This window comes from Sparassis crispa (assembly GCF_003851025.1).
Source record: "Sparassis crispa DNA, contig_000003F, whole genome shotgun sequence".
In the NCBI taxonomy this organism is placed as follows: Eukaryota; Fungi; Basidiomycota; class Agaricomycetes; order Polyporales; family Sparassidaceae; genus Sparassis; species Sparassis crispa.
In genome coordinates this window covers 3,463,654-3,720,193 of record NW_020939750.1, presented here as the reverse complement: position 1 = coordinate 3,720,193, position 256,540 = coordinate 3,463,654, and the positions used below count along the sequence as shown (strand labels likewise).

The window sequence follows — 256,540 nt, the reverse complement described above, 5'->3', positions numbered from 1 at the left end:
ACCTAACCCTAACCTAACCTAACCTAACCTAACCTAACCTAACCTAACCTAACCTAACCTAACCTAACCCTAACCTAACCTAACCCTAACCTAACCTAACCTAACCTAACCCTAACCTAACCCTAACCTAACCTAACCTAACCTAACCTAACCTTGTTCGCCGCTTCTCGGGACTGCGTCCCGGCGGCTCACAAGTGGATGTTTGAGGATGAAGGAATATGATCATCCAAACTCGCATTCTTTCTCTCCATCCTTATATGCGCACACACTGATCATCTCTTGGCTCACACCTCTTTTTTCTTTTTTCTTTGTTTTGCGCACAAGCATATTTGGTGAGACAGGTTCCGCACACTGCAACGAAAATGGCCGTCTACGACGGCCACTCATGGCCAGCGTGCTTCGCCCCCCCCCGCGCCACCTCGCCTGTGCAGTCATATGTGCCTCTCCGCGCACGGTCGTCCGCGACGGCCACGCAGGTCAGGGGCCCCTCAGCCAGCGCTAATGATGGTGCACGTGCCCTACGGCACGGTCCGTAGGGTGCAGCAACAGTCCCCTTCCCAAAGCGGACACCTGTTCCTGGCCTCGGCTCAGGTTTAACTCAGACCTGGCACTCCATGCAACTCGAACGGTCGTCTACGACGGCCACTCATGGCCAGCGTGGTTCTCGCCCCCCCCCGCGCCACCTCGCCTGTGCAACCACCTGTGCCTTTCCACGCATGGTCGTCCGCGACGGCCGCGCAGGTCAGAGGCCCCTCACCAGCGCTAGTGATGGCGCACGTGCCCTACGGCACGGTCCGTAGGGTTCGGCAATGGCCTCCTTCCCAAAGGGGACGCGTACCCCTAGCGTCCGCTCGGGGAACCCCCACCCTAGGGTTGGGGTTGCCCGCCCTCAGCGACCCTACGCTCGTCCTAGGAGGCCTCATAACCTGTACATGGTGTACAGTATTCTGTATGCAATCTATAGTGGTCTGTATGCAGTCTATAGTGGTCTGTACGCAGTCTATAGTGGTCTGTATGTGGTCTATAATGGCCTATAGTGGTCTGTATGTGGTCTATAGCATTCTGTATGCGGTCTAGAGTGGTCTGTATGCGATCTAGAGTGATTTGTATGCGATTTAGAGTGGTTTGTAGTGCTCTGTATGCGGTCTGTAGCATTCTGTATGTGGCCTATAGCATTCTGTATGTGGCCTATAGCATTCTGTATGCGGTCTAGAGAGGCCTACAATACTCTGTATGCGGTCTACAGTTATCTGTATGCGGCCTACAGTCACCCCGGGTCACCTCCGACACCTCGGTCACCTGGTCACCTGGTCACCCGGTCACCTTCGACACCTCGAACACCTGGTCACCCGGTCACCCTCGACACCTCGAACACCTCGGGTGACTCCATAAAAGGAAGGTGACTTGCTATATATGGGTGACACCCGACACCTGAAACGATACATCTGTTTTTCTGATAAGTACTGTAGGTTCACATACTGTATGTTGTAGTACGCGCATAATTGAGGCTGGGTTGTGAAAATAGTTTTGCTCCATTATTACAGGCCCTTGTTATCTGCACCCCATGGAGCATGTTTCGACTAATGACGCCGCGACATCCGTAGTCCCAAATATTTTGGACATATGACTGAAGCTTGTATGTATTCCATCTCCTGAAATATGCAGGAAGTCGCTAGTCAGGAAAATGTAGAAGTACTGAGGTATGTAATGCGGGCGAAAAGAACAGCCAGTGTCCTCGTCCAACATCGATGAGGCATACATGTGTGCGACAGAAGAACAACAGGAAGGCGAAACGACGACACGAAGAAAAAAAGAATACACGTACTACCGTACGAAAGCGACGCCGCCCGCTAACCAATTAGATACAGATAGATATTCTGCCTTCCGTCCATAACACCGCCCCCGCCCCCCTCCGATCACACCTGCAAGAAGTCCGTCCTTAACGAATCGGCGTCGCCCTTATGCGCCTTCTTAAACGGCGACGACGCCAGGAACCCCCGGGTATACGTCGTGTGCCCGACCCCGCTGCCGCTGCCACTGCCACTGGCCGGCGAAGTCCCGCGCTCCTCCTCCTCCTTCTGAACCTCCTTCTCCCGCACGATCTTCTCCTCCAGCTCGCTCGCAAAGCTCCCCTCGTGCGTCGGCGAGCTCATCGGCAGCAACATGTGCACGTACCCAGCCCCGCCGCCCGCCCCCACGCTCGACACGACAGCGCCCGGCGGGGGCGACGCGCCGTACAGGTTCGCAAGGGATCCAGTGGCGAGGACGGGCGCGTGCGCGATGTGCCCCGAGCCCTTGGGCATCGCTAGAGGCACGCTATAGCGGAACTGGCGCGGCCGCGGGGTGCGGAAGCGGCCGCGGCGGCGGAGGAGGAAGTATGCGGCGAGCGCCAGCAGGAGCAGCCCGAAGAGAGCGCCGAAGAGCACGGCGAGGATGAGGGCGACGTTGGTGGGCGAGGCGTGTGTGGTGGGCGAGGGGGACAGACTCGGGGTGGGGGACTGGCTGGACGAAGTGGACTGACTGGCCCTGTGGATGTGTCAGCGACGAAACCTGGATCTGACGAAGAACAAAGTAAAAGGACGATGGAGTATACAAGATGTTCGGGAAAAGATAAAGATCAGGAGTCATAACAGGAAAGATGTATGACGATCAAAAAATCTTCCAGCAGCCAGCAGCAACGATGGGACTATCAGATGTGCATCACCGCTGAACCGGAGGAAAATGGGGAGGCGTACACAGCCAGTGCGGCAAATCAAAGGTTTGACGGCGAGAAACGGGGGGCACACAGTCTCGAACGGCGCGAAACTGGTGTGGAGGCACGAAGCGATACCGCACGTTAAAAAAAGCACAGCGCCAAATCGCCAGGAACACAAGCTCACACCAAGATACGTCACACACATCTGCTGTGCGAGAAGCCTGAATAAAGTAGGAACGATTGGCGCTAGGCACATAGCGCCAGCTGAAGAGCGCCAGAAAACGAAAGGCACCTGAGCGCGAAGCCGCATTCGAACTTCACGGGAGAAGCACGCGCGAGACGCGCTCACGCGCCGCTCATCGGGATAGAGACAGCCAGACAGACACAGACACAGCAAGGAAGGAAGAAAGAAAAAGAACATACATCCACGGGGGCACCAGCGTCGCCACAGCCCCTGATGACGTCGGCATCGGCGTCGACCCATTCGCACTGAGCACCGCACTCATCAGCCAAGCCCGGACCGCAAGCCGAGCAAGCAGTAAGCGCACCTGCTCTCAGCCTGCGTGATCTCGAGGTAGTCAAAGTCGACCCACGGGCCCTCCGCGCTGAGGTGCGCGGCGAACGAGATAAAGTGCTCCGCGTCCTGCGCGAACGCGTTCTGGAAGAGGAGCTGCTGGTACTCCATCTCCGAAGCGTACGCGGATATGTTCACCATGACGAAGTTGTCATACTGGACACTGTAGTTGCCCTGCGAAGCGACCATCAGCGCAAGGGAACGTACAAGCGGAGGTGCGACGTACGTGCCCGGGGCCCTTGGAGCCATAAAGCACGACGGCAGAGCCGGAGAACGTGAAGTTGACGGTGGCGCCGTCGGCCTCGGCGACGTGGTAGGTGCCCTGGAAGAAGGCGGGGTCGGCGGCGGGCTGGATCCCCCAGTCGGAAGAGTAGACGAGCTCGGGGGATGAGTCGTCCAGGGAGAAGTTCATCGGCGTGCTGTCCTGTGCTCTGGCTCTCGCGGGGGCGCGGCGGGCATGGGGCTGGGGACTGCTGCAGAGATGCTAACCGCGGTCGTCGCTCGTCGGGTGTGTGAGCGAGAAGGGCGCTCACAGCTGGCAAACAGATAGCCAGGCGGTGAGAAGAGGCCAGGAAGAGCTCCTGCCAGTCGGCGTCGGCGAGCGTGGTAGGAGGTGAGTAAAAACGAAGCTCTCCTGATGGAGGAAGGGTGATCCGGCGAGTGATCATCTTCGACAACTGTCGCAGGATATTATGTCCATCAGCGCCTCTTCTGGGCTATCGTCTATCGTTAGCCGTGTTCAGTCCTGTGACGCGTCGGTCGACGAGGAGAACGTCGGGGGCGACGCGCGGGGTTAGTCAGCGGCCAGTGTTGTTGCGCATCAGGATGCTGGCGGCGCCTCGCGACGTGACGGTTGGAGGAAGTTCGTAGCACGCGGACGTCCACGATCGGGCTGTGTGGGCGATTACCAGATCGCATCGTGCTCCCTGCGCCACAGAGATGATATTCTCTGAAACCTCCGCGGATTCCGACTTGATAGCTGTAGAGGGGTAAAAGAGACAGTGCGACAGTGTTGACACCCAATTTGCATGGTCAACGCTGAGCGGATTCCCTCTCGCATCTCCGACATTAATTTTATTCTACAGCAACCCACCGTAAACAACGCCAGCAACTCTACGCGCGCGCAGGGTAACCGCGGTACACTAAGAATATCGACAAGTAAACGAGCGACGGTCGTAGCCAATCCAAAACGATTTAAAAACTGCATGTATCTACAACCAAAAAACCCGGGGGCCCGATCCAAGGAAAACCAAAAAAAAAGAGGAGATGTAACACGAAAACACGAAAGTGTCGGATTAGAACTGTGTATAGACCATGTAAGCTATAGCGTGATCACGAACAGAGTCAGAGTCTGAGATGTGGTATACAATATATACGTGTAAGTCAGTGGACGAACAAGACCGTCAAGTTTTGCATCGCGCATAGCACAGCAAGAAAGGACAACGAGCGGGAAAAGAACGCACGCACGCACATCCCGCCCGACCTGTTAACGCCAACGCGTCCAACAGGACAGGCAGCAATAAATACCACCGCGACGCAGCTACGCCCTCATTCCAACGGCAGCGGCGACTCGTACTTGATCATTCCCGCAGGGCTGCTCCCCTGCACTCCGGGGACTCCCACCAGGTCCAGCGGATCCCCCGCGTCCATCATGTGATACGCTCCGTCCATCATCGCTGCGTGGTGTCGATACGCCTCCTCGGAATCCCGCCCGAGCGTCGTCCCACTCCCATCCGGGTACCCTTGCGCCGGCCCCTGGAAGTACGGGTGAGCGTCCGCCGGGCCCTGCTGTCCATGCGGGCTGATGCTGGGGCTCGGGCTGGGGCGCCCGTGCTGCGTACCCGCGCACGGGTGCTGGTAGTCCACGTACTGCTGCGGGTGGAGATACGCCTGCTCCGAGCGGCGGCCCTCGCGCTGCGCCTGGCGGAGGCGATCGTGCTGCTGGCGCTGCTGGCGGTGCAGCTCGTGCGAATACCGGTGGGCTTGCGCGGCGATGGGCCCCTGGAGAGTCGGGAGTGGGAGTGGGTGTCCGATCGACGAGTGCGAGCTGCGCGGCGCCAATGCAGAGTCCGGATGTGGTGGTGGGCCGCGAGTCGGGCCCGCCTGCTGCTGCTGCTGCGGGTACGGGAAGAAATGGTCGAACGGGGGCTCCATCTGCATCGGTGTCATTGCAGAGCTCCATGACGGAGAGGCGCCGAGACTGGGGCCGAGAATCGGCCCCGTAGTCGTAGTTGTTGTTGTAGTCCCCGCCGTAGAACTCCCCGACGCGCCCGCCGCGGCTAACTGCGCGGCCAGCATCTCCTCGCTCACGCGGGCCATCATCGTCTGATCCCGAATAAGGTCGCTTGCGAGGATTGGCTGGGAGGCCCGCGTGCGCAGCTGCGGATGCGTCCGTGGCTGTTGCAGTGGCGGGAGCGTGGAAGGAAAATGGGGAGTCGTTGTATGCTCCCCCGGGAGACGTCGGCTCGCGTTCATATCCTCCTGCATCTGCTGCTGCTGCTGCTGCTGCGCCGCCGCCAGTTCCGAGTCGGCGTAGTGACTCGCCGGGACGTCCATGGGCATAGGGTGGTTGTGGAAGTGGTAGTTCTGGTCGTAGCGGAGCCATTGACGGTACTGCTCCAGCTCCTGCAGGGTAAAGAGCGGGGTAGTAGTATGCAGCGGGAGCGGTTCCGGGGCGAGTGGCTGTGGATGGCCGTCGAGCATAGATGCCATATTGGGATGGGGTAGGTAAGGGTAGTACATGGGAGTGAGTGAGGGGTTGCTGGAGCTGCTGCTGGTGAGATGGCGGGGCGGGGAAGGGGGGTGGCGGGAGAGGGAGGGCGCGAGCGAGGGATGAGGAGACGACGGCAGCGAGTGGCGGGAGGGATCGGGCGGGGTGTGCCGCAGGGCCGTTGCCAGATCCGGGGCGAACCCCGACTGGGATGTCGGGGAGACTGAAGTTGAAAGAGGCGTAGGAGGGGATCCGAAAGGACTGGCCGGGGTGCTGGTGTGACTGGGCGGCTGACGCTGCTGTGGTAGCAGAGGCGGGTGACTGCGAGGATGCGGTGGGGGCAAGAAAGGACTGGCCGGGATCACGAAAGGAATGGCTGTTCGTGGGGCGGACGGCGGGGCGGTCGACGTCGGAGGTCTGTACGTGCCATGTACTACTCCCGGTGTGATAGCCTCCCTCGTAGCCGGTGCTGGTGCCGGGGCGCTGATGGACGGGCGGAAGGACGTGCGAGGGCTCCTCCTGCTTGACCGAGACGTGATCGGCGGCATCGGTGAGGGCGGGGTCAGGCGCGGGAAGCTGGGCGCGCTTCCCGCGGGCCGGGGCGCCCTTGTTGGCGGCGGTCATGCTGGCGTGGAGCGAGGTGAGCTCGTGCATCATGCGCTCGTTCTGGTCCTGCTTGTCGGCGTGCACGGTCTGCGCATGCTGGCGGAGGTTGTCGAGCCGGGAAAATTGCTTGCTGCAATGGCAGGTGAACGGCCGCTCCCCGGTGTGTTTCCTGCGGGGGATGTGAGAATAAGAGCGGGGAACGCAGCGGACGAGGAGCGTACCTGATGTGCCTGGCGAGATGTTCGCTCCTACTGAAAACCATCCTGCATTCGCCGTAGCCCCTGCACTGGAACGTCTTGGCTGGAGCGGCGCGGTATCGCTTGTTGACGCCGACACCGGCCGGCGCAGCGGTGGACGCGGCGGGGGGGCTGGCGGGGGGCGGGGGCGGGACGGCGGGCTGGGCGACAGCGGCAGCCATGTCGGGACGAACGTCGTCGTCGTCAGGGGGCGAGTTTTGCGGGGACTTTGAGTTGTCCATGGGCCCGAGTTGAACCAACGCAGAGCATCCTAAAAGGTGCCTGACCTCACAATTAAGGCACGGCGGAGTCCCAATCTGCCCGTTCCCTCGGGCCAGGCACGCCGGCTCCGACTCTTCGAGACTTCCTCACGTCGATCTCCTCCGTATGTTTTTTCTTATGTTCTCTCTAGCTCACCGCCCCACGTGCTACGCGTACGCTGTTCGTGTTAGGTAACAGCGTAACTTTTCTGACAGTGCGCGGCGCGCTGCCCAATTGACCTCGTCTGCAGCTCGCCGTCGCGTCCCAGACCAGTCCGCACGGAACTCTGCAAACGGCGCGATTCGCCCAGCCGTCGAGAGCCTCCGTCTGGCGTCCATCCGTCCATCACGCTTCGCCGCCAACACAGCAATCTCGCACGACTCGTCCTCCGAGAGGTTGGCCGCTGCTGTCACGTCGTGCTCAGACGTGCACAGCTCCCGTTTGGCTGCCCTTGTCCCGCGCGTCCTCGGAAGAACCTCCCCCGGCGATCTCCACCCACACTTGTTCCCAGAACAGCAACCCCGCCCCACCGGCCTCTCGGCCCTTCCCTCCGCTCACCGCGCCGCCCCCATCGCGCACGCAGCCTCGCAAAGCCACAGGCTCCTCCCAAGCTTGTTCTCCATTCGACCTCATCCTTGTCCTCTGCGTGAGCGAGCACGTCGCCGCAGCGTCAGATTTTCTCTGGAACACCGGCTGATCATCACATCACCCACATCTTCCTCCGCCACGTTCACGGAGTTTCCTCCGCGCTCAGCGAGCACCAGTCGATCAGGGCGGATTTACAGGGGCACCAGCTCTCTCCCCCCCCACGCTGCTCTCAATCGTCCTAATCCCTCGCTCTGACGCCAGGCGCTTGCGCCCACACCGTACGCGCCGAACAGTATCCCGTTTTCGACACTCGCGTTCTGAGCGACCAGCGCCCGCGGGTTATCTCAGCCTGTTATCCACGGCCATGGCCAGTCGCGCCCCAGCGGCTCTACAGTTCTCCAGCCGCAGCTGCTCTCGAGCCTTGCTGATACGATGATACCGTCTGTCCAGGTGAGACCACCACCGCGGCGACGTGCCGGACGTCCCACGTGAGTTCGATTCCTGCATACCGAGATAGAGATACCCCGCCGAGTGGCGCCTTTGGCCCGAAACGTCCTTTCGTTCACGCACACTGTGAGAACACGCACGCAGCGTAGTCCACCGACCGACGCGATCGCGCAGCAATATTTGCGACGCGAACACGCACAGCGAGCCGATGTGGGTGTCTATGTACGCCCACCGTGACCGCTCCAGATCCAGACCCGCGTCGAGGACAGCAGCACATGCTCCGCTCCGTCCCTCCGCAATCCGACGCCACAAGCTCCAGCCCCCGCGCCTCCACCCGCCAGTGTGCCCGAACAAGCAAACACCTCCATTCCAGACGGCGCTGCGACGCCCCGAGAACCCCCCACGGCTCCTGCAAATTTTTCCCCCCGATGGTACCGACGCCTGACACATCCTCCTTGGCGTGCGCAGAACCATAACGAAAGGAAAAGAAAAAAAAACATACGCCGCGATAGGTGCGCGGGTCAACGATGAGCCGCACCGCGCGCGATACAGGCAGCAGGCCCAGGCCCGGCGGACACGGCCCATCTGCTCACCGCCGGCACGTCCACGGTGCCAGTGCGGCGACGCCCGGTGCGTCCCGGCGCCCAGATGCAGCGAGATCGATGAGCGCGCGCGGAGACCCCAAGTGTCCCTTAATACCCCCCCCCGCTCAACGCACGCGCGAAACGATCTGCCAGATTCGACCCGGTGGCAGCGCAGATTCGCGTCCGCGTCTGTGCAGAGAAAAAAATGGCCCTGGACAGCCACTCAGTGGGGCTGGGCAGAGCGAAGACGAAGACGAAGGCGTCGGAGGATGACGGTGGCCTGGCTCGCGCGTCTTCGGTCGAATGGCCGGCCTCTGATTTGTGCGCGAGACTTGAATGGGAGGACGAGACGGGGCTCGGGATGAACATGCACGGGCGCATCGAGAGCAGAACGTATCACGCTCAAGCCGTCCCCGGATTCGCCACACGGCGGTTCTGTCGACGCACCTAGCCTGCCTCGCAAGTTCGTCTTGAGTCGAACGACCGGCCCATGGCTGCCTCTGATTTGTAGTGCACGAGAGTTGAACGCAGGACAAGACGTCGCACCGCGTGCGCGGACATGCGTGGACGCATCTCGAGCAGCTTGGGCGCGTTGGCGCCGTCCCCGGATTCGCCACGTATGCGGCTCTGGGCTGCAGTGACGAGAAAGACACGGCACCAAGCCTGGCTCGCGACGACCGGCCCAAACGGCTGCCTCTGATTTGTGCGTGAACTTTGAATGGAGGACGGACCGTCGCACCGCGTGGCTTGGAGTAACAAGAGCACGGACGCATCTTGGGCAATTGGTGCTCGTTGGAGCCGTCCCCGGATTCGCCACGTACGCGGCTCTGGGCTGCGCCATACCCAGTGACGAACCTTGAATAGAGGACGGAACGTCGCACCGCGTGGCTTGGAGTAACACGAGCACGGACGCATCTCGAGCAGCTTGGGCGCGTTGGCGCCGTCCCCGGATTCGCCACGCACGCGGCTCTGGACTGTAGTGACGAAGACGCGGCACCAAGCCTGGCTCGCGACGACCGGCCCAAACGGCTGCCTGTGATTTGTGCGCGAGACTTGAATGGAGGACGGACCGTCGCATCGCGTGGCTCGGAATGAGAAGAGCATGGGCGCATCTTGGGCAACTGTTGGAGCCGTCCCGGATTCGCCACACGGTGGCTCTGGGCTGAGCAAAGCCCATCGGCGCGAGTGAGGAAGACGCGGCATCGCATGGTCCGACATACCTTGCGGCGCAGAAGCGGTTGAGACTCCACGCGCCTTGCGTTGGTGGACGTTGAACGGACGGATCGAACATGTATAACAAACGGCCCCAAGGTCAGCGGATCAAACAAAAAAAAACAAGGATGCGGCGGGCGTACTCGGGCGAGGGTATGTGGATCGAGAACCAGCTAGGAGAGTCCCACAGAATCACCGGACCAAAGCTTATCATCCTCTCTTGCAGCGAAGAAGCGTGTTCCAACGAGTGCGAGGCTCAGCACCGCCCCCACACGGTACACCTGGGCGGCGGCGCAGTCGGAGCTCGCACTCCTCCGCCGCGGCGAGTTTCAATATCATTCTTCAGCATCGAGAAGGTTGGATTGGAACGGGGCACTTTGAACGTGTGGTACATAGCATCGTGATCTCGCGCGACCGAATAACACCAGATCTAGAATCGCTGATTCATTCCGACGCGTGGATCATACAGATGCAGAATGATGGTACCGTGCAAGCATTGGCGCGAAGGAACTGACAAAACCTAGACAGCGCAGCAGATGAGACTTGGTGCCGCAAAAGACGGAATGATAGTCCTTGTGCGCTTACCCAGGATTAAGCTACCGCCGTGTAAATTATCGACGCCGCTATTGGATGCGAGCAAAACATGAAAACAAAGTTAAAAACCTTAGGGGGTGCGACGAACCAATGATATGGCTTTGATACCCTCGCGATTGGGAGAACCCCACTGCACGAAACTATGGAGTAAAAATGACATTCAGGAAGATCCATCCAGGCAGGTGAAAAACATGAGACACGTTCACGGGAGAGAACGGATTTTTCCGACATACGCTCCACTGAGACGCCGATTATCATGTATAAATAATCGGTGCACGCAACGGCGTCATGACAGATGGCAATGGCTTGAGCCGCAAGGCGCTCATCCGCGGTTTTCGTGCCCATCAAAACAAGTGGCTCTCAGGTTCCCCTCCAGCTCCGAGAAGCGCGAATTCTTACCGCAAGTTCGTGATCAATAACAGACCAAAGCTGCCCGTTCCTCCTCACGTTTTCTCCCATTCTTCCCTTCTTCGTCTTCCTTTGTCAGTTGTGCCCGTACATTCATGGGAGCTGCGGCGCGTCAACAATCAGCCTGACCTGGAAGAACAACAACCCACACCACATGACAAGACAAGACAAGACACGGACGAGAAAAATGCTCCTGGGCAATGGATGCCGAGGCCTGCTCTATTCAGCGGGATACTCACGCGATAGTATGGACCGCCACTGGCCCTGCGAGCCCAAAAGTTTCTGGAAAGGGCAAGGAGGAGAAGGTGATGCGAGCCAGCGCTGCTCTCAAGACTCCAGTGCAGCGTAAGCTTCATGCATAGAGTTGGCATCGAAGGCCGTCTAGATTGAATGTGCATCAGATTACACGGGGATCGCGAAGAACGTCCTCAAACCTTACCGTATCACGGAAAGTCGACGCGGCGGATGGACATGCGACCGCAGCATCAACTTCTGGTGTCAGCAATAGATAGTTAGGGGACATGTCTTGTCAGTCGTGCACGCAGAAAGATTTTTTGGTACACAGAACAACCCCCGCGTTATCGCGAACGTACTCACCGTGCCGTGCTCTGAGAAAGAGACCACGAGAAATACAAAGATCACCAATATTGGTCGTGCTGATTTTAGCGATGTCTCGCAGGCCTTGTGAGCGGCCCTCGGATGGCCACGATTTGATGCGGAGTACACCACCACGCTTCGGCAAGGAGTCGGTCTGCATCGCGAACTTGTTTCAGAACGAGCAGACCGTTCACGCGATGGGCGCGGTGTTGAATTGTTGGCGCCGGACAGTTGACGTGGCAAGCCAAGGCCGTTGAGTGATCGCATTGAGTAAACTTGTCATCACGAAACACGAACACACTCTGTAAACCATCCGATACTGCATCGGCCTGTCAAAGTAACTTTATGTGCGTCGAGTGCAAACCGGTGGGCGTGCAGGGAACTGTCATATGCAGACACGGATATCCCGACAGATATCCCGCAGGGCGGAATGAACGGTAGAATTATTTTAGACCTAATCAGTAGGGACATGAGACGGGTGGGAAGACAAAGACGGCGGCGGGTCGATTCTGTTCTCGATACCCAGCATCGCACAGAACGCGGCGGTCTGTGGGTTCGGATAATGCGGCGCTGCACACGGGTTGGTGAGTCCATGACAATATCGATGCGGCGGGGACGCTGCGTGCTTGAGCACTCACGTTGTTGCTTCAGTGCCGCACCCTCCGAACCCGGGGCAGGCGCCGTCATCACGAACTGCTGACACTCATCTACGCTCTTCTCCCTATTGCCTTCAAGCACGTTACTCCTCACCCACTCCAGCTCGCGCCGTACCGCCTCTCGAGCCTGCGCCTCGTCTGGAAACGGAATTTGCGAACGGTTGACAGACATGTACGGATGGAACGCCCTCGTGATCGCGAGCCACTCCGCGTCGTACGCGAGCACTGGTCCACTGCTGTTCGACGGAGGGGTAAAGGAAGCAGGAACGGGGACATCGACGATCTACAGGAGAAGGTTCAGCTGAGTTACCACTCCCTCCATGGAACTTACCTCCAAGAATTGCCGCCTCGGCAGGCACTTGTCGAGCGCGAGGAACTTCGTCTCAGCTGGCGGAAGTGGTGCGGGGGGCGGAGCAACGATGTCTTCTTCTTCGTCATCGAGCACGATCTCGTCGGAGTTCCGTGGAGCCGCCGCGACGTCACCGTTATTTATGGGGGACACCTCTGCCTCAGCTTCCGTCGTTCCGGCCTTCTCGTCATCGTCATCGTCGTCCTCGATGGCAATTTCATCGGGGTTCTTATCTACAGCAGACGTCCCTATACTCGCTCCGCTCGCCGTTTCGTGCACGACGCGCGCCTCGAACCGACAATGTAGGTGCGCGGCGAACCACCATTCGGGCTGCAGCGTGTGCAGGAGGCCCATCATGGGCGGAGAGCCGAGCGCCCCCTTCTTGATGTCCTCGCGGAAGTACGGCTTGCGCCGGAGGAGCTCGGGGAGGTTCCCATGATGCTCGATGGACTGCGGCCAGTCGTGTGAGAGAAAGATGGTCGGGGAGGACAGCTGCAGCATAAGTGAGGTTCAGCACTCGGAAAGCGCGGTAGGCGCATGAGACGCACGAGTGATAACTTGCGGACGTTGAACTCGCGAATGTGGTAGATGCTGCGCATCGAGCCGTGGTTGTAGGGTACGCGCTCCCAGTGGCCTGAAGTGTCGTAGTACAGTCTTAGCTGTCTGTCTATTTGAATACTTTGTCACAGCAAGAAACCCACCCTGTCGGAAATCTTGAGGCTTAAATATACCCGATGCGCCCGCTATACGGACTCCGTTGACTTGGACGCATCCGGCGTGGCCGAGAAAGTAGATATTTGGCGCAAGCCAACCGCCGTGATACCTGAGATAAATAAATTAGTTTCCACACGAATACTCGTCAACTAATTCCAACACTGCCGCTCTGTGCCATAAACACGTTTGGAAGCGTACATGGCAGAGTATGAAAGAACCATGAGATGGCACTCACAGCTCCCAGAGGTAATTCGACGCCTCGTGGTTTCCCCCAATGACGATGGTCAACACCGGTGCGGCCTTCTCGCCAGTATAATACCTACACCCATGCATCAGGATAACCACCGCATCAGCAAAACGACGGCGCCCACCTACTTGTAGAAGCCGCCGAGCTGGCGGTACTTGTCTGGAACGGCCATGCACTGGAGGTCGCGGTGGTTGCGGACCGCCTGGAAGTCGCCGCATATGAGGAGCAGGTCGACTTTGTACTTGTTCCGCTGCTCTAGTGCGCCGATTTGCGCGTATATCGCGTCGAGCTCGCCGTGGCAGCAGCCCTCGATTGCGATCTGCATGTGAACGTTGGGTGAAATGAGCTGCGCGTGTGCGTCCACCCTTACTCACTTTCATGGTTTTCCTTCGATAGGATTTGTGGACGCTCTTGGTCTTGGAGCGGTTTCGCGGCCGCGACGATGGCTTTGAGACAGTCGCTCTCTGGGTGGAAAACAGTCGGCGAGGCAGTGGTGTTGTCGATAAGACTCTGCAGTATCGTGACACGAACTGCATTCGAATGACGTTCATGCAGATGTCCACTTCGGCGCCTATGCACTTCGGTGCTTGCTTACGTACTTCTAGATTTTCTCCGCTCTTCCATCCCCAGCTTGCATAAGTACTCGCCATGTTGCGGACAGTGTATGTTTCATTCGACGATAAAGTCTTTTGCACCGCTGATTTTTTATGCAGAAAACCCAGAAATGCGCGGTCGAAGCGTGCGATGCAGGCACGCGAGCCCAAGGAAGTGGAGGACCCGCGCATTGCTATCTTCGTGCGGGGCACACATACGGGAGAAAAAGTCAGCGCAGCTATGAAGGAACTAGTACGCTCTCGCCCTGTCCGTTCCGACAAATTTCTGACCGTACCGAACGACTATGCAATAGATGTCGCTCAAGCGACCGAACGCCGTCTCGTTCTCGAAAAAGAATACTGTCCGGCCTTTCGAGGACGCTTCCTCGCTCGAATTCTGGGCGCAGAAGAACGACGCGAGCCTGTTTGTGGTGGGCCAGAGCACGAAAAAGCGGCCGGATGGGCTCACGTTCGTGCGCATGTTTGACGGGCGCGTGCTCGATATGTGTGAGGTGGGTGTAGACAACTGGGTCGGCATGGCTGAGTTCAAGGTGGGTCTTTATCTCATCTGGTTCAACCTTTTACATGATCTGACATGCTAGTAGACACCAAAAGCGACCCCGGGGCACAAACCACTAATGCACTTTGCGTCGGAGCTGTTCGATACGCATCCGCGGTTTATTCAGCTCAAGTCGCTTCTCATGGACTTTTTCAACGGCGAGGTCATCGACTCGATATGCCTCACGGGGCTGGAGCACGTTATCAGCGTGTCGCTCGCGCCCACGCCCGCCTCGCTAAACTCGACTACGGCGACAGATCCATCGGCGTCGTCAAAGGCGCAAGACTCGTTACTACCAAAAGTACATGTGCGCGTGTACACGACTCGGCTGCTGGCGTCCGGCACGCGGATACCGCGCGTGGAGCTGGCGGCCATGGGGCCGTCGCTGGACCTCACGCTGCGGCGACACACGGAGGCGGACCCGGAGCTGATGAAGCAGGCTTTGAAGCGGCCGAAGATGCGGAAGCAGGACGTGGAGAAGGGGCTGGGAAAGAAGCGGAAGAACATGGAGGTGGACGAGATGGGGGACCTGCGGGGCAGGATACACGTCGCGAAGCAGGACCTGGGGAAGCTGCAGACGCGGAAGATGAAGGGCCTGAAGGCTGCGAGGGACGTGCCAGAGGACAGCGGCGACAGCGAGGACGAGGGGAGGTCAACGAAGCGGAGGAGGCAGTCGCAGTGATTGTATGCGCGCAGAGAGCGTGGAGAGCGTCGCTGTTGTTTCGGGGTTTGTCTCGGAGTAATCGTGTATTGTGATCAGGTGCACAAAGAAAAAGTGTTGTGATTACGTAATACTGTGCGGTAATGATCGTTTGAGTGATCTCCGTCGCTGAGCCCGGCTTTGAGCTCGTCGTCCATCTTCCCGACCGTTCGCCCGTCGCTGCCCTCCTTCGTCCTCTCCTCGCCGTCGCGGTCGGCCCCAACATCATCACTCTCGTCGTCGTCGACGCTGGAAGTGCTCCCAAACCAATTCGTTCTCTCAGGACGATTCCACGCTCTTTACGCTAACTGCTTGTCGTTTTCTCGTTGATCATCCGCCATGTGTACGTCCCCGCGCATCGACTATCGTTTTTTACTCACCGTTGTGCCTGCGTTGACCAGCTCTCCCAACCTCATCGATCAGCCTCCCTTTCACGTAAGTTTCACTGCGTAGAACGCTATAACTCACCTCATTAACTGATATCTCATAGCCCCTTCCCTATATCTACTCCTACCCCGACGAGCCAATCCTCTTCATCTTCCTCCAGTTCCAGCCCTTCAAGCTCCTTATCTTCTTCTACTCCTCAGTCCTCGTCGTCCTCATCGTCATCCTCTTCTCCACCCCCTTCCAGCTCATCATCTGCTCAATCATCGTCCTCATCCGCATCCGCGTCCTCATCCTCGTTGTCCAGCAGCTCTGCCAGCACTTCTTCGTCTAGCCCTACCTCTAACTCTTCTTCCTCAAGTTTATCTTCGACGGGCTCGACATCGGTGCCGACTAGCTCCCTGACCAGTTTAAGCAGCACCTCGTCCACTCCGTCCTACAGCACCTCCCTGAGGTTGAGCACTTCAGGAGGTGTCGTCGTAACTTTGACCAGCACCGTTGGCGGCCCTGCGGCTACCGATGTCGCTAACAACGCCGTCGCCAGCAAGGGGTGAGTACCTCCCTTTTTTGGTTCTTCTATTCAGGTCATGAGACCAGACGTGTCACATGGCGACTGTCTAACGCTGCCCGCGATGTTGACCACTCACTCCCTCTAGGTTCTTCCATAACAAAGGAGCCGTCGCTGGGGTGTTCACCGTTGTCGGCCTGGTCGTAGCTGCGATCGTAGTCGCCCTCGTCACTACCGCGATCCGCCGCCAGCGCGCCAAGAAGTTCGACCACGATGTCGCTCTCGCCGCCGCAGAAGCCGCCGCCGGTGCACACGTCCCAGACTTCACGGACGACGACTACGGCTACCCTGAGGACCGCCGGGACTTTGGTGCCCAGAGTGGCTACTCGGACGCCAGCCACGGCACGTACGCGCAGCAGCCCATGGGACACGGTGAGAACTACAGCATGAGCGAGCTCCCGCCGTTCGACCCGTACGCCGGTCCCCTGGTCGCCGCGGGTGCTGCTGGCGTCGGCGCTGCTGCGGCTGCCAGTGTGCACTCTGCAGGCGCTGCTGGCGTCGGCGCTGCGGGCGTCAATCGTGTACGCAGCATGGGGCAGAAGCAGACGACGCCGTACAACGCGTTCGCCGCGCCTCCGCCGGTAGCTATGCAGGCTCCGAATACGTTCGCGGACACGCAAGGCCCGTACGGCCCGACCGGCAGTGGTTACGGTCTTCTCGAGGCCGCTGGCCTTGCTGGGGCGCCCGGGACAGAAGAACTCGTCCGCGGCCTGTCGCAGACGAATGCGAACCTCGCGCGGAATCGCAGCATGGGCGCTGCGATGCTCGGCGGAACAGCGTTGGCCGGGACGGGTGCGAGCTCGTCTGACCACGGCGCCTACCCCGCGAACTATACGTCTATGCCTGGAAATCAATACGGGTATTCTGCTCAGTCGAATCTTCAGCAGCCCCAGTCTGATGCGCACCTGGTCGCCATGGAGGATCCGTACGAGGGGTATACCGCACAGTCGCCGCTGCCTAACCCGTTCGGGGGTTCGACGTCTCCGGAGCAGCGTCCCCTTTCTGGTAATTCGACAACGCCTGATACCTCGGCCGAGAGCGGTGAGCGCGATGTGCCAGGTATTCCGTGGCATCAGGAAGACGCGAACCGCATGAGCATCCGCGACGAGGAAGACTACGGGTACAATGGTGGTAGACGGGTGCTGAAGGTAAGTACAGCTGCGCTTGTGCGGTTATATGCACGACTGATCCGCGTGTTTGCCAGGTCGCCAATGAGTAAATTATTTTCCCCGGCATCGCCGCGTCCTCCGTTCGGCACTGTCGCCTGCAGCGGAGGACAGGGACCAGCGGAGGACGGACCTTGTCGCCTGGGGTGCTTGCTGCCTTCCTCCCCCTTATTTATTCCGCTTTGCTATCCATCGTGCGTTTTCTGAGTCTGCTGGTGTGGCGCCCGCTGGATCGCGCACCCTCTCCCTGCTCGCGTTCTTCTTTCTAAGATATCTTATCTGTTCTTTAAATTTCTTGTTGGTTTGTGTTTTTCTTCCGGTTCCGTTTGGTGCGCTCAAGACTGGACAGTTTGAATTTCCATGTCCCTAGAGACTCTTACCACCCGCGTCGTCGCGTCGCTGCTACAGTCTGGATCCGTACTTAAAAATTAGAGCCTCGACTGTCAGCTAGGAGTCCTCTAGTCGTGTTGTTGCGAGTACTAGTGACTGTACCCGTCCGTTTGTTGCACGCTGTGTGTACGCCCCTTTCTGTGTTCTGCAATAGAGAATAGCAGTCGATTTACAGCGCTTTCAACAGGCGTAGCAAATTTCATGACGTTACGTATACCGGAGTCGGCGAGCGCTCGCGTGTCCACTCCGCACGCCGTGGCCTTGTCCAAGACTCGTCAGACAAGCAATCGATCTTACCCTGTAAGGATTACTAGTAATCCTTACAGGGTGAGCAAGAACTCGCACGTACGCCCTTAACATTCGTTGCTCGAGTGAGCTTACACATTCTAACACCCGTCCACAAGTAATCCGTGAAGAAGAGCAACACGTCGTTTCTGACGAAAGTATGAAGGGTCGTCTCACGGACCCTCATGGTGAGAATACTCCTGCTCGACAGCGCACCGTCTGACATAGGCCATATAGTGCTCCAAGCTGCCTGGGAGACGCCGTACAGCTGCGACTACTGGCACAGGTTTCTGTACTACAACATAAATATAATGGATCGACGAGGCGGGCATGCGAACTTTGGATGATGGAAACGTCACAGTGTGACGTTTGACGTTTCCATCATCCAAAGCTCGGGCACTGGAAGGTCCCGCATGGTCGACGAGCAAGCAAAGCTCGTCTTCACCATTCCATTCAACATTGGCAATGACGGTATGCTGGAGCGTTAACGTCCCATAAAAGTAAAGTTTCTAATTGAATACCGGCAACAGATCTAGACACGTTTCCTCTCCGAGACACAGATGTGGCCTACCACTTGCGTAGGGCACCAGGTATATCCCAGTCCGGCGACTTCTATTTCCTCATAAATGTTTTTTAGCGATGTGCAAGGCGGCTGGAACTCCTTCCAGACGGATTTCCCACCTATGCTGCACTCGTGTCTGCGTGGCATACATATCTCACAGAGGATCGAGCCCGCACCTCTGGTAGTTTGTACAGCGAAGTCACCGAGAGATGCAGAGCATCCGTAAGTATCTCAAGATCACTGGCGTGTATGGAGCACGTACTGAAGGTCTACCAGGAATTCTCGCGCGCAATTCTTGACACAGCCTCTCTAGCAATTCAGGCGCGCGACGCGCTCATCGAAGCGATCGATGGCAAGGTCATCGATCTGTCCAGTATAGGCCGGAACGACGTAAAGGTCGTGTTTTACTTCGACGGGGCAGACGACACTCTTTTCAAAGCAAGGCACCTCAACAGCGGAATACACCTTCACCCCTTCTGCACGTGCCTCGCCCGTATCTCAGTCTCCGCTCTGCTCACGGTCTTTCTTTCGACGGACGCGGACATCGCGCCATTGCCCCCTGTGAGCGGGCCATTCATTGCTGGGTCGTTCCGGCAGGCCCCGATTACGGAGACGCCTTTCGACTGCTCGCCCGCGTTCCCTCTTCGCGCGGCCACGCTGACACTCCAGGACATCACGTCGCTTCACTTCCTTGCGCAGTTCGGGCGCCCTCTGTAGGTCCTTCTTTCCCATGTGTTCTGCGTGTGCTCATGTAGTTACAGGTTCTGGACTCTACTAGGTACCGGTATTCTGTCCGGCAGGATCGTGAGTGTGTTACATCTGGCTACCCCTCCGAGCCGTTACTAGTGGAGGTCGCGGGGCAGGAACAACACTGGGCTAATCAGGATCAAGACCGGTCTCTTCGCAAGGTCCTGTGCAACCTCGCTGAGCAAGGTGGCCTCTCGAGGACGAGCGTGCGCGGGGGGCTTTATCCCTTGTTCTGGCGTACGACGCTGCGCTCGGAGTCATACCGATCAAGGAGCCCGTGCGCTACAGCCAGGGTTGTCTCCTCATCGACTTCATCCAGGCGCTATTCACCACGGGACGCGCCGACCAGATCCTCAACGCTCGCCCCGACAACATACCGCTGGACTCAGAGCTCGGGAGGCCCTTCTGTGCAGCGTTCGCGCGCAGGTGCGTTTCACCCACTTTGGTGTGCTGACCGACGTGCGCGGCGTCTGCACGGTGGGGGTGCTGGGCGAATACCTGCGGTGTATGGCGTTCCTCTTTGTCCAGGTCAGGCGGCGAGCGCCGGTTGGTGCACGCGAGCCCTGTGCTGTCGACCATCGAGCGTTCCCGAGATGTTTCGCTGTGCCGGACGGGCGGCGGTACATCTCGCTCGTCATGGAGCTCTGCGTACAAAACGCCGCCATCGCGGCAGAGAGGAAGGCATGGAAAAAAGATAGGACACAGGTTGCTCAGACTATGCAGCCCGACATCGATGCCCCGCAGGTGCCTCAATCCGACTTGGAGGGGGCGAACCGAGAGGAAACTAGTGGACCTCGCGTCCATCCTCGCGTCCATCCTCGTTACTCTATCTACGTCTTCGGGTGGTGTACAGGGCTGTCGAGTTGCGAGAGATAGATGCCTTTGGATCCTTGTGCGCGCCGATACACGCAGGAGCAAAACGACGCAGGAAGCAGTGCGGCACATAGAGCCGTTCTAGACATTCAACAACGCGTCTTTGGGTTGGATCGACTTGCCGAGCATTGCTGCGAATGCATCCGCACAAGATCGACAAAGCTGCCGAGCGATTTTCGATGTGGACGTGGACGCGGACGCGGAAACTAAACGGAGCAGCAGGTACGCAATTATGCCTCCACATCTTAATAACGTCGGCTGGGTGTATACCGGAGGTGACTAACCTATCCCTCAGGATTCAGAATCAGTGGCGGACGATCTCGACGTGGACGCATGAACAGAACCGAGCATCGATTGGAGAAATATGCCTCGAGACCCGTCCATTCTACAGGATTCGGGTGAGCATACGGACGAAGATGACGCGCACCGAAACGATGCGGACAATAATGATGCGGACGAAGATATGCATGACGGCTCTGACTTTAGTTCTGTGTAGGAGCCTATGGCTAGACCCTCTGGTCCCAGGCGATGAAACGTCACGGACTGCGAACGGTCTCATTGCAGCCAGGTAATTTCCTTGCATTTCCGAGATGAGACTTGTCCCATGGTACTGAGTGGTAAAATCGAACCATAACATACGTACCTCGACTGTGTGGATACAGCGTGAATCAGAGCAACATATTATATCGTTTCACTTCCCCCCCGTCAGCTACAAGGGTTGTCCGTATCTTGAGGGATCACAGTATCTTGCAGACTATTGCAAGCACGTGGTAGGCGGAGGCGATCGATTCGATCGAATACACTCACTGCCCGCCACACCCTCGACGGTCGACGCGAGAAACATGTCAGACCCGGCGTCGGACGATGCGCTGGAAGACAGTCAGGACGTGGTCGACCCGACGTCCGAATATGCTACTAGTAGTAGCCAGGACACGCAGAGCACACAGCTGGCGAGCTCACAGTCATCCCAAGAATCCGAGGATCTTGCGCACCTCTGGGGTTGCCTCTACCCATACAATGGCTCCAAGAGGATCGAATTCCAGCGTGAAAACATCTCCTATACACTTGGGCGCTCAAGATCCAACGACGTTGTTCTTAGTAAGGACAATCCTCTTGTTGGTGAGTGGCAGTGCATGTTTATGTTCTTGATTTTGTGGGATTAAGGCATCATGGTGTGTAGGTAAATGTCACTGCTCCATCGATTGGAACGGGAAGGATGGCCAAGATTCTATAGTTACTATCTACAATTTTTCTCCCAACGGCACTTTTGTACGTCCCACGTGCACGAGATGTCAAAGTGCTGCTCTGAGTCATTTGCTATGTTCAGGCCAAGGACGGAGAAGTTCCAAGCGAAGGTGTCGTATTGGACGATGGGGACGACATAGTCTTGGGAACCAAAAACGGTAAGAAACCGCGTATGAACGAATCAAGTACGTTGTAACCATGTAGTTTGTATGTGTGCGGCGTTTCTCACAGTTCGTATAGGATACGTGTATCATCATCTTGCCGATTGGAAACCGAGCATCCGCAACTTTTACCGACTTGGTAAACGGTTGGGTTGGGGCGCATTCTCGACAGTCGTGTATGCAGTCCACAAGACTGATGGGATATACGCCGTCAAGATTTTGAAGGCCGGAAAAGTAGATCGGGAAAGCTACGAGAGGGAAATTAGCATCCTATCCCAACTTGAACACGAGAATATTTGCCAAATCAGGGAGGTTTTTGAGAGTGGAGAGGGCAAGACCTGGCAACCCTGTACGTGCGATTTGTTATCGTTTCTCTCAATGAGGCTAATTAACCCATTAACTCCAGATATCGTAATGGAGCTCGTTGAGGGTGGCGATCTCGCAGCGCACCTCGATGGCGGGGCATTATGTGAGCACCCTGTACGTTTGGTTCACAGATTCTCTCTTACTTCCGATATTCTCTAGTTGAGGGTGAAGCGCAACACCTTACATGTCAGATCTGCGATGGTGTTGCTGTGCGTGCCATCCAATTTTCCATCCGTGTTTATGGAAAAGTTGAGTTTTCACCAGCATTTCCACGAGCTTGGGATCACCCACCGAGACCTAAAACCAGCCAATATTCTGCTCACGAACGACGAGCCGCCCAAGGTCAAGATCGCCGATTTCGGCTTAGCTAAGGCAGTAAATTCGAAAGAGTTGCTGAAGGTTAGCACCGCTCCATGCCGCCAACAAGAGACATACCTAATATTGTGAGGCTCGCGTTTGCCGGGTGCGCTTACTAGAGTATGTGCGGCACGCCGGCTTACTATGCTCCCGAGTTGTTTGCGGACAACAAAAAAGGGTACGACAACCGTGTTGACAGCTTCTGTATTGGTGTCATAGTCTTCCAGATGTGTGTTGAGGTTTTCCGCGTAGTTTGAGATGCTCTGCTGATGCGCGCTCCGACGTGCAGGTTGACTGGGTCGCTCCCTTTTAAAAGGTCTGAAGACCCGGACATGGAAACAAAGGAACACGTAACCACTCGAGAAGTCGAATGGCATTCGTGGAATAACCAGGAACCCAAATTGAGCAATCAAGGTTTGTTCTCTGCGATCATTCACAAGGGACACTCACCTAGCCTACGCAGCGGGGGACTTTGTCGAGTGCATGGTACAGAAGGATTACAATGAGCGGTACACTGTCGCCGAAGCGCGGCATCACCCATGGCTCACTGAATTTGTCGAAGAGGATGACAATGATGAGCCTCTCCTTCCTGAAATTAATGAGGAAATCGGCGGGCAGGCTATATCCCCAGGTGGTTCTCAGTCAACCCTCCGTGATGAGGCGAATCTACAGGCCACATCTACCGTGCACGACTACCGAGTCAAATTGGAGCAAGTCTGTGACATACTGCAAAGCCAACGGCACCCTGAAAGTTATGGCGACGTGTATGCAGACGACATAGACAATACCTCCATTCCCGATTCGGCAACCCCAAGTGCCCCGGGCACACGCAACAGCACGCCTGCCACCATCTGGGGAGCCTACGAATCTATGTTACAACCCCACGAGGACTATAAAGATCTCGGCGAAACGTCTGCAGCCGGCGCAGGCAACGATTCCAATCGCAACTTAGTCACCTCGAATGCCTATGGTACGCGCACCAGCACGCCTGAGACCGTGCAGTGTGACGATGATGGCATTCCCGAAATTTCCTCATCCTCATCGGCGCGGCAGGCGGCCAACCTAATCCTACTTGGGAAACGCAAGTCGTCCTCCCCATCTCCAGAGATGGAGCAGCCGTCGCAAGGTGGGAATGGTGACGAGTCCCCGACGAAGCGCCTCCGTACCTCTGTGGGCGGCTCCAGCATCATAGCTGCGAGGGGTGGCTCACCGGTGCCGTCGCTCGACTAGGAGCTGCGATTATGCCGCATCGTGCGTTGTGTATGATTTTTCACGGCGTTCTTTCGCGGCTTGTCTTTCGAATGTTTGGTATATCATGAACGATCACGTTTCCTCTATGTCACTGTTCAATGTATCACCATCGTTATTTGAGTGTTGTACGTATAGTATGTATTATGGCACCCTCAATTTTGTTAGGTTATAAAGAACTTGACTTGGCAGAGTGAAGATCTTTGCGCTGGGGTATGCTTGCAACGATGCTCCTGGCAGAGGGAGCTGATGGCAAGGTTTCTGGGTGAAGAACACAAGTGGGGTGCACACTATCTGTGTGACCACGTACGTACGTCCGGATATCCTGAGTCACGAAGTTTGAAGCAGAGTATCTACAACTGCCTTTGGAAGACTACGTGCTACGTCCCGTTTTCGTCGCTGCGCTGATGTCTATCGGTCGTATCGCTTAATCTATCATGATCCCCTGCAAAAGTCCAACACATCACACAACGTAGTGCTTCCGCGTGCTCCCATCCGATGGGATCCGGAGTGTGCATGAGCAGAGGGCCGTCTATATCCGAGTCCAACTCTATTCGCTGGTACGCGACATCGAGAGCTGCGAAGCCTCAAAGCCTTACACTCCCAGGCTAGGCTACATGCGCGACATGACCCTCCTCAATCCCAAGACATCACCACCGCCATTCCCGCTCGGATACGGAAGCTGTATATCATTGCGGACGAACCGGCGCGGTCGACGAGGGTGCGCAGATATGCATGACTCTGGGCTGTTCCAGTATCTGCGCTGGCATCCCCTCGTCTCGTCTTCCCGCATCGGTACAAGTCGACTCCTCCAGGGCACGCCCTGGTGTATGAACCTGCTCCCGCTAGGGACTTCAAGGAAAGCCCACTCCAGGTGCACGTGCGCGCTCTCCTAGGCAAACAAATCGTCGTCAGCCAGACGCACGAGGGCGTCGTCGAGGGGTCAAGGTCCACCCGGAGGGGCGGATGAACGGGTGCACGCAGACGGCGACGGGAGTCGTCGTTTTGTTGTTCTTCAGAGTACCTGGGCTCCTCGGCTCCCGATATAACTTCCACGAACACACCCTTCTGCAGACGTCCGCACCGCTTCGCACGCACTCGCTCTTGGTACGAAGGCGAGGTGCAGGAGCGCTCGCGCTCGATCGCCTCGATCGCTCCGCCGATGCTCCCGTTGCAGGCCCGCGCGCCGACGAGCACCAGTCTTCGTTTGCGTCGGCGCGCCTTGGCAGGCATGCACGGACGAGCAGACGCGTGCGCACGTACGTGCTGCTGCGGCGACAACAACAACATGCGCTTGCATATCATACCCTGTGCAGCACCGGCCGCGTTCCGCAGCGTGTGGGCTACATTTCGGTTCACACCAGGCCCTCCATGCGGTGCGCATGCGCGTGCACCCGTGCTCGTGTATCTCCAGGTGGTGGCGACTCGATGGTACACGGCGCGCATCTCCCCATCGTGACGGTGCTACCGAGCGAGCGTCCGAGTGCGTGTGCTCGGGGTGCGGGGTCAGCGCGTCGGGAGGATCACGCCGACGGAAGCGTGCCCTCGGAGTCGCGTACCCAGCATGGCCCTCTGTGGGACAGACTGTGTAAGGGGCGACGCCTTCTTCAAAATGGAATCTAATGGCCAAAAGCAAAAGTCGATTCTCGCGATCGTGCACGCAGGACCAGACGCGAAACGCGAACACGAATATGAGCCGCGCCGCGCCGCACTGCACCGCGTTGGCACATGGATGGCGGGACGGGGAAGGGTACAGTGTGCTTCGCGTTTGATTCTCCACCGCGTCTCCTGCGTGGGGTACGCGCGCGCGGACGCTGCGATATGGAGTCTGTGTCTGTTCACGTCGACGACCCGAGGACGGCACGGGTTTTGCTGTGCACGTCCTAGATATCCATCTCAGCCGACCCATCTCGTCTCCCTCGCCCGAGCGACCTACCGACTCTCGTCGGACGGAGAACGACCGTCACCGACCATTGCATGACCCAGAGCCGGACGCCGCGCGCCGGGACGCACACGCAGTCCTGCGAGCCCGCGCGGCTTCTCCTTCCTGTGCGCGGCTATGCGAGTCATGTAGCAGCGGTCGGCGCGCCTCGAGCGCACGAACCGGCCTATTCGTATTCTTCTCCGGGGCTTCCCAGGGTCTCGGATGTGGTAGGCGGCCAACCCTCCCCCCCTGCGCGTCCTGAACCGCCTTCAAAAAGTCCTCGATCGACGCCGTACGCCGTCACGTTGAGCTGCAGAACGTGGCCGGGCCTTCAAATCGACCGCAGCCGTTCGATAACTTGGCCCTGGTCGGCTCGCGGGTCGCGCTTCACAGAATGGGAGCGGAGGTGACCATCCCTTTGGTATCCCAGATAGAGCCAAACAACGTCTTCCGGCGTTGACAAATTGCAGCACAACCTGTTGGCCTCGCTCTCCTGGCCACTGGCCATCCTAGCCGTGCTCGCCACGCCCGCGAAGACCTGCAAAAAAAAAAGGGGGGGGGACTCCCATTTGCGGTCCCTTTCAGTCGACGAAACCGCGCGACTGCGACGGGGGAGGAACCAGACCAAAGTGCTCCGGCTGGGACGTTGCCTGCGGGTAATCCAGCAGGCGTAGCGCGCTTGGTCGGCGAGCGGTGGGGGCCGGGCGCGGAGCACGTCGCGGAGTACATGCCTCGCGTACTCGCGACTCCTGCGGCGCGCACGGATGTTGACGCGTGAGTGGCCGAGATACGCGACGCGCGCGCGCGCTCCAGGCGAGTTTAAGATCATGCACGGAGCGTGTGCGTCTGCGCGTTCGAGATATGCGCGCAGCCGCTGCCGGTCATCCTCCAGATCTGCGCGAGATATACCGGGCGAGGCGGTGAGTGCTGCGTTCCCGCCGTCGTGCCCTGCGCCCCCTGCCGGTCACCCACGGGGCGCCCGTCTCTACCACGGCCAAGCCGTCCAGTGGAGCGAGGACGCTCACCGCGCGCGCGCTCGGGTCCTCCGGCGATCCAGAGGTGCTGCGCGGGAAGCGCTTCCGGCTACGGCGGGATGCAGAGGACGCAGGCGTGTACGAGATCGGCGGGTACAGCAGAGCTAGGGGACGAGACCGATGTGCTGGTCGCCGACGTCGACGCGTCGGATGACCCTCGGCGAAGACGACTCGGAGATGAGAGCCGTGCTGGCGGAGAGTGAGCATTTCGCGGTGTGACGGGCCATATACTTGCACATTTCCTTGTGTTCCTTTTCGTTATTCCTCTGCGGAGATATCATACCAGGTGACGTCGCCGTCGCCTCCTGTGGGCCCGGTTCTCTGGTTGACAGCCGCGACTGTGGCATTAACGAGCATCGACCGCCTTTTCCTCGCCCCCGGCGTCGGACGTCCGCGCGCGGCCGTTGCGCAGCGCCAGAGGCACGCCTCTCCAGTCGCAAATGTTCAGTGGGGGGATGGCAGCCGATTAGACCGCCTCCGCTCTGGCCATTCTCCATGCCCAGGCCGCTGGTGCCAGCTGGAACCGCACCTTTTCAAGGTGGCGTCTCTCTGCCATTCGCGGCGACGTTGTGTCCGTCCGAAGCAACCGCGCCGCCTCCGCGTCCGTCGCTCAACGCCGATTGGTGAACGCGTATGCGTCACCCCAATCCGGTAGCCGTGCACGGTGGCGTGGCGTCGCGTCACCGGGGGGCTACTTGGCAGAGTTCTGGAACAGACTCCTCGAAGCAAGTCCAGCGGCCCGCCCGCGCGCGTCCCACTATCTCGCCGTCCTCTCCTCCCGATGTTACAACCCGTGAGCTGTGCCGCGCTTATGGCCTGCCTGCCAGCCCCGGCTTCAGTTGGCTTATTTGTTTCCCGTGGACGCACACGATAGTACGGCCCCCGCGAGCCCGGTCCACGTCCGTCGCCCGCTCTCCGCGCGCCCTTCTCTTCTCCGAGTGACGGATCCTCACCCGCTGGCAATCGCCCACCGCGACACGGGCTGGTCATCCCAAAGTCGTAATGCACTGGGTTGGACGACTCGGAGATCTCGGCTCTCTTGAGGCGCCCGTTCTCTCTCCTGCGCCTCCGAAGCTCGCGGTCGGCGTGGACGTCAGCTCCACTTGGGTCTCGGAGGCCATGGGCCCTCCAAGGCCTTATTTAATACTGACGCACTCGCGCCTGCAGCAGGCTACATAGATGGGTTCAAAGGAGTGGGCACGCACTCGATCCCACCCGGTGAACGATCTCGATCGCCTCGATCGCTCACCGATGCATCCGCCCTCGGCGTCGCGACAGTGCGATGCGACGCGGGCGGGCAGTTCGCCCTTTGCGTTTCCCAGCTGGTGGATATATACTGCGTTATTGTACATGACCCAGCGCACAGGAGGTACGTGCTACCGAGCGTCCGATTCGGTGCGCCGTATGCTCGTTGCGCAGACGTTGGAGTTACGGTAGTAATTTGCTCTCTGAGATAGAGCGTGTAATGGGGGACGCGTTCTTGGAAATAGGATCGGTCGTACCTAGTCGGTAGTCAATGAGTATTGAAATATTGATGTGTGAGGCGCTGATCTGCGGCACAGCGGTGCCATACAAAGGGTTCGCTCGTGTCTCCCTCATTCGCTGTCTCCTCCTATACCGACCTTCGTCAGACGGAGGGCGGGGCATGGTGGTGACCGGTCGCTGCCTACGTCACTGTCCGCGGGATGACGAGTGACGTCATGCCGGCCATCGTGTCTAATGCAACGGAGGACGAAGATGGCAATGACGACATCATGCACCGACCTATACGCACTTGATGCTCACTCAGAGGCGTCCTTCCTCGTCCGATACCCGCACAACTCACTCCGACGAGCACCCACCGAGCAATGCACGACCTCATCCTGTCAGGCCTGCCCACCAGCCGATCACGCTCAGACTACCTGCTGTCAAACTCGCCCCTCGCGCGTCGCTCACGCACATCGCGCCCCGACTCTCCCGCACCAGCGTACCGCGAACAGCACCTACATACAGAGCTGAACTCGACCAGCTTGGCAGGTCAACACATGCTTTGCTGCAAGAATCCCGAGCGACTCCCCTCGCGTCGCATCCCGGTGGCATCCTTGCCAAAGAAGTCAAAGCCCGCACACGCGAGGCCCTACCCGGACGCGCACCCGGACAGCGCACACAACGGCCGTCTGCCCATGCCCATCCCTGCGCCTGCACGCCCCTACCCGATCCCGCACCCTCGTACTGTTGGCCGCTTTTTATGGTACGCACTACTCTCGATATCGCCGCCTTCCGATCTGCATCCTTCGTTAGAGCGGAGGGCGCGGAGCGAGTGCCGCGCTTCGACAGCTCTGGTACCGCCCGCAGGTGAGTCCAACCGACCCCCCCTCCAGGCGTGACATCTCCGCATATTCAGCGTTGGCGCCGCGCCGCCCTCTCGCCATTCGCGAAATAGGATGTCGAGTCGTCGGTGTCGCCGGCTAAGGAAAGTGCAGGTCGGGTTCGTGGATGTAATGCCGTAAATCCGATATAGGTCGCCGTCCTGTGGCTTTGGAGAGGCGGCGGTTGGCGGGGCGGGACCGGATAGGACGTCAGAGTGGCGCACCTGCACGCCGTCCCCATGCGCCGTCCCCTTTCCTTTTCTTCCTCGCGGTCGACCGAAGGCTCGTTAGCGCGCGCGCAGCCCGTCGACGATGCCCCCGCTCTTCGCATGTTACCGCCGTCCATCCATCAGGCTCTAACGTCCCCCTTGGGCTTTAAAGCTTTACCCCCCGGCCTCCAAGGTCCCTCGCGAACGGAGAGTTCGTGCGCCCAACACCGTACTTTGACCGTTGCGAGCGGCGCCGTGTCCGCTCTTGTTCGCGTCGCCGCTCTGCCCCGTCCTCGTCCTCGTCCTCCGCAGCGAGCGTCGTTCCATCCCATGTGGTGTACTCGCCGCCGCCGCCCCTGCTGCCCAGTCAATCGGCAACCGGGCCCGTGCGCCCCGCGTCGTACGGGCCGCCACACCCCGCTCGGCATCGTCACCGGGACCGTTGCGAGCGCACGCTGTCTGAGCCTCCGGTCCTCCGCGTTCTCGTGGCACCTTCGTCGTTCGATCCCGCGTTGTATTGCGTCGCGGGCTGGCCGGGTCGTGTCATCACGGTGCCCGTGTTGCCCGCGGGGTCCGTCTTTTCTCACGCTCTCTCTCTCAGATTCGGACTCTGGCTTTGCGTGGCGCGTGAGGTGGGATTTGGACGTGCTGTCTTGCGGCGCGTGTCGCGTGGCCAACGCGTCCTCTTCTCCGGCCAACGCGTTCTCTGGTCTTCAAGGGTCATGGTTCCGGATGAGTCTATGAGTACTATCTCCCAAGCCCGCCTTCCGCGCGCGCGCGCGCGCCCAACTGCCGAAGAGCAAGAAACGGCGAAGACGGAAATACGTTCGGACAAAACGCGCCACAACCTAAATCTACCCGCGGCGTCCGCGTCCGCGTCGGCATTGGAGATCTCTCTGGCTCTCTGCCCGTGTACGACATCGACGCCCCAGAAGAGCGTTTTCGGCTCGCGGCTCGCGGCTTTACAGCGACGGGACACGACCGCTCGGCGTGGTAGGCGACGGGCGACGGGCGACGGGCGGCGCGGTGGGGCTAGCACCCGGCCAACGCGTGCCCAGGAGAGCGCTGTTAGACATCGACAGGTGAGGCCGCCGCTCGTCTTCGCGTTCTCCGGGAACGTGTTGCCGGACCTCTGTGCCGCTGTGCGCATTCGCTCACGCCGCGTCATGTACTCTTGTTCGTAGATATCATTCCTTATACTAGTATACATACTGGTCCGCGCCGCGTCATGTACTCTTGTTCGTAGATATCATTCCTTATACTAGTATACATACTGGTCCGCGCCGGCGCGATAAATACGAGCTGCTGGTCAGCACGGGCACGGGGGCACATGAACACGACCTGGTCAATCTGAGACGATGAAGGACATCGACGCCGCTTCAGAGCGGGCACGACGAAATCCGGTGAAGATAACGAGCGATGACGCCCGTCGTAAACTTTCGGCTTCGACTTGGGTGGGACTGCAGTAGTGGTCGGCCGTGCCAGCCAACACGCACTTTCCATCAACCGCGCCATCCAGCTTTTTCTGCCGCCGACGGGCTTCGGCCATCCCCACTTCGCCCGCTTTGGGATGGTTCTGGTGCACATCTTTGCCTATAGTCGCCAGTGGCAGCGGCCTGCGGCGGATCCCGCTCCGTCAGAAAGGTCCTCCAAAGTGAGCACGCAGTTTGCCCGAAACCGCGGTAGCAGTTGCCCGACCGACTGCGTCGTTCGCGCGCCGGATGGGGGTATTCGAGCGCGTCCGCATTCTGGAGCTTGAAACTCCCCGATGGCGCCCGTGTGCACGACGCTGCTGCAGCTGCGCCTCGTTCTGCTGCGGGTTGCCACCGCTGCTCCGGCGGGTCCGACGGTGCGCTGGCCAAAATAGTCAGATATGGAGACGGCCGCATTCCGAATGGAGCGCTTCGTGTATCAGCGCACGAGATAGTAGTACAGGTACACGTTGAAGAAGGCCCTCGAGCTCGTCGGGTATCGTGTATTGTCACACGCTCTGAGGAAAAATCTGGCAGGAGGGACGACGAAAGTCGCCAAGTGCCCTACGATCGTTGAGCGCGCTTCGAACCCAAAGAGTCGATGGACTCACAGGGCGATCGGGCTGTCTTGGCGTCTTCTGTTTGGGGACGCTACCTCGCGATCGTGTTGAGCTTGATCCTGCTATCACCGACGTTTTCCATCGATTTAGCGGTTTCCCAATCGTAGGGTGTCCCTGTCCTGGCCGTTTGATACTCACCGTCAATCCACTCGACGCCTTTGCGCATGAGAAGACTCCCTGCACCGACATCGGCATGCGCCAATTTGGCTTCCCTTCCTCCGGGACCTGCCAAAGAGCTGTACGTAGTCCGTGAACGCGTCATTCGTGCGAAGAGTCAGTTACTCACCACCTACGCAGGCTATAGATATATATTCCATATAGATATTGGTCCGAGTTATCGCTACATCGTTACTGTGATCTCGCCAGCGACATAAAGCAACGACGAGCCGACAAGGTAAATACGAACTCTTCAGCAGGAGCACATCCTGAAACAAGAGCGGATCGAATGGCAGACAGAGGGATGTCGACCTATCCAGATAAGAACCGTGGCCTGCCAAAGAGCTGTACGTAGTCCGTGAACGCGTAATTCGTGCAAAGAGTCAGTTACTCACCACTTAGGCAGGCCATAGATGTATTCCATATAAATATTAGTCCGAGTTATCGCTACATCGTTATACGTATGTGATCTCGCCAGCGACATAAAGCAACGACGAGCCGACAAGGTAAATACGAAATCTTCAGCAGGAGCACATCCTGAAACAAGAGCGAATCGAATGCCAGACAGAGGGATGACAATATCAACAAGCCGGCTCATATCCTGTACGCTCGAGTTTAGAACCGCCTGGTATCGGCGTTCAACCTCCCCGGCTGTTTGCCCCTACGACGGGCGTACGATGCCGATGGCTGTCCGGGGCCCATGCCACAGGCCACTTGCACTGGCAATCTGGGACGTTTGGTTGGACGGGCTTCCGAAGGGCTCTCTGATCCAGAGCTAGAAGACGGTGCTGGAGGAAACTTCAGGCCTCTCTCCCGATAGTCCGCGTAGCTGTTGGACGGAACTCTGTCATCAATCTTGTCGTGCTCTGGCCACTTCTCATTGGCATATGCGTTAATCAGGAAAGAGTACACGTGTTCTTGCGAGTTCAACTTCTCCGCGACGGCTTTCTCCTTTTCCAAGGCTTCTTCCGAGTCGTTGTCCGAGCTTTCTGGACTTTCCTGCTTGCGAGAGTTCTTCGAGTATTTCGCACGGTCTTCCTCGAATTTAGCCACCACCCGAGCAACCAGCAGGTCCTCAATTGACCTCTTCTTCGTATTCTCGTCCGTAGCAGCAGAGCTGTTCAAGGTCTTCTGCTCCGAATCTATTCCGTCGGGGTTGCACTGGTCTTCGGCCGGATGCCGCTGTAGCAGAAGATCGGGCAAGGTCACCGTGTAATGCGCTTTGAATAATCTCAAGAGACGTTTGACGATATTGTTTAACGGAATGTGGTCCAATCCGTTGCGATCCTTGAATTTGATTGGCTCTATCCTTCTCTTGAGGACACCCATTTCAATGACATTGCGCTTGAGGGAGCCACAGGTGTATTGTGCGTCTAACGAGTCCATCATAGACTCGTCGAAGTACTGGGACATAAACACCTTCGCATTGCGAATGTTGCTGTTGGTATAGCGGACGATATGGAACAACAGAACATTGAAAAATGCCTCGAGCTCATCTGGAATCGTGACCTCTTTCCGAGGGAAGTCCAGTAAGAGGACTGACATAAACTGCCAAGTACCCTATGAAGTGACAGGATGAGTGATCACCATCAGATCGGTATTCGTGAGAAACTCACAGTACGATCAGGTTGCCTCGGCTTCGTTCGCTTCTGGGTAGCATTCTCTGTCTCCGGGTTGTAATCTTGCTCGTCAACCTCGTCTTCAATCCGCTTGGACAGCTCCCAATCACACGACATCCCCGTACGGACCGGACGAAACTCACCACTGATTTCCTCCATCTTTTCGTGCATGAGAAGGTTGTATGCACTGACATCGTGATGAGCATATTTGGCCTTCTCCGTCGCCTGCGAATGGGCTGTACGTCGATCGTGAACACGAGGCTATTCGTTCAAAGAGTCAGGTACTCACCATCTATGCAGGCCAGGAAGCCTCGCGTAGCTGGCCTTCTACTCGCGCCGGAAGACATCCCTGTATCTTCCTCTGCATCGGCCTCCATGTCGATGGGACACTCACCGTGGACCAAGTACCCGACGTGTTCCACTAGCTCCCAGACGGTCCTAAAAACCCTCCACGTCAGGCAGGGTTCTTTGACTGCTCGACGGTGGTGTAGAGCGCCATTCTTGGTAGGATGGACATGAGAAACTGTGGGATGAGTTGTAATCTGCTGCCTCTGGCCCATTGGATTACACGCAGCGAGGAGGTCAGACGCAGTAGCCCAAAAGTCAATCCAAGACTCAGTGAGTCGTCGCAGACTGACTTCAACGTCACGGTCACATCGCCGAGGCCTATCACGCGCCTGAGTCACACCGTGTAGCTCTAGCCTTTTCGTACACTCCACTCTCGAGCGATTTCTTTGCGTGTACCCTCTGTTTGAACAACGTCTTGCAATGTTTCTCGGAGAATGCAGGCGCTAGACTGCGGGCGGCCTGGCTTTGCGTTGAACTTTCTCTAACGTTTAGAGGACTACGAGCCAAGTGAAGAAAGAGACGAACATTTATGCCAGAAAGCCTTTGCCACGTTTCCTCCCAGGACCACCCCTCGTAAGAATAGCAAAGTCAGTTCACTTAGTTAAAAATTTGGTGTATGTTCAGAACGACAATCCCTTCGACTTTGGCCAAAGGCAGTCTCATGCATTTCTGCATCTTCGCTGTTAACCGATTCCTGTGCTATTTCGAACGTAGCGCGGCCATAGCGCATTCAGAAGCGTTGTCTGACCTTGCACCCTGCCTGGTTTGAGGGCCGTCACGACTCGTGCAACCTTCTGCTAATGGAGCTACTCTTCGAATCCCCGGCCGATCTCCCTGACGCCAAGCCAAGTGAGCCGAGCCGGACCAGATATCCTTACCTTTTTTTGAAACGTCAAAATTCACCGTCGAGAACAAATAACGAGCACTTTCCATCGACCATGGACGACAGCTCTTTGAACTACGCATCCGGTGTACGCAGTCGTAGATATATTCCATATAAATATTGGTCCGAGTTATCGCTACATCGTTACATATGTGATCTCACCAGCGAGATGAAGCAACGACGAGCCGACAAGGTAAATACGAACTCTTCAGCAGAAGCACATCCTGAAACAAGAGCGAATCGAATGCCAGACAGAGGGATGACGATATCAACAACGCGGCTCATATCTTGTACGCTCGATTTCACAACCGCCTGGTACTGGCATTCAACCTCCCCGGCTGTTTGCCCCTACGACGGGCGTACGATGACGAGGGCCATCCGCGGCCCACGCCACTGGCCGCTTGCACTGGCAATCTGGGACGTTTAGTTGGACGGGCTTCCGAAGGGCTCTCTGATCCAGAGCTAGAAGATGGTGCTGGAGGAAACTTGAGGCCTCTCTCCCGATAGTCCGCATAGCTGTAGTTGGATGGAACTCTGTCATCAACCTTGTCGTGCTCTGGCCACTTCTCATCGGCATATGCGTTAATTAGGAGAGAGTACACGTGTTCTTGGGTCTTCAACCTCGTCGCGGCGGCCTTTTCCATTTCCAAGGCTTGTTCCAAGGCTTGGTCTTCGCTTTGTAGGCTTTTCTGCTTCCGGGAGTTCTTCGAGTGTTTTGCGAGCCTTTCCTCCAACTTAGCCACCGCCCGAGCAGCCAACATGTCTTGAATGGACCTCTTCTTCGTATTCTCGTCCGTAGCAGCAGCAGAACCAGAGCTGTTCAGGGTCTCCTGCTCCGAATCTACTCTGTCGGGCTTGCGCTGGTCTTCGGTCGGATGCCGCTGTAGGAGAAGATCGGGTAAGGTCACCGTGTAATGTGCTTTGAATAATCTCAAGAGATGATTGACGATATTGTTCAATGGAATGTGGTCCAATCCGTTGTAATCCTTGAATTTGATCGGCTCCATCCTTCTCTTGAGGACACCCGTTTGAATGACATTGCGCTTGACGGAGCCACACGTGTATTGTACGTCCAGTGAGTCTATGATGGATTCGTCGAAGTATTGGGACATGAACACCCCCGCATCGCGAATGCTGCTGTTCGTATAGCGGACGATATGGAACAAGAGAACGTTGAAGAACGCCTCGAGCTCATCTGGAATCGTGACCTCTTTCCAAGGGAAGTCTAGTAAGAGGACTGACATAAACTGCCAAGTACCCTAGGAAGTGACAGGATGAGTGATCACCATCAGATCCGCGTTCATAAGAAACTCACAGTTCGATCAGGTTGTCTCGGCTTCGTCCGTTTCTGGGTAGCATTATCTGTCTCAAGATTGTTATCTTGCTCGTCAACTTCGTCTTCAATCCGCTTGGACAGCTCCCAATCGCACAACATCCCCGTACGGACCTCATGAAATTCACCATCCATTTCCTCCATCTTTTCGTGCATAAGAAGGTTTCCTGCACTAACATCGCGATGAGCATATTTGGCTTTGTCCGTCGCCTGCCAATGGGCTGTACGTAGATCGTGAGCATGTTATCCATTCAAAGAGCCAGAAACTCACCATCTATGCATTCAGCGATGATCTTGACTAGCTCCCGACTGTTACGGAAATCCTTTAGCGGGCGACAAATTTCTTCAACTACAAGGCGATAGTGTGCGTGTTTCTTGACAGGATTCAAATCATCAGGACGAACCAGCTTGAGGTACTTGTGAGTTACAGTCTGCTGGTACCGGCCTTCAACGTCGCCATGGCATTCAAGAGTCGGGATATTCTCCACCCCTTCTTTGTTGAGTGTTTGAAGAATGTGCCCTTCCATCTCAATGTCTTCAAGATCAACACGCCACACATCTTTGAGGAAGACGAACTTCTCCCCCTCACAATCGACTGCGATATAGCATCGCGTAGCGCGACCTGTCATGCCCGGAGATTCGAAATGAGGTTTACCGACCAGAAAGTGTCGTGCGGCTGGCATTTCACTCATGTTGGAGGAAGGTATGGCTCTATCTTCATCTGAATTGGCGTCCGCGGCAATGGGTCGATCTGCCGAAACATCGCCCTTCTGCCTCCACTTCTCTGGCACGATAGTGAATTTCCAGCACAACCATTCGTCTGGGCCATCTTCGTTGGAGGCTTTTAGATCTAGGGACTTGATGAATGAACGTCTCGCATAGTCACCCTTAGACGGGTCAGGAGGATCCATCGGCATTGCCATCTTTGACATCAGCTTGTAGTCGGCCGATCCGGGTACCACAGGCACAGCCGACATATCATATCCTTGCTGTTCGTCCGTCATGTGAGAGAACCGCCACAAGAACTCACCGAGATGCTGAGTGGTCATGTAGTTGAACTTGTGTGTGATGATGGCGCCTGCGTGGTCCCAACGAATAATCCGCACGCAATCGCCCAGGATAAGAACGGTGAACACGAAGCAACGGTGTTGGCGGGAGAACATCATCTTGGCGTATGAAATGATCTGCCCTCGAACAGCAGTACGTCGTCGAGCATCTGCCTCAGGAGCGGTCTTGAAGATGGCCTTGGCATTGTCCTCAGCCCTGGATGAAGTGGGAGGTGTCTGGAAGAAGTCCTCTTGTGTATCGACCATCTCGGCAACTGAAGGGTAGAAGTGTTTATACGTCCTCGAGACATCTCCATCCACCTCTGGTTCGTCCTTGCCAACCAGCCCAGTAATTCCTTCAGAAAAAGATTTGTGGCCTCCATCGAAATCGTCATCCCCTTCGCTGGCGGTATGGAAGTCGCTCTCATTGTCCGTCACTCCAGACGCCTCGCTTGGCGGTTCTGAAGCTGGATGCGTAACGTCTTCGTCAAAGATGTCTTCACCCGTTGCGAAAACGGGTACCCGGTTCAGAAACTCCTGCTCTGAGAATTCGTCTTCTAAGGCCGCCTTTTTGAGCACCCACACATTGTCAAGCAGCGCAAATCGAGACATATCGTGGGGACCGTTCTCCACGACGTTCGTCAACGAGTCGCCCGGAACAAACCTTCGAGTTGTCGTCATGTAGGTTAGGTCTTCCGATTGCTCCGGTTCAGGCGCCGCCATCTCCACGTCGTGCACTTTTGTGGCCTTGTGCACACGTTTCGGCCTTCTCTTCTTCTCTTCAAATGGATCATCATAGTTACGATGACGCTTAAATTCGATTGACAGGTTCTGAAGTGCCCAGTGTGGCCGACCGTCGGCTGGAACATTGTCTGGCGTTCGAAAAAGAGCAGCATCAACTTTCTGTCGGCTAGGGTCGTCAGGATCGGCCTTGTTTTGAACAAGTCGAAGTGTATGACCAGGACAAAGGTTCGCGTCTTCCACGCAGTCGACCTTGAGGAATAAAGTGAGTTTTACATGGAGCACGAGTAAGAAGAGACGCATACGAGAGGCCTGTATAACTCGAATTCTCGTTTATCGTTCCCAGGCATGTTCTTGAAGGCATTGATAAAGTCTGGTTTTTGCTGACCCAGTGGGTTATCAAAATTGGGAACAAAGTCGTCCATGAACTCGTCGACGGGCATCAAGACGAACTTGGCATGCATTTCTTCACGAAGTTCGCACCGTTGTTCCTTCACAGACATGCGGCCCGTAGCATGAGTATTAAAGCCAGAGACTCTCTTTTTAAAAGGTGTGTTGTTAGTAGATTGGTGAGACATGGCTGGAGGTGCTTACCTCCTCGTAGAGCGGGTTGGGAGTTTTATATACGCTGGGCAAACGTCCAAATGGCCCAGATGCTGCGTAACCTCGATCAGTACACAGGTCATGAATTGATCTTCGAAACAATATTACCACCGAAATATCCTATGTCTATTGTTGCTGGAGCAAGTTTCGTGGCAGGGAACCTCGTGGTTGAAGGCCAACTTTGAGTGCGCATCCATTGTCTGGAGACCACGTGCGCCGCGTTCTGCGGCGCGTGACATGCACGTCCGGCTCGGCCGTGACTCGCTACGCTACCTTAAACTTGTATTCTTCACTTTTGATATCAACTTTCAGCCAGTAACCATAAGAGGTATCGCGTACGCAGAAATTTAGAGCCATTTGTCAGCGAAAACTACTATCGTTACCCCAGTAATGCAATTGCGATTGCATCTCTGTCACCGTTCCTTCAAATCGAGCCCGTTTTCCTTCGAACCTCTTTGGATCAAATATACAACATATAAGCTACCTTCTGTGTGACTGCCAATTTTTTTCCTGATGTTGTGCGACTCCAAGACCGAACGCAGTGAAGAGACTGATTTGCACGCAAGAGCGCCGAATCGGTCACAGATCGTCACGCTTGCCGACGTGCCGTTCCCTTGTTCTCCCTCTAGTCGGAGTTTTAAATGGCACATTTCACTGTCACGCCTAAGTCCTCCAAACTTGCAATTCAGAAACTTCGCACTCTTCCCCTCCGAGTTTGACTCCCAAGTTGCACAGCCAAGGTATTTGGGACTGTGCACATCTATTGCATATTTTTTTGTGATTTTTAGTGCAGCAAAATGCGGCAAAACGGCGAAATTGCATAACTAGACCAGATTGCAGTACTGGGGTAACGATAGTACCGTTTGTACAGTCATAACTTCTTTCCCGGCGCTGACCATCATGTGTTGGATGTCTGCCAATGAGGTCTCGATCATAGTGGCCAGAAAACAGTCTCCTTTGTCCTTTGATGAACGGCATTCAAACGTACCCTGTGATTGGCAGACCAGGTTCTTTGGCCACAAATGAATCAGGCGTGAACCTCATGAGTTCCCTTTGTCCTCATACGGCCATATTCATTCATGAGCCAGAGGACGGTCTCACGCATACCTACGCGTTTGTGGGCCGATTCCTGGCGAGAGCAATGCACTATTCACGAAGATATGACACACGCACCTTGGCATATGTATCAGCTTCTCTCACAGGTGCATTTTCCCACCAGTTCAACAGGGGACGTCTTTGTTTTACCACCGACGACAAGGTCATCGCCCTTCTTCCGAAATTAAGAGTCGCGGTAAATTATCCAACGTCGTGCGCTAATGTTACTATATAGTAGCATCCGTGGCTCTAGGGCACTGCCCCTAACTATTAAATCCTGATGGTATTCGTTTATTCAATTGCTGTCTGGGTGAGGCCGCCATTGGCTCGCGAGTCCTGGCCGTGTTTCGTGCGAAATCTTGAAGTTGCTTCGACGTCAATTGCATTGCTGGCCAGCATCGAGAAGGGGGGGGGACATTCGACGGAAATTTTGTTTGATTTGAGCATTTTAAAGCCTCACAACTGTACTGCCAGCAGAGTTGGATGCGAACGAGGCTTAAAATTTCGTCGAGCCCCAGTGGCAAGTCGTTTAATCAAGCTCTATCGTGCGCACTTGGGAGCCCGCAGTCGGACTGTATTTACAATGTGATCAGCGCCATCACTGGCGAAGAATACAGACTCTGTATCCCGGGCCCCATGTACGACGGAACGAGCATTTCTCTGTTTGCTTCCCGATGATGCAAAGTGCTCCTACAATTCCTCCACCAGGTGCGAGCCTCTCACACAGTGGTAAGTGGTTCTTGATGGCTAGTGTGGGTTGCGTCGCGAGCTGTGCTTGAAGGTAAGGGTTCTCTCTTCCTATCCCTGTGAATAGAGACGAAGTCAAGGCAGATACAAATAATTTAAATAGTACGATACTGTACATTTAGACACAGCTACATTATTCTTCGGGAACTAATAAGACAGTAGTAGATAGCTCGACAGCAAATACCTTTACATATCACTGGCAGCTCCTCTCCGCAAGAAAACTGTAATCATCGTGTTGAGAAGCTAACCAAGTCGGCGTCGCTTTCGTGTTGACGACGACGGCTCGGCATGGGCTCTCTTTCTGCGACTGCCATAGCCACGAAACGTAGCTATATCGTCGCTATGAGGCTCCTCCTCCACCTCTCCAAACTCATCCAGCCAACTCGTAGAGTGCTCCGACCCCGCCATCTGGTGGGCCTCCTCATCTGGCTCAGACCCCTCATTTGAAATGCTGGAGTATGATGGTCCACGACGCGGAGGCTCTTCTATATCGGCGATATCATGCTCGCGTGGTCTCCTGTCCGACTCCGGCCACGGCTGCTCGATGAACAACAGCATCAGGTCACGTATGGGATGGTACACCCTGAGTGAAGCAGTGAGGATCCGGCGACGAGCGATGTCCTCCTTGCTTAATTGCTGCATCGCAAGCGTTGGCTCGCAGATGAGCGGCGCGGGACCTGGATCCCGTGACGAGCGCAGGTGGCGCGTGGGACCAGTGCGTTCGTGCCAGTTGTCAAGTAGCCTCACGGAATAGCTCGCACTGAAGTAGATAAGCATTAGTTGCAAGAGTCCTGTCAATGGGAGTGGCTGTTCATTGTTCATGGTGATCGCGATAGGCTCGTTGTTGAATTCAAGTGCGCCAGAATAAATTATCTCCCTCTTCGCTTTCCCACATCTTGGGAGACGCTGTTCGGGCTCGTCCGTCTTCGAGAAGTAGTCCAACAGGACGTTGTACGCCCAGACATTGCTGTGGAAGTACTGGACCGCAAGCAGAAGGAGAAGATGGAAAAATGATTCCAGCTCGTCCGCGATGGTTTGCGGCGTCCCAGGCTCGTCAAGAACGCGTACGGACGCACAACTAAAGGAGCACTGTCCAAGTCGGCAAAAGTCATCAGTGAGAATTGCAGGCGAGTCGAGAATCGGCGATATACGTACTACTTCATCGGCCTCTCGAGGGGCCACCTTATCGCCAACGAGGACTGGCTTAGCAAACTCCCAGTTGGAGAGCATTCCAGTCCAGCGATGCCTACTTGAGTCTTCCGCTGGCGTTTCGAAGATCAAGACGTTCTCCTCGTTTATATCACAGTGCATCAAATGCACCTTCTCCACTGCGTGCTTGTGCGCTGGAAACTCTGCGTCAGAAAAAGACGCAGATGTGAAACTGGGTCGACTCACCGTCCATGCAATCTACAACAATCTGCAGCATCTCCCGTCCGTGACGGAAGTGGCCCAACGGGCGGCATATCTCCTTCTGGACCAGCCGGTAATGCCTCACCTCACCCGGGAACGTAGGGGTTTTCTTCATGTTCGTACTCGAACCCGCTTCGCTCTCATCGCGACCCCAGAATTCGTGCGTTCGTGACCATTGGCATCCAACGTCACCATGACATACGAGAGTCGGCACATTCACGACGCCCGCCTTGTTCAGCGCTGCGAGCGTGTGGCCCTCGCACCACGAATTGTGCGGTTTGTGGCGCCACATGTCTTTGAGGAACACCAGCTCGCCGGACGCGCAGTCGAGCGCAACGTATTCGCGGGTGCCGCGCCCGGGAAACTGCTCGTCAGCAACGTGCGGTCTTCCCACGAGAAAGTAATGCGCTTGCGCCTCCTCGGCCTCCTCGCCGGTCGGAGGTGGTGGTGGTGCGCGCGTCCGCCTGGTCTTGGTCGTCGCCGCTCGCCGCCGCCTCCTGGCGGGCTTGCGCAGCTTCGTTTCCGTCTCGGCGGGAATGATCCGGAGTCTGTAGCACGTCCACGTCGGATCTTCAATGGACTTAGCAAAGAGTTCCTTTGCGTAGCGGGTGGTACCCTGGGGTGGGTTAAGCGCGGCATCCTGCATGAGTGCAAAATTGCGAGAAGTGCGGGGAACGGCCTCCGCAAATGGGTCGTCGCCCTGGAGAGCGGGATCGAGGCGGGCGAAGCACGCCAGGAAGCCAGAGAGGTGGGGCGCGCCGCTAATGGGGAATGCTTCGGTGACAACGCCGCCCATGCGGTCCCAGCGGACGAGGCGCGCCTGCGTTCCGAAGATGAGCACCGAAAATAGGAAAACCCTTTGCTGGTGCGAGAATAGCGCGCGTACGTGGGCGACCATGAGCTCCAGAGTCTGTTTGCGAATTGCCATGGCCTTGTTGTGGTGGTACGTTGTGAAAGAGTCGGAGCCTTGTGGTATGAATGCGAAGGGATCCGAATCTTTGGACGCCATACAAAGAAAGGGAAGACGTTGATATAACCAGGGTCTGCTGCGGTCGAATGTTGAGGCGGCGTTCTGCGTAAGGGATAGTGCTAAGTATTCCACCCTCCTTACTGTTGGAGGGGTGATGGAATCGACTTCGATGAGCTTCACCGAAAATCCTGGGCATATGTTGTGAGTGTTGATGCACTTTTCCTGTAGGGCAGTAATCGTCAGACAAGGGCCTCGCGTATAACAGAGCAGACACACGAGGGATGTATGGTAATCTTCCAGAGAAATGTTCCCTCCGGGCAGAGCATCGAAAGAGCGCTCAAGGGTTCTCCCGGAAGGCAGGGTGGCGGGCTCTTGTTCTGGCAGGAACGAAGAGGTGAATTCGTGGAGAGAGACGAACACGAAGGGAACATCCATCTCGTTTAGTCTTCGTAAGATTGTGAAAAGGACCTGGATGTGACGGGTGGCCCAGCGTACTGTCAAAGACGTGTGGCGGTGGTGGTCGCAGTTGGCCATCTTGATCACGTGCCCATGTATCTGATGCTCCCGCATATGGTCGAGGTTGTAATTGTGTAATGTATCTATAGACGTTATACCTGCCGCGTGAAAGAATACATAAATCGAAGAAAGGGGTATAACAGTAGAAATCAGCAACTCTTACACAAGACCATAGATCCGACACGCAACGAAGGGGCCGTCCGCTCAAGGTAACTTCAATAGAAGGCTATCCATAATATACGCGCAAATGAGGAGTCGCAACACATGCACAGGGGTGTTGCACTTTCACGTTGGCCCGGCGTACTATGGTCAGCATCGTCTGACACCAGCCCCTTCTAGGAGACAGGATAAGAGTCATAAGACGCATGAATTGAGAGGAAAAAACGCACATCTCGCTGGTATACTCCCAGTAAACCTGCTGCTGGACGGATCGCAAAGCATCCCACTGCAAATATTTTACATAATGCAGGAAAATACGGAGAAGGTAGCCTTTCGGTAAGCCCGTCAACCGTTACGCCTAAGAACATCAGTGTTCACCGGTGACAAGATGACTCCGAGCTTCCAAAGGAAAGACGCAGATGTGTCATTGAGGAGCTTAAGCCAGCAAGTCGATAGCATTATCTTGAACGGCCAACCACACGAGACAAGAGATACAGTCGCAGAGTACTGGGTACAGATATGCAGCGGAGACAGAGCGAAAGTATCCGCGAAGGGACCAAGCTAATGTAGAGTTAACACCCACAGCAACGTCGTCGTGCTGCTGCCGCGGCAGGAAAGAGTCCAGTTCGTGTACGGGCAACATCCATACTGTGAATACCAGCAGGCCGCTGAAAAGTACAGGTAGTTAAGCATATAGAGTGCATCGAGAATGCAACGCTGACGCAACAGCCATATCACGCCCTGGCTGAGTCGAGGTAGTCGGTACTACAGGTCTTGGTTGACACCAATTTAAAGCGGTACATGCAAGCTCGGGAAAGGCCGTCACTTCGCACGGCGCGCCCATTTGCTCACAACATAGGTAACTAGTAATAGTATGACCGACGTGCTTGGGAGTCCATATGAACACTGACTTCATGGGATTTGTCATTTCTTCGCCATCCTTGCAATTGCTCTCGCCTCTTACGCGTGCTTCGTGCAAGCATCTTTCAACGCGAGTGGCTGATTCCTCCGCCGCTCGATCGCGTCTCTCGGAGTCCTCACCCGCGATATCGCCTTGACTCTTGTGCATGCCCTCTCAAGCCTCAGAGCTTACCAATTAATGTCTGAAATTGTTCGATATCCACACAGCGGGCTGCATGGAGCATCTCGCGTCAAGTTACTATGCTCTATATTGGTTGGCGGCTTACCTGTTGCCGATGCTACAAACCAGGCAATCATGTGTCGGGACGATGTAAGCATTTGACGCGTGGCGGATGTATGTTCTGCGCTGTCCGATCTTCCGTTTTTGTCTGAGTGCGAGTCTCGCTTATCTCACTGTCCACAGGACGGGAGTACCTGAGACCCCATGAAGCTCGGGGCTAAACCAGCCAAGCTCGAAGCAATTTTGCGGGCTGGTTACTTATGGCAGACCACTCGTCTAATGTAAGCCTCGCAGAAGAAGTCTGTGGAAATTCTTCATTTACTGGTGTCAGATGTACAACGTCGTGAAAACAAAGTCAAATGGACGGGAAAAAGTCGGGACAGAGTTCCTAACTGCACAGCGCGCATCCATACTACGTAAGTGGAAAATCTGACGATCTGTCGTTACGCTATTCACTGCGAGGTGTGTGAGTTCTAATGAGTGGTTTCACGCCTTCTGAATTTTCTAGTTCTGCGTTCCGATACTGGAAGAAGCCCAAGAGGTTTGGTCTGGGACATGTTTACCCACCGTGCCTTGCGTACTTATGATGTTCTTCAGGAGATTTCTTTTCCACCTGTCGCCAAACACTTGCAATGGTGGAGAAGCTTCCAATCAGCGGACTCTAGCGAAAGCTGTACGCGTATGCAAAGCCTTCCACGGTCCTGCGCTGGACGGCCTGTGGGAAAACTTAAAGAGGGTCTCGGGCCTCTGCTCGTGCTCGTTTTCCGCATTTAAGACCGTAGAAGAAGTCTATCCAAGCAAGTTCTACGATTACGATGACAAATTCGAGACACACGTGAGTTCCTAGTTTGCTGCAGTCTGCCTCGTGAACTGTACCTGTTCAATGTCGATATAGGTCATCGACGGAGAGATAACTCCAGCAGAGTGGGCACGAACTACGCTATTCGGGTACGGAAAGTCTCTTACGATGATGGCCTTTCCGTCGTGTTGGCCGCGTTGGCGGCGTATAACAAGAACCAGCCCCTCCTACTGTTCGTCCGACAATTTCAATGGGAGCAGCACATCACTGATACGAACGTCCTGCACCTAATCTCACCTACACTTCTCCGAGCGACCGTTGGCCTCGGCCCCGAACCGAAAAACCAAGACGAGCTCGGCGAATTCCTTGTGCGGCGTCTGGCTGTGAAGGCTCCTTTACTGTGGTCGTTCTACTTGCTCTACTTTTGGTCATCCGAGTCGCTGCTGCCTGTTATGCGCTGGCGAAATCTGCAGTCTTTTGGCTCTAGGGAGTTCCAGTACATACATCATGATTGACACGGGCTTGCTGCAAGCACTCTCGACCCTGCCGCACCTCACTGACCTCATCATTACATGTGCCGATCAGGATGTAAACGCTGTCCCGTGTGGCGGATTCGGGACACAACAAAGTCTGCACATCTCGTGCCTTCTTGTGGAGGCTATGCCAATCATCACAGCGATTTCTGCGCCTCAACTTTCCGCTTTGGTATTCGAACGTCGGGTGAAAAGATCCTACGGACTGGATGACTCGAAGAATTTATGACTGCTGTATGCAAGTCTTACGACGCGTCTCTGCGAAGTATCGAAGTACGCAGCGGTTCGTGGTCCTGGAATGAATGCATGTGGAACAACTACCCCGCACTCGCTTTCTTTCGGCATCTACTATCTCTTCACGATCTGGAGCAGGTCGTTGTGGATTATTCCTGCACGCCACCCTCCACGTCAGACAAGGACATCCTCGACTTCGCCGCGTCGTGGCCCAAGCTGAGGAAGTTTTCGCTGCACCACGACAGCATTGGTCGTCCGCCCACCTTGCAAACCGTCGTCACGTTCGTCCGCCTCTGCCCGGGCTTGACGGAGCTCATTCTAGCCGAGGTCGACGCCAGCTTCTTGCCCACCCCGTGTACGTCGTCCCCGTCGTCTCGCGCTCGCTGCAACTGTTGGATATATGCGACTTTGTTCGACTGAGTGGCGGAGTATCTACACAGCGCGTTCGCGGAGCTTGACGTACCGAGCATCACGAGCCACATGAACAGCTGGAATGTTACATAGCGGAAGACTTTCAGAGAGATTAGACAGTTGCAGATGCGGAAAGGTTTCGCAGACGGTGTCGTAGGTGATTGTCATATTTTGATCTGTATGTAGGCCGTTGTCTGATTGCATTCATCGAGCTGATCTTATGCTAACCATGTTGTTGGTTGGCTGGAAATACCCACAAATCCTACACTGGTTGGTATATACATGACGTGCACTGGCCAGCTTTGTCTTGAGAAGGTAGATTACTTATCCGCGCGAAGCTGTACCAGTTTCTGAGTGGCCGTCGGGGTGTGACTTACGGCAAGTGCATGTGGCGGGTCGCGTCCGCGTAGGCCGTACACCGGTAATGCCACAGTGGCCACTTACAGCAGTTACTATGACATTCTATTGTAGTGCGCACAAAAGTCATCCCAACAACCTGCATAGCCGTTGGAATCATTTTCAGGCACCTTCTTCTTGAAAGTCACGCATACCGGCGGCCAGTCACAAGTCCATCCTCGGTGAGCGGATCTTGCTACGGCTGCTGAGCCACACACTCACATTGACCGCTGCATATCATGCCCTTCAGCTCTCTCTAGTTGTTGTCTCTAAGTTCTTCATTTCTTCTCCGAACAGGTCGTCCACATCACCTCTCACATACCCAATCTCTCTTTCCATTACTATGGGCGGAAAGTCCATCACCATGCCCGTGTCCGACTTTATGGCCAAGTTTGCGCCAGAAACGACTACAGTTGCTGCTCAGGCCAGAGCAGACTTCAACAACGCCTTCAAGAACGTACGGAGCCACACTCTGGTATGTGTCCTCTAGTTGATCCCATAGCTTCTAACCGGCGTGCTCAGGCTAAATGCGCGAAAAACGCTGGCATTTGTCCGGAGTATACGATGAATTATATGCGGAGGGACGCCCATCTGCCCAAGTCCAGTGTCTGGTCTGCGTTGTTCCGAGATACTGACAATGTCCTAGCGGACGAGACCGCACACTGGACACGTCCACGTTTGCTATTTCTGTTCAAGAATCACATTACTGAAGACGACCCGTTCGAAAGTGAGCCGGCAGGATACTCCTCGTCTGCACCTTTGGAATCAGCATCAACCGAGGACAAAGCCGAAGACAGTTTCGAATTAACGAAGATCTCAACTGCTGCGCGTGGGGCTGCCACTCGAGGGCAGATTATCTCTGGCGCGAAAATGCTCTTCTCACGCCAGCATCGGTGCTTCGCCTTCACGATTCTGCTCCTCCGCGATTTCGCGCGGATTATTCGCTGGGACAGGGCCGGTGCTATTTCCACGAATAGGTTCCAGTACACAAACACCGAGTACCTTGCCAAGTTTATGTGGCGATTCTGTAACATGACCGACAAACAGCAAGGGTATGATACGACAGCCGTTGCGGTGGAGCCCGGATCGGTTGACTACAAGCTTATGAGGCAGGTGGCCCAGAATCCGCCCAAAGGTGCTGGCTCCGAATATGCGAGGCAATCGTTCGCCAAGTCTATGCCTGATTTCTCGAAGGAGAGTCCTGATGACTGGTCATGTTGGAAAATGACCATACATCCGGAAGAGGGAAAGGCAACAGACGGCTCACACTCTCAGACTCCGGGCATGAATAAGCCTCGTTCACTACATTTTTTGGTCGGCAAGCCTCACTTTCGTGCATCAGGCTTGACGGGCCGCGCGACGCGAGGCTACATTGCGTACAACTACCAGGACGAGAAGTTCGTCTTCCTCAAGGATGTGTGGCGCGTGGATCTGCCGGATATCGAGAAGGAGGGAAACATCATCCAGTCTCTCAACAAGGCAAAGGTTGAAAATGTCCCTACTGTCGTGTGCCACGGGGATGTCATAGAGGTGGTAGAGGGTCAGGTTGTGCACTTGGAACAACAACGGACGAAGACGGCCGCCTACCTGCGTGGGTCCTATAGTGGTGGTCAAATGAACCCGATCAAGACCTACACGCATTACCGCCTCGTCGTGGAAGAAATCTGTCGGCCTTTGAAGCATTTCGAAAATACTGTCGAGCTGACGAGGATGATAGCGGATGGCATCAATGGTAAGTCTCCTATGCCGAGGCTGGTAGCATCGCACAGTACTTATTGAGCGCATGCAGCCCATCAGCAGGCCTTGGAAAAAGTCGGGATAATTCATCTGGACGTGAGCGCGGGAAATATCCTGATAAATGAGACCCTCATTCCGTTTGATGGCGAGCTTCACCTCTGGAGGGTCGGAATGTTATGCGATTGGGAACTGGCCAAATCGATTGACTACGAAGTCACTAAAAAGGAAGTCGTCGACGAAACAAGAGGTTATAGTAAGAAGGCACCACAGCTTCCTCATGCAGTGGGTGTCTGGTCACTCTCTTTGCCTTCGACGCATGTTCACATCATCTTCACAGGGGACATGGCAGTTCATGTCGGCCATCCTACTAGACTCGCCCTCTAGGCCGGTTGAAGTTGCAGACGAGCTCGAAGCCTTCTTCAACGTCTTTTTGTTCCACCTCATCAAATTCACGAACAGTTCCATCGACAAACCGGCGTATTTTATTACACAGTATTTTGATGAATGCAATGCCAGCAACCGTGGGACTCACTACGCCTGTGGGACAGCCAAGAGAAACGCGATGCAGTCTGGAACGCTGCAGATAACCATGGACCAAACTGTCAAGTTCTTTTACAACGATGGGAAGACACTCCATCCCTGCAATAATCTAGTTGGCGAGATATTGGGATGGTTCAAAGCACGATATGCACATCTTTCGCCCGACGATTGGGTCCATGGAACTGCCACTTTAAATGATCAATCCCAGGCTGCGGAAGATCACTCAGAAGGTGCTGCCGTAAGAAATAATGTTGCGATTTCTGTTGCAGACCACATGCGCCAGCAGATTATGGCCGGACGTGGTTCGGAATTCGCAACCCGGGAATCCCAGGAAAGAACACCGGATTTCAATAGGAAAATCCGAGAGATGAGTAGACCTTTCGCCGAGAACTTGAAGACTCATGGCCCCATGTACCGGTTGTTCATGAATGTCTTCCTCAAACATGCTGACGAATGGCCGAAACGAGATAAGGTGCCCAACAGACTTTTATCGGATGACTGTCCCCCCTACGAGGAGAAACGCGTGGAACGTCCTGTGGCTACAGTTGTGTTACCTGGCTCGAAGCGCCAGCCAGGGGCGGATCTGCAGAGGTCCCGCCAGAGCAAGCGTTGCAAAATCAGCTGAAATACTCGCCGCATGCTTCGCTTGCCCTCTGTTGTAAAGGCAACGGGCTTGAATATCAGCGGCAAAAAAAAATCGAAGACATTCTACTTTGCTCACTTTCTTGTAAGCTTTCAGACTCAGGTTCGAGTGCCGGCGATTATCGTATGAGCGGTTGAGTATGTTTGCTATTGCTCTGTTCTGCCGGTCTGCATGTAGACTACTTGTGTGATACTCAGATTTGCTAATGTATATTTACATAGTTCTCCGCTTGCACGCTGGAGATCACCTTGTATGTCTCAGACCGAGTCAGAATATGACGATATGGTAATTCAATATTCAATCTCCTCAGCATCTCTAAGTTGCTTTCGAGAAAACGGGCTTTAAAAATGCAAATACGTTCCATATCGGGTTAATGGTCGGCATACGATGTCCTCTTTAAATTCATTCGCGCAGATACCGTGAGCAATGCATGACGAAGCTGTGACTTTCTATCTGGACCATGGTATGCCTCGAGACCCAACGGTACTGGTTTGCAAGTCAATAGATACGATATAAGTAATGCTATAGAGCCGCAGACATTCGGATACACGGAATGCAATAACGAGAGCACAAATCAAGCGACAGCCATTACTTCGAAACTTCATATCCTCACGAAATTGAGACAATTGAGCAGTTTTGGCCAGTTCACGGGTACGCTTCGCAAGTGAAGATCATGTGGGGTATATCAATATCCTCCTTGCCTTGGTCAATCTCGCAGTCGCGCTTCTTGCTCCCGAGCCAATCCCCTTCGGCGATTAACAGAATTAAATCTTGCATCGCACAGTGGCTTTTAAGTCCAGCTGCAAGTTCCCTGCGCCGCACGAGCTCATCTGGCTCCAATCTGATGATACATGACGGGGGTTCAACGACGTGCTGACCGGTATTACTCCGCAGACGCCGCTTGGGCCGATTGTGCCACTCATCGTACAGCGTGGCTGAATAGTGAGCGCGGAACAAAGTGAGCAGCATTGAGAGAAGATCGCCGAAAGGGTGTATGCGCTTATCATCTGCTGAGCGGAAAATTCGGAGGGGTGTGGCCTTGTACATGATCTTGCCCTCATACATCGCCTTGCGCTTCAGCTTGGTGCAAGTCATGTACCGTTCTCCAGGTTTGGGGTTTTCAGTGCAGTCAACGAAGTAGTCTTTCCGGAATGCCCACTCGTTACTGCCCAGGTTGCTCCGTTGGTCGCGGACAGTGACCATCAATATGAGGTGAAAGAAAGCTTCCAGCTCGTCTGGGATGGTGATTGGTGTCCCAGGATGATCAGCGAGGTGCACGCCCGCCATTTCCCAAGTGCACTGCAGATCGTTGACAACAGTGGTGAGTAGGGTGGCTCTTACAACGGAAGGATGGTGCATACCACGTCAGTGGGGGCACGTTGCGCCACCTTCTCACCATTACGCGTTGTATGCACTGGCTTAGAGAACTCCCAGTCACAGAGCATTCCAACCCGCCGAAAGCACCCCTCTTCGTTTTGGTCGAGGCGGTACTGCTCGAAGATCAGCATGTTGCCAAGACTGATGTCAGCATGCATGACCCCGACACGTTCTACCGCTTGCTCGTGGGCTGCATCATCCTATCAGCAAGTTAATCAGACATGCGAGAGAAGTAAACTGACCCTTCAGACAGTCCGCAACGAGGTGCAGAAATTGTTTGTCGGTTTCATAGTCTCTCAGCGGGCGGCAGATCTCGCGCTCGACCATGCGATAATGGATCAGATTCCTCGGCGAATTGTCCTTCTGTCCAGCACTGACGTTTTTGCGTAAATCTTGGGTGCGCGTGCATTGGTTCTCGATGTCACCGTGGCAAACGAGCGTCGGAACGTTCTCAACGTGCGCCTCGTTGAGTGCCCTAAGAACACAACCCTCCCTTATCATCGGTAGCGGATCGCACCTCCACGTATCCTTGAGGAAGACGGGTACCTCCTCCTCACAGTCCAATGCGATATAGCCGCGCGTGCCCCGCCCGGGTAAGCTAGAGGAATGAAAGTGGGGTTTCCCCACGAGGAAATAGCGGGCCCGTCGCTCGTCGTTGCTGTCATTGCTGATAGCGCGCCCGCCAGCATAGCGGCGACGCTTAGTGCTTGGGCCCGACAGGTGATCGCCGCGTGTCCGCTTTTTACTTCCCGACCGCTGCTCCGGCCCCTCCAGCGCAGACTCGTTTACCTCCGGTACAATCCGCAATTTCCACCACAGCCAACTCTCGTCCTTCATCGAATTGCAGAACATGACGTGCACGTATTCGTTCATGGTCGACGGCCGCTCAGCGGTGAACTTCTCTATGAGCTTTGCATCCACTGAACCTCGCTGCACAACCTCCGCGCTCGAGTCGCAGCCCTGTTGGACTGGCGAGAGGTGAGCGAACCGCCATAGGAAAGAGCCGAGGTGTGGCGTTCTCTTGTACCAGAATGGTTCCGTAATGACCACACCGGAGCGGTCCCAGCGGAGGAGACGTGCACTGTCACCTAGGATGAGGACGGTGAAAAAGAAGCAGCGGTGCTGTCGAGAAAAAACTTTGGAGGCAATCGTCGTCAGGAGGTCACGCGTCGTCTTGCGGCAGTCGGCATTCCGTTTGTCGCTCTTTGCGTTCTCTGCGAAGGGGTCGTCATCGTGGTAGTGAGGCTTGCAGATGATGGCAAGGCACTGGAGTGCCCAATGGCGATTCCATATGATAGACTTCTTATCGTTGGTGAGAAAAAGGGCTGCATGGTCGTCGACCATTTCGGATTTGGTGATGCGCCCTGCTGAGTAATTGGGGCAAATGTTCTGCTCACAGAAACATTGGATCTGAGGAGCGACAGTTGGACAGGATACGTGTGGGACGACGGCAGACGCACTAATGTATGATAGAAATCGTCTTCTGAATTGTTGTTCGCCGGCATCTTATCAAACATGTGCTTGAAATCTTTATCACGCCGCCTGGTCGCCACGTCAGGTTGCGGCATGAATTCAGCCAGAAATGTCTTGAGGGATACAGCGGCGAAAGGCACCTGCATTGCAAACTCGCTGGATTGTTGTTTAGACGGTTGTGCATTCTGGGAGATGTGGGTGGCCATGGTGGTGGCACTGTAGGATGGTGTGGTGAGCAGTCACGCACAGCGCGTTACCGTTCGCTGACGCCACACGTCTCTTGTCCTCCGAAAACAGGCCACTGCGACGCGTCGTGTTGATCACGTGCACCGTGCTTTCTTCTCTGATCTGCGTCTCATCTAGCACCAATTGTTCTCGAGCTCCGTTTGATTCCGTGGCAACGCGTCACTGGGAAAGTCCGCCCAAGCGGTCAGTACTCCCTGTAGTGACTATCGCTCGCTCTTCTGAATAGCAATGGACTGAACAGCAAAGAAAGTATCCATACGTCCGCATTCCATACACCTGGATCAGAAAGTGAGAGCCTGCGATACCTACAAGTCCTGATATTTTTCCGGAGAAGGACGACAGCATTTGATGGTAGTGAAATGGAATTCTTGTCTCATAGAATCTGAGACACAGAGCCTTCTGCTGTCACACATAATGCAAAGAACGACGATCAAATAGGAACGCACCGATTGCCAGATAGTGAGATGCGGAAGGGGGATTCCTGCTGCATACCATAGCAAATTACGAGCAGAGCACAGACGGAATTGTCTCTAGGATATTCAACGTTCAACGTCGAAGCAGATTCCATCAGTCGACTGGCGTTGTTCTTCAAGCATGTCCAATTCCATGCAAGAAATGTAAGACAATAAATGTTAGCGTACCATAATACTGAAGGGAAAGTTCCAGCCATTGCAAGTGATGGTTACAACGTCACCAGCCTCGTCGACTCGTCTGAGCGATAGCGGAGGAAACTTCGACCGGCGAAGGCCGGGACCGAATCCTTCCGGCAGGCTCCGAGCGCGCTCACCGTTAAAATATCGTCTGTTTCCCTCGGCGATTCTTCCATGATCTTACTCTCGACGAATCTTCATCTAACCTGTGAAAAGGGAATAGACCGGCTTTGGTCACTGGGAAGGCAATATGCAAGACTGTCAGGCCGATGTCTCGACCTCTACATCGTTGCAGTGCTGAGGATCTCATTTCTTCCAGACTCCACTAGCAAAGACACCGCGAACGGCTCCTGAAGGGTTTCCTCCTGACGAGTTTGCCGTGGTGACTTGGAGTTCTTCCTTTTTCGCAATGCTGCGGCCAGGGTTAGCGCTACCAGTTTGCGACGTAGACTGCGACTGCCACTGCTACACTTGATCGCGGTATCCGTCCTCGTGAACAGACCTTGGGGTTGAGATCACCCTATGCCATTGATTTCCCACTGTATATCCTGTACTCACGGGGGATTCTTGTGCGAGCGCCTCGTTGAAAATGTTGACAGTTTCTTTGGGCGCATCTAACACCTGCAGCTGTTATCGCTATCATTCAAGTTCACGAGCACTTAGTAGAGCTAGGGAAATATCTCCCCGCGAACCGTTGACAGTTTCAGACGATGCCTGTGTAGACGTTCCAGAGCTCTCAACACAGCGCGTGTGGATCACCGAAAGACGCGTAATATTTCTACGATTCGAAGCTCTGACCAGCAAACGCAGGTGTCGTCGTGCGAGCTCGAGAGTGATTACAGCAACAGCAATGAAATAAAGATAAGTTATAACGGCCCCCCGCATCCCAGCATAACTTCGAGCCTAGCGTTTCTACGCTTCTTCTGAATTGGCGCGTTGGACCTTTCGAGGTGGTTCCTCCTCCATATCACTGCTTTCATCCTCTTCCTCTCGTCCACGCTTCATGCTGAGAGCACCTAACAATTGGAGCTTCCTTTCTACCTCTTTAGAAGATGGTGGCTCACTTGAGTCTACCTCGGACTCCGCGTTCGGCAACTCTGGTTCAATCTTGTCCTCGCTGGGCCACTCCCTGTCCAGGAACGTGAGGAGAAGCTGGCGCATACCCTGGTGCGTTTTTAGCAATTCCGCGAGATGCTTGCGCGCGTCGAGGTCCTCCTCGTTCAGCTCCTCCAGCTTCACTCCCACACGATGCACAGCGCCCTGTCGGGGAACTGCGAGCGGCGTTTGTGGCGGCATGTCCTGCTGTTCACAGTCCTCTTCGTAAATCAAGGTTGTGTAATGCGCGCGAAACAGGAGGATAAGGAGGTCAAAAACCTTGCCGAACGGGTGGAATCCTCCATTTCTATCATAGAATTCCAGCGTTCGTTTTTCATGCTCGATGACGCCAGTGTGCATCGCCTTTCGCTTTAGTGAGTTGCACGAATTAAAGGGACACGCAGAGTTCGCTGGCGGATCCATGGTGAAGAAGAAGTCTTGAATGAAGGCTGGTACTTCGAAGTTGTTCGCGATGTACACCAGAGCGGTTTGGAGAAGAACATGGAAGAATGCTTCCAGCTCGTCCTGTGTCGCGATTGCTGTTCTCGGGTGATCGAGTGAGAGCACTGACATGAACTGCCACGTTCCCTACGAATAATGAATACGGCCGTGAGTGGGAGAGTAGGAACGACAACAGGTGGAATTCGCTGACGTACCATCGATCCAGGTTTCCGTGGAGCTTCTTTTCCCCCGTTCTCCGCATCGCGTACAGGCGCGGCGAGCTCCCAATCGCAGAGTAGACCCGACCTCCTCGTCTCTAACTCCTTACCGCGCCTCTCCAACCTTTCGTAGATCAAAATGTTGCCACTGCTGATATCACAATGCATCAGCCCAGCGTTCTCTACCGCCTGTCGGTGCGCTGCATGATTGATATCAGGACGAGGTTTCTCGGAAGGTAATGGGCAACTCACCGTCAATGACATCGGTGAAAATCTGCAAAAGCTCCTTCCCGTCATGGAAATCATGTACACCAAGGCAGACCTCCTCGACCACGAGACGGCTATGCACAAGCGTCGGTGATACATCCCGCTCTCGGTCAGCGGGCCAGCTATTTTCCGGTCCCACAAACTCTAGTGTGCGAGTTCGCTGGTCGCCAATGTCGCCGTAGCACACGAGCGTCGGTATGTTCGTGACCTTGGCCTTCTTGAGCGTTTTGAGCGCCGCTCCTTCCGTCTGGTGTACTGGTGGGTCAAATCGCCATGAGTCCTTCAAAAAGACGAGTTTTTTTGTCTTGCAGTCTAGTGCGACGTATCCTCGTGTGCCTCGGCCAGGAAGGTCAGTGTGCTCAAAATGGGGCTTCCCGACGAGGAAATATCGAGCGTATGCCTCCTCGTTCTCTTCGTCTTTTTCTTCCTGTGGCACAGCCTTCCACCGCTTGCCACACGTCGGTCTCTTTGTGCGCCGTCTCCGAGCCATGGGTACCCGGCCTTCGGGCACGACCCTCAACTTCCAGCACGGCCGGTCCGGGTCTTCAAGTGACTCAGCGAACATAGCTCGTGCGCAAGCGTTCTGGCGGTACATGCTCTGGGAGATGTCTACCATTAACCTGTGGTCGTCTGACCCGGGCAGGACGAGCTTCGCGGTGGGATCGTATCCCTGTTGTTCAGGCGAGAGGCGAGCGAAGCGCCAGAAGAATGTGGCGAGATCCTGAGTGACTTTAATCGGGAATTGTTCTGTGACAATCGCACCATGGCGATCCCACCGCATGAGGCGCGCGCATGTGGGGAAGAACAGAACGGTGAAGACGGATGTGCGATGTTGACGGGACAGGATGGTAGACGCGATGGACTGGATGTGCGCACGTGTGGTTGCACACATCTCGGCATCTGGGAGGTTCGGATCCTTTTCTTCAGCGAACAGGTCGTCCACGGTGGCGTCTGGTTTATAGATAATGGACAGGACCTCATACGACCAGTGAAGCTCGCTCTCTTTGGTGTGCGCATCCTCGTTGCGGAATAAAGCCATGTGAGTATTGACCTTGTAAGGGTCGCCCACGGGAGTGCCTGCTGTCAAGTCTTCGCTCAGGACGAGTTCCCGTGAGTAGCCCCTCCACAGTCCGCAATCGTCAGCGCAACGGGCCTAACGGAAATCAGCGATACGAAAGCACACGACAACAACGACGAACCAAACGACCAAAGAAGTGCTCCTGGGAAACAAATGAGTTTGGCATGCCGTCGAATGCATGTAGGTATGCCTGACTGGCAGATGCGGCTGCTTGGACGTCCGGCTGTGGAACGAACTCGCTGAGAAAGGTCTTGACCGGAACAGTGACAAAGGTGCAACCCATGTCTGAGAAAGTAATATGCCAGTCGAGTGTAAGAGGTGGTGCTGGTGTGGAGCGTACGTGGTAATGCTGATGTACGAGGTGAAGAAGTTAGAGATCCGAGGAACTCTTGTTCACCCAAGTGTGGCGTCGCCACACATCAAACGCGTCTGTGGCGTCACAGTCTGACCACGTGCTTGTGCGCTTGTTGTCTTTCCAATATACCTCGCGCAGGCTTAAGGGGCGAATCGCCCTGCGTCTCTGGGATACCAGGATGTATCGACGGAATCATCTGGAAGGCTGATCTTGACCTAGAATACTGGGAGAGGTAGCAAATGCGCTTGGCCAGGAGCAAGACAGCGGAATACGTGGCGTTGAATCGCAAACCAGGTTAATGTCGATTCAAGAGGCGATAACGTCGTCGACATATCGCCCTAGGAGTGCCAGTGCCACAACTCTGGAGGTCGACGTCGATGATGATCGATGTTACGTGGTCATTTCCAGGCGAGTTGTATCCACCGGGAATGCCCGGATTTTTCGCACCCGATGCTGTGAGCTATCTCGCGCTGCACAAAGCGGCACTGATTGCGGTAAGTCTGTGATATTTTACTTCCCATACGCATGCAGTCAGGAACCTAGCTCACCTTATGGCAGAAACTTTGCCTATACTCCACAACCAGTGTCGGTTCGCGGCATGCAGGAGCTCTGGGGAGTTTGAGTATGGTGTGGATCTGTATTTTTTTTTTCTTTTCGGTGAGCCAAACGCGCACTCCGCTGAGTATTTGCATCGATTATTCACGGATGTATCACATCCTACGCATACGGTCTGAGACGAACTCCAACGCAGCACCATCCTAAACCTCCCTCGAACTTAATCCTCGAGATACAGGCTACGCCGCAGTGAAGGTTTCACAGTCTTTACTACGGTAAGTCCTGCCAATTTTATTACCTCTGTACACAATTTAAGACTCTGGCGATCCGGGGAGTTTGTGTCGGCGTTATGCTATTGCACGATGCTTAATGTAATAGCACGGTACGCTTTACTCGTTTGCAGTGCCATCGCTTGTGATCCTGGGCCACCTCCTTGCCTTTTCGCATGCTCTCCGGAACCCTACTCTACGCTGGTGCATTCTGCATATCATGTTTGATCTGAGAAGGTATCTCTGACGTACTTATATGTAGCGCTTCCAGATACAGTTGGCAGCGAAAGCACCGAGGTAGTCAGGATGTCGATACCTTTGTGCAGTCAACACTCCTCTGGGTTATACCGGGCACTGAGCTGTTTCTCCTGCTGCTCGTTGCTCTGATCTCATCGCGGGGAATCCAGCAATATTTTCTGCCAACACCTGAAAGACTCTTCAGATTCATTCTCCGATCTATACGACACAACCATTGTCGTGCGATCTCACGTGGCAATCGACATTAATTCTCCTAGAATACTGTCTTCGTCATCAGGCTACTAGCGCTACCCTGTTAGCGGAACATTTATGGATTCATTAAGCCCCTTGCCTACCGTTACTGGCTTATTGCAACTTGGATCATTCGTATATTTGCGCCATGTTGTTTACAATCTTTTCTGTTCTGCTGTCACTTATTTTGAGGTGGCGATAACCAGCTTGAGCTCTCTGGACAGTGTTGTGCGTGCGATCTTGTGCAGTCATTCTTACGTCTTTCGGTTGAGAACTTCGTCAACTACAGGCCTGCATTGAAATCTGGGGGTCTACAGGTAGTCGATACGGTCATTTTCGGCTCGACGCTGTCACAATCTTCACCTGTTCGTAATTCCTGCGCGGATTTCCGACAGCAATCTCGTCCAGTAAGTAGTACATCGTACGTTCTATGTGCAGCTTAATGACCCTACTGACTCCGGCCTTCCAGATGAATTCAATTCCGACGCATACATATTATTCCTGTCTACGCTATCTTACGTTGTTTCCACACTGAAATGATTCCACGCTTTGTAGCCGCGCTGCGTGATGTGTGATGTGTCACGTGCGCGTGACGGATGGCGTTCTCAGTCAGACGAGATATTCAGCCGTGAGTATGCCACGCCTGCACAAAGCCCTGGTCGATTTGCACGGGTCGATCTCTGCGTCGTGTTTGCTATTCAGTCGTGCAGGTAGAGTTATTATTAGACGGGATAGTATTCTACCTGAGAGAAGCCAGTGGAGGGAGCAAGAACGTAAGCAGGCACAGCTATAGGCTCATAGATACAGCCTCTAGTTACCTGCAGGAAGACAGTCGTTCCTTTGTAATAGAGGCTGAGATCATTACCGATGACCCGCTGAGAAGTCCCCCGTGGGAAACCGGACTTTGAACGATGCCGACGGCAATTCGACGCACGAATCTTTAGCGCTCAAGTCGCGTGCAGCCACAGGCGCGTCTTACCTGTGTACAAGCTTCGCGTGCTGTAAAAAGTTCTCATGGCGACGGTTCCACCTACTGACGACATCCAGGATGATGGCGACATATTCGGATCTGTACATATGGGCCCTCAGGTACTCAGCCGATCCTTCAGTCTTCCGCAGATATCCCAGCCTGCCAGTGGCTATCCGTATCATTTTATTCATCGTGAGGATGTCACCACACTAACGTCGGATGATTCTCATAAGCCTTATGTATAGATTTATCTCCTGTTGTAAATACTCAGGATGATAGTGAGTTCGGGATGCACTCGAGGTCACGGAGCTTAGCGGAATCGGAGTCAGGGACTCAGGACAACTCGGAAATTTCACGAGGTCGCGCGCATGTGCACAATGGCCTGCAAGATGTTCGCTATGCACGACGGGAAATGCACGGAGGTTACACAGCATCACTTTACCCCCCGCTACGATCTAGTCCAGTTTCGCCGACGCATTCGCGCGCGCCTTTGAATCTGCTCATCTCGCAAGTGTCTACATATGCAGTTCAGCACCACTCAAGCGGTCCTGTACGAAGTGTTGTCGGTACGTCGCAGGCATCAATGAGTTGTAGAGTTTAATGATCTTGTTGCGATGAGGTACTGCTTCAGGGATAAGGCGATCGAGAAAAGACATGATTTTGTAGCCGAGCTCGATAGTCTGGCAAAAGATCAGAGTTGTCGTGATATCAGTGGGGGAAGCCATCTCCAGGGGTATCAGGAAGCTGATGTCGAGGAAGTCCGTGCCAGAGACAGCATGCTCGAAGAACCGCGGGATATATTTGATGTTGGAGCAGTCAACCGAGTACCGAGTATTGACATAGTGCCCAGGTTGGAAGCCCAGATTTTCAGCGAGAACCAGAGTCCGAGATGGAGTCGCCGTGCCAGTGAACGCTGCCCAAACTGTCCGAGCTGACAAGATAGCGCGCATAGTCTTGATGGACTTGAAGATCTCGATCCACTCGCCACTCTGTTTGTCGACGAGGTGGGCTTCGTCAACGAAGAACCAGCAGACAAGACTCTTGACAGCTTGCTGTGACAGCAGGCTACGAACGCGTTTTGACCGGAGCATTTGAGGGCTCATGATGGCGAGACGAATGTCCTCTCCGCCGACAAGCTCGGCCAGAAGATCGCGATTGTTGTGGTATGCTTCTCTCATAGTGTCTTCGTTGATAGCCAGTGCGCGAATTCCGTGGCTATTGGCCACAGTTTCCTATACTCAAGGTCAGAATGAAACTACTGTCGGTGTGCTTGTCAGCACAACAGTACCTGCTGTAATGCTAGCAATTTAGTAGGCACAATCATGAGAGCTATTCCTATCTTCATCTGGGCTTGTGCAGCCAGTAGCGGAGCATGCATAACCGTCGTCTTCCCCTGGCCCGGCGCAATGACGAGGAACAGATCCTTGCCGCGGATGAGGTCCATGCCATGGCGTAGCTGGAAATCGCGAACCGAGGGAACTCCGCACTTCTGAACGATCAGCAACTCGAGCCATTCTGAAGAGCCTTCTGCAGGTATGATGGACATAGAGAACGGCGTGGATTACAGCTACGTAGCATACATACACAGTTGACGCGACTGACATCTCTGCCACCGACGCGTTTTGGGAATTATAGTTTAGTGCCAATGACGCAGCCGTCCCTTCCGCTGTCTGGCACGTAGCTCAAAAACTCCCACGGGGGACTTCTCAGTGGGCTCCCGGATAATGATCCTAGACTAGCACAGCTACGGCTGCTAAGTATAAATACTTATAAGTTATGGGGACGAAAGATATTCCAATGAGCGCGAAGCTCCTACACTTCCTCTGAATTCGCACGCTGCACCTTCCGAGGTCGCCGCTCCTCATCCTCTTCGTCATCCTCATCCTCATCCCGACCACGCTTCAGACGCGGGAGATCCAATTCCACCTCAGGAGATGCAGGACCCATTGGCTCCTCCCAGCTATCCGAGTCAGAATCCACGCTGTCGTTGGACTTCGGTTCGATCTTGTCCCCGCAGGGCCACTCCCTATCCAGAAACATGAGAAGCAATTGCCGCATGGCTTGGTGCGTCTTCAGCGATTCCGCGAGATGCTTGCGCGCATTGAGATCCTCCTCAGACAGTTGCACTCGCTCCACTCGAACGCGGCTCTCCGCGCCTTGTCGCGGAACCGGGAGAGGGATTTGCTCTTGTGCGTCCTCAGGTTCCACCTCCTCAGAGTCTTTCTCGTAGACCAACGTCGTGTAGTGTGCGCGGAACATGTGCATAAAGAGCCTGAATACTTTCTCAAAGGGATGAGGCCGTCTTGCTGCATCGAAGAAACGCAGCTCATCATCATTGTGCTTCATCACGCCGGCGTGCATTGCCTGGCGCTTCGATGGGCCACATGAATAAATGGAAGGGGATAACTCCGAGAGCAATTCCTTGGAATCAAAGAACTGGGGAATGAAGTCGGTAGTGCGAATGTTATTGTCGATGCGCCACGCAGTGGTGAGAAGGAGGACGTAGAAGAATCCTTCCAGTTCGTCCTGGATCGTAATAGCTGTCTTCGGATGGTCGAGCGAGAGTACCGACATGAATGGCCATGTCGCCTACAATTGACGAATGCAGATCGTGAGTAAGGGCAGCACGGCAACTTCGGGAACATACCCTGGCTCCAAGTTTACGAGGGGCTTCTTTATCCCCATTTTCTGCAGCGCGAACGGATGTTGCGTGCTCCCAATCGCACAGCAGACCTGTCCTCAGACGTTCGTACTCACCACCGCGCCTCACATATCTTTCGTAGATGAGGGTATTGCCGTTGCTAATGTTGCAATGCATCAGCGCAGCTTTTTCTACCGCTTGTCGATGTGCTGCAGTCCTTGTCGTCATAATGACCGACTCTAACTGAAGATTATAAGCGCCTTACCGTCCATGCAGTCGACTATAATCTGCAGCAGTTCCTTCCCTTCTTCGAAATCTTCTAGAGGACAGCAGACTTCATTGGCAACCAGACGATAGTGAACGTATTTTGATGGTGGATCTTCAAACGGATCCACACGCGGTTTGTCTTTGGGTTTGAAGAAATCCCGCGTATGCGTATGGTGGCGGGCTATGTCTCCATGACACACGAGAGTCGGAACGTTGGTAACTTTTGCCTTCTTCAATACCTCGAGTACCGCTCCCTCCGTCTTGTGCTCTGGCTGGTCGAGCCGCCACGTGTCTTTCAAGAAGACGAACTTCTTGGTTTTGCAGTCGAGCGCTACGTATCCGCGAGTGCTACAGCCAGGGAGATTCGGCTGCTGTTCGAAGTGGGGCTTGCCAACGAGGAAGTATCTCATGCCAGCCTCGTCTTCACTTTCATTACTCTTCCTCTGGGGCACAGCCCGCGGCCGCTTGATCCCCGGCCGCTTCTTCCTGCCCTTTGGCAGGGCCACCGGAGCTTGGTCCTCAGATCTGACACCTAACTTCCACCAGAACCAGCCCAGGTCGAGCGACTTGGCGAACATACAACGCGCGTACGGGTTACCGCAATCTTCCCTCTTCACTATGTCTTCCATCAACTTATAATCGTCAGATCGAGGAAGGACAAGTTGCGCTGTGGCGTCACAGCCTTGCTGCTCGGGGGAGAGCTGCGAGAAGCGCCAGAAGAATATGGCGAGGTGCTCTGTCCTGCCATAGATGAATGGCTCTGAGATGATAGCACCAGCGTGGTCCCATCGCACCAGGCATGCACTGCCCTTGGAAAATACGATGGTGAAGAAGAAAGTGCGATGCTGGTTGGAGAAGGCGGCAGACGCAGTTTCTTGGAGGCGTCGGAGAGTAGCAGTGAAGTACTCGGTATCTGTAGGGTTTGTGTCTGGGAGATTGGGGTCTCGATCTTGGACGAAGGGGTCACTATGCTTGGACTTCGCCATGTACACCAATGACAGCAGTTGAGGTGCTTGTTGAGGATCAGCGTTGAAAGCAGACAGATCCTCCTCGCGGGACAGGCTCGCGTACTTGTAGCGTTCTGTACCTTCGCTCTCAACAACGTCACAGGAATATCCCGGGCAGAGTTCGAGTCCTTGTCTCGTCATACAGCCTCTCTGGAGCGGAGCAGTCGGATTAAAAAAGCGTTCGACAAGAGTGCTAGACATACCAAAGAATCGTAGAATTCAACATCCGAGTCGGGGGGCGCGGGCATCCAGAACATCATATGGAGCTCTGGGAGAGTGGTCGCCTCACCGACCTGTGGAATGAATTCACAGAGGAAGGTATCGAGTGAAACAGTGACGAAGGTGCCAGCCATTCTTTGCTAATGCAACGTGGGGTGTTATGTAGAGAAGAGATTGTGGCGGTGAGATAGACGGACTTGTTTTCAACGGATTCTTTGGGGCGTGCTAGTACAGAGAGACGCGTTTGTGGCGTCTGACCACGTGCGCCTTGTGTACTGTCGCGAGGCTTGAATAACAAGTCGACAAGACTTGCTGATAACAGATGCCATAGAGGCCAGCATGTAACCCTGGCATGAACAAAAAGAAAAAAACAAGAGCAACAACAGAGGAAGGAGGCAGGTCCAGAGCCTCGAAAATGATGTGGTCTGCAGCTCCAGCCTGTGAACGCATTGGCCCATCTCCAAATGATGAACTTGTGCAGCGCAAGAGAGCAGAGTCCTAGGTGAGTCGTTGGAGATGAGATCCAAACTGTGAACGAAAATTCAGACTTGCCAATTTCAGGTTGTCGTGAGGGATAAAACTTCGATGTAAGACTGCGATAAGCTCCGCACTTGAAGGCGTGGAGAATGAACAAGGCGCATCTTGTTCGGCGGCGCCGTCAGTGATAGAGACTACTAGGTGTTATTGTTGACTAGCAAAGCATATGCGCACGCCTAAGAAGGTCTTATAGAAAGAACATCGGCGTTGCTGCGATGGTCTCTTCGAACGTGTCCTCAGATCTGATGCATCGGGCACGAGCTTCTCGAAAGCAGACTCGAAATTGACAACACTTGCAGGTAGAAATGGCAGTTTAGCCTGTGGAGCTAACATCCTATTCTACCTTACATCCATGAGAAGATCCAAGCAGACATGTATCTATGAGGACTGTTCAAGGGAGAGTGAAGTAATGCAACGTGATCCTGTAACTAACAGGTCTTCAACCACAATTTTCTGGCTGTGCAAAGAGAACTTCATCCCCATTCAACATCTCGTCAGAATCGAAATCACTATCGGCACTACTGTTGTCTCCATTGATAGACCATCGGCGGGATCGAGGTTAAGCATGGACTCTGTATCCGAATCATACTCATTTGCATGCATCATGGGTGGGCTCAGGCTCCTTCCCACCGTAGTTTCGAGTTAAGGGGGGCGATATACAAACATAGGCTCATAGATACAGCCTCTAGTTACCTGCAGGAAGACAGTCGTTCCTTTGTAATAGAGGCTGAGATCATTACCGATGACCCGCTGAGAAGTCCCCCGTGGGAAACCGGACTTTGAACGATGCCGACGGCAATTCGACGCACGAATCTTTAGCGCTCAAGTCGCGTGCAGCCACAGGCGCGTCTTACCTGTGTACAAGCTTCGCGTGCTGTAAAAAGTTCTCATGGCGACGGTTCCACCTACTGACGACATCCAGGATGATGGCGACATATTCGGATCTGTACATATGGGCCCTCAGGTACTCAGCCGATCCTTCAGTCTTCCGCAGATATCCCAGCCTGCCAGTGGCTATCCGTATCATTTTATTCATCGTGAGGATGTCACCACACTAACGTCGGATGATTCTCATAAGCCTTATGTATAGATTTATCTCCTGTTGTAAATACTCAGGATGATAGTGAGTTCGGGATGCACTCGAGGTCACGGAGCTTAGCGGAATCGGAGTCAGGGACTCAGGACAACTCGGAAATTTCACGAGGTCGCGCGCATGTGCACAATGGCCTGCAAGATGTTCGCTATGCACGACGGGAAATGCACGGAGGTTACACAGCATCACTTTACCCCCCGCTACGATCTAGTCCAGTTTCGCCGACGCATTCGCGCGCGCCTTTGAATCTGCTCATCTCGCAAGTGTCTACATATGCAGTTCAGCACCACTCAAGCGGTCCTGTACGAAGTGTTGTCGGTACGTCGCAGGCATCAATGAGTTGTAGAGTTTAATGATCTTGTTGCGATGAGGTACTGCTTCAGGGATAAGGCGATCGAGAAAAGACATGATTTTGTAGCCGAGCTCGATAGTCTGGCAAAAGATCAGAGTTGTCGTGATATCAGTGGGGGAAGCCATCTCCAGGGGTATCAGGAAGCTGATGTCGAGGAAGTCCGTGCCAGAGACAGCATGCTCGAAGAACCGCGGGATATATTTGATGTTGGAGCAGTCAACCGAGTACCGAGTATTGACATAGTGCCCAGGTTGGAAGCCCAGATTTTCAGCGAGAACCAGAGTCCGAGATGGAGTCGCCGTGCCAGTGAACGCTGCCCAAACTGTCCGAGCTGACAAGATAGCGCGCATAGTCTTGATGGACTTGAAGATCTCGATCCACTCGCCACTCTGTTTGTCGACGAGGTGGGCTTCGTCAACGAAGAACCAGCAGACAAGACTCTTGACAGCTTGCTGCGACAGCAGGCTACGAACGCGTTTTGACCGGAGCATTTGAGGGCTCATGATGGCGAGACGAATGTCCTCTCCGCCGACAAGCTCGGCCAGAAGATCGCGATTGTTGTGGTATGCTTCTCTCATAGTGTCTTCGTTGATAGCCAGTGCGCGAATTCCGTGGCTATTGGCCACAGTTTCCTATACTCAAGGTCAGAATGAAACTACTGTCGGTGTGCTTGTCAGCACAACAGTACCTGCTGTAATGCTAGCAATTTAGTAGGCACAATCATGAGAGCTATTCCTATCTTCATCTGGGCTTGTGCAGCCAGTAGCGGAGCATGCATAACCGTCGTCTTCCCCTGGCCCGGCGCAATGACGAGGAACAGATCCTTGCCGCGGATGAGGTCCATGCCATGGCGTAGCTGGAAATCGCGAACCGAGGGAACTCCGCACTTCTGAACGATCAGCAACTCGAGCCATTCTGAAGAGCCTTCTGCAGGTATGATGGACATAGAGAACGGCGTGGATTACAGCTACGTAGCATACATACACAGTTGACGCGACTGACATCTCTGCCACCGACGCGTTTTGGGAATTATAGTTTAGTGCCGATGACGCAGCCGTCCCTTCCGCTGTCTGGCACGTAGCTCAAAAACTCCCACGGGGGACTTCTCAGTGGGCTCCCGGATAATGATCCTAGAGTAATACAAACATTTCACGCAAGCTTCATCCCAGAACATATCAGCCACCGATCACATGATAATCACGTGAAAATTCAAACTCCCTAACTTTATTCCCCCCAAATTCTCCACTACGGCTGGCGTCAAACATTGGAACAAACAAACGCCACCCGGGCGCGTCTCACAAATCAGGCAGTCGCGCACCGCATTTTCCGCAAAGCTTACCGGTATTCCTCCACCTGCTTGAGCCTCATCCGCTGTCTCGCAACCTTTTGTCGTGCTAAGTCTGAGATAATATAATGGATTTCATATATAACTAGCTATACAAGTCCTCTTCCGCACCAAAACTTATGTGCAAAGTGAATAACAAGGGCGTGCTGCTCTCGAGGTGCAACCTCCAGAATATATAAATTCCAGGAAAATGCGGTGCGCGACTGCCTGATTTGTGAGACGGGCCCGGGTGGCGTTTGTTTGTTCCAATGTTTGACGCCAGTGGAGAATTTGGGGGGAATAAAGTTAGGGAGTTTGAATTTTCACGTGATTATCATGTGATCGGTGGCTGATATGTTCTGGGATGAAGCTTGCGTGAAATGTTTGTATATCGCCCCCCTTAACTCGAAACTACGGTGGGAAGGAGCCTGGGGTGGGCTATGTTCATTGTATGGATCCTCCAGTGCAGCCTCCTCAGTTCAACCGCGCATCTGTGGTTGACGAGAAGCATACGGTGAGTGTCAATTGCGTGAAAGGCAGTTATAACCTTAAGAGTACCCTCGATCATAAGAAAACGACAAGAAATTACGTGTGTGAGTTTAAGACAGGACGGTACTGAAATGAAACAAATTAACGACAGTCGCCGGCACGAAAACACTTCAGTGAAACCCATTCTCGTCGCCTGCCAAGTGGGCCAAACCTGCTTCTGCCCTCTCCCATAGCGTGTCCACATTCCCGTCAACCTGCCAGTTCCAAAGCTCGCGTATCCCGCGACCGAGCGCGGCGAGTTGAGCTTTCTCATCCGGAACATCGCTCCCATCGTAGAAACCCTCCGCATTGAACTCGACCATCCTCCCTGTGAGTCGCGAGACCTGCGCAGCGTCCTGCGTGAAGTGCAGCCGCGTTTTCTGAAACAGTTGGAAGACAGCAGGGACCCGTGCGAGCGTTGTCGAAGGGTGTGTTAGGAGTCGTCCGAGCACGTAGCCATCCTGTTAGCAGTTAAGTCAACACCAGCCGATGGCAAGAAGAGAACCAATGACCTCCATAGCTTGTCCAGCGCCAGCCCCTTGATGGGTCTGTTTCGCATGCGCCTACCAGGTCGGTACATCAGTCATCGACAGCACCGCGCGAAAAGGATCCCGCGCACCGCGTCGCCCATCAGTGCCACTCTCCTAGAGACAGAGAATGGCAGTGCGCCCATGCAGTTTATGGCCCACTTTGTCAGGTTTTCTGTGCACTGTGAATTGCTCTACAGCTCAGCTCGAGCACATTCAAATGACACTTGCACGGACGTACCTCGAGGAGCTCCAGCACTTCACGCTCCCAGCCAACGAAATGTGCCAAGACCTCCTCTTTCGCAGCTGGTTCGCCAGATTTATCAGGGTACGGCGTGCCTTCGAGTTCTGGCTGGGTGTAGAATGCGATGAAATTGACTATGCGACCGTTGGAAATCGGGTACGCGACGACGTGCTTGCGTAGTGTCAGCCGGTCGAAATCATGGTTCTCACAGATGAACAATAAAACATACTTTATTCTTCCCGCAATACTGGTCAAACGCAGTCAGAGAAATCCAAGAAAAAGATGGAGCAATACGCACAGACAAGGTGAACTTCAATGCACGGTGTGCGGGATTTACCGACCGCAGACGCTCCTCAGGGATTAGACACCGCCAGATGATCATTCCGCTCCACTGTGGGGTTACGACCGCGCACCTGGGACAAGTCAGCACGTCCGTACACGGTGTGCAGTCATGTTCATGTGCGAGCGTGTACATACACCCACGCGTCGCGGACTTAAGGCCGTCGGCGCCAACGAGGACGTCCGTCTCCGCAGTGGTACCATCCGTGAAGTAGAGTGTCAAGATGGGCTTTCCTGTCGAGTCCTGAGTCTCGGCGTAGCACACAAGCCTCTTCGCGGTGTGGATAGTGTACGACGTGGGAAGGCTGTAACGGAGAACATCTAGCAGATCAGCTCGATGCAGCGTCGTAGCACCTGAAGCCAATGACCATGTTATGAGAAGATCAGCACGAGATCAGGGTAGAAAGGCACTCACGAGGCAGCATCAGCTCATAGAAGGTATACGGCTCCCTCTGTCTGTCAGATAGCCTGTACAAGAATCCCGGTTCTGCAATTAACGGGAGTAGATCTCACGTGTCAGTTCTGCGTAAGGCTAGTGGCAGCCGCCCGAGCTGAAGCGGGAAGTTGTATCAGATGGATACTCACTAGGGACCTCCGAGGGTGGCTCCGTTGAGATCCTTGCCGTCTCCACCTCAAGACCAAGCAGATCAATGAGGTGCCACGTCCGCGGCCAGATGAGGAGTCCGGCTCCAATAGTGGAGATCTTTTGCGCGGCCTCGTAGACGTGGACCTCGATTGGTGAATCAGGGTGCGCATGGCGGGCGAGCACCGACGCAAGAGTAAAGCCGCCGATGCCGCCACCGCTGAAGGTAGTCGATTTAGCGTGCCAGGAGTAAGAATCATGCATGCAGGATGTACCAGATGGCAAGGCGGAACTTGGCCAATGGTCCCGCATCGGAAGGACCAGCGTTGGAGCCCATGGGTGTGACCCGGCGAGGTAGATTGTCATGCGAAGCAAACGACTCTGGATTTTAATGGGGCCCTCACAGTCCAGTCCTAATTTTGAGTACACCCGAAGCACGAGACTGCTGACATTACGCAGATACGGAAGAACTCACAAGAAGTGGACCTTCGGCACGGACCAGGAATAGACGGAAAGAAGCCAAACATTCCGACGACCACAAGACATTGCCCATGCAAGATGTTAGCACGATAATTGCAGTAATATATATATGTATAAGTTACAGCTAGGCGAGAAAAATCAGATTCCAAAGTAGATGCAGCAGTAAATCGAGATGTGATGGACCAGAACAAGCAGGGAAAGTACGGAAACGACGAAAGCGAGGAAAGCGAGGAAGGTGAGGAAAGTGAAGAAGGCGAGGAAATTGGCGACAAGGACGAACCGGCGACAACGGTGGAAGGAAAGAAACGAAATGCGAGCGCTATGACGGCCCTTGAACAGCAGTATTTGCTATACCAATCACCGGTCATTCTTCAAGTGATGAGTTCGAGCAGGGAGATATTTGGCGCGCTTTGCTAAAGGTAAATCCACCGGCTCTTCTTCCAACGAGCGCTTTCGATTCGTGGTCGATACAGACGAGTCCTGCTGCGCATTTCTCCCGATATAATCAACGGTAGAAGATTTGTCGTCTGCCGGCTGCGTAACCCCGGGAAGAAATATTTGGAGCAATTGACGCATCGTGTCGTGCGTCTTCAACTGGGCGACACGATCTCTGCACCATGTGATTGCCACCGTGAAGTCAAGGTAGCGCAGAAGTGGAGGAACGCGCCGCAGCTTGATTCCACCCTTCTTGGCCATCTTGTTGCTGTCTCTATTGCTCTCCATAATATCCTTAAAATGCTCGAGAGCATAGCGAGCGCTAAACCACGCGGCAAGGATCGGAAGAAGAACGTTGAGTGGCCACTGCGACGCCTCCGCACTGTCAGCAAACATGATGGGGACATCCTGGTGCATAAAGCGGCCATCGATCATGGCTGTACGTTTGACGGAGCCACAGCGACCGTCCGCTGGACAACTGTGGAAGTATTGCGTTAAGAATTCTTCAAGGTTCGGAATATTGTTCTCCGTGGAGTTAAGGGCGACATTAAAGAGGACATGGAAAAAACTTTCGAGCTCGTCGGCAACAGTAATTGGGCTATCCGGATGGTCCAGCGAGTGAACCGACATATATGCCTGAGTACCCTGCACATATGAATTTTCGTCTGAACGGCTGTCATAACACATCAAAAAAGATCGCATACCGTTGCACCTTGAAATCTGACGGCTTCCTTCATGCTGTTGGGTCCATCATGCACAGGCCTGGAGAGTTCCCAATCGCACAGTATTCCCCGCCATTCACTTACGCCTTGAAGCACAGGCTTCTCGAAAATGAGAATATTCTCTGCACTGATATCGCAATGCATCAACCCGGCCCTCTCGACTGCCTGCCCGTGCGCTAACCATCCATCGTTAGGGTGGACGAGACCTCACGCAAAACATTAATGAACTCACCCTCCACGCAATCAGCGACGATCCCCACCAACTCCTGACCATCACGATGGTGACCCAAAGGACGGCATACCTCTTCGACCGCAAGGCGGTAGTGGACGTAGGCCGAAGCCAAACGATCAGAAGTGGCGTGTTCCTGTGTTAACGACCTCTGGCCATCGATGTCCCCATGGCAGATAAAGGTCGGAATATGCTTGACGCCGGCCTTCTGAAGTGTCTGCAGGACGTCACCCTCCTGCTGTAACTCTGGGAATGAGACGCGCCAGACGTCCTTGAGGAACACGAATCGTTCCCCCAAGCAGTCGAACGCGACGTATCCGCGCGTCGCGCGACCCCGCAGTTCATTCGCTAGAAAAAGTGGCTTTCCCACCAGAAATTCGCGGGACTCCTCAGACCCGTCGCCGGAAGGAACGCGCAGTTTCCAGCATGCCCAATCAGGCTCCTGGATCGACTCATGGAACAAGTCGCGTGCGTATGAACTTCCGTTCACGTCGTGGTTCGCGACCTCCAGCATCAGCCGAAAATCGTCCGAGTCGAAGTCAACGAGCTCCGCGGTCACGTCAGCGCCCTGCTGCTCAGGTGACATCCGTGCAAAGGTGTGGAGGAAAGAGGCGAGATGTGGAGTGTGTTTGTATTCGAACTTGTCTGTAACGACGGCACCGGCGCGGTCCCACCGGACGAGGCGCGCATGCTCACCGAGGATGAGCACGCTGAACGCGAAACAGCGGTGCTGGTGGGAGAACATTATCCTCGCCTGGGTCGTTAGATGTTGGAGGGTCGCTGTCCGTCGCGCCTCGTCCGTTCTTCTGCCTGTGTTGCGTGGAATTCTGACTTTGCCGTCGTTGTCCAAGTTTTCAAATGGGTCGTCCCTTGTGCAGTGTGGCCTGCGTAAGAACGAAAGACGATGCAGTGCCCAACCAAGGCTTTCGTCCGCGGCCGCGAAGTCATCTTCGTAGACTAATGCCGCGCAGATGTTGCTCTGGCTGGCATTGTCGCATGCTGAATCATTTTCTATTGGCTCCAGCGCGTAGCCGGGACAAAGATTGGTTTTATCAATGCATCTCTCCTGGAGATATCCATTAATTGATCAGCGAACACGCTAGGCAGAAGCGAGAATACCAGTGCAGCATAAAAACCAACGCTGGCCCCGCCGGTGTAGGGAATTGGAAGGAACACGTCTTCCAAAGTTCGTGGCCGGTGGCTGGCGGCCAGATCCATTGGAAGAAAGAAGCGAGTAAAGTCGTCAAGGGACATTCGAACAAAGGTGGTATTCATTGTCGCTTGAAAAAATGTAGTCTCTGGTTTGTGTCGGTGAGTGGCAACGCGGATGTTCGATTGTGAAAGGAAACAAAGCAAACGCACTCTTAAATACAACCGGCACGTGCGCCGTTGGTCGAACTTCAAATTTGTTTGTGTAATGTCCCATAAATGCAGATGTGATCAAGATAGATGCTTATTTCAAGGTGGATTCCAGTATCGCTAACCCGGAAAGGATGCGTGCCGTCAGTACTCCAGTTATCATCATTGCAAAGACAGACCTCTGGTTTACGATCTGCGTGAGCAGTCTTGCATCCCCAACCTGTTCAGCGCGAATTTCATTCCATATAGAATGCGCCGCTGCAGGAGCAACAAAGATCGGCTTACCAAAACACAACGAAAAGATTGTGCGTCTCAGACTACCGCGTGGTTCATGCTAAGCTATTCTTCAAAGGGTTTTCTGTCTTTCCACCGAGCCAACATCGATACTGCTGGTCATGGTTCAGCATGCCATTACACTCGATTACAGGATACACCGGTAATATGTCACAAGCTGGTGCCATTAAAATTTCGAGGGCGAAAACTCGCCTTCTGAGCCTAAACAGTTTGCAGTAGCGTGCCCCTCAAGCCGCATCGGTGGCACACGTCACCTATGATGGGAACAATCATCTGCCGCAAGCCTACGCTCTTCCGCTACCATCATCGGGCCATCGACTATATTCCCTTCGCTGTGCATAACAGTCAAAATGATGAAATAAACCGCCAGTCGAAGAAGGAGAGCAAGCGTGTCGTCCGCCGGTCGAAGTTGGACAACGTGAAGTGCCGTCGAGCTCCCGGATATCTCCGGCGTAACATTCAGCGCTTGCTCCGAGTGCTCATAGTCTCCCAAAGGCACACTGACACTCAGCTTCAACCCTCAAGATATCCGTGTCTGACTTCCTAGTCTGCTTCTTCGTTCCACCTTCGTTCCTCAATCTCCGTGTCTGGCAGAACGTCTGCCCGCCCTGAGGTCCTCGAGACGACGCTATTTATCGCAAAGACTCGAACGTTGGTACAGACTCGGATGCACCTGTTGGTCACATATATTAGGCTTGCATCGCGCAATTCCTGCCGACTTCTCGATCTCGACACGAAAGGCCTCTGACTCTCAATTAGAGCATGCGTTAATGCAGTCGGTCGAGCCCACAGCGCATGTTTGTTTTGGCCGCTGCAGAAATATCTTGGTCATATTCGCCCTTCTGTGTGTCGCCGCTTGCTATAACCCAGGGGAATCTGTTCCCGACCTTTGAATATCTGGTGCATACCCGTTTCGCATTTGTTTCCTGTTCTCGTACACCGGTGATGCATGATCTGCGGATCCTTATGGCAAGTTGCACCTGTAAATAGCAAATTCTCCTACAGCTTTGTCTACCGGACGTCCTGACGCATTGCTTCAAGTTCCCCGGTCATTGCAGCTGTATAGTTAAGTCACGGTTTTCTGTATCGCATGCACTCGTATACAGTATGGTAATCTAGGTATGTCGAATGCAACATTCTACGTCCCCTGGGTACGGTTTTTCTCGCTTCACGAATATTACACCGACTGCTCTTGCGGTAATTACGACGGATAACGTGTTTTTCAACCTTTTCTGTAGTTCGCAGAGGAAAGCAGCACGGTGCACGTGATCGAACGCGTCATGTACTGCTTTCCGTTCTGGGAAGACAAAGAGACGTGTGGCGAGTAGCAACACGCGTGCCTGCTCTCTTTCAAGAATCTTCATTTCTGCCACCATGGCCACCCACCGCTCCCAGAACCCATCTCACGAAGGATCCTCCTCTAGCGATGCCACTCTGCAGGTGCCATTCGTCACGATATCCCTTGAGAATTTCCTTGCCGAATTTATGCCAGAACCTGATGTGGCGACTCCCCGGGGTGAACAGGATTTCAAGCACATGTTCGATGAGATGCCATCGAACGGCAACGGAGAAGAAGACCTCTACAATGCTTTGGTGCGCCTGTTCGTTCCATTCGAGCGCCGTCCAACTGACGTTTTCCAGATCAAATGTCTTCGCGAGCAAAACGCTTGCCCACAATACACAGCGGGGTGGATCACTGAATCAGCCATGGTCGACGACCATGCAGCGATTTTCCTCACTGCCGACAAGACGTCTATTAAACAGAACCTCCACTGGGCTTTCCAGCGCCTTGCCATCGTTTGCAAGCCTCACTATCACCGCGACGACCCGTTCGCGAAAGGCACGAAAAGTGATAAAAAGAATGCCGACCGCCGCATGACCACGCGCTACCTCCTCACCACAATCGCCACCAACGTGTTCTCTCGGCAGCACCGCCACTTCTTTTTCACCGTCCTCATCCTCGGCGATCACGCGCGCCTCCTCCGCTGGGACCGCTGCGGCGCGGTCATTACAGAGAAATTCAAATACAAGGGCACGCCACTCTTTGGGTCGTTCCTCTGGCAATTTTCACACCTCTCGCGCACGCAGCAGGGCTGTGACCCAAACGCGGAGATTGTGCAGTCTGGATCAAAAGAGGCTGGACTGGTTCGCAGATTCATCTCCACACAGCAGTCGAGCATGAGCAACTACACATACACCATGTTTCGCAAGTCAATGAATGATACGAATTGGCTGTGGTGGAAGTTACGGATCGTGCCTGAGGTAGAGGAGCTGGTGGAAGAGACGCAGGAGCATCCACGTTCGGGAAACAGAAAGCGGGCGCGGGGTGGCACCCAGCCTGGCCCGAACACTAAGCGGCGACGTGGTCCCGGTGGTCATGCTACGTTTGATAACGATAATAACGCCCCTGCGCGCTACTTCCTCGTCGGGAAGCCCCACTATGAGCAAACCAAGCTGCCTGGGCGTGGCACGCGCGGATACATCGCGCTGGACTGCGAGGAGGAGAAACCTGTTTTCCTCAAGGATGCATGGAGATGCGATCCGCTGCCATTGAAGAAAGAAGGATGTGTCCTCAAGGCGTTGAATAATGCAGGCGTCGAGAATGTCCCGACGCTCGTTTGTCATTGCGACGTCGACAGTCAGCGCACGCGCACGCAAGACCTGTGGACGCTTAAGAACAGCGGGGCGGCTTCGGAAAACGATGCGCCGAAGACTCTGATACATTATCGCCTTGTCCTGCGCGAGATATGTCGCCCGCTGAAACATTATGTCACCGACAAGCAATTTTTGTACCTCGTTGTGGACTGTATAAAAGGTCAGTAAGTCCACATGTCCGATTCTCTTGCTGACATGGGAACTATGCAGCCCACGAGCAAGCGGTAGAGCGTGCCGGAATCATGCATACTGATATCAGCCTTGGCAATATGTTGATCTACGAACAGCGTAGAATCGTCAAAAAGAGAAATTCGTATCGCCAATGGGGCGGGATGCTCTGCGACTGGGAGTTTTCCAAACCGGTCCATATCACACCTGGCGGTGAGAAGGTATCTGAACGTGCAGAGGGTGCCATGGTACGCTCCTGTGCTTCTGTTCTGAGTCCCTACTCACTTTGTCAACTGCAGTGTACTTGGGCAACGTCGGGAGTACGGACGCTTGATAATCCTGGGACACCTATCACCGTCCCGGATGAGCTGGAAGCATTCTTCCACCTTATATTGATGGTCGTTGTTCGTGACCAATCCAACAATTTGGGAGACGATGAGCATGCATTCATCGCGGAATATTTCGATAGCCGCGCTTCAAACCCCGATCATAATCAGTACTATGTGACCTGCTCAAAGCTAAAGCGCGATGCTATGTATGAGGGCAAGATCGCGTACAAGGGGACAGCACTCCAACTGTATGAGACGGAAGACCACCTACAGTTGCACCCGTTCGACGATCTGATCTCTCTGTTGCTCAGCTGGTTTCGTGCTCACTATTCGGTCATGCTATATGACAACTGGTGCAACCCCCCCAAGCGGCGCTTGCGGAGCAACGCGGGTCAATACGTCGTTGAACCCCCTACACGTATCGCAAATCTGAAGCCGGAAGAGCTTAATCGGCGCAGAGAACTCGCCGCCGGACTCAGGACGCACCGCGCTATGCAGGATTTGATTCTGTTGTTCGCGGACAGGAAGTGGCCCCCAGTGCAGAAGCCCGTATTTGCACCGTCCCACGACCAAGCGGATAGTGATATACCTCACATGGTGTATACTGAAAAGCGCGACGTCGAAGCGGGTACGGAGGGGAATCGGTACAATAATCCTCTCAGACGTCTTGAGTCCGTCGAAATATGATGTGTGCGTTGGAGGGTCTTGTTCTCGTGCTGTTGATTGCACTTCTAGTTCGTACGCCTGCATACATCTGGTTGATTTTAGTTCTGCTCCTACACAGATTTACTTATTTCCTATCTATTGCCGTGTAAACTACTTGTTGTTCAACCTTAGATTATGCAGTGCTACAACCCCCAGGGCCCAATCGTACTCATCTTGGACCAATGCGCGCGAGGCATCTGCGACTATACTTTATATTGTGGCATGCCGGCCATCATCTCACTATATTTTCGATTGACTCCACGAGTCTATGTGGAGCTCGTCCACCCAATTGCAAGTTCAAGCTGGAGGATAGGACCCCGACCTCAGCGTCGGAGTGTTCATGAGTTTCATGCAAAGCAGACTCACCAGGTTCGCCTAGGTACTTTGAGAGTGTCTTCGCCCTTTCGCCTTCGCAAACCCTGATGACAGTGTCTCACTGATTGGTACTGGGATATCACTGACTTCTCCTTGCCGTAGGTGCGTCCTCAGTCTCGTATGCTGTGCTTATTAAATGGTTGCGTTTCTCTAAGCTTGAGGCAGTTCTAAATTTCTTCGGTTGCTACTAAGTTACTGGTACACCTTTTGCCAGGCGCGATCATGTTCAGTAACAATCTAATTGAGATGCGGGTCAGTGTTCTCTAGGCCCGTTCTCGCTCCCCGACAATGATCCACCAATTACATGGACGTCTGTCAAAGTTGGCTTCGGTTACTCCACTCCAGCGTGGACACTGCGCCGTTATCTATTTCGACGAATCACACCACTGTATGAACGGAGAAGAAAAAGCGAGCACAACATATATAGTGACAAGAGATCTAGTACAACGCACAGGTATAGCAGTGGTAATGATGCCAAAACAAATAACATTGCAACTTGCAGTTACGTACAGTCCTGGTGGAGACGAGATCGAGAAAGTGGAAATCTGTGTCTCCTCCCACTGACATTCGAGGCTACTATCATCTTGACTTGTAGCTTCAAAGTCTAAGGCGGGGGAGGAATGTGGTGGACGCTTCAGTCAACTTTGGATCGCTTGCTCCGACGGGAGCTCTGGAGATCTACTTCAAGACGACGCTTCGAGGCAAAGGGTGCTGCAGGAAGCTCGAGGCCCTTCTCTCTGTAGCGCGCGTAATTGTAGTTCGAAGGGACTCTGTCGGGTATCTTGTCATGTTTAGGCCATAGTTTGCGCTCCTCCGGTGTAACACGGACCTTCTTGAATAACGTGTACGTAGGATCCTGGGTTTTCAATTTCGCAGCGAGAGGTTTTCCTATCTCTAAAATTTTCTTGGAGATAACTTGCGTGCCTTCACCAAGTTCATCCATAGTAAATTCAGCCTCGAACGCAGCCGCCTCCTGTTCTAGCAGGTAATCTTCAAGTGTTGCCTTCTTGCCATGTGCGACAGCTCCGCCCCCCCCCCCCCCCCCCCCCCCCCCCCCCCATCAACTGCAACCTGCGAGTGATCGTCTGGTTTGACGGCCCCTTGGGGCCAATCGGTTGGTGAGAACTCTGCATATCGGGCTTTAAACCATCCCAACATCTCGTTGACGAGCTTATTGCACGGATGCGGCGTCTTGCCATCACTGCAAAAGAATGTGACACTTTTGTCGAGGGTTGTCTGCAATATTCCCGACTGCATTGCATTGCGCTTGGCTGACCCGCAGGTGTAGTGAGTTTCGGAGTCGCTGACAGTACACTCGTCAAAATACTGAGACATGAAGTATGCTGGGTTCTTGATGGAACTGTTGGTGAACTTGACGAGGTAGAAAGAAAAGACATTAAAAAATGCCTCAAGTTCGTCTGCAACTTCGACGGGCCTAGTGGGCGAGTCTAGTAGGATGGCAGACATGAACTGCCATGTCCCCTATGAATACGAGATGAGCCTTCATTGTCAGTGAAGACGTTGACTGGACACTCACAGTACGGTCAGGTTGCCTTGCCATCCGAGTCTCCTCTGCATCCTCTCTGGCTTCATTGGTTGGTTTAGACAGCTCCCAATCGCTCAACATGCCTGTACGGACGGGAACGTCCTCACCATTGACGGTCGTCAGCTTTTCATTAATGAGGACATTTCCTGCGCTGACATCACGGTGAATCAGCTTAGCGTCCTTCAAGGCCTGTCGATGAGCTACAAATCACGCGTAAGCAAGTTATTGTGCATGGGGTTTGCAACAGAACGTACCATACCATAGATGCAGTCTGCTATGATCTTCACCAACTCAAAACAATTCTCGAAATCGCTCAATGGGCGACAGACCTCTTCCACGACGAGGCGGTAATGTGTATGGGTCTTGATTGGGTTCATCTGTCCACTATAGGACTCGTGCCAGTAAGTGTCCGTCTTCGTCTGTTGTCGTTCAATGCGTACAGCATTTCCATCATCTTCAACTTCTAAAACGTCCCCGTGACAAACCATAGTCGGGACGTTTGCGACTTCTGCGTCGTTGAGAGACTGGACAATGTATCCCTCCTTCTCGATATCCGGCAGGTCTACGCGCCACACATCCTTGAGGAAGACGAACTTCTCACCCTGGCAGTCGTACGCAATGTACCCTCGTGTAGCGCGGCCTGTCATACCTGATGCCTGAAAATGAGGCTTGCCGACCAAAAAATGTTGCAAACGTGGCTTTTTGCAGACATTCCTCCCTGCAGGTCGAGCGTCTGAGCCGTCGGTCGCCTTCCCCTTTTCCGGATGTACGGTCAGTTTCCAACACGACCAGTCATCGGGATTCTCCTTCGAGAGATTGGGCATGGACTTGGCGAACGATTGCCTCGCGTACTCGGAGCCAGCACCTTTTGGCGGATTCTTGGCCAGCTGCTCCATGAGCTTGTAGTCTGCCGATCCGGGTTTCACAGCAACGGCTGTCGTATCGTATCCTTGCTGTTTGTCAGTCATGTTACAGAATCGCCACAGGAACTTGCCAAGGTACTCGGTGTTCGTGTACTTGAATTTGTTCGTGATAACAGTACCGGCCCTGTCCCAGCGAATAATTCGCGCGAAATCGCGGAGGATGAGAATCGTGAACGCGAAGCAGCGATGTTGCCGTGAAAAGAGCATTTTCGCGTAGGAGATGATCTGCCCTCGAGTGGCAGCTCGTCGGTCAGCTGGGGGCTCGTAAGCTGTCTTGAAGACCTCTCTGGATGATTTTTCAGAAGTCATCTGAAGGGGATTCTCTTCGACGCAGTCTTCATTGTCTTCCACTGACGGGCCACCGTCTTCGTATGACTCGTTTTCATCCAGGCAATTGTCCATGTCGTCCATGTCATCCGCATCGTCCACGTCATCCCCGTCGACCTCGTCGCCTCGCTCAGCATGGTAGTGCGGGTCGTCTTCACCCTCGGCCTCCGTCTTTGGATCTTCGAACGGATCGTCCTCCGTTCTATGCTTCTTGAACTCGATCGACAGGCGCTGAAGTGCCCAATGTGGCCTACCATCCTTGAGTGACTTCCTCTGCTTGGAATTCTCAGGCAGAAACAGTGCGGCATCAACCTTCTGCCTAGAGGGCTCCGCCTTGTCGGGCTTGTTCTGCACCAGCTCGAGGACAATCCTGTGCAAAGCTTATAGCTTCGGACGCATTTGACCTTGAGATAACCGACTCAGTCAGACTCATGATGTGCAGGAGAAGGTTAAGCTCACAAGAGGCCGGTACATTTGCTCTTCTCGTATTGTACCTTCGAGTACGTTCTCCATCTTCTTAAATGCCTTCTTGAAATTCGGCTGGAATGGTTTCTCCACCATCGCTTCAGATTCCGGAGCGAACGTTTCCATGAACTTGTCCACAGGCATCACGATAAATTTTCCGCGCATTTCTTCACGAAGATGCCGTCGTTGGTCGTGCAGAGTTTGGCCGCCGGTAGCAAATCGCGAATTATCACGCTTGGCCTTGTGGGGAGAGCTTTGACAATTAGCAGAGAGATTGTCAGATTGGAGAGACTTAGTGGAAGACATGTTGGCGCGTGCTTACCTCCTCGAAAAGATGTGGAGGACTTTATATATTCGGCTGGAAGACGAGTGGCCAAGCTCTGCGCAATCTCGATCAGTTGGTCGGCCAGAGGTCGGCTTACAGATTTACATTACCGTGTGCAAGATCTTCTTGTCTATTGTGCCCTCCGAAACACAGCAATGTTGCTGAGGTGCGTGCGGTTGTAGCCTTGCGTTCGCAGGCCAGCGACCACGTGCACCGCGTCCAATGCCTGGCACGTGATTCTGTCGCGCGTCTACAGCAGAGGATGGTTTCTCGTTGGTCTCCTTCCTCAGATATTCATTCAGGCAAATTTTTGATTTAATTGATACCACTCTCTGGTGGAAATTTCTGGGGATTTTTTTGCACAATTTCTCGCCGCTTACCAGTGGCCGCCTGAGCGTAGCTGCATGTTTCTCGTCCAGCATTGTGGCACAGCCTCCTCTTTATCCTTTTTTTTAGCTAAATTAGTGCTACAGACTTAACCTGCCATCTATTGATTCTTCTTGCTCACACTGTGAATATTGTTCATCGGCGAACCCACCAATGCTTGGCCTCGGATATGACTCGCCGCGCGTTCATTTCGATCCACGGCACAGCGGGGCGCGTAGCACGGATCATTGGCCAGCCGTAAGTACTGACACGCTATTTCATGGCCCATATCCTTTTAAATAACTGTAGCAATAAATACGCATAAGTTACAGGAACTAAGTCCGGAGAGTTTTGAATGCAACAGTGACCAACCGAAACGAGAGTGACGAATTGACGGGTTTAACGAAAGCGGAAATATCGACGTCAGAAATGACGATCATGAAGGGACGATACGTGATTCGGTGGATGTGCCAGTGAGGCGACCCTCGGGCAGTATCGAGGAACGATATTCGATTCATATGAGCATCTGCCTCGTGCAAGCTCAAAAAGTATCAAGCACGGCGACGTTTGGCGCCCTTTGACGAGGGCAGGTCTTCTGACTCCTCTTCTAATGGACGTTTCCGACTTGCGGCAGGTAGGAATCGCTCTTGTGGGGAATCTATTTCCTTGCGAATCACGAAACCTGGAATAGATCTCTTGTCGTCCCCCGGCTGCACGACCGCATCTAGAAATTCCTCCAATAGTCGACGCACCGCATCGTGCGTCTTCAGCTGCGTAACTTGATCCATGCACCACTCGATCCTCTCCGCAAATTGATGGTCAAGCACACGCCCGTCCTTGTCGACTCTCGTGCGGCTTTCTGTCCCTCTCGTGTCGTTCTCATACTGCTCGAAACCATAGCGCAAACTGAACCAGAGAGAAAGGAGTGGGAGCAGATCATTGAGTGGGTGTTGCAACACCCCTTCTTCGTCAGTAAACTTGATACGCGTGCCTTTATACATGAATCGCCCGTCGAGCATGGCCTGGCGCTTCATTGATCCACAACGGCCGTTCGCACCACACGAATCGAAGTATTGATACACAAAGTTTTCGACGTCGGAGATGTTGTTCTTCATACAGTAGATGGCACTCATAAAGAGCACGTAATAGAATGCTTCAAGTTCATCCGCAACAGTAATTGGGTCTTCCGGATGGTCCAGCGCATGCACGGACATATACGCCCATGTTCCCTGTAAATAATGTATTTTGAGTGAGCCATCATTAACTTTGCATTGATAAATACATACCGAAATACCCGGCACTCTCACAGCCTCTTTCTCTCCATTGGGCCCATCGCGAACAGGCTTCGAGAGCTCCCAATCGCACAAAATTCCCCGCCGCTCAGTCATACCTCCGCGCATGGGCCTTTCCACCATGAGAATGTTATCTACACTGACGTCGCAGTGCATCAATCCAGCCTTCTCTACGGCTTGTTGATGAGCTGAACACCCTGGTCAACAAATAGAGCAGTACGCCCAAATCAAACAGCTTACCATCGACGCAGTCAGCGATAATTCTCACTAACTCCAAGCCGCTACGATGCCCATGGATCGGACGACACACCTGCTCCACTACCAGGCGGTAGTGAACATAGGTGTCATTTGGCTGACCGGGAGCGACGTGCTTTTGCGTGGACGATATCTGGCCTCCGATGTCTCCATGACAGACAAGGGTCGGGACGTGTGTGACACCTGCCTTCTGAAGGGTCCTGAGGGCATCGCCCTCCTTCTGCATCCCTGCACCAGAGACCCGCCAAGCGTCCTTGAGGAACACAAAGTGTTTTTTTGAGCAGTCAAGTGCGACGTATCCGCGTGTCGCACGGCCTTGTAGGTCATCCGATAGGAAATGCGGCTTGCCCACCAAAAATTCGCGGGACTCTTGGACATTATTTTCTCCTTCCATAGATGGAACGCTTAGTTTCCACCACGCCCAACCGGGCTCCAGCGACTTGTAGAACATGTCGCGCGCATACAAGTTCCCAGGCGTAGAGTTATTCGGGGCATCCATCATCAAGCGGAAATCTTGCGAGCCATTCTCTACAAGCACGGCGGTGGGGTCGGCACCCTGTTGCTCTGGAGACATTTGAGCAAACATTCGGAGGAACCTGGCAAGGTACGGAGTGCACTTGTAGTTGAACTTCTCGGTGACTACTGCACCCGCGCGGTCCCACCGGATGAAGCGTGCGTGGTCACCAAGTATAAGCACGGTGAACACAAAACAGCGGTGCTGACGCAATAAAACTGTGGCCACTTCGGCTGTAAGCTGCTTGAGAATGGCAGCTCTCCGCGCCGTGTCCGCCCTTGAGCCAGCGCTGCTTGAAGTTCGGACTTTCCCCTCGTTGTCTATATCTTCAAATGGGTCGTCTTCGGTACAATGTGGCCTGCGTACGAACGACAATCGTTGTAGCGCCCAATAGAGGTTCACATCCCTTCTGGCGACGTCGTCTTTATGCAGTAAGGCTGCGCGGAAGCCGCTGAGGTTGGCGTCGTGTGGGCTATTTCGAATGAGTTCTAAGGCGTACCCGGGACAAAGTTGGAAATCGACGATGCACCTTGCCTGAGGATATCTGTTAGCCACACTATGGAGCCTTGCACAGGAGCGAGCATACCATTGAGCCAAAGAAACTAGTTGTGGATATATCATTACTAGGCATAGTTGAAAATGCGTCCTCGAATGACGGTGGCCCATAGTCGAGGACCAAGTTTGCCGGAAGGAAGTGAAGAGCGAATTCGCCTAACGACATTCTAATAAAGGTAACATCCATGGTGATGTCTCAGAAATGTAGCCTGTCGGTTGTGGTCAATGTTGGCAGTCAGATGGTTGTTCGACTGTAAAAGCACCAACCATGTTAAACAAGCAGGGCCAACTTGCACGTGAACCGTGTTCGAAACCACGCGCTTTGCCTAGCCCGTATTTACAGAAGGTTGCGTCGAAATTTCGTGTAACGCCCTGCTGGACAAATGCTTGGTGTGAATCCGAAGCACCTTGAAACAACAGCCTAATAATGCCACCTTCTCAATTGTGAGTGCTGACCACACTGGACTCTCAGTAATTGATCCGCTTACCTGCGATGGCTCAAGCACAGGCTTTGTCCATCGACATCAGAAACTCCGCCACCGACGCTTTAAATCAGTAAACACCCGTCAAAGTTGTATCCTCTTCGTTATTTGGCGTGCTCAACTTACAGGCGCACCGATATGGCATACCAAGTAAGTGCAGGACGCTTCAAGCGCATATTGCTTCGAATGTGCTAGGCTCCAACCGAAATGCAATGGCGATATGTCTTGCAACTTCTTGCACTGCCATTCGAAGGGAAACAGAAAACCTCCGTGCAGATAGGACCAAGTCCAAAGCTGCCGTTTGCAAACCGACGGACAGAGAGCACATACTATCGTAGATGGTAGCCAAACCTCTGTCGGGGCGATATGACAAGCGGCGCCGCGAATCGGGCGGTCTTCTGCCAGCAGCTTATCCAACGTGAACGCAAAATGAACAGAAGCACCAGCAGGAGTTGAGGATGCTCACAGAAATACGATGCAGCACATCTTGGTCCTGGACAACGCCGATTTATACTTCTCGCTGGATTGTACCCATTCAAGCCAGGAGTGACGGCGTTTTACCATCACACCGTCGCAAAGGCTGAGAATGCTCCGAGTCTGATCCTACAGCACGAGGCAGACATAGGCAAGATTTTTCCTGGTCCCCAAGGCTAATCCTGGTCTTTGCAGAAACTCCATCGAGTACGACTCGTCTCCACCCTGATAACGGTGTGACACAGTCAGTTCATTTTCATCATTCAGAGGACTTGAAGCTACACGACACATCGAGGCCTTGCGTTGCATGTCGAGTACAGAAATTCAAGTCGATCATCCTTTCTCGGACCTCGGATCTATAAACAAAACCTGCTTGTCAGCGTCATCAAAATCCACTTCCGTTCTCATGGGATGCATATGCGACGAGCGGCTTGAAAATGCTGCTGCAGATTACGGCTTATCATCAGCATCACGCTCAGGCTACTCGTAGCGCGCACTACCTGAACCGCCAGCGATGTCCTGCATCGCCAGGATGGCAGAGTAGGCATGGTATTCAAGAGACGCACCACGCGCATTTTCGTGAGTTTGAGAAGCTCGAACGCTATACGGGCGCATACAATTTGCCAATAAGTAACGACCTTCCCAGAAAAGTGGAGAAAACTGCAGGTAAGTCGTTGTCATATGTCCATGTTCATGTTTACTGAATATAACATAACACCTTTGCAGACGAACATGCATAAGCTTGCTGTCCGCACACTTCAGAGCAGCTTTGGAGCAGTTTGATCAGGATGACGAGAAGTATGAGTGTCTCGGAAATGTCCGGCGAATGATTGGCGCATGCGACTTTCCCCTCTTCACTCACGACTGCGCATGCGGTACCCCCACGCCATTTTGTTGGCTGGAACGCCTTGAGTCTGTCGTTGCATTCAATCCACATCCTGCTGGCTCCTCAACAGCAAATTGGAATAATCGATCGCGCCGCTTGATTGGATCGCGGAAGTGATCGCTTGAGCCATGTGCCGCACGAACACCCACACCGCACGAAAGTGTCGGCAGATCGCGTGTATATTGCTAGTCGTATTCTGCCCTCTTCGCTGATTTTCCTCGGGTGTCTTCGCTCGCTGTACCCATCTCCTGAAAATGTTGCGGAATCTTCAGGCCCAGGAGTTGCGAGATGACAACCGGCCGGGGGGGGGGACCACAGGGACTCGAAAAGGGAACAGCAAGATACGTATGGTCGATTGCGCTCTTTTACTCGGTGCGTTTCGTGTGTTACATCGTACGTCCTGAAGCATCCTCCCTCGCGCACACGTTGGTGTCCTCTGGTACGATCCAACCACAGATATCGGAACAAATCAGAGTGCAACACACCTCTAGACACCTCGAAGCCTTGAGCTACACTCCCAGTCCACCAAGTGAATAGTAGCTAGGCACCTCTGCTACACCCAACCCAAACACGATCCGAATTTTCCCCGTAAAATCATACTCCTCCCGTCTTCCCCCCCTCCTCGGCCCACACGCATGCGCCCGCTCGCATGAAGAGCACACGCATCCGCATTGCGAGCTCGTACCCGGGAAGATCTCGCGCACCGCTGCAAGCTTCAGTGCACATTCCCACCCGATGACGGCCGCGTCGCGGGCGCAGAGCGGTGAAGGCCGTCGCGCGAGTGCATTGAGCGCGGGCAGGAGCCACGCGTCGATGCCGTGCCGCTGTGCAAGTGCGAGCTGCTGTACGGGGTCTTGCGTGCTCAGCGTACGCGTGAGGTGCGCGATTGCGATGTCGCGCGCGTGCGCTAGGTGCCACATGTCTGCGAGCTTGAGTACAGAGATCCATTCGTCGGGAGTGAGGTCGGGGCCGTCGGGGGTGCTCCATGGTTTGTGAGTATCTGGTTTGTTGGTGATTCGAAGATAAGGATAAAGGACATACCTTGAATACATTACACACAGGAGCAGCCGGAACTCGTTCTTTGCAACACCGTCGAGCCTTAAAGGTCGCGCGTCGCTCGCCCCATCCGGTGTAGCGCCCGGTGCAAGTGGGAGCGCATACATATCACGGAAGACCTCCGAGTCGTCCTCGAAGGCCCAACGCGCTACACGGAAAAGCACGCCCTCGACCTGCGGATGTCTCAGTCTATCACGCAGGAAGAGAGCGCGGACAAGGCACGCACGAGGAACGTGATATGTTCGTCCCCTTGCTCCGGGCTTGGTTCGGTGTAGAATTGGGGGTCGCGTTGGGGCTGTGTGCTCGTGCTCGTACCCGCATTCTTCGAGAGTGAGGAATCTGGTGCGTCGAAGCAGTCCATCTGAAGCTCAGGCAGCATACAGGTGCATAGGGAGACGGGGATGAGGTCAAGGTGGGTGTCACGCTCCACGGGCGATCCGCTTCATAAGTAGGAGCAGACACCGCCTCATGGGGCCGAAGTCGGGGATGGACGAAATGCGGCACTCTCTACGTACGACACCGGTCATGATGGGTCCCCTGATGCATTACCCTCTGTCGTCCGACACGTACAAGTGACGGAATATGGGCATGCTAAATTGTAGGAGCTGAGCTAGTATCACACTTGAGGCGTCGGTAATAGGACGATTGCTAGACATGGAACACCTATCTAACGAGAATAGCTGCGGTTCCAGGGCACTGGAAGAGCCTGGGTGTCGGCTGTCTGCGTCTGAATAACGTTCAGCTATGTTGGGGGACGAAGCTGTCAGCTGGAGGGAGATGCTTTGCCATGGTAGGACGGTTCTGACGCGCTCATGTGATGTACGCGGGGGCGCTGGACTGTGTTGGTCAAGCTTCTACCAGATGCCATCGTGCCGTCTGCGGGGCTGCAGGGTCCCAAAATGATATGAAGCGCGATGCGAGCACTCGTATACCGAAAAGATGGAGTCCGAAAGTCGACATACACTTCGTGAGATGGTGATCATACGCTGTGAGTCTGCGTCGCGAACCAAGTGCATCGGGAAAGGCTGAGGTTTCTGGCATTGACCTACATTCGACTTGCAGTGAGAAATTCACGATTAACTCGCCAGTCGTGAATGTATACAAAACGCAAAGCGTAGAAAGCACATGTAAGAACCAGCACAACTAATCAGCACAACTAATAATACGATCGTTGAGGGTTTGAAAGAACACATATGTATGTGTCCGATCTGCACTGTGGAATCCAAAAAAAATCTTCAAACCTAGACATTTATTATGCAAGCCACGGGTATTTCAGCAACTTCGACGCATCAGATCGACCCTCAGGGCGTAACTGAAACATGCCGCCGAGGAAAGAAGCCAAGGTCTTGATATCTGGCTCATCAGGGATGTATCTTTAGCAGTTGTTCCACGGTGAACCGGATGAGCACCGGGGCTTCAATCAGCACTCCTATGTATCCTGATGAGAATTGGAAGCAGACAAAAAAATTAAGGAAGGCGCACCATTCTTATCAATGAATCTCGAAGAGTGCGTGCCTTTGGCAAGCAGGTCTGCAGGGAAGTCTCCACAAACTCCGACAATCTGCATGATGTGTGTCTGCGCAGGGCGAAGGCCCGTTTCCTTAACTTCAAAAAAATGATTGAAAAGGCAAATGCCCATCATGAGCGCATAAATCTGAAAAACAAAGGCATCACAAACAATATGGCTGATTCACACAATGGAACATACAACACAATTTAAACTCCAGATATCAGTTGCTGTACTCCACTCGGCACACAGTATGGCTTCTGGGGCGCGCAGTGCAGGCGGTGAGATTTGGTCTGTAATGTGTTTATGAACCCAGTTGACTGCAATGATGGCATTAGCTGCGATAACTCTGGGATAACAGTAAACATCACCGTGTCCAAGATCTCCGACTTTGAATATTTCTGGAATACAGGCAGGTCCTGCGGCATTAGCTTGTATCGCCGAGGGGGCCACGTCCGATGGGTCAAATCACAGCAGATTATCAGGCTTAATATCTGATACTGGAGGTCAGCTGCAAGAATTATAGCAAGAACGAGGAAATAACCCGTGTGTATCATTAAGTAAGAGTTGTGCAGGTAAGATAGACCAAGAAGAGTGTGTCTTGCGATCTGTTTTACAACAGAAGTTGAAGCCGTCCCACATTTCCGTCCGAATCACGGCAAATGTTATTCACGCTTGAATGAGCAAGTTCGAGAACGAGACAAATGTGAATGCTGCTAGAACTCGTATGACGAAAGTGATCCAGGAGCCGCACGACGTGGTTATATCCTGAGTGAGCTGGGTCAGTCTTATTGGTTGTCGTCATAATATTGACTTCATCAAGTCCGGTGGCGCCTTCAGTACACTCAGTGGTCAATATTTTAATTGCAACGTCGAGATCGTCCCTAATTTGCACGTCGGCTGTCAGTTACTCGACGGGATATATCCTGGCGTACAGAGTGTCCCGAGCAAGCCACACTGTCGAGAATCTGGCCCCACCTAGCTTGCGCATGATTGTGTACCTGTTGTGGAGGCAGTCGCCGACCTGAGCAGCGCAAGGGACTCCTTGCGGGTGTCGCGATATTCCTGGGGGCACAGCTGAAGTGCTCGAGGACACGTGCAATTGCTGCTAGACGGCGAGCAGGGGTCAAGATCTCATAGTATCGCAGAGTCAGTATTACTGTAATACTAGGACGCGGCCCTGCCCTAGGTCCGTAGAGATGGCTTCTAGTGGCCGAAAGAATTGTGAATGATAGATGTATCGCAATGTCCAGAGCCTGAGGCACTTGCACGAAAAGACAGTGAAAGGACGAGCGGCACAGACCGGCACGGACCGGCGACATTGGCACGTAGTATTCAATTCTTCTCTCTCCGTATTTGCCGTGTACAAGCAAGAAGGAAGTTGATGCGGGCCTTTGTAATGAGGTGCGTACATTATCCGGATACCATGTATCCTAGTGAACGGACTCACGAATCACGGTCTAGCATCGACTCGGCAGATTTAATTCATGCTTGAGTCAAGCATGAGTTAAATCTCCCGAGTCGATGCACTGAAGTGCGCTTTCCGGCGCAATCTATTCTTTCGGGAAGCAGATCCTTCTTCGGCCTTGGAGGCGGAACTGGAGATAACTGACAATCAGGGCGAGGGTAATGGCAAGATGAAGGATGAAGAGTTAACCCTCGAGATCGAGCTCGACTCCGATGCTGAGGATAATGGCGAGCCGGAGGAAGATGTAGCACGGCGAAGAGTTTTAATATATACATTTTATTTCAGATTATTTACCATAATTTAAGCAGCAGCTTGACTAGATGTGCTTGCCAGCCAGTTCAGGTAAAACTCCTTCGCCTCCAGGCAAGGCTTGCAAGCCTCGGTGCCAGCCCGTGCTAGTTCTCGCCAACTTCTGCGCATTTTCGCGCCGACCTCTGTACTACTCGCAGCCGATGGAAACTGAAGTTTCCTCTCTCTGTATATATCTAGAATGGTGAGTCAGTCTTACACGTTGAGGTTGCAATATGTTTTTCTATTACTCTCTGAAGTATATTTCTAAGTAACCTGTACGTTGGGCGGTGCCACGCGTAAGTGATTATTTTATATGCATTGAGATTCTGCCGCGAACATACGCAATCCAGTCAATATTATTCAGCATTGGTTCGTGTTTTTTTGACATTCTGGTCAGGATCTTTCTAGTCACTCCGACCGGGTTGAGACATAGGCTTCTTACGATTTCTCGTCGCGGTAAATTTCTCTTCCTTATGTCCTGGTGTGCGCTCGTTCTTTTTATTTTCAAGGATGTGCGTATCACGCGCATCTTGCGTTGACAATCTTTCGACATGCATAACTCTCTGACCATTTTATGTGACCCCATACAGCGATGTAGATTGCGGGTTCTCTCGTCGAACAGGAGCTGTACCTGAGTGTCGATAGCCTCTCATGCATGCTCCATGAGACATGTGCTTGCTGAAGCACTTGTGTGTCCGCGGGACTCGTCAGCCCGCAGACTGACCTGCTAGAGTACGATCGTGGGGCAGAGCCAGCAATCGTAGCCTACAAACCCCACACAGACCATGCACGGTTCCGCAACATCATAATGGATATCTGGCCGTCCACGTTTGCACTTGAAAGGCTTTTCGATTTCTCCGGACCCCCCACGCAACGGCGAATGTTACAATCCAGTTACTAACTGAATTCGATCCCGTAAGTGTGCCCTTCCTTTCCCGCACTCGTTCCGCACTACATTCAAACTGTATCTAAAAAAACATGGGAAAACGGGCTAACTTTCAACTTCCAGCGCGGCTTCGTCCTCCCTCTGCTGCGCCTCCTGAAAACGATCGAGCGCCCGTAACAGCCTCGCCGCCCATCGCAGTGCCTTTATAAGCTGCTCGCTGCGTTTCAAGAATGCCGGGCAGTCGTATATAGTATGCACGATCTGCTCCACGGTGGCTAGTGAGTCCTCGAGTCGCCCCATCGCCTCGAGTACTGCTGCTAGTGTATCAAGGATATTAGTGAATACAGCGTACTCCTTCGCAGTGGTGGCTACGCCACGTAGGATAGGGATCGCCTCTTGCGACAGCCTTAGAGCGTCTTCGTACAACCCAGAAGTGTAGGAGAACCAGGCTTGGTTGTTCAGCGCATCGCAGAATTCCACCCGCCATGCGTTGGGTCGGGCTGAGAAGAAGCCACGGAAGAGTTCAACCGCCTCTTCATTCGCCTGCAAACACTCCGGGGTCCTGCCTGCTTTCCACAAGTGGTGGGCGTAATTGAACAATGCGCGTGCGAGCCTGTGCTGTGCGAATGGGACGTGACTCTGTTGCACCGTGGTGCGGCACAGATTGGTGGCTTCCTCCACGCACTCGAGCGCCTTATCGAAATCCCCTCCGTCGCCGAAGTGCCGTGCCTGTCCAATCAGCATATTTGCTAGCTCTGGCATGAATTCTTCCCTCGCATCGGCGAGCCTACGGAAGATGCAAACGGCCTCTTCAGCCACCGATAGCACATCGGCGCGATGCATCTGGCCCTTATGCCGGAGTACAAGCGAGTAAATGTTCAGCGATATGCCCAGATCGGCAGCTATCCCGTCATCCAGGGTGTCTGCGTAGGCCTGGCGGTAGAGCTCGGTGGCCTCCGAGCTGGCGACCTTTGCTGCGGAGTACTGGCCTAACTTCAAGCGGTATAATGCTACGAAGCGAACGCTGCGCGCAAGATAGGGAGCAAAGGCTTTTGGTTGTTTGCGGTGCATGTCGCGGTACAAGCTGACCGACCGCGCGAGAACCATCAGGGCGCTGGCATACATTGCCAGATCGCCTAGTATTGTTGCGAGGGAGTGTAAGTTCTTCGCACAGTCTGTTGCTGAAATTGGTGCGCTCCGGAACATTTTGAGAGTACACGAGATCTCGAGAATGGCATCCTTTATCTGGACAGACGGATCTGCGGTGCTGGGATAGTGCGGAATGTAAACGTACGGCTCAATGCCGACAAAGTCTTTACTGAGCGCCGCGAGAGTGATCGGCTGCGTAAATACTTGGTTCAGCGTCTCGAGATGCAGGCTGAGCGAGTGAGACGCTACCTCGTTCTTCTCGACGTCGTTCAAAGTCTGAGAATCCATGTTAAGTCAAGAAGGCCGATGATGTGGATGAGGGCTTACAGTGAGGGCGGACGGCCTTGCTACAATACCTCTGTGAACGACAGAATCGGTGGTGTTCTGCCGGAGCACGACGGCATAGGGCACTTCTTGCGGCTCCTGAAACGTACTCTGGCGAAAAGCTTGTACTAGCTGGTTCATGGATGAGGGCGGACGGCCTTGCTACAATACCTCTGTGAACGACAGAATCGGTGGTGTTCTGCCGGAGCACGACGGCATAGGGCACTTCTTGCGGCTCCTGAAACGTACTCTGGCGAAAAGCTTGTACTAGCTGGTTCATGGAAGAGTGTTGTTCGGCATTCATAGCGTGGAAGGAATGAGCTTGAAGACGGGCATTCTGCTCAAATCGCACCATGGAGGTAGTCTACAGAGCATGATGATTAGCATATCAATTTCAAAAGGTGATGTGACGGACCAAGAAGCGCATCTCGCAAGCTCGAATATTGCTCTCGAAAATGAGGATATCTGCTTCGAGCTCATCTGCAGCCTTCCATGATTTGAGATGGCTCCAAACCAGGGGTAATCCTCGCTTCCGGTGTCCTATGCGTTTCGAGCAACGGCGATATATACGTTCGAGCTCACTGCCTCAGCACATGCGATGAACATCATTGAAAGACCCGTCACATGCATGACACTTACTCCCGCAATTCAGTGAGTGCATCTTGTAGCTGACGAGACGTAAGATCAGCCTCATGCGCACGAGTTACCTCCTCAAGTTCAACGAGATGCTTGACACTGTTGTTACACAGTGCACGTAGCTTTTTGCGATTGTCAGAGACCTGTAGTCCATTAGTTAGTCAACTATAGCCGAAATGAACGGAGAGAAAATTTCGCACCTTCTCTACCGACTCTGCGAGCTTCTGAGCAAGCTCTCGCATGTCTTTCACGAAGGCCACACAAGCGAAGACTGTGGTAGCCACGGTGATGGGATCCATTGGAAGTAACGATTAGGTATCCGTTCCATGCGAAACGTGCATACGAAGGGTTCGTATACTGTAGAGCACCGCTCCTGGTCATGCTGCAGGGAAATTTTCAAGGGTTGCCTGGACTGCGGACCGATGAGGAACATCGCCAGTCTACGTAGATCATGCTGTACGTTGTCGGCGGTGTTCAGACTGGTGACGTAGCATACGTATGTATTGTGGCTGTCAGATACACTTGTGGTGCTTTACTGTGCTCTGCCCAGACTCACGTACTTCGTCCTGACTCCTACGAACATGTGCTTCCCTGGTCTTCACTCAGACGGAGACTACACAGTCATCACCACCAGATGATATGTAAAACGGCCGGGTCACTAGACAGGAATGCAAGGCGAAGTAGAGGACTCTGAGGAGTGACCACAGTCTCACTGTCAAGCATGTGCATGAAACACGGCGACCACTTCGGACAAGATCGACGGTGATTGCCGCTCGGACCGGTACTTAGTCACGGGATCCACGGCAGGACATATTTGGTAAATGCTTTTTTCTTGAAGATGGTAAATTCCCGGGATTCAAATATTTGCTCCAAAGGTGCTATAGATGCAGCCCCTTCCGTCCTCTATCTTCTGTCCATGTTGTGTAGGGCTCGCAACCGTAAGTTACTTCGTTCCTGTTCAAGTTTCAAGAAGTTCTTACAGTACATACTTTTCGTCCAGGGAAACCTTGACTTTATCTGTGCATAAAGCACTTCCTACTAGGCGATCCTCATTCAAAACAATATATGACGTGCGTCTTTTCAGCTTTCCGTCTTATCTGTAACAGCGCTCAACTAGTTCCGCATTCATTACGTTCGGTGCCAAGGCCTGCATATGACTCGTTTGTCAGTCTGGCTTTGTACACTGTACTGTATACTTTCATCTTCGCCGGCACAGCCCAAGCTTGATCGACCGCATGAACAGGCACCAGCGCTCATGCCCTTCATAATTGCATGAAGATGTCGCCTAATCGGGACACTCGCGGCGTGTGGCATTAGGGAGGGCCATTCTGTGCTTGCGAGTACGTACTGCTATCCCGCAATCACGCTTGGCGTGAGTTCTGATAGTTCAAGGCGCGTATTCCTGCCCCTTCCCGTAACTGAGCCTATGAATATCTCCTCCAGGGAAATCACTCAGTCGGAGGCCCGTATATTTCACAAAGCAGAATCTTCCGGAGAAGGCAGTCCAGACATCTTCTTGTCAAGTCTGCCGATGATGTAGACGTTTGCCGCTGCGGCACGATGAGTCGATACCTCACTTACTTATAGCTGAGCCGTAGATGTAGTACGATGATAACCAGTCCCGGACTCTGGGACGTGCAGTACCCTGCTACGGTGAAGTCATTGTGCCCGGAACAGCTGTCATAGAGAAGGTGGTGACTGTCTGAAATCGCAAGCTCACATGTCGTCGCCGCCTCAGTGGCACGAGAGAGTTACAAAAATACTCATCTTCGAAGGTCGCCTGGATTTTGATGCGGACGTACTGCGCAGGCGAGGTAAGATTGAGAGTCGTGATTGTGCTACTCTGTCGACAATTCATACTGTAGGTGACCACGAGCCGCCATGTTTGTACCATGTAATGCTCTGGGAGACTGCCAATAGTATAGGCTCATAGATACAGCCTCTATTTAGCGGAAGACAATCGTTCCAATAGTAATTCAATGAAAGGTGTGTGCATCCATTTTTCATGGTCGCGGCACCAGTCATGCTCCTGCCACTCGAACATTCATATTATCAATGTTCCTTGGAACTTCCGTCGACAGCTTCAGCACGTAGCTGAGCATCTTCACCCACGTCCTCGCCTTCGCCCAAAAGCCTCTTTGAGATGAAGGGATGCACGATGTCGGCAGGCGCTAGATAGATGGACGCGTCAACGCTGCGTACGAACGTCCACATGTCCGTGGTATTCGCTTGTCTTCCCCCTGTCACACATTAAGGGCGCATCTTTACCGTGCCGCGCACTGAAGGGGCATGCGGACCACTCGCGAGAGCGAGGACCTTGCCTGCACGCTAAGGCATGTACCCACCGAGCGAAGAGGAGCGCGAGATGTTCCCCACGCTTAAGGTGTGCCGCTCCTCTCCTCCACCTACACATCTCGCTCTTTACCAATTTACTTGATTATCAGCTCCCCTCCAACGTATTGCGTCTGTGCCGATACTGTCGCACACGTTTTGTCCACTTCTACTTCCCTCTGTCATCTTCCTCCCTGCCATCTCGCCCGTACGCATCGTTCTACACCTTCGGCGACTCCTTTCCGCCAATTGTGCCGTACGCTGACCACACCCGGCGGTCTGCAGATGTTCGGCGTCGTGCGCAGACTGACCAGCAAGTACTTCGTTCCTTCTCAGACATCCAACTTACCCATCCCGCTACTCTGCCCCCTTATCCGGGCCAATCGCCTATTGCATGCATGCGTGTTTTCCTGATGCAAGGCCCACATTGACAGTCCGGGGACCGTCGACATCAACCGGTGCGTCCCCCTCCGAGTCATCTTACCCGTGCCCATCTCACAGTACGATACTGACGGTGCTATCCGACAGCGTGGAGGAGCTAGCGAGGAAGGGCATCGACATAGCGCAGGTCGCGATCGCGTGGAGCCTGTCCAAGCCGGGCGTCACCGCGCCCATCGTTGGGACCACGTGTCTTGACAACCTCAAGGACATCATCGATACGCCTGAGTTCTGCACCTTCCCCTGAGGACGATGATGACATTTGAACAATATTGCATTGAACAGCCGCGGTACACATCCAACTGACGGAGGACGTGATTAAGTATCTCGAGGAGCCGTACCACCCGTTGGAAATTAATGGCCACTTCTGAAAGCTCGGCGCAAGGTGGTGGGAAGGCATGGCGTTTAGAGGACGGCTGTGAGATGTATATGTACGCACTATGTGTTGTAGAGCTAGGCAGAGAAACCCGTACGAGTTCACGGAGATGAGATAGAATCCAGGATGGAGATATAGATTCCTGAGACAGACCGTGAACTGCTGTGTTTTCCAGCCTCTTCTCGACGTGGTTGTCCTTCTGTCGGAACCATTCGGACTGCTGGCCGCAGGAATCCGATGTCACGTCAAGCAGTATTCTCCACTGAACTTTCTTCCTGATGTCAACATTCTTCGCTGCTGGGTGCTCCAATGCTCCAAGTAAGACGTACAACACCTATGCGGCATCAATCTGTTGATCAAGTATCTACTTACCTTTTTCCAAGTTGAACGACCCCTACGGGACCTTCCTATCAGTGATGGCGCTGGCTGGCTGGGACTGAGCGAAGGATCCAGCGGGATGTATGCTTGCATTATCAGAAAGGTGACATGGTCAAAGCAGGGGGACGCGTGCTAGTCGTGTTCGTGTTGTCGAGCGTTCGGATGATATTTTTGACCAGCACGGGGATGCCATGCAGTATGTAACCATGCAGAACGAGTGATGCATTACAGGGTACTCACCGACGGAAGGTCCCATTCCCCTGTATACCGTCGACGATGTAGGGTTTGGTTAGATCATAGTGACGGAAGCAAGCATCAACAGGAGGACAAGATCGTGAACGATCGGATCGTGCACATCCCTCTGTGGATCGCCGATCGTCACAAAGCAAGTAACGGGCTTTCCTGAGAGAGCGAAAAAAGGCACTCGGCCAAGAGAGGATTCCAGTAGAAGCTGTAGAAACCGTTCACTGAAAATCCTTGGTGCCATGTGAAAGACAAACCATCTGAGATCAGCACAAGAACTTGAAGCATAGTGCTGAGTCAGTCGAGCAGTGAACTCTTCACTACTAAGGACTTGTGCTCCTGCATGTTGGACACTTATACTCGCCCTAAACGCAATGGGCAAGAGACTTTCTGCTTGCAACTCGGTCAATGCCCGTGATGTTCGGCTCTTGATTCGACGGAAGTGTCACCAGGAGTGAACGGCGGCTCCCGAGCTTGGGCCGTAAACTGACGCAACTACCGCAATGCACGAGGCATCGCATGCTTGCTTGTACGAGTGACAGCCCGCTGAGATGATCGACTAAAGTAACACAGCTGAATTTAGGCTTAGACTTCGGCATGATCTCCGGGCTTGTTTGCTGCTGCTGTTCCAAAGGACCAATGATTCGGTCAATTAGGCCTTATATCTCCAAAGGAAGTGAAGGTGCGCTGAATTACGCCCCATAAAGAGTAGAAGTTGAACTTTCCATTTCTACATATTGAACCTCAGGGCAGTAGGCTGATGTTCCCATTTACATGACGTCGACGAGCTGAATGTTTGGTATCAAGTAAGGAAGCTTCAGATTGCGATACTGGATGATGAATACCGATAATCAGCCAAATGGAAGCAACGTGATCAGCAGCGAATGGGTAGTACGCACATTCGTAGCAGCCTCGAAGGCACACGCGTACTGCACCATCGTGGCCTCGCTGAAGCGCCTTCCATAGATCGAGATACCAAATCTATATCACGAACGCCACCAATCCATGTAATCAGCCCCTTATGATCGAGTCGATGTGTTATCACTACATACGGCATGTTTGGTGCAGACTCGACGAGTGTGTACCGCGAGTTCCAGGTGACGGTAGTGTTACCAGGGTAGTAGTTTAGCGGCACAGTGACGATTGGGTATCCCGCGATGGCGGCGTATCCTTTGCGTTGAAGATTTATATGTGAGCTCAGCCGTGCAACGGAAACAGGAACCTGATTCATACCCGGGGCAAAGGAACTCGGAATGATCAACGCGTCGAGGTCATAATTGTCGAGCGCACCGAGGATGGCTGAAAGGTTGCGTAAGGACGCGGCAGCGGCTAGCCTGTGAAAAGGTGCTTACTGGCATTTGAGCCATAGTAGTATTGCTCCAGAAGCGCGGTGTAGTACGCAGAGTCACCCTGCGTGACATTGAGGGCCAAATCTTGCTGCCAGCTTAAAGTTGAAGGCATCAAGACCACGCGCTCAAAGCGGGAAGCATCGAACGACTTACGTAGCAATGTTGCGGTCAGGCTGTAGTACGCGAGGGACAGTTGAATAGGGAGAGTGGATCGGAGATAATTCATAATGCTCACATAATCCTCAGGGGGATAGCTCATCGTGAAGTTTGCTAGTTCGGTGAGGCTATGGATTTCAAGCGGGTTGTACACTAGCTCATTGAAGTAGTTCGCTATGCCGACGACAAAGTCGGCACCTACAACTGGATCCGTTGCATACTGATTCGTAATGTCAGGCTTAGACGCCACTCGTTTAATTTCTGTAAAGCCACTCACGCTGGACCCGGTGAAGTTTACATATCCTTCCAAATCGGGGAAATCAGCGCTCTCCAGGACCGTCGCGCCCAGCGCCTTGAAGATTGGGATCGACGCGTTGAAAGCAGCGACTTCAGGGCCATCTATTGTGTGCACAGAGATCGCATTGCGCGGGATCCCAATCTTTGCACCTTGCAGACCGTTGATGTTACAGTTCGCAGCGTAATTGGGGACAGTGTCGAATGGGATGGCAGAGGTGTAGTTGTCATATGGGTCCGGGCCTGAGGATCATTCATTACTTGTGTTACTCAAGTTCAAAAGCCGACCCACCAGCGATGACGGAGAGGACGTATGCGGCATCCATAATCGTCCTTGTCATGGGGCCAACCGTATCCTGTGTCTGCGAAATCGGGATTACGAGATAACGACTTGTCAGGCCGACAGACTGGAAAGGAAGAACTCGCGTCAAAATACCGCTCCGAGCGCCAGTCTGGGTACACTTACGGGCTTTATACCAGTTAGGCTATTCCTACTACTGGGAGAGATGATAGAGCCGTCCGTTTCGGTGCCAATACAAACAGCAGCAAGACCTATCGAACATGAGACCCCAGGGCCACTACTAGAGCCCGACGGGTCCAAATAGGGATAATATGCTGCCGTCGTCTGGCCCCCACGAGAAGTCCAACCTGTTAACAAAAGCCGTTGAATACTATTATGAGGCCTTGTGGTTCAGTACGTGCTGACCATTTGTAGAGTTCGTGGACCTATAGTTGGCGAACTGCGAAAGATTGGCCTTCCCGATGAGGATAGCACCGGCTGCTTTCAACTTTGCCGCGATAGTGGAGTCTCTGGGCAATATGGCGCCGACAAAGGCATACGAACCAGCTTGATGAACAGATCGTCAGAATCCTTCCATGGTTAATTGTGAGAAAACGTACCAGTTGTATTCATCTTGTCGAGCGTTCCGATGTTATCCTTCACCAGCACGGGGATACCATGCATTTTTCTACAAATAATGGGAAGGATCATGAACGTGAAAAATGAATGCGATGATACATTCTTCCGACAACTCACCCACGCACGACTCCATTCGCTCTCTCCGCGTCGAGAGAGGCAGCGATCGCAAGAGCATCGGGATTGGTCTCAATGACTGCATGAGTGATATTGTTCACCTCCTCAATACGTGCGAAATACGCCTATCACGCGCATGAACAATAGGTTTAAAATATCGCGGACAAATAGATCTTGCACCTTAACAAGATCAACGCTAGTAAAGGTTCCTTGTGCAAGTCCGAATTGAAGATCATCAATCGTAGCGTAGAACAGGTCAGGCAAGGATTTCCCTAAGTGATCAGACGGTACGTAGATGTCAGGCGGGGGAGTTCCTCCATGAGACACGTACGCACCGTTTACTGGACTGAACCCATAAGAATTAAAAGCCCTAACAGGTGCGGTTAAGCACAAGGCCGCCGAGAAGAGCTTAACGAGGAACATCGCCAAAATCTAGTACTGCAGTGACGAAGACTTCCCTCAAAGCACGACACGCGTGCCGTGGCGGAACGCGGTACTTATACTGCGAGGGGGAAGCACGAGGTTCGCAGACATAAGCTGTAAAAAGAACGATATTCAATCGCTTGTGAGGACGTCAAGAAGGTCGGGGAGGTGGGAGGAGATAAGAAATACTCTCATATAAACAGCACAAGCAGACGCGAGACCTGCATACGTTACGTGACGTTATCTCGGCTGACCAACTACTCAGCTGTGATACGCTGCTCATGCCACATCCGTGCACATCGCATTAGATCATGACACTCGTGCTCAGAGTTATTCGGGTGGTCTCTACAAGCATTCCGTGTAATCAAGTGCTGCATCGAGATATCTGCCAGGACCTGAGCGGCGAGCCACGCTTCGGAGAATAGCCGGCTACGCCTTTCGGAACGCACAGTATCTGCGTCACTCGAAATTATCACAAGAGCCGCAAGAGAACACACCCTTGCAGTCATATACGACGACCGCACCGACCAGTAGAAGCCGAGAGACATGATAGTTGGTGCCAGAGCTCTAAAAAACACAACACGAACCTTCGATAGATTTTCGCTCTGTCAAACCAGAGGAAGGCAGAATTAGTGAAGACAAGATAGACAGATACAGATGGTCCACCTTCTCATAAGCGTCTTGCACCTGTCACAGGTACCAGTCGTGCACGATGCTTGTTAAAAGAATAGTGGTCGATGTGAAACAACCACAATCCACTTAGAGCTCGGTGGAAAAGCAGTCATCTCTGCCTACAGTGCTGTGTCATTCAACCCAGGTTTGCGAAGGGGCCCGTGTCGAACGCGAAGCTGCGACTTGTCTCTATTGTGATCGAGGGATTTGATTACCACTATAGCATAAATTGATAAAATTGAAGACTAGAAAGGTGAGTACAAGATTCGCCCGATGATATGCTCCATGAGCCAGATACATATCGTCAGTTAGGATGTCAGCACAAGGAGAATGCAAACAAGGAAACTCAAGGGGTCACGCAACGCGTACCGTCACATGTGACACTCACTCGCGTAAAGGAACGCGGGATGCCGAACTGCAAAGATGATAGTAGTCAGCATTCGTTGGAGGTACCTAGACTATGGCACGTATGTCCACTGCTTCGGCAAGTAATCCTAGCGTTTCAAAACCCTCAAAGCGTAGATAAGGCGATGATATCGCGTTCTTGCATCCCACTGTCTTCTGAACAATGCCGCGCACGATCCTCATCACAGGAGCTAATCGAGGTTTGTGCCACAGACCCTAGACTGTACTGTCCGCGGTGCAAGACCTTCTCACGTCGGTGTTTGACTTCCCAGGAATCGGTTTCAGCGTCGTCCAAGGATTAGCGCTGCAAAAATTGGACGACCAGCTCGTTCTTGCTGCTCGTTCCATTGACAAAGCCAACGGTGCGATAGCGGAGTTGCGCAAGCTCGGACTCACGTCAGACATCCATAGCTTGGCTCTCGACGTCACGGATGATGTCAGCATCAGAGCTGCAGAACAGACAGTTCGTGGGCGATATGGAAAGCTTGACAGTAATACTGTTTTGTTCGCCAAGTTACCTGGATGCTACGCTAACTGTGATCTAGTCTTAATCAACAACGCGGGCATAGCCATCATCCCGTTCCCCGGAGAAATCGACAACCTGCGTTCGATTTACAATGCGATCTATGACACCAACGTATCCGGAGTCGCTGTATTCACCTCCGTGTTTCTGCCGCTTCTCGCGCTATCGCCAGACCCGCGCGTGATCAACGTCTCATCTGGCCGCGCATCGATCGAACTTGCCATGTCAGGCAAACTCCCTCCCACAGGGAGCATCCCATACAGCACCTCGAAGACTGCGCTAAACGTACTCACCATAGAGTACCAGAAGCTGCATCCGAACGTGCTCTTTCAGGCGAGTAGTCATTGTCGGACCAGGGGAACTTCACTAAGTGCGCCAATGCAGACCATAGACCCGGGATACTGTAAGACTGGGATGAACGGCTATCGGGGACCTCGAGATCCATTGGATGGAGCCAGTGTGATCGTAAAGTTGGCGAATGCAGCGAGGGACAAGTACAAAAGTAGATTTTGGGCCATGGATAACGGTGCCGAAGAATGTTCCACTGTGCCTTGGTAGGGACACGCATCTCATTCTGCATCTGATTTCTCCTAGGTCGTGTTCAAGGCGCAGTGGCCCTTGAGAGGGGACTTGCGAATTTCAATAGCTATGATAGCACTATACAGCAGGTGGCTTGAGGCTGGCTGGTGTTGATCGCGCTGGGCGTGTGTGTGATTCGTCAATACGATTTCATGCAAGCAGTACACGCGGCGCCATACAGGAGTAAATGTCTGAGAACCGGGGTGGGCTGTTCGTCAACTCAGTTTCACCCTGCCAATCAGGTATTGAATTACTAAAACAGGGCATTGGGCAAACAAACGATGTTGGCTGTCGAACCGGGAACGACAGAGCGAGTCCCACCTCGGACGATGTTATTATGACTGGGAAGGATGGGAGCACGAACCACAATGGTAAAGGAGGGCCACTGCGGAAACCAGGGTGCCTGTCTGACAATCTCCTTTGTTGGGGGGAACTCCTTTGTGCCATGGACCGAAATGAACCGCGCGAAAGGCTATCCGAGGCCACGCACTTGAGCGTCAGAACAATGCACAGGTGAATAAGTGTACAGCAGTTATTTCGCCTCCACAAAAAAATGGAGACGCTGTGCCACAACGTCGTTCCCGTAACATGCTGGTTACGACTAGTATGCTGGACAGCTCCGAGCCGGCCACGGGCACGACCTGGGAGTGGTGCGAGTGAGGTCGTGGCAACAAGTCGTTGCGCTCACAACTTCGCAAGATTTTTACCGCTGAGGTAGCAAGTCCATCCAGTGTTGGCTAGAATGAGCGACTGAGGACTCATGTCACTCTACAAGAAAACGGGCACGTACAACGAGTAGTAGAATTAGGCGCAACAGCATCACGTGTCGGGCATTGGACGCGGTACACGTGGTCGCTGGCCTTCGAACGCAAGGCTACAACCGCACGCACCTCAGCAACATTGCCGTGTTTCGGAGGGCACAATAGACAAGAAGATCTTGCACACGGTAATGTAAATCTGTGAGTCGATCTCTGGCCGACCAACTGATCGAGATTGCGCAGAGCTTGGCCACCCGTCTTCCAGCCGAATATATAAAGTCCTCCATCTCTCTCGGAGGAGGTAAGCACGCGCCAGCATGTCTTCCACTAAGTCTCTCCAATCTGACAATCTCTCTGCTAATTGTCAAAGCTCTCCCCACAAGGCCAAGCGTGATAATTCGCGATTTGCTACCGGCGGCCAAACTCTGCACGACCAACGACGGCATCTTCGTGAAGAAATGCGCGGGAAATTTATCGTGATGCCCGTGGACAAATTTATGGACGCGTTCACCCCTGAATCTGAAGCGATGGTGGAGAAACCATTCAAGCCGAATTTCAAGAAGGTGTTCAAGGACATGGAGAACGTACTCGAAGGTACAGTACGAGAAGAGCAGATGTATGAACCTCTGGTGAGCTTGACATTCTCCTACACATCATGCATCTGATTGAGTCGGTTATGTCAAGGTCAAATGCGTCCAAAATTACAAGCTTTGCACAGGATATGTCCTCAAGTTGGTGCAGAACAAGCCCGACAAGGCGGACCCCTCGAGGCAGAAGGTTGATGCTGCGCTGTTTCTGCCTGAGAACGCCAAGCAGAGAAAGTCCTTTGACGATAGTAGGCCACATTGGTCACTTCAGCGGCTTTCGATTGAGTTCAAGAAGCATAGAACGGAGGATGATCCTTTCGAAGATCCAAAGACGAAGGCCGAGGATGAAGATGACCTGCACCACGATGCTGAGCAGGGCGACGAGGTCCAAGTAGATGACGTGCACGACGCGAATGACGACGACGTGGGCGATATGGACAATGTCTTCCTGGATGAAGACGAGACATACGGAGACGGTGACCCGACAATGGGAGACGGTGAAGACAGCGAGGAAGAGAATTCCCTTCAGATGGCTTCTGAAAAATCATCCAGAGAGGTCTTCGAGACAGCTTATGAGCCGCCCGCTGACCGACGAGCTGCGGCTCGAGGGCAGATCATCTCCTACGCCAAAATGCTCTTCTCACGGCAACATCGCTGCTTCGCATTCACGATTCTCATCCTCCGCGATCTCGCACGAATTATTCGCTGGGACAGGGCCGGTACTGTTATCACGAACAAATTCAAGTACACGAACACCGAGTATCTTGGCAAGTTCCTGTGGCGATTCTGTAATATGACTGATAAACAGCAAGGATACGATACGACGGTCGTTGCTGTGAAACCCGGATCGGCAGACTACAAGCTCATGGAGCAGCTGGCCAAGAATCCGCCAAAAGGTGCTGGCTCCGAGTATGCGAGGCAATCATTCGCCAAGTCCGTGCCCAACCTCTCGAAGGAGAATCCTGATGACTGGTCGTGTTGGAAACTGACTGTACATCCGGAAAAGGGAAAGGGGACCGACGGCTCAGACTCTCGACCTGCAGGGAGGAATGTCCGCAAAAAGCCACGTTTTCGACATTTTTTGGTCGGAAAGCCTCATTTTCAGGCGTCAGGTATGACAGGCCGCACTACACGAGGGTACATTGCGTACGACTGCCAGGATAAGAAATTCGTCTTCCTCAAGGATGTGTGGCGCGTAGACCTGCCAGACATCGAGAAGGAGGGATACATCCTCCAGTCCCTCAATGATGCAGAAGTCGCAAACGTCCCGACTCTGGTTTGCCACGGGGACGTTCTAGACGTTGAAAACGTTGGAAACACTGTACATGTTGAACGACAACGGACGAAGACAGACACCTACTGGCGCGAGTTCTATAGTGGACAGATGAACCCGATCAAGACCCACACACATTATCGGCTTGTAGTCGAAGAAGTCTGTCGTCCACTAAGCGATTTTAAAAATGCTTTGGAGCTGGTGAGGATTATCTCAGATTGTATATATGGTGAGCCTTTCTATTAAGAGTGGACTTAAGCACATGATACTCATAGATTACATGTAGCTCATCATCAGGCCATGGTGAGAGCTAGAATCATGCATCGAGATGTCAGTGCAGGGAATATCCTCATGAATGAAATGCTACTGCCATCGAATGGTGATGTACCCTGGAGGGTTGGGATGTTATGTGACTGGGAGCTGTCCAAATTGATTGATGATGAAGATGGTGAAGTCGACGATACAGAGGGGATCCAGAAGGCAAGGCAACCTGACCGTACTGTGAGCATCCAGTTAGTCTTCCAACTGATAGTGAATGCTCATCTCATACTCACAGGGAACATGGCAGTTCATGTCGGCCATCTTGCTGGACGTGCCCGCTAGAGCCGTCGAAGTTGCGGATGAGCTTGAGGCATTCTTCAATGTCTTCTTGTTCTATCTCGTCAGGTTCATGAACAGTTCCCTCAAGAACCCAGCATACTTCATGTCTCAGTACTTTGATGAGTGCACCGTCAGTGACGGAGCGACTCATTATACCTGCGGTATCGCCAAGCGGAATGCAATGCAATCCGGAAAACTGCAGACAACCCTCGACAAAACAGTCAGATTCGAGTACGGTGATAAGAAGACACATCCATGTAATGCGCTCATCCACCAGCTCTTGAAATGGTTCAAGGCACGATATGCGGAATTCTCTCCTGAGGACTGGCCACAAGGAGCCGTGCAAAATGGACCTGTCACCGACGAACCGCAGCAACCGAATGATGGAATAGAGAATGATGAATTCTCTGCTGACACGGAGATGTCCATTAGAGACCACTTGCGCAGACAGGTTATGGCGCGGTCCCTTGCAACAGGCATGTCTGTCGAAACCTTTAAAGAAGATCCACAAATCGAGGGAAAAGCGCGAGAGGAGCAAAAGGCGCTGGCTAACAACTTGAACTCTCAGGTTCCGATGTACAGGTTGCTCGAAGAGGCTTATAATCAGCACGTGGATGAGTGGCCGAAGCATGACAAGGTACTCGACCGAGTCCCCTCGAACTACAACTACGCGCACTACAAAGAGAAGGGCCTCGAGCTTCCTGCGGTGCCAACTGCACCTTCTGGCTCGAAACGTCGTCTTGAAGCAGATATGCAGGGCGCTCGTCAGAGCAAGCGTTCCAGAGTTGGCTGAGGCTCGCCACATGCTTCGGCCAGCTTGTCTTTGGCCTCAAATGTCAGCGGCGAAAGATGATTTAGCGGCGGATGATCCACTTGCTCGATCTCATTTTCATCGGGGCTGACTTCACGTCCGGTATTATTTATCTTACCATCGTCATCGCCATCGCACATGTGGAACTTTGTGTTTTGTTCTCTCGTCTCTATTTATGTTGTGCTCACGTTTCTTTGGCTTATCCAAAATTGATTTGAACGATAGATTTCTTACAGCTTTGTCTCTGCAATGCAGTGAGATACTCTACATCGTTCGGGAACACAACAAGCCTAAGCAGGAAGAGCGCAGGTACGATAGCAAAACGTCAACGAAGGCCGGAAGCTGTGGCCCAGAGTACTTACGCATAGCAGCTTCGGTAGGGGAGCTGGCACCTGACTGTCTGTTCGTAGAAACGTAGAAAAGACCGCCAGGATGCTGTGAATGGTCCTAACTTCCCATCGCACAACCCAGCACTGAGCACGATTCGAACAGTTCCCGTCACAGGTGCGAACATAAGTATATCCGAATTCACCGATTTTAGGGGATGCGCGGTGAACGACGATCCTCTAACACGGGCTTGGTTTCTCAGGAATTGGGTTTTAAATCGTCCAAGCCCTGGCATCGGGGAAGCCGGACGATTAACTTATCCTGGCCGCGCGCTCAATTGAAAAAGCTATAGGCGCTATCGACGAGCTGTGCAAGCTAGGAGTTCGATCGGATCACGTCGACAGCCTCGCACTCGACATTACGGACGATGCCAGTATCAAGGCGGCAGAAAAGACCGTGCGCGAGCGCTACGGAAAGCTTGACGGTACGCTTGTTTGCCCCTCTGATCTGGCGACCGCGCCGCCGTGACACAGTCTACATCAGTTTTAATCAATAATGCGGCGATCGCACTTTATCCGTCTCCAGACGGGATCGACGCCTGCGGTCGATATATAACGCAATATACGACACGAATGTCTCTGCCGTTGCCCTCGTCATGTCCGTCTTCCTCCCGTTGCTCGTACTCTCTCCCGATCCCCGCGTCATCAATGTGTCTTCAGCTGCTGGGTCGCTCGGTATTGTCTCAAAGCTAGCAGATCCGATCACTCCGAGCATTCTGTACACCGTCTCCAAGGCCGCGCTGAATATGTTTACCATCGAGTACCGAAAGCTGCACCCGAACGTGCTCTTCCATGCGCGTATTTGTCTTCATGTACGGCGTGGACAATCCGCTGAATTTTCTGACTTGCATTCATTGGCTGTGAATCCGGGTTACTGCAGGACGGGGCTAAACGACTTTCAGGGAGAGCGGGACCCACTGGGCGGCGAGCGTGGTGGTGGACCTGACAAATGCTGAACGGGACAAGAGTGGCTTTTGGGAGAAGTTGGAGGGCGCGAAAGAATGTTCTACTCTGGCGTGGTAATTGAAGATGTATCCTGTTCGCCCGACTGCTGAAACAACTGTAGCTGTTACTATCCTCGACTAGTCTCGCAAAGTCAGACTACAACCCTTCGAGTGGGAGACGATATGGATCCTTGACCATTCGTCGGCTGATAAGTCCACCATAATCTACTTCGGACTTCTCGTGAGTTGGCTTACCTTTCAGGTTACATCCCTCTATTTTCCCGCCGGACTTCACCCTCTCATTATTTGAGGGAATACACCGACAACCGAGGGCATATTATAAGGTGAAATCTGGTGGTTCATACTTTTGACTAGGTCGCATTATACAGAGATGGAACTGGCTCTCGATCATGGTCGTGTGCGTGCTGGTGAGAGTGCCTCCGGCCATGAACTGTGTTCCGAATGCGCTCTTTGAGCGACTCTCTGGATCGCTGTTTACCCAGAGGCGTAGACTGCTCTTGAGATGCTGCAAGAAGTTCTTGGGCTGGTACCCGCTCTACGAGTACTTCTGCGGTTGCGTTTCTCCCCCTCACTGCCTCCGAGGAACTGTTGCTTACTGGCTCCAGGTATAGCCTAAATTGCCCTGGCCGTACCTCGGTTTGATGCGGGCGTTTCGTCCGTCGTCGTATGCTATTGTGAGTCTGGAAACATCAAAGTCAGATGCCGTGACGCTTTGGTTAGATCTCTCGAGAACCATTACGCACGAGATAATCCTGCAAGCTCCTACGACCGCTGTCTGACTCCAAGAACCTGTCAAATTGCTCCAGCGCGTAGTCGCGCTCCTCGGCGTGCCCTTGCCGGATCCCTGTGCTAAACCCCTTCGCTTTCCCCGCTTTCATGCCTTGGTCATACCCAGTTGCTTGCCCAGCCTGAAAACCGTTTGACCTTCCAGCTGCATACCCTTGCGCTCGCCCAGCCGCATAGCCCTCCGCACGTCCCTCCTCAAACGCCATTGCACGCTCATCCACCGGATCTACAGCGCCTCTGCCGAGCTCCAGCCGCTTCACCTCTTCATGTCCTTGTTCCAGCGCCTGGTACTCCCGCAAGACCTGTTGTGCCTTCCGCACACCGTCCACGGCCTCCGCCGCCCTCTTACGCTCCTCTTCTAGTTGCTGCCGCACCTCCAGGACTTGCACTTCCGCGCGCCGCAAGTCTTCCGCAGCCGCATCCTGCAATGCCTCAATCCGCCGGACCTCCTCGTGAGCGTGCGCGGCGTCCGTCTCCGCCTGACGCCGCGCGGACTGCTCTGATGTAACGCGTGCTTCGCCCTCCTTCGCGAGCTCTTGCGCAGCACGAGCACGCGCCTCGGAGTCGTCCGCGCGGCAGATCTCGGACTCTAGCCGCTCGCCCGCCTCACCTAGGAGACGCCGCAGGCGGTGGGCTTCGCGCTCCTCCTCCCCAAGCACGACCGTGAGGGCATTCGCGGTATCCCTGTGAACTTGACTCGGATGCGCGTGGTTGTCAGTTCTTTGCTCACCCAGATTCGAGGCCGACTGTTTCCGCGCGTGCCTGTGCGCCGGTGAGAGGAGGTTTGGGTCGTGCAAGAATTGGGTGACGCGCGTGGGCGAGTGTGTTATGTCGTGGATCTCTTGGAGGAAGCTAGGTGTCTCGTTTAACGATATGCAGCTGTGCTAACGGTGGCAATTGCTCACTCGTCGTGAAGACGGTGCGAGAACAAGATATCTGTCTCGGGTGGTTCGTGTGCACTCCTAGTGTAACTGTTATTGCTGGAAGAGCCCGCTGATGTGGATGAGGATTGCATGGGCGAGCAGTATGGGGTAGTTTATGGTGTGGTGTATAGCAGAGTCGAAAGCTTGGGTCCCTATATGACGATGCCTGGTTGAAGTCTGGCTTCGTGCTAGCTAGAGACTTAGAGGACCCGGGCCTAGAACTTGACGAGGCACGGGGTCTAGGCGGATAAGTATTGTGAATGTGCACTTTCAGACGAATTCGAGAGAACACTGACCGTCGATAAGTACATCAACCTCAGGTTCCGAGTTTGCCCCTGGTCTCACCGTGGCAGATAGATATCTCAAGCGTGATCTGTCACCATCACAGATCACGAGGGCGCGTCTGTGACGACTGGTCACGGTGGTGGTTCCCAACTTTGCTTGACTTGCTGTACTTATTCATCGTTAAATACAGGGCGTGATTAAGTGCATCGATCGTGAGTGGTGTTTCTCCAATGTCGTTTGTCAGGTTTTGGGCAAGTCGTGAATTTTTTTTGGCCGATCTGGAGGACCTTTATAACCGATCCTCGGTATATCGTACAGTATCCGCAATCGTCGAACCTTTCTTGAGTGAATTAACCATCCCATCACACAGGATAATCCATCTGTCAAGCAAATTCCTTCCAGATTCGACGATTATGAGCCGGCATACACTCGCCAACTCGGGATCTGTCCTTGCCCAGGTCGAAGCAAGACTGGCAACTTCCCTCATTGGAGGAGCTGAGCGGGCAGTGGTTCGATCGATTGAAGCGGAAGAATTTGAGTCGGCCCCGCTCTTGAATCCACCGATAAGCACAGGGATGACAGAGACTAGAGAAAAAACTGCAAGAATTATCATGAAGAGCTCAGCAGTGTCTGAGGCAGAATATGCTCAAGTACAGCTCATTAATACTTTTTCGACAGACTGGTACTCACCGCCTCATATTGGGTTCCCAAGCTTCTCAGACACTTGAGACACCTTTTGCGCGTGTACTGCGATACCAAGATCACAGGCCATAAACCTGTTGAGTTCGGGTACTGCGATGATCACAACATGAATACCATATGTATTGACCTGCACCAAGCGCGCCTCTTCCTGCAGCTCAAACCCTCGTGCTCTTCCCAGACATAGAAGCTTTCTTCCTGGATGAGAAGCTCGACATCGGGAAATGGCGCCTCGAAGCTCAGGAGGCCAGCGACGCAGTCGATTCAGACCCTGAAGATGAAGATGAAGATGAAGATGAAGAGCGCGCTTTATTGCTTCAAAAGAAGTCGATGGAGGACTTGGCTGCCAGTCATATGGTCTGCTTCGTTGCAGACTTACTTGTGGCTCTCGTGCTAATCTCACCCGTGGACAACAACGAGAGGCAACGGGCAGATCGTGCGATGGAAAGATTAGTGAAGTACTCGACACTCTTAGTGTGGAGGAACGCCGTCGGAAGCCTCCTCACCGATGCTATGCTTCCGTTATACCGGTCGATCTCACCCTGCTATTTGCACATGTCGGTGGCCTTCCTACACTATTCCACGATTGGGTACGTGGGTTTTGAGTATACCGTTCATGTTACTCATTGAAACTTTTGATCAGGCGCGGAGTGCCTCGAAAACCTTATGCCAGAAGACAGTGGAAACACTACCGAGCAGAGCTTGGGAGCATCAGACGGAAACGTCGCTGAAAGGTGTGATGCACGGTCTCATTTGCAAGGTGGAGGATGGTGAAGATTTAGTGGTTTGTGAGAACTCCAAGTCCTACTCCACTCATCCTGATCGATATGAAAAACAGGCCACTCCGCTCTTTGCACGCATCATACACGAGATGTACTCTCACTACGGTCTGGAGCCATTCGTGCGCGGAGCTACCTTGTCGCAGAACACAATTTTATTCTTTTTCCTTCACCGCCGCATAGCGCGTAAGCCCGATGCATATCACCCGCCCTCAGAGATGCTTGGACTCCTGGAGAAGTATAAACATGTACCACGTGCAACAAGCAGATGTCATGGCTGGATGATCCTCCCCATCTCTGTCCAGTGGCACTGCTTGACTGAATTTGGATGCGCATATGCAGAGTGCCTCGAGCGAATGACTCTTCTGGAACTTAGGCGGAAGCGGGAGAGGGGAATCTGGAATGTGGAGGTCGAGAGTAGACTCTATCGTTGGGGAGTGGGCAGCGTTTGCGCAAGGTGTGTTGCCTTGAATGTATCCATGATAATTGTCGCTAGCCGCAGATGTGTTTGCTACTGTTTGAGGAGTTGCCAGAAGGCCGATTGGAAAAAACACAAGCTCAATTACAAACGGCACACACCCCGAGACGAAAATGCGGTCAAGATCGAGATTTGAATCCATTACTTGCCGTTCCGGTCGTCGATTTTATCACCTGTGGCAGGAAACTTACCGCAGAATGAATCAATGACTTCATAGTCTGTATTCAGAGATTCGTGACTTGACGAGAACGACTGCAGCCGGCTAAAATGTTAGAACCGGACAAGTTCTGGAGTTGCTCCTGGAAACTAGGTATATATTGCGGAAACATCTATTTGTCGCACATGGACGTGAGTTGCCAAATCCGTATAAGTCTGTTCTACCAAGGTTACGCCAGCCCATCTCTTTCGGAAATCGGAGAAGTGAGAAAGAAGGCGAATCTGACTCTTCACAGCCCACCCGAACGCATACATGCTCTTCAGTAGTCGGCAGACCAGCTCCCATGCTTATGGTGGCTGAGGAAACGAGAATCTTGATGATCAACCACTCGGCCAGACCTAGAAGTTGGCACACATCGTTGTAATCTGCGCAGCCGGTATATTACAAGGAGATGACTCCGCAGACGCGTCGACGGTACTGGGTCTTCCACATTTTAGCGCTACCTGGCCTTGCATTTCCAGCTCGAACTTGGCTAGAAGCTTGCACATAGTGGTGGTGAACAGTCGTGATAGTAGTTAGAATTGCCAGATCCAGCAGCTGGCCCGGGGATGCCAGGATATGCTCCACCTGAGAAGTACGAAGTAGTATATTCACATCATGCACGCCAGATCAGTCAACAAGACACTTACAACATCGAACGACAGCAGTCAGACAACTGCAGCGCGCGCGCACGACCAGTTGACACGACCAATTGAAACACATCACGGTCATCCAGAAATCGTATTCCAACTGCAAGATATGATTGAATCCATTTTATTTTCTCACGTTACGCTCATAACTAGGGTCATTGATTTCCCGGAGATGCCTGCAAGATTGTCGAAGGGATCAAAGTAAGGTTCAAAAAGAATAAAACTCACATCCCTTGTGATGGAGGGGTTCTGCGGTAGCTTCTGTTCCCTGCTGGGCCGTCATCACTTATACACTCCAATTCTTGCAACAAGCGATCTCAAGGCGTTGATAATAGCTTCAGGCGAAATGACAGTAAGTCCAGACTGCATATGTACTTGACTGAAACGAGGGAAGTTCCCCCCCAGATGAAGGTGGTTGAAGGCCACACGACCAGACAGTCCGGGAAAACATCGGAAATACAGTGCACCTGCTTCTCCTCCTGCGTTGCATATAAGTACGCTGCTTACCCTCGAGGGATGTCCCAGGCTACTTTCTCCGACGCATTGTCTTTTCTCACTACACACGCGGAAGCGGCGAAAGTTTTGCTTGATTTTGCTGGATTTTTGGTGAATAATCCAAGATGCCGCCCTCGGATTTCGCAAACGTAGACCTTGCGGACGTCGTCGACCAACTCACCACGGACGAGGCGATTCTGCTCACTGCTGGTGTCGGCTTCTGGCATACTCACGCCATTCCTCGACTCAACGTCCCGGCGCTCAAAGTCAGTGACGGACCGAATGGCGAGTACAGGACGCATCTACGTTGTCGTACCGCACTGATTAGTCCATAGGCATTCGGGGTAACCACTTCTTCATGGGTACACCTGCTAAATGTTTACCATCGGCTACTGCTCTCGGAGCCACGTTCGATCCCGACCTACTGCATGATGTTGGTCTCAAGCTCCTCGCGCAAGAGGCCAAGCTCAAAGGCGCGTCTGTTCTTCTCGGTCCGACCTGCAATACCCAGCGAAGTCCGCTTGGCGGCAGATCTTTTGAGTCGTTCTCTGAGGATCCTCACCTATCTGGCATGATTGCTGCCTCCTACGTCAAGGGTGTCCAGGAAGGCGGAATCGCGGGATGCATCAAGCACTTCGTCGGAAATGACAAGGAGGACGACCGGATGGCGTACGACTCAATCATGTCTGAGCGCGCCCTGAGGGAAATATACCTCATGCCGTTTATGTTGGCAGAGAAGTATGCCAAGCCGTGGAGCTTCATGACTGCGTAAGCAGCTTTTACCAGGTTCGCTCTCTCTATACCGAGATTTGCTGCGTCTTCAATAGATACAACCGCGTGAACGGGACGCACGTCTCGGAGAACCCGAAGATCATCCGTGATATACTCCGCAACGAATGGGGCAGCGACGCGACTGTAATGAGCGACTGGTTCGGCGTGTACTCTATTGACCACGCAATTAACGCGGGTCTTGATCTCGAAATGCCCGGCACGAACAAGTGGCGAACGCTCGACCTTATGAACAGATCGTACGTAGCTCCGGCGCCATTATTTCGCAAAGCACTCAGGCTGAAACTCTAAATTGCAGAATCCAGAGCCGTAAGATTATGCGCCGTACGGTGAAGGAACGCGCTGCTAAGGTCCTTCAACTCGTCCAGAAGTGTGCGCGGGCCGCGCCCGAAGTGTGTCTTCAGCTCAACTTTTGTCCGCTTCCCTGATACGCTGCTGTAGATTTTGGACGGTGATGGCCTTGAGCGCACGGTGGACACGCCTGAAGAGAAGGCACTCATGCGTCACCTTGCCACGCAGTCTATTGTGCTTCTGAAGAACGACAAAGGTGTGCTGCCACTGAAGCCTAAGGTTCACACCTCCCGTGCGTGCATAGACTTCGGATTTTGACGCGTAATTCACAGGAGCAGAATTTGAAGAAGATTGCGATTGTAGGCGGAAACGCGAAAGCGCTCGTGCTTAGCGGTGGTGGGTCCGCCGCGCTTAAACCGAGCTTCTTCACGACACCCCACGACGGCATCGTTGCCGCACTCGGCGAGGTGGACAAGAACGTCGAGATCACATACTGCGAGGGTGCTAGAGGTGAAGACAACCTTCCGAGCCTCGCTCTGTCATTTCGCGCTGACGAAGTCACCCAGCGTATATGCAGATGCCGTCGCTCGACTACGACATTTTTACGGACAAGGGACAGCGCGGTTGGATCGGTTCTTTCTACTCGCACGAGAGCGATAACAGCATGACGCCTCTGTCGGAGCCCCTTGTAGATCGCTACATTGACGAGACCCGTATTTTCTTCAGGTGGGCTATCGTGGAGAGAATAAAGCCGACATATCGCTGATTATTTACTACAGCACCTCGTACGACGAACGTCTGACGAAACGATGGACACTGAAGCTCAAGGGCCAGCTCAAGCCACGTCCGTACGACTGCCAGTTCGAGTTCGGGCTTTTGTCCGCAGGTCGAGCCCGCGTACGTGCTCTCTGTTATCGGTATATTTTCCTAGCTCATTCCTGGACCTCAAGCTCTATGTCGATGGAAAACTCTTGGTCGACAACTGGACGAAGCAGCGCCGTGGTTCTGCTTTCTTTGGCTCCGGTTCCGAGGAAGAGAAGGGAATATACCCGCTCAAGGCCGGTATTGCACACTCGATTCTCGTCGAGTATTGTAACGTTCGCGCGCCCGCTGATGACGACCTCGATGAAATGCTGATGGACTCAAACCCGGGCGTGCGGCTCGGCGGCGCGGAGGTCGAGGACCCGGATGCGCTGATGGAGCGGGCGGTGAAGCTCGCGAGCGAGGCTGACGCTGTAGTTGCCGTCGTTGGGCTCAACGCGGATTGGGAGACGGAGGGCTATGACCGCACAACGCTCGCGCTCCCGCAGCGCACAGACGAGCTCGTCTCACGCGTCGCGCAAGTGAACGCGCGCACGATCGTCGTCACCCAATCGGGCTCTAGCATCACCATGCCTTGGGTTGACCAGGTGCCCGCAATCGTGCATGCATGGTACCTAGGGAACTCCACGGGGGAAGCGATTGGGGACGTCCTGACAGGCAAGGTTAACCCGAGCGGCCGGCTGAGCCTGACTTTTGCGAAGCGTCTCGAGGATTTCCCGAGTCATGGACATTTCCACTCGGAGAACGGGAAAGTGCGATATGCGGAAGATCTGTTTGTTGTACGTGATATCACAAGCGTGCGCTGTTTGTCGAGGAAGTGTTGATCAGTACCTTATCTTCCAGGGCTATAAGCACTTCCATCACAGAAAGATCGAACCTCTGTTCCCCTTCGGGTACGTCATCCTAGCTCTAGTCATTTCCTGGGCAGCTTTTAGTCGTTTGATCCTAGATACGGTCTGTCGTACACGACATTCCAATATTCCGATCTCAAGCTCTCCAAGCCTGCAGTCTTCAATGGCGAGTTCGAGCTAACCGCCTCCGTTACCGTCACCAACACGGGTACCGTTGCGGGTTCGGATATCGTGCAGCTCTATGTTACGCTGCCGAGCACATCTGAGCTCACGCACCCGCCACTGATGCTCAAGAAGTTCGCGAAGGTCAAGAATCTAGCACCTGGCAAGCGCATAAGCATCGTGTTGGAGCTGGACAAGTACGCTGTGTCTTACTGGGAGGACCGAATCTCGCGCTGGGTTGTCGAGACCGGGGAATACCTCGTGCGCATTGGCAAGAGTAGTGCTCCAAAGGACTTGGGCTTGGCGGCGACCTTCACTGTGGAGAAAGGTTTCGAGTGGAATGGATTGTAGGATTGCAGTGAAACAATACCAAGATCTAAGTAGATATTACGTAGCATCGAGGGCATCCACAAGTAGGTAGATGGTAGAGACACAATGATGAAACCGGTTCAGATTTCCACCTCGACCTGACTCTGGTCCTTTGCGCTGTGCAGCTGGCATTGTGGCTTATGTCTCTTCCAATCAGCCTTCTGGCATGTCCTTGAGCAATAAGACACGTATAGGCAACTGAGAACATCATGAGAGATTAACCTTTCTAAAGCCTTCCGAAAAAGAACGCACCTTTTGCAAGCCTTACTGGCACCTCCCCATCGGAAGAGTTGATCCTCTACCTCAGGATCCCTTACACCTCTCACACGTTTCTCCTTCAATTTCTCAAGGGCGTCCTTTTCTGGGCAAGTTAGATTCGCGCATCCAAAATCCAAGCCGGTCAGGCAGTCCCACCTGCCAGAGACAGGAAGGCTTATCCACCCGTGACGCTTACGCGTGGTCCGGGGGACGTTCTGATACTTCTTCAGGAGTGCAAGCAGCGCAGACTGCGTGCGGTATGCATCGGGCTTGCGTGCGATGCGGCGATGCAGGAAGAGGAAGAGGATGGTGCTGTGCGAGAGGGTGGATCCTCGCGCGAATGGCTCGAGGCCGTACCGAGAGTAGATCTCATGTATGATGCGCGCGAAGAGCGGGGTTGCCTGTGTTCGGACTTGTCAGTTGTGCCAATAAGGACAACGCAGTATGCAGACTCACCACAAGGTCTTCCCCATCAGCTTCCAACTTGTGGATGAGGCCTAACATGACGCCCTTAAGGGATGCCTCAGTCTGGTGTTCCCAAGCCCTGCTTGGCAGCATCTCTACCGCTTTTTTGCAGTAACCGTCCTTGGCTGAGCTCTGCGCCTAATTCAAACCGTCAACACACTTTCCATCGCACTATGCGTTGTGGGCGAACAGACAAACCCAATCATCATATAGCGAGGGAAGACCACCAGCGTGCGCAAATCGAACCAGAGACTCTTTCGATGCGTATAATGGGCGCAGAGTGTCAGTGAGGGGGTCACCGAGCGCTCTCCTCCACATCGGAAGTGTCGAGTACTGCACCAGTCTTCCCATAGCCCGCTCAGCCCGCCTCCTTTCGGTGATGTCCACTGGGGGTATGAGCACGAACGCGACCAGCAGATCCGCCACAAAGTAGACCATATGATATGCGGCTAAATCCGACCCTGATGAATCCTCCAGCTGCATGACCCGCTCTCTATCGTCATCGTCGGACTCGGGGTCTGCATCGACGGAATCGCTGACTTCCTGGGCCTCCAGCCGCCATTGACCGATGTCAATCTCTTCGTCGAGGAGGAATGCTTCTATATCTGGTGCAGCACTGAAAAGCGCACGAAGACGCGCAGGCGACAGCTGCAGATAAACGCCTGCGCGATGCAGATCCAGCCCGACGTCGTGGATATCCCTAGCATCGCAATACTTGAATTCCGCGGGCTTGCGACCGCTAATCTTTGCGTCATAGTACACGCGCAACAAATGCATCACACGTCTGAGTAGGTCCGGAATCTACAACGGTGCGGCCTGAGCTTTGTCCGCGAAATGCCATCGCATAAACCTGCCTGAATATACTCAGCTTGCGATATCGCTGAGGTCTTCAAAACGATGTCGTTCAATCTTTTCAGCGTATCAGTCATTCCTGTCTCTATTGGTGGGTTTCGAAGCGGTGCCGACGTGAAGTCTTCTCCAAAAAGTGACCGGGACATCTTGAGTAATTGCGTCCCGGCGGTGGCACTGGCCAATCTGGCTTCAACCTTAGCAAGGATGGAAAAATTGGAGTGTCCGTTCATTTTTAGCTCGACTACAGTGTGGAGAGGCTGATAAGAGCGAAACAAGTAGACGCCGGGGTTGCCTGGGCGAAAATTAACACGGTGCACGTGACCGTGACTCATTGGCAGCAAGGTTGCTTGTCTCATTAATATTTCTGCAGCGAATACAGAGAAAACGAAGAACTACGTGCTGGTACGTACTGGCTGGCGAGTCCTGAAAACCCTGCGGCAGAACCCTCAAACGCCCTCCGTGGGCATGCTCCCGAACAAAGTTGACCCACAGACTGCGCCACAGTGACCAGTTAGGAATAGACGTTCAGTGTCAGAGTAATCGCACATACACCTCTTGCCGGAGAAATCCTCGGGCACCGCTATCTGAGACGAAGAAGGGTGCAGACACTGATGTGCAAGTCATCTTGTAGTCGCGCAGTTCTATTAATCCCCAACACGTCATTTCAACTTTCAACAGGTTGGTCGGCGGCTTCCACACCAACAGTCACAACGCCCTGCCAGCGATCTTCAAGCGGTGAGTCCCCTCTATATCTCTGATGCCGGCTTTGAACTGATTTTTTCATGTACGTAGAGTGGGAGAAATCACGACTAAGAACGTAAAGAAGCGAATTTGTGCGGCGTGGTTTCTATCTCGTGGCTTCTCTTCACTGAGGAGGCGTCAGTGCACCCGTCATCTCGATTGAAAGCATCTGAAATTTTGAAAGATGATGTCTGTGAGTTTTTTGTCATCTTAGTGAAAGAGCTGACCTTTTAATGACTTATGGAAAAGTCGCGGTCCATATATAGTTCCTCTTTGAAGATGAGTGCTTGGAAGAGCCTAGTCCTCATCGACGGTCACTTTTGATACCCACCGAGTTGGATGTAGAGTGTTGAAACATCGCCAGATTTCACATCACCATACATATGTACATCGGTGTTGCCACGGCCTCTACATGTCACGACATGTCACCGCACGTGCAGCGTGACGCATCGCGCACCGTTCTTTTCCAGTTCAACTGGAATCAACTTTCATTACCGCTGAGTACACAGGTCGTACATATCCGTCCAATCCGAATCTACGATCAGAATCAAACGAGGACCTGAGAGAACCCTCCAATAACATCGATACACTCAGTACAATGCGATGCCGGGCAGAAATGATTGCGTGTTTGTGTCTTTGTATATGAGATGATGTGGTGACGCAAGGGGAGCGGAAAGATATGGGTTGTATGCAATGAGGGTGGACATAGGTGAGTGAGAAAAGTGAGATGGAAATGATGGGGTGCGGAATCCATGAGGGGCACACGCCCTGCGTGCACCCGTGTCGCAGTCGTTTGGGTCGTAAGAATGAGGCATAAGTGATCTTGAGTCCTGAGAAACAAAAGCGACGGTCCTGCCATCGATCTCCAATGACAGCTATTCGGAGAATACGATCCGAGAGAGCGACGATGGCGGGCGTGCCGGCAGGGCCAGCTCGACCTTCTCGTCTTTTGACCGCGAACGACTGGCACTGCGATCTCTGTGTCGCAAAGTCAGCACTGCCACGAGCTGCGGCATGGTAAGCGTGTACGGGGGCGGCATCCTAGTTGCCAGCGGAGCAGACGGCAGGCACGTTGTGGGAGGGGGGACCGACGAGGCATCGTGGATCTCGTTCGCACGACGTCCACACGGCAGCTGGTCGTTGAATGGGACGGGCTGCCAGCCCTGTGCGACAAGGTCCAGCCAGAGGCGCCTGGCGAGAGCGATATCCTCCGCTGCGAACGCGTCCTGCAGGTTCGCTTGTATGTTACGTGCGCGCCAGGCGATACTCTGGTGCACTATCGCGAGGAACTGCGCGTCGGAGACGCTTCGCCTCTCTTTTCGGGCGCGCCTTTGGGGTGGGCCACCGGCAAGTATGCTTAACTTTCGCCCGCCACCGTCCGCGGACCGCGACTCCAGCTTGCGCTGACCCATGCGTCTGGCGGAACGACGCGGAATCAGAAGGCCCGGATCTGCGTAAAGGTTGTTCTCGCCCCTCTGCAACAGGGAGTTGTGGCTAGGTTCAGACCACGAGAGCGAGGACTTCGCGCGTTTGCGGACGTTGCGGACGACGGTTTGCGACGCGCCTCCGTCATTGTAGGCGTCCAGTGCAGCCGCAGATAGTTCTTCCTCGTAAAAGTCGCGTAAGATCGGATGCGTATCCTTCTGCGACACGTCGTTTCGTCCGGTAGGACATGGAATGGGCGACGATGGGAATGGAATGAAGTTGGTAGGCATGTCAGATACAGGCGAAGGAGAAAGACAAGCGGTGGTGGCACAGGACGCGTTCGTGTTCGAGATTGATACGGTCGGGGATGCCTTGCTGAAGACCTGAAGACGAGGAGCCCTCGCGTTGTTCTTGATGTTCGTCGAGCCGTCGCAGCCCTTTTGGGTTGGGCGTTGTGGCCGGGAAGAGCGGGGCATCGGAATGCGCATCGCGTCGCAAACACCGAGAATCGAAACGAGTACTTCCCCAGGAAACCAGTTAGTATGGAGCATAGATGTTGCAGAGGAGAAGGAAGGAAGGGTGAACCGCAGTTTGGGAGCCCGGCGAGTGTATACACAGAGGGAGAAGTGAAGATAGCTCACTCTACGTTGAGAGAAAGGAACTGAAAGGTTCGGCCTGCAGGCTACAGTGCGACGACCTCTGGTGTTTTCGCGACATGTGAGCACTGGAAGTCTATGCATGCATTCGGTGGCTGAGACTTACCGGAAACAGCAGCGAAATCGAACAACTTCTCCTGGAGCAACCCCCAGAACAAGAACCACAAACGACGGCCGGCGCTGTTGGTCGCACGAGTATTCAACAAGAGAAGGGGACGGCTTATATACTGTACAGGGCAATGGCGTGACAACAAGGGAGCGCCAGCCAACCCCAACCCCGCCGCCAGCGTGTCGCGCTTAGCTTGGCACGTGGCCAACTCCGCGGCTTATCACCGTGACTGGCATATGCTGCGGCAGGTTTCAAGTTAAGCTCAATGTCACCATTGTCATGCTACTTGCATGCCACGACTCGTGGCCTTAGTGTCATGTTACTTCTTGATAAATGTACCGTGCAATGCGAAAACTTGGCGGGAAAGCAGTGGTACGTCGACTCTCGCATCGCTGTGTAACCAACATCCTAAGGGGTGCGGGACATATACACGGTCTTTCTCACATTGATCTGAACAGATACTTCATACATGCCCAAGGATGGTTTGAGGTTGATACGGCTCCTCGAGATACTTCAGCTCTTCCGGCGTCAGGGAAACATATACGCCACCTAGCAACGGCGGCGTCATCACTAGCTTGACGGAGGGTAACAACACTTAGGCTCACCGATGATGTCCTTTAGGTTGTCCAGGCTAGTCATACCGACGATCGGTGCGCTCACGCCGGGTCGGGATATGACCCAGGCGATCGCGATCTGGGCCATACTCACTCCTTTCTGTTTTGCGACCTCCTCGACTCTGCGGATCATCCGAGTGTGAGTGCGTTCAGACTCGTCCATCTCAGAGTGTGCGTACCGTTTCACAATCTCGGGGGTTCCCGTGCCTTTGTAGTTCGGGATGAACCTGCGAGGCAAATTCAGACGACCAGAAAGAGGATATCTGAGATCGATATACCAGTCGGTGCTGCCTCGCGTCGATTGTTCGCCCAGTGGGCGAGTAAGCAAGCCACGTCCGAGGGGCGACCATGGAATCGAGCCAACGCCGAACATCTGAGTGCAAGATTTATTGTGTATAGCTCAGATTGTGTGCAAGAGCGAGCAAGCGAGCGCACCTTCAAGGTGGGGAACATCTCGCGCTCCTCTTCGCGGTACATCAAACTGTAGTGGTTCTGCATCGAGATGAAGGGCGTGAGGTTGTTCTTGATCGCGTAATCTGCACAAGAGGCTCGCATGAATCAATACACCAATTATTCGGCGACTTACTCTGCATGGCATGGACTGGTATTTAAAAGCATTTGTTATGCTATCCATATGTCGCGTACTGAGAGTGGCACGTACGCTGGTAGGCGTAGCAGGAGCTCATCCCGATGTAGCGAACGTAGCCAGCCTTGACGATATCATGAAGGGCCTGCATCTAGATCTCGATTCGACGTTCTATACAGAAGACACGTAACGATCTTGCTCACTGTCTCCTCAATCGGCGTGTTGTAATCGAAGCGGTGACCTATGGGCAAGAGCAAGTCATCAAATTTATAAAGGACGAGGAAGACGGTGCTGACACTGGTATACATCAACGTAGTCAAGTTGCAGGCGCTCCAAGCTGCCTTTCACGGACTCGAAGATGTGCTAGTAATGAGGTGGGTGATTTCAGGGAAAATTTCGAGAAGGTTCGGTAGCGTTTACCTTCCGACTGAGACCGTGCTGGTTTACAAGACCGAAGTCTTCCGGAGATTTTCCTGAGATCCTGACATTGGCTCCCCATTGTCCCGGGATGATGGGATTGAAAAGCTGGAGGGGCGCATTCAGCTGGTTCATCTGAGAGATGGAGAAGGTCTACCTTGGTCATGACGACAATCTCAGCGCGAGGTAGCTTCAGCTGCTTGATCGCCTTGCCGAGGATGATCTCAGACAGTCCGTTCGAGTACATCTACAATCACAAATGTGCTGAACTTAGCATCACACACGTAGCACCCAAAATTACAACTACCCACGTCGGCGGTATCGAACGTCTGGATGCCAGCTTCATACCTGGAAGCGGGTCAATGAACTGAACACGTTCGCGTGACAGGAGACGCTGCTCACGCATATTTGATATGTTTGATAGCCTCCTCTTCGCCAAGGACCCACTTCTGCCAGTCGGGGCTGCCGTACTGCATGCAGCCCAGGATGATCTTGGAAACTTTCAACCCGGAGTTGCCCAGGCGGACTGGAATATACGAGCAAGCCTGAATTCTTTATATTTACGTAGGGTAATTGGTATTCCGCTCACCGTATGGGATCTTCTTGTTCTCCGGGGTACTCATCTTCAGCCAACCTTGGGATGGGCAGTTACTCGACGCTAGCTAGCTCAGGTATCTCTGGGCAGAGGTTCGTCGAAGGACTCTGAGCAATCGATCCTGATATATTTGGGCGAGGAGATGGGAGTGGGTCTTCGGATGACCAATTCCCTTGTTATGATAGCGCAGCTACAGGTGACTCGTTATCATGTCTGCCGTTCTCCTGCCGTCGTGGTCATTGCCACCCACATGCTAGAAAGGGAGAGATTCGATTCCTTCCCATGCTATCGGATACCCGATGAAATGATTTTCCCCACCGTTCAAAGAGCGGTGAAACTCCAAAGTAGAGTAGTCGTGCTTTTTGTTATGTTCTATTTGAAGCGAGACAGGCTGAGATCGTGTAGGACCGCTCCAGCGGTCGCGCGTACCCTGTCGGCTCGAGTCTCGGCCGCTTGCCAGCGGCGTGTCACACCTATCCCAGCCGTCCGCCGCAGCGCCGGACATTTTGGTCACACTCAGCTCCGAAGTGGAGGATGTCCAGCGGCCAAAGCCGTAGATAGCAGTTTAGATCAAGAAGTCCGCCATCGATCAAGATCTGACCAACCTACCAAGTCACACGTCAGGTCCACCACAGAACCCCTCTAACAACAAAAGGCTTCTCTTGCGAATCTAAAATACTATGTACTCAGAGCACGTACCTACGTACGTAGGGTACAAGTCCGGAGCACAAAACACAGTACACGTAGCTATGAAACGAGCATATCACATCGCTACAGACAACAAGCATCACGAAAACAACAAACTGGCACCGCCAATAAAACAAAAAGATATACACAGAGATGAACGTCTCAGACGGCCTATTTCGCTCAGCACCGAGTCCACTCACCCACGCGGCGCACCATGTCCAACGGGCGGCGGCTTCCCATTAGCGAGCGCATGTAATATCGGTACGCCGCTGCCCGTCCGCGAATGTCCAGGTGCATGCACGTTCTCCTTCGCATCCGCTGTAGACGGAACGGGCGTCGACAACTTCGGCACGGGCACGACGACGTCCATCTCCCCGCTCATCGCCCCGAGCTCGTCCACGTCCACCGGTTTCATCGCGTCCGCGTTCGAGTCCTTGCGGACAGGGAGGTGCATCTCGCGGCCCCCGCCCGCCGCAATCGCTCCCGCCGCGGCCTGCTTCCGCCGGCGCTCGTCCTCCGCGCGCCGCATGACGTCGATCTCGCCCTGCACGACGACGCCGTCGAGCCACTTGTGATGTACGAGCTCGCTTGCGGGCGCGCGCTTGTCCGGGTGCAGGCGCAGCATCGGCGTCAGGAACGACGCGATCAGGTCCGCTTCGTCCTTCGGGAGTAGGTACTTGTCGTGCAGCACCGCCTCGAGCGGCCAAAAACGCAGCTTCTGGATGTGCCGGAGCTCACCTGGGAGGCTTTCAGAAATCGTGGGAGCAGGTAGCGGTGGCGACGCACCTTTACGGTTGAAAAAGTCCGAGCTATATTTGCCTGAAAATGCGATACTCTTCGGGATCTCGCCCATGAGCTCCATGATTTGTGCGATGTGATCATCGTCCTTGCTGTACCGGGATCCCGATGCGGGGTCGAAGAGGTAGTCTCCACCAGTAAGAAGCTCGAAAATCTGCGGATTGCATCGCATGTCAGATGACGTCGAAAGCCAATCCACGTGGGTAAGACTCACGACACAAGCGACACTCCAAATATCTGCGCTGGGACCCCACTTTGCTCCGAGGATGACCTCAGGACAGCGATACTGCCGCGTCTGTATATCATCCGTGAAGTGGTGTTCCACCCACGTCGCTTGCCGGGGCCATCAGCAATCAGCTGATGGAGCCATCCATGAGCGGTAGACTCACCATTGCCCAAATCGGCGATTTTGACCGTAATCTTCTCCGTGCCGTCCAGAAGAGGCATGGAGTCGACGGACATAGCGCTTGTGCCAAGCATCGCATCGAGCTCCGGTGCGGGGCCTTCTTGTAGGCTGCTGGGCTCGGACGAATAAGGTGGGGGTGCGTTCGACGGGCCCGCGTGCGGCGGGGCCTGCCGCGAAAGCAATGATGGCCCCGCGGCGGGCTTGGTATCGGGGCGCGTGCGCGCCTTCCCGCCGAAGGGGGACCCGTCGAGGGTGACGTTGGATATGCGCTCGGTCGCGACCTCGGTCGAATCTTCTCGCTTGTCGCTCCCGAGCGAGCCCGGCTGAGCATCGCCGCCATCACCACCGTCGCCGTCGATCTTGCTCATCCCGAACGCCCAGCGGTCGAGGTGCGAGGACGAGCCGAACGACGATGACGGCGACGGGAGCGGCTGGGAGCCCGTGATGAACACCGACTCGGAGCGCGGCGTCTGATTACCGCCCCGCCCGCGTGACGGGGGTACGCCAACGAGCCGCGTTGGCGGAGGCGTTGCGGACGTGGACTGCACTGCTAGCTCAGCCTGGATAATCGACTCGACGTCCTCGATGCAGACCAGCACGTTCTCCGGTTTGAGGTCTGTGCGAGGTAAGCGGGTGTGGGCAGCGGGTGTGCACGGTTGCTCACCAGTATGAATGACGCCGCAACAGCGATGCATGTAGTCCAGCCCGAGTAAAATTTGCTTCGCGATCTGTTTGCATAGGTGCATGGGCACGCCCTTGTTTTGATGGCGTTTGATGAGCCCCAGCAGGTTTTCGCCGAGCACCTCGAAAACCATGCAGACGTGGGTGCCGTTGGGACCCTTGTGACGGAAGTGGTCGAGGAAGGAGATAACGTGCGAACGACCTGGGTGGGTCTGGGAGGGTGATGGTGGTGGGTGCGGATTGGTAGTGGAGGGTTGTACTGGCGGTGTTGAGGAAGTGATTAGCCGCTGCAGAAGCTTGATCTCGTCGAGGGCCGTCTCGGTGTACCGAGGGGCAGACTTGACGACCTTGAGGGCGACATGACGGTTCATTCTGCCCAGGATCAGTTCACAGTCACATTTTGGACTGAGAAAAACATACTTTGTATCTCGGGCGAGCCAGACGGTGGAAAAATGACCCCAGCCAAGCTTGCGGACGACGATGTACCTGCCATCGGAAAATGCATCGCCAATGTGTACCGGGTGATATCCGCCCTTCACGTAGTCCTCCCAGTCTTCCTCGTCCTCGGTCATGACAGATTGAGAGTGAGAAGAGTCGTATGAACCTGCGTGTGACATTCTGCACGATCTCCCTGAAGTCGTGATGAGAGATAAGCACGGCGGCTACCCAAAGATAAGCCCCCTACTCGCCTTTCGCCCCTGATCCTCTGTTTCTGTTGTTGCTTGCAGGGTGTCCGAGTGTTTTTCCTACACCGGGAAAGTTGTTGAGCGCAGGATTGAGGACAAAATCTGATCAGTACAACAAAAAAAGTTGGAGGTGTGGGCAATAGACGCGCGCGCACGAGCGGTGGCATAATTGCCTATTTCTGGAACCCCCTTTTCCGCGTTTTGCGGAATTGCCCTCGCTGAAACCATTTCCGATGCATCTCATTCATTTTCCATCAGTGACTGGAAATCTATAGCGGTGACGAGGCAGAGACAACTACGAGAGTATAGAAGTAAGTCTTCAAGACTGGGCAAAACTAGCCTAAGCCAATCAATGGAACATTGAAACGATACAATGGTCATTTGAAAATGGGAACAGAAAGTCAGGTATAAATGCAGAGAGACTCATGAAGAAGTGGTCTTGTACTTATTTACGTTCTGGAGTCAGACCCATCAACGCACCGATTTTAATGGTGCGGTGAATGTAACTTAGAACATAGACAGATACAAGACCAATGGGAAGAGACTGATACCATAGCATTCCAATGCAATGAAAGCAGACAACAATGGCTGGACAGTCAAAGATATCTCCAAGATCCACTACCTGCTGCTCAGCATGTCTGAGGATGCAGAGTCTGCAAACATTTATGAGATAGTGTGTGCCTCTACTCCATAGATTTTGACATTCCTCTACAAAAGCGTATATCAGCTTATCATCACAGGCAATCAGAGTGACACTCACTTTCCGCGGACAATCCTCAGACAATTTTTGGCACCCCCATACCTTGACCTCCTCAATATGATCACACTTGTCCATCAGCTCCTTGACCACCCAGTTGTCCACCTCCCGGCAGAACCCCACGTCCAGCCTGCGTAGGTCCCGCGCATGCTTCGCAATGGCATTCAGTGCGTCCGCGGACACTGCCTTCCACCCGTTAATATTCATCTGCACCAGTGTCGCCCCCGAGTGATTGAGCACCGCTTTGAGTGCGTCGCCCGCAAGCTGATGGTTGTGTGCCAGGTCAAGGACAGTGAGCCACGGACGCGTACCGTCTTCCGTCTTCGTGCCCCAAGCGTCAAAGAACTCCGCAACACCGGCGTCGGTCAACTCTGGGACGTCCGCAAAGGCGAATGACGTCAGCTGGCGGGCGTGCGGCTTGACACCCTTGAAGAGCAGTGCGTCCCCGAGCTCGATGTTCCCCGACAGGTCAAGATGCGTGAGGGATGGTCCGACCGCAGCCAGCAGGTCCACCACCGCAGGCTCGCTCAGCGCATCAGGCGTGCCCGGGTACGACAAGTCGAGCGAGACGAGCGTACCCGCGAGGGCCTTGATGTGCTCGAGGAACTTGTCCGACATCTTGCCAATCTCCTTCAGCCGCAACTCCGTAAGTCTCGGGCAACTCTCTACCAGCGCCTGCATGCATTCGAGGTCGAAGCGCGGGCTCTGCGTGATCAAAAAGCCTTCGAGCGCTGGGTGTGCTTTGATGAAGGTCTGCCATGCGGGAACACGGACAAGGAAGGGGCCTAGCAGCTCGAGGCGCTTCAAGTGCGGCAGAGAGGTTGTCCAGGCTGCGATAGCCGAATCGTCGATGCGGCCGCATAGGTCGAGACGCAGGTTAGTCAAGTTTGGGTTGAGAGAGGCCATAGTACAGAATGCCGGAGGCGTCAAGTCTATCTTTGTGGTCAGCACGAGATGCGATGAGTGAAAAGAGAAACCACGTACTGGTGACATCGTAGAGAACTAGATTCTTATTCTCAATGTTGTAGAAGAGCGGTGCATTCTGTGGAGTTCTAGATGTCCGTCAGGATTAGAGCTGAACAATACCAGGGAAGCCATCACGACGTACAAACTCCTGTTTCGAGAGATCGCTTTGGCAATCAAATCCATATTGATGCTGCCAATATCACCGAGTGCTTCGACATCGTTGATGTGCTCACTGATCAACTGTGGGCAAGTGAGCTGGCAGAAAGTATGTTCCAAATTCTCAATACGGACCTGAATGCACATAAACGCAAGACTCGGGATACGATTCTCCTCGAACTTCACTACATTTCGCTTCTCAGCAGGGGCCTTCCGCTTCCGTGGTGCTGCGGGCTTCTTGAAAGGGTCTGCACCAGACGCCTTTGCGCACAGGTGGCATAGGTAGCCCGGAGGGGGGTTGGCGGCCATCGTGTACTTAGTCTATCCAAACACTGAGCTCAACACAATCGTAAGGCGGTGTAAAGGAGCACGCACCACAGTGAACTGTTTCTTGCATTTTGCACAGTTCTCGAAGCTCCCAACAGGCAGCTTCGGAAGGTCACTGCGCCACATCTTCGACAGGGCGGTGTAAGCGTCTTCGTCTTCGTCCTCGTCATCTTCGTAGTCTTCGTCATCTCCTCCTTTCTTTCCTTTCGCCTTCGCTTTGGCCTTTTCTTTCGCTTTTTCCTTCGCCTTGAGCTTCGCCTCGGCAGCCTTGCTCAGCTTGCGCTTCTTAGGCGCGGGGGCCTCGTTTGGCTCGTCTAGGTTGTCCGAGTCATATTCCGCATTCTGTTGCCTTCATCAATGGAGATAAAAGGACAGCAATCGAGAAACGCACCTCCTTTGCGCTAGCTCCCTCGTCTGCGTCTCCACCCTCATCCTGCGCAGTATTGCTCGGGCCAGCTGCAGGCTGCTGCTGGTTGGTATTTCGGGTCCGCACACGGCGTGCGACTGTCGTTGCAGTTATACCAGACTCCTTAGGAGGAATGAGAACCACAGATCAACAAAAGACGAAGAAGAAAATACCTACCCGAAGGAACTCTGTCAAAGCAGAGGTAGGCCCGATGACTTGGTTCGCGCGGCGGCTCATCTGAAGTCGTGGGTCAGCTCACAATGCTGGACGAAGAACTTGGTGGGTACACGTAAGACTTGGTGGCGGTGGTGAAGAACGCGTGCGCGCCAAAACGCGACCGTGCTTCATTAGCGCCAAATATCACCAAACAACGCGTACACATCGCCAACCCCTTGTGAGAACTGCTGTTTGTAACTTTCTGTTAGTAACAAAACATTAATGCTAATCACCGTGACGTGCTTGATCTCTGGACGCTCATGCCGCCATGTTGGTGAGTTCAACGTAAGCTAGTACTGCCGCGAAGAGCGCACATTGGGCTGTCTTCCGCATGTCAGTCGCTACCAATCCTCAAATCCTCCTTTGTGCTTCAGCACTATTTGTATCATGATGTTTCCTAACACGATCATCCAGGTGGACCGCTGCGCACAACACAATCGGACGTGTCGGGACCTTCGACTCTTCTCCTTTGCCCTAGGTAAGTCGTTTCCCTCTCCCGAACCTTTTTCGCTCCCATAGGCCTGTTGTGGTACAGATCATCGCCCATTATCTCAAAGATTGCCCGGCACACGAGACCTCACGATGCGACTCAACAGATAGTTATTACTTGGACTGTGTTTTCCCCACAACACCGCTCCCGTAGATCTGCGACATTGACCTTATAGTTAGGACTGGATACAGAACAGATGGGCATATCCGTCGAGACACGCTGCACTTTAACGATCCTTCCCAGCCTCTACGTTACTCCTTGCGGGATCTACAGAGCCGCTCGTACTTTCCCGTCCGCAAGTCGCATACATTCCCCGCTTCCTCGAGCATGCGTGAGCATGTGGAAAATTGCACCTTTACGAACGACAGCCACTCAAAACGGACGTTGGAGGCACTCGCCATAGTCGCATATTTGGGTCCGGGTGCGTGCTCGCAGAGGACATTTGCCCACGCTGCCGCAGGATTACCAGGACGCACCAGCCAGCACGCAGTTCTTCGTCATCTTCTGTATTCGTTGTTTCACATGACTCCATCTTACAGAAATGAGAGACAAGCTACCAAGATCTGACTTGAAGTCAGCGGCTGCGTGGAGCTTTCCTCCTCGCGTGCCCCTACCAGGATGGCGATTAATTGACCGCTGTGTGTTACTGTCTCTCAGAAATGCGGGGCGCGTTTACAGCCATTCGTTACAGAATCACTCCAACCTCGACGTTATGATCGTACCAGTGTCTCTGTTTGCTTGTGAGTGCTCTTTTACTTCATGCGCAGCATTAAGTACTCTACAGAGAAGTTATGGGTCGAATCGTCATGCTACACTACCAGAGCGCGTGTATGTCGAGTGAGGCATGGCGTGCTACGTTGCCTGACTGACCATCGTCCTGCCAGTGGATCTCCGACGTTTTCCTTCAGACATGCGCACAATTGCATTCTTGCTCTCTAATCCAGAAACCCATATAAGTTGCCCAGTATCACTATATAGATCTCCACCATACGTTGGCCATATAATATGAAACCGGAGCCTCTGTGTAAGGCAACCTGCACGTCACGCTCGGTGCAGTGACCCCTTGGCCGCCCGCCATGGCACGATGCCAGGTAGAAGGCCCAGATCACCGTCCTCTCCACCTACATTCGCACTATTGTCAGTCGCTAGCCGTACAATTCGGCTTGATTGCTTTTGGTTCTTCCTGTCCAGGATGAAAGACGCTCTGCAGGCTAGAAGAGCTGTTCCGGTCGTTCACGACGTATGTCGATTATCCTTTGGTTTTCGATTCATTCACTTCTCTATCATCAGTTCCCGGCGAACGTCTCTAGGCTTGATTCCTGGCTCCGGTATTACGGAGTACGATCGGCCGTTCGCATAGAGGCTGGGACGGAGTTTGGGGGTCCACCGAGGTCATGTAAACTTGAGTTTGAACACGAAAGTCGTACTGAAGTACTGAAGTCTCGCGTTTGTGGCACTGCATGGCTCGCTCGTTTGGAAGTGCGCTGATCGGAGACAAGCAGGATTCAGGTTCTCGACGGAAATTTACACTGGCGAGTGTCTCTGTGGCGTCCAACTGCAGCTCACATTGTCACGTCCAGGAAGGGAGATGCAGCAGATTCATTCGTGCCATGTGAAAGCCATTAATTAAGGAGTATCCTATACTCACAAATCTACACTTAACAATAACATACGTGACGGGGATGAGCGCTCGCAATGGCAGGTACGCGGGACGTAATGCCGTTGCAACCTGTCAGTTGTGGTTAGCGCTTGGGTAACAATTTCGCCCTTCACAAATGCAGCAGGATACTCTACAGGGTCTGTTTCCCGCATCCTAGAAAATGTTTTCCGTCAATGTATTGGTGGCTCACGTTGCATGACAGACCTCATTCCTCAAGTTTCCCCTCATAGCTCAATACGGTCTCCAGTACAGCCGTCAAATAAGCTCAAGGTTTCGAAGCCTCGCGGTGTCCGTGCGTCCCCCTCACTCTTCCAGGTATATAAGCTTTCATTCACCTGGTACACCTGCACGACACGCAATCGCCCACACTACAGCAATACCACGAGGCAACGTGAGCCACTCACCAACGAAACTGAACAATGCTTACGCAGGTTGAGATAGTTTGAATCGAGCTCGAACACTTTTAAAACCGTAGTTCCGACTCGAAAATACCCTTTCCCCCAATCTCGTTATCCACGCCGATCTCCAATACACTCGACGCCAGCGGCTGGTGTTGATATTCCTTTTACTTCTCAGCTCACCTTCAAGCCATGGATGAAGTCACTGATCTTCTCTCCCGCCTTCTGAACCCGGAGGGGAGGAGAGCTGCGTTTCAGGCCTATAACCGTGACTTAACAAACCAAAGTGCGAGTCTTCGTAGATTGCCCCCAAGGGATGATCCTAATGAACTATCGAATCTGATGAACGCTCCAATGGCCAACCAACCACTTCACGATCTCGATGCCTCTACCGAGGCTCAGGTTCGCGACCGTTTCCTTGAGTCCCTCAAAAAGTTAAGACCTCGGTTTCCACCACCCGAGAATCTACCCTGCGCCAACGTTGAGGTCGAAAAATATCGATGTTGCCCAAACGAAGGTAGAATGGCCTGCGGAGGGTGTAGATTAGTATCGTATTGTTCGAAAGTGAGTGGTCTTGATTTTTGATAGTGTGTCTTCTCAGCAGAATGTCCTGCAGGATTGTCAGAAAATTCATTGGCGCATCCACAAGCGAGGTCTGTACTCTCGTCGTTGCTGCACTGTGTGTTTAAGCTCTTCGCAGACTGTAAGAGTAAGATTCGCTCCGATACTTGGCAGCCAGCTTGGGTTGTTGAAGGTCGCCCTCCGTCGTTTATCTCAGAAGACTCAGATGAATCGCCCGCGGAAGAGTTTCACCGCACAGAAAGAGAAGAGTTTTCCACAGGTCTTGCGCTGTGTGTTCTTTGTAATGTGGCTATCATGTTATCAAATCTGATTCTTTGCATATGCAGGTGGGGGAATATGCCAGCGATTGATGTCATCAATTTCAACGAGAACGAAAAAGACGCGAGCAAAGATCTCTCTGTCGCATTCGTCGGTATGCATAGGTTTGAATCGTTCACGACTATCTTCTGCACTAACATGTGATTTCAGCTTCCGGTGATCTGAGGCACGTCATGCGTACTGTCAATGAATTGCCTTCAGACTATTCTGGACATCTCACGATCTTACTCAATGACCGCGATCCCCACATAGTTCTCCGAAATATCGTCCTGCTTCTTTTGCTCGGGAATATCTCAGATGAAGTCATGGCTGCAGACATCGCTCTCCATTTCTGGTATTCCGTCTTCATGCCCTCGGAGTACCTTCAGTGCATGTCAGCCGTGGTGACACAATGCGTAGAACAGCTGACTGAGGGTCCATTTTGCATACCTCTCGGCCCACAGTCAACTTTGTCCGGCATTGTCCACCCTGGGGTGATTAGACTGCTTGCGAGTATCATCTCGGCATCCATCTCAGTCGGAGAAGTGCAAGATGAATATACTCGCGTGAGGTCAGCTCCGTCGCGCGAGGATTTTCGGGATCGCATGTACAGCAAACTGAAACCCTCGCATCGTCTTGCATTCTTCGAGTTTCGTAGATTCGGCATCGTTCTCCCTTTCGGTGCTATTAATGCGCATTTTAATGCCCCGAACCTTTCTCTGTTCTCCCCGGATGGTCGTTGGCTACAGACTGATTATGCGGATCCCTTGGAGTCTTGGGAGTACGTGGCATGTCGCAATGTTCTTCTAATATTCTGACGAGCCAATCAATCAGCACCGATGTAGTTATGCAAGAAGGGAAAGCACATGGAGCACAGCAAGAAGACATCTACGGATGTCTGTATTTCTTCCTTTCTGATCAGCTACGATTATTCGTGCGCCGGCTCCGCCAATTCCGGGTTTCCTTCCTTACATTCAACGTGGATGCAAGTGCTCTTGCAGAGGGAATTCTAGAGGGCAAACTATCCCCCGCTGGCATCCCCGCTTCGATGTGCTTCGATCGCATCGATGTATCTAACATAATGGATGCGAACTACGTCGGCATCCAGACTGTCCTGACAAAGTGGAGCACACTCTTGAAGAAAGGCGACTCCGCAGCGATTATCGGGTACTTCATGAACTGGGCCGTCAGTCAAAAAGATGCCCTCGTGAACCATGCCGAAAAGGGGGTCATCATCAACCTGTTGTGCCGTCTTGAGAAGATGGGTAAAGTGAGCATGGATTACTCTCCCTGCAGAATTTTAACAAACATGAGATGTAGCTCCCGTGGCTCAAGCGTTCTGGCCATTTCGACCCCAGTATGTCATCTGCTTGGCAAATTTTTGAACATTCAATCACTATATCTCGTTACTTCGGTTAGATAACTTCACGACTGGAATTCTCCTGGCCATGCATGATATGCAGGCAATCTACGACGATTGGCCCATGTTCTCCAGATTCTTGAAGAGTCAGGGTGTTCCAGCTTTGCTGCTGCAGACAAAGCTCAAACTACGGGATGAACACTTGATAGTCCCTCATGTGCGTGTTCCACGAATCGTGAAGTAATTTTACTGCTCAATAATCGTCGATAGCGCATCAGAGCGCCCCTGGGTGGACCCCCCAATGGCCTGCCTGTGTTCCCGACCGACGAGAGTTGGTACAATCTTGTACGTTGACGTTCAGTTTTTAACATTCGTGAGCTTATTCCTGGCGCGGGAAAATTATGGATAAAGATTCAAATTGGTGCTTCCTCGTTCACAGAACGCTACGTCGAGTTCGGCCATGCATAGGCATCATCTGTAGGTACCTTGCAGTGACTTAGGAGTAGACAAGTGGCGCGCAGCGTATGGTTCTTGTTGCGTGTCCACTTCTTCTGCAATTCTCGTCCGTCCCTTCTGACTCCCGTTGTATGCTAGTACACTTAGGATCACGTAGCTGCAATGTAACTTTCGCTGAAGCCACGGCGCCACTTGCACTTTCTGAATTCCTCAGCTGAAATGAAGTGTTCTTATAGCGTCTTAGTGTACTATTGCGAATCCTCCAATGAAGCCGTGTACAGCTTGATGCAAAGTTCCCCATCTTAAGGTTGATTTTCGTACAGCATCCTAGAAGCTGCTAACCACGGAATGGGGTGGTCAGGCAGGTCAGTGCATCCATTCGAGTGAATCACGAAGGTACAATATTTTCGTTTCCTGTATCTGGAGAAACGGCATCATCCTATCACGTTCACACAGCTCGGTGTAGGCGGATTGTGCAGCGAGGAGCTGACGCTCGAGCGACACGTGCGCCTTCCTCGACGTGGACGCCTGCGAGGCTGTTGGCGCTTTGACGACGTCAGCAGGGGTCTGGGTGCGCAGAAATGGGTGGAGATTGGTCTGAGCGATGAGCTTACTGGGACTAACCAGGGAGAGGTTCATCGCGTTCGAACTTGGCGGTGAGGGAATCGCGTTCGCCACCGTGTGTGCAGGACAAACTGCACACAACACGTGAATCGTTGCCGGGTGTTGAGCGGCATGGTGAATATTTGTCGTCGTTCGTAATGCATGAGAGGTACGGCAGCCTGAATGAAAGTGCACGGAGTGAGTCGCAGATATGGTTTTACTGGCGTAAAGTAAGTACCGAGGTGCACGTGAGACTGTTGGGTCACGGAGTCACGGACGCGCCCACGTGACACGTGACCTTGCCACGTAGAGTCAGTGTCACATCCAATCCGGTCAATCGCAGGACCGTCAACGCAGCAGGGAAGTCTTGTTGGAGTAGGCCAGAGACATATGTCTGATAGCGTACTGTTCCTGCACAAGTCTATACCTGCATCAGTAAGCTTTGCCACCAGTGGGTCTGGTATTGCACACGAATTACCCGTGACAAATACTATACCCTCACACCACACTCATGATAAGTGAGTACCCACCACTCTGAACTCACCTGTATAATGCTCGTTTAAGAGACACAATCTACGGCAGAAGATCAAGGAGATAACATACTCATCCAGACCCGCCGTGCTATTCCCACATGACATTAACCTGTTCTCGGACAAGCACCCATTGCGCGTCTCCGCTTCGAACCTAGACGACCATGCACACCCAAGCTGAGGACATAGCCGAACCGGGCCAAAGCCACCACGAACCCTAACGGCGCCGGAAGGCTGCAGCGCGAGATCTGCCAAGTGGACGATGCGCAATTCTGTGCGCACTCCGCAAGGGCGTTCGCGGGGGAGGAATTGCGCATTGCGTGATATTCGTGTGCATCGTGGCAGGTTGAGATGAAGGCGGTGCTCGCTCACGAGGAGGCCCAGGTGTCCGGATGACGCAGGATACGGCTCCGCGTGATTTATAGCGGGCAGAGGCGCAGGAGTCGAAATTTTAGCGTGGGCTAAATGAGGAGGCAGGAGCAGAGACTTTAAACGGAATGCGCAGGAAGTCTTGAGAGTCAGTGTCACGTCACAGTGTGCTCGCACGTGGATTCGCCAATTGTTCACTTTCGCCACACTCACTCCTACTCCTACTCCTCCTACAAGATTACATTTTCCTGCTTTATCGTGGCATCGATAGGCATACGGTAGGCTGATTACGGTGAAATTTATCCGAGGACAAATCTAGCTGGTCCTTTATTGATTGAGATTCACAGCGCCGTGGCCCCATTGCCCTTGCGTCTGCGTCTCTCTCTGACGAGGTACGCATTTCGGAATCATGCCTCTGTTCACTGTTCCCTTACTCGACTCGTGTGTCTCGAAGGACTCACAAGCACACCGTTGAAATTCGCGCAGGAAAATCCGCACAGCATAGGTGGCAACTACGCGTCTGAACACCGACAAAAGCTACACCAATCGATGTACGGCAAGTTCATCTTGACGTCTGTTGACGACTTTATACGCAACTTTGTCGCCGAGCCGAGCAATGCCATACCTCGACCTGATCCTGCCCTCTGGTTGGCCGCATTCACGGGCATGCCCCGCAACAACACTAAGGAGAACGCATTTTATGCTCCCCTCGTATGTCGCAATTTCCCTAATGTATCCCCTGTTTGACTAACATCAAATGCCAGGCCAATTGTGTGAATGGCAGAAACTTATGTCCGGGCTACACGCTCAAGCTCGTTTATGATAGGCCTGACCTTGACGACCCAAGCAAGCAGAAAGTGGATGCGGCATTGTTCAGCGACTCGGATGTCCTAGACGATGGGAGGCCCCAATGGCCGGTACAGGAAATGTGGTAAAGAAAGACTGCAATCTCGACGACCCCTTCGTGGATCCGGACTTCGACAATCTTCCCTTGCGACAGGCCGTTGAGGGGGCATCTGGCAGACGACCTGCAAATAGAGGACAGATCACCTCTTATGCTGCAATGCTATTCTCACGCCAGCAGCGCTGCACCGCTTTTACAGTCATCATCCTTGGCGACCATGCTCGTATAGTTCGCTGGGACAGGGCTGGTGCTATCGTCACCAGGAAGTTTTGCTACACCGAAACCACACATCTTGGCGAATTTCTTTGGCGATTCTCTCATATGTCTAGCGAACAGAGGGGTCACGACCCAACCGCGCACCGAGTAGCACATAACTCGGCTGACTATGAGCTTATGAAACGAGTGGCCTTCAGGGACGTGCCGCCGAGCAGAGAGTACATCCGCGAGGCATTCCGTGCCTCGTTCGAGCAGTCCGAGTGGCCATTGTGGAAGCTCCGCATTGTCCCCGAGCCGCATCAAGCATCTAGCGACACACGTTCTAAGACCAAAGGAGGTCCCGAGGCGAGTGCTCGGTTTTTCCTAGTTGGAAAGCCTCACTTCAATGCAGAAGGTGTCGTCGGACGATGTACCCGGGGATATATTGCAGTCGACTGTCAGGATGAAAGTTTTGTCTTCCTCAAAGATGTATGGCGAGTAGACCATCCTGACATGCCGAAGGAGGGTTACATCCTTGAGGACCTCAACCTCCATGGAGTCGAGCACATCCCGAAGGTTGTATGTCACGGAGATGTCGAATCGCAACAAACGCTCACTCAACTATGCTGGTTGAGGACTATCGAGGACGAGACGAATCCCTTCAAGACTCATACGCATTATAGACTCGTCTTTGACCAGGTCTACCTTCCTTTGAGCCAATTCGGTGATGGTCGAGATCTAGTGAAGGTTATTGCAGACTGTATCGAAGGTGAGACGTCTGCCGTTATTTGTTGACTCGTGTTATGAATCATGTTTTTCTAGCTCACCGACAAGCTATGGAACTGGCAGGTCTGATACATAGGGACGTAAGCATAGGCAATATGCTGATGTTGCCCAAGCTCGTGAAGGACATGGATGACAAAGATGTTGTATGCTACGACGGAGTTTTGAGCGATTGGGAGCTCTGTAAACCCATATGCGATGAGACCAGTAAAGATGGGGAGAAAGTGAGACAGCCTGACCGAACCGTGAGTGTCACCTTGCCAATGTTGTTCGTCCGCTGAGAGTTCCCTTGTAGGGCACTTGGCAGTTCATGTCGGCGATGTTGTTGGACAATCCGTACAAGCCCATCGAGATCCCGGATGAGCTTGAGGCCTTTTTCAATGTCTTTCTATATGTCGCTGTACGCTACACGCCCACCAATTGGCTCTCCGTCGCATCATTCATGGGAGAATACTTCGATGGCATCGACACTCTTTCAGAGACACAAGAATACAAGTGCGGCCGCATGAAACGCGCAGCAATGGCGAACGGATCCATCAAACGCTCGGACAAGCTTCTTCTGTTCGTAAACCCAGAATCATCTGGAGTTCATCCATTCAATGTGATCATGGGGCAAATCCTCTTCTGGTTGAAAGCTCGCTACACTCTGGCTTCCTCCAGTATGCGACAGCTCGGATCAGACACAGTACCGCTGAATACCGGGAATCACAACTCGGATGATCAGAGTATTAGCGCTGCAATACTGGGCGACGACCCCGGCCATGGAAATATGTCGAAAGTTGTAAACTTGGATTGCAGAGATGGAGGGGTGGATGTCTTTGCCCAGGTGGCAGCGGCTTTGGCTGCAAGAGCGGCAGCAGAGATTGAGCAGGCCACACCAATCGCGCGAAATCTTGAAACTCATCATGCGATGCATGAACTGTTGATGAAGTTGTACAACGCGAAGGGGATCAAATGGCCAAAAAGGGTGGCTGATCGTGTCCCGACTGACTGCAACTACGAGAGACGCAGACGAGGGGACGTCCACGCTGGTAAAGTCATTCCGACATCGCAGCTGAAGCGCCGTGCGTTGCCTGATCAGCAGGACTCTATGTCCAGCAAGCGTCCCAGAACAGAGACTTTCCCCCACCCTCGCCATCGCCCATGCGCTGGCTCACAAAAGGCAGCTCATCCATGCCAATGACCAGGTTGAACGGCCGACCAATGTGGCCGCTTGCTCAATTGCTTTATTGTCCCTATTCCGTCCTGCAGCACCGGTATACTTCTATTTGCTACTGTCGTTTCTTTTTCGGTTATCCCTGCTTTCGTTACTCTCGCTGACAATGTTGTATATATGAATCATTTTACGTGCGCGCATCTGGATTAGATGTTATTCTTGCCGTACTCAAGCTAGAATACATTTGATACTCATCGACTGTCCTGTTTCAGAAATCAGCGTTGCGATGAATTTTATTCGACCATCAAATCCCTGTGTCCCGGAGTGAATTGTCAAAGACAACGATAAGGCTCCTCGAGGCTGATGGTTTCTTCCTTCGCGAGCTGGACAGATATCACGGCGGCTGATAAAACAGCGAAATAACCATCTAAATGCATTTACCAATGACACCATTGAAACCTCTATAGTTGTTGTGCCGGCGATGGGCACGATGACGCCTGAAATTCAGCACGAGCTTCTTTAGCACCCGGACAACGATAATATCTGACAGATTTGGCCTACTTTCCAAGGAAATGCTCCAAGCGATCGCAACTTGGGCTCGTACTGGTGCTCTTCTGCACGGTTTCCTCCATGCTGCATGTGCACATGAGGTCAGCAATGACAGAATGCCAACGAGGCGATTGCGCCGTTGGATAATCCGGGGCTATCCGCGTAGAGTGTAACGAACCTACATCGATGAACAAGTGAGCTGGAATGACGGCCTAATCGGCCTCCCTTCGCCTCACCTGTGCAGATGGAGATCGTGCGAGGACACTGCTAGCAAGTGGAGACCACGGCATCGCGCCGATGCCGAAATCTGCAGGATATACCGTAAGTTATGCTGATACGGATACACAACAAGAGTACCTTGAGCGTGCCGAACATCCCGCACTCTTCTTTGACGTAGACCTCGTTGTGATGATTCTGCATCGACGTGAATGGACTCAACCTGTCCTTCAAGTCGATGGCGGAGTCTGATAATGCAATGAGACCGAGCACTCTCGGCAGTCTGCGAAGGAAATCTCAGTCTGCGTCGCATGGACATATCGTGCTTAGTGGGTACACAGGAAATGCAATTCACCCAACGATCTTTCGGACGCGGCAACTTCCGCGATCCAATCTCATCACGTGCACACTTCACGTCGCGTCGCGCGTCGACTGGCGTCTGTCATTCGCGCTCCATTCTTTCTAGCACTCTATTCAGTGGCTGACACTCCATCTTCTTCTATAATTTCTGGTCTTCCTCTCTGTTTATGTTATGGCTTCCCTCAGCCCAGATCTCGGTGGCTCTCACTCCAGAACTTGTGTGGCCTGCAAGCGGCTGCGGCCACTTCATGCATTTTCGCTCGCAAAGAAGGGTGTCAACAAGGGAAATTTGTCAGCAACATGCACAGAATGCTCGGAGCGAAAGTCAAGAACACAGAAGACCAAATACAAGGAACAGAATGAAGAGAAAAAGGGAAGTATGCTGAGTACTGTGGCCTTCACGGACTTTTTGGCCGTTCTAGAATCGGGAAATGGGTGCATCAATATTGAGGCCGAAGTGGACACCAGGAGCTTAGGTGAGGATGTAAAAGATGGCAAGACAATTGCCAATACAGTTGCAAAGTTGGTGTGGGAGGTGACAGGCTATCGGTGGCCGTGAGTTCCAGTGACCACCGAAATATTGCATGGCTGATCTATTCACAGGTATCACAGTAAATGGAATGTTGCAGCTGGGTGCATCAAATTCCGATACTACTGTGCACAAAGTGAAACCCGCCAGAAGCAATCGAAGAAGTCGGCACCTACGCCAGATAAACAGCGCGACAAGGAGAGCATGATGTCATTCAATTGCAGGAGCTGGCTGTCCATTACTACAACAGAAGGTTCATCTGTTGTGTCCGTACAGCTTGTGCATGATGATGATCACATACCATATTGTTCGATTGATATCCCCAATGACGTTGAGGCTTTTGTTGCCAAGAATGCCTCAATGACACCCACACAGGTATGCATTCTCCATACATTTGAATGCTATCTAATCACATTGCACCCACATAGCTATGGAAAGAAATAATCGACAAATACCCAGATGCACAGTTTACTAAGAAGGCCATCTACCAGATGTGGTCAGAAGCAGACAGCAAAAACTGGAAACGTGACGGGAATGAGCTTAAGTCAGCAAAAATCCTACTCGAAGAAGGCTGTAAAAATTCTTCGGGACTGTATACAGTTCAACCTGTTCCGATTGCATCACCGCCCGGGCTTACGACAATTGCATTCAGTCTGCCAAATATCTTGCGGCAGTGGGGTGGTCGTATCAGAGAATTGGCCATGGATTCTACATGTGAGTTTTGGATTGTTCTGAATGAACGAGACATACTCACGCCTGGACAGGGAATACTAATGGTTCACGATTTGAATTGTTCGCTATATTAGGAGAGGCCTACAGATCCGGTCTGCCACTCGGGTATCTGCTTGTACAATCTAGCGCTGACGCGGAGCAAGGAGCAAAGCAGGACGTACTGGAACAATTTCTTCATCAGCTGCGATCACAATGGAACCTCCGTATCATTATTACCCTGTCTGACAAAGACTGGAGTGAGATCAATGCCCTCCGCAGAATATTTCCAGATGCAAAGCATCAGCTTTGCTTCTGGCATGCACTGCGGGCCATCAAGACACGGCTCTCAATCCTCCGACGGATGCCGGCACACTACGACATTGAAGAGGCTCACCAGGAATTCACTTTCATTGATGTGGACTTTCTTCCTGTGTCCCAACGCCAACCGTCGAGCACCCAATACCAGCCAAGGAAGACTGCACTCCCCCAGCTCCAGTTCCGCATCAACGGTGTACTTCAGCCGCTGGTTCCTCAGGAGCATCGGTTGATGTTGCGATTACCAAGACGACCAACCATCAGGAGCGAAGATGTAGTGCACGTAGAGATTGCATCTGGATCAGGCACGAGTTCTGAAGAAGAAGACAATTCGGAAAGTGACGCTGCTGCAGAACAGAGTCTGCAGCAGCATCACCACTCGAATGTGATGGAAGACATTGGTGAAGATATTGGTGATGGTGCAGACAGTGGGGATATAAGAGACGATGTCAATGGTAAGTCTGATGAAGATGAGACTGACGCAGAGGATGCACCAGATTGGGTCTTCGACATGGGTGAGAAAAAATCTGCCGACCCGACGTACGTGTTTTGTCCTGCGCCACACCGCAAGGCTCTCCTGCATCTATTCACCAAACACTTCTGTCAGCACCCCTTGTTCATCGAACGTGATGGCAAATCACACACCTCTGAACAAATTCGCCGTGATGCTGTCTACGAGATGTATCTCTTCTGTCAGATTCGTGGTCTCACTGAGGTCTGGGCGTACATGTGGACTTCCTGGTATTCTCACCGGCGGTGGCATCTGTGGGCCCGATCGACGACGCCATGGATTTCTCGGGCTCGCACGACCATGAACACCGAAAACCACTTCAAGCAAGTCAAGCATGACTTTCTTCCACACCTACTTAGACCTCGACTGGATCAGCTAATCTGGATCTTGAGCACAAAGGTTGTCCCTGCATACATGAAGCGAGCTCAAGAACTCGAGGACACTTACCGCATCGGTCGCTCGAAAAAACTCACCTCCTATCAGATCAGATTCAAAAAAGCATGGCGGACTCTCGAAAAGAAACCTATCAGCAACTCAGGCATTGATTACCATGTGAACGTGGCAACATGGACATGTGGTTGTGGGAATCAAAAATACAATGCATACCACCTGTGCAAGCACCTGGTACAAGCCGTCGTGAAACCACCCCCTCGCTTCTTTCGTCAAGTGGTCCGTCGCAGGACCATCCCTATCTACTGTCATCCTGACCTGCGCCCGAAGATGCTTGAGGGACAAGACGTCACCCCAGAACCTGCGGAGGCCAGCGACGGCTCGATCACTGATGGCGATGATCACCTTTGGCTGGGCAACAAGGAGAAGCTGAAAGGAGGTAGCTGGCGCGAGATGACTCAGAGAAGCGTCGCCGAAAGCATCTTGGGCAAACGCTCACGAGAAGAAGCCATGTCCGAAGGGGATGCCAGGGATGCCGCAGAACAAAAACATGAGTCAATCGAGACTTCTGATCTTCAAAGTGGCGCGGAGGATGCGGAAGACGAGCACAGTGAGATTGACAGTGACGAGGTGCGTGCTAAGACAGAAGTAGAACTGATATCATAGTTGCCGGTATTGATGCTGCGCAGGTACAGGGCATCTTGGAGCGGGGACACCATACCCAGGAAGTACTCGCCGAATTAAGCAAGATTGTTGCGTCGCAGGTCGACTACAAGAATATCTTCTGGCTGCGACGCTTTGTCGGCGACAATTTTGCGCAGCATGCGGAGAGGTTGCTTGGCGACATTCGCCATGTCGAGAGTACCGGCAGACGACGAGACGTGACATGGCCGCGCAATCGAAGTGAAGCAAGGCGCTCCCGGAATACCATGGGGTACCAATCTCGCTGCGCGAGTTCTGATGCAGCGCCTTCGGAAGGCTGATCTGTATGGTTTTTTCTCTCTGAGATACTTGGTTTTGGTTACTTATTTCTCGTCTTATTTCTTTCTTATCAGAGACAACTTCTCTATGTACATTCTGTATTCTAACCCAATGTACTACTACCATACATTAATATTCACGTACTTTGCGCTGTGAGCCTTATGTTCGACGTTTACGTGAAGTGTGCACGTGATGAGATTGGATCGCGGAAGTTGCCGCGTCCGAAAGATCGTTGGGTGAATTGCATTTCCTTGGGTACACGGGCAGACTCACAAGTGGCCATAGCATGTTGCACGGCCAATGGCGACGTAACTTACATATCCCACTTGCACGACGTCGTCACGCGTGATCGAATTGGTGGTTTATGGTTCGGCTAGTCTGCGACAGTTTCACTCGTACCGCAGGGAGGGAGTCGATGGAGCCGAGCTAAGGATAATTGAAGCCTACCTTCACAGCTGAGAAAATCCTGCTAATGTCTGAATCGTGGAGAAATTGCAGCACGAGAGGATAGACTTACCTCTGTCTACGCTGGTCGACAAGGGCGACCAAGTTTGGCTGAAGTTTCAATGGCCTCGATCAAAGCCGTACATCGGCGAGACTGCACCAAATATCTAGTATTCCCTAAGCTGTAGATTGCTTCAAGGATACTAGTGCAGCGATATAACGCATCATGTTCATCACGGCGGTCTTCGCCGCCGCTCCGGAGAGACCGTTGCATTGTCTTGATGGCATGAATCTACTGTAAGGTGACAGGAAGTTAGCGTTATGTGGTTGAAAATCGAGAATACCAACGCAGGCGGCCTCAAAGCTCCGGATACCGTTGCTGTATTTGTCGCACATCGACTGTAAATCAGTTGTATTAGCCGAGGCAAACTTGCCTACGCATAAAACTCACGCAAGTTTGATGCGTTCCATTGCTGCATCAGGTTCAATACTCCGTGTGTCCAACGTGTACGGCTGTACGGCAGCGTTCCCAGTATGATCTTCGACATGTTTAGGTCGACGCTGTCGCAGGGGGTCGAGCTCCGTGTTCATCCGCGAGTTCGCACCCGGGCCCTCGAGTGTGGACGTGTACTCCGCCTGATGGTGCAGCCTGCACCGCCAGCTCGGCCTTCTGCGAGTTGATTGTATGGTCAAGTGAGACGCGATCGCCACGTGGAACATATCGTTCTTGCCAAGAGCGAATTTTCAGTCTACATCTGAGCACTGTGAGTTTTCGTGGTTCTCATCCGCTGTCCCATTGACTGATCCTTTGCCGAGAATGAATCCTGCACCCACCGGAAGTGATGCAAGCGGGACTTCAAACGCTTCACCGGGGTCAAACAACAATACCTCTGGTGATGCCATAACTGCATTCTGGAACCTGATTCAAGCTGCAGCGAATGTTCAGCCACACCTTGGGCCCGTCATGCCTCAGGTTCATACCCCCTATCCGGGGCACTTTCTGGCACAAGATCAGTATGGCTTCCCTAATGTGCCACTTCCATCATATTTTCGTCAAATCCCTCCTACAGGTCACCATCTCATGCTGCCAGGTTTCAATGGCATGCAAACATTTCCTCAGTACATGCCAGGTCTCCCTGCTCAATTCCAGAATCTACCAGCCTTCAATATGTCCAATCTTCCGATGGTTCCTTCACAAACCTCGACTGATGGGACTGCAAGGACTAATGTTACACCTATATCTCCTGACGATGAAGATCTTCTTGTGCAGAAGCTTCATGCAAGCATTGGAACTGGACAACTAGACAGTGATGTTGTAGAGACTCTGCATGGGGTATGTTATTCTCATGCTTCTTTTCTCTGGCCTTAAGACACTAGCACTACACTGCAGGTATGCAACCATACTGCCACTCAATGGAAAGATCATTACATGAATAACTACAAGCGAATCCATGATCAAATTTCTACCATATCTGATACAAGTCGATCCAATGACCCTCTGGCACCAGAACAAGCACCACTGACAGGGCAGAATGCAGATCCTGGCTCCCAACCTGCTGGCATTCCACTCAGCATGGAATCTCATTCTCAGTGCCTTAGAAATCCAGTGGCATTTGAATCTCACCCTCAACCAACTGGTAATTCATTGGCTTCAGAACTCCATTCTCAGCCTGCTGGCATTTTAGTGAGTACAGAATAAGAGGGCCTTTAACAAAACTCACATCTGTTGACCTCCTAACAGCCTGCGAGCCACACAGAGGCATCCACATCAATGCATCCTTTGGCACTCCCTCGACATGATCTTCGGTCTGCTCATCACAGAGTTCTTCTTCCTCGATTCTCCAATAGCAATTCCAAAAATTCCAGACATAATGCTACTCATGCTGCCTTGCACATTCCCACACCACCATCATGATCTCCAACTCCTCCAGCACCTCATCCACCTAAGCGAACAGGAAACCCTCGCTTTGCTAATGCATATACCGATGAGGATGATAGCTTCTACATCAGATCAATTCAATGGTACCTTTAGCAAGATCATACTTTGTCCAGGTCAGTTATAACAGGTAAAATTGCAAAGAAGGTAAGTTTGGAGTATTAGCCTTGTCCAAGTCATTGTGGCTGATCTTTGTGTTTCTACACAGGCACCTCACCATTCTCTTGACTCATGGAAATCATATTACAAGCGTCGTGCCAATCTTGTGGATACAATCTTTGCTAAGGCACAAGAATATGTCAACGTTATCCCTACTGCAGAACAGGGTTCAAAGCATGTTCCTGCTGGAAGTAGTCCACTTACCTCATCCAGCAATGAGGACAATGATGACTCGGACTCCAATCTGTCCAGTATTCCAGGTGATGAACCCAGAACTGAGGATGATGCTCGCAACATGGGTGAAACCGGTGGACCCTACACTGATGCTGATCTTCGTATTGTTGCCAAATTTATTGCATTAACTTCAGACTGGGATGAGAGGTTGCGGCATGAGAAATGGGAACCTTTTCAGGACAAGGTGGGGCATTTTAAAATATTATCACTGAAGTTTTGGTTGACTTTTGTCCTCCGTTGATAAATAGTACCCTGGGAGAGGATATAGGTCATGGGCCGAGTTTTATCGCCGACAAGCTCCAGGTGCTGTTATATCCGTTTCTTTTCAAAACCATCTGTAATTTCATCTGCTCTTTACATTACAGCTATTGACAGGCTCGTGCGGAAGTATAAGCGCAGGGATCAGAGGAATGCGGCCGCGAAGAATGCAACAAATCCTACCATAGTGGAACCCGCAGAGAACCAGATAACGATGAACCCTCTGAAGCGCAAGGCTGACTTGCAGCCCCATGGGATAGATCCTTCCGCTGTTAGCGCGAAACGTCGGCACACTGCTCCGAATCCTGGTGCTCGACAGAAACCATTGAACACATCTACCGGCTTGACCAGTCAGGTCGCATCTTCCAAGGGTAAGGAGCGTGCGGTGGAGGTGGAGGTGGATGTGATCGATCTCACCATTCTCGACGAGGATTTTAAAGAAGAAGATTTCTAGACAGATGCTTTCACCACTTTTTGTCCTTCAGCTGGATGAGTCCGACGCATTGTACGATAGATGTGTTACAACGGATTTCATCCGTTCGTCTCTGCGTATTATTGCTGTACTGCAAGTCCTACTATCATCTGATTTGACATTTTCTCCTGGAATTCCAGCTACTTCACGATTATATCAATCATGTCAGTGCTGGCTATTCCCCTTGCACCGCTGTAATACTCCGGAAATGCTGTTATTTGTTGTGTAAAACAGTTGCGCTCAAGTACTTCCGCGTATCAATAGGAAAATAGCTCATAATGGTACCCTAGACATGGCAAGTTCGCTAGTGTATATTGATAATGAACAATATCAGGGGCAGTAACACACAGGCCCGTCAATGAGAAATACAACGATAAGGCTCCTCGAGATTCATGATTTCTTCCTTCTCGAGCTGGACGGATATCACGGCAGCTGATAGAACAGCTCACCAGCAGCAGCACCGAAATAACCTTCTAAATGCATTTACCAATGACACCGTTGAGACCTCTGTGGGTGTTGTGCCGACGATGGGCACGATGACGCCTGAAATTTAGCACGAGATTGTTTAGACGAGGATAAGGCCCGATGGATTTGGCCTACATTCCAAGGAAATGCTCGAAGCAATCGCAACTTGGGCTCGTATTGATGCTCTCCTGCACAATTTCCTCCACGCCGTAAGTGCACATGAGATCAGCAATGACAGAATGCCAACGAGAGGCGGTTGTGTCTTCGGACGATCCAGCGCTATCCGTGTAGAGTGTAATGAACGTACACGGACGAACAACTGAGCTGGGATGAAAGCCCAATCGGCCTCCCTTCGTCTCACCTGTGCAGATAGAGATCGTGCGAGGACACCGCTAGCAAGTGGAAACCACGGGATCGCGCCAACGCCGAAATCTGCAGGATACACTGTAAGAAATGGTGGCGATATGGACATACGACAAGAGCGCCTTGAGTGTCGACCCACTCTCTTGATTGCCGTGGACCAGGTTGTGGTGGTTCTGCATCGAATGAATGGAGTCAACTTGTCCTTGATGCAGAGTCTGATAAAACAATGAGACCGAGCACCCCGGGAGTCTGCGAAGGAAATTTCACTCTACATGGCATGGACATATCGTGCTTAGTGAGTATGGTCTGTGACATGACACGGGGTAGGCTCACAAGTGCCCATTGCACGTTGCACGGCCCACAGCGACGTAATCTAGGTACCCCGCTTGCACGACATCGTGCAAGGTGTGGATCTGATTGGACATCATTCAGCCATGAATACGCAAAATAAAAACTCACAGTCTCCCCGATAGGTGACGCATGACCAAATCGGCGGCCTGTGGTATGAATCATCATGACTAGTCGGCGATGGTCTCATTCACCCCGGGCCTGTAGGGAGTTGATGTAATCAAGCTGAAGAAGGATAATTAAAGCCCGCTTACACAGCAGAGAAAATCCTGTGAATGTCTGAGTCATGGAGAAATTGCAGCACCAGAGGATAGACTTATCTCAGTCTATGCTGGTTGACTAGGGCGACCAAGTTTGGCTGAACTTCAGATACCCCGAGATCAAAGCCGTACATCGGCGAGACCCCACCGAATACCTAGTATTCTCCAAACTATGACTTGCTTCAAAGATACTGGTGCAGCGATATCATAACGCTTCTTGCTCATCACGGCGGTCTTCACCGCCTCTCCGGAGAGACAGTTGTATTGTCTTGATGGCACGGATCGACTGTAAGGTGACAGGAAGTTAGTGGTTGAAAATCGAGAATACCAATGCAGGCGGCCTCAAAGCTCCGGATACCGTTGCTGTATTTGTCGCACATCGACTGTAAATCAGTCGCATTAGCTGAGGCAAACTTGCCCCACGCTATTTTGATGGGCTCTATTGCTGCATCGGGTCAAATACTCAGTCTGTCCAACCTTTACGGCCGTACTGCAGCGTTCCCACATGTTTAAGTCCGAGTTACCCAATCGAACTAAGAGAGACTAGGGTCAATGCAATTGGCGCAGAACTCATGGTGTTACTCACCGTAAGGCATTTCTCCTTCTGAGGGGAGGCAATAATAGCAGTGGTACTGCAACGTCAGCCTATGTGATCAGCAATGAGCCCGCTAACCACCCACCAGGTTCAACGCTCGTTCGGCTTGCGGTCTGTCTTGCTAACAGTTTGTTGTTCTTCAAAGCTTCATATCGGACTGGACGATTAGGAGTATCATGAGTTCTTAGCAAAGAGGACGAGCGGGACAATAGCGGACAATTCACACGTGCGCGATACGTGCTCAAACGCCCGTGTTAGTTCAGTTGAACCTCCAGCATCGCCTGCACCAGCTTATAGCTTTCGTCTGCAACATGTCAGAAAACCCGCCTGTCGTTCTCGAGCCGAACTCCCTCTATCTCTCCACAGAAATCCTCATGTCAGACGGCTTTCACTACGCTCTATTCGTCACCGACGCCAATGGTGCATCCACACGCCACGACTGGGCGGAGGATCTCTCGCGCGAGACACCTGAACGCTACTTCCATCGCTCAATAGACTCGGTAGCCACATACACGCCGGAGGGCAGACTCATATTTGCCTACTTCAAGGTCAGAGGATACGTCCCACCCCCGCCCGACTTTGACTGGGTGGCGGAGTTCAGCGGGATCTTCCCGAATGGCAGCTACCCGTCGTGGATCGAGAATCGCAAGCATAAGATGTCATGCCGTACATGGGTGTTACGCGCGTTGGCGTTGCTGCGCGACCGTGGCGCACTTACGCGGTCAGACAAGGTAACGGATATAGAGGCTGCAATTGAGGAGCAGAGCCAAGCGCTGGAGAAAGGACTGGGAAATGCTGCAGAGGGCGAAGAGTACTATGCTCGCGTACTAGAACTGTAGCGGAAGGAGAGGAAGCACATTTCTCTTCGTTAACCCAAGCGCGATAGTATGTTTTCCCTTATTACTTTCATGTTACACTGTATCGTTCGTCATTGTTCATTGCTATGTTCATATCTGTCGTCGATTGCTTCCAGTTGTCATTGCATTTCATACGTAGCTGACGATGTTTTACAGTGCCTGCGTTTCGTGTCGTCCTTCGGTTCTCCGTCGCTGCCGTAATATAGAACGAACACCATCAATACATTTAATGACTTCTGCCATAAGACGAAAGATGCCGTTCATCTTAACGGCTCAGGGGTCTTGCCAGCGCTCTCTGTATGCGGAAAAAGTCTCGCAATTTGCATCGTCCTTGTCCTGATATTTACCCACCATTCTGAATGTGGTTCCACTGACTCGTCAAGCTTGAACGTAGCGCAGAGTGAAGGGAGACTGTATCTAAAGGCTCCGCACTGGGCCTAACCGGATAAAGACCCAGTGAGTCACAGAAAACGACTACTGATTATCCATCGGCACTCGTCTTGACCGCGTAGAGACCGTGCACGAATGAGGGAGAAGCTGCGGCTTTCCGGTGGGCCGGCGAGTTTGTGGTATGATTCTCCTTAGTTTTGTTGCCGTGCAAGACTTGAACACATCATAGAACCGAAAAAACCCTGGGACTTGCGGTTGCTCTAGCAGTCTACCCCAACCACAAGGTATACCAAATGTAGAATCTCCGCATCTCCGATCCACGCCACATCTCGATCCGTGAGCGCTTGAGCACCTGTTCACGCTCTCCACGTCCTGAGCAAGAAAGCTGCACGATCACGGTCAAGCTTCGAGCTCCTAGTCCAATGAAGACTTAGAAAGATTCTTAGGGTACATTCCCATTATTTTCCGTTCCCTTTCCGTGCTGAGCGCCTCCGCAATTTTCACTCAGCGAGTCATCGCACTGGCGGTGTGGAGGTCGAGCGGAAGGTAACCGCGTTGGGACACGCCTTTGCCTTCCATCAGACTCTAGCTTATGGTGTACGTGGTCTGGATTGATAGACAAACAGATCAAGGTATTATCTATTGTCTCTTACGGCTGATCTTCAGTCCTAGCTTTGCGCAGAAGACGTTCCCGCCTTGAGAGCGCCGCGAAGCAGGCAATTTGTTATAAAATTCAAGGACAACCTGTAAGGAGTAATGTCGCAAAGAAGGGGCAGGATATCCGAAGACTCCGTATCTATCAAAAAATAGGTTCGGCTTGATCGTGTCTATGAGGTGACGGTAGACGCAGAAGGTGAGTCCCTGTGGGTCATTTCATTACGATGTCCAGCATATGTAATGTCTCATCCTTTAAACAACTTTCGGCAGTCTGCTGAGGATCCCATGCTAGAACGACGCCCAAAATCAAGGATGGTATCATCTGGTTCTACGTGTCTTCGTGGGCACTGATATCAGCAGGCGCCTGATATTACGAAGACTGAATTCTTTGGGGCTCTTCCATGGTGTCGACCTTCCTCCCTTGAAGGCGTGGCGATTTTTTATTGCACGCCACGTACTCGCCGAAAGGTCGACGATCCGTTTTGGCCTGAATGACTCGGTTTACTCCACTTCACCTTCCAGAATCTCGTGCCGTTATGATTTGATAAAGCCAGTAGGGCAGCAGTACCATATCCCTCATACGCAGGAAGCAGGAACACCCTTTGTGCCTTCATATGGTGATATTACAATTTTCATCCTTACTGATGCCGTGAGATGAGTGACACGATCCCAGGCATGCTCGTATAAATACGCTAGGAGGGTAACAGGCAGGGAACCTATCATCACCAGTCGCCTATCTCCTGGTGAGTGATGTCTATCCGTTGCGTATGGTCGTTCGCTCAACCTTCCCGTGTGGTTGCGTCGTAGTGATTCCTGCTTAACCTCCCGTCTAGACATCCTCAACAAATGTAAGTATCACCCTTCTTCTTGAACAGCTGTTTGTTTCCAACTGATCTTCTTATGCTTCAAGTTCACCCTCTTCTACCATGGACACGGACACCGACGATGATAATCCCCCCGTTCATCTTTCCGCCAACTCTATATACATATCCTTACAGCTCATGCTGTCTCCTGGCTCTCATTGGGCATTGCTCATCGTGGATGCTCATGGATCCACAACCCGTCACCACTGGGCTGCAACGATTGGTGCAGATAGGGCGGTAGCGGAGCGATATAGTCACCAATGCATCGACCCGGTATCTACGTACACACGAGGACACAACTTGAATCTTTCTTTCTGCAAGATCGTGGGATACAGCGCCCCCGCTCCCGGTTTTGACTTCGTCGGGCTCTTTCAAACAATTTTCCCGGAGAGTTCATCGAGCATTAGAGCTAACAGGAACGACGGCAGCAATTGCCGTATCTGGATCATCGAGGCATTGATGCTCCTGCAGCAGAATGGCCTTATCACTCGTGCAGATACTATGGAGGATGTTCGACGGGCTATCGCTACTTTGGAAGCGAAGGCAGAGAATGCGCTTGCCGAGCTTGGGGGCGACTTTGCGCCTATTATGTCCGAAATCTAGTTATAGCACGCATGTCATTTCAAAGCATGTACTTACTCTCTTGTTAGGTAGGTAGGTGGACCTCCAGCTGTACATGTGTCAGTAATAATAGGCCATCGTGACGAGCATGTAACACGATTGTGACAAGAGCGATCAGTCACAGTGCCATATCCTGCCATACCGCACCTTTGCACATTGCACAAGTTCTGTCAACGTCGGTCAACAGGCCTTTGTCTCGTCCATCAACTACTGTTTGGGGTATCAAAGATACATGACTTACGATGTCAAACTATGGAGGTGTCAATCTCATCCTGCTTAACGCGTAACTCCATCTGAGATGAATCTAATGCAGCTTCCTTCCGCATTTTCCGTTACATTGGGGGTGTATTCCGGAGTCTCCTCACCGAGGCAAAGTTCAGGATTTACCTGCTTATCACTATACCCCATAAAACTTTCTACAACATCAGAGTCTTTCGGTTTGGATTACCGCTCATCATGAAAATCACTCGTCGAACTTCAAGCACTGAGGCTCATGCGCTACGTTTCCTACACAGCACAGGCCTGAATCTACCCATTCCGCGCTTGGTAGATTCCTATGTCCGTGCGGAATGCACGTACACCATCATGTCGCGGCTGCCTGGCATTCCCCTTATCAAGATATATAAGAATATGGACAAGGAGCGGCAATCTGTGATATGTTCTGAGGTGGAGGCCGTTATGAAGATTCTGTGGGAGATCAAGCAGCCAGTGGACATTACTGGCCAGGTCATGATGAGTGCCTCCGGCGACGGTCTCCCCGATCCTATATTTTTCTTCGAGGAACACTCCGGCCCTTTCCCGTCTGCACTTGCCTGCTATGCCCACGTCTCCCGCCGCACGCCCGAGGAGTTCGATGGGGACGTAGACATCTCCGTGCAGAAGACTCTTGCCGCGGATCCCATTGTATGGGTGCACACGGATCTTCGCATGCAGAACATCTTCATTAAGGATGGCCATGTTAGCGGTGTCATCGACTGGGAGGACTCCGGCTGGTATCCGTTGACATGGCAGATCCACGCTATGCGTTGGTGGCACCGTGGATGTAATGGTTGGTGGCGCGGATATTGGTCAATCAATTACAGGTTCCCTGCAGTGTCGGAGCATGCATATGAATGTTCGTGCAAAGTTCTGACCTATTCGGTGGTCTAGCGCTTCCCCCGGGTGGATCGTCCATAGACGTATGGTGCATTGTCTTTGTGGCGTGGATGATGTACTGCTTATACCCCTTCACGATGACTTCACAAGGTCCATCTGCCGTGAGTAGTGAATATCTGTTACTATTCTGTCGCATCTCCACAATAATACTCTAGCATTGTCGCAATATACCTGGCTCTGGGAGTATCAAGCATAGCGCAACGTTGACTTAGGTGTCAGAATCCTGGTCTAGTGATCGTGCGTATGGGTAGAAGGTGTCCTGGCCTACTTCTACATAACCGGCCCATAATGTCACCCGTTGTTCTCGGAAACTTGGTGTACAACTTAGCACTACCATTGGGATGCCCAGTTACTACAGTGCCGACGGAGCAAACATACTTGAGTCTTTTCAAACAACCTGTGTGGACAGGCTGCATGCCATGTCATGATCTCTCATCCAAATTCTTTATGACCATTCACTTTATCCGGCTGGACTGCAGATAGCGTTCGTACATTCGGGTGACCGTAAACACGCCGTGTTACGTCCCGCAACGATACGCGCCTCCAAACCTAACTTAAACACATCGTCTAGGAACTTCACCCGCACAAAGTAAATGCTTCCCCCCGCTATAGTGCGCATACCCACTCATTTGTGCCCGTCAATAGCCATCGGCTGGTACGGCTCCTCGAGATACTTGATATCCTCTGGCGAGAGTTCCACGTTCACAGCACCTACAAGTTATCCCAATCAGCGTTTCCCCGAACCCGCACGCAATAAATATTTTACCGATGATATCCGTCAAGTTCTGCAAGCTTGTCGTGCCAATGATCGGGGCTGTGACGCCTACACGCGCGAGTCAGTCAGACTGAGAGCCTGTAGCCTGTAGCAAGACGACGACCCACGCACCGTCCTTTGCCATGCTCCACGCGAGAGCGATCTGCGCCATGCTGACCGTCTTCTTCTGCGCCAGTTCCTCGACTCTGCTGGATTTTCAGCCTCAAGCTACCTGCACACAGTGCGGGACGCACCGTTTCACGATCTCGGGCGTGCCTGCCCCGCGCGTGTACCGCCCGATCAGACTGCAAGTCCACCATCAGCGACACTCGCATTCTCTCCCACAGGAGGAAACAACAGCTCACTTCTCTGTCTCACCTCGCTTCGTCTGCTCCCCCAGCGGGCGGGTGAGGATGCCGCGCGCAAGCGGGGACCACGGGATCGCGCCCACGCCGAACATCTGTGACAAAAGACAGTCAGCCCGTGACGAACCTGCGGTGACTCAGAAAAAGGGAGAAAGGGAGGGGCGTACTTTGAGCGTTGGGAACATCTCGCGCTCCTCCTCGCGGTACACGAGACTGTGGTGGTTCTGCATCGAGACGAAGGGAGTGAGATGGTTGTTGATCGCGTAGTCTACCGTAAGGCGTGATGTCAGTGGGCCCACATGTGCGCAGGGTTGAGCAGAGGGGACGCACTCTGCATCGCCTGAACTGCGGGCGGGGTGGTCAGCACGGTCATAAGCCGTTAGACTGTTTTTGGAAGGGTACACACATTGGTAGGCGTAGCAGGAGCTCATCCCGATATAGCGCACGTATCCGGCCTGGACGACGTCGTGCAGGGCTTGCATCTGAAGGTGCACCAGAACCAGTAAGCTTCGTGCACGCTCAAATTCACTGAAATGCTTACGGTCTCCTCGATGGGCGTTTCGTAGTCGAAACGATGGCCTGGGCAAAGTTCATTTGTAAGCTCGTCACTTGGCCATGGAGCATGAGCATGGGAGATAAATCGGCGTACACTGAAGGAGATCGATGTAATCCAGCTGCAGACGCCTCAGGCTCGCCTTGACCGAGTCGAAGATGTGCTTGCGACTGAGGCCGTGCTGGTTGACGAGCCCCATTTCCTCAGGCGGCACGGCGGATTTAAAGAGGTTGGTGTCATGCGATGGAGCAACAGTGAAGTAGACCTGGAATGGTTCAAGTCAACAAGCAAGGGTGTCATATGTCAACGTACACACCTTTGTCATAACGACTATCTCAGCTCGAGGAAGGCCCAGTTTTTGGATAGCGTTCCCGAGAATGATCTCTGACAAGCCGTTGGAATAGACCTGATATAAACGCATAAGAAAGCCAGCGCATCCCAGAAAAGGATAAGTTACATTTGCAGTGTCGAAAGTCTGGATGCCGTTGTCGTATCTGTCGTGTCACAAAGTATGAGTGCAGCAGAGGTGCTAGCCGTGGGCCAGTAGGTACATACGCAAACTTGATGTGCTCAATGGCCTTCTCCTGGTCATCGATCACCCACTCCTGCCATCCAGAACTTCCGTACTGCATTGTGCCCAAGATGATCTTGGAGACTTTGAGACCGGAGTTGCCCAGCCTGACTGTCGTGTATTCCAAGATTGTGTGAGAATTTAGGCTAAACCTAGGGCCTAGTAACGCTCACCGTAAGGCATAGTTTTCTTCTGGAGAGGCATGATAATGTTCTGCGACGGTGGTGCGACCTAACTGCGGCACTGCCGGATAAGTGGGTGGAGGTAAAGGAAGAAGAGATACAGGCGAGAGGTTCTTATATGTGTGTTGGACGGTCCGACAGAACGCGGGATTCCGATGAATGTCTTCGTCATGCAGGACATGCCGGTGGCCGATAGCAGTGACGTGACTGACCGTGACTGACGCGATCGATACAGACGCGTTGGCACGTGCCGACGCGTGATGGAACCTTGCTGGAGATATAGGAAAGGAAATGCAATTCACCCAACGATCTTTCGGACGCGGCAACTTCCGCGATCCAATCTCATCACGTGCACACTTCACGTAAACGTCGAACATAAGGCTCACAGCGCAAAGTACGTGAATATTAATGTATGGTAGTAGTACATTGGGTTAGAATACAGAATGTACACAGAGAAGTTGTCTCTGATAAGAAAGAAATAAGACGAGAAATAAGTAACCAAAACCAAGTATCTCAGAGAGAAAAAACCATACAGATCAGCCTTCCGAAGGCGCTGCATCAGAACTCGCGCAGCGAGATTGGTACCCCATGGTATTCCGGGAGCGCCTTGCTTCACTTCGATTGCGCGGCCATGTCACGTCTCGTCGTCTGCCGGTACTCTCGACATGGCGAATGTCGCCAAGCAACCTCTCCGCATGCTGCGCAAAATTGTCGCCGACAAAGCGTCGCAGCCAGAAGATATTCTTGTAGTCGACCTGCGACGCAACAATCTTGCTTAATTCGGCGAGTACTTCCTGGGTATGGTGTCCCCGCTCCAAGATGCCCTGTACCTGCGCAGCATCAATACCGGCAACTATGATATCAGTTCTACTTCTGTCTTAGCACGCACCTCGTCACTGTCAATCTCACTGTGCTCGTCTTCCGCATCCTCCGCGCCACTTTGAAGATCAGAAGTCTCGATTGACTCATGTTTTTGTTCTGCGGCATCCCTGGCATCCCCTTCGGACATGGCTTCTTCTCGTGAGCGTTTGCCCAAGATGCTTTCGGCGACGCTTCTCTGAGTCATCTCGCGCCAGCTACCTCCTTTCAGCTTCTCCTTGTTGCCCAGCCAAAGGTGATCATCGCCATCAGTGATCGAGCCGTCGCTGGCCTCCGCAGGTTCTGGGGTGACGTCTTGTCCCTCAAGCATCTTCGGGCGCAGGTCAGGATGACAGTAGATAGGGATGGTCCTGCGACGGACCACTTGACGAAAGAAGCGAGGGGGTGGTTTCACGACGGCTTGTACCAGGTGCTTGCACAGGTGGTATGCATTGTATTTTTGATTCCCACAACCACATGTCCATGTTGCCACGTTCACATGGTAATCAATGCCTGAGTTGCTGATAGGTTTCTTTTCGAGAGTCCGCCATGCTTTTTTGAATCTGATCTGATAGGAGGTGAGTTTTTTCGAGCGACCGATGCGGTAAGTGTCCTCGAGTTCTTGAGCTCGCTTCATGTATGCAGGGACAACCTTTGTGCTCAAGATCCAGATTAGCTGATCCAGTCGAGGTCTAAGTAGGTGTGGAAGAAAGTCATGCTTGACTTGCTTGAAGTGGTTTTCGGTGTTCATGGTCGTGCGAGCCCGAGAAATCCATGGCGTCGTCGATCGGGCCCACAGATGCCACCGCCGGTGAGAATACCAGGAAGTCCACATGTACGCCCAGACCTCAGTGAGACCACGAATCTGACAGAAGAGATACATCTCGTAGACAGCATCACGGCGAATTTGTTCAGAGGTGTGTGATTTGCCATCACGTTCGATGAACAAGGGGTGCTGACAGAAGTGTTTGGTGAATAGATGCAGGAGAGCCTTGCGGTGTGGCGCAGGACAAAACACGTACGTCGGGTCGGCAGATTTTTTCTCACCCATGTCGAAGACCCAATCTGGTGCATCCTCTGCGTCAGTCTCATCTTCATCAGACTTACCATTGACATCGTCTCTTATATCCCCACTGTCTGCACCATCACCAATATCTTCACCAATGTCTTCCATCACATTCGAGTGGTGATGCTGCTGCAGACTCTGTTCTGCAGCAGCGTCACTTTCCGAATTGTCTTCTTCTTCAGAACTCGTGCCTGATCCAGATGCAATCTCTACGTGCACTACATCTTCGCTCCTGATGGTTGGTCGTCTTGGTAATCGCAACATCAACCGATGCTCCTGAGGAACCAGCGGCTGAAGTACACCGTTGATGCGGAACTGGAGCTGGGGGAGTGCAGTCTTCCTTGGCTGGTATTGGGTGCTCGACGGTTGGCGTTGGGACACAGGAAGAAAGTCCACATCAATGAAAGTGAATTCCTGGTGAGCCTCTTCAATGTCGTAGTGTGCCGGCATCCGTCGGAGGATTGAGAGCCGTGTCTTGATGGCCCGCAGTGCATGCCAGAAGCAAAGCTGATGCTTTGCATCTGGAAATATTCTGCGGAGGGCATTGATCTCACTCCAGTCTTTGTCAGACAGGGTAATAATGATACGGAGGTTCCATTGTGATCGCAGCTGATGAAGAAATTGTTCCAGTACGTCCTGCTTTGCTCCTTGCTCCGCGTCAGCGCTAGATTGTACAAGCAGATACCCGAGTGGCAGACCGGATCTGTAGGCCTCTCCTAATATAGCGAACAATTCAAATCGTGAACCATTAGTATTCCCTGTCCAGGCGTGAGTATGTCTCGTTCATTCAGAACAATCCAAAACTCACATGTAGAATCCATGGCCAATTCTCTGATACGACCACCCCACTGCCGCAAGATATTTGGCAGACTGAATGCAATTGTCGTAAGCCCGGGCGGTGATGCAATCGGAACAGGTTGAACTGTATACAGTCCCGAAGAATTTTTACAGCCTTCTTCGAGTAGGATTTTTGCTGACTTAAGCTCATTCCCGTCACGTTTCCAGTTTTTGCTGTCTGCTTCTGACCACATCTGGTAGATGGCCTTCTTAGTAAACTGTGCATCTGGGTATTTGTCGATTATTTCTTTCCATAGCTATGTGGGTGCAATGTGATTAGATAGCATTCAAATGTATGGAGAATGCATACCTGTGTGGGTGTCATTGAGGCATTCTTGGCAACAAAAGCCTCAACGTCATTGGGGATATCAATCGAACAATATGGTATGTGATCATCATCATGCACAAGCTGTACGGACACAACAGATGAACCTTCTGTTGTAGTAATGGACAGCCAGCTCCTGCAATTGAATGACATCATGCTCTCCTTGTCGCGCTGTTTATCTGGCGTAGGTGCCGACTTCTTCGATTGCTTCTGGTGGGTTTCACTTTGTGCACAGTAGTATCGGAATTTGATGCACCCAGCTGCAACATTCCATTTACTGTGATACCTGTGAATAGATCAGCCATGCAATATTTCGGTGGTCACTGGAACTCACGGCCACCGATAGCCTGTCACCTCCCACACCAACTTTGCAACTGTATTGGCAATTGTCTTGCCATCTTTTACATCCTCACCTAAGCTCCTGGTGTCCACTTCGGCCTCAATATTGATGCACCCATTTCCCGATTCTAGAACGGCCAAAAAGTCCGTGAAGGCCACAGTACTCAGCATACTTCCCTTTTTCTCTTCATTCTGTTCCTTGTATTTGGTCTTCTGTGTTCTTGACTTTCGCTCCGAGCATTCTGTGCATGTTGCTGACAAATTTCCCTTGTTGACACCCTTCTTTGCGAGCGAAAATGCATGAAGTGGCCGCAGCCGCTTGCAGGCCACACAAGTTCTGGAGTGAGAGCCACCGAGATCTGGGCTGAGGGAAGCCATAACATAAACAGAGAGGAAGACCAGAAATTATAGAAGAAGATGGAGTGTCAGCCACTGAATAGAGTGCTAGAAAGAATGGAGCGCGAATGACAGACGCCAGTCGACGCGCGACGCGACGTGAAGTGTGCACGTGATGAGATTGGATCGCGGAAGTTGCCGCGTCCGAAAGATCGTTGGGTGAATTGCATTTCCTATATAGGAATCAGATGAAATGCAAGGGTTTCTGTGGTGTGGGCGTAAGGGTCAACGTTTCAACGGTGGGATTATTCGTCGCTGCTACAATGGGGGAAATTTCGCAATCCATCATTGCGCTGCGAGAGCAGGTATAAAAGGAGCTTACTGAGCACTGCGACACAAGAACAAGTTTTGGCCCATTGTGATACATGTACTGTCGTGAAGGCTCTGTGGACCCAGGTACGAAATGTGTATCACATCATGTACTTGGTAAATTTAGTCTCCCTTAGCTTTGAAATTTGCCCCTGAATGCATCTGTAAACTATACGTCCACAGGGAAGAGAGCCAACTATTGACAGTCTTTGTCATATAACCTAAGAGCCGCTCCTGTGGCGGTTTGGGTTTGAATGAATGTCAGAATATCAGAGGAATATGCGTATTTGCAACTGAAGGCTTTTGCTCAGTGCCAGCCCTCGGACTGCATGGATATCACTATAATAGTGCATCAACCACACCACAAAGGGAGAAGGGACGGCGTGCAATACGTACGCGATCCAACAACGAAGGTCAAACCACCGAGTACGTTAGCACCTTGCAAGAGCAATCATAAGCGTGCTCCGAAACTGGAGGGAACCTGTAGTCATCCGACCAATAACCGCGCCACCAACCATTACATCCACGATGCCACCAACGCATAGCATGGATCTGCCATGTCAACGGATACCAGCCGGAGTCTTCCCAGTCGATGACACCGCTGATATGGCCGTCATTGATGAAGATGTTCTGCATACGGAGGTCCGTGTGTACCCATACAATGGGATCCGCGGCAAGAGTCTTCTGCACGGAGATGTCTACGTCCCCATCGAACTCCTCGGGCGTGCGGCGGGAGACGTGGGCATAGCAGGCAAGTGCAGACGGGAAAGGGCCGGAGTGTTCCTCGAAGAAAAATATAGGATCGGGGAGACCGTCGCCAGAGGCACTCATCATGACCTGGCCAGCAATGTCCGCCGGCTGTTTGATCTCCCACAGCGTCTTCATAACGGCCTCCACCTCTGAACATATTACGCCCTGCTGCTCAGGCTCCATGTTATCGTATATGTTGAGGAGTGGAACACCAGGGAGCCGTGACATAATCGTATACGTGCATCCTGCACGAACAAACGAGTCTACTAGGCGCGGAATGGGTAGATTCAAGCCTGTGCTGTGTAAGAACTTCAGCGCATGCGCCTCAGTGCTTGTAGTTCGACGCGTGATTTTCAGGATGAGCGGTAATCCGAACCGAAAGACTCTAATGTTGTAAAACACTGCATGGGGCACAGTGCCAAGCAGGTAAATCCTAAACTTTGCCTCGTTAAGGAGTGCACGCAGTACGCCTGCCAGTGAAACGCAGTGGAAAATGTGGAACTGGGAGCTATGTTCGGTTCAGATGAAGAAATTCGCCGGACAGGAAGAGACACACCTCGGTCTAAGGTCATTGCAAGTCATAAATATTAAATCCCTGATATCCAAGCGTAGAGCAGCTGAACGTTGAGAGCTGACAAAAGCTGGCGATATGCGGAACTGCAGGATGAAAAATTAATCTGCGTATGCGTCACGATCACCACGCGTCACCGCGTCACCCGTTGCACGTTACCGTGACATCACGAGTAAGCGCTCGCTAGGGCCTCCGCCGCAACCATACATTAATCTCGAAATGAAACATTCCAAGACTAGCATACAGGAGGCACGCCCAATACTTTCCGGTGCTCTCTTCAAGACGGTGCGAGGCTCTCCGTCAGATGGCCCAGATCCCTGGCAGCCCGGGTTCACTACGAACGTGTGTGTGCAACCGCGGGAACACATACTCTATCTGTTACATTCTTGAATATACTCCACGAAATATACGTTACACATGTTTTTCCACAGCAAAACTTCACCTCAGCACCGCGTCCACACCCACTCACTTGTGCCCGTCGATAGCCATCGGCTGGTACGGCTCCTCGAGATACTTGATATCCTCCTGCGAGAGTTCCACGTTTACAGCACCTACAAGTTATCCCAATCAGCATTTCCCTGTACCCGCATGCAAAAAATAGTTTACCGATGATATCAGTCAAGTTCTGCAGGCTTGTCGTGCCGATGATCGGCGCCGTGACACCTGCACGCGCGAGCCAGTCAGTCAGAGAGCCTGATGTAAGAAGACGGCGGCCCACGCACCTTCCTTTGCCATGCTCCACGCGAGAGCGATCTGCGCCATGCTGATCGTCTTCTTATGCGCGAGCTCCTCGACTCTGCTGCAATTTCAGCCTCAAGCTACCTGCACGCAGCGCGGGACGCACCGCTTCAGGATCTCAGGCGTGCCCGCCCCGCGCATGTACCGCCCGATCGGCCTGCGGTTCCACCATCAGCGACGCGCGCGTTCTCTCGTACATAAAATAGCAGCTCACTTGTCCGTCTCACCTCGTTTCGTCTGCTCCCCCAGCGGGCGGGTGAGGATGCCGCGCGCGAGTGGGGACCAGGGGATCGCGCCCACGCCGAACATCTGTAGGCGATGCAACGAGACGATAGTCGGAGAAAAGAGGGAGGGCGCACCTTGAGCGTGGGGAACATCTCGCGTTCCTCCTCGCGGTACACCAGGCTGTGGTGGTTCTGCATTGAGATGAAGGGCGTAAGCCTGTTATTAATCGCGTAGTCTACGGCAAGGCGTGAAGTCAGCCATCATTTTGGCAACGCAAGGCGGGCGGGACGCACTCTGCATCGCTTGGACTGCGGTGCGGGCGGTCAGCACGGCCATTAAACGTCAGATTTTTGAAAAGGTGCGCACATTGGTAGGCGTAGCATGAGCTCATACCGATGTAGCGCACGTAACCGGCCTGGACGACGTCATGCAGGGCTTGCATCTAGGAGAGCAGGACGTAGGGTAAGCTTCGTTCGGGCACAAATTCATTGGCACACGTACGGTCTCTTCGATCGGCGTTTCGTAGTCGAAACGATGGCCTGGTCAGAGTTCGTTGATCTGATCAATCCGCCGTCGACCATGACAGCAGACAGACTCACATTGCAGGAGGTCAACGTAATCGAGCTGCAGCCGTTTGAGGCTCGCCTTGACCGACTCGAAGATGTGCTTGCGACTGAGGCCGCGCTGGTTTACGAGCCCCATTTCCTCAGGCGGCACGGCTGATTTCAGGAGATTGATGTCATACGATGGAGCAACGACGCCGTACACCTGCAAGTGATCTAATTCAGAAAGAATGGGTACGCTATATGTCAATGCGCATGCCTTTGTCATAACGACTATCTCGGCACGAGGAAGGCCCAGTTTTTTGATGGCGTTCCCGAGGATGATCTCCGACAAACCATTGGAATAGACCTAATACAAGTGCATGAAAAAGCCAGCCATCCCAAAGACATTAAAGTTACATTTGCAGTATCAAAGGTCTGAATGCCGTTGTCATATCTGTTGCGTAGCGCGTTTAAGTGCAACATACTGAGCAGTGTATCGGTATATACGCACGCGAACTTGATGTGCTCAATGGCCTTCTCCTGGTCATCGATCACCCACTCCTGCCAGCCGGAGCTTCCGTACTGCATTGTGCCCAAGATGATTTTGGAGACTTTGAGGCCGGAGTTGCCCAGCCTGACTATTCCACGGTTTACTAGGAATTCAGGCTAATCATAGGGCTTAGTAGCACTTACCGTAAGGCATGGTTTTCTTCTGGAGAGACATGGTGGTGTTCTGGGATACTGGTGTACAGGTGACTGCGATATTACAGTAAGTGGGTGGAGGGAAAGAACCAAAGAGAAGGAAGAGACACAGGTGTATATGGATGTTCTATATAAGAGGCAGATAATAATATGTCGCGGACGGTCCGACAGAGCGCGGGACTCCGATAAATATCCTCGTCGTGCAGCTGGGACATGCCGGTGGTAAATGGCATTGTGTACCTGACCGGCGTGACTGACGCGATCGATATTGCAGACGCGTCGGCACGTGCCGATAGGTGGCACGCCCTTCTAAAAATAGGACGCGTACCATTATCTCGCCGTGACCAGGTCACACATATCCCCCTCTTTGAGTGACGGCTCTTAGTGCGCCTGCTCTGCTTATGGTTCACTGAGCGTGAAGGGCCAAATATTCTCCTGGACTAGTTTCATCTTTCCCTGATCTATGCGACTAGCTTAGTTTCTATGGAGTCGGAAGAAACATCCCTTTTGGACCCCCAGAGCTCAGTGGACGTAATCGTCCTGGAACATGAAAAGGTATACCTGCGCTTCAGTCCCCGGCAGAAGAGAGTAGTCGTAGCTGTGGTGTCTTGGGCGGGTCTCATTCCCCGTACGTGCATACGCGAAACTCCAGGAAATCCCCCGCAGAGCATTTCGGTGCTGCAGTATTCGTGTCTGGCTCTTTCGTACCGTCGATACCCCAGATTGCGAGGGAACTGCATTCTACCGGGCCTGTGATTAGGTGAGTTGCTCTCCAGTTGCACAATATTGATCCTTGCACGTTCGCTCCTTCTTCTGCATAGTTTGGCTGTCAGTCTTGCGATGCTCTCCGGGGCCATCAGCAGCCTAATATGGGCGACATACTCCGGCCACTGTAAAGTTGATTGTCACTCTCTCTCCACCCCCCTCTGACCTCTCACCCAGACGGCCGCCGACCCGTCTTCCTTGCCTCCTTGCCCTGCCTCTGCGCCGGCTCGCTGGGTGTCGGGACAGCCACGTCCATCCGTTCGCTCATGGTATGGCGCGTCGTTCAGGCTTTCGGTGCGTCCAGCGGGCTCTCTGTCGGTGCGGGCGTGATCGGCGACATCTACAAGCTCGAGGAGCGTGGGACTGCGATGGGAATCTTCTTCGGTGTACGCCTCCTCCGGCGCGCTTTTTTTCCTTTACGCCACTGACGGTCTGACTCTACAGGCGACGCAGCTCGGCGTTGCGCTCGCGCCCGTTGTCGGTGGCATCGCGACGCATTATGCGTCGTGGCGCGTCACGCAGTACGCGCTGTTCTTCGCAGGCGTGCTTGCGCTTATCCTGACTGCGGTGTACCTCCCCGAGACGAGCCACCCTGGCGCGCGGGGCGTGGACAAGTCTGCTGAGGACGAGCCTGAGGGGTGGCGGTGGGTGTGGCTGAACCCGTTTGCGAGCATCGCGTTGCTCCGCAGTCCGAACCTCTTCGCGATCGTGAGTGAACTCTGCACTGGTAGTGCGGTGTAGGGCTAACCGTTGGTCGTAAGACGCTCGCAGCGACGTTTGTGCTCCTGACGGATTTTGGTGAGCATTGCTTGAGAGTCACGGTGGGATTGCTGACACTTATCTCGTAGTTCTCCTCGTTCCGCTTCCCTACACCATCGTAAGCCCATCTCGCCCGCACTCTTTCGATCTCTTCACACTTCCCAGGCTGCACGCTACAACATAACGAATGAGGCCCTCATCGGCGCGTTCTTCATGGCAGCCGGCTGTGGCAACGTCAGTCAGTCACCTCTCCCCCATTCCCCTTCTCACACCGCTGACCAGTAACACCACCAGTGGGCGCGCCCATCGCAGGGCGGATCTCCGACAAGATCGTGGTGAAATGGCGCACACGCCGCGGCGGGAGGTGGGTGCCCGAGGACCGGCTGCGCGCGACGGTCTTGCCCGCCCTCGTGCTCGTCCCGTGTTCGATCCTCTTCTCGGGGCTCACGACGCGGTTCGTCGCCGGGCGCGTTGGGATCGCACTTAATCTCGTGTGTCTGTTTATGAACGGCATCGGGGTGCGCCTCCATTCTCTTAAGCGATTGTTTCTGATGGTGCTTATTTATTTATTTGTGTGGTGGGCGCAGGTCGACCTCGTGCTGAGCCCGCTCGCGGCGTACATGGTCGATGTGATGCACTCGCGCAGTGCGGAGCTCATTGCGGCGCATAAGTAAGCTCTGGCTCCCCCTTTCTCCCGAGCACGACTGATCGTGAGTCGCGCGGCCAGGGGCACGCGCAACCTGATAGTCGGCGCGGTGACGTCGGGTGTCCTGCCGCTGATCAACCTTATCGGCGTCGCGGCGACAGACGGGATCGCAGCGGTGCTTGCGTGGGCGGGGTTCGTGTGAGTCGTATTCGTTAGTGCTTTTGGCATGACCTGTGCTGATCGGAGTGTGCGGTGTGGCTTTAGACTGTTGTGGGCGACGATACGATATGGGGAGAAGATGCGGGCGTGGCTCGATGTGGGATACTCGACGATGAGAGATAACTGATGCTAGGGATCGACATCACAGGACGGTCTGAGGCGATCTTGACTTCGTGAGGGGTGGCGGTAAAGGAAGCCCGAGCGAGACGTGGACCACTGTATTTTCTTGGTATTGTATTTTACGGGACGCCGGAACTGGCTGTATCGTGATTCTCGGTCGTTACGATTGGTGTTGGTGGATCTCCAGATTCTTCGGTATTAATGCCCCTGCGGTTTCTTCTACTCCTACTCTCCAAGGTGGTGCCAATCCCGAGCCTCATCAGTGAACCGATTGAGCTCCCCGCTACTGCAGGCCGATGGGGACTGGAACACGCCCTGCGCAGATCTAGGGGTCTGCCATAGCTACGCGCCGTAGTTAAAACAAATATAACCGCAGTCATGTTGTATTTCTCACAGTACACCGGTATCAGAGCCGCGTCTCGTCGAACGCACAAAGTGGTGGCGTTGCAATCTGGGTCATTCTATATGGGCAACTTACCTTCCCTTTCTGCTCTGTCATGCCGTTCTAAGCTGCATACGCCCGCCTCATCAATTCCGGGAAGTACGGGATCAATGTGATACATTGTACAATCAATCATTCTGGGTGACGTCCAACGTCTGCTCCTCGTTGCCTTCCGCTTCCTCTTCCTTGCCTCCATCCTCCTCGTCTCCCTTCTCCACTTCCTTATCACCTCCTGCCTTCTTTTCAGCTCCATCATTCTCAGGCGGCCTGCCCGTCTCAGGCCAGAGGGCGTAGTTTCGGGGATTCTTGTACACCACAGGGTACTGGAAGTACGGGTCGACGACAGTCACCCAGCGCAAGTCGTCGTCCTTAAACCCGGTCTCCTTTATGACCCGTCGCTTGATTGCGCGATCAACATTTCGCTCCTTGAAGCGCTTCCAGTGCGCCACCGTCGCAGCGGGATCCTGGTAGTATCTCGTTGTCAGAATGATGACTGGCTGCTTGCTTCCGTGAGGATAGTCAGTCGGGATGGGAGCCATGTTCCCAATGTGCCTCTCCTCGAACCAATCCTTGAGTGCTCCGGAAAGCTCATAAAGCTCGAGATTCTTGCAGTCGCGCCCGCCCAGCTCCAACCATGTTCGAACCTGGTCGTGAGTCAACACCCAACCGGCAATTCTGAGGACCATGATCCCTGTGTTGGAAATTCACATCAGGTTGAGAAGTGCCGAATGATACGGGCAGCACTGACGTTACCAACGATGAGTTAAGACGAATTTAGTGCGCGGGGAAACATGTACATTGGCGCCACCGCGGGTCCTATTTTACGTATGTAAATTACGGTAAATTTACTGGAGCAGAACTTTCTCTAGAAGTGACTTTTGTACGGCCTTCCACGTTGGCCGCAGCCTAACAGCAGGTGCATGGCTCGCAGGACAGCTGTTGAACATATAAATACAGGTGGAAAGAGGTGCTGAGTAGCCTAGATGATTGGTGGAGTGTGGCTTAGCGTCTGGAAGGGCCTGTCACTTCTGAGGGTTCTCAGTAGTAAATTCACCTTCAATAAACGAGGCAGCACTACGAAAATGTTATTTGATTCTCCAGGGGCGTAGAATATCCCTGCTGGTATCGACTTTGCCGCCGCGCACTCGTTGGAAATCCGGGTCTAATTTACCTTATTTTACCAGGCGTTTTCGGCCAGTCTGAATTTCTATCATTTACCGGTAATTTACCTATGCTAATTAGCCAGTAAGATTTTCCTTAAGAAGACACTTAAATAACTTATATAAACTTATGGTCCTTATTTAAGGACATAAGGACAAAAAGGGCCTAAGGCATATTCCCTGAGTGTCTGAAATTCGACTTATTGAGACTTATTTAAACACTTATGGCCTTAAATAAGGGTTGCCAGACCCAAAAGTCTAAATAAGTCCCTAAGGAAAAGTTGGGTTTTCCTGATGTGGTGCATGCAGCGTGGGGTTTTCCTGATGCACGTGATATGACGCCACAGCGCTTTCGGCGGAGGTTGGTTTGTGGGTCCTTGTTGTCATATCTTCGACACAATTGCCTGTTTGTCCTTATTGCCACCAAAGTGCATGCAGACTGGCGACGTTCTCCCATGATAAGGACCGTGGAATGTTCTTGATATGATGGCACCGCCATCTTCTCCGGAGCGCGTCCACGCTGGTATAGAGTCAGCGTTTCGTCCCCTCCAACGTGGGGTCAAGTTGAGTTTCCGTTTCCATCCTTCCTATCGCGGAATAATTTCAGAGGCACGAAGCTAGGACAAATTTCTCATTATCAGATCTTCAGGCGAGGCGGTGCCGGCTGGCACTAGTACCACGACGCCGCATCATTATCCCGCATTCCGCGAGGTATTCCTGTCATCTGATTGTGCAGTAAGAGATGCAAGAGATTACCGTAGAAGCTCATCCAAGATCGTCCTACAATGTGGCAGCAATGTGCCATTGTGTCTTGTGATTTGCGTGTCACAATGCAATTGTCTTCAATGGGCTCCTGACTCACTTTGGTAGTCGGCGACTGCAGTATGGAAGAGGTCGTCTTTTTCAAATGTGGAGAGGCTTTACTCAATCTTCTAGATTTTGTGTAGCCATGCAAGATAGGGCTGCTGTCACGTACGTGTTGTCGGTTCTAGCCTGTCCATCTGTTTCGGAACGTGTCTTTTTCTTTCGTTCTCAGTTGGTCAATACTCATGTTGCAATCATGTGGCTTCAGACTGTTGGTATTGTATTTTACGGGACGCTGGCTGTATGATGATTCTCGGTTGTTACGATTGGTCTTGGTGGATCTCCCCGATCCGTCAGTATTAATGCCCCTGCAGTTTCTCTATCCTACTCTCCAGAGCATCAGTGCACCGATCTGATACGGCTGAGCTCCCCGCTACTGAAGGTCAATAAGCACTGGAACACGCCCTGCGCAGATCTAAGGGTCTGCCATAGAAAGCACCGTAGGTAAAGCAACATGGCCGCAGTCATATTATGTTTCTCAAAGTACACCGGCCGCGTCTCGTCGAACGCATCAGGTGGTGATGTGGCAATCTGGGTCATTCTATATAGGGCAACCTACCTTCCCTTTCTGCTGTGTCATGCCGTTCTACGCTGCATCCGCCCGCCTCATTAATTCCAATGCAGAAGACTCGAGTACGGCTGATATGAGATTGAGTCGGTGAAGGCAGTCCTAGTGTGCGTTGACGAGTTCCTGTGTAAGCTGACAGTACTTATGTTAGGACTGCGCGAGGCTGGAAACGGGCCAACGAATTATGGCGGTCGTCGCGCCCCCTATCAAGCCAGCCTGAGAGTTGGCCTTGGGACGGTACCGCGACGATGTGCACATCATATTCCCCGTCCAACGTCCTTCGTTTGCCGGAGACGACGTAGCATTACCTGTGAATCCATTACTGGCTGGCCTATCGATGTGGAGAAGGCAAGGCGTTTACCGTCGGATGCTGAATAGTACTGGAAGAGCTTATCAACCTTCAAGTTATTCATCGAATTTCCAAAGCCCCACAGTACTGGATGACAAAATGTTTTGTTTGTTCACCGACATCCACTGTTATTATTCTTGTGTTCGAACACAAAGGAGTACCGGAAGTACGGAATCAGTACGACACAATCAAGCACTCTCGGTGACCTCCGATGTCTGCTCCTCCTTATTGTCTCCCTTCTTGTCTCCATCCTCATCTTCCTTCTCCAATTCTTTGTCTGCATCCGCCATCTTCTCGGCTCTGTCTTTCTGAGGAGGCACGCCCGTCTCAGGCCAGAGGACGTAGTTCCTGGGCCTCTTGTACACCACAGGATACTGGAAGTATGGATCGGCGACAGTCACCCAGCGCAAGTCGTCATCCTTAAACCCGGTCTCCTCCAACACCCGCCGCTTCACTTCGCGGTCAACGTTTCGCTCCACGAAACGTGTGTAGCGCGCCACCGTGGCAGTGGGATCCTGGTGGTATCTCGTTGCCAGAATGATAACTGGCTGCTTGCTTCCGTGAAGATAGTCAGTCGGAATGGGAAGCATGTCGTCAATTTCCCGCTCCTCGAACCAATCCTTTAGTGCTCCGGAAAGCTCATAAAGCTCGAGGTTCTTGGTGTCCTGCCCGCCCAGCTCTAACCACGTTCGAACTTCGTCATGAGTCAACACCCAACCGGCAATCCTGAGGACCATGACAACTGAAATTTCACATCAGCTTGAGAAGGACCAACTTTTTGCACGGGCGCCACTAACGTTGACGAAACAATGAGCAGTTAGAGATGATGCTGGTGGACTAATGCTGGTAACTGAATGAGGTAGAAACCAGTGTACCGTAAGTAATAGACTTTATGACTTGAAGTACGCAGGTACATCTCGCTGTGGACACGTGGTTACCAGTGTTCAACTGTGTCCTTCTATATCGGGAAGGGCACCTTCCCTTTCCGTCCGATTCTAGTTCGAATATCGCCAGCCTGCATTCCTGTATCCTTCAAAGATTCAGTAGCACTTCACACTGCGTGCTCAATCTCTGTATCTAGTCTCTGTTTCAGATGTTCTACTGTCAGTAGCACCGGAGTGGAACCAATGCAGAGTAGAATGTCTCGTGTACTTGGATAGGCCAGGCGTAGGCGACCCCAATTCTCACATCTCGCCTTCAGAAACACTCTTTCCGGGGACTTTAGGGCCCGCCGCCTGTTCGACAACAATTACGGCTTTCCATCGCGCGTTTCCTACTAGAAGTAGACGCCTGCTCCTCGTCCTCGTGCAGCTGTAAGTTGTTCAATTTTTATCTCCTCGGCTTTACGGCCCCTACGACGACGACCCGCTGCATGTCGGACGTATGCCCAGTCGGAAAAAGTTCCTCATCTGCCGGTAGCATTAGCTGTTGAAATCCACTGCCGCGACTGGCTGGCTAGCCTGTCGATGCGGAGAAAGCACTGGCAAGGTTAGTCCCGTCAGACTTGGTAGTACTAGGCCTATTCATCGAATTTCCGAAGCTCCTCAGTGGATGTAGAAACTTCCGTTTGTTCCCCAACACTGTTGTTACTCTTGCATTCGGACACAAAAGAATACTGGAAGTACCAAATCAACGTAACATAATCAAACAGTTTGGGTGAGCTCCGACTCCTTGTCGCCCTGCTCATTCTTGTCTCCATCTTCCTTGTCGCCCTCCTCTTTCTTGTCTCCACCTTCCTTGTCTTCCTCCTCCCCTTTCTCGTCTCCATCCGCCTTTTTCTTGGTTTTGTCTTTCTTAGGCGGCCTGCCCGTCTCAGGCCAGAGAGCATAGTTCCTGGGCTTCTTGTACACCACCACAGGGTACTGGAAGTATGGGTCAATGACGGTCACCCAGCGCAAGTCGTCATCCTTAAACCCGGTCTCCTCCAGCACCCGCCGCTTCACCTCGCGCTCAAAATCTCGCTCCGCGAAAAGCGTGTAGTGCGTCACCGTCGCAGCAGGATCCTGGTAGTATCTCGTTGCCAGAATGATAACTGGCTGCTTGGTTCCGTGAGGATAGTCAGTCGGAATAGGAACCATGTCCTCAATTTGCCTCTCCCGGAACCAATCCTTTAGTGCTCCAGAAAGCTCGTAGAACTCGAGATTCTTGGAGTCTCGCCCGCCCACTTCCAACCACGTTCGAACTTGGTCGTAAGTCAACACCCAACCGCCAATCCTGAGGACCATGACAACTGTACTGAAAATTCACGTCAGCTTGAGAAGAGCCAGATGATTTGGGTAGCACTGACATTATCAACGATGAATAGTAAAGACGATGCTAGCTGTCGGAGCCGCGATACGCTGAGTCTATATACGCATGCATCACGTGATACTGACACAGCGCTTCGGTGTTGCTTTGTGGGTCCTTGTTGTCACATCTTAGAAACAATTGCCTGTTTGCCCTTACTGTCACCAAAAGGCTTGCAGACTGCCCTGGAGACGACGGTTTTCCATGATCAGGTCCCTGGAAGTTTTTTGATGTGATGGCACCGCCATCTTTTCTAGGACGTATCCGCGCAGGTATAGAGTCAGCATTTCGTCTCCTCCAACGTGTTGTCAATCACTGAGTTTCCGTTTCCGACCTTCCTATCGTGGAGAATCTCGATGTGTGAAGTCGGGGCAAATGTCTTATTATCAGAATCTTCAGGTCCCGGCCGAGTATGTTGGTACTACCCTAGTACCAATGTGACCTAGCACCGCAACACCACATGTGAGTCGTTATCCCATAAGTGGTATAATACTACTTCGTTGGTGCGCGTGGTATTCGATAGCTTAGCGCAGGCACCAGAGATGACACAACGATGTGGCAGCGGTGCCCCATTGTGTGGTGTGCTGGTTGTAACGCAATTGTGTTGGGCTCCTGACTCACCTCGCTGCATTATGGAGAGATCTTTTTTGTTCCAATTGTGGGTAAGCTTGACCCAATATTCTATACAGAACCGATTTCATGTACTCGTTGTTGGTTCTAGCCTCTCAATACCTCGAAACGTGAAATTTTCTTTCGTTCGCAGTTGGTCATTCCTCACGTTGCAGACATGTGTCTTCGGATTGGTGCCGTGTGTGGGCGTCTTAGACACTGCTCATGCAAATATATATATGGGTGCCTCTAGCTCGCTACCCTACAGTTGCGCTGTTCATCATTCTCTTCTAGTGAGTATCATATGTTGCTCACGGATAGTGAGTTCTCTCACATATTGCTTCCTACATTACTGACCAATGCTACTGCTTTTTCATCCAGTCCCTATGCCTGCAATCCCTGCGTGGTTAAGAGCACGGTTTCGCCAGATGTCCCTTTATCCACCTTCACTGGAGGCGTCCTGGTATGGTCCTATAGATCGACTCGCCAACCTCGTTTTTTCAGATGATCACTACATGGTCAAGCCACAGACTAAGCTTAGAGAGTCTGTATACGCTGGCGAAGAACCTAATGATGAAGAACCCGATGACGAAGAGCCCGACGACGAAGAAACCGATGACGACGAATCCAGTGACGAAGGATCCGACGAAGAAGTACACAATGCGGAATTGTGGCAGGAAGGATTGTCGACAGACTCCATGGGAAAGGTAGTCCAGGCATTGTCTCGAGACACAAAAGTCTACATTCCCGACTTCGTCGTTGTTCTCTGTGATGGCATCCGAGACATCCCAGTCATGTGCATCGAAGTCAAGAAGAATGATGAGTCACAGGAATCTTCAATAATCCAGCTGCGCGAATACATGTCGATTATAGGTGGCAAGGATCCACACGAGGATTTCGTGGGTATGCTGGTACTGGGCGGGCGGTTTTACACATTCCGCTTTCAAATCACAAAGGAGGATGACAGCGAAGGCGAGGCACAGAAGCAGGTCACGGCGAGGAGGAACCCCACCCCAATGGGCAAGGGGTGGGACACTGCGGAGAAACTGGAGGGTGCGTTTTTGACTGTCGTAAAAAATGTGGCAAAGAGGGAGAAGCTGGAGGCTGAGGCCTAGGTTCTCAATGCATGATACTTCCACATATCGGTCTGCTGCGTTCGTCTGTCTATTATCGTACCAAAGAAATGTGCACCTGCTGAATATCGGATGAATCGCCCAAAGACTGACATCGAGACTTGCTATGACGGACATCAACAAGCGTAGATCACGCCACTGAGATTAATGTTGCTAGGTAAGTAGCCAGGGTCTCGGTACTGTTTTAAGTATTCATCACAGGGCTTATGCCATTCAGGAGAATCGACGTCTTACACGCGGCTCGTAATGAATATGACCGCCAGACGGCAGGAAGTACCATTCTCATTCTCTTGTACACAACTAAATCCCTTCTAGTAAGTGGAAGGAGTAAAGAGGAGCGCATCGCTCTTGGCGGGTACTAGGAAGCGGTTAAATGCGAAGATATGACAACGGAGAATGGGCTCCAGCGCCGCGCAGTAGTATTTGGCAGCAGCCTCGCCAAGCCTTGCGCATGCAAGTCAACTGATTAATGCGTGGAGAGTGACAGCTTCATTCGCAAAGTGGATACGGCTCCAAGACACGAACTGTGAACTAAATGCAACTTGAATGCCGCTGTATAGAACACTATTAGGATAATGCCGCAAAGAAGAAGGCCAAGAACTTACTGCTTGTATATGTAGGCGAAAAGTGTCAGGATTCAGATCCTTGACCAGATCGTCATCTCTCATATCTCGCCGCAGGCTTCGATATTCTCCTCTAACTCGTTATACTGAGTCAACGACCACCCGAAGCATCCCGGAATCCTCCTGCATATTTTCGTTCTCTCGAATCGCGAAAATCTTCCTTCTGTGTCTGCAAGTAACGCTTTCCCCACCTCGGGTCCGTTCATCCATCCCTTGAGACACACCATTTATTCCTGAAGCGCAACAGGGCTTGGCACAGAGCCCTTCATGAGAATCCTGTCGATGATGGTCCGAGCCGTCTCGAAGGTGCCCAGGAACCTAGCAGTTACCGACCCGAGATCCAGTATAGGGTTCCACCATCTCTCTTGAAATTCTTCCTCCCAGCGCCGACGAAGATTAGACGGCACCCAGCCCCGTCGAATAGTGATAGCTATGATGACATTCCACGTAACACAGGGCTCGCATAAGTTCATGAATATGCGAACGTTCACGAGCGGGGTTCTGGCAATGCGCTTGTCAGAAATCCGGTGCATGCAGATGAGATACCCACAAGTGTGATGCGTCTCGTGTGCCTAAAATCGCAAAAAAAGTGCGAAGGCTCTTCCACACCAGAACTTACGTCTTGGAGAGTAATCTCGCGGTCGTTCTGAGTATCTCGGTATCTGACTTGTTGGTATCGTCGAATTCAGGTGTGTCGACCAAAGACGACCTCGCGAGAGTCAGCAAGTTGGACGCGAATGGTTTGAATTTTCGTCGGTAAGTGGTTGAAGATTGTGCCCCGTGATTTCTGAGCCTTGTTGAATTGTAGAACTCGTAAGCTAGATGCACGAAGTCAGTGCAGCTAGCGTCAGAGTAAGGAAACGATCCCACTGTACTCTTCTCCACACAAGTTGGACCCATCAGTAACAGTGCGCGTAACACATAACGCGTTTCGCGCATGCTATGATGAAGCCTTCGAGGAAAATATCATCAGCTTTCGCTTTACCCATCGTGAGCCGAAGATAAAGGACGAGAGTACCGCACGCCAGAAAGCCTCAGAGGAAAAAAAGCTCCTTGCTGTCACAGTTCGTAACGATTCAGCAACTTATAGTTCTGCGATACGGTAGAAGCAGCCAGGAGACCTCATATTGCGACCGAAAAATCATCCAATCGGTAGTTGCGTTAATCGCGCTTAGAGAAGGGTCGATAGCTAGGGAAAACGCTGATCTGAAAATACAATAACTCACAGAATAGCGAGAGAGTACATCCTTAGAAGTATACCGCCATTGGTGCCAGTGCAATTAGATAAAGGGGAGCGAGAACGAAGAGGGACTGAATCAAAAGGGAGGACCTACACCACGCTTATCAACAAATCTGCAGACACAATTCCTGTTACACCCACTCGAAGCATACTAACATCTGCCAACTAGGCAGAATCAGTCTGCGAAACATATTAACGGCAAATATGAGCATAGTGACCTTGATCTGTCATGGTAGCCTAGCAGCATCGATCATGCAGTTAGCCCGACGTCCGCCGCGACCCACTCGATGATCCATAGCGGCCTGTATGCCACGCGGCGAGGAAACCAACAAATTCAGTGTGCTCAACTGCACGCAGGACTGCCTCCAGCACAGCGAGCACATAGGGACGACGGACAGCGACGACGGGCGCGTTGTTCCTCCATTGCACGCGGACTACTCGGCCCCCGTCCCGCTAGTCCGGCGGGCGGCTGGGAGAACAGCGACGACGTATATACAGTGGGAGCTCGTCGTCGACAACAGGTCTGGCCCTGCCTCCCCGCCGTCGTGATCCTGCTCCCCATCGTCACGCAGCTGTTCGAGTTTAATTTCCCAGTTTTAATGCCATGCCGCTGTCTTACCACGACCCGCTGCTCGCGCAGCCTGAGGGCACACAGGCGTGTCGGACATAGTATATCCAGTCCGTCGTCCCTTGTCCGCTGGTACCATTAACTGTTGAATCCACGACTGGCTTGCCAGGACCGTAGCCTATCGACCTAGAGGAAGCAAGGCGATTACCCTTAGTACTGGAAGAGGTATCTGTTATTATCAAACCTATTCATCAAATCTCTAAAGCACCATAGTGCCAGATGTTATAGAAACTTCTGTTTGTACACCGACACTGTTGTGCGTACCACTCGACGTCTGCTCCTTCTTGTCCCCATCCTCTTTGGCTCTCTTCTCCACTTCGTTGTCTCCATCCCCCTTATTCTCGGCTTCTTCTTCCTCTGGCGGCGCGCCCGTCTCAGGCCAGAGGGCATAGTTCCTGGGATACCTGAACATCACAGGGTCATGGAAGTACGGGTCAATGACAGTCACCCAGCGCAAGTCGTCATCCTTGAACCCGGTCTCCTCCAACACCTGCCGCTTCACTTTGCGGTCAACGGCTCTCTCCACGAAACGCGTGTAGTGCATCACTGTCGCAGCGGGATCCACGTAGTATCTCGTAGTCAGAAGGATAACTGGCTGCTTGCTTCCGCGAGGATAATCAGTCGGGATGGGAGCCATATATCTGATTTGCCTCTCCTCGAACCACTCCTTGAGTGCTCCGGAAAGCTCATAATACTCGAGAATCTCGTATTTCCGCCCGCCGCGCTCCAACCATGTGCGAACTTGGTCATAAGTGAACATCCAACCTCCAATCCTGAGAACCATGACAACTGAAAATTCACATCAACTTGAGAAGAACCAAATTGTACAGACGGCACTGACGTTGACGAAACAATGAGCAGTTACAGATGATGCTAGTGAAGTGATACTGGTAACTGAATGAGGTAGAAACCAGTGTACCGTAGTAATAGACTTTACGACTTCAAGCCTTCCAAGTTGTGGTGGGCACGTGGACTGTATCCTTCTACATCGGGAAGGGCACCTTCCCTTTCCGTCCGATTCTAGTTCGAACGTCGCCAGCCTGCGTTCCTGTATCCTTCAAAGATTCACTAGTACTTCACACAGTGTACTCGAGCTCTGTATCTAGTCTCTATTTCAGACGTTCTACTGTCGGTAGCACCTGAGCGGAGATCAAAATAACCAGTGCAGAATAGAATCTCTGGTGTGCTTGGGTAGGTCAGGCGCAGTAAGTAACCCCAATTCTTACATCTATAATATCGCCTTGCGAAATACCTTTTCAATGCCTCAGTAAACCTGTAGTTGGCGCACATTATACGCGGACAGCAAAAAACAATTTTTTCCACACTCTATCCAGAGCCCTTAGGGCCCACCGCCGTGTTCGACAAGAAGTACGGCTTTCCAATGGGGACAATCCAAATCGCTTGCAAGATCTCGCGTTTCCTCAGACTGGCAGTATACACACATTCTCCACACCACAAGTGGAGCACGTACTCCTCAGTCGGGAGCCTGCTCCTCATCGTCGTGCAGTTGTAACCTGTTCAAGCTTTTACTTCCCTGGCTTTACAGCCGTTTGGACCACCATCTGCTGCTCTAACAATGCACGGAGGCGTGTCGGATGGACGCCTAGTCCCAGGTTCCTCGTCTGCCAGTAGCATTAGCTGTTGAAGCCACAGGCGCGACTGGCTGGCCAGGGCTGGCCTGTCGACGTGGAGAAATCACTGGCAGGGCGAGTCCCGTCAGAATCGGTAGTATTTCGAGTGGAAGAGAAGCAATTACAACACTGTCGGATCTATTCATCGAATTTCCGAAGCTCCACAGTGGACATAGAGACTTCTGTTTGTTCACCAACGCTGTTGTTATTCTTGCACTCGGATACACAGGAATACTGAAAGTAATGACTCAACGTGACACGATCAAACCGTCTGGGTGACATCCGACTCCTCGTCACCCTCCTCTTTCTTGTCTCCGTCCACCGTGTCTCCCGCGTCCTCTTTCTTTTCTCCATCTTCTTTGTCCTCCACCGTCCCCTTCTTGTCTGCATCCGCCATCTTCTCGGCTCTGTCTTTCTGAGGAGGCACGCCCGTCTCAGGCCAGAGGACGTAGTTCCTGGGCCTCTTGTACACCACAGGATACTGGAAGTATGGATCGGCGACAGTCACCCAGCGCAAGTCGTCATCCTTAAACCCGGTCTCCTCCAACACCCGCCGCTTCACTTCGCGGTCAACGTCTCGTTCCACGAAACGCGTGTAGCGCGCCACCGTGGCAGCGGGATCCGGGTGGTATCTCGTCACCAGCATGATAACTGGCTGCTTGCTTCCGTGAGGATAGTCAGTCGGAATGGGAAGCATGTCGTCAATTTTCCGCTTCTTGAACCAATCCTCTAGAGCTCCGGAAAGCTCATAGAGTTCGAGATTCTTGGTGTCCTGCCCGCCCAGCTCCAACCACGTTCGAACTTGGTCGAAAGTCAACACCCAACCGCCAATCCTGAGGACCATGAGCTGTACTGAAAATTCTCATTAGCTTAAGAACTCGAAAAGCCAAATGGTACGGGCACAGACGTTTATCAATATTGACGAATGAAACAACACGTGGTTCAAGTTCAACTGTGTCCTTCTATATCGGGAAGCCCACCTTCCGCTTACGTTAGAATCTAGTTCATCGTCAACCGTGTTCCTGTGATCCTTCAAGAGTTCACTAATGCTTATAATTGCTCGTCAAGCTTCATGCCTTGGTCAACGTTTCTGTATCTATTTTCGGTTCCAGAGACTCTACAGTCGGTGGCACCTGAGCGGAAATCAAAACAAACAATGCTGCTAGTACCTTGTAGAACGGATAGGTCAGCTATAGGAGTCTCACATCTCGCCGCCTAAAATGGCCTGTCGGCACGTCAGGAACCCTATAGTAAGCATATTGTTCTGCGTAGACAGCGAAACAAATCTCCATACTCTTTCCGGGCCCGCCACGCACTGCTCTTGAACCGCGGCGATCCAAATCAAGACCTCCTGTTTCCTAGCGGTACGGTACATAAACATGCTAGACAGTATAAAAATATCCCGGTTTTATGATGTAAGGCCGTGCCTCTTAGTGCCTCTGTCTTACGACGACCCGCTGCTGGCTCATAACGAGGAAGCATATCAGAGGTATGTCCAGTGTAACGTTTCTCATTTGCTTGTAGTATCAACTGTTGCAGCCGACGCGGGAGAAAGTACAACTCGGACTAGAACTAGAAGAGAGGTAATTACATTATTGTCGAATCTATTCCTAAATTTCCGAAGTCCCGCAGCGCGTATAAAGAAACTTCCGTTTGTTCACCGGCACTGTTGCTATTCTCGTGTTCAGACACAAGCACTCCAGAAGTTACCTAGTCAATGCGATACAATCAAGCATCTGGCCGGCATCCAACTTCTACTATTCCTCTTTATCGCCGTCCTCTTTCTCTACTCCACCGCCCTTGTCTTCCTTCTCCACTGCCGTGTCTCTATCCGTCTTGTCTCCCTTCTCCACGAAAAGCGTGTAGTGCGTCACCGTCGCAGCGGGATCCTGGTAGTATCTCGTTGCCAGAATGACAACTGGCTTTTTGGTTCCGTGAGGATAGTCAGTCGGAATGGGAGTCATGTCCTCAATTTTCCTCTCCTTGAACCAATCGTCTAGTGCTCCGGAAAGCTCATAGGGTTTGAGGTTCTTGGTGTCCTGCCCGCCCAGCTCCAACCACGTTCGAACTTGGCGGTAAGTCAACACCCAACCGCCAATCCTGAGGACCATGTGCTGTATGAAAACTCTCATTAGCTTAAGAACTCAAAAAGCAATATGGTACGGGCACCGACGTTTATCAATGATGAACGAAACGACACGTGGTTCAAGTTCAACTGTGTCGTTCTATATCGGGAAGGGCACCTTCCCCTTACGTCTAGTTCATCGTCAACCGCGGTCCTGTGATCCTTCAAGAGTCCACTAATGCTTATAATTACTCGTCAAGCTTCATGCCTTGGTCTACGTTTCTGTATCTATTCTCTGTTCCAGAGACTCTACAGTTGGTGGCACCTGAGCGGAAATCGAAACAAACAATGCTGCTAATACCTTGTAGAACGTCTGGCATACTTGGATTGGTCGGGTATAGGTCTCACATTTCGTCCCCGAACATGGCCTGTCGACACTTCAGGAACCCTATAGTAAGCATATTGTTCTGCGTAGACAGCGAAACAAATCTCCTCCATACGCTTTCCGGGCCCGCCATGCATGTCGGCGATCCAAATCAAGACGTCCCGTTTACTAGCGGCGCATAAGCATGCTAAGCAATCTAAAATTATACAAAAAGTCAGACGCCACTCTCCCACTGGGAGCCTTCTCCCGTCATTGCGCGGCAGTTCGAGTTTAATTTTCCCGGTTTTATGTGAGGCCGTGCTACTGTCTTACAATGACTATCCACTCGCACATAAGGGGGACGCATGTCAGAGGTATGTCCAGTGCCACTTTCCTCATCTGCCTGTAGTATCAACTATTGAAGCTACTGGCTGGCCTGTCGACGCAGGAGAAAGTACGGTCAGACTCGGAATAGAACGGGAAGAGAGGCAATTACATTATTGTCGGATCTACTCATAAATTTCCAAAGTTCCACAACGCAGATATAGAAACTTGATTTTGTTCACTGTTATTCAGACATTTAAAAAATACTGGAAGTACTGAATCAACGCGATGCAATCAAGCATTCTGGGTGACACTCAACTTTTACTACTCCGCTTTGTCGCCTTCCTCCTTCTTAACTCCGTACTCGTTGTCTCCCTTCTCCACTGCCTTGTATCCATCCGCATTGTCTCCCTTCTCTACTTCCTTGCCTCCATCCGCCTTCTCTTCGGCTCCATCACTCTCAGGCGGCCTGCCGGTCTCAGGCCAGAGGGCATAGTTCCTGGGATTCTTGTACACCACAGAGTACTGAAAGAACGGATCGACAACAGTGACCCAGCGCAAGTCGTCGTCCTTAAACCCGGTCTCCTCCAACACCCGCCTCTTGATTTCCCGGTCAACGTCTCGCTCCATGAAGCGCTTCCAGTGCGCCACCGACGCAGTGGGATCCTGGTAGTATCTCGTTGTCAGAATGATAACTGGCTGCTTGCTTCCGTGAGGATAGTCAGTCGGAATGGGAGTCATGTCCTGAATTTTCCTCTCCAGGAGCCAATCATCTAGTTCCCCGGAAAGCTCGTAAGGCTCGAGATTCTTGCAGTCGCGCCTGCCCAGCTCCAACCACGTTCGAACTTGGTCGAAAGTCAGCAACCAGCCAGCAATTCTGAGGACCATGACGGCAGTGCTGAAAATTCCAATCAGCCTGGGAACTCGAAGAACCAAAGATGGTACGGGTAGTACTCACGTTCATCAACGATGAGTGAAACAACGAGCAGTTAGGGATGATGCTGGCGATCTTAGACCGGTAACTGAAGGTGTAAGGACCAGTGTACTGTCAGTAATAGTTTATGACTTCAGGTACGTCGTTGTCGCCGTGGACACGTGGTTGTAGTTCAACTGTATCCTTTTATATCGGGAAGGGGACCTTCCCTTTCCGTCCGGGCCGACCTGCTTTCTTGAGATTCACTAGTACTTCACAGCATGTTCTTATGTCTCTGTATGAATTCTATGTTCTAGGTGTTTTACAGTTGCTAGTAGCTAAGCGAAGATCAATAAATTAATGCAGCTACATAGGACCTCAAGAGAACGTCTGCACTTGGGTAGGTCAGGTGCCATAGGCGACCTCAAAATTTCCCGTACTCTTTCTCGGCTCTCTAGCTTCACGCCATTGTGTTCTATGGCGCTGCTCTCGAACGGGGGCAATCCAAGCCAAGATCTCTGGTTTCCTACCGGGATATAAACATGCGACACAATATACAAATACACAATGAATTGTGCATGAAGGGATCCGGAACCTCCTCCTCCTCGTCGTACAGCTGTTCGAGTTTAACTTTCCCGGCTTTACGGCTGTACAGCTACACGACCCGCAACACGCGCATCGCACGGAGGCATGTCGAACGTACATCTGGTCTGACATATTTCATCTGCTGATGCTAGTATTAGCTGTAGAATCCACGAATGGCTGGCCAGGGTTGGCTTGTCGACATGGAAAAAGCAAGGTGAGTATCGTCATACTAGTAATGCTAGAACTAAGAAAATTGCGTTATTTTCCACCTGATTCATCGAATCACCACAGCTATACAGTGCCTGATAGGAACTTCTGCTTGTTCCCGACACTGCTGTCATTCTTACATTCAGACACAAAGGAATACCGGAAGTACGGGGTCAACGTGATACACTCAAGCATTCTGGGTGATGTCTACCGTTTTTCCTTGTCTCCCGCTTCCTCTTTCTTGTCTCCATCCCCCTCGTCTCCCGCTTCCTCTTTCTTGTCTCTATCCTCCTCGTCTCCCTTCTCCACTTCCTTGTCTCCATCTGCCTTCTTCTCGGCTGAATCATTCTCAGGCGGCCTGCCCGTCTCAGGCCAGAGCGCATAATTCCTGGGATTCTTGTACACCACAGGGTACTGGAAGTACGGGTCGACGACAGTCACCCAGCGCAAGCCATCATCCTCAAACCCGGTCTCCTCCAACACCCGCCGCTTGATTGCGCGGTCAACATCCCGCTCCATGAAGCGCTTCCAGTGCGCCACCGACGCAGTGGGATCCTGGTAGTATCTCGTTGTCAGAATGATGACTGGCTGCTTGCTTCCGTGAGGATAGTCAGTCGGAATAGGAACCATGTCGTCAATTTGCCTCTCCTCAAACCAATCCTTGAGTGCTCCGGAAAGCTCATAAAGCTCGAGGGTCTTGAAGTCCTGCCCGCCCAGCTCCAACCATGTTCGGACCTGGTCGTGAGTCAACACCCAACCGGCAATTCTAAGGACCATGATAACTGTGTTGGAAATATACGTCAGCTTCGGAAGATTGTACGGGGAAACAAGGAGTAGTTAGAGATGATGCTAGTCGACTGACGCTGGTAACTGAATGAGGCAGGAACCGGTATGCTGTTGGTAATAGTAGACTCTGAACTCTAAGATTTGAGGTACGCCACGGCAGGTACTTCTCTTCCGAGGTCGCTGTGGACTCGTGGCTGTCGTTCAACTGTGTCACTCCTTCTATGTCGGGAAGGGCACCTTCCCTTTTCATTCGAGTCTAGTTCATCGCCAACCTGTGTTCCTGTGATCTATCAAAGATTCACTAGTCTTCGCACTGTGTTCTAGATCTCCGTATCTACTAGGACATATACTCCTGAAGGCATCTGGAGCCTGCTGCTCGTCGGCAAGTAGTTGCTCGAGTTCAACTTTCCCAGCTTTACTACGGCTGTACGGCTGCGCAACCCGTTACACGCGTATAGAACGGAGACGTGTCGGACGCACGTCTAGTTCGACGTTCCTCATCTCCTGACCCTAGTGTTCGCCGTTGGATGCACGACTGGCTGGCCGGGGTTGGTCCGTCGACGGAGAGAGAGCAAGGTAAGCATCGTCATACTGGTCCTGGAATTGTGTTATCGTACACCCTATTCATCGAATCATCACAACTCCGCAGTGCGCGATAGGAACTTCTGCTTGTTCCTCGACATTGTTGTCATTATTGCATTCAGACATGAAGCTTGAAGGAGTAGGAGTACGGGCCGTAAGCACGGGATCAACGTGATACAAGCAAGCACTCTGGGTGACCTCCGACGTCTACTCCCCCGCCTTATCTCCCGCTTCCTCTTTCTTGCCTCTATCGTCCTTGTCTCCCTTCTCCTCTCCCTTGTCTCCACCCTCCTTATTCTCGGCTTCATCTTCCTCAGGCGGCATGCCCGTCTCAGGCCAGAGGACGTAGTTCCTGGGGTACTTGTACACCACATCGTGGTGGAAGTATGGGTCGACGACAGTCACCCAGCGCAAGTCGTCATCCTTCAATCCAGTCTCCTCCAACACCTGCCGCTTCACTTTCCGGTCAACATCTCTCTCCCTGAAACGCGTGTAGTGAGCCACCGTCGAGGCGGGATCCTCGTGGAATCGCGTAGTCAGAAGGATAATTGGCTGCTTGCTTCCGTGAGGATAGTCAGTCGGGATGGGAGCCATATATCTGATTTGCCTCTCCTCGAACCACTCCTTGAGTGCTCCTGTAAGCTCATAATACTCGAGCGTCTTGTATTCCCGCCCGCCGCGCTCCAACCATTTGCGAACTTGATCGTGAGTGAACACCCAACCGGCAATCCTGAGGACCATGATAACTGTGATGAAAATCCACGTCGGCTTGGAAGAAGCTAAATAATATGGGCGCTTATCAACAATGAAACTGTTGGAAATGGGCACGTGGTAACCTTCTATATTGGGAAAGGCACCTTCCCTTTCCGTTCGAGTCAAGTTCGTCGTCTATCCTTCCAATCTCCATCCTTCAAACTCTTGCAAGCTTCAAGGTTTGCACGGTGTTATGGCTTCTTTATATGTGGTAAGCACATCTGCACATACCTATATTATTCTAGATTTTGTTGCAGACTGTTTCGACATGCTCTTTCCTGGTCGTCCTGGTAAGATTACTAGTATCATGACCGAAAAAGCATTATTTCTCCGATTGCAGCGAGTTCAAGCAGTAAGTGTCACTTTTCCATGTTTGTACCTTCCCAGAGTATTCACTTAGGTGCTCGCTGATCCCAATTTACGGGCTGCGCTGACCTGCAGGCAATGCATCCAGGTTCCCCCATTACTTGACGAGCTCGCGATGGATATTTTAGACACACTGGTTCTGTATTCGAGTGATTGTCCCCCATAGACATGGTGAAGGCTGTGCGGAATGTCGCTGTAGAGGAAGTGGTACCGACTTTCAGGGTGCGTAATCTTATCTTATCTCGCGGTAACTCCGAAGTTCCCGTGCTGCGGTGCAAACCTATCCAGCTCCCTAGCTGATGACCAACTCCATGCAGCTCGCAATACTTTATAATCCGAAGCACTTCCCCAATTCCATCCCGAGGTACTACCAGCGCTATGCCGAACTCGCTGAACGCCGTGTCTCGCGTCGCAGGTCGCCTGCACGCCGCGGCGCACCGCCGCACAAAGGAAGATATCCATGAGGCGGTGCAGTCGAAAAAGGACGCAGTCGCAGAGAGACTTTCGACCGTGGGGAATGACGCAACATTCGTCGATCTCTTCGTGCAGTTCGCGCACGCGTCGGGCCTGCCAAAGATGGACGTCGTCGGGTCCGCCGACCCGTATTTCGTCGCGCGGATCGACACCAGGCTGTCCTTTGTGTGCGCCACCATACGTCCATTAGCTCCTCGCGTGTTTGGTGGTGATCGATTATTCGCAGATCGTCCGTGAAGACGAACACGCTCGAGCCGGTGTGGAATGAGAGCTGGACGATCCGGAACGTGCCCGATACCGCGATCTTGCTCGTGGAAGTGCTGGACAGAGACATCGGCTGCATCAGGGATGATTACATCGGCCAGTTCAGCACGGCAGTGACGTCCAGCGAGCAGGCATTCGCGATCGAGGACCCGAGTCATCTGAAGAGGAATCGCGGGACGTTCTCGCTCCAGGTACGAGAGACGTGTGCTATGTGTGCTCTGTACTCTAAATTGCGCATTCTCTAGATCGACGCCGTACCCTCCCTGGATCCAGACGCCGGCAGTCATCCGTACATGTTCGACGGCCCCATCTGCTACTCACGCCACTCGTCCCCGACGATCGGCAAGCTCACGAAGCTCGACAAGGCAAGGCTGTACTCGACATGGCAGGTCTTCATCCGAGGCGTGTCGCGCTTCCTAGACGACGAAGTCCAGCCGTGGAACAGGAACCACAGAGCAGCACGGCAGATCTTCCAAGGCCCGACGTCCGCCGCGGTGCGCTCGATGATCCACAGCGGACACCGCGTGCTGTACGCGCGCACGGCGACAAACGAGTTCGGGGTGCTCAACAATGCGCACGACGTGTACTGTCTCCTGCACGGTGGACATGTGCGGCAGCAGCGGGAGCGGCGACGGCGCAGCGCGGACGGGCCGTTCGCACACCGCATCAAGCCCGCAGTATATAACTACGTGATCGCGGCGGACGACGACTCGCTGCGGTTCTCCGAGACGGGTGCGGCGTTCTTCGTGAACTACGCGTCCAAGCACGCGCTGCACGCGGACTGCGCGCCGAGCGTGCGCTACTCGGGCGAGTTCCACCCGCGCCCCGCGGGCGGCTGGGAGAACTTCAGCGACGACGTGCCCGACGAGGACGTGCAGTGGGAGCTCGTCGTGGACAACAAGTCGGGCACGTACTCTCCCGATGGGAGCTTGCTCCCCGTCGTCGCGCAGCTGTTCGAGTTCAATTTTCCTGGTTTTAAGGCTGTGCCGTTGGCTTACGACGACCCGCTGCTTGCGGAGAGCACGAAGGCGTGTCGGACCTATGCACTGTCGAAGCGCGGTGTGAAGCACGACGAGCTGCAGCCCCACGTGCATGACGGGGAGGGAGAGATGCTGTCGCAGCAGACATCGATGTTATCGCTTGATGGAGAGGAGAACCTGGAGGTAGAGTTAGAAGTGCATTCCGAGGCGTAGTGTGTCGTGCTATCTATACCGTACTTCCTATACCCTCGAGAGGTTTTTGGATATCTGAGCACAGTATTTAGAGTGCTTGATCATGTATCAGGAAGGATCTCCCATAAATCAGCGGATATACTCCGATCCAATCTTGGCAATACCATCACTTGCATTGTTGAACCAAGTACTCGTGCGATGGATACCGATGCAATGGCCGTATCGGAGTGACGCCTCTAGCTCGCCTCCAGTCCGAGTACAAGGGTGTAACAACTCACTGGACGTATTGCCGCTCCGTCCTAGATAGTTCGATGGAAGGGCTGCGTTAAAAACAGGAAAGAAAACATCAATATGCGACGAATATGATGACACTAAATGCTACAGAGATGCATGCATGGTGACGATATTACTGTACAGGTTCGGGGTGCCTCTTCAGTCTATCGCAACGGAACCCCATCTTCAGTCAAAGCGAGCCCACCTCAGGTCCTAACGACTCACCATTTTGCTTCGCCAAGCATACTCAGATTGAAAGCTAGTCGTCCTCCATTCCATCCAACAAATCCTCCGCGGAAACAGACTGCTGCAACCCACTAGGCACGTACGTCCTAGGCAGCGCCTTCCTATTCGCCAGCGGCCGGAACGCGTCTCGTCGCCGGAGCACCATGTTCGCCACCAGCTGTGCGATGCACCGCATGCTCCCACTCCCGGGCACCACCACGTCCCCCGGCATCTTGAGCGCAAGGAGCGCGCCAATCTCCTTCCCGCGCTGCCGCTCGCACTTGCGCCGCTGGCGCGCCTCCGCGCGCAGCTCCATCGCACAATGCAGCTCGCGCTTCCGCGCGCGCTTCTCCGCCAGGTCCAGCTCGTCCTGCATCACGCCCCCGAGATCGGAGTGCAGTGGTGGCAACAGCCCACTGGCGGCCTCGCTCACGCGCTCCCCGAGCGTCAGTTCTGCTTCCTGCGCGGCGCGCTCCGCGGCGGACACTCGCCGACGCACGTCCCGCAGCGCGCGAAACTCGCTTGGATCGAGTTTCGTGGTGGCGGGGTCGAGCTGGGGTTCGAGGAACTGCATCCCGTCGTCGTCCGGGGACGGCGAGCGCACCATCGGTGGGTCTATGGAAACTGGCTGTAGACAAAGGCCAAGACCTTCACTGTTGGTGGGGCCACCAAGTAATGAGGGAGATATTGTCTCCGAATCGCCATACGGGTTGGCATAGGGCTCATATTCTTCCACTGGTAGCTCCGGGAGAGCTTGACTCCGTGAAGACGGTGACGACGGCACATAATAGTCGTCGTCATCGTCGAGTTCAGGGAGAGCGGTAGAGGGACTGTGGGGCGAACTGGGTATAGGTGTCGCATACAAATCATCTTGAAAAGGGTCGTTGAAGTTCGGAAGAGGTGAGAAATGGCTGTGTGAGGGTAACGTTGGAGGATGGATAGTTTCATACTCGTTGCTTTCAGGAGAGCTATAATCATCGTCATCGTCGTCGGGGGGCATGATCGTGTCGGCGAATGAGGTGTCCGAGTCTTCCGAGTGGGGAAGAAGGAGCGCCATCGGGCGCGGTGACGACGGTGGGGAACCCTGGTCTATACTCATAGGTTCCTGGGCGTAGTGTGAACTACCGGCATGATGCTCATGCTGATCGCGCCACAATCCGTTAGGTTCCCAGTGCTGGATGTCCAGCTGAAGACGATTAGCATGCAAATGGGAGGAAGGTTCCAAATGGCCCAACTCTTGCGGTGGAGAGATGGGAGGAGAGATATCCTCACTGGTAGGGCTCCAGTCCATGCTATCCCAACTCCCGGGACTGCTGTCTACTGCAGACGAACCGATCGGCGACAAGGGATCCAGTGTCGATCGGCGATGGACGCCTCTTGCGTATGGCGTGTAGTAATCTATGGCCAAGGAATGATCCAAGCTGACTGGCGATTCCGATGTCCAAAATCCTTCAGGCTCGAGCATCGAGCAACCTGTAAAATAAGCATCGCCACCCTTCTGTGGAGGATCTGTCTCTTCAAAACCCGAGTCGTTACGTAGCGGTGTGGCGTGGGTGACGACCGAGCCTCTTTCCTCATTCAACGCGGCCAGCTCGTCAAGGCTACCCTCGAAGCTCCACGAATTGGCAGACGACATCGAAGACAGCAAACCAAGCGATGAAGACGAACCATGATCCATAGAGTCCATCGCCACATCCTGTGGCTCATTAGCCCAAAGGAACCCCGCGGGTTTGCCATGAGTAAAATCTTCCTCGTCACGGTCGTCATGGCCCAGCAAGCCAGGTCGCGCGTCAATGTGATCGGCGTGCTTGGAGCACGCCGTAGGGTCAGTCTGAGGAAGGTCAAGCGTACCAAGAAGAAACGTAGGCGGTGGAGAGAGCGGCTCGTGGGCAGGCATGACCTCGTGTGACTTGTCCTGGACCTCGCTCTCCACGGGGCGTGCGGGAATGGAAAAATCTGGCGACGCGTCTCCGAATACTTCAGGAAGTGGTACAGTAGATCGTGACGCGGAACCGGTGAGCGGGGGAGACGGGTATGCGTTGTCAAGGTCGATGCGATGCGGGTGTGGCGCACGCTTTGGTGCGGCGATGCGTGACAGAAAATCGTGTTCAGAGTCCCGATCGGAACGTGGCTTGCGAACAATGGGGCGCGAATGTGGCGAACTCCGTCGCGTACTCCTGGAGATAGCGTGATGCTTGGGGTGAAAAACAGCTGGCGAAATATCGCCAGTGTGGCACGTCCGTGCTACGCAAAGACGGTCGTCAAAAGGTAAAAAAGAAGCCATATAGGTGTGCATCTGCGCGACACTGCCGCAGACCGGTACCGACGCTGCAGAATGGATCCATTGTGAGTGCTTTGCGACAACACCCTGCGCCAGCAATGACAAATATGACTGACGACAATTAACCGACTCTTCAGGATGCTGCAAAAAAATCACCACGACATATCCTCGCCAGAGAGAGGCTGGCAAACAAACAAGTGAGCCAGGAAACCCGAAGATGCTGGAGAGGTGAGAGACTGAGCAAGAAGGACTGACAGCTCGACTCCCTGCATGGCACACTCCGCATGTACCACATCTCGCGGGGGTCTCACGACCCCTGACACCCCGGATCAATTCTCGAGTTCTCCTTCTCTTTGCAAATTGCTCTTCTTTTTCAGGGTCCGTGGAATTAATGTACTCTACTGCAGCAAACCGATCCAACACACATGAAAGCCCTTCGGAAACTATAGACTGGCAATTGCCAGAGGCATCCCAAGCATAATCAATGGTTCGATGTCCGAGATGGCTGCACCACGCGTATCAGGACACGCTCCGTTAATTCGGACAGAAGACGCTAAGCCGCTTATTACTTATAGGTTCTATCACCGCTGCAGGTGAGAGCTAGAGTCCCCCGAAGGGACGTGTCCTTCGTAAAATAGCCCGTATCATCCCGGATGATATAATGTGCTCTCCCAGAGCCATAAACAGGGCAGGTAGAGGCCAGGGGGGTGCGGCGAACTCATGGCAAACGACCGAGATGAAGCGACTCGCTATCCCGATATATAGACTTCTCGCATCGATACACATGGTTTTGGCTGTGAGGGTGCTTCCAGCGGAGGCAGCCACAGGCAGTAACCGCGATCACGACTCTATGTCATGCGTATCAAAGGCGCCGGCGTGTCCCCGCTAGAAGGTTTGAACAATTGAGCATCATTCCCCTTGTTGCATATACTTGGTCGCCTGAGGCCTGTGCACTGCCAGCCACAATCATCGATATCTCGGCCTCATTGTATGCAGATAGTCATAGGGAGCATCGAAAGAAGACATGGTGAGAGGCTGATGTTAAGATCCGAGTAGCGCTTGGAGCCTGAGCGATTTGGTGAACCATGGGGTATAGATGTCAGCCCTGGTCCTGGGGTTAATGCTACTCTCGAACCAGTTGCGAGACGAACATTCGATGCGAGACAGCGCTGCTTGCAGCTACGATCTCGAGCACTAAGGTCCTTGTCCCTCCAGGTCGGAGGTTTCTAGAGCCGATCAGACGTAACATGAGACGCCGACAATGCGGGCAGGCGACAGTGAAGTACCGCCATGAGTCCAGAATTCGGCCATGTTCTCCTCGGTAAATTCGTCAAGGGCCCCAGCCCTTGCATTTAATACTAGTGGGGTTGTCCAGATCATGTCAAGTCTGACGTTGCAGGTCATCAGATCACGGCCGTTATTGGTGAAACGGATCAGAGAATCCCTTGAGCAGACGCTTCAAACGAAGGCGAACGGACCGACGATTGCAAAAGGAGCCTAAAATCCACATAGATATGACCCAGACGCAGATACGGAGAGACAGAATAGAACTGACTATAAATGAGCTACATGCACAGCCCCGTCGAACGCATCCGATAATCACCCTCGCAAACGCGTTCGTGTGGAGGATAAGTCGCTGGGCGGACCGGTCGACCGGCCTATGAGACGACCAAGCTAACCGAGACAAGAATCATCGGCGTTAACACACGTAGACGATGGGTGCAGAGGACAATTGACTCACGTGAGCCATAGAATCGTCATCTTCAGCCATGCATGATTCGAGGCAGATTATATGCACAACCGAAAACCGACATCAGGCATTCACTCGGAATATGTAGGACGCTCCGATGTATTTTCATTCACTCCCGTCTCGTTTACTAGGCGGAACAGAGGCCTCCCGGGGTAGACGCACCATGAGGATTCCACCGTTTTCAGTGTTCACCAAGCTGAATAAATTTGAAGAGTATATTCTGATATATCTCATTCATAAATTGCTGGATAATGCATGAGATCTACGAGATCAGGTATTTATCTGCGAATCTACGACCACTTACGATGAGGAGGCTTCATGCACCAAAGTGACGCCTCAGACACGAAACTGTCGACAAGGTCACCTAGGAGTGGGAGAGCTGGACATGCACAAATCTAGATGATGGGGGTAAGAGGAAGAGTTGCGTCGGGGGATGAAACACGAGGTCGTCCCTTATGTAGAGTCAGAAACTTGACCGGCGGCAATTCGCGACGCGACGGATCGACGTCACGGGCTCGCGTCAATGACGTCATCTTTCATTTTCGGCGAGCCGAAGGATCGGAGACGCCCTACACTTTCGACCAATGATAATTGAGCAGAGGTTAATATATTAGTGTCCTCCACAAATGCACTAGTACTGGTCTTGCTTAGCAGAATACTTCAAAGTAATGTAACATAGTATAGCTCATAGGTCTATTGCAAGCACTCATTCATTTCCTTTATGTATTCTCTGAAAGACGTCGATGCCCATTCAAGTTTTGGTGAGAACACCAAGCGTGACTGCGGTGACGATAGAGGACAACAAATTCACCTTCAAAAGATTCAAGTCACTCTTAATCCCAAGCTTGAAAGAAAACAACACGCACCTGGTTGTTGCTGAGGATATCAAACCCACTCACGACCTTGATCTCCGCATCTACCGCTGGCGCGGGCGACTCGTCTGTCAGGATACGCTTCGTTGCGGCAGAATACCGCGTGCGTTGGATAGTGGCACCCATGAGCGAGTCCAGCAGTGATCCCATTCCACCTGCCGCAGTCCCCCACGCCAGTAGGGGCAGCAGAACGTCTACCCATTGGACCCTGCACGCGCTGCTTTCCACGAGCAGAGAGACGGCGACGGTCAATCCCATTATAAGTCCACCACCGAGAGATGCGAGCGTGCCTGTCACAGACATCCCGCCGTTCGTCCCTGGTGGCACGGGCTTTAACGTCGTGATGAGTATTGGGGGCGAGCGGGACAGGATGCCAAGCTCGGAGGCGAGAGTGTCACCCAGGCAGCACGCGAAATGGCTGTGTAATTAGATACATAGATAAGTACACGAACACAGACACGGTCAACTCACTCACCCCAGAGTTACGAAGAGCAGCGGGCGGCTCCATGCAGCACTCTCAGGAGGTGTCAATGGACACCACTGTGCGAAATCGTACGACTTCTGAGGTTCAAACGCACCCGCCAGAACAGATGATGCAAGTGAATTGGGCACAAAGAACGCGCTCCAGAGGATACTCGCGACAAGTGCAGAAAGCGAGTTGCATAGCACCTGCGCTGCGGACCTGTACCCCGCTTCCTGGTGCCCGTCTTCGAGCGTCGCCTTCAGCTGCTTCCCGATCTTTGTTGCGCGCGAGCCGACTAGATAAAATACGATCAGCGAGACACCGAACACGCGTAGAGGAACCGCCATCATGGTGAAGCCCACAACGAAGGCGGCGAGCGCGCCCGAGGGGGAGAGCGAGCGTGTGCGAAGGCCTTGGAGTCCGAGGCCAGCTGCGAGAAAGAACGGGATGAGGGGGATATCTGTGAGCATGCCGTCCTCGTTGATGTCCTCGTCGCCGTCGTCGATAATGAGCTTGGGACGCCCATGATGAGTGAGTTTACCTCACCAGAAAAGTGAAGGGCGCCTACTTGTCCATATTGAAACTCAGTTATTATTCCTGCTTGCCTCTTGCTACACCGTGTGTGAGCTTCAGGAAGGAATCCCCTTTTTTTGTCTTTATTCGAGGCCTTACTCCGGACCTTCACAAGCGTGTCATTCTGGATGAAGTATTGGCCGAGCGTGTCGGGCAAATCGTTACGGTTACATTTTCAGCCTCCGTTCTCGAAGTCAAATATTGGCCCAGCAGGGACTTGGAGGGCGTCTGCTTGTGCTTCAGGACCGCCATGTAGCCAGTCGTTTCGCGATATACGGCATCGTCCATCCCACCCTCGAGGATGACCGTGACTCGACGGGCTCGCTTCTAGTGCGACTTCTGTCGGTGAGTACGCATTATGCAGAGTGGAACGATTCTTTCCTCCTATCTCGTAGAGGCTGGTTCACGAGCCTAAGTACACATCGCGTTCGGCCTGCTACACGCCTTGTTTGCTGGGTTGTCTCTTCTCGAATAAGCACTGCTGCCCGCGGGTGCCTACTTTTTCCCGCTGCTACAGTCCAGCTATGGTGCGGGACCCTTGTTCTCGGCTCCTCACGACGAATATAGACACTTTTATAGCGGTATCCCAGATCTGGAAGCTCGCAAGCGGTGACGAGAGCAGTGGGCTCGGAAAACGCGAATGTGCTACGACAAAATCAGGCGCGCCTTTCTACTCCTTTCGTGCTGAAATATGCCTACAACAATTTTTCTGCCATTTGCTAGCCTCCGTCCTGGCGCACATCTGCGCCCGATCCCGCATCCAGCCTGAGTGTATGAGCTCGGCACTGGCCCACTCTATGTAGACCGGGCCGTTTAGCAGTTGCACTCAGGCCCGAGAGGCTGCATAGGATGCTGAGCTGAGTGGTGGTGCATGCAAGAGAGGATGACCGAAATAGAGCTCCGGGAATAAGGTCCCGCTGAGTTCTTCACAAGGTAATAACGCACATCTCGTCGGAGGAAATTAACTGTGTTTTTAACGATAATCAACAGTGCCGGCGTGCTAACGTTTGTGAGCGGTGGGGTCTGGAAATACGGATCCAAAACCGCTAAGGTGTGCGAATGGTTACGGTAGCCTCTTTCGGCCTCACGAGGCTGGGGCATCCTATGTTTTTCGACCACCGGAAAATCATTGTAGACCTGTCCGGAGGCACTGGTACAGTTCTCTTACAGGTAGTAATTAACATACCAACTTCAGCTTCAGGTTCTTCACCAGGTTATCACCCAGTTAACAACCCAGGTTATAACTACCTTGCGCAGAACTAGGCTGTTATTCTCGGAGATCTAGACCGAAGGAGGAAACAAGAACAAAAAAAATCAGGATGAGAACGGAGCTACGCACAAGTTGAAGACAGATCGGGGGGAAATGCGGCTTAAGGCATCCTCCGGGGACAGGTCCCAAGTAAATGGCAGGCAAGTCATCCGGAGACACTGTGACCCCCAAATTCAGTTCCAGGATATGAGAATGGGTCGCAGCAGGTGCAAAACCCTCGGTGAGTCAGTATAATCATTGTTGGCTACCTTTTGCAACTGATTTCATCAATTGCAATATGCATGTGTATCTGAACGCATGCGAGTCAAAATATGCGCGGAAATACGCTCAAGCTGTCACTCGACCTTGAACGTCCACATCGAGCGCAGTCTCTCCGTGATCGAATCTCATCTTTTCTTTTACTGTCAATTATCGAAGTAACTTCAACAGAAGTCAGTCAGAAGCAAGAAGGCGGCGGTGAACCTTAGCCATTTTGATAGTTGGCCAAAGGTCGTCCTAAAGGCACACATTTTATTGCCGAGATCAGTAAAGTCCACTTTGTAAGGGTTAGTCGGTCCAGTTGGTCACGGTGAACCAGTGAGGTTCGCGGACGCCGGAAACCGGTGGCGCACCGGCCTCGCATTCCTTTTTTCCGAACATATCATCCGCCGCTGCCATCGACGTCATATATACACTCACGCTAGAGCCGTAAACTTAGAACTGCCGTATGCGTCTCAATGCCGGACGGAGGCCCGTGGAGGTCGCTATATAAGCAATCTGGCCCAGCCACAACAGGTAACTCCTCATATCGCGCTCACACGTTGCTCAGCCTTCAACCATTGGACGTTTGGCAAGATACGCGGGAAAATTCACATCAGTACGCATAGCAGTAGCAGTAGCAGGCTAGCAGCAGGAGCGGAAATTCCAGTACCAACACCGAGGACATGGCGGCAATCGGATCATCTTTGAAGGGCAAGCTGGTCCTCATCACAGGCTGCACGTAAGTACATCGCGTACCACATCATATCTCGCCCACTTACCACATCTGGCACAGCGGAGGCATCGGGCAGGCAACTGCACGAGCCTTCGCCCGCTCCGGCTGCTCAGTAGCAGTGCACTACCACGCGGCATCCTCGCGCGCCAAGGCAGACACGCTCATCTCCGACCTCAAGGCTGTCGCCAGCTCCGACGCGCGGTTCGCCGCCTTCCAGGCAGACCTGTCGAACTACGACGAGGCGCGCCGCCTCCATGCGGAAGTCGTGCAGCAGATCGGGCACCCGGACATCCTCTTCGCGAACCACGGCATCGCGGGGCCCAAGATTGGTCCGCTGGGCGACATCAAGGACGTGCCCGTGGAAGTGTTCGAAGAGACGTGGCGGACGAACACCGGCACGAGCTACGTGCTCGCGCAGCTCTGCGTGCCGCACATGGAAGCGCAGAAATACGGTCGCGTCATTTTCACGTCGAGGTGTGCGCTCTGTGACCCTTTACCCGAAATCCATAGTAACTCGTGTCTATCATAATCAGTATCGCCGCAGGTAATCCTCTTCATCAAGCACGCGTCCGACGCCGCTGATCTTTCCACTGTCTACCAGGTAACGGTGGAGTGATCGGACCCCACTACGCATCGTCCAAAGCGGCCCTGCACGGCCTGGTCCACTGGCTGTCCCTGCGATACGCCAAAGACGGAATCACGTCCAACGCGATCGCGCCCGCACTCATCGAGGATACCGCCATGATGGCGAATCCGACGCCCGAGATGCGGAGCAAGATCCCCATCGGGCGACTCGGGAAGCCCGACGAGATGGCTGAGATCGTCCTCCTGCTCGCGTCTAACGGGTACATGACAAACAAGGTACGTCCTGCTTGGTTCTGCACTGCTCGGGTGGCTCATTACGCCTTCGTAGATCATCGTAGCGGACGGAGGCTGGACACACGGCAACTTCTGATCGCATGGACTTCATTATGAAGATGCGAAGTATGAATGTGCTACAATAGCAAAACCAAAGCAGAACGCGAGTGTACGATGGATAGAATTACTCAATACATACGCACGCGGGTAGCAATATAGTGCACTATACAATAATCCCTGAAGTTCGTAAGAAGAGACCTGGGTAACACGAAAGCATGTGGAAAGCGAGCCGATATAACAACTATAAAACCGCAAGATGTGCAAGAAAGGGACGACTAGCATCATCGACTTGGCGAAGATCCCTTGCTGCCGGGTCCTACAGACCCTATGATCTCGTTGAGCTGCTGTATCCTCTTGTTGGCGATCTCTAACTGTCTTTGATAGCTCCTGGAAAATTTACTATCAGCCGGTTCCGAGAACACGACATCGAGAAACGAACTTCGCCCGATTCTCGAGATCCAGAGCGTGCTCCTTGCCGCCCTGTCGCTCCCTCTTGACTTTCTCCTCTGCCACCTTCAAGCGCGTCTCGTATTCCTTAACCCGCGCCTCCCACTTGCTGTCAGCCACTGTGGTCTTCTGGTTCATGAGTGTGACTTTTTCCTCAGACGCCAGCAGCTGGTTCTGCAAGTTGCTCACGCGACGATCCGCGTTCGTCACACGAGCGGTGAGCGCGCGTACCTCCATCGAGTCGCCTTGGCCCGGCTTCCGAACAACCACGAGTTGCGCCTGCAACTCTGCATTTGTTGCCTGCCGAACCAAAAGTCAGCAAACGCGGATCCATTGCCATTAGAGAACACATTACTTTCAACGCATCCGCTTCCCCTTCCTTCGCGCTCAGCTTCTTCCTCCAGGCCGCCTTCGCCTCTGCAAGCGCCTTGACGCTGCCTTCGAACTTGTCGATCTGCTTCCACCGGAAATCGAGCTGCTTGCGCATATCGTTCAGCTTCTCCGTGTGCCGGCTCTCCGCGTCCTTGCACCGCTTGTCGAAGTCGAACTGGATCTGGCTGAGCGCCTTCAGTCGGGTGATCAGGTTGTCGTGGAACACGCCAAAGTTCGTATATGGCTTCGTCTCTGCCTGGCCGTTCTTCTTCTGCGAACCATATCGTTCAGCTGTAAACAAATATCAAGGACGAAAAGACACCTTACCGGAGTCTTGTCTACACCAAGGATTTTATCCATGTACTGGTAAATCGTGAGCAGGAGGGTGTTTCTCTCCGTGAGCTGATCACGGTACTGCGCCTCGGCGGACAACAGCGACCGCTGGTCCTTGGCAAGCCGCTGCTCAAGCTCGGCCACCCTTGTGCGGAAGTTCGCCAGCTCCGCCTCCGCCGCGCGCGCGCTCGCCTGCGCGTCGTCCAGCTTCTCCGAGACGTTCATGCGCGCCTGGGTCTGCGCGGCGAGTTGCGACGCGAGCCCGCGGTTCTCCGAGTGCAACTTGTCGAGCACGCCATCGCGGTCGCGGCTCTTGCCCTCGCGCTCGTCGAGCTCCTTGCGCGCGCGTGCGAGCTCGTCTTCGAGCCGCTCGAGGTCGCGGTGCAACCGGTCGACCTCGAGCTGGAGCGAGAAGCGCGCAGTCGTGTGCGTCTCGCCGAGCTTCTTCGATTCCGTCTCGAGAGTCTGCAGCGCGTTTTGTACTGCGGCCAGGTCGCTCTCGCGCTGCGTGAGCAGCGATTGTGCGCGCGCGAGGTCGTTCAGCGCGGACTGCAGCGCGGACTCCTTCGCTTCTAGTGCGCGTTGTTCGCGGCGCAGAGCCGCGTCGTGCTCCTTCTCTGCCTTGTCGAGGTCGCCTTCGAGGCTCTCGCGGATACCGCGTTCACGCTTGAGCTCCGCCACGACGTTCTCGATGTGTTGGGCGAGCTCTTCCGAGCGCGAGCGATAGGTTTGGATCTCTTGGCTGCGGGATTCGTACAGGTCATTGAGCTCCTGGAGTTGTGCCTTATAAGACGCAGATTTCTGCAATTTGCCGGTGTCAGTGGGTAAACTATGGCCTGATATCGGGGACGCAGTACCTCTTTGAGTGCCGCGCACAGCGCCTCGAGGCGTTCTTTTTCCGCGGCCTCATCCTCTCGTATCCGCTCGCTCTCCTCCCTCAGGTGGTCGTTTTCCTCCTCGAGAACGTACACCTGCTCGCCGAGCTTCTCGATCTCCCGGTTGGCAGCCTCGATCTCGGCGTCCTTCTCCTCCGATTCGCGTTCGAGATGGGCGAGCGCCGCTTCGAACTTTTCGTGTATGTCGGCGGAGTCTGCCTCGAATTCGGCGATGTGCATACGGAGCTCCTTCGCCTCGGCATCGCGCTGCTCCAACACCTGTGAAGTAATCACAACAGCGTCAGTAAGAGGAGACTTGAAAGCAAGCGGTCACGAACGTCTTTCAGCTCCTCTACCTGGGCTCTCGCTTCTTCGACTTCGCCTCTCCAGTCCTCATCTACTTGGTCGATGATGCGGGTGTGCTCGGCCACGAGCTCTTCGATCTCTCGATTCCGCATGTCGACGTCGTCCTCCTTCTGCTGCAGCTCTATCTGGGCCGCCGCGAGCTTATCCCGCACGGCGTTCAAGTCCTCCTCTACCGCCTCCCGCTCCTCCCTCTCCTCCCAAACCTGCGCGCGACTCTGGCTCCGCTCGATGGACTCCGTCTCCCGCCGGCGCTGCGTATCCTCCAGCTCCAGCCTCAGCGCCTCGATCTCGTCCGCCAACTCCTCCTTCTCGTCGTTCCTATGCGTCACCAGCTCCTCCAACGCGTCCATCTTCTCTCGGAGCTCCTCGTTCTCCCCCTCGAGCTCCTCCACTCGTCTCCGCACGCGCGAGTTCCCCCCGTCGTCCTCACGGCCCTCCACAAGGTCCCGCAAGCGCTCCATCTCCTCCGCATTCTCCTCGAGCAGCCGCCGCACAACATCCAGCTCCTCCTCCAGCTCCGCATTGCGCGCCTCGACGTCCCTTAGCGCGCCGTCCGGCGTGCCAAACGATCGCCTGCGGCGCAACTCGCGCAATTCACGCTCACGCTCGTCGAGCTTCTCCTCGAGCTCGCGCGCGCGCGCAGACGCGCCGCCCGAGCCGCGCTGCAGGCGCTCGAGTTCGCGCTCGAGCTCGAGCACGAGCTTCTTGAGCTTCTTCATCTCCATCCCGCGCTGCTGCACCTCGATCTTGAGGTGGATGTTCTGCTTGAGTGCTGCTTCGATCTGGTCAGGGGCGAGCTGGGCGAGGCGTTCCTCGAGGAAGTGTACTTTGAGTTTGATGCTGAAGTTTTCCTTCTTGAGGCTGTCGATGTGCTGCACGGAGAAATTGATGGGCGTTAGTACGAGATTAGATAGGGTGCGGGACGTGGCTAGGGAGAAGGGGCGTGGACGGCTATTGGTGTCACTGGGCACGCCCCCGACACGCGTTCTACCCTGTTAGAAGCGGAATCACGTCCTGCGTGCCCGAGATACACCATATTCAGGAGTTTGTTGCCCATGTCGCTCCCCCTTTGAACATGCCAGAAAGACGCACCTTCTCCTGGTCGCGTAGCGTAAGCACGCCGTTCTTCGCCCTACTGCGAGTCCGTTTGGCACGCCCTGGCGTCTCCGCCGCATCTCCCCACCGTTTTTCCCTCCCTGGCGTGTCGAGCACGTCGCCCTCCACGTCCTCGCCGTCGTCCTCATGGACGAAGCTCTTGGCGAGCTGCGAGGCTTCCTCCGCTCGCCTCTTTGCGAACGTCGTCAAGCCGCTGGGTGGAGATGGTGTAGAGATTGGTGCAGACGACGTTGCTGTGGTCTGAGAGGATGTGGAGGGTATCTTGAGGTTGCGCCCGGGTGTGGAGAAGCCTGAGACGAATGAGTTGAGTGAGAGGTCGGGGTGGCTGCCTAATGACTGGGCGGATGAGTCCGATCTGGCATTGAGCGCTGCAGACATTCTAGCATGTGGTTCGCGTTGAATACGACGAGTGAGTTTGCGGTTCTGGCGTTTGGATAGAGACGGAGAATCGAAAAGTGAATTCAACGTTTCAACGCGATCCGGCACGTGCTCCTTTGTGTCGTCACACGTGTCACACGGGCAGCGCCACGGTCTTGCAACGACTCTCCCGCAATTTGTTTTGCTGCCTCACTGTAACACAGTGCAGACTTTTCGTTCTAACATTTTCGGTCTTGTCGTTCCTTGACATTCATGTCGGATGCTGTATCTTTTGCGCCACTATTTGGGTTTCGGAATGTCTGACGGCTCTACCGGCGTCTCACCAGGATTTGGTTGACGGGCTACTGGGTCTTGCTCGCCGAATTTGACTCTTTGGCCCCCAACACAAGGAACCTGGACTACGGAATGCTGTGTCTGTCATTCACATTACCTGCAGAACTGAGGGGGACGTCAGATGTACCACCTCGGACCGGCTTCTTCGATGTCTTCCGGACCTGGCCAGAGCACGCGCTCAATATAACACCTCGATTCTCGCCCAACTCTCTCTACTGACGAAGCATTGCTTTGCCTTTGTGTCTTACAACGCGGACTGTCTTGGTCATGACGTTATGCAACGCTTGTTACGCTGACACACAGTGGAACACACTCTGGAGTTAGCAGCATTGCCCCAGGAGACTCATCGAGACGCACACCTCGGCCGGGAGAATATGCGTGGGTTCATCAACGTTCACCCTTCGGGTTCTCGACAGAGGTGCTTGGTCTTAATTGAGAATGCAGCGTATGTACTGCGGTCACATGGGCGCAGAGAGCGGTCAACTGACTGGCATCTCGATGAACGTTCCATACTGCGTCCACAAATAAATGCGGCGAGGGATGCGTGGGCATTCCACGGCAGCTCGTCCAATCCACCACCCTTTGCAAGCAATGAAGCCTCTTTCTCCGCTGCTGCCTGTGTTACTTGTTACGTGCGCTGCAGTCGCACACGCTTGGAACTCTACTGATCCGTTGGACGCATGTCCGGGATATAATGCTACGAATGTGCAAACTCAAGGACCGACACTCACTGCGGATCTGGTTTTGGCGGGACCGCCATGTAATGTGTACGGCTCAGACATTGAGAAACTCCAACTGCAGGTGACGTACGAGACCGGTGAGTGGTGGAGGGTGTATTTGTCCTTAATCAGTCTGCGAACAAGTGTACTGCAGAGACACGCATTCACGTCAGGATCACTGATCCGTCCAACCCGCGTTATGAAGTCCCAGAATCGGTACTCCCTCGTCCTCAAGCGAACACGTCCACCTCTCCCGAAGCAGCCGCAATAGCGTTCAACTACACAGTTTCGCCCTTCCATTTCTCCGTATACCGCACAAGCACGCAAGAAGTCCTCTTCTCAACCGCTTCACACCCAATCATCTATGAGCCTCAATACCTCCGCGTGAAGACAGCCTTACCGGCGGACGCGAACATCTACGGTCTAGGTGAACACACCGAAGACTTCCGTCTCCCGACGGTCGACCTAACGCGCACGCTGTGGTCGCGCGACGCATACGGCGTGCCCAACGGAACGAATCTGTACGGGAACCACCCGGTTTACTTTGAGCACCGCCTAACGGGCACCCACGGCGTCTTCCTCGTCAACTCGAACGGCATGGATATCAAGATCAATACCACAGAAGACGCGGGGACGACGCTGGAGTATGACGTCATCGGCGGGATCCTCGACTTTTACTTCCTTGCGGGCAGCGAGACCGATCCGACTGAGGTTGTGAGGCAGTATGCGGAAGTCGTCGGCACGCCTGCTGAGGTACCGTATTGGTCTTTCGGTCTGCACCAATGTCGGTACGGTTATACGGGTACGCAGTGGTGCTATGTGCTGGAGATCGTGTCTTCAATTCCGATCCATAGACTTCGTGGACGTGGCTGGGGTCATCTCGAACTACTCTGCTGCCAACATACCTCTTGAGACTATGTGGACCGACATCGGTATATCATGTCCAAGCTTTGTTCCCAGTCAAGTTTTGACCAGCTTCGCTCTTCAGACTATATGTACGAACGTCGGGTCTTCACGCTAGACCCGGATTACTTCCCGCTACCGCGGATGCAGCAAATCATCAACTATCTCCACGATCATGACCAGCATTACGGTGCGTGGGCGACCGATCGCTTTCAGAACCTTGTTCAGTTAATTGATCTGCATCTCAGTTATGATGACTGACCCGGCTGTTGCATATCTCCCTGGGGAAGGATACGATGCGTACGATCGTGGAACAGAGGCCAACGTCTGGCTTAAGGCTGCGAATGGCAGCGAGTTCTTGGGAGTCGTATGGCCTGGTACGTATGGCGTGGTGTGTTCACAAAGAGCAAAAGCCAATTGAACGCTTATCTCCTCTCAGGTGTTACTGTCTTCCCCGGTACTTGTCTGAACTCTTATCTCACATGGTAGACAGCTGACTATCACATCAGATTGGTTCAACCCCGCTGCACAAGAGTATGCAACCCCTTCGGTATCACCGTACTCGCGCTCACTTAGTAGTTCAGCTTCTGGTCATATGAATTTAGCACCTTCTACAATGCTACGACTGGCCTCGACATCGACGGCGCCTGGATCGACATGAACGAGCCGTCTAGTGTTCGTCGCTCGCTGTTTCCTTCACTGTTGGATATCTGACGTAGCGCTCGTTTCTTGTCTAATCGTAGTTCTGCGTTTACCCGTGTGACGACCCCTTTGCTCAAGCTGAGGCTCAGGGCCTTCCTCCTGCACGGACGACAGTGCCCCCGGACCCAAACACTCCGATCTTCGGCAATGAAACCTATCCGATACGGAAGAGGGCCGACACAAGTGGGTACAACGTCCTCAACCCGCCCTACGCCATCGATAACGCTGCGGGGGTGCTATCAAACCGGACATCATACGTAAGTGGGGTAATCTGGATGGACCTGAGAGAAGAGCTGACTCGCGCGTCTGACAGACAAACGCGGTGCATTCCAATGGCCTCATAGAGTACGACACTCGTAAGTTTGACGGGTCCCTGTCTAATTTATGTACCACGAATGTTCACTTGATGCAGATAACCTGTTCGGCACCATGATGTCCAACGTCACCCACTACGCCATGCTCTCTCGCCGCCCGGGGTTGCGCACTCTTGTAGTTACGCGGTCGACGTTCGCGGGCGCGGGTAGCCGAGTTCAGAAATGGCTTGGAGACAACCTCAGCGATTGGCCGTACTATCGCAACTCGATCGCAGGGATCTTGAACATGGCCGGCATATTCCATGTTCCTATGGCCGGTGCCGACATTTGCGGCTACGGTGAGTCTTGAGAGACTAGGTGGAGTTAGTGTAATGACTCTTCGCGCGATCGTTCAGGTGATAACACGACTGAGCCGCTGTGCGCAAGATGGGCTATGCTCGGCGCCTTCTACCCGTTCATGCGCAACGTAAGCAGTGTCGTTCGGGCACAGAGTGTCAGGGTCTGACTCCAGAATCATTAGCATAATACCATTGGGACCATCGGTCAAGAGTTCTATCGTTGGCCCGTCGTTGCGCAGGCAGCAAGGAACGCATTGGATATGAGGTATGCATTTGTAGTATCACTGCAGTAGCACGAAGTACTCACATTCGCTAGATACCGACTCGTGGACTACTTCTACACCGCCTTCCACACCGCCCACCTCGATGGCTCGCCCGTCCTCAATGCCCTGTGGTACATCTACCCGGAGGATCCCGCGACGTTCCCGATTGACCTCCAATTCTTCTTCGGCGGCTCTATCCTCGTCTCTCCTGTCACGGAGGAGAATGCCACGTCCGTAGAGGCCTACTTCCCGAACGACACCTTCTACGACTTCCTCACTGGTGTGCCGGTGCATGGCAACGGCAGCTGGACTGTGCTTTCGGACGTGAACCTCACGTCCATCCCTGTCCACATCCGTGGCGGCGCGGTGCTCCCGCTCCGCGCACAGGGTGCGATGACTACGGCTGCGCTGAGGGAACAAGATTTCCAGCTCGTAGTTGCGCCGGGGACGGACGGCAATGCCTCCGGCTCGTTATATATGGATGATGGCGTCTCGGTAAACCCCCTGAACGCGACGGAGGTGTATATGACCTATACGAATGGTACGCTCGCTGTCACCGGAACCTTTGGGTACCCCACGGGCGTTGACGTCGCGAGCGTTCGCTTTTTGGGGACCTCGCGAGCCCCGAGTGCTGTGAACTTCGATGGGAAAGCTGTGAATGCGTCGGACGTCGTGTATAATGCGAGCAGCCAGGTCTTGGACGTTACTGTCGGCACTCCGTTCGATCAGAACTTCACTCTGCAGATAGTTTGAGTTTTTTGTACTGTAAGGTCGGACTTAAAGTTAATAATCTTAATTGTTGTGAACTCGTGGGGCGTTGGATGCACGTCGATTGACGGAGTGGTGGCGGAATGTTGGATCCACAAGACGGATTTGGTGCCGAAACCCGACGATTCGGAGTCGACGTCGAAAGTAGGTGAACGAGTTCTGACGCCGCAGATGCAGCTTGATAGTCGACTCGGGATTGTCTTGAAGACACAGAGGCTACTACACGCTATACAACGCATCGGTGAGACTACCAGATGCTGCACCAGTAGCCGGAAGAGGGGTCAAGAAAGTACTTCCGCCGTTTTGTGGAGATCGAGAGATCGCGTCGATCTAAGCTGGAATCTCGCTACCAACCACCTCGGAAAAGTGGCCGATGGCTAGGCTGCTGCTTAAAGTTAACGTTTAACGCTGGCAGTTTTGAACGCTTATATAGCTATCTCAGTACGAAGGTCGAGCATGCGAAGCCCGCAGCACCAGAGTTTGACCCTAGATTCCCCTCTGCGGGTCCTAGCGCAGTCGAGGCGAGGGGAACTGACCATGCACACAACAATGTTCAATACCAGATGACGATGGTGATATGAATACGAAAAGCAAAGGTATCACTGAGGAATAGATACAAGACTGCGACAAATAAATACCATAAATACCATATAGATATACCAATCTAACATCAAAACTGAGAGTTCTGCCCGAGGAAAAAAAAATTACATCACACATAAACAGCTGACCCTACCATCGTACTGTACTCTCACAACGGGCGCACAAGCTGGAGGGGCCAAAATACAGCTCTCTGCTGCTAAGGCGCGACTAGCACCGTCTTCAATATGGGGTAGTTGAAAATCTAAGACTCGGACACGAAGGCTGCCCGCCTCGAGCATCCATGTCAACGTCGACGTTTTTGGATTGGACCCCGTCTGGCGAAGCGATGCCCTGAAAGGCGGTAGGAACGTCATTGCGGTATGGCGGAGAGTCGCAGGTGTGGGGATTTCGTTTGCGGTAGAAATGTGGCGGGGGAGGGATCGCGAACTCGGATGTTCTGGGACGCTTGCTGGAAATTGAAGACGGTCCTGAATCCTCGTCGTCATGGGGGCGCTTACTGGTGGGCCGGCTTGTAGGTGCGATGAAAACAGGATCTTGTCGTTGAAACCTGGCATAGCTGTAGTTACGGGGGATTTGGTCCTCTGCCCTCTCTGTGTGCGCCCACAGTTCGTTGTTGTAGTACAACTCCGCCAAGTACGCGGACATCTTCTCGTGGGTACTCAGGTTGACAGCAATTGGCCTCAAGGATTCAATCCTCGGATCCGACGAGGCGGCTTGGAGGGTGATAGAGGTGGCGCCCTTGTTCTGTACCTGCAGCTTCCGAACTTCTTCTTTCCGCTTCTCGTTCTCCGACTCGTCGGTGAAGAATTCGTCTGGCAGATCTTCAACGTTCGCGACCTCCTCACAGGAATCAGTACCCTTCCTCTTCGCTGCTTCTGTCCCTGGCAGGTTGTCCAGAGGTAGTCGCGGAATGGGAGGTGGGGGCCTGATTTGCTTCAGGTCGTGTAGAGTGACGTGGTAGTGAGCTGCGAGCCATGGCATGATCGTCTCGATAATGAGATTGAATGGGTGATCAGGCGAGCCATCATTGCGCTGAAAGACGACGTCGTCGTGGCCGTATGTGAGTTTGCCACGCTCCATGCATTGTCGTTTCTTCTCTCCACACATGTAGTGATGACAATCCTCAGAGCCTACCGCGTCAAAGTACTCCGTCATGAAGCGCCCAACAGCTCTGTCCAGATTGCTTCTGGTATAGCGCAAGGCGGTGAACAGGAAGACGTGGAAGAATGATTCCAACTCATCTGGGACATCCACGGTCTTGTCCGGATAGTCTAGAGTGAGCGTAGACATGAACTGCCAAGTGCCCTGCGAGGTTAGAAGAGATAAGTTACAGCTGTGAAGAATATTCCAGGTAACGTACTGTGCGATCAGGCTGTCTCTCGCTGTCTTCATGCATCGGCTTTGAAAGCTCCCAATCACAGAGCATCCCGCAATGTACAATCTTTTTCTTTTTCACTCCACCGATATCTTGTCGAACTCCGCGTTCGTAGATGAGCACGTTGCCAAAGCTTAAGTCACGATGGATAATTCCAGCCGATTTCATAGCTTCTTCGTGCGCTGTGTAGACAGTGCGTCAGTGGATGAAGCCAACCGCATTATGAACTAGGACTCGCCATCGATGCAGTCGAGGAAAACTTTCACCAGCTCTTGACCGTCTCGAAAATCGGAAAGCGGACGACACACCTCCACCACAACCAGACGGTAATGGATATGCCCCTTGATTGGATTCATCTCACCGTCTTGTGAGGGTGTCCAGTATGACTGAGTCACTGTGGCTTGCTCCGGAACGTCCCCATGACACACTAGGGTCGGAATTTTCGTGACTTTCACATTGTTCAGGCGGTCGAGGACAGTACCCTCCTGTTCTATGCCAGGAAGATTCACGCGCCATGCGTCTTTGAGAAATACAAATCTCTTCTCCTTGCAGTCGATCGCAACGTAGCCGCGTGTACCACGACCTGCCATTCCGAACGCCTTGAAGTGAGGTTTTCCCACTAGAAAATATCGCACATCGTCCTCGTTCGTGGCATTGACGTTGGTGAGTTCCATGCCTGACACAATGCGCAGCTTCCATCGGGCCCAACTAGGATCGGCAATGGACTTCTCGAAAGATTGCCTCGCGTAGTCATTGACAGGTAGCTTCTTATGTGCCATGTCGTTCATGAGCTTGTAGTCTGTCGAGCCAGGTTCGACCAGTTCTGCGGAGAGGTCGTAACCTTGTTGCTGTTCCTCTAAGTGAGAGAATCGCCAGAGGAATTCAGTGAGATAGTCTGTATTCTTGTAGTTGAATCGGTGCGTCACAATAGCACCTGCACGATCCCAGCGAAAGATACGAGCGCAATCGCCAAGTAGAAGAACGGTGAACACAAAGCAACGCTGTTGACGAGCAAACATCATCGCAGCGTACGAGACGATCTGACCTCGGTTTTTTCTGCGTCGACCAGTTTTGGACTCAGTAGCACCGCAGACGTCCTCTTCGTCCTCCTCGGGTCCGTCGTCCTCGAAGGGATCGTCCTGGGTGCTATGTCGTTTGAACTCAAAAGAGAGCCGCTGTAGTGCCCAGTGGGGCCTTCCGTCATGGACCGGCGCTTGCACGTCAAAGAGTGCGGCATCCACCTTATACCGGCTGTTGTCGTCCAGGTCTGCCTTGGTATCGACACGCACCAGCCTATATCCTGGACAGAGACTTGCACGATTGACGCAATTCACCTGATAGAAATGGTCATCAATCTCCAGAACATCGTAGATTCAAGTCAATACATACCATTGCATCGTAATATTGGATCTCAGGGACGTCGTTCGCGGGCATTCCTTCGAAGGCGCTGTTGAAATTCACCGCCTTCGGCTGAGCCCTTGCCGGGTCAGGCCTTGGAACGAAGGTGTCGAGAAACTTGGCAGGAGCTATTTGCATAAATTTGCCACCCATTTCTTGACGAAGCTGGACACGTTTTCCGTCGACGGGTTGAAATCCTGTCACGTAATCAACAGCGCGCTTGGTTTTAGCTGGGGAACTTGTGAAAGAAGGGGCAGTCGCTGGAGATCGATAAGACATTGTAGAGAGATAGAACGTAAGAGTTTATAGAGAGTAGTAGCAAGTTATGATGCTGACCTCGTGAAGTGAGAGCGCGATTCTTTTAACTCTGCGTGGCCACACGGGGACAATGAACTGTTGTTGGATGGCCGAGCGGTCAGCATGGTCTCGGCTGAAAGATGCCATAATGGAAAGGCCTACTGCGTAGATTAAACCAGGAAAAACACGAACAAACTGAAAGTTTGAGGCGGGGAGTTGAAGAGGACAAGTACAAGTTGAAGAGGCTGTCCGAGTTGGGATGAACACGTGCAACGGTGACTGGGCGTGACAAGCGCTTGCGTGACGCAGTATTTAACTGAGAAAAATATTGTGGCTCAGGTATAAATTCTTCTGGCCAACGGCTGCGGTCGTAAATATTCTCCCAAGGGAAACACCGGATTCAGTCAATCTATTGTGGTAACTTTGTCGAGTCGTTCGTCATTTGGGTTGAACTCGAGTCAGCCACATATTCGGCCTCGTGTGTCTTGCATGCCCGTCATTTCTATTCGGCCTCGTGTGTCGCTGGAGGAGTGTACGTGCTCGCCGTTCGATCTAAAGTTGTATATACCTCGTGAACCAGCGCGCAGACTGTCCCTTTTTCTTGCTTCCTTTCAAAGTCTGATCCTCAGCTTCAGGGTCATCTCGACGTGGATCAAATTATGCACGACGCTGTGCCAGCTCCTGCAAATTGGGCATATACTCCAGTGGAGTACATGCCCGATTTACAGGAGCTGGCCTGTCGTCAATAAGACCCCTTCTTTCTGTGTCAGTCCTCGTGTTGACTCCGAGCATGTGGAGCGCAGCTGGGTGATGGCGGATTTGTCCCTTCCTCTCTACTGCGCTCTCCGCTTGCAGGCCATTGTTCACGAACTACAGGATGCACATGGACACACGGTGAAGTCTTCTACTCACAGGATTGATGGGTGCGTGACATTGCAAGGGTCATTGTTGTTCGTTCGATTTGTCACTTCACATCGATATCCTTGGGCTCAAGAGGCTCCATTCCCTGGTCAAAATTCCTCGAAATTACAGTCGTTGGAATGTCGCTGGTCAAATCGCTCTTTTAACATGTGCAAATGCTCAATCCGTTTCCGACCTTCATGTTTGGTACACATATACTGTACACTCCGTGCTGGTATTAGTGTGGAAGAGCAGAGGCTGTCTGCAGCCGTCATGATTGACTATCAGGTTAGTACTATGACTTCCTCCTTAGCGCTGATGTCCATTATTTACTGCACTGTGCCGCCGTTGGGCAAATTGGTCATTGCAAGGATTTTGCCCGCCGAAGGCGGGCCGGAAAAGCCAAGGACTTCTCCGAGTGGCTGAGGAAAAGGTACCAAGGAATTCTTCCATGCCTACTCAACTCTGTTGCGTTCGGCTCCATGTCTGAACACCAATTCTCTTACATAGAGGTTCTGTGACTATGTAACAAGTACTGGGCAACATTCTGACTGATCCTACAGCTTGAGAGCATAGAATTTTCGAACCTAGTAAGCACCGCGGACTCGAACTTAATTACCATTTCCGGGTGCTTCGCGAAGCCTCGCCTATCAGTAAGTAAGATGCTCACCAAGTTCGAGAACACCGGCGCATTTGCAGATGCTGTCCGTGAAACCAATGGCAAACACTGCGTGATGTGTCGGTGGACACACCGACCATCGTTGGAGCATGTAATCGACACCGCAAGTGCTCACCCCTATTGTGAGACTGCACTCGTACTGCATGCACTCTCCCTCATTTGACAAACACGATGACACATCCACTTTTCAACGTCCTCGAGGAGAAGGTTTATTTCGACCTCACTGACCACTTCGACAACCACCGCCTCAAGAATATTGTATTTAGTCCCGTGAAAAGTGGACATTCACTTTGCTGCATCCATCTTCAGCTGGAGCAGTCTCCGAGCACATCTGAAAAGATCCCGTCAGGAATACTCTTTGAAGTGATGGGCCAGATTGCCATTCAGGACTGCTACCTCACCACCCATGGAGACTCGGAACATTATCCCGAGCCTGGTGATGGTTCACCAGCCGTCTCATGCTGGATTGAGCCCTTACCCGACATCTTGTCGTGTGCTGATTGGAGGAAGGCTATGCGAGCCATCACGAAAATCGCGGAGATGGGGCCAGAGTCTCTCCTCCATCTTCTCAGGCATGTTCGCATGGATCCGCCCAGCATTGATTTCATGCAACTCCAAGTGGGATGGCGCCCTCGGGCTTCAGAGGTGAGCATTTTTTCATTCAGGTCCACTCTGGTAGGCATTATATTTCTGAACACCGTTTGCAGGACATGATAGCAGACTTTCCACTCTTCAATCGCAAGGGAAAGCAGACTGCACCGACCTCTATCTCCGAAGTGCCATTCGGGAAGCCCGTACAGGTGCTGTTCACCCTTTACTCTGTTGAGCAGTGCGGCGAGAAATATTTGTATGCCCACTTAATTAGCATTGCCGAGGTCTGATTGTACTGTACTTCTCTCAGAATATTGTTCCATTTGTATTGCTATGTCTACATAACTACAATACATTTGTTGCATTAGGTAGTGAGGAGTAATCTATGCTAGCCGAGCCTCGCAGATTTAAAATAGCAGTTGCCGACATACATCTGAGCAAGACGTAAGTGGTGTACCCCTGAACAAGCATCTTGCACTTTCACTCTGCCATGTCATCATTCGATCCGAAGACTGTGCTCGCGCAGCTGAAGAGCTCGCTCGCACCTCTTGAGAAGCGAAACTTTGAAGCTGAATGGGCGAAAAAGGTCTGAAAAATATATTACACGAAGGAACGATGAGGGCTCACGGATTCCTGCTCTCCTATGCAGGTTGAACGCCAGTGCGAAGCCTGGAAGAGAGCGCGCGTCTCGCAGTCACAGTATGCAGAACAGCTGGAGTGGGAGGCTCACGTTGTGGAATATGTGAACTTTGTTCACGAGCGCATAAAAGCCCATGGAAATGCAAAGCTCGCAACAGAGCGCAGTCTTCGCAGAGATCTCCCACTCTACGGACCGCGCTTCGTACCGCCGACGTACCTGGATATAGCAAAGCGCAGCGCAACACCCGAAATCATGCCGGAGACGACGTACCTTAAGCCAGTTACCATTGTCCATCCATTCTACTTCCCCGAGATCACACAATGCCCGCAGTGTGATTCCGGTGATGTTAAATGGATCCAATGGGCTGCTACCGGCCATCGCGAGGTGCATGGTCTGTTTCGAGAGGAGACTGCAATTGGGTATCAGTTGCGGTGCAAGGAGTGCGAGAAACGCACCGCGGAACGAAGCGGTACCAATGAAGACTCCGACGGAGCGTACTGCTTCACGACGACAAGCCACCTGTTTTGGCAGCGTCGGGACCACTGGGAAATACCATGTAAGCATCATGGAATGCCATGGCATGCATGTAATGGCTTACCTTTTGATCTGCACTGTCTCCAGCCAGCATCCCATACTTCCTCAGGCGCTGCGCGGTCACGCGCGAGTTATTTGACCTCATCGTTGAACTGCGTCCTTCAACGACGTCTGCGGGGCTTGCCGAGAATGTCAGACGTAAGTTTCCACACCGTGTCACTGCTCGACACCAATGATGACCTCTCGGTGTGCACTGCACAGAGCTTCACCTCCTTGAATACCACAGAGAGAGACTCGTGTACTTGCGATACTTTCAGTTGCGACAGGAGACGAAAAACATGAGCCTGGTCGATCCTCCGCCACTGCGCAAGTTCTCAAAGCCGGGCGAAATCGTCGCGGGCTACTGTGATCGCTCGATCACGGATGACTTGATCACTGATATCTTCAATAAATTCAGTGAGAAAACACGGCAACCAGAGTCAGAGACATACCTTCGTACATTGAGCGGTAAGTGTTGCCGTCCATGCACCATGCACATCAGAGATTGAATTGTTGCTTATACAGCAACATCCATCTCTCTCGACAATACCTTCCGTGCGGCAGGAAAGGCGAGCTTGGTGACCGTTGTCGAGAAGAAGCAGAACCGCATCAAGGTGTTGAAGGGTGGAATTCTGAGCGTCATCAACGAGGTCAATGAGATCATATCCTGGGTACGTACCTGCTCCGAGGTTTTTTTTTGATCTTGATACCATGAACAGATGATGACTTCTTCCGCCATAGCGTTTCTGCCAGTCGCAATCGACGTCTGAGATCGCAGAGGTATTAGCAGGTCTCAAGCGGCGCGGCGAGTTGCTGCAGGTCCCTGATCCTGTGCTGGCGGTGGTCGACAACTGCTGCCATGTGCGCAAGTCCATCAAAAAGGCGCTGCCAGAAATAGATGTCGTGCTTGATGTCTGGCACTTTGTCGGAAGGTAACTATCCTCTGTTATGCCTGTGCTGCCAAGAAAAATTGCTAAGACTGCTTTGAAAGATACCTTGCATGCATTATCGGCGGCACCAAGAATTCGCTCCGTGGGGCGGTCGCACGAGATTTGGTCGGCGCGATCCTCAAGACTACGGCAGACAAGTACAATCGTGCCGTCTACTGGAGCAGGGCAGAGCAAGAGAGATGAGTGGTGTGCGTGTACGAGAAGTGGCAAAACCACGGTGATGTCTGGAGTGCAGCCGCACCAAAGGTGAGGGTGGTTCCCAGCCTATCTTCAGATGCAGCTGACTTGTGACAGGTCCATGCGGAGCAACTTGGGCATGTGAAGAAGGGCTGCCTTGTACGTGCCTATCAAGATGTCGTGTCAGATGGGAGCCGGATCGAAGGCTCTCACAAAGGTTGGAACAACCTCCAGCGGTCCCACGCGAGCGGTTTAGAAGTTCTTACTGCTCTCGGCCATGATCACGTCTTGCGGCGCAACATCCGAGTGGTCTTCAATGCAGGCCATGACTCGATCGACAAGTTTTTGGCTTCAACACACGGTTCACATCACATCCATCTTGTCGACGGTATCGCGAGGCTGTGGAACTCCATGATCGAGGATGCGGAGATCGTGAAGTCCCGCGGGCTGTCGCGCCTGCCCACCATGCAGGTTGTCGACAGCGGCGAGAAGTTCGGGCTTGTGAAGGCAGAGTATGCGACGACGTACCACCACCTCACCTGCACAGTCAAGGACGAGCTCGATGAAGACTTGCTGGACCTCTCTCTGCACGACGATGCCAGTGCTGACCTTATCCTTCGAGAGCTTGCTATTGACCCCGCACTTCGTCTGCAGCCGCTGCCCATCGATTCTCCTCCAACCAAGCCTGCCATCGGGCTCATCGAGGGCACAAGCGACTGCCCTCCTGCTCCTTCTGTTTTGCCTGATGATCAAGCCCTGAGGCCTACAGCCCTGTGCACAGAGCCGGCTTCGCGCACGGTAATGCCGACTGTGATCGACTTGGATGCCGAGTCCAGCGAAATAACTGTCACTTTCTCGGAGATGACTACTCAGCCTACTGAGGACAGCGACATCGAAGTTGTAGGAGCCGCTCCCTCTGTTACACGGAAGGGGAAAGAAAAGGTCAGTTCACTCATGTAATTGAGCCTGCAATGACTCACCGGCATCTATCAGCAACTGAGTGGACCTCGGGAAGCACAGGCTCTCACATCGGATACATTTGAAGACACCACAACAGCCGTTACGAACGCCCGATACTCACCCGACCAGTCGCTGCATGCACCATCGAAGCGCAAGGCTAGCGATGCAAACGTGGCGGAACGGTACGACCAGCCGCAACCGAGCAGTGCGGGGTCGAGCAAGAGACTGAAGACATCAAGGAAAATCACAAAAAATGTTCCGGTGAGTTTTCATGTCACCAGTCATTCTGCGGCACACAAGTAGACTAATATGGCATCACACCAAAAAAAAGTCCGCCAGAATGCAGCCCGGAAACAAGTCCATACACCCGTTCTTTGTGTCACAAAGGCCTGCTATGTCTGCCACACTGCTCACCAAAGTCCCCGGCCCTGCTCTCGTGTCGCACACGGTCAACACCTCGGTGCAGTCAGAACTGGTACCAGAGGAGCCGCACATGCTCCCGGTCGTGCAAATCAGCGGGCCCTCGCGTTCGCAGCGGCTCTTCTCGGTTGTGACTGGGATCAACCCAAGCTCACTTAGTATTTCTGCCGACTCGGAGTTTTACTTATTTATGGATATGAGGGCCGAGGGCAAGTGGGCCTCGTTCAACATGACTCCAGCCAAGTGGGTCGCCGCGGCAGAGGCCTACAATGCTCGCCTTGAGGAGCTGACCAAGTCCCGGGGGCTCCCAATGGCAAGGAAGACTCCCCGTGCTCTCATGGAAAAACTCGGCGAGCTTGAGCCGAAGATCCTGGCGCGCATCATTGCGAAAGACTATACCTGTGAGTCGTGCTCTCTCTTGCAGCGCGGTGGATGCCCCTGCCAGGCACTTACTTGCTCCATCAGCGAAGCGTACCAACACGGAGGCATTCTGGATGAAGCACTGCCTCGCGGTCACACTGACGAAGGTTGAGAACGGTGATGGCAAGACGGTGAGTGATCCCCGGCACTGCGCTGAGGCGCGTTCTCTGACGCCAACGTTCGCACAGCGAAAGACGCATACCTGCACGCGCTGCCGGGCCATCATGTATCCAGGCATGAAGGGCTCGCGCGAGAACCACAACAGAGCTTACTGCATGGACGGCGTCAGGCAGAAGCCCAAGAAGGTCGAAAGGACTGTGAATGGCACACCGGAAACCATCACAGAAGACCCACCCGAGTTCCCACAGCCGCGCGGTATCTTCTCGGGCGGCACGCACTTCCATCCGGACGTGTTCCTGAGGACGGTCGAACACATGTACGAACAGCTGGTTGTTCGCAAGGGGACCGGTGGCGCGCTGTCGATGGAGTACACCGCGTACGCGACACTGCTGTCCAAGCGCTTGAAGGTCTACGATGACGGCATGGCCCTGTTCGAGCTGTACAGCTCCTTGGAGATTGCATCCCCCGCGCGCGCGGCCAATTTCGTCGTCGAGCGCAACGGCATCAAGTACCTGCGCATCGACTATCTCAAAGATGCCGAGGACGTCCCCGGCAGCATTGTCCCTGCCGCGCAGGGGAGCGGGGATGTCTGATGCGGGGAGCAGCCACTGGGAGATTCAAGTTTTCTGCCGATTTTTTTGCTCTTCCCTGTTTCGGCCTCTAAGGCTCAGCTCACTTATGTTCATTTTAATTTTCTGTACCCTAAAATACATGTCCTAATGTTTTCCCGCCGTGCATCCTCGCGCGATGGCGCAAATTTCGACTTCGCGGTGAGCGTAGGGGAGAGCACGTGACGCCCGCGACCTTTGCTCCCCGAGATTGGTCGCGGCCACTTAGGGTTAGGGTTCAAATTGGTCGGATTGGTCTTGCACCAATCCTGGACCAATATTGGTCGCTCCTTGGTATCGCGGTGTAGCCCGCCGTGGCAAATTGGTCATTGCAAGGATTTTGCCCGCCGAAGGCGGGCCGGAAAAGCCAAGGACTTCTCCGAGTGGCTGAGGAAAAGGTACCAAGGAATTCTTCCATGCCTACTCAACTCTGTTGCGTTCGGCTCCATGTCTGAACACCAATTCTCTTACATAGAGGTTCTGTGACTATGTAACAAGTACTGGGCAACATTCTGACTGATCCTACAGCTTGAGAGCATAGAATTTTCGAACCTAGTAAGCACCGCGGACTCGAACTTAATTACCATTTCCGGGTGCTTCGCGAAGCCTCGCCTATCAGTAAGTAAGATGCTCACCAAGTTCGAGAACACCGGCGCATTTGCAGATGCTGTCCGTGAAACCAATGGCAAACACTGCGTGATGTGTCGGTGGACACACCGACCATCGTTGGAGCATGTAATCGACACCGCAAGTGCTCACCCCTATTGTGAGACTGCACTCGTACTGCATGCACTCTCCCTCATTTGACAAACACGATGACACATCCACTTTTCAACGTCCTCGAGGAGAAGGTTTATTTCGACCTCACTGACCACTTCGACAACCACCGCCTCAAGAATATTGTATTTAGTCCCGTGAAAAGTGGACATTCACTTTGCTGCATCCATCTTCAGCTGGAGCAGTCTCCGAGCACATCTGAAAAGATCCCGTCAGGAATACTCTTTGAAGTGATGGGCCAGATTGCCATTCAGGACTGCTACCTCACCACCCATGGAGACTCGGAACATTATCCCGAGCCTGGTGATGGTTCACCAGCCGTCTCATGCTGGATTGAGCCCTTACCCGACATCTTGTCGTGTGCTGATTGGAGGAAGGCTATGCGAGCCATCACGAAAATCGCGGAGATGGGGCCAGAGTCTCTCCTCCATCTTCTCAGGCATGTTCGCATGGATCCGCCCAGCATTGATTTCATGCAACTCCAAGTGGGATGGCGCCCTCGGGCTTCAGAGGTGAGCATTTTTTCATTCAGGTCCACTCTGGTAGGCATTATATTTCTGAACACCGTTTGCAGGACATGATAGCAGACTTTCCACTCTTCAATCGCAAGGGAAAGCAGACTGCACCGACCTCTATCTCCGAAGTGCCATTCGGGAAGCCCGTACAGGTGCTGTTCACCCTTTACTCTGTTGAGCAGTGCGGCGAGAAATATTTGTATGCCCACTTAATTAGCATTGCCGAGGTCTGATTGTACTGTACTTCTCTCAGAATATTGTTCCATTTGTATTGCTATGTCTACATAACTACAATACATTTGTTGCATTAGGTAGTGAGGAGTAATCTATGCTAGCCGAGCCTCGCAGATTTAAAATAGCAGTTGCCGACATACATCTGAGCAAGACGTAAGTGGTGTACCCCTGAACAAGCATCTTGCACTTTCACTCTGCCATGTCATCATTCGATCCGAAGACTGTGCTCGCGCAGCTGAAGAGCTCGCTCGCACCTCTTGAGAAGCGAAACTTTGAAGCTGAATGGGCGAAAAAGGTCTGAAAAATATATTACACGAAGGAACGATGAGGGCTCACGGATTCCTGCTCTCCTATGCAGGTTGAACGCCAGTGCGAAGCCTGGAAGAGAGCGCGCGTCTCGCAGTCACAGTATGCAGAACAGCTGGAGTGGGAGGCTCACGTTGTGGAATATGTGAACTTTGTTCACGAGCGCATAAAAGCCCATGGAAATGCAAAGCTCGCAACAGAGCGCAGTCTTCGCAGAGATCTCCCACTCTACGGACCGCGCTTCGTACCGCCGACGTACCTGGATATAGCAAAGCGCAGCGCAACACCCGAAATCATGCCGGAGACGACGTACCTTAAGCCAGTTACCATTGTCCATCCATTCTACTTCCCCGAGATCACACAATGCCCGCAGTGTGATTCCGGTGATGTTAAATGGATCCAATGGGCTGCTACCGGCCATCGCGAGGTGCATGGTCTGTTTCGAGAGGAGACTGCAATTGGGTATCAGTTGCGGTGCAAGGAGTGCGAGAAACGCACCGCGGAACGAAGCGGTACCAATGAAGACTCCGACGGAGCGTACTGCTTCACGACGACAAGCCACCTGTTTTGGCAGCGTCGGGACCACTGGGAAATACCATGTAAGCATCATGGAATGCCATGGCATGCATGTAATGGCTTACCTTTTGATCTGCACTGTCTCCAGCCAGCATCCCATACTTCCTCAGGCGCTGCGCGGTCACGCGCGAGTTATTTGACCTCATCGTTGAACTGCGTCCTTCAACGACGTCTGCGGGGCTTGCCGAGAATGTCAGACGTAAGTTTCCACACCGTGTCACTGCTCGACACCAATGATGACCTCTCGGTGTGCACTGCACAGAGCTTCACCTCCTTGAATACCACAGAGAGAGACTCGTGTACTTGCGATACTTTCAGTTGCGACAGGAGACGAAAAACATGAGCCTGGTCGATCCTCCGCCACTGCGCAAGTTCTCAAAGCCGGGCGAAATCGTCGCGGGCTACTGTGATCGCTCGATCACGGATGACTTGATCACTGATATCTTCAATAAATTCAGTGAGAAAACACGGCAACCAGAGTCAGAGACATACCTTCGTACATTGAGCGGTAAGTGTTGCCGTCCATGCACCATGCACATCAGAGATTGAATTGTTGCTTATACAGCAACATCCATCTCTCTCGACAATACCTTCCGTGCGGCAGGAAAGGCGAGCTTGGTGACCGTTGTCGAGAAGAAGCAGAACCGCATCAAGGTGTTGAAGGGTGGAATTCTGAGCGTCATCAACGAGGTCAATGAGATCATATCCTGGGTACGTACCTGCTCCGAGGTTTTTTTTTGATCTTGATACCATGAACAGATGATGACTTCTTCCGCCATAGCGTTTCTGCCAGTCGCAATCGACGTCTGAGATCGCAGAGGTATTAGCAGGTCTCAAGCGGCGCGGCGAGTTGCTGCAGGTCCCTGATCCTGTGCTGGCGGTGGTCGACAACTGCTGCCATGTGCGCAAGTCCATCAAAAAGGCGCTGCCAGAAATAGATGTCGTGCTTGATGTCTGGCACTTTGTCGGAAGGTAACTATCCTCTGTTATGCCTGTGCTGCCAAGAAAAATTGCTAAGACTGCTTTGAAAGATACCTTGCATGCATTATCGGCGGCACCAAGAATTCGCTCCGTGGGGCGGTCGCACGAGATTTGGTCGGCGCGATCCTCAAGACTACGGCAGACAAGTACAATCGTGCCGTCTACTGGAGCAGGGCAGAGCAAGAGAGATGAGTGGTGTGCGTGTACGAGAAGTGGCAAAACCACGGTGATGTCTGGAGTGCAGCCGCACCAAAGGTGAGGGTGGTTCCCAGCCTATCTTCAGATGCAGCTGACTTGTGACAGGTCCATGCGGAGCAACTTGGGCATGTGAAGAAGGGCTGCCTTGTACGTGCCTATCAAGATGTCGTGTCAGATGGGAGCCGGATCGAAGGCTCTCACAAAGGTTGGAACAACCTCCAGCGGTCCCACGCGAGCGGTTTAGAAGTTCTTACTGCTCTCGGCCATGATCACGTCTTGCGGCGCAACATCCGAGTGGTCTTCAATGCAGGCCATGACTCGATCGACAAGTTTTTGGCTTCAACACACGGTTCACATCACATCCATCTTGTCGACGGTATCGCGAGGCTGTGGAACTCCATGATCGAGGATGCGGAGATCGTGAAGTCCCGCGGGCTGTCGCGCCTGCCCACCATGCAGGTTGTCGACAGCGGCGAGAAGTTCGGGCTTGTGAAGGCAGAGTATGCGACGACGTACCACCACCTCACCTGCACAGTCAAGGACGAGCTCGATGAAGACTTGCTGGACCTCTCTCTGCACGACGATGCCAGTGCTGACCTTATCCTTCGAGAGCTTGCTATTGACCCCGCACTTCGTCTGCAGCCGCTGCCCATCGATTCTCCTCCAACCAAGCCTGCCATCGGGCTCATCGAGGGCACAAGCGACTGCCCTCCTGCTCCTTCTGTTTTGCCTGATGATCAAGCCCTGAGGCCTACAGCCCTGTGCACAGAGCCGGCTTCGCGCACGGTAATGCCGACTGTGATCGACTTGGATGCCGAGTCCAGCGAAATAACTGTCACTTTCTCGGAGATGACTACTCAGCCTACTGAGGACAGCGACATCGAAGTTGTAGGAGCCGCTCCCTCTGTTACACGGAAGGGGAAAGAAAAGGTCAGTTCACTCATGTAATTGAGCCTGCAATGACTCACCGGCATCTATCAGCAACTGAGTGGACCTCGGGAAGCACAGGCTCTCACATCGGATACATTTGAAGACACCACAACAGCCGTTACGAACGCCCGATACTCACCCGACCAGTCGCTGCATGCACCATCGAAGCGCAAGGCTAGCGATGCAAACGTGGCGGAACGGTACGACCAGCCGCAACCGAGCAGTGCGGGGTCGAGCAAGAGACTGAAGACATCAAGGAAAATCACAAAAAATGTTCCGGTGAGTTTTCATGTCACCAGTCATTCTGCGGCACACAAGTAGACTAATATGGCATCACACCAAAAAAAAGTCCGCCAGAATGCAGCCCGGAAACAAGTCCATACACCCGTTCTTTGTGTCACAAAGGCCTGCTATGTCTGCCACACTGCTCACCAAAGTCCCCGGCCCTGCTCTCGTGTCGCACACGGTCAACACCTCGGTGCAGTCAGAACTGGTACCAGAGGAGCCGCACATGCTCCCGGTCGTGCAAATCAGCGGGCCCTCGCGTTCGCAGCGGCTCTTCTCGGTTGTGACTGGGATCAACCCAAGCTCACTTAGTATTTCTGCCGACTCGGAGTTTTACTTATTTATGGATATGAGGGCCGAGGGCAAGTGGGCCTCGTTCAACATGACTCCAGCCAAGTGGGTCGCCGCGGCAGAGGCCTACAATGCTCGCCTTGAGGAGCTGACCAAGTCCCGGGGGCTCCCAATGGCAAGGAAGACTCCCCGTGCTCTCATGGAAAAACTCGGCGAGCTTGAGCCGAAGATCCTGGCGCGCATCATTGCGAAAGACTATACCTGTGAGTCGTGCTCTCTCTTGCAGCGCGGTGGATGCCCCTGCCAGGCACTTACTTGCTCCATCAGCGAAGCGTACCAACACGGAGGCATTCTGGATGAAGCACTGCCTCGCGGTCACACTGACGAAGGTTGAGAACGGTGATGGCAAGACGGTGAGTGATCCCCGGCACTGCGCTGAGGCGCGTTCTCTGACGCCAACGTTCGCACAGCGAAAGACGCATACCTGCACGCGCTGCCGGGCCATCATGTATCCAGGCATGAAGGGCTCGCGCGAGAACCACAACAGAGCTTACTGCATGGACGGCGTCAGGCAGAAGCCCAAGAAGGTCGAAAGGACTGTGAATGGCACACCGGAAACCATCACAGAAGACCCACCCGAGTTCCCACAGCCGCGCGGTATCTTCTCGGGCGGCACGCACTTCCATCCGGACGTGTTCCTGAGGACGGTCGAACACATGTACGAACAGCTGGTTGTTCGCAAGGGGACCGGTGGCGCGCTGTCGATGGAGTACACCGCGTACGCGACACTGCTGTCCAAGCGCTTGAAGGTCTACGATGACGGCATGGCCCTGTTCGAGCTGTACAGCTCCTTGGAGATTGCATCCCCCGCGCGCGCGGCCAATTTCGTCGTCGAGCGCAACGGCATCAAGTACCTGCGCATCGACTATCTCAAAGATGCCGAGGACGTCCCCGGCAGCATTGTCCCTGCCGCGCAGGGGAGCGGGGATGTCTGATGCGGGGAGCAGCCACTGGGAGATTCAAGTTTTCTGCCGATTTTTTTGCTCTTCCCTGTTTCGGCCTCTAAGGCTCAGCTCACTTATGTTCATTTTAATTTTCTGTACCCTAAAATACATGTCCTAATGTTTTCCCGCCGTGCATCCTCGCGCGATGGCGCAAATTTCGACTTCGCGGTGAGCGTAGGGGAGAGCACGTGACGCCCGCGACCTTTGCTCCCCGAGATTGGTCGCGGCCACTTAGGGTTAGGGTTCAAATTGGTCGGATTGGTCTTGCACCAATCCTGGACCAATATTGGTCGCTCCTTGGTATCGCGGTGTAGCCCGCCGTTGGCCGTGTAATTTCAGGTCACGTGATCGCGTCACAGTGGGCCACACGCCCGAGGACCAGAGACTCGAAGAGCTAACTATAGCCCATCGGGCCGACAAACGGGGTGCCATCGAATAGCCTCATAAGCTGAGATGTCCGCGTCTAATTATGTACGATGGGTGCTCACTTACTAGCAGATAACATGTGTGGCACCGTGATGTCCAACGTCGCCTACTACGCCATGCAGTCCCGCCGCCCTGGTTTGCGCACTCTTGTAGTTGCCCAGTAGACGTTCGCGGGCGCGGGCAGCTGAATCCAGAAATGGCTTGGAGATAACCTGGATTGGCGCACTAAGAATCCCAACTCAATTGCAGGGATCTTGAAAATGGCGAATATATTCCATGCGCCCATGGCTGGTGCTGATATTTGCAGCTACGGTAAATCTTGAGAGACCAGGAAGATCCAGTATACTGGCGTTAAACACGATGGTTGGGGCGACAACACGATTGAGCCGGTGTGCGCAAGATGGGCTAAGCTCGGTGCGTTTACCCATTCATGCGCAACGTAAGCAGCGTTGTCTCATTGCGAGATAACAAGCTCTGACTGTGGAGCTGCTAGCGCAAAACCATTGGGACCATCTTTCAAGAGTTCTATCGTTGGCCCGTTGTCGCCCAGGCAGCAAGGAATGCGTTGGATATGAGGTAGACTGTTGCAGTATCATCGCGGTAGAACGAAGTACTCACCTCCGCTAGGTGTCGACTCATGGACTACTTCTATACGGCTTTCCACACCGCCCATCTCAATTGATTGCTGCGATAACAAATACTTCTACATAAATACGAAAAGCAAACATACCTTTGAAAAATAGTCACAACACAGCAACAAAGAAGTGCCTTGATCAGTCCAATACCAAGACTCAGAGAGCGGCCCAAAGAACGAGAATAAACGCATCACACATTGACAGTTGATCCTACCGTCGCACAATCACTACAGGGACAGAAGCTAGAAAGGATAAAGCAGAGAGCTCTCTGCTGCTGAGGTGCCCACAACGCAGTCTTCAATATGGAGTGGTCGAAAATCTACGACCAGAAGCTTGCCACCCTCGAGGATCCACGTCGACGGCACCGTATTGGGATCGGAAGCCATCTGGCAAGGCGACGCCATGAAGAGTGGCAGGAAGGACGTCGTGGTCTGGCGGGGAGTCACAGGTATCAGGGAGGCTTCGTTTGCTGTAGAAATGTGGCAGGGGAGGGATCGCGAACTCGGATGTTCTGGGGCGCTTGCTGGATATTGAAGACGGGCCTGATTCCTCGTCATCATGGGGGCGCTTACTAGTGGGCCGGCGTGTAGGTGCGATGATAACAGGACCTTTCTGTCGAAACATGGCGTGGTTGTAGTCGCGGGTGATTTGATCCTCGGCCCTCTCTGTGCGTGCCCACAGTGCATTGTTGTAGTACAAATGCGCCAAGTACGCGGACATCTCCTCGTGGGTACTCAGATTGACAGCAATTGGCCTGAAGGATTCAATCCTCGGATCCGAGGAGTCGGCTTGGAAGGTGATAGAGGTGACGCCTTTGTTGTGTACCTTCAGCTTCCGAGCTTCCTCTTTCCGCTTCTTTTTCTCCGACACTTTGGTGAAGAATTCTTTTGGCAGATCTTCAACATTCGCGACCTCCTCAGAGGAATCACTACTCTTCCTCTTCGCCGCTCCTGTCCCTGGCAGGTTGTCCCGAGGTAGTCGCGGAATGGGAGGTGGGGGCCTGATTTGCTTCAGGTCGTGTAGAGTGATGTGGTAGTGAGCTGCGAACCATGGCATGATCGTCTCGATAATGAGATTGAATGGGTGATCAGGCGAGCCATCATTGCGCAGAAAGACGACGACGTCGTGGCCGTATGTGAGTTTGCCGTCTTTCATGCATTCTCGTTTCTTCGCTCCACACATGTAGTGATGACAATCCTCAGAGCCTACCGCGTCAAAGTATTCCGTCATGAAGTGCCCAACAGCTTCGTCCAGGCTGCTTTGGGTATAGCGCAAAGCGGTGAACAGGAAGATGTGGAAGAATGATTCCAACTCATCTGGGACATCCACGGTCTTCTCCGGAAAGTCTAGAGTGAGCGGAGACTTAAACTGCCAAGTGCCCTGTGGCATGATGAGGGATAAGTTACTGGTATGAAGAAAACTCTGTTGGGACGTACTGTGCGGTCAGGTTGTCTCTTCTCACTGTCATCGTGCATCGGCTTTGAAAGCTCCCAATCGCAGAGCATCCCACAACGTTCAATCTTCTTCTTTTTCACCCCATTGATATGTCGTAGAACTCCGCGTTCGTAGATGAGCACGTTGCCGAAGCTTAAGTCACGATGGATAATTCCAGCCGATTTCAGAGCTTCTTCATGCGCTGTGTAGACAGTGAGTCAGTGGATGAAGCCAACTGCATTATGAATTAGGTACTCGCCATCGATGCAGTCGATGAAAATTTTCACCAGTTCTTGACCGTCTCGAAATTCGGAAAGCGGACGACACACTTCCTCCACAACCAGACGGTAATGGATATGCCCCTTGATTGGATTCATCTCACCGTCTCGTGATGGCGTCCAGTAAGACTGAGTCACTGTGGCTTGCTCCAGAACGTCTCCATCACACATTAGGGTCGGAATGTGCGTGACTTTCACTTTGTTCAGACGGCCGAGGACGGTACCCTCCTGTTCTATGCCAGGAAGATATACGCGCCAGGCATCCTTGAGAAATACAAATCTCTTCTCCTTGCAGTCGATCGCAACGTAGCCGCGTGTACCGCGACCTGCCATTCCGAACGCACGGAAGTGAGGCTGTCCTACCAGAAAATATCGCACATCGTCCTCATTCCTTGCATCGACGTTGGTGAGTTCCATGCCTGACACAATGCGCAGCTTCCATCGGGCCCAACTAGGATCGGCAATGGACTTCTCGAAAGATTGCCTCGCATAGTCATTGATAGGTAGTTTCTTATGTGCCATTTCTTCCATGAGGTCGTAGTCTGTAGAGCCATGCTCGACGAGTTCCGCAGAGAGATCGTAACCTTGTTGCTCATCCCTTAAGTGGGAGAATCGCCAAAGGAATTCGGTGAGATAGTCTGTATTCTTGTAGTTGAATCGGTGCGTCACAATGGTACCTGCACGATCACAGCGAAAGATACGAGCGCAATCGCCAAGTAGGAGAACGGTGAACACAAAGCAACGCTGTTGACGAGCAAACATCATCGCAGAGTAGAAGATGGTCTGTCTTCGGTTTTTCATCCGTCGGGGGGTTATGGACTCGTCGTCCTCGGGATTATCGTCCTCGAAGGGATCGTCCAGGGTGCTATGCTGCTTGAACTGAAAAGCGAGTCGCTGCAGTGCCCAGTGAGGCCTTCCATCCAGGACCGGTATGTGGGCGTCGAAGAGTGCGGCATCAACCTTAATCTTGCTTCTGTCGTTCAGGTCTGCCTTAGTATCGACACGGACCAGCGTATATCCGGGACAGAGACTTGCTCGATTGAGGCAACTTACCTGAGAGGAATGGTCATCAATCTCCACAACATCGTCGATTTGAATCCCTACATACCATTTCATCGTAACGCTGAATCTCAGGGACGTCATTCGCAGGCATTCCTTCGAAGGCGCTGTTGAAATTCACAGGTTTTGGCTGAGCCCTTGCAGGGTCGGGCCTCGGAACAAAGTTGTGAAGGAACTTCGAAGGGAGCATATGAATAAGATGTCCACCCATTCTTGACGAACTTCTGGGATATAGGGGAGCAGTTGGTAATTGGAAAGCACAGTAGATGGAGAAGAGTAGCAAGTTGTGGCGTTTCCGTTGGAAAAGAAGAGCGCGGGCCACAAGTTAAGTCGCGGTAGAACTGCCAGCCACATCGGGACAATGGATGGCCGGAACAGACATGACAAAGCAACCCAGCTGAGGCTGAACGTTCAACGCTGATTAGTACGACGTATGTACGTATTGGCGGAAGTGCAAGTGGCTATGCACACAAACTACCTTATAATAATCATCAATCGTTACTGGGATAACAAAGCCTCTACTAGTATATAAAAACGAACATCGCTGAGAAATAGATACGGGATTGCGATAAATAACTACCACATAGATCACCTATCATCTAACACCAAGATTGAGAGTTTTTGCCCAAGGAGAAACAAAGCACAGACAATAGTGGGGCCGTGACTCAGAATTTCTGGTCACCTGATCGTGTCGCGGGCGTAGAGTGGATCAAGAGGGGATTGCTAAGGTGCGTCTCACTAGGGCAGTTGCGTCATCCGTTTGGCAGAACTAGTCGACTCCCTACGTACTTATACCAGAGAAGTTAGCCGGTTTGCAGTCATCACAGCGCTCTCTCAGATCTCCCACCTCAGTAGCAGCCCAAGATGACCACCTTGGAAATAAAGAAAATGCCGTATGGTGAGAGGATCGGAATTCTGTGTCGCGGCTAGTACGACGGAGACACTTCGTTTGCAGTCCGTCTGGGTAACTCCGGGCTGAAAGTATCCAAGATCATCCTAGGTTGCATGTCCTATGGCAGCTCGGACTGGCAGGAGTGGGTCCTCGATGAGGAGGAGGCTGTCAAGCAGATCAAGTTTGCGTGAGTGGTTCTTCACCCGTGGTAGAAGGGAATTCAGGCTTATGCACTGCTAGATACGAGCACGGTGTTCAAACCTTCGACACTGCGGATGTAGGCTTATTTCTGACATACCTTAGAAGTAATGTCGATCGGATTGAAAATTTCTATAGATATACTCCAACGGCTTGTCGGAGGTCATCCTAGGCAAGGCGATCAAGCAGCTTAACCTCCCCCGCGAGGAGATCGTTGTGATGACGAAGGTCAGTGTCACTCATCACTATGATATCGAGCTGCTTACAAGCTGCAGCATTCTAAATAGCTCTTCATGCCCATTACATCCGGTAGATGGGACGCCAACCCCACTAGGATCGGACGGAATGCAGACGAAGTCGGCTTGGTCAACCAACACGGACTCAGTCGCAAGGTACGCAGATTGTTATTATAACCAGTTACTTTGACAGTGAGATTTGTCGCAGCATATTTTTGATGCGGTGAAGGCCAGCCTGGAACGTCTTCAGCTTGACTATATTGATCTCTATCAATGTGAGCACCGTTATTCTTTATCTTCTGCTAAGACGTCTGCGCTGAACTTTGAGATACTACAGGCCATCGGTTCGACTACGAGACTCCCATCGAGGAGACAGTGAGTGTTGTACAATGTTAACGACGATGAGGAAGCTTTATTCCGCCCCTCAGATGCAAGCATTGCATGACGTCGTCAAAGCCGGATACGTGCGCTACATCGGCATGAGTTCTTGCCACGCCTATCAATGTGGGTCTGGAGTCCATATTTTCTGTCTAAATGTCTTCTAATCTTTGTCTGTCAGTCCACGCCATGCAGAGTAAGTCAGAGAGCGTCACGCTGCGGCCTCGAAAGGCTAAGAGAGATTTTGCAGACTACGCGATTCAGAACAAGCTCACTCCATTCATCGCCATGCAGAACCACTATAGCTTGATGTACCGCGAAGAGGAACGGGAGATGTTCCCTACTCTGAAAGTGGGGCACTCCAGTCTTTCTAAGAAATTTTAACTCCGACATTTTTTCCCGTCAGATGTTCGGTGTAGGCTCGATCCCTTGGTCCCCTCTCGGACGTGGAGTGCTTGCCAGGCCGTTGACCGAGAACTCCAAGCGCGGGGAGACAGACTTGTACGATATCTGCTGTCCAAATAACTTATCTGAGATGTCGTACGCAGCTTTCAGAAAAATTACAACGGCGTTGGCACGCCGGAAATTGTGAAGCGGTACGTGGATCCATTTCTATCGAGACGGCTGTATTCATGATACCTGCAGTGTCGAGGAAATTTCCAAAAAGAGGGGCATCAGCATGGCCCAAGTCGCAATTGCCTGGTGCCTGGCCAAAGATGGCGTAAGTGCCCCCATTGTCGGCACTACGAGCCTCGACAATCTGAAGGATATCATCGGTAAGTATCGTCAATTACCTGCAAAGAATGTGACGGTCAGAACGCCAACGATCCTTTCTAGGTGGAGTGTCCGTGACGCTCACGGAAGATGAGATGAAGTACCTGGAGGAGCCGTATGTCCCGCAGGAGATTGTCGGTCATTCGTAAACCGTCCGGCACAGCACATATTCAGACAGCAACCGACTCTTGCTATATTTGTAAGTTTGAGACGTAAAACATATTGTCGGCCACGCAGCATTACGTTGACATTACATGGACGAGGCGGAACTTCGAGGTATCGCAAGAGTACAAAGGTCGAACGTGTTCTCAACTGACCAGTTGGCAGCTACATTTGGTGGGGAGTCTCCTTATAGTAGAAACGCGTGTCATGTGACTTACTCTCAAGCTCAAGCGCTCAAGCTAGGTGGCGTCCCTTGGCCTCCTGCGTCCTAATCGAGGAGATCAGTACTACTTCCCGCTGGAAGGATCTTCAAGCTGCGATGCAACGATATAATCCCCTGCGTTCAAGAGGCCTTCTGTTGTACGAGTAACGACGGCGGGCCCTGAAGCCGTGGCGTGGTACTAGTAGTGGCACCGACCATTGTTCAAGCGTACTCGTGTGGCGGTGGCCACGCCTCACGGATCCTCCCTAGTAACGCTTGGTATGTTTCTACGCTTTGCCTACTGTTGATTACAAATTCGCTTGTCAGGTGCTGCGGTGGCTACTTTTCAGGCTCAACCTCTTTCTTTCTTTCCCCCATTCACCCTTGACCTTTCTCCCCGACTGCGACATCCACCCTCTCTGCGATGTCTTTCTTCAAGGCCATTGTAAACACACTCTTCCTCAGCTCTACCCCCGCTGAACGCCCTAAGCTTCGGCGGGTCGACAAACCGGTGCCACCGTCGCCACCAGGCGTCCCCGAGTTGCTGGCCAAGATCTCCATCATGTCCGTCACCACCAGGCTCGTCATCCGACATATGCAGACAACCCTCGACCTTTACGATACTGGCCGCACCATTGTTGAGAACTTCCTCGATAGCGAACCCCACGCTATCCACCGCGTATTGGACTTTCGGCCACCGCCACACAAATATCCGTTCTCGCACATGGTCGCGATACGGCAGTTCAACGGTACCCCTGGCAGCCTCATCCTCACCCCATATTCCCTGGCTACTACGGCCATTAATCGCTCGCCCCTGCTCCTCACTCCAGGCAAAGATGTCCCCTCATTCACGAAACTCTTCGCCGCTCTGCATAAATCGGTCAACTCACCCGTCAAGGTCTCACTGTCGCCACTCCAACCTCATCGCTCGCGTTCCAATGACCCTTTCGCTCCAAACCACTCGCGTCGCGCACCCCCGCCCGAGTGGATCCCCACAGAAATCGTCACCCAACCGGCGCGCGCCACACCACCAAAGCGCGGTCTTCTCGCGGCTCGTCGCGGCGTGTTTGCATGCCCGACCACCTCTGCCACGACAATCGAAGATGGTGTCGGCGAGGGTCATGGGATCGCCCCAGGGGCCGCCGAGGCCCGGCCTTCGGAGGATGCGGCACTTTCCACGGACGTCGCACAGGACTTAGATGTCTATGCTTCTCTGCGGAATAATTCGGGGTGGGTAGCTACGGAGCTCAATATACCGGCTCCACCGGGTCTGCGTGCGCCTTGGCTCAAGGCAGACGACGTCCCTCGGCCTGTTGTGCCACCGCCACATACCGACGCGCGTGAGGGTAACACCCAAGCGCCCGATGTCGCTGCACAAGGTTCACCGGCAAGCGAGGAGCACCGTACCACCGAACCCACCGTCCTGACATTCCCCACCAAGAAAGATGACCCCAACCAAACGACATACACATTGTTGGGCAGGATCGGGAAAGGCGGCTTCGGGCGCGTCATGCTCGCGCGGAGACAGCGGAAGACCGAGGACAAGGTGCTCGAGACCGAGGTCGCGATCAAGGTTCTGCGCAAGGACGTGCAATACGCGGATGAATTCGGTCGCGACTGGGCGTTGCATGAGTTCAAGGTATTGAAGGCCGCAAGTGGCACTACGCCGTATTGCACACAGCTCCTGTCGGCGTGGCAGGATTGTGAAAATATCTACTTCGTTATGGTGCGTATCTTAAATTTTGTTCGTTTTCGTACGTGGCTCTCGGCTGACGCTTTGTGGCGGCACAATAGGACGTATACCCGCGGAGCCTGAGACAACACCTCGGGCATTTATGGCGTGGGTATAAACATATCGAGACTGAGGAAGCACGGTTATATTGCACGGAACTGGTACGCTGCTTCTTGGTCTACTGCATTTGCTGATACGTGGCACTCACTGCCATACTTGTCCATTCAGTTGCTCGGTTTGGATTATTTGCACACCGAGCTGGGAATTATACACCGGGACATCAAGCCGGACAACATCTTGATGACTTATGACGGAAGATTGGTCTTCGGTGACTTTGGCCTGGCGCACACGATTATGTCGTATGACATAGAGACACCCATCATGGGTCCGGACTGCCGCGCTGGAACCCCCGGGTACTACGCCCCCGAAGCCTGCGATCCCGACTGCGAGGAAAAAGGGATCAACTACAAGGTCGACGTCTTCAGTTTGGGCCTCGTTTTCGCGGAGATACTTGGTCCTTCAGCCGCGCTGTTCGGATATGAGGTTGAGAAGGACGGGAAGATGGTCACGGACCAGTGGGAAGAAATGGCAGGGGATGCCATCGAGAAGAGGGTCTCTCAATTATTGCTTGACTCGGACGTTGCGCGCGATCTCGTGGGCAAGGTAATGTGGACTCCTTCGCGACGCCAGTCCGTAACGCTGATCTCAATGCTTCGAACCCCAGATGCTACAGAGAGATCCCGCCAATCGACCATCGGCGGGAGAGCTGTTGAGCCTGGAGTACTTCACTCGGGTCGACGTGGGTAGCGTGAGGAGGGGCGAACACGTCCGTAAGCAGCACTACTTTTTCGCGCGTGGGTGTGCAGATCGTTGATGTCATTTCTGGATGCGCAGATTACTACAAGCCGCCACGGCCGGAAGTTAACGAAGCAGAGAAGACTTTGCAGTTCAGCGACCATCCGCTCATGATTTCGACGGGCTACGAGCGCAACCAAAGTCAGCAGAGAGGGATGGACCTTTCAGCCGGAGATGCGTTCCGCTTCGTCCTGTCGGAATATGCCCCGCAAGTCGACAGCCAAGCTTCGACGGTGGAGAACATGGGGCCGTCGTGGTGGGATGGGAAGGAAGTGCCTGCCTGGGAAGAGGACCAGGATACCGACCGGGGAGAAGATAAGGACGCGGGTTGGGGCGAGAATTGTTTTACAGGCTGGGAGGACAATCGGACGACAGGCTGGGAAGAGAAGGAGACGGTAGAAGACGAAGAAGAAGCAGAGATACAAGAGGGAGACGAGAATGAGGATGAGGAGGACGGCGAGGTGAAATGGGCCGACTCTGATAACAGCACTCTCGACCTGGGGTTGCTTCCGGTCCTGCCTCGCGCTCTTGACAGGGCGCTGGATCTTGGTTGGGACTTGAGTCCCTTCGATATACCTACGAGCTCCTAGAGACTCGCCTTTCCTAACATTATTTATAACTTATTTGTGTAAATATACAATGTAATCTCTGTTTGGTCACGAAGTACAACAGTTGTGCTTCGTGGCCAAACAGAAATTATTTACCCTCCCTCTGCATTCAGTGGCTGGACGATAGAATGAGGAAGACCATATAAGCACATGATCACGTGCCAGATTAGCTAATCACCCTTGGGATTCGCGTTGGCGCTCATCGACAATCTGTCATCACCGCCGAGCGACATTTACTCGAAAATTCGCCTCTGTCCCCGTTATTCTGTTGTCTTTCCCACAAATCGCTGCAAATATCAAGTACTCGACCGACTGATTCAAGTCTGAGTTACAGGAAGTTTATCTTCATTAATCTGATACCTGTCTGGTCGGAAGTCTTTCTGCCTCCATGCCTGGCTCTATCTCGTACGGTTTCTATGGAAAGCTCAGCATACGTCGGGAAAATGTTGTCTCATCTAATTTGCAGACGCGTATCCTTCACGAAGCAGGACGATGCCTACTTGGTTCTCTACCTAGCGAAATATACGGCGGACGGGAAGAGACGGCACGGTAACGACGTGTACAAAGAGCTGGTGGCAAATGTATGTGCCACTTTCATCTCCTTTCGACGTGTGCCTGAGATAACACGATGCGTACTTGGCGCAGAGGAAGGGAATGTGGCGGTGGTCGGAGCGTCATACATGGCAGTCCTGGCGCGAGCACTATGTCCGTGACACTGAGAGGTTCGACCGTTATATCGCGAAGAAGCAGTCATTGTCCGGTTCCTCTCAGCCTTCCGCGTCTCAGAACTCAATCAAGGATGGTCGCCATCGACATGCATTCACCGAAGAAGATGACACACACTTGGTGAAATACATCGCCAAACATGGCGATCCCGGCGGCGGGGGGCGGATGGGAAACAACCTGTACAAGTACTTGGTGGGGAACGTGCGTTACATCCTTTCTTATGCTCAACTGCACTGTCTTACTCGCACTAGCCGCTCAAGTGGCCCTGGGCTCCACGGCACCCTTGGGAGTCGTGGCGCGAGCGCTACAAAAATCACCGTGATAAGTTCGACCAGTTGATCAACAGGCACCACAAGAAGTATGGAGTCGGGCCGTTCAGTTCTCCCACGAAGGCCGAACGGGGCAATGCTGTGAAAGAAGAGGAAGAAGAGGACGATGATCGCCTGCTTAGAATTAGAAGAGGACGGGCGCCAGCTCCCGTGGAGGATGAGAGCGCAGAAGCATCTGCTAGGGATAATAGCAAGAGAAAGATGAAGCGTCGAAGAGAAGACGGCGGTGAGCACGCTATTAGGGGCGGCAAGCGGAGACGCGTCGACAACGAGGAAGCGGGCCAAGCAGACGAACACATTCAGGTCGAAGCCCCTGCTGAAGCTGGAAACGGAGCTGCACCGCGTGTTCAAGATGATTCGGGCAAAGAAATCAATCGTGGGAAACATAACCGCGATGAAGAAGCGGAGGAAGCGGACGCAGAATTGGTGGAGCAGGTTGTGGCACCAGAGGCGGGGGCCGAGGCTGAGCGTGAGGATGACGAGGAAGACAACGACGCAGAGCATCGACGCGTGCTTGCCCCGCCTCCTTCAGACGACTACAACGGAGAGATCTTTGACCGTCCCGATGATGGAGCGGCAGTGGGGGTGGATGCTCCGCAATGGAAGACCATCCCGAGCGACCCGGAGGACGAACTTGGCAGCGATGCAGAGAATGACGAAGAGGTCGATGAGCTACCTAATGAGCCATACGATGGAGTAGATCATGTCGAAGACCAACAGCCCCTTGCGAGTGCGGCCGACGAGGCTAACGAGGCCAACGACGCGGAGTGTGTACCTCCTTACACGCTAAATGTAAATCGCTGACTCTACTATTGATACAGTCTTGCCTATCATAATCAGTCCGCTCCTGCTCCTTCTGCGCCGCGGATCGAAGACTCCATGCTTAACGGGCGGTTATATCCCGATGTTCCCTCGCCACCGCATTCCGTTCAAGCGGAGCCCTTGATTCCTGGGACATTTCCAGGTGAATCGACTCCTGTTGCGCAAGCGCGACCGTCCAGGGCTGCTTCCGGACTCCCAGATGCTGCACGCCCGTCTCTGCCTCACGAAGTGTCGCATGGGATCGCTCAAGCACCTTCGTCGCCTGACGGCGTCCCTGAACGAACCCCAGTACGGTCTGCTGCATCATCTCAGCGGACGATCCAGAGACCAACGAAAGCCCGTCCGGCACCACCTCCGGAATCTGTTCTCGAGGAGAGCGCCACTCCTCGCCCACCCACTGCACCAGGTGAAGAATCCCGTGCACGCTCCAGCGGAGAACCCGGCCCATCTGCGACCGTGTTCGCCATGTCAACACCCCGCCTCCGCAAGAAGGTGCGCGTACCTGCGATCCTCCAGCCCGACTTCTTCACGTCGCTTTCGACGACCCCGAGTGAGGCTAGCCGTAGGGCGCGCAGTCCTGTGGAGCGCCGGCGGATGAGAGAGCCTCCGCGCCTCGACGAGGGTGCGTACAACAAGGCGTTCACCGACTCCGTGGGCAGGCGCCGTGTGAGTCTGCATGGGAGAGTGTATGGTGTCGAGGAACAGGACCTCGACGATTTGCCTCAAGAGGAGGAACAGGACATCTCGTGGCCTCCTAAGAGGGACAGGAAGGGTAAAGGAAAGGAGAGGGAGAAACCCATGTTCATGGAGAAGACAGTGCGGACGACAATGACGGTCAAGCAGGAGGTCCCGAACTCGCAGCCGCTCTTCGCCCAGCCAAACGGTAGCCGCTTCCGTGCCGCTGGTGACTCTGACGGACATCATCCGTTCAGCCAAGTTTCCGCTGCGTCGCAGGAAATGATTTCTCCACGTCGATATATGCTCAAGCGCAGAATGGCCGAACAGCAAAAGCACCATCCGTTCAGTCAAGTTAACATCCCTGTAACCTCGACTGCTTCTGCGGCCAGTATCTCCGCTGCCTTGGATGCATTCCTGAATGCTGAGGTGTCTACTGCACCTCATCAACCAGATGTCGCTCCTACAGTAGCGCTTCTCAGTGACGATGACCTCCGCTATCTTGACGAAGTATTAAATAACAACGCAGAGCTCCTTGAACAAGAGCTCGAGGAGCCGTACGTACCTGAGCGAGGCTCGCGTATATCGTCGGCTGCGGCATCCGCTGGGTCCCGTCCTACGGAGCGTCTTGATAGTTCTCCTGGTGGAAATGCTCCTTCGGGCAGCATGTCTCCCGCCGGTTCTGTCGTGCAAGAACCGAGTACGTCTCTGGATGTCCGTCCACACAGGGCCGATGAAGTTGCAGAAGTAACGCAAGAGGAACAGGAAATGCAGCCTGCTGCTCGGCTACGCAAGCAGCTCCACCGTAGGCGGTATACTCTTCCAGCAAACCTGGGCAACCACTCCAACCTCCATCTTCAAGCGGGCGATAGCCGCGATGATAGCGTGCCACAGGCTTTCCAACCTTTCTCCTCCAACATGGAATGGCTCGCGCGCAACCCGCTCGTCAGGGACATGTACCAACAGGGAACATGCCCTCCGTTCTCCTTGGAGGACATGTGTGGAATCACTGCTGTGGTGCTCCAAAGCTTATCGAAGGCATACGGATTCACCGAAGACGTCGTGTTGGAGAAGTGGACTTCCGCTGGCTCGCTGAGTATAGCAGAGCGGTGGCTCGCCGAGATGCGACAGGGCGCGGAACAGGTTTCGGTTGCGTTGGAGGACAGCATGGTGCTGGAGGAAGACGACCCGTCTGAGCGAAGGCAGAGCGGGCTTCATGCTCATCCGGCGGTGATCCGCCTTCGAAGAAGTTCTAGGAGAGCCCGCCCTTCTCATTCGAAGAACTCCTCAGTCTTGCAGATCACGCCTCTGCCCAATGAGGCCGAATATCAACCTCACCCGGACTCGAGGGCTGGTCAATACGTCAGGCTGACGAGGGCGGCAAGGCGAGAGGACGTGCATGCCAACGAAAATCACTCAACCGTGGGGTCCTTTGCGTTCAGAGTCCCCCGCAGACGTTCCACCAATGGAGAGAAAGATGATCGTGACGTTGAGAAGTTACTGGACGGTGAAAGGGATGACATGGAGATAGACTCTCCGTAGTATCTTCAAACGCAGTGATTGCACATATCAATATTTTGCTACAACAACGTTGTTGTTTATACAACGACGCCGCGCAAGTCATACATCATGGATCACGCCCGGGCCAGACAATGGAAAGAATAAAAAGTCATGTACAATGTGAGTCCCCGAACTACAGCTCCAGAGCCCTCTGCTTCGTGAAATCAGTGTTCCAAAATCTGTAACCTATGAATCAATCCGCACCACTTTCCTTCCGCAAATTCAGCGACGACACACCTGGTCCCGCTCTGATAACGCCGTGGACCCACAGCCCGGGTTGTGACCCGTGGCGATGTGGGGAATGCCGATGTTCCGGTAGATTACAGGAAGGGGCTCAGAAATCCGAGGGAAGACTTTCCTGCAGCCATGAGTTTCCGTTGTTAATAACAAAAAAGGCTCCCTGCGTTGAGACGTCCGAATAACTACTACCGGAGACATTAAACAGGCCAGAGTATGTGCCGCAAAGAGCGGAGAGGTACCAAGATACTGCGAAACTCGGATGTTGACCAAACCCGCATGATGACGATGAGAAAGTAGCAGCGGTTTCGGTGTTGATACCATTGGTAGACCCGACGGAGGTGATCCTGCAAGGCACACACATTACTGTCGACTTACAAAGGACAAGTTGATGGAAACATCGGGACGAAGGTGGTGCAACTCCGCTCACCACTGTCGACACCCGTCACACCACCAGCTCCAGACACAAATAGGATCGAAACGCCACGAGTCCCGAGTGTGTATATGCACTGCACATGTTTCTGTATACTCATTCAAGCATATGATGTGAATCTCATCCACTGCCCAAATACCTAGTACATACCAGGGACTTACGACGCAAAACTCTATGTCAACTGATCCTCATCAAATCCATAGCTGGTAATTAGCACCTTCGGCGGGGAGTCCTCGTCTGATAGTGTCTATTTGTGCTGTGGTGATTCTGTCCGCTCTCATCCTCTATCCGAGCAAGTTCTGCCGCTCCCTGGCGGCCTTTGGAGTGCGTAAGGTGCATCGAAAAATGTAGCTACGTATCTCCGGTAGCGACTTGATCTCGAGCCCCGACGCTCGCTATCTAATCTCGATGTTCCAACACTGGAATAGAGCTTTGGGACATGGCGAACTTCATCCAATTTCTCACCGCAAGCTGTAATAGTAGATGTCGTCAATGGGAGGTAGAGTTTACATGCAAGGCCTAGGAAAGTTGGGTTGCCAATCTGTAGAGCCAGACCAACATCGTGGGTAGTACTAAACTTGAAGACCTGCCCTATTAGGAGTGTGTCTCTTATGTAACGTAGTAGCCGGCGCCCACCGACGTGATCTCATCATCTCATGCCAGCGTTCGTTCTTCGTTTGCGCGCTGGGCTGCTAAGCTACACAATAATGACCGGTGAATGGCTGCTTTCTGCAAACCTTATACTGGGTGCTTTGGTTACTTTCTCTCTGGAGTGTTGCTGTAGGTAACCAGGGCTTATTCTAACTGAACAACGTGCCGGAGTCAAGGTGATCTGTTGTTGTTCTGGCAAGTTGTATGTCTACTTTGTTCTGGTTACCCTTCATGGCATTCCTGTGTATGTCCATGTATGTCCTAGTGTCGTAGCCGGAAAAGCGATAAGTATGTGGCCATGGCCCAGCTCACAACCTGCACTATCCATCGTGAATTCGCCGCGCCACATCTGTCTCGGTTATCCCACAACCTGTGCATTATAACATAAGGTGCTTGAATCTTGCGCGGCTCTTCAAACGTAATACTACGTCCCTCTCTCCGCATACTATGGGTTCTGGTCTCTCTCACACTGTCCTTGCGGCTATTTGTCCGTGTCTCGCACAATCGACGTTGGCGATACGGCACTCAATCGCGAATATTGCCAGTGTTCTCTTGGTGGAGAATATCCATCAGTGGTTTTATCGCCGTATTCGCCTCTCTTACATCAACGCCACAGTATGTCTTTCAGTCGAGAGATTGCTGTACACACAAAACACTACCCATTATCTCGAGACTAACTCGAATCCGACACCTCAGAGGCACCTATATGGTGCCTCAGTAGTGTCCATACTCGGTCTCCATCACCGTCGTTATTGGATGTGTTGTTTCCAGTTCCCTGGGTGCACATTCTCGCTGGTCCATTTCCTCATACACGGTCCAGCCTATACATGTAAACGCCTGTTCGAGTGCACATCCATACAACCACCTTCTGCGATCCTCCGGCCAACACCGCTACCTTCACTATCGTCACGATGCGCGGAAGTCGGTCGACCATATTCCATGGCCGAATCTCGGCCCAACACAGTTGGCTATGCGACGGATAGCCAACTGTTGGATAACGTCGAGTCATCATGCACCCTGTTACTTCCCCAGACGCCTACCTCGTATACTCCGCAACGTAGCCATCGATTGAATGGCAATGGGGCCGACCTTGATCTTATATGTCCGCCCGCCTTTTTGGACGACGCCACAGAGCTCCTTGAATATACAAATACTCACTGCGCTGAAGATAGCATCCACGATTCCGAAGACTTTCCATCCCTCCAGCAGACGCACGCCGAATCTACCTCAGAGAGCATTTGTGACAAAGCATATCCTTCTGTCTTAACTCCACTCGACAAACTAGAAGGAACAGTATTTTCGGACTTCCGCATGATCGGAAGAGGTGGTTTCGGGCGCGTTGTACTGGCACAGAGGCTGCAGCAGGTTGGTGAAGAGTCGGTGCAAGACTGCGTGGCGATCAAGGTCGTACGCAAAAGGGCGCCATTCCATTCACCAGATTGGAGGCAAAAGCTGTTGACTGAGAAGGAGATAATGCAGCGGGTGACATTACAGACATGTCCGAGTCCGTTCTTGATGAACCTTCTCTCGTCGTGGGTAGATGAGAGTAACGTTTACTTCGTAATGGTACGCTCTCCCGTGTCCCGTGCAGGTCCTTATTTTTACCATTTGGGACGTCAACAGAAGTATTGTCCGATGTCTCTAGATGATCGCTTGCAAGAGTTGCGGGCTGCGGGAAGATGCATGGACGTTCGAGAAGCTAAGCTTTGTTGTGCAGAGCTGGTGATTGACCATATCATCAACTGTTTCTCGTTTAAACATTCTGATTCGTTGTATCTCCAGATTCTCGGCTTGTCACATCTGCACCACGAAGTGAAGATAATACACAGGGATATAAAGCCGCAAAACATTCTCATCAATCGTGACGGCACGTACCTCTATGCCGATTTTGGCTTGGCCTTCGATCCGAAGAAGAGAAATTTATGCGCTAGCAGCGTATATAAGGCCGCTGGGACAGACGGTTACTCTGCTCCTGAAGTCTGCGATCCTAAAGTCCACATTTTCGGTTACGGCCACAAAGCTGATGTGTTCAGCCTCGGCTTGGTCCTTGCAGAAGTGCTTGGAGCGAACACACCACTATATGAGCACTGCTCCACGTGGACTGCGCAGGACAAGTTAAACAAAGCGACCGGAGTAATATTCGACCAATGGGAGTGGATGAGGCGCGAGCCCGTGGTCGACAAACTCGCAAACTTACAAATCGACCCGCTGGCGAAGGGACTTTTGGAGAAGGTAGGCTCTTAGATATCCCCCCCAGTTGGATACTTTCTCATAAGTCATGGATAATCCCAGATGCTTCAAACACGTTGCAGCCAACGGGCATCAGCTAAGGACTTAATGAAGGACCCATACTTCCACGATGTTGACTGGGGAAGAGTGTTGAACAGCCAATACAGACGTATGTCTTGTTCCATCAACTGGTGGTATATAATTTGTGTGTTCACCCTCGGTCTGCTTGTAGACCCGTTCAAGCCTGTCATGCCGACACTTGACCGTTATCTCAAGACGAATCTAGCATTCGGGAGCTCGCTGAGGGACATAAGCAGCATAAATTATCCTTCCCACGAAGAGCTGAAAATTAACAGCGTCGATGATGCACACGCTAGTTCTGGTTCTGAAGAAAGCAACGACGACGACTGCGACTTCCTATTTGACTATTCTCAAGGAGGCAACTTTACCAGTCCCACAGTAGACGCCATGCGTGAGATCTACGAGATCCCGTTCAACGCAGCCTGACTGGTCAATGTGGTGGACGCTACAGAAGATACATGCCCGATTCCTTTTCGGAGAAGTCAAATTTCTGCGTCGAAATGACCCATAATGGACGACACATTACCCCTCACGCCGACGCTTCCTTAACCCGTGCTATCACGGCTTCGTGATCGACATCGTCCGCATTCGTCGAATATGCCAAGTCCGCGTATTTCTCGTTGTCTCGCAGTGTACCCAAAGCCTGCTCCCTCACCATTGTCCAGCTCTCAGAGCCCAACTGGATCCTCAACGGCGGGTCAGGCAGATCTGCAATCTGAATAAACGCTCTGGCTGCTTTTTTCGGGTCACCGATTGGCTGGGCGGCCATCACTTTCCTGAAGAGGACCGATGCCGAGTCCGAGGCATCGTACTTGGGATGTACCGGGGCGCGAACCATCGAACCTTTGTTCCACTCTGTGCGGAAACCTCCCGGCTCGACGATGATGGCTTTAACGTTCCACGATGGCAGTACCTCTTTAGTAAACGCTTGGGTGAACGCCTCGAGAGCTGTACGACACAGTCCGGCCCAATCTGTGAATGCGATAACGCTTTGTAGTACAGTACTTACCAAACTTGCCCGCAGCGTAATATGAGAGCGTCGGAGGTCCTAGATAGCCAAACGTTGACGATATATTCAGTATTCGCCCGCCATGACCTGGGGGGTTCACGTCTCTCATAAATTTGAGTGCCTATTTCTTGTATGTCAACAATGAATCCTTGCAGCATGATCCAAGACAGCATTCCGACCTCTTTGGTGATATGCACCGGAGCCCAGAACAACACTTCCATTTGACTACGAGCATCCTCCTCCGATATAGACTCGATTTCGCCCTCCACAGCGAAGCCCGCGTTGTTTACGACAACATCGAGCTTGCCGAAGTGGGCCTTCGTCGCTTCAAACGCCGCGCTGACTTGCTCTTGCACTGTCACATCAAGCGGAAGGACAAGCAGCTGCGAGGCAGGATATTTCTCCGAGAGCGGGGCAAGCACCTCTGGCCTGCGCAGTGTGGCAACGACTCTCTCGTTTGAGCCGAGAAGCTCTTCGAGCAAGGCTTTTCCGAAGCCTTGCGAGCTGCCAGTGACTTACGCACTATGAACGTGGTTTTGAGCGGCGAAGATAAGATGTGAAACTTACTGAACCAAACTCGAGAGTCAACGAGGGATTCGGCCATCGAGAGAGGCGACTCCGTAAAAACTGAGAGGAAGCGCGCGTCGCTACCACGCTCTTATTTACTTGCCAACCATGAGATCAGCTGAATACCACAGTCACGGTGTATATTCTAAAGGGTGATATCATTTCGCGAGAGGAACGGGGAAGTATTATTGGCACGGTGGGTTCGTCAGAAATTCATTGAGTCATCAAAGAAGACGCAGAGGTCGGAGCTGCAGGAGATAGGTCTGAACGCCAACGTTCACCTAAATTGCGCTGCCAGTGAACAAGAACGAATATTTCAACCAAGGGGCTCCCAGACGAGCAACCGGCGAAGCAGCTATAAGGTTGTTCACCCCAAACTGGTAGCCGGGGTCCTTGATCAGCACTTTTAGATGCAGTTTGGCTCAACTCTTTGGTTACGAGTGTATCTCTGCATGTTTTGCCAATCGGTGCAGGATCTGAGCTGAGCATATATACTACGTCTGTCTCTGTGATTATTATTTGAGTTACTTCCGTGGAAGCAGTCGTTGAGGAAGAGATGCTCTCGCTGGCTCTTCTCAAGACGATCTTATCAGCGAGATGCGTAGATCTCATGATCACGCATCCTGCGTTCTCTCTGGTCACGTCTCGGCGCGTTACTAACAGGATAATGTCTTGTTGCAGTTTCTCTGGGCCACGCACAATGAGGGTGATATGCCCAGTATACCTTCTCAGCTCGTTGTTGATGCCTTCCTTACCCTCGCGAGCCTGAGGATTCGAAGGGAATCGATCATCTGCAACTGGTACTTTGCTCGGAGGTCTACAGCTGCCTATGTAGGACTATGTAGGCTCGGCTAGCACTCGGCTAGCCAGGTCCCTACTACATAGTCCTATGTAGGCCTCATAGCCTTGTGCAGTTTCCAGATGATGAAGATTTGATGCAGAAGATGATGGAATTCCACACAGCGATGAAGTTGAAGCTTGAAGCTTTGAAGAGTTACAGAAGACCCTGAAGCATGGAAACGGGGCATTGACACTCAGCAGTCAGCACATCCTGGTAAGAAAAGTGCTCGATACTTGTTAGAAATCGCGCCTTAGTTCCCAAATAGGAAGGTAGTGATGGCGGGTCAAGATGCGTCGGGGCGCGTGATTACGCGTCCTAAAATAGATTTCTGTATATATACAGTTCTAGACGCTCCACTTTATATAAGCAAATTTCCTTCTTTGTCTTTCTTTGTAATCATGCCCTCGGCTTGTCTGCCCTTGGGCGCTCCCCAATTTCTGGAGCTCCAGAAATTTGGGCGCTACTTTCCAACACTCCCCCTCAAGCTGATGGGCATTCTGAGCTTCTTTGTGAGCTTCTCGTGCCTCGGCTTAGGGAGTGACTTTGTTAAGATATCCGCTATCATGTCCTCCGTGGGACAGTAATGGATATCAATATATTTATCCCTCAATTTCTCGCGCACATAATGATGCTTTACATCAAAATGTTTTGATTTCATGTGGAATTGGGGATCATGTGCGATTGAGATCGCCGCCGTATTATCCTCGAATAAAATCGTAGGATTTTGTTGCTCGAAACCTATTTCTTTGAATAGTGTTCGGAGCCACACGGCTTCTTTTGCCGCTTCAGCGGATGCCATATATTCGGCTTCCGTGGTGGATGACACAACCGTGGTTTGCTTCTTTGAGCTCCACGTGATCGGTGATCGTGCCATTTCCTAATTTGAATAAATATCCCGAGATTGATTTGCGATCTCGGATATCGTTCGCATAGTCTGCATCTGAGTAGCCCACAAATATGGATTGATCTTCGGGCTTGACATCTGCAATTGGCCTGTAGATTATTCCAAGTTGTCGCGTTCCGGATAGATAGCAGAGGACGCGTTTGGCAGCAGTCCAATGAGCCATTCCAGGATTGGCAGTAAATGAGCTAAGCCATTGCATGGCGTGAGCAATGTCTGGCCTCGTGGCAATTGCCACATACATCAGTGATCCGATGAGCGATGCGTATCCGTTGTCTCAGTTGCATTTATCATCAGTTTCGGGTTCTTCTTTTTTGAGCACTGTATTTGGATCAAGAGGCATCCCGACTGTGTTGGCGTTCGTAAGTCCATTCTTGTGTAGGATAGACTCAATATATTTTGTCTGAGAGATTTTGATTGTCCGCTTTGAATGGTCCCTCTCAATTTCTATCCCCACAATTTTCCGGGGTTCGCCAAGGTCGGTAACTTCGAACATATTTCGGAGTTCGCTCTTCAATTGGTCCATTAGTGCGCAATCATTGGTGAATATTAATAGGTCGTCTACCCAAACGGTGACGATTTCTATCTTATCACCTTTGATCCGAATGTACGCACATGGATCTGAGAATAGGCGCTTGAATCCTGCGTCTAGTACCTTGCAGTTCAGCACGATATTCCATTCTCGGCCAGACTGCTTTAGCCCATAGAGGGTTTTCTTTAATTTACATACGCGGTATGTTCCATCGCTGTATCCTTCAGGTTGCTGCATATACACTTCTTCTTTGAGAGTTCCATTAAGATAGGCGCCTTTCACGTCCATCTGTCCGATCTCCCAATCTAAGATTGCAGCTAGCCCGAGGATAGCTCGAATGGTTTCGAGGTGGACTACGGGCGCGAACGTCTCGGTATAGTCCATGCCTGGGATTTGAGAATATCCCTTCGCAACCAGGTGGGCTTTGTATTTGATTATTTCACCCTCTTTGTTTTCTTAACTAGAACCCATTTATTTCCTACGGGTTTTCGATCTTCGGGAGGTTCCACTAGCTCCCAAGTCTCCATACCCTGTAGTTGATTGAGTTCCGTCTGGACTGCCTGTTCCCATTTGGGCCACTCGAGTGATCTCTTGGCATCACTGAGCGTCTTTGGCTCATCCACGTCTGCATTTCCATGGGCGCTCATCGCAATATAGACTAATTCGGCATTTGATTTATCTGGATCATTATCCAGATCTTCGTCTGCCTCTGGGTCGTGCATTAGATGGTAATCATGCCGAACTGTCTTTCTTCTGGTTCGTCTGAGCTGGCTTGGTGCGTCCTTCCCGCTTTCCTCGCATTGATCAGGATCATCATCCTGTCTGTGCTTTCGCACATTTTTGGCAGGTGACTGTGGTGCGGAAGTTCCTAACTCCCCCTCGCGCCGCACGTCTGCAGTCATTGTGAGGTTTGGGACTTCAGGTCTCCTTTTCGCATGCGGCACGTCTGATGCATTGCTAGGTAAAGTGCCCGGAAATATATTTTGCTCCCCCTCACGCTGTGCTGTGAGGATAGGTACGTCGGATCCTATTTGCTCTTGTGGCACGTGAGGCGTGTTGCCGGGCAAATGGTCCGGGAAATTTGAAGAAAATTGGAAATTACGCGAGATTTTAATCTGGCGCGTGTGCGCATCATAATATTTGATGGCTTTGGGTCCGTCCATGTATCCAACAAAAATATACTTGTTGGCACGGGGTGCTAGCTTTGATAGTGTTGCGTCTTCCGTGAGGACCCATATGGGGGAACCAAATTCTTGTAGGTACGAGATATTTGGTTTCGTCCCATTCCATTTTTCTTCAGGAGTTGCCCCATTTAACGCCTGGGTGGGCGATCTATTTTTAATATAGACTGCGTGAGCAATCGCTTCAGCCCAAAGATAACGAGGTAGATCTCTCGCATAGATCATCGCGCGCACTAGTCCAAGCAGTGTGCGATTCAATCTCTCAGAGACTCCGTTCTGGGATGGTGAGTACGGCACAGTCGGACCCATCTCGATCCCTTTCATTTGACACCAGTTAATTAATTCGGTGTTCATATATTCTCGACCGTTGTCGAGCCTGAGTCGCAAGGGTTTATTTTCAAACTTGCGCTCGATATAGGTAATATAATTCTTTACCTTTTCTGTTACTTCATCTTTATGCCTCATAAACAGTACTGTACTTCGACGACTGTAATCATCAGTAAATGTAATAAAATATTTCCACCCTTGTAGAGCGGCTGTCTGTGCAGGTCCCCACACATCCGTGTGTGTTAATTCTCCGGGTACCTTGCTGCATTTGTCTGTCTCTTTGGGAAATGGCTTCCACGTCACCTTTGCTTGGATGCATGCCTCACAATTAATTTCATCTGGGCTTGGCGAGATTTCTAGGCCATCAACAAGCCCTTCGCGATATAATCGCATAAGTGCTGGTTTCCCGATATGGCCATAGATCTTGTGCCACTCTTTCCAGGTATGCGGGCTGTATTCCTTAGCAGTATAGGTTCGCGCAGGTTGCGAAACTATTGGACGCAATTTCAATGAATATAGTCGTCCATTTTTCTTGCCTATAGCAAGAGTGTGTTTATTTGTATCTATTAGTATTGCGCGACTATTACCCATAAGTACTCTTCCTCCCGCATCATCCAAACGTGTGATGGAGAGGAGACTATTGGGTGCTGTCGGCGCATACAGTACACCGTGGAGACGGAATTTCACTTTTCGGTCTCCTACTTCACTTTCGACATTGACCGTACCGCGGCCCAATGCCTGCGTTGGTTGCGGTCCGATGCCCATGATTGCGTGATCTTCGAGCGCCTGATAGGTCGTGAAGACTTCACGACAATTTGTAATGTGCGAAGTTGTCCCGGAGTTGGCAAACCACTCATAGAAAGAAGCAATTTTGCCATCAGATCCGAGAGATATAGTGTCGCTATCATTATTGTAGGCTATTTTTGCCTCATTCTCTTTCAATTCGACCTCGCGCTCTTCGTAAGCACGTTCCGTCTTTTGCCGTTTCATTGGCGGGTCCTGTCCGGCTTTGCTGCCGCCTTTAGCCCAACAATCCGTGGCCTTATGCCCGAATTTTTCGCAATTCATACATTTGACCTTGTCACAGTGCCGACACTCGTTATCAAGATGTCCCGGCTTTCCGCAGATCGAACATTTTTTGTATTCCCCAAAGGGGCGCTTCTTTCCTTTGGCAACCATGGCTTGGTCCGAGGATTGACCGCGCTCGCCACGCTCGTGCCTTCACCTATTTTCATTAAGAATGATGGCAATCAATTCTTGTGATGTAAGCTGAGGGCGCACGTTGTCAGCACCTTCGGCACCAACATTGCCGCCCACGGTGCCAAAGTAAGAGCTGAGGAAAGAGTCCCAGCTCTCCGGTAATGAGGTAGCCAGAATGAGCTGGAAATCCTCGTCAGAAACAACCTTCCCCATTAGGTGGAGTTGTTCCTGGATCTGTCATAGCTGTGTAATGTGACTGGAGATATTATCTTCTTCCTTGGCTTGCATCCGGTAAAAATGCCGGCACAGCGCGAGAATTCCATGCTGTCCACGCTGTTCCTTGACTGTGCGAAGCTGCTCCCACATGGCCCGTGCTGTCTCGGCTCCAGCGATGTGCACCATCTGGGAATCTCCCAGTGATAGCACAATTACATTCTGGGCCTTGAGGTCCTTCTCTCCCCAGGCGCTAATCTCTGCCTCTCTCGCTGCCCTATTGGCCGGGTCATTACTCGGCTGCGGCTTCGGTGTCTTTCTGGTCACATACTCCTGGAGACCCTTGTCATTAAGGATGGCCTCGATGCGGCGCTTCCACGGGAGCCAATTGTCTTCCTTCAGGAGTGGGATCCGATAAGCATTGCTATTGCTCGTATTATCAGCACTGGTCGACATTATTTGTTCTTGTACTAGTAAGGGGGTAACAATTTTTGTAGCCACAATAGGGGCTGTTGTTATCCGAATATTTATTGGCTAGAGCCGGGGCTCATAACCTGTTAGAAATCGCGCCTTAGTTCCCAAATAGGAAGGTAGTGATGGCGGGTCAAGATGTGTTGGGGCGCGTGATTATGCGTCCTAAAATAGATTTCTGTATATATACAGTTCTAGACGCTCCACTTTATATAAGCAAATTTCCTTCTTTGTCTTTCTTTGTAATCATGCCCTCGGCTTGTCTGCCCTTGGGCGCTCCCCAATTTCTGGAGCTCCAGAAATTTGGGCGCTACTTTCCAACAATACTATTCGACGTCATGCCAGTGCATACATCAGCAAAAGTCAACTTTTGGTTACCTCCATTTAGCTCCCTTATCTCCTTAATTAAGGAGGTCTCCGTTCTTAATTGGGCAATTAACGCCAATAAGGGTGAATAATGGAGGAATAAGAAACGGGATCTCCTTATTTTTCCTTAATCAAGGGTATAACACCAGTAAGCAAAAGTTGACTTTTGCTGATGTACCTATAGTCTTAACACTGGATCTTATCTTCAAGGTAGTCCTCGTACTGGTATTCGGGGTCTGGCGTCTAACTTTTGAAACCTGCTATCAAAAACTGTCGGCGTGAAAGCCCCTTGATTTCAACGAAGAGAAAATTTTAACCTGACGTGTTTGAAGTGACAAGAAGGGTTGCTGCCATGTCACGGTGGCTGTCGATCGGATCGCCGGAGTTGATCGGTAATCAGATAAGATAAGATTGAAGAATACGCTCGGATGGCTCGCTCTCAAGAGCCCCTCCTCCCAGTCCACCACCATGAGCCGACGCGCAAAGGGCAGGTTCATCATAGACCTCGATGACGATGTCCAGTTTATCATGAAGCAGGCCAAGCAGACCTCTAGGGGTGTTCGCTATATCGATCATCCTCTAGATATGTCGCCCACTCCAAGGCCTGCAAAGGCCACGCTATCAGTGAGTGACTCATGGTCTCAATGATTCATGCTGGTCCCCATCTGTCATGGCATCTCACAAAACACTGTTATCCAAGAGGCAAAATGACGAGAAAAAGCCAAAAAAGCCAAAACACTTCCTAGAGAACAAGGTGCTCCCTGAAAGTTCTGCATATCATGGCCTCCACCGTTCTAATTTCTGGCATTGTGCTGTGCCTTTCCCTTCTGGAAGGACGATGCTCTTGAGTTGGCGCGGTCTGTAGTGGCAGTACAGGAAGATAAGTCTCACGAGAAAGTGGAAAAGCAACATCGCCACGTCGAGGCAAAGGTCAGTGGCTTCGCTACTTACCCCCGTTGATAACCGACGTTCTGTGCAGGCGTCGACAAAGTCTGAAAGGAAGTCGGCTAACGAGGGCAGCTCGAAGGCGAGACTGGTACGCCGCACGTAATCTACCGCAGAGGTCTCGCGAAGGGTTGACCGTCATTTTGCAGAAGCAAGTGAAGGCTGCTCTTACTGCGGAGGCAATCCATGCCAAGAGGGAGAAGGCCAAGCTGCGCAGGAATACGAGGGTGGACGGGTTGCACAGTGCAAAAGATGGTGCCAGCAAGCCACATGTAAGGTCTGCGGACGATGCAGCTTCACGTCCTACAGCGCGGAAACGAGTATCGTTTGCATAGACCACTCGGGGTCAGTCAGAAAAGAGACTTTGGCTTCGTAAAACGCTATGTGAAGGACAACGACGACAACCTCGATATTACTGCGTATTGTTTCCAGGAACCAACGCTGAACGCTTCTTTCGTCAGACAAAAATGGGCCGCCGTACAAGATAGCAATGCAACACGGCGACCTACACAATATGTAAACAACTCCATAAGGTGTGCGCGACAATAGGCTGTGTCGTCGAAATCATGAACTTCACACCATCAGTTCGCCCTGACCCTGGCTCTGGCTCTGGCTTTGGCTCTGGCTCATCCCCTGCGCAGGGCAGGCTTTTTCCTCCTCTTCCACATCAGGTACATCCCGGAGCCAACCCTCAAAATCGACGTCACGCTCCAGCAGCTCGCTCACGCGCCCGATTTGGCCCTCGACGTCGAACTGCGAGTTGTAACCCCCGAAGAACCCACTGCTGCCCCCCGCGAGCAGAGGGCGCCCGCTGCCGTGCGTACCGGCGCCGGCGCCCACGAGGCCCGCGCGCACGTCGAGCCGCTGAGTGGACGCCAGCGCAGGCGCGAACACGTCCGGCTGCTGCGTGAAGAGCGGCGAGATCGGCGAGCGTGGGCGGTGACGTGTCGATCCGGGAGAGTCGGAGGACCCGGACGCGGGCGAGGAGAGGTACGTCTTTGCGGGCGACGGTTCTGGGTCTTCAATCTCGTCTTCTTCGTATAAGGGAAGAACGTCGTCTTCCACGCCAACACCCATGGGTTTTGTATTATGAAGTTGGGGTTTAGTCTCAGATCGAATTTTTCTCGAGGGTGGTCGGGGACGCGGTTTCGAGCGCCGTGAGGAGGCTAATAGTTCCGTCAATGTCGGTAAACCCTGCCGGTTAGGTGTTGTCGGGACAGGCAGGCCCTTCGCGTTGCCGAGTCCTTTGCTAGATGGCACAGGTCGAGATGGCGTGATTGGGTTCAATTCAGAGGTCGCTGTAGGCGGTGTCGAAGGTGGAGGCGCTTCGCTCGAAGGCGGCACTGGTTCCCCGCGTACTCTCTTTGGTGGCGGAGTAACATAAGACAAACCAAGCGTAGTCGGCACCCCACCGACCTTCGAGGTGGGCGTACTGTGCCTAGGTCGCTTCACCGCCCGTCTGGAAGGCGAATACGCGGGCTGACTAGAGGAGGTATCAGGGGGCAGCCCCCGCGCAGCTATACGTCCTGGCTGAGATTGTGGGGATGATGAAAGAGAGATATGCGGTTCGTGCGGTATCGGAGCGGGTTTCCGTTGTTTCGAAGGAGCTTTCACCTTCTCGAGTTGCTGAGGCGTCGATGTACGTAGTTGCGATGGGAAAGAGGGAGGGAGGAACGACTGCGTCGAGTCATCAATCTCAGCGGCTGACGCGAACGTATCAATACTGACCATCTCTGAGAGCTCGCCGATCCGTGCGGGGCCGTCTGAGGTCAGGGACATGGCGTCAGCTGGGATAGCGGCCTCGTCATCCACGGCGTGGATGGCAGCCTCTTCAGCCTCTGCTTGAGCATGTGGAAGACCAGAGGAAGTCTGGAGATCGGAGGCCTGAACCTCGACGTACGTTTGGGGGACTGCAGGAGTCCGAGTACTAGCGGAAGTCTGAATGCCAGCAGAATTCTGAAATTCGACAGGGACATGGACTTCAACAGGAACCTGAGACTCAACGGGAATCTGAGCTGGGAGAACCTGAGCGTCGACGGGAGTTTGAGATTTGGCGGGAGCCTGAGTTTGGACGGCATTTTGATCTTGGACAGGAGGCGGCTGAGCTGCCCGCACCACCCCAGGAATTTGGACGTCAACAGCAACTGGATTGTTGGCGGCAGCCGTAAGCTCATTCGAGGTGACCGCGGTAATCTGTGGGTTGGACGAAGTACTCGGGAGATGATCTGATTTATCATGCAATATAGAGGATCGCTTCATCGTCGGGAAGCCCAACTGTTGCTGGGTCTTGGCACTCGTTATGTTCTTCTCCTTTCTCTTCGTCTTGACCGATGTTGATGTTGGGGTATGCGGCGCGTTTGCGCTCTCACGGACGACTTCAGCACGCCAACTGGCCACCTTCTGGTGGACGCTGTGTACCTCGGTAATTGCTGGCACATCCTCTCTCGCGCGCTTGGCCACTGCACCACCCGAGTCCTGCTGCCAGTATTTGGACGCCTTTCCTTTCGGGCTAGAACGTGCTTTGAACCTATTTGCCCACCTGATCTCGCACTCCACCCACTCCTCCTCCGTATCCGGCAGCACCCACTGATAGTCCCCCGCCTCGACTTTGCGCGTGTCGCCCATCCGCACCCCGTCCGCGACACCAACGTATCCCCTGGCCGTGCATTGCAGCTTCAGTAGCCGCGAGACGCGGACCCATTTTGGATGCGCTGGGTTGGCGCGCGCTGCATCCACTGCGTCGACAATATTCTGGTTTAGTGTGTATATCCGTGACTCCGACAGCGGAGTGGACATTGTGGCGGCTGGGCATAGTTCTTCTGGCACCGAGGCGAGATTGGCGTGCGCCTGAGCGAGAAGCTCCGAGTAGCTCAACTTTTTGCTGGTGGCCGATGATGAGGATGAGGAAGATGATGAAGAGGGTGACCTAGAGTAGTGCGACATCTGGCTGAAGCGAGATCCAGAGCAGTATCCAAGTCAAAGTGGTCACTTCGCGGCGCAGAGAATGTGGCTGGAGTAAGACAAGTAGGGCTGAATGCAATTTCGTTCTCCAAGGTATAGTCAAGACATTCGGTAGCAAACCTTCTGAGCGGCTGCAGGAACGAACCGTGTTTCTGACGTAAGCAAAGAGACGCGCTGAAATCGAACCGCGACATTGACGTCGGTTCGATCCGCGCTCGTGACGACCACGGGTTGATGCTGGAACAAGAGCAGTCGGCACTGGCCACCAACGTTGCAGTCGCACCCTCTCCCGCTGGACCTCGACGCCGTGCTCGCCGCCTGTAGTAATGAGCAGGCGACAGTCGCGTGTATCGATTGATGCAAGACAAAACGACACCCTCCTCGAGTTCGAAAACTGTGCGTATCTTCTCCTGTTCTATCAACCAACCTCCATGATTGACTGGCGTTCCAGTCAAGAAGAAATTTCTCCTCGCCAACAAACACATAACGAAGTCAGTTGCTAATGGCTCTCGGTTGGTGTGAGACTGACGTGTTGCCCGGGCAGACTCAACTCCACGCTCAGCGTTCGCATCGAAGAATTGAACGCACAGATATCCACTCTTTATGTCGAGAACCTACGCTTGCGCGCATCGGAGATCGCGCTCACCTCACAGCTGAAACGCGAACGGGAGAGGTCAAGAAAAATCATCGCAGACACGGAAGCTGCAGTGCGTGTTCCTTCACGCGCATCCCGTGTCGACACCATATCTCTCCCCCACAGACACATAGCCTGCTCAAGCATCTAGGTCATATTCGCAAGTCGTTCAGCATACCTCATAGCAGGTCGTCCAGCGAGGAGTCCCAACCACCTGCGCCCACAGCCGTCCGCGCGAAACGGCCCGTCGTGAACCCAAACGCATCGCCAGCCCCGAACCGTCTCGCTCGCCCTCCGACCTTCCCGGGCATCACCGAGGACGACGAGACGAACCTGTCATCTCCCGGAGAGCCCGACGCCGATGTGGAGGAGGAACTCGAGGCCAGTCCCACGCCTGTGAAGCGTCGGAAGACCAAACCACACACATCAGACTCTCGGCTTCCCGTGCCGACACGGGTCGCTTCCCCGCCCCCGGTTCCGGAGATTGACTTCTCGGAGCAACTGAACAAGGTCGGCAAGCGCAAGCCGACGAGGCGACAGAGCGGATTGCTGTCCAGCGTATCAATCACAACCGTAACATCGGGAGGTATCAGTACAGAAATCATGCCCCCACGACCGCCAAGTCCCGCATTTGGGTCTCCATTCCGGCGTGAAGTCGGATTGGCCGAAGAGGAGGAGGAGCTTGCAGCTGTCAACGGTGAGGTCGTAGGTCCGCAGTACGAGGAGCAGGAAGTAGAGGTAATCCTACAAGCCGTGACGAAGAGGGAGAGGAGGGAGAAAAAACTTAAAGAGAAGGATAGAGATAGAGACAGGGACAAGGACAGGGACAGAGATATCATCGCGGATAGTGGAACCAGTCGGGATCATGAGAGGAAGAGATCCAGAGTACACGAAGAGCCAGCAGGTATCGAATCCAGCGGAGGAAGCAAGTCGAAGCTGAAGGACGTCACCAATTCGCAAGCTGCTCCGTCTGTTCTTTCTTTGTTCGATGCCCCAGGTGCGTTTTGTCGCGTGGGCGCTCCACCCTTCTATATAGACGTCGCTCATCTTCAAATGGTCCGATGCAGATCGTGAACGGCAACGCACCTCAAATGACGATGAAGAACCCACAGCCACGACTTCCACACACACGCTCTCATCCAGCGTTGCGACGCGCAACTTCCTGTCGGCAGCAGTAGATCCGCCACCCATCACCCACTCGAGTCGAACATCTTACCTAGCCTCACCACGAACGTCCAGCCCCCCTCCAGCAGCAGCATCCGAAGCAGAGCCCGTAGGCGGGCGTGAAAGGAGGGTACGCAAGAGCATAAACTATGCTGAGCCCAAGCTCAACACGTGCGTTGCATTTCCCCCACTATCCGTCTGCGTCGCGGAGATATCGATCGATGACGCGCCACACAGGAAAATGCGCAAGCCTGACGCGGGCCCGTCGACGTCGAAACGGGCGTCGACTTCGTCGGGCGAGGGATCAGCGTTGCGTGCGTCACCCGAGGCTCCTGCGCAGGATCCGCCACCCGCACCTGATCCGGGCGCCGTGAGGCGCAAGAAGTCGCGCGCGCGTATGCTCAGCGAGGACGGTGAGGAGAGCGAGGGCGCTCAGGCCGACGCGGAGTTCGGCGGCCTGCGTGCAGCGGGCAGCGGCTGGGTCAACATGGAAGGGCGGCGGCGCAGCGTGCAAAGCGGGTCCGGGAGCTTGAGGCGCGTCGAGGGCGACGACGCGCGGCGGCACAGCTTGGCTGTCTAGCGGTATCCCTATGGGCTTGCATTGGTTAAAGTGGTATGGTATGGCTCCGATATGTCATGACATGGCCGCGACTTCATTTATCTTGGCTTAGGGACGAGTCTTCTGATCCGCTCTTCTTGTGTCTGTTCATATTTTACGATAGGTAACCTCAACTGCAGTAGTACGTAGAGTAGTGTATAGTACAAATCATTCGTCGTCGTTGTCGTGTTCCACTATGCTGTCCGAGTCGTTTCGCTATGTGGCTGTGCGATCAATATTGCATTCGCAGAGTATAACTCAATACTAAATATTATAGTTGTACCTATGTAGGCTCGTTAACCAGCCTCTAGTATGTAGGAAGAAAGAGTCGTTCCTCTATGTAGAGTACCTATGTACTTACCTTTCACAAGCTTAAGCTCACAGCGGTTCAATCAGTTTTGAGCCTCGTTGATACGCGTACGGCGCTGTGTGCTGCGTGCTCACTGATGGCCGGGACTTACTGCTGTACTTCGTGTGTGGTGAGTAACTCGGAACTCTGTGAACGTCCTCCATCTCGCTCTCTCCACAATAACTGTCACATTCGAAGTTGCAAAGCGCTCTGCAGAGTCAGTTCATCTGCGGTCCTACCGCAGAGACCAATGCGAAGGATCTGTCGAGATGGCGCATCTGAGCACCCTTTCCTCGAGCTCTTTCAAAGCACTGTGTCCCAGGAGGCACTTCCGTCGACGGAATATTGCATGCATGGATTTGTCAACGCCGTTGTAAAGGCACACCGCGACCATCGTGACCTCGTTATAAGGCCTGCTCACTGATCTGTTCATTGGCCGCTACATCTGAAGATGATCCACTGGCCGTGATGTCTGGATCGCCATTATTGAATCAATTCAGTTTGTAGTGTGTCACCTTTTTTACCTTAATTGAGTTCTTTTCATCAGTGCCATGGAGCGTTAATGCAAACCCCGAAGAATTGCGAGGCCAGTTCTTAGCGCACGAGGGTAAAAAGACGTTGAAGGTTGCAGATGAACCGATTATTGACATGATATGTAGATTTCGGATGTGTGGCTCACTAAATTGAAATGGTTGCACGAATGCACGCCGATGTCAATGGCATTTTCTTCGTATGCATGCAGTGTTCATATCTCCTTTTGACTTGCAGGTCGTCGATAAGACTCTCACCGGATGGATCCTTCCCGATTTCACTACAACCACTGCCGACAAGACCGTATGTTCGGCCTTGACAATGATGACGCTGAAGCGGTGAGTATCCCTTTTCCTACAAAAAGCTTTGCTCAACGCCTTCCCGTATCGCAGATATTTTGCATATTCGGTGATAACTTCTTGCGCTACTGCTTGTGGAATTCCATCAGTCATCTTGGAGGGTGAGAAGGATGACTGGCTGAAGCTCCTGCAGCGAGTAGACAAGCTGGACGAATTTGGCAACGAACCGCGTCCTAGGCGACGATGCTGGGACCTATACTGCGGCGTTTTGTGTCTGCTTTCAGCGACGGGCTGGACGTTGAATTTTGGACACATGCTGTCTAACTTGATGACTGGGCAACTGTGTACCTGCAGCCTCGCCAGTCAGCACCGAAAAGCTAGCGATAATGATTGAAATTAGTCTAGCATGTTTTAGCAATCTTATTATGTCGTGTGCCTTTCGCACGTTGACTCAGTCTTTGTGTAAGTCGATGATATGCTCAGTCACCTGAACAAACAATCCCTCGGACGACTTGGGCGGAAACGCAGCTTAATGACCATCTCAATCCTCAAGAATTAGGGGATATTCGGTACAGGAAGCAGACTAAATTGGTAGCTAAAATTCAATACATCATAGCGATAGATAGAGACAAATTAGATCCGACGAGAAAGGCAAACCAAGGGGCGCCATATGCGCCAGAGGATGACAATATTCTCAGAAGTTTATGCCCGCTCCCCTGATGAATTCGTCGCTGGAAGCCACCCTGGGGAGCGAGGAAAAGTGTGGGAGCGCGCTCATGTCGAGAGTGCAGAACTCAGGAGGCGCGTCGTCTAAAATGCGGTCTGCGGTGTCCAAGTTCTTGTGGTTGCCGCGTAGCACGCTAGGGGATGCTACGAACAAGAATGGGTCTCTTCCAATGGCGAGGTCAATTTGTTTCTGGTACATCATGAAGCGCCTGCTGTCCAGCGGCATCGAAATATTGGCGGAGTGGGTGAGCCACACGCCCTCCCCATTGTACATGGTACGTCCGCTCGGGATGTACCTGTCTATTTGATCATCGAGGGGTCAGATCAGCGATTCGCGAACGCAATCAGGGAGGGGGTTGCTTACGGATGCACTCGCCGGCCTTCACATGTTCCCAATTGATGTCGCAGAAGTAACGGTGATTCATGAGTTCCTGCGTCGACGGTCTGCATCCAGGATTGAGATGCAGCATCTGGATCGCGGGATCGATGTTAGCACCGGTACGCCAACTTCGGAAAGTGAACGCACGCTACCTGGTGCAACAGATCGCGTGCGAGCTCCGAATCGAGGTCCAAATCCCGCACCTTGTTCTGAGGAGCTCTCGCTTGCATCTCGCTCCATTGATCGAATATCTTCGCGTTTCCCTCGTAGTCGCAGTCCCGGTACGGGTATAACGGAATTGGTTGCGAGAGCAGCTCAGCGAAAACCAAGCCGAGAGTGAAGATATCAGCCTTGTAGTTATATCCTCGTCCGTACCACGCAGGATCGCAAACTTCCGGTGCATAGTATCCAGGAGTGCCACCACGCTCGTAGATGGGAGACCAGGGAAGGTCCCTGCCCATTTCCGGGACGTGGGAGAGGCCAAAGTCTGCTATGACCAACCTACCGTCATCCGCAATGAATATGTTGTCAGGTTTGAGATCGAGGTGTGCGGCTTGGACTTCATTATGAAGATGTCCCAGACCGAGGATCTGTAAGTACAGTGCATCACATGAGTTACATGCATGAACTGTTTTGGCGGTATATTACGCACAAGTTCTGCACAGTATAGCTTTGCGTCTATCGGATCCACGCGATCATAATATCTTCGCAAATTCCGAAGACGTTCACCCAGAGTCTGTGGATAGAATTTCTGTGCGCCAATATATGGGTTTGCTCGGCACACAGGTAAATCAAGGAATACACACCATGACAAAGTAGATCATGTTATAATTGGACCACGATGACAGGAGGAGTGATAGGAAGGGGCTCTGTCCGCATGCTTTTCGTAAAATCTCTAATTCGCCATGTGCTGCCCTCCGACCGGGATACCTCGCATACTGCTTCGTTTTGCGGATGAGCTTGATCGCTACCTCGTCTGATACTTGTTCGTCCCCGATCTCCCTGAGTCTCCGAGCTAGCAGAACGCAACCGAACCCCCCTCGGCCCAGTATGTCGAGTATTTCGAACTTCGTGGGAACTACATTTTTGTCACAGGGATCCACAGGGAGTTCAAGGACGGACGCAATTATATTATAATCTAGAGTTGAGTCCAGGTAACGGAAACCCTCGTATTGTTCATTTGTTAGTGAACTCTGCCTGTGGGGATCAGATACCCGAGAATATTTGGGCGGGGCATCACATGCAGTGGCAGGTTGCTTGTTGCGACGTCTGGGAGGAGTCAGTAACTGTACAAAGCCATGCAGTTCTTGCACCGCATTCAACAGCCGTTCGCATTCCCAGAACTGATTTACTTGCACGACATCGCTGGCCATAAACTGGTCAGCGGTGACGTCCCCTGCAAGTGGAGAACAAGGAGATGTGCTCGTTGATTGGATATCCGAGATTATAGGGTGTACCTCGCATAGGCTGGTCAGAGGGTGAGTGTCATTATAATCTAGGGCGCGTTGAGCCGGCAGGAGGGCCGGTGTGATGGGATAATTGGATTTACTGGAGAGTATCGAAGACGTATTGGAGGGCGGGATGGTGATGGACATCGGCATGCGCATGGGATTCCCAAAGCAGTGGCCATGCTGTAGTAACTGGTGTACGTGTAGGAAAGGGTCAGGCCAGCATCGTAGGTGTATGAAGCCAATAAGGCGAACAATTCCAAATGGGAATTTCTGTGGCGCTGAGCGGCCAGAACACCCGTGGTTTGCAGGGTGCGCTGGGCTACTGAGGGACGTGTGGACAGCGGCGTTAATTGTGGCGTCACGGTTAAAGGTGGGTAGCGAACAAGCAGAGAGCCGTTCTACGACGCCACTGTTTAATTGGACTCCGGAGAAGTCCTGCAGTAGGTCCGGTGGTTCTTCGCAGTGCTTTGGATTTTGGTGCTCCTCAGCAGTAGAGTGGAAGAGTGCGTGAAACACGCGGTGGAAGATGGACATCTTGACACAGACTAGACCGTAGTGAAGACGCAAAATCACAAGAGTACACCTTTTATGCAGGATCCAAGCGCTAGGTATGGAGGTTATCGCCTCCAGAAAGGGCAGGCGGTTGCGCTTAGGATCGGTTGCCAAAGCGCATCATGAAGGCGGAACAACGACCATCAGTCAACGACATAAGACTCCAAAGTGCACCAGGTGTCTCCAGGGCGAAAATGAGGTTCATTAATGCTAACACCTGGTTCAAAGACAATAGCGGGCTTGAAGCTGGTTACCATCGCGTCAACCGCGCGTTAAAACTTGAAGGACCTCCCTTATTTCAAAGATATTCGGTAGTGTCATCTGAATCTCACGAACGGTGGTGCGTGGAGTTCGTTGAGCGTGGGTCAACTAGTTCGAGAACTTGAAGCAACATGAGATTCGATGCGAATAAGTCGACGCCACCAAGTTTAGCGCCTCACTTTGATCACATGATACGCGGTTGTGTTGATCCTGAATTCACCAGACGCGTTCACCTGCAGTGAGTAACACCTCAGGTACCGGTGAGCATTGCATACATATACGCGATCTAGCACTGCTCAAATGAGACACAAAGTCAATCTTTTCAGTCTATTCTGCTCTTTACGCCAGGCAAGTGTCTCGTAACTTCCACAACGCGAGGTGCATGGTTGGCATTGGTTGGCAAGGATTCCAAAACGTACAAGTTCTAGGCGCGCAATGAACTTATCTCGTCTCTCGAAAACCCGTGGCAACCACATTCTGCGTGGCTGTTCACAGCAGAGCAAGC

At 52.9% G+C, this 256,540-nt stretch overlaps 89 protein-coding genes across 89 annotated transcripts; 39 read left to right on the top strand and 50 right to left on the bottom strand.

The window, feature by feature from the left end:
* Nucleotides 1-1,916: 1,916 nt before the first annotated feature.
* SCP_0413440 (hypothetical protein) lies at nt 1,917-3,681 on the bottom strand (the record flags this gene model as incomplete). Its single annotated transcript, XM_027758069.1, has 4 exons — nt 1,917-2,526; nt 3,119-3,184; nt 3,244-3,443; nt 3,496-3,681. 4 exons carry the CDS (start codon nt 3,679-3,681, stop codon nt 1,917-1,919), a joined length of 1,062 nt encoding a protein of 353 aa, XP_027613870.1.
* A 1,136-nt stretch (nt 3,682-4,817) lies between these two features.
* On the bottom strand, nt 4,818-7,063 carry SCP_0413430 (Biofilm and cell wall regulator 1; the record flags this gene model as incomplete). Its single annotated transcript, XM_027758068.1, has 3 exons — nt 4,818-6,355; nt 6,414-6,754; nt 6,807-7,063. The coding sequence occupies 3 exons, from the start codon at nt 7,061-7,063 to the stop codon at nt 4,818-4,820; spliced, it is 2,136 nt and encodes a 711-aa protein (XP_027613869.1).
* A 2,085-nt stretch (nt 7,064-9,148) lies between these two features.
* SCP_0413420 (hypothetical protein) lies at nt 9,149-9,992 on the bottom strand (the record flags this gene model as incomplete). Its single annotated transcript, XM_027758067.1, has 2 exons — nt 9,149-9,863; nt 9,922-9,992. 2 exons carry the CDS (start codon nt 9,990-9,992, stop codon nt 9,149-9,151), a joined length of 786 nt encoding a protein of 261 aa, XP_027613868.1.
* A 1,974-nt stretch (nt 9,993-11,966) lies between these two features.
* SCP_0413410 (Lariat debranching enzyme) lies at nt 11,967-13,858 on the bottom strand (the record flags this gene model as incomplete). The annotated part of the gene is made up of 8 exons (XM_027758066.1): nt 11,967-12,082; nt 12,151-12,451; nt 12,500-13,009; nt 13,066-13,151; nt 13,219-13,340; nt 13,467-13,550; nt 13,607-13,797; nt 13,853-13,858. The coding sequence occupies 8 exons, from the start codon at nt 13,856-13,858 to the stop codon at nt 11,967-11,969; spliced, it is 1,416 nt and encodes a 471-aa protein (XP_027613867.1).
* A 268-nt stretch (nt 13,859-14,126) lies between these two features.
* SCP_0413400 (Ribosome production factor 2 homolog) lies at nt 14,127-15,312 on the top strand (the record flags this gene model as incomplete). Its single annotated transcript, XM_027758065.1, has 4 exons — nt 14,127-14,140; nt 14,192-14,324; nt 14,386-14,622; nt 14,677-15,312. 4 exons carry the CDS (start codon nt 14,127-14,129, stop codon nt 15,310-15,312), a joined length of 1,020 nt encoding a protein of 339 aa, XP_027613866.1.
* A 357-nt stretch (nt 15,313-15,669) lies between these two features.
* Nucleotides 15,670-17,501, top strand: SCP_0413390 (hypothetical protein; the record flags this gene model as incomplete). Its single annotated transcript, XM_027758064.1, has 5 exons — nt 15,670-15,673; nt 15,732-15,765; nt 15,821-16,264; nt 16,371-17,430; nt 17,487-17,501. 5 exons carry the CDS (start codon nt 15,670-15,672, stop codon nt 17,499-17,501), a joined length of 1,557 nt encoding a protein of 518 aa, XP_027613865.1.
* A 1,182-nt stretch (nt 17,502-18,683) lies between these two features.
* Nucleotides 18,684-19,531, top strand: SCP_0413380 (hypothetical protein; the record flags this gene model as incomplete). Its single annotated transcript, XM_027758063.1, has 4 exons — nt 18,684-18,713; nt 18,761-18,907; nt 18,962-19,398; nt 19,447-19,531. The coding sequence occupies 4 exons, from the start codon at nt 18,684-18,686 to the stop codon at nt 19,529-19,531; spliced, it is 699 nt and encodes a 232-aa protein (XP_027613864.1).
* A 121-nt stretch (nt 19,532-19,652) lies between these two features.
* On the bottom strand, nt 19,653-20,011 carry SCP_0413370 (hypothetical protein; the record flags this gene model as incomplete). The annotated part of the gene is made up of 2 exons (XM_027758062.1): nt 19,653-19,741; nt 19,810-20,011. 2 exons carry the CDS (start codon nt 20,009-20,011, stop codon nt 19,653-19,655), a joined length of 291 nt encoding a protein of 96 aa, XP_027613863.1.
* A 1,136-nt stretch (nt 20,012-21,147) lies between these two features.
* SCP_0413360 (hypothetical protein) lies at nt 21,148-23,664 on the top strand (the record flags this gene model as incomplete). The annotated part of the gene is made up of 10 exons (XM_027758061.1): nt 21,148-21,424; nt 21,486-21,574; nt 21,633-21,735; nt 21,791-22,060; nt 22,118-22,180; nt 22,237-22,286; nt 22,342-22,476; nt 22,554-22,663; nt 22,724-22,848; nt 22,898-23,664. The coding sequence occupies 10 exons, from the start codon at nt 21,148-21,150 to the stop codon at nt 23,662-23,664; spliced, it is 1,989 nt and encodes a 662-aa protein (XP_027613862.1).
* Nucleotides 23,665-24,295: 631 nt separating this feature from the next.
* SCP_0413350 (hypothetical protein) lies at nt 24,296-24,915 on the bottom strand (the record flags this gene model as incomplete). Its single annotated transcript, XM_027758060.1, has 2 exons — nt 24,296-24,574; nt 24,637-24,915. 2 exons carry the CDS (start codon nt 24,913-24,915, stop codon nt 24,296-24,298), a joined length of 558 nt encoding a protein of 185 aa, XP_027613861.1.
* Nucleotides 24,916-28,417: 3,502 nt separating this feature from the next.
* SCP_0413340 (hypothetical protein) lies at nt 28,418-30,381 on the top strand (the record flags this gene model as incomplete). Its single annotated transcript, XM_027758059.1, has 2 exons — nt 28,418-28,974; nt 29,370-30,381. 2 exons carry the CDS (start codon nt 28,418-28,420, stop codon nt 30,379-30,381), a joined length of 1,569 nt encoding a protein of 522 aa, XP_027613860.1.
* A 1,679-nt stretch (nt 30,382-32,060) lies between these two features.
* Nucleotides 32,061-33,356, bottom strand: SCP_0413330 (hypothetical protein; the record flags this gene model as incomplete). Its single annotated transcript, XM_027758058.1, has 4 exons — nt 32,061-33,005; nt 33,062-33,154; nt 33,208-33,300; nt 33,354-33,356. The coding sequence occupies 4 exons, from the start codon at nt 33,354-33,356 to the stop codon at nt 32,061-32,063; spliced, it is 1,134 nt and encodes a 377-aa protein (XP_027613859.1).
* Nucleotides 33,357-34,597: 1,241 nt separating this feature from the next.
* Nucleotides 34,598-38,211, bottom strand: SCP_0413320 (hypothetical protein; the record flags this gene model as incomplete). The annotated part of the gene is made up of 6 exons (XM_027758057.1): nt 34,598-35,554; nt 35,611-35,849; nt 35,900-37,667; nt 37,721-37,954; nt 38,010-38,071; nt 38,127-38,211. 6 exons carry the CDS (start codon nt 38,209-38,211, stop codon nt 34,598-34,600), a joined length of 3,345 nt encoding a protein of 1,114 aa, XP_027613858.1.
* A 1,892-nt stretch (nt 38,212-40,103) lies between these two features.
* On the bottom strand, nt 40,104-42,929 carry SCP_0413310 (hypothetical protein; the record flags this gene model as incomplete). Its single annotated transcript, XM_027758056.1, has 5 exons — nt 40,104-40,949; nt 41,016-41,203; nt 41,256-42,462; nt 42,517-42,854; nt 42,920-42,929. The coding sequence occupies 5 exons, from the start codon at nt 42,927-42,929 to the stop codon at nt 40,104-40,106; spliced, it is 2,589 nt and encodes an 862-aa protein (XP_027613857.1).
* A 2,765-nt stretch (nt 42,930-45,694) lies between these two features.
* On the top strand, nt 45,695-46,042 carry SCP_0413300 (hypothetical protein; the record flags this gene model as incomplete). Its single annotated transcript, XM_027758055.1, has 1 exon — nt 45,695-46,042. One exon carries the CDS (start codon nt 45,695-45,697, stop codon nt 46,040-46,042), a length of 348 nt encoding a protein of 115 aa, XP_027613856.1.
* A 730-nt stretch (nt 46,043-46,772) lies between these two features.
* SCP_0413290 (predicted protein) lies at nt 46,773-49,331 on the top strand (the record flags this gene model as incomplete). Its single annotated transcript, XM_027758054.1, has 4 exons — nt 46,773-46,904; nt 46,952-48,161; nt 48,219-48,448; nt 48,504-49,331. The coding sequence occupies 4 exons, from the start codon at nt 46,773-46,775 to the stop codon at nt 49,329-49,331; spliced, it is 2,400 nt and encodes a 799-aa protein (XP_027613855.1).
* Nucleotides 49,332-49,994: 663 nt separating this feature from the next.
* On the bottom strand, nt 49,995-52,405 carry SCP_0413280 (predicted protein; the record flags this gene model as incomplete). Its single annotated transcript, XM_027758053.1, has 4 exons — nt 49,995-50,648; nt 50,711-50,916; nt 50,969-52,136; nt 52,187-52,405. 4 exons carry the CDS (start codon nt 52,403-52,405, stop codon nt 49,995-49,997), a joined length of 2,247 nt encoding a protein of 748 aa, XP_027613854.1.
* Nucleotides 52,406-54,007: 1,602 nt separating this feature from the next.
* Nucleotides 54,008-56,477, bottom strand: SCP_0413270 (hypothetical protein; the record flags this gene model as incomplete). The annotated part of the gene is made up of 4 exons (XM_027758052.1): nt 54,008-54,778; nt 54,847-55,049; nt 55,102-56,269; nt 56,316-56,477. 4 exons carry the CDS (start codon nt 56,475-56,477, stop codon nt 54,008-54,010), a joined length of 2,304 nt encoding a protein of 767 aa, XP_027613853.1.
* A 2,870-nt stretch (nt 56,478-59,347) lies between these two features.
* On the bottom strand, nt 59,348-63,100 carry SCP_0413260 (hypothetical protein; the record flags this gene model as incomplete). The annotated part of the gene is made up of 6 exons (XM_027758051.1): nt 59,348-60,064; nt 60,121-60,359; nt 60,668-61,421; nt 61,480-61,682; nt 61,739-62,897; nt 62,951-63,100. The coding sequence occupies 6 exons, from the start codon at nt 63,098-63,100 to the stop codon at nt 59,348-59,350; spliced, it is 3,222 nt and encodes a 1,073-aa protein (XP_027613852.1).
* Nucleotides 63,101-64,863: 1,763 nt separating this feature from the next.
* SCP_0413250 (P-loop containing nucleoside triphosphate hydrolase protein) lies at nt 64,864-65,894 on the bottom strand (the record flags this gene model as incomplete). The annotated part of the gene is made up of 2 exons (XM_027758050.1): nt 64,864-65,580; nt 65,637-65,894. The coding sequence occupies 2 exons, from the start codon at nt 65,892-65,894 to the stop codon at nt 64,864-64,866; spliced, it is 975 nt and encodes a 324-aa protein (XP_027613851.1).
* A 1,037-nt stretch (nt 65,895-66,931) lies between these two features.
* SCP_0413240 (6-methylsalicylic acid decarboxylase atA) lies at nt 66,932-68,830 on the bottom strand (the record flags this gene model as incomplete). The annotated part of the gene is made up of 9 exons (XM_027758049.1): nt 66,932-67,261; nt 67,313-67,363; nt 67,420-67,509; nt 67,569-67,742; nt 67,801-67,818; nt 67,870-68,264; nt 68,326-68,397; nt 68,496-68,713; nt 68,769-68,830. 9 exons carry the CDS (start codon nt 68,828-68,830, stop codon nt 66,932-66,934), a joined length of 1,410 nt encoding a protein of 469 aa, XP_027613850.1.
* A 500-nt stretch (nt 68,831-69,330) lies between these two features.
* On the bottom strand, nt 69,331-71,785 carry SCP_0413230 (hypothetical protein; the record flags this gene model as incomplete). The annotated part of the gene is made up of 5 exons (XM_027758048.1): nt 69,331-70,053; nt 70,113-70,306; nt 70,363-71,425; nt 71,479-71,657; nt 71,722-71,785. 5 exons carry the CDS (start codon nt 71,783-71,785, stop codon nt 69,331-69,333), a joined length of 2,223 nt encoding a protein of 740 aa, XP_027613849.1.
* Nucleotides 71,786-73,386: 1,601 nt separating this feature from the next.
* Nucleotides 73,387-75,851, top strand: SCP_0413220 (predicted protein; the record flags this gene model as incomplete). Its single annotated transcript, XM_027758047.1, has 4 exons — nt 73,387-73,605; nt 73,654-74,827; nt 74,878-75,083; nt 75,135-75,851. The coding sequence occupies 4 exons, from the start codon at nt 73,387-73,389 to the stop codon at nt 75,849-75,851; spliced, it is 2,316 nt and encodes a 771-aa protein (XP_027613848.1).
* A 1,027-nt stretch (nt 75,852-76,878) lies between these two features.
* Nucleotides 76,879-79,811, bottom strand: SCP_0413210 (hypothetical protein; the record flags this gene model as incomplete). Its single annotated transcript, XM_027758046.1, has 5 exons — nt 76,879-77,217; nt 77,340-77,726; nt 77,782-77,979; nt 78,045-79,410; nt 79,513-79,811. The coding sequence occupies 5 exons, from the start codon at nt 79,809-79,811 to the stop codon at nt 76,879-76,881; spliced, it is 2,589 nt and encodes an 862-aa protein (XP_027613847.1).
* A 936-nt stretch (nt 79,812-80,747) lies between these two features.
* Nucleotides 80,748-86,071, bottom strand: SCP_0413200 (hypothetical protein; the record flags this gene model as incomplete). The annotated part of the gene is made up of 6 exons (XM_027758045.1): nt 80,748-81,425; nt 81,483-81,676; nt 81,729-82,791; nt 82,844-82,968; nt 85,340-85,883; nt 85,937-86,071. The coding sequence occupies 6 exons, from the start codon at nt 86,069-86,071 to the stop codon at nt 80,748-80,750; spliced, it is 2,739 nt and encodes a 912-aa protein (XP_027613846.1).
* A 3,896-nt stretch (nt 86,072-89,967) lies between these two features.
* SCP_0413190 (hypothetical protein) lies at nt 89,968-92,270 on the bottom strand (the record flags this gene model as incomplete). The annotated part of the gene is made up of 7 exons (XM_027758044.1): nt 89,968-91,129; nt 91,182-91,203; nt 91,261-91,287; nt 91,339-91,699; nt 91,751-91,916; nt 91,975-92,114; nt 92,172-92,270. 7 exons carry the CDS (start codon nt 92,268-92,270, stop codon nt 89,968-89,970), a joined length of 1,977 nt encoding a protein of 658 aa, XP_027613845.1.
* A 1,753-nt stretch (nt 92,271-94,023) lies between these two features.
* SCP_0413180 (hypothetical protein) lies at nt 94,024-94,185 on the bottom strand (the record flags this gene model as incomplete). The annotated part of the gene is made up of 1 exon (XM_027758043.1): nt 94,024-94,185. One exon carries the CDS (start codon nt 94,183-94,185, stop codon nt 94,024-94,026), a length of 162 nt encoding a protein of 53 aa, XP_027613844.1.
* A 121-nt stretch (nt 94,186-94,306) lies between these two features.
* SCP_0413170 (hypothetical protein) lies at nt 94,307-94,987 on the top strand (the record flags this gene model as incomplete). Its single annotated transcript, XM_027758042.1, has 4 exons — nt 94,307-94,354; nt 94,416-94,558; nt 94,737-94,760; nt 94,831-94,987. 4 exons carry the CDS (start codon nt 94,307-94,309, stop codon nt 94,985-94,987), a joined length of 372 nt encoding a protein of 123 aa, XP_027613843.1.
* Nucleotides 94,988-96,507: 1,520 nt separating this feature from the next.
* SCP_0413160 (Putative amidase) lies at nt 96,508-98,992 on the bottom strand (the record flags this gene model as incomplete). Its single annotated transcript, XM_027758041.1, has 14 exons — nt 96,508-96,567; nt 96,637-96,718; nt 96,790-96,907; nt 96,971-97,036; nt 97,090-97,181; nt 97,240-97,259; nt 97,322-97,462; nt 97,520-97,779; nt 97,829-97,943; nt 98,003-98,184; nt 98,243-98,383; nt 98,437-98,504; nt 98,573-98,694; nt 98,750-98,992. 14 exons carry the CDS (start codon nt 98,990-98,992, stop codon nt 96,508-96,510), a joined length of 1,710 nt encoding a protein of 569 aa, XP_027613842.1.
* Nucleotides 98,993-100,232: 1,240 nt separating this feature from the next.
* On the top strand, nt 100,233-101,150 carry SCP_0413150 (Short-chain dehydrogenase/reductase tropE; the record flags this gene model as incomplete). The annotated part of the gene is made up of 4 exons (XM_027758040.1): nt 100,233-100,269; nt 100,342-100,560; nt 100,615-100,925; nt 100,977-101,150. 4 exons carry the CDS (start codon nt 100,233-100,235, stop codon nt 101,148-101,150), a joined length of 741 nt encoding a protein of 246 aa, XP_027613841.1.
* A 1,096-nt stretch (nt 101,151-102,246) lies between these two features.
* Nucleotides 102,247-105,182, top strand: SCP_0413140 (hypothetical protein; the record flags this gene model as incomplete). Its single annotated transcript, XM_027758039.1, has 4 exons — nt 102,247-102,558; nt 102,614-104,018; nt 104,076-104,290; nt 104,346-105,182. The coding sequence occupies 4 exons, from the start codon at nt 102,247-102,249 to the stop codon at nt 105,180-105,182; spliced, it is 2,769 nt and encodes a 922-aa protein (XP_027613840.1).
* A 1,000-nt stretch (nt 105,183-106,182) lies between these two features.
* Nucleotides 106,183-106,542, top strand: SCP_0413130 (hypothetical protein; the record flags this gene model as incomplete). The annotated part of the gene is made up of 1 exon (XM_027758038.1): nt 106,183-106,542. The coding sequence occupies one exon, from the start codon at nt 106,183-106,185 to the stop codon at nt 106,540-106,542; it is 360 nt and encodes a 119-aa protein (XP_027613839.1).
* A 359-nt stretch (nt 106,543-106,901) lies between these two features.
* Nucleotides 106,902-108,352, bottom strand: SCP_0413120 (hypothetical protein; the record flags this gene model as incomplete). The annotated part of the gene is made up of 3 exons (XM_027758037.1): nt 106,902-107,231; nt 107,295-108,189; nt 108,243-108,352. The coding sequence occupies 3 exons, from the start codon at nt 108,350-108,352 to the stop codon at nt 106,902-106,904; spliced, it is 1,335 nt and encodes a 444-aa protein (XP_027613838.1).
* Nucleotides 108,353-111,967: 3,615 nt separating this feature from the next.
* Nucleotides 111,968-115,108, top strand: SCP_0413110 (Probable beta-glucosidase; the record flags this gene model as incomplete). Its single annotated transcript, XM_027758036.1, has 11 exons — nt 111,968-112,127; nt 112,178-112,610; nt 112,670-112,870; nt 112,930-113,023; nt 113,073-113,201; nt 113,255-113,432; nt 113,489-113,648; nt 113,702-113,819; nt 113,873-114,523; nt 114,588-114,637; nt 114,694-115,108. 11 exons carry the CDS (start codon nt 111,968-111,970, stop codon nt 115,106-115,108), a joined length of 2,589 nt encoding a protein of 862 aa, XP_027613837.1.
* A 98-nt stretch (nt 115,109-115,206) lies between these two features.
* SCP_0413100 (hypothetical protein) lies at nt 115,207-116,931 on the bottom strand (the record flags this gene model as incomplete). The annotated part of the gene is made up of 5 exons (XM_027758035.1): nt 115,207-115,324; nt 115,379-115,785; nt 115,841-115,987; nt 116,048-116,650; nt 116,704-116,931. 5 exons carry the CDS (start codon nt 116,929-116,931, stop codon nt 115,207-115,209), a joined length of 1,503 nt encoding a protein of 500 aa, XP_027613836.1.
* Nucleotides 116,932-118,317: 1,386 nt separating this feature from the next.
* On the bottom strand, nt 118,318-119,355 carry SCP_0413090 (hypothetical protein; the record flags this gene model as incomplete). The annotated part of the gene is made up of 1 exon (XM_027758034.1): nt 118,318-119,355. One exon carries the CDS (start codon nt 119,353-119,355, stop codon nt 118,318-118,320), a length of 1,038 nt encoding a protein of 345 aa, XP_027613835.1.
* A 740-nt stretch (nt 119,356-120,095) lies between these two features.
* On the bottom strand, nt 120,096-121,872 carry SCP_0413080 (Versiconal hemiacetal acetate reductase; the record flags this gene model as incomplete). The annotated part of the gene is made up of 14 exons (XM_027758033.1): nt 120,096-120,181; nt 120,238-120,368; nt 120,426-120,473; nt 120,525-120,619; nt 120,682-120,782; nt 120,833-120,847; nt 120,908-120,983; nt 121,036-121,073; nt 121,129-121,195; nt 121,253-121,357; nt 121,407-121,496; nt 121,561-121,597; nt 121,652-121,775; nt 121,839-121,872. The coding sequence occupies 14 exons, from the start codon at nt 121,870-121,872 to the stop codon at nt 120,096-120,098; spliced, it is 1,047 nt and encodes a 348-aa protein (XP_027613834.1).
* Nucleotides 121,873-122,727: 855 nt separating this feature from the next.
* SCP_0413070 (hypothetical protein) lies at nt 122,728-125,330 on the bottom strand (the record flags this gene model as incomplete). Its single annotated transcript, XM_027758032.1, has 8 exons — nt 122,728-123,269; nt 123,318-123,483; nt 123,544-123,662; nt 123,719-124,351; nt 124,400-124,788; nt 124,837-125,047; nt 125,106-125,162; nt 125,258-125,330. The coding sequence occupies 8 exons, from the start codon at nt 125,328-125,330 to the stop codon at nt 122,728-122,730; spliced, it is 2,190 nt and encodes a 729-aa protein (XP_027613833.1).
* A 435-nt stretch (nt 125,331-125,765) lies between these two features.
* Nucleotides 125,766-127,951, bottom strand: SCP_0413060 (DNA repair protein; the record flags this gene model as incomplete). Its single annotated transcript, XM_027758031.1, has 8 exons — nt 125,766-125,810; nt 125,863-126,791; nt 126,844-126,911; nt 126,968-127,065; nt 127,117-127,302; nt 127,357-127,650; nt 127,700-127,837; nt 127,892-127,951. 8 exons carry the CDS (start codon nt 127,949-127,951, stop codon nt 125,766-125,768), a joined length of 1,818 nt encoding a protein of 605 aa, XP_027613832.1.
* Nucleotides 127,952-130,670: 2,719 nt separating this feature from the next.
* On the top strand, nt 130,671-133,185 carry SCP_0413050 (hypothetical protein; the record flags this gene model as incomplete). The annotated part of the gene is made up of 10 exons (XM_027758030.1): nt 130,671-131,042; nt 131,095-131,131; nt 131,179-131,329; nt 131,387-131,472; nt 131,529-132,138; nt 132,192-132,627; nt 132,678-132,714; nt 132,777-132,934; nt 132,988-133,062; nt 133,129-133,185. 10 exons carry the CDS (start codon nt 130,671-130,673, stop codon nt 133,183-133,185), a joined length of 2,019 nt encoding a protein of 672 aa, XP_027613831.1.
* Nucleotides 133,186-135,224: 2,039 nt separating this feature from the next.
* SCP_0413040 (hypothetical protein) lies at nt 135,225-135,610 on the top strand (the record flags this gene model as incomplete). Its single annotated transcript, XM_027758029.1, has 2 exons — nt 135,225-135,386; nt 135,440-135,610. The coding sequence occupies 2 exons, from the start codon at nt 135,225-135,227 to the stop codon at nt 135,608-135,610; spliced, it is 333 nt and encodes a 110-aa protein (XP_027613830.1).
* A 290-nt stretch (nt 135,611-135,900) lies between these two features.
* SCP_0413030 (hypothetical protein) lies at nt 135,901-137,740 on the top strand (the record flags this gene model as incomplete). The annotated part of the gene is made up of 3 exons (XM_027758028.1): nt 135,901-136,543; nt 136,597-136,802; nt 136,853-137,740. The coding sequence occupies 3 exons, from the start codon at nt 135,901-135,903 to the stop codon at nt 137,738-137,740; spliced, it is 1,737 nt and encodes a 578-aa protein (XP_027613829.1).
* Nucleotides 137,741-137,941: 201 nt separating this feature from the next.
* On the bottom strand, nt 137,942-138,682 carry SCP_0413020 (hypothetical protein; the record flags this gene model as incomplete). Its single annotated transcript, XM_027758027.1, has 5 exons — nt 137,942-138,096; nt 138,155-138,210; nt 138,275-138,346; nt 138,499-138,569; nt 138,620-138,682. 5 exons carry the CDS (start codon nt 138,680-138,682, stop codon nt 137,942-137,944), a joined length of 417 nt encoding a protein of 138 aa, XP_027613828.1.
* Nucleotides 138,683-139,217: 535 nt separating this feature from the next.
* On the top strand, nt 139,218-141,960 carry SCP_0413010 (hypothetical protein; the record flags this gene model as incomplete). The annotated part of the gene is made up of 4 exons (XM_027758026.1): nt 139,218-139,393; nt 139,442-139,742; nt 139,796-140,081; nt 140,132-141,960. The coding sequence occupies 4 exons, from the start codon at nt 139,218-139,220 to the stop codon at nt 141,958-141,960; spliced, it is 2,592 nt and encodes an 863-aa protein (XP_027613827.1).
* A 936-nt stretch (nt 141,961-142,896) lies between these two features.
* SCP_0413000 (hypothetical protein) lies at nt 142,897-143,439 on the bottom strand (the record flags this gene model as incomplete). Its single annotated transcript, XM_027758025.1, has 3 exons — nt 142,897-143,014; nt 143,068-143,118; nt 143,171-143,439. The coding sequence occupies 3 exons, from the start codon at nt 143,437-143,439 to the stop codon at nt 142,897-142,899; spliced, it is 438 nt and encodes a 145-aa protein (XP_027613826.1).
* A 1,076-nt stretch (nt 143,440-144,515) lies between these two features.
* Nucleotides 144,516-145,760, top strand: SCP_0412990 (hypothetical protein; the record flags this gene model as incomplete). Its single annotated transcript, XM_027758024.1, has 5 exons — nt 144,516-144,741; nt 144,786-144,802; nt 144,864-145,232; nt 145,297-145,351; nt 145,414-145,760. 5 exons carry the CDS (start codon nt 144,516-144,518, stop codon nt 145,758-145,760), a joined length of 1,014 nt encoding a protein of 337 aa, XP_027613825.1.
* Nucleotides 145,761-146,798: 1,038 nt separating this feature from the next.
* On the bottom strand, nt 146,799-147,122 carry SCP_0412980 (hypothetical protein; the record flags this gene model as incomplete). The annotated part of the gene is made up of 3 exons (XM_027758023.1): nt 146,799-146,874; nt 146,940-147,019; nt 147,066-147,122. The coding sequence occupies 3 exons, from the start codon at nt 147,120-147,122 to the stop codon at nt 146,799-146,801; spliced, it is 213 nt and encodes a 70-aa protein (XP_027613824.1).
* Nucleotides 147,123-148,120: 998 nt separating this feature from the next.
* On the top strand, nt 148,121-148,648 carry SCP_0412970 (hypothetical protein; the record flags this gene model as incomplete). Its single annotated transcript, XM_027758022.1, has 1 exon — nt 148,121-148,648. The coding sequence occupies one exon, from the start codon at nt 148,121-148,123 to the stop codon at nt 148,646-148,648; it is 528 nt and encodes a 175-aa protein (XP_027613823.1).
* A 1,991-nt stretch (nt 148,649-150,639) lies between these two features.
* SCP_0412960 (hypothetical protein) lies at nt 150,640-151,179 on the top strand (the record flags this gene model as incomplete). The annotated part of the gene is made up of 1 exon (XM_027758021.1): nt 150,640-151,179. One exon carries the CDS (start codon nt 150,640-150,642, stop codon nt 151,177-151,179), a length of 540 nt encoding a protein of 179 aa, XP_027613822.1.
* Nucleotides 151,180-151,782: 603 nt separating this feature from the next.
* SCP_0412950 (hypothetical protein) lies at nt 151,783-152,346 on the top strand (the record flags this gene model as incomplete). Its single annotated transcript, XM_027758020.1, has 1 exon — nt 151,783-152,346. One exon carries the CDS (start codon nt 151,783-151,785, stop codon nt 152,344-152,346), a length of 564 nt encoding a protein of 187 aa, XP_027613821.1.
* Nucleotides 152,347-152,977: 631 nt separating this feature from the next.
* Nucleotides 152,978-154,799, bottom strand: SCP_0412940 (Putative aryl-alcohol dehydrogenase; the record flags this gene model as incomplete). The annotated part of the gene is made up of 14 exons (XM_027758019.1): nt 152,978-153,063; nt 153,119-153,175; nt 153,239-153,312; nt 153,361-153,411; nt 153,472-153,566; nt 153,639-153,739; nt 153,802-153,816; nt 153,878-153,953; nt 154,013-154,050; nt 154,121-154,289; nt 154,341-154,430; nt 154,482-154,518; nt 154,580-154,706; nt 154,769-154,799. The coding sequence occupies 14 exons, from the start codon at nt 154,797-154,799 to the stop codon at nt 152,978-152,980; spliced, it is 1,047 nt and encodes a 348-aa protein (XP_027613820.1).
* Nucleotides 154,800-155,313: 514 nt separating this feature from the next.
* On the bottom strand, nt 155,314-157,522 carry SCP_0412930 (hypothetical protein; the record flags this gene model as incomplete). The annotated part of the gene is made up of 3 exons (XM_027758018.1): nt 155,314-155,607; nt 155,667-157,459; nt 157,510-157,522. 3 exons carry the CDS (start codon nt 157,520-157,522, stop codon nt 155,314-155,316), a joined length of 2,100 nt encoding a protein of 699 aa, XP_027613819.1.
* Nucleotides 157,523-159,321: 1,799 nt separating this feature from the next.
* SCP_0412920 (Putative aryl-alcohol dehydrogenase) lies at nt 159,322-162,460 on the bottom strand (the record flags this gene model as incomplete). The annotated part of the gene is made up of 17 exons (XM_027758017.1): nt 159,322-160,165; nt 160,214-160,314; nt 160,599-160,623; nt 160,698-160,779; nt 160,835-160,891; nt 160,951-161,024; nt 161,073-161,123; nt 161,181-161,275; nt 161,326-161,426; nt 161,485-161,499; nt 161,558-161,633; nt 161,693-161,730; nt 161,791-161,959; nt 162,014-162,103; nt 162,154-162,190; nt 162,248-162,374; nt 162,430-162,460. The coding sequence occupies 17 exons, from the start codon at nt 162,458-162,460 to the stop codon at nt 159,322-159,324; spliced, it is 2,013 nt and encodes a 670-aa protein (XP_027613818.1).
* A 461-nt stretch (nt 162,461-162,921) lies between these two features.
* On the top strand, nt 162,922-164,954 carry SCP_0412910 (MFS general substrate transporter; the record flags this gene model as incomplete). The annotated part of the gene is made up of 12 exons (XM_027758016.1): nt 162,922-163,066; nt 163,123-163,198; nt 163,260-163,330; nt 163,381-163,589; nt 163,648-163,911; nt 163,965-164,001; nt 164,052-164,080; nt 164,128-164,200; nt 164,257-164,480; nt 164,550-164,632; nt 164,690-164,806; nt 164,873-164,954. 12 exons carry the CDS (start codon nt 162,922-162,924, stop codon nt 164,952-164,954), a joined length of 1,410 nt encoding a protein of 469 aa, XP_027613817.1.
* A 563-nt stretch (nt 164,955-165,517) lies between these two features.
* Nucleotides 165,518-166,075, bottom strand: SCP_0412900 (hypothetical protein; the record flags this gene model as incomplete). The annotated part of the gene is made up of 1 exon (XM_027758015.1): nt 165,518-166,075. One exon carries the CDS (start codon nt 166,073-166,075, stop codon nt 165,518-165,520), a length of 558 nt encoding a protein of 185 aa, XP_027613816.1.
* A 2,443-nt stretch (nt 166,076-168,518) lies between these two features.
* On the bottom strand, nt 168,519-169,067 carry SCP_0412890 (hypothetical protein; the record flags this gene model as incomplete). The annotated part of the gene is made up of 1 exon (XM_027758014.1): nt 168,519-169,067. The coding sequence occupies one exon, from the start codon at nt 169,065-169,067 to the stop codon at nt 168,519-168,521; it is 549 nt and encodes a 182-aa protein (XP_027613815.1).
* A 906-nt stretch (nt 169,068-169,973) lies between these two features.
* On the bottom strand, nt 169,974-170,555 carry SCP_0412880 (hypothetical protein; the record flags this gene model as incomplete). The annotated part of the gene is made up of 1 exon (XM_027758013.1): nt 169,974-170,555. The coding sequence occupies one exon, from the start codon at nt 170,553-170,555 to the stop codon at nt 169,974-169,976; it is 582 nt and encodes a 193-aa protein (XP_027613814.1).
* A 1,056-nt stretch (nt 170,556-171,611) lies between these two features.
* SCP_0412870 (hypothetical protein) lies at nt 171,612-172,340 on the top strand (the record flags this gene model as incomplete). Its single annotated transcript, XM_027758012.1, has 1 exon — nt 171,612-172,340. One exon carries the CDS (start codon nt 171,612-171,614, stop codon nt 172,338-172,340), a length of 729 nt encoding a protein of 242 aa, XP_027613813.1.
* Nucleotides 172,341-174,527: 2,187 nt separating this feature from the next.
* Nucleotides 174,528-174,770, top strand: SCP_0412860 (hypothetical protein; the record flags this gene model as incomplete). The annotated part of the gene is made up of 1 exon (XM_027758011.1): nt 174,528-174,770. One exon carries the CDS (start codon nt 174,528-174,530, stop codon nt 174,768-174,770), a length of 243 nt encoding a protein of 80 aa, XP_027613812.1.
* A 278-nt stretch (nt 174,771-175,048) lies between these two features.
* SCP_0412850 (hypothetical protein) lies at nt 175,049-175,633 on the bottom strand (the record flags this gene model as incomplete). Its single annotated transcript, XM_027758010.1, has 1 exon — nt 175,049-175,633. One exon carries the CDS (start codon nt 175,631-175,633, stop codon nt 175,049-175,051), a length of 585 nt encoding a protein of 194 aa, XP_027613811.1.
* A 1,109-nt stretch (nt 175,634-176,742) lies between these two features.
* On the bottom strand, nt 176,743-177,324 carry SCP_0412840 (hypothetical protein; the record flags this gene model as incomplete). The annotated part of the gene is made up of 1 exon (XM_027758009.1): nt 176,743-177,324. The coding sequence occupies one exon, from the start codon at nt 177,322-177,324 to the stop codon at nt 176,743-176,745; it is 582 nt and encodes a 193-aa protein (XP_027613810.1).
* A 913-nt stretch (nt 177,325-178,237) lies between these two features.
* On the bottom strand, nt 178,238-178,591 carry SCP_0412830 (hypothetical protein; the record flags this gene model as incomplete). The annotated part of the gene is made up of 1 exon (XM_027758008.1): nt 178,238-178,591. The coding sequence occupies one exon, from the start codon at nt 178,589-178,591 to the stop codon at nt 178,238-178,240; it is 354 nt and encodes a 117-aa protein (XP_027613809.1).
* A 966-nt stretch (nt 178,592-179,557) lies between these two features.
* Nucleotides 179,558-180,121, bottom strand: SCP_0412820 (hypothetical protein; the record flags this gene model as incomplete). The annotated part of the gene is made up of 1 exon (XM_027758007.1): nt 179,558-180,121. The coding sequence occupies one exon, from the start codon at nt 180,119-180,121 to the stop codon at nt 179,558-179,560; it is 564 nt and encodes a 187-aa protein (XP_027613808.1).
* A 1,024-nt stretch (nt 180,122-181,145) lies between these two features.
* Nucleotides 181,146-181,715, bottom strand: SCP_0412810 (hypothetical protein; the record flags this gene model as incomplete). The annotated part of the gene is made up of 1 exon (XM_027758006.1): nt 181,146-181,715. The coding sequence occupies one exon, from the start codon at nt 181,713-181,715 to the stop codon at nt 181,146-181,148; it is 570 nt and encodes a 189-aa protein (XP_027613807.1).
* A 798-nt stretch (nt 181,716-182,513) lies between these two features.
* SCP_0412800 (hypothetical protein) lies at nt 182,514-183,047 on the bottom strand (the record flags this gene model as incomplete). Its single annotated transcript, XM_027758005.1, has 1 exon — nt 182,514-183,047. One exon carries the CDS (start codon nt 183,045-183,047, stop codon nt 182,514-182,516), a length of 534 nt encoding a protein of 177 aa, XP_027613806.1.
* Nucleotides 183,048-183,803: 756 nt separating this feature from the next.
* Nucleotides 183,804-185,356, top strand: SCP_0412790 (hypothetical protein; the record flags this gene model as incomplete). Its single annotated transcript, XM_027758004.1, has 3 exons — nt 183,804-184,066; nt 184,126-184,354; nt 184,409-185,356. 3 exons carry the CDS (start codon nt 183,804-183,806, stop codon nt 185,354-185,356), a joined length of 1,440 nt encoding a protein of 479 aa, XP_027613805.1.
* A 511-nt stretch (nt 185,357-185,867) lies between these two features.
* On the bottom strand, nt 185,868-188,117 carry SCP_0412780 (predicted protein; the record flags this gene model as incomplete). The annotated part of the gene is made up of 1 exon (XM_027758003.1): nt 185,868-188,117. The coding sequence occupies one exon, from the start codon at nt 188,115-188,117 to the stop codon at nt 185,868-185,870; it is 2,250 nt and encodes a 749-aa protein (XP_027613804.1).
* Nucleotides 188,118-190,615: 2,498 nt separating this feature from the next.
* On the bottom strand, nt 190,616-191,669 carry SCP_0412770 (hypothetical protein; the record flags this gene model as incomplete). Its single annotated transcript, XM_027758002.1, has 3 exons — nt 190,616-190,675; nt 190,731-191,154; nt 191,212-191,669. The coding sequence occupies 3 exons, from the start codon at nt 191,667-191,669 to the stop codon at nt 190,616-190,618; spliced, it is 942 nt and encodes a 313-aa protein (XP_027613803.1).
* Nucleotides 191,670-193,965: 2,296 nt separating this feature from the next.
* On the top strand, nt 193,966-194,970 carry SCP_0412760 (Versicolorin reductase 1; the record flags this gene model as incomplete). The annotated part of the gene is made up of 5 exons (XM_027758001.1): nt 193,966-194,021; nt 194,076-194,489; nt 194,549-194,559; nt 194,617-194,876; nt 194,929-194,970. 5 exons carry the CDS (start codon nt 193,966-193,968, stop codon nt 194,968-194,970), a joined length of 783 nt encoding a protein of 260 aa, XP_027613802.1.
* Nucleotides 194,971-195,214: 244 nt separating this feature from the next.
* On the bottom strand, nt 195,215-198,820 carry SCP_0412750 (Anucleate primary sterigmata protein; the record flags this gene model as incomplete). The annotated part of the gene is made up of 7 exons (XM_027758000.1): nt 195,215-195,320; nt 195,373-195,680; nt 195,736-196,023; nt 196,080-196,886; nt 196,943-197,239; nt 197,299-198,198; nt 198,419-198,820. The coding sequence occupies 7 exons, from the start codon at nt 198,818-198,820 to the stop codon at nt 195,215-195,217; spliced, it is 3,108 nt and encodes a 1,035-aa protein (XP_027613801.1).
* A 924-nt stretch (nt 198,821-199,744) lies between these two features.
* SCP_0412740 (Probable alpha/beta-glucosidase) lies at nt 199,745-203,145 on the top strand (the record flags this gene model as incomplete). Its single annotated transcript, XM_027757999.1, has 14 exons — nt 199,745-199,970; nt 200,027-200,674; nt 200,727-200,804; nt 200,861-200,965; nt 201,024-201,152; nt 201,215-201,232; nt 201,285-201,309; nt 201,360-201,450; nt 201,519-201,734; nt 201,791-201,833; nt 201,890-202,129; nt 202,187-202,257; nt 202,312-202,394; nt 202,446-203,145. 14 exons carry the CDS (start codon nt 199,745-199,747, stop codon nt 203,143-203,145), a joined length of 2,673 nt encoding a protein of 890 aa, XP_027613800.1.
* An 834-nt stretch (nt 203,146-203,979) lies between these two features.
* On the bottom strand, nt 203,980-206,686 carry SCP_0412730 (hypothetical protein; the record flags this gene model as incomplete). The annotated part of the gene is made up of 4 exons (XM_027757998.1): nt 203,980-205,065; nt 205,121-205,317; nt 205,374-206,469; nt 206,525-206,686. The coding sequence occupies 4 exons, from the start codon at nt 206,684-206,686 to the stop codon at nt 203,980-203,982; spliced, it is 2,541 nt and encodes an 846-aa protein (XP_027613799.1).
* Nucleotides 206,687-208,580: 1,894 nt separating this feature from the next.
* SCP_0412720 (hypothetical protein) lies at nt 208,581-211,346 on the top strand (the record flags this gene model as incomplete). The annotated part of the gene is made up of 9 exons (XM_027757997.1): nt 208,581-209,054; nt 209,117-209,209; nt 209,512-209,586; nt 209,650-210,196; nt 210,262-210,372; nt 210,436-210,681; nt 210,739-210,884; nt 210,955-211,145; nt 211,205-211,346. The coding sequence occupies 9 exons, from the start codon at nt 208,581-208,583 to the stop codon at nt 211,344-211,346; spliced, it is 2,025 nt and encodes a 674-aa protein (XP_027613798.1).
* Nucleotides 211,347-211,751: 405 nt separating this feature from the next.
* Nucleotides 211,752-213,853, top strand: SCP_0412710 (hypothetical protein; the record flags this gene model as incomplete). Its single annotated transcript, XM_027757996.1, has 5 exons — nt 211,752-212,282; nt 212,334-212,561; nt 212,632-213,121; nt 213,186-213,271; nt 213,329-213,853. The coding sequence occupies 5 exons, from the start codon at nt 211,752-211,754 to the stop codon at nt 213,851-213,853; spliced, it is 1,860 nt and encodes a 619-aa protein (XP_027613797.1).
* Nucleotides 213,854-214,683: 830 nt separating this feature from the next.
* SCP_0412700 (hypothetical protein) lies at nt 214,684-215,393 on the top strand (the record flags this gene model as incomplete). The annotated part of the gene is made up of 2 exons (XM_027757995.1): nt 214,684-215,157; nt 215,220-215,393. The coding sequence occupies 2 exons, from the start codon at nt 214,684-214,686 to the stop codon at nt 215,391-215,393; spliced, it is 648 nt and encodes a 215-aa protein (XP_027613796.1).
* Nucleotides 215,394-215,593: 200 nt separating this feature from the next.
* Nucleotides 215,594-217,449, top strand: SCP_0412690 (hypothetical protein; the record flags this gene model as incomplete). Its single annotated transcript, XM_027757994.1, has 7 exons — nt 215,594-215,689; nt 215,753-216,299; nt 216,365-216,475; nt 216,539-216,784; nt 216,842-216,987; nt 217,058-217,248; nt 217,308-217,449. The coding sequence occupies 7 exons, from the start codon at nt 215,594-215,596 to the stop codon at nt 217,447-217,449; spliced, it is 1,479 nt and encodes a 492-aa protein (XP_027613795.1).
* A 405-nt stretch (nt 217,450-217,854) lies between these two features.
* Nucleotides 217,855-219,956, top strand: SCP_0412680 (hypothetical protein; the record flags this gene model as incomplete). The annotated part of the gene is made up of 5 exons (XM_027757993.1): nt 217,855-218,385; nt 218,437-218,664; nt 218,735-219,224; nt 219,289-219,374; nt 219,432-219,956. The coding sequence occupies 5 exons, from the start codon at nt 217,855-217,857 to the stop codon at nt 219,954-219,956; spliced, it is 1,860 nt and encodes a 619-aa protein (XP_027613794.1).
* Nucleotides 219,957-221,323: 1,367 nt separating this feature from the next.
* On the bottom strand, nt 221,324-223,987 carry SCP_0412670 (hypothetical protein; the record flags this gene model as incomplete). Its single annotated transcript, XM_027757992.1, has 4 exons — nt 221,324-222,406; nt 222,463-222,662; nt 222,843-223,791; nt 223,847-223,987. 4 exons carry the CDS (start codon nt 223,985-223,987, stop codon nt 221,324-221,326), a joined length of 2,373 nt encoding a protein of 790 aa, XP_027613793.1.
* A 674-nt stretch (nt 223,988-224,661) lies between these two features.
* Nucleotides 224,662-226,424, top strand: SCP_0412660 (Versiconal hemiacetal acetate reductase; the record flags this gene model as incomplete). Its single annotated transcript, XM_027757991.1, has 14 exons — nt 224,662-224,695; nt 224,753-224,876; nt 224,930-224,966; nt 225,026-225,115; nt 225,175-225,279; nt 225,332-225,398; nt 225,461-225,498; nt 225,552-225,627; nt 225,683-225,697; nt 225,752-225,852; nt 225,908-226,002; nt 226,050-226,097; nt 226,147-226,277; nt 226,339-226,424. 14 exons carry the CDS (start codon nt 224,662-224,664, stop codon nt 226,422-226,424), a joined length of 1,047 nt encoding a protein of 348 aa, XP_027613792.1.
* A 639-nt stretch (nt 226,425-227,063) lies between these two features.
* Nucleotides 227,064-229,816, top strand: SCP_0412650 (hypothetical protein; the record flags this gene model as incomplete). Its single annotated transcript, XM_027757990.1, has 5 exons — nt 227,064-228,365; nt 228,434-228,532; nt 228,600-229,034; nt 229,096-229,201; nt 229,266-229,816. 5 exons carry the CDS (start codon nt 227,064-227,066, stop codon nt 229,814-229,816), a joined length of 2,493 nt encoding a protein of 830 aa, XP_027613791.1.
* Nucleotides 229,817-230,222: 406 nt separating this feature from the next.
* Nucleotides 230,223-233,928, top strand: SCP_0412640 (predicted protein; the record flags this gene model as incomplete). Its single annotated transcript, XM_027757989.1, has 5 exons — nt 230,223-230,239; nt 230,301-230,415; nt 230,480-230,761; nt 230,812-231,656; nt 231,711-233,928. 5 exons carry the CDS (start codon nt 230,223-230,225, stop codon nt 233,926-233,928), a joined length of 3,477 nt encoding a protein of 1,158 aa, XP_027613790.1.
* A 2,278-nt stretch (nt 233,929-236,206) lies between these two features.
* SCP_0412630 (hypothetical protein) lies at nt 236,207-238,003 on the top strand (the record flags this gene model as incomplete). The annotated part of the gene is made up of 5 exons (XM_027757988.1): nt 236,207-236,833; nt 236,891-236,989; nt 237,050-237,499; nt 237,560-237,665; nt 237,729-238,003. The coding sequence occupies 5 exons, from the start codon at nt 236,207-236,209 to the stop codon at nt 238,001-238,003; spliced, it is 1,557 nt and encodes a 518-aa protein (XP_027613789.1).
* A 103-nt stretch (nt 238,004-238,106) lies between these two features.
* SCP_0412620 (Uncharacterized oxidoreductase) lies at nt 238,107-239,190 on the bottom strand (the record flags this gene model as incomplete). The annotated part of the gene is made up of 4 exons (XM_027757987.1): nt 238,107-238,525; nt 238,587-238,707; nt 238,766-239,100; nt 239,154-239,190. 4 exons carry the CDS (start codon nt 239,188-239,190, stop codon nt 238,107-238,109), a joined length of 912 nt encoding a protein of 303 aa, XP_027613788.1.
* Nucleotides 239,191-244,372: 5,182 nt separating this feature from the next.
* Nucleotides 244,373-244,804, bottom strand: SCP_0412610 (hypothetical protein; the record flags this gene model as incomplete). The annotated part of the gene is made up of 1 exon (XM_027757986.1): nt 244,373-244,804. The coding sequence occupies one exon, from the start codon at nt 244,802-244,804 to the stop codon at nt 244,373-244,375; it is 432 nt and encodes a 143-aa protein (XP_027613787.1).
* Nucleotides 244,805-245,653: 849 nt separating this feature from the next.
* On the top strand, nt 245,654-246,465 carry SCP_0412600 (hypothetical protein; the record flags this gene model as incomplete). The annotated part of the gene is made up of 5 exons (XM_027757985.1): nt 245,654-245,809; nt 245,886-245,939; nt 246,020-246,115; nt 246,165-246,221; nt 246,280-246,465. 5 exons carry the CDS (start codon nt 245,654-245,656, stop codon nt 246,463-246,465), a joined length of 549 nt encoding a protein of 182 aa, XP_027613786.1.
* Nucleotides 246,466-246,703: 238 nt separating this feature from the next.
* SCP_0412590 (hypothetical protein) lies at nt 246,704-249,073 on the bottom strand (the record flags this gene model as incomplete). The annotated part of the gene is made up of 2 exons (XM_027757984.1): nt 246,704-247,807; nt 247,859-249,073. 2 exons carry the CDS (start codon nt 249,071-249,073, stop codon nt 246,704-246,706), a joined length of 2,319 nt encoding a protein of 772 aa, XP_027613785.1.
* Nucleotides 249,074-249,417: 344 nt separating this feature from the next.
* Nucleotides 249,418-251,469, top strand: SCP_0412580 (hypothetical protein; the record flags this gene model as incomplete). The annotated part of the gene is made up of 6 exons (XM_027757983.1): nt 249,418-249,487; nt 249,543-249,582; nt 249,636-249,798; nt 249,852-250,722; nt 250,793-251,060; nt 251,127-251,469. 6 exons carry the CDS (start codon nt 249,418-249,420, stop codon nt 251,467-251,469), a joined length of 1,755 nt encoding a protein of 584 aa, XP_027613784.1.
* A 1,055-nt stretch (nt 251,470-252,524) lies between these two features.
* SCP_0412570 (hypothetical protein) lies at nt 252,525-253,060 on the top strand (the record flags this gene model as incomplete). Its single annotated transcript, XM_027757982.1, has 3 exons — nt 252,525-252,548; nt 252,605-252,705; nt 252,760-253,060. The coding sequence occupies 3 exons, from the start codon at nt 252,525-252,527 to the stop codon at nt 253,058-253,060; spliced, it is 426 nt and encodes a 141-aa protein (XP_027613783.1).
* A 300-nt stretch (nt 253,061-253,360) lies between these two features.
* Nucleotides 253,361-255,378, bottom strand: SCP_0412560 (predicted protein; the record flags this gene model as incomplete). Its single annotated transcript, XM_027757981.1, has 5 exons — nt 253,361-253,692; nt 253,757-253,862; nt 253,924-254,361; nt 254,424-254,522; nt 254,578-255,378. 5 exons carry the CDS (start codon nt 255,376-255,378, stop codon nt 253,361-253,363), a joined length of 1,776 nt encoding a protein of 591 aa, XP_027613782.1.
* Nucleotides 255,379-256,540: the final 1,162 nt, after the last annotated feature.